The sequence below is a fragment of the Budorcas taxicolor genome, chromosome 5 (genome assembly GCF_023091745.1).
Source record: "Budorcas taxicolor isolate Tak-1 chromosome 5, Takin1.1, whole genome shotgun sequence".
Lineage (NCBI taxonomy): Eukaryota > Metazoa > Chordata > Mammalia > Artiodactyla > Bovidae > Budorcas > Budorcas taxicolor.
In genome coordinates, this window is record NC_068914.1 from 67,799,604 (window position 1) to 68,087,961 (window position 288,358).

Sequence of the window (288,358 nt, forward strand, 5' to 3'; positions counted from 1 at the left end):
TCCCCATCCCATCCCTCAGGGTCATCCCAGTGCCCCAGCCCTGAGCACCCTGTCTCATGCATCGAACCTGGACTGGCGATCTATTTCACATATGATAATATACATGTTTCAATGCTATATTTCAAAAAAAGAACTTTGATTTTTTTTCCTTTACTTCTACTCTGAGAGGTAATATCATGTCAATTTGTTTTATCTACTAACAACATACGAAGTAAAAAATTTTAAATATATTTGTGTAAGATAAGATTTTGACTAGTTTCTGTGAGTATGGTTTCAGTGTGTCTGCCCTCTGATGCCCTCTTGCAACACCTACCATCTTACTTGGGTTTCTCTTACCTTGGACGTGGGGTATCTCTTCACGGCTGCTCCAGCAAAGCACAGCCACTGCTGTGAAAAGAAGAGAGGTGAAAAGCAAAGGAGAAAAGGAAAGATATAAGCATCTGAATGCAGAGTTCCAGAGAATAGCAAGGAGAGATAAGAAAGCCTTCTTCAGTGATCAATGCAAAGAAATAGAGGAAAACAACAGAATGGGAAAGACTAGAGATCTCTTCAAGAAAATTAGAGATACCAAGGGAACATTTCATGCAAAGATGGGCTCAATAAAGGACAGAAATGGTATGGACCTAACAGAAGCAGAAGATATTAAGAAGAGGTGGCAAGAATACACAGAAGAACTGTACAAAAAAGATCTTCATGACCCAGATAATCATGATAATGTGATCACTCATCTAGAGCCAGACATCTTGGAATGTGAAGTCAAGTGGGCCTTAGAAAGCATCACTACGAACAAAGCTAGTGGAAGTGATGGAATTCCAGTTGAGCTGTTTCAAATCCAGAAATATGATGCTGTGAAAGTGCTGCACTCAATATGCCAGCACATTTGGAAAACTCAGCAGTGGCCACAGGACTGGAAAAGGTCAGTTTTCATTCCAATATCAAAGAAAGGCAATGCCAAAGAATGCTCAAACTACCACACAATTGCATTCATCTCACACACTAGTAAAGTAATGCTCAAAATTCTCCAAGCCAGGCTTCAGCAATACGTGAACCGTGAACTCCCTGATGTTCAAGCTGGTTTTAGAAAAGGCAGAGGAACCAGAGATCAAATTGCCAACATCCACTGGCTCATGGAAAAAGCAAGAGAGTTCCAGAAAACATCTATTTCTGCTTTATTGACTATGCCAAAGCCTTTGACTGTGTGGATCACAATAAACTGTGGAAAATTCTGAAAGAGATGGGAATACCAGACCACCTGACCTGCCTCTTGAGAAATCTGTATGCAGGTCAGGAAGCAACAGTTAGAAGAGGACATGGAACAACAGACTGGTTCCAAATAGGAAAAGGAGTGCGTCAAGGCTGTATACTGACACCCTGCTTATTTAACTTCTATGCCGAGTACATCATGAGAAACGCTGGGCTGGAAGAAACACAAGCTCGAATCAAGATTGGCGGGAAAAATATCAAGAATCTCAGATATGCAGATGACACCACCATTATGGCAGAAAGTGAAGAGGAACTGAAAAGCCTCTTGATGAAAGTGAAAGAGGAGAGTGAAAAATTTGGCTTGAAGCTCAACATTCAGAAAACGAAGATCCATGGCATCCAGTCCCATCACTTCATGGGAAATAGATGGGGAAACAGTGGAAACAGTGTCAGACTTTATTTTTCTGGGCTCCAAAATCACTGCAGATTGTGACTGCAGCCATGAAATTAAAAGACGCTTACTCCTTGGAAGAAAATTATGACCAACCTAGATATTAAATTCAAAAGCAGAGACATTACTTTGCCGACTAAGGTCCGTCTAGTCAAGGCTATGATTTTTCCTGTGGTCATGTATGGATGTGAGAGTTGGACTGTGAAGAAGGCTGAGCACTGAAGAATTGATGCTTTTGAACTGTGGTGTTGGAGAAGACTCTTGAGAGTCCCTTGGATTGCAAGGAGATCCAACCAGTCCACTCTGAAGGAGATCAACTCTGGGATTTCTTTGGAAGGATGATGCTGAAGCTGAAACTCCAGTACTTTGGCCACCTCATGCGAAGAGTTGACTCATTGGAAAAGACTCTGATGCTGGGAGGGATTGGGGGCAGGAGGCAAAGGGGACGACAGAGGATGAGATGGCTGGATGGCATCATGGACTCGATGGACGTGAGTCTGAGTGAACTCCGGGAGATGGTGATGGACAGGGAGGCCTGGCATGCTGCAATTCATGGGTTCGCAAAGAGTCGAACACGACTGAGCGACTGAACTGAACTGAACTGAGGATATAAGATTAATATAAATTAATATAAATAGAAATCTATTATATTTAAATTATTAATGACATCATTCAAGATGCTCCTATGCTTATTTTTTCTGCACTTGATAAAATAGTCCCAGAGGAATGTTAATATATCTTATCATGATTATATATTTTTTTCTTTTCCCTTATGTTTCTTATGATTTTTATTGTGTGTGTGTTTGTGTTTTATTTTTGCATCTTAACTTAGATATAACTTTCTTCTTCAAGCTTCCCTGTAACTCCCTCTCTTGGGGCTACATGCCCTCCCCTGTGTGCCCCCATGGGGTCCTGAATTTACCCTACCAAGGCTCTTATACTGCAATTGCCTGTTCCCTCATCTCTGTCCCTGGCCCCATTGCTCGCTCCCACCCTACTTTGTTGTCCCCACCCCTGTCCCAACACTCCAGCATAGTACAAGTTTCAGAAGAGACAAGCCCCTGACTGCCTCATTGACGATTTTATGTCTGGCACATTACGTGTGAACCAAAATTTGTTAAATTAATGAATAAGTTATATTTTAAAATAAGCATATAAAAAGTATTGTTGAAAAGGGAAAGTGTCTTATGCACAGATTTTTTATTTTTATTTTTACTTTATTTTACTTTACAATACTGTATTGGTTTTGCCATACATTGACATGAATCCACCATGGGTGTACATGCGTTCCCAAACATGAACCCCCCTCCCACCTCCCTCCCCGTAACATCTCTCTGGGTCATCCCCATGCACCAGCCCCAAGCATGCTGTATCCTGCATCAGACATAGACTGGCGATTCGATTCTTACATGATAGTATACATGTTTCAATGCCATTCTCCCAAATCTTCCCACCCTCCCTCTGCCTCTGAGTCCAAAAGTCCACTATACACATCTGTGTCTTTTTTGCTGTCTTGCATACAGGGTCATCATTGCCATCTTTCTAAATTCCATATATATGTGTTAATATACTGTATTGGTGTTTTTCTTTCTGGCTTACTTCACTCTGTGTAATCGGCTCCAGTTTCATCCATCTCATCAGAACTGATTCAAATGTATTCTTTTTAATGGCTGAGTAATACTCCATTGTGTATATGTACCACTGCTTTCTTATCCATTCATCTGCTGATGGACATCTAGGTTGTTTCCATGTCCTGGCTATTATAAACAGTGCTGCGATGAACATTGGGGTACATGTGTCTCTTTCAATTCTGGTTTCTTCGGTGTGTATGCCCAGCAGTGGGATTGCTGGGTCATAAGGCAGTACTATTTGCAATTTTTTAAGGAATCTCCACACTGTTCTCCATAGTGGCTGTACTAGTTTGCATTCCCACCAACAGTGTAAGAGGGTTCCCTTTTCTCCACACCCTCTCCAGCATTTATTGCTTGCAGATTTTTGGATCGCAGCCATTCTGACTGGTGTGAAGTGGTACCTCACTGTGGTTTTGATTTGCATTTCTCTAATAATGAGTGATGTTGAGCATCTTTCCCTGTGTTTGTTAGCCATCCATATGTCTTCTTTGGAGAAATGTCTATTTAGTTCTTTGGCCCATTTTTTGATTGGGTCGTTTATTTTTCTGGGATTGAGCTGCATAAGTTGCTTGTATATTTTTGAGATTAGTTGTTTGTCAGTTGTTTCATTTGCTATTATTTTCTCCCATTCAGAAGGCTGTCTTTTCACCTTGCTTATATTTTCCTTTGTTGCTATGCACAGATTTTTGATAAATAATAAAAACGACGGTGTGAAGTTTCAGGCACAATCTCACTCTGGGTGCCTGCAGTTTGGTGATTATGACTGTTCAGTTCTAGGAAATCATTGTAGTTCTCTTGCCCTCTTCTTTATTACAGACTTGTTCCTGGATAGAATTAAAACAAAAACGGAGCTTGTGTGTTCATGAATACACATGCCAAAATGAAATTTACAGTTCAGCTAAGAACATGGAAACATTCTTGAAGCCCTCAACAACTTATATCTTATATTCAGGGAGAAAGAGGTTTTTCTAGAAAACTTTAAAAAGGCATAAAGTCACAGCTCATAAGCACTTCAGTAAATGATAATTGTCACTATTATGAATATCAGCAAGGCACTCACTGCAGCACGTGGCTTTGAGAAGGTAGTTTCAGGTTAGATACAATTTCCAGTTTCATAGTTCTCTCCCCTATCTCTCCCACTTAAGAAAACATATCTTGGGGACCTTCAGGATGGTGGAAGAGTAAGACGTGGAGATCACCTTCCTTCCCATAAACACATCAAAAATACATCTTCATATGGAACAACTCCTACAGAACACCAGGAAAGTGCATCCAAGGCAATAAGGCAAGAAATGGATTATTTAATGATGAACCCTAAGTCTTCCTTAACTTATACATAAAATATAAATCATTCACACACTTGATCTTTTACTTTTAGCAGTAATGATTTATTTGTACTGTATGGGCATGCCAGGTCACTTTAGTCATGTCCTACTCTTTGTGACCCTATAGACTATAGCCCACCAGGCTCCTCTGTCCATGGGATTCTCCAGGCAGGAACACTGGAGTGGGTGCCATTTCCTTCTCCAGGGGGTCTTTCCCACCCGGGGATCGAACCCACATCTCCTACGTCTCCTGCACTGGCAGGCTGGTTCTTTACCACTAGCGCCATGTTGTACTGTAACTAAGAGTTAATCCCGTCAATTATGACTTGAGAAACTAAGATCCAGAACTGTAGTTCTTCACATTTTTGACTGGGGACAGCTTAGACAGGGCCAAAGTTTCCATAGTCTGTATATTCCACTCAATTCTACTTCCCAGAGGAAAACATTCAATTAATACAAAGACTACAAAAACAAAAATTTGAAAATGTTAGTTAAATCAAGGATAATAACAATTGAAAAGCATAATCAACTTGAGGCAGAATCTGTGATGCACTGATAACAAAAACCCTTTCCAAATAAATCGGAGAGTCCACCCACCCGCCTGCATCTGTGTGCGTACAAGGGGAGTTTGCAATGTTGAGAAGTATTCCACATGACCAGGCTGTCTCAGTGGAATATGCAATCTATTCGAGAATTCTCTAGTGGGATATCTGACAAACTCAATAAAAATATGAACACCTAATTTTAGACACCTTTAATAAACTCACTTATTTACTATTAGGTAGGCCATAGTATGTAATAGTGAAAAGCAAGGAACTCTAGAATAGAAAGGTCTTACATTGTTTGATTAATTCATTCAATGCCCATCAGATGAATCTTTTCAGACCTTCAGTGGACAACAAAGAACACCCGAGAAACACTGGAGTAAGACAATAATCTAATCAAGTATTCATTTCATCAATAGCTTCCAGTATGTGCCTAATATAATTAACTGCTGTGAGAGGGGTATAAAAATATGAACAAGCCCTTTAATCTTAAGTGCTCAATAAATATTTAGAGAGGTCATGTATTATATATTAAAAGTCAAAGCAACATATATGAGTAGTGTTGTTACACAAAATGAAACTGCTCTTGTGCCGGGCTGAGAATAAATCCAATGCTGTCAGCGGTCTGGTCTCAAGATTTGTTTTATTGCATCAAAAACCTGACAACCTGTATCAGCAAGTCACCCACAAACACATGCAAGATAAACTACAATGGAAATAGCATCTTGGAAACCAAGTATGAGTCTGTGATAATAAAATAGGCCCAAAGCCTAGGTTTCCAGTTTATTTGGCAATAAATGTGGATATACATGAGACATAATTCTATAATATGCTCAAGGCTTGGGAATATGTGCATCAGTTAATGAATTCCTATAAAATACTACACTATGAGATTTGATTCAGTCTTTTCAATCTTCTACACCTGTTGCAAAAATAGCTGCTATAAAAGAAAATCAGACACAGTGAATAATTCACAACATGAATGCTCTTGTGCAGGTGGGAGTTAAGTGGTGTTTGCCTTTGTCTCATTTTATATGGTGAAACCTGCAGTAATAACCTAGACTGCTTTCTAAAATGGAAAACTGAGAATTCTAAACCAGCAACAGGGCTGATGTGAACTTGCTGGCTGCCTGGGAGCATTACCAAAAGATTCAGGGGGCCGCCACAGGTTTTCTCTGAATTCATTGCCTTTTGTTTTCTTTTCTCTGTGCAGGCTATAAACGGATTATAAATTGCGTGACACCACTGAACCTGAGAAAATACAAGGCTACTTTTAGCATTATCTACCACAGCATACAAGAGTTTTCTTTTTTTTAACTGAAAACTGCTTAACCTGACCTTGATGCCTATGAAGTCTACTTAATAGACTTCATCTATTAACTATTTTTTCAGAGAACACTGAATTTTGAAGGACCAGGGAACAAAAGTAGGGAACACATGAATGGTTGTATGAATTGTTTTGCATGTGTGTATATAAAGATTTGAGATTTGGGGAACCATACAGACCTGGAGAGAAAGAGTGCCCCTTTCAGTTCAGTTCAGTTCAGTCGCTCAGTCATGTCTGACTGTTTGCGACCCCATGAATTGCATGCAGCACACCAGGCCTCCCTGTCCATCGCCAACTCCCGGAGTTCACTCAAACTCACGTCCATCAAGTCAGTGATGCCATCTAGCCATCTCATCCTCTGTCTTCCCCTTCTCCTCCTGCCCCTAATCCCTCCCAGCATCAGAGTCTTTTCCAATGAGTCAACTCTTCACATGAGGTGGCCCCTTTCAGGACTAGTTAATTTCTACATATAACATCTTACCCATAAATACAACTTTCACGTGCAAACTAACCAATCCTGAGTCCATATCCTCCAGTCAGTTCCTATATCTAATTCTCATACACCCAGCCAAGATTTCCTTTCCCTAAATCATCCCAGGGCCAACTGCAGGAGCTACAACCACCCTGTAGCCAAATCCCCCCCGGAATTAGTCAAACTAGCCCATTTTAACTGTTTACTCTGCCTTGTCATGTCTTTTCTGCTGAAACCCCAATAAAGGCTCTGGCCTAGGCTTTTCTCTGGCTCCTTTCTGCCTCCTTTCAAACCTGGTGTCGCCTATATGGCCCTGTGTGGCACGGCATGGCCACTCCTTCCAGGAAATGCAAGTAATAAATTCTTCTTCAGTGCTGTCGGCATCTCCATGTCATCACCCAGTCACCTTGGTGAATTTGTGCTTGTTTTATTTACTTATTTTTTGTCAGATTAAGTTTTTTATTTATTTATTTTTTAAAATATAAATTTATTTATTTTAATTGCAGGCTAATTACTTTACAATATTGTAGGTGGTTTTTGCTATACACTGACATGAATCAGCCATGGATGTACATGTGTTCCCCATCCTGAAACCCCCTCCTACCTCCCTCCCCATCCCATCCTTCTGGGTCATCCCAGTGCACCAACCCTGAGCACCCTGTCTCATGCATCGAACCTGGACTGGCGATCTGTTTCACGTATGATAAAATACGTGTTTCAATGCCATTCTCCCAAATCATCCCACCCTTGTGCTTGTTTTAGAGCACAAATGAGATAATGAAATTTTGTCATTTTAGAAACATGGAAGTTTGACTTTAAGTCTAGCTCAGAGACGATCTACTTTTACAGAATTATCATGAGTGAGTATAACACACAGCCCACGATGGTAGCCAGGCACTCTCTTCCTCTCTGCCTTACTTCCGACGTGGCACAGGGGTGCCTCAGGAAGCACACACTGCTGTTGACTCTCTATCATGACACTATAGCCCTGAAAATGTGTGTGACCTCCTGAAGAAAGCAGGAGTGTAGATCCGTAGAGGAAGCGAGAAAGTGGAGCCCTGCCCTCCTGGTTCCCCTAGTGCAGAGTAACACCAGTGATGGTGGTGACTGTGAACACTTCTTGCTACTGCCTGCCTGACTCTGCCCCAGTGTTTTTCATGCATTGTCTCATTGGAGCCACACAGCAAGACTCTGAGGAAAGGGCTACTATTACCCTGTTTCAGATTTGAGAATTCACAGGTAAAAGTCACTGATCCAGGGTCTCATTCCTGGTAACTGGTGACCTGCCACTAAACAGATCAAGTCTAAATCCATAGCCCGGGCTCTAAACTCCCACCCTATGTTGCATCTGCCAATGCCAGATGAGGCTCCTTCTTCCCCATAATTCAGAATCAATAGCACAATTCCTTTGCTAGTGAAATGTCAGTCTGAAAACCTCAATCCCTACTTGGCATGTCCAGCTGGCTGGTGGATGGTGCCAGGTTGCCTTCCAAACCAAACATATTTTTGATAGATATTCAGAATCAGGGCCAATGTCAGGCAATGTTGTGAAATAGGCGAACCTCTTGATTTCTGGTGATTGCTCTTCCTGGAATTCAGTGTCCTCTTTGCCGCTGCAGATGACCCCAATGATTCACTCCCAATATTGTCTCCTGTGGTCTGTGCCTTGGACCCCAAATCAGTTCTTTGTCAGAATTTCCTTTCCTTCTGTTTTTCAAATCCATCAAGGGTTCTGGATTCAAGTGGACCAGGCTTCTTATTCTACCTGTACGATTTTAAGCTATGTGACCTTGATCCCTGCTTCTCTCATTTGTAAAACAGCCATAGGAGTATAAACTTCTTTAGGCTTTTTTAATAAGGATAAAAATGACATATCATGATGTGTGCTGTGTCAAGACCAATTCTTAACACGTAGTTGGTGCTCCATGATAGTTTAGTCATAAGGAATAATTCCCCAATTTTCACCCATGCTATTTGAGTATAACACTAAACAAAGAACGCTAAATTCTAGAGCCACAAAAGGGTTATCTCTTTACATTATGGACACATTTCACAAATATGGCTTGATAAAGCAGTCATGAAAGTAAGTACTTGCCTAGCACAACTGCTAGGGATTCAGAAGAAATCCAGGACGTTTTGATAAAACTAGACAGTAAAATATATTAAAATTAAGCAATGGCTCTAATAAGAGAATGCAGTCTGCTTTACAATGTTGCCACATATTTGCAGTTCTCATGTCAGGAAACTCTAGAAAGAGTGTTTTGAAATAAGTTTTGCAGAAATGATACAGGGAAAAAGCAGAAAGCCAAGCATCACAAGACTGAAGTCCTCATCTCTGCTTTGCCACTTGTTGGCCATGTAATCTTGGAAACATCACTTGACCTTTATGGATGTCAGTTTCTTCCTCTGTAAAAAGAGTGTTGGATCAGACAGTTCCTGAGGTTTTTGGCTGTTGTACTATTCTATGAGTCAATGAGACTGACTCCACCGTTTTCCGTCTCCTCATTCTCCGGAGATACTGTTGCCACAATAATTGCTGCTGCCCCCAAGTAACATCACGTACAGGAATCCCAGGCACTGTGACCATGAATTCTAATTCCTTTTTGATCACACCATCGTTGAATGACCTTGGGCAGGGCACCTAACTTCAGCTAACTGCCCCAGATGCCTCATGAGATTCATGGGACAAATTTTCAACTCCTTACATTCCGCAAGCTGCCCTCCAAATGCCTATATAGTGCTTAACTTGGGACCACTCACGACAAATCATGAATCTAGGCTTGTTTCCTGAATGACTCTCAGTCATAGTGTGTTCCTACCATCAATATGGAAGCCCATCTCTCCTATTCAAATCCTACGATCTTTCAGCAGAGGCCAAATTTGAGCGAAAATTTTAAATGCTGAAAAATCCCTCAAATTTGTGACAAACTCTAGGCTGGGAAGGAGAGCAGATATAGTCATACATTAAATAATAGAACCACCATGATTCCAATAGGTTGAAACAAAGAATGGAAACCAAGGAGAATTACTGCAAACTTTCAGTAATTATTTTTGAGTATGTATGTCTTGTAATAGGATTAGCACTATAATCTTTGCCCTAAATTTAACAGATAAGAAGTCCAGCATTTCTGTTGATGATGATGGTGATAATGATAGCTGCCTTTTATTGTGCAAATATTACATATGAGGCATTATGCTCAGGGCATTACCTGCCATGTCCATCAGAATGCTTTCAGGTATAAGAGTACCTAACCAAAGCGTGCTTAAGCAGTAGGGGTTTCCTATCTCATAGCCACTGGTGAGGAGTGGCTGGTTCCAGGGTTGGTTGAGCAGTAAAACAACATCCTGGAGGATCCATCCTCCAATACTGACATTCTAGGCATGCAGGCAACATCTCCTCTTGTGGTTGCATGACTGAAATGATACCAGATGCCACACACAAATCTCAAAATCTAGAAAAGGACACCTCCTACTTGTCTCTTGTTATTGGCTGGGAAACTCTACCCCAGAAGGTCTGTACAGAATACCCCCACATCTCATTGTCCAGGATCAGATGACTTACAGAAACTTAAACCAACCAGTGTCAAGAGGAATGAGACTGCCAATATCCTCTTAGGTCAATCACAATGGTTCAGTTTCCTTGAACACACGGAACACACCCTACTCAAACAAAACTGGGCTCTACAGGTGGAGAAGAAAAGGAGAGCTGGAAAATGGCAATCAGGTAGGTAAGCAGCAGTATCTACTACACACACATTATTGTTTTAATAAATCATCCTCTAAGAAGTCATTACCTCATTTGATAGATGAGGAAACTGAAGCTCAGAGAAGTCAAGCCCACAGTCACACAACTAGGTGTTGGAAAATCCTGTATTTCTAACACCATATTGATGGTTCTGAAATTTTGTGTATGTAAGAAATATCAGCACAGATTATTAGTAAAAAAGTAGATTACCAGGCACCACATTCAGAGATTCTGATTCCATAGTCTAGGGTAGGAGCCCTCATTCTTCATTTTTAACAAATAATCCTAGGTTACTGGGTGGTGATTGTCTATGAACTATATTTCATGGAAGATCACAGGATTAACTATCATTTTGGCAGAAATCTGATTTCTTTTTTTTAAAACTTGATTTTCTGGAAGCCTCAGAGCCATTATCTCCAAAGCCACCCTTCTTTCTTACCCACCACCATAGAAATACCTCACTGAATTTTCTCTATAATCTACCTACGTTAAACTCTATGTATATCTAGGTCTGGCCCCCCTAGTTTAAAAAGGATACAGATAAAACATCACATGAGGGGAACAAATTTCAAGAAGAACAAAAATAGATCTTCTAAGCAGCCATTGAAGAATTTAGGAAGATTTGGAGTCAAATATAGTCAACTCTTTGGGGTAGGAAAATTGAAAAAGTCATCATAAACCTTCAAATATTGACTAGGCTGGCACATATAAAATTTGTGCCGAGGTAGAAATCAATGGTGAGAAATTATGAGGACGCTTATTCTGTTTTATTTTAAGAAAGAACAATCTAATAATTAACATTGTGCAACAATGTAGAGAGCTCTTTGTCTCACCAAGTATTCTGAATGCATGCGAGCAGAGGCTGGTGGACCCAGTGTCACCACCAATATTGTAGAAGAGTTTCCTCAACTGAAAGGAAAATTGTGCAGATGGCTTCTAAGATATGCTGTAATCCTCCAATCACATCCTCTGCAAACTGACCTGTGTTAGTTTTATACTGTTGTCATTTCTTCTGAATGCCTTGGGATGCAATTTAATTTGTTTTTATTTTATTTTATTTTTATTTTATTTTTTTTAATTTTTAATTTTTACTTTATTTTGCTTTACAATACTGTATTGGTTTTGCCATACATTGTTTTCATTTTATTAATATTAATTTGACTAACACACTTATTAGATTATTTTGTTAACACTACATATCAGTAGTAATATAACACATTAATCTATAAATATATTAATATAATTTCAATTTTTCTCTAATTTAATTTCTCAATATATGATTTATTTAAAATATTAAATTATTAATTTCTTAAAGTTTAAATTTCTATTTTCATTTTTAAGTGTCCTGATTTCCTAAGTTGATGTGACATGTCTGACTCGTCTTTGTGTCTTAGTGGCATCTAACTCGTTACCATGCTCATCATAAGTACTTAATACATAGTTAGCAAATGAAAAAGGATAGTCTAGAATAATGGGTAAGCACATTCAGATTATAACATTTCATAAGATGAGTAGATAACTTCTAGTACTTCTGTCTTGCTTACTACCATTCTTCCCTCTCTGAACACTGGGAATGGTGGTCATATATGCAATATGTAGCCTTCTTTCTGGCCATTAATGATTGAGCCAGAAGTTAACACATGATTCAAGCCAAGACTATAAGACTGGGTAGCTGTATGGGTAGCACAAGAACTCAGAAGAATGGTTTACTGAAAAACAATGAAGTAGATGAGAATATATTCTATGATGGTATAATAAAAATGCACTTGAATTAATATCACTTTCTATGTAGTTATATCTGATGTACAATTTTTAAAAATGTGTTTATTTTTCATTTATTTTGGCCAGACCATGTGGCCTGTGGGATCTCAGTTCCCCCATCAGGGACTGGTCCTGGGCCATGGCCGTGAAAGCACTGAGTCTTCCCACTGGACCACTAGGGAACTCCCTTGATGTACCATCTGAAATGCAATTAGGTTCATTCGTTTCTGTTTATACTCAAGTTTAACGTTTGCCTTTCTTTTCCCTCTTTGGAATTAATTTTACTTTTCAAATACATATAATTTTTACATGATTCAAAAGTCAGAACTATAAAAAGATAAACTCAGAAATCTTACTTCCATTCCTATCCTTCCTACTCATTGCCTGTAACCTCCTGTTGTTGTTTTAGTTGCTAAGCTGTGTCTGACCTTTTGCGACCCCATGAACTGTATAACCTACCAGGCTCCTCTGTCAATGGGATTTCCCAGGCAAGAATACTGGAGTTGGTTGCCACTTCCTTCTCCAAGGGATCTTCCTGATCCAGAGATAGAACCCATGTCTCTGGCTTTGCCGGAGGATTCTTTACCCGCTGAGCCACAAGGGAAGCCCCGCAGTCCTCCTGGGTGGCTATTTTTGAGCTTGTAGATGATCCTTAATATTTTTTTTGCAAATATAAAAAATGTTTTCCCTTTGTTATTATTGTTATGTATTTTGAAATTTCAGAAAGTTTATATTTTGACTGCAGTGCTTACCTTTTTATTAATATTTTGTTTTTTTAAAGCAAAAGGTCATGATTCTCTTTTTCCTTGCATGGATTTCTAAATTGCTTTAGACTTCTAACTGACATCTTTTGACTCCCACTTATATTCGGCATTACCTGCATGCCTACCAATGGTCTTATTTTACTTTCCCTTTCTCTTCTCCAATGTTTTTAGCTATATTATTTCCAATTTGTCAGAATGTTTAATATTTACATGCTACTCTTCCACTTTTCCCCTATTTGTACTTAAGTCTTAGAGCTATGTTTAAGTATAATCAGTGCTTTTGTTTCTGTTTCCCTAGTCTTCTCTTGACAGGATACAGGTGATTGTCCAGGAGATTTCTTAGGGTGGGACCATAATCATATATATTCTGATTTCTTGCATCTTTAAAACTATCTGCCTACAGTTGTGATATTTAAAGGACTTCAGGGCTAGATAACACAGCCTTGTTTTTAAAAGTGGAAGTGGAAACAATTTGCGTAACCAACAACCAGGGATTGTATAAATAGATTATGCTCAGTCAAATAATGGAATCCTGACCTATACAGCCATTGTGCATGCTACAACCGCTGTGGAAAAATATAAAATGACATATAAAACCTAGCATGATCCTTGGTGGTCCAGTGGCTAAGACTCTGCATGCTCAACGCAGGGGACCCAGGTTCAGTCCCTGGTCAAGGAAAGAGATCCCGCATGCCTCAACTAAGACCCGGTGCAGTCAAATAAATACGTATATAAATAGTACACAATAAAGTGTCAGGATACTACAAATGTGTGGGCATGTATGTTTAGCAAAAAGCAGGTTGTGACACACACAAAAGTTAGGAGTAATTTCCCCTGATGAATATGATATTAAGAATGATTTTTAAAAACTAGGCAAAGAGTAAAAATTTCAAGGTTTATTTTTAACGTGTTGGTTTTAATCAATATCACAGGATACAGCATACCAAGGAGAGAGCAGAATGATCTAATTAGCAAGCTCGGGACAGCCTAGGCCAGTTTCGGCGCCCTCATGTGCCAGGTAATCAATCAATGTAGGCTGGTGATGAAGAAACTAGAATTAGTCACTCCCAGGCACAGTATTTTAAGCAATAGCATTAAATTTTTTGAATCCATCTCCTGTCTTCCAGGGTTGTGATGAAGATGATATGAAGTAGCAAGTATGTAAAACTGCAAGTCTTGGGGCTGGCATATAGTAAGTACACCTATCACTTCTTCTAAGAGGGGAAGATAAGATTAGTACCACCTCAGTTCAGTTCAGTTCAGTCGCTCAGTCGTGTCCGACTCTTTGAGACCCCATGAATCACAGCACGCCAGGCCTCCATGTCTGTCACTATCTCCCGGAGTTCACTCAGACTCACGTCCATCGAGTCCGTGATGCCATCCAGCCATCTCATCCTCTGTCGTCCCCTTTTCCTCCTGCCCCAAGGAGAGAGCAGAGCATCAGAGTCTTTTCCAGTGAGTCAACTCTTCGCATGAGATGGCCAAAGTACTGGAGCTTCAGCTTTAGCGTCATTCCTTCCAAAGAAATCCCAGGGTTGATCTCCTTCAGAATGGACTGGTTGGATCTCCTTGCAGTCCAAGGGACTCTCAAGAGTCTTCTCCAACACCACAGTTCAAAAGCATCAATTCTTCAGCGCTCAGCCTTCTTCACAGTCCAACTCTCACATCCATACGTGACCACAGGAAAAACCATAGCCTTGACTAGACGGATCTTAGTCAGCAAAGTAATGTCTCTGCTTTTGAATATACTATCTAGGTTGGTCATAACTTTTCTTCCAAGGAGTAAGCGTCTTTTAATTTCATGGCTGCACTCACCATCTGCAGTGATTTTGGAGCCCCCCAAAATAAAGTCTGACACTGTTTCTACTGTTTCCCCATCTATTTCCCATGAAGTGATGGGACTGGATGCCATGATCTTAGTTTTCTGAATATTGAGCTTCAAGCCAACTTTTTCACTCTCCTCTTTCACTTTCATCAAGAGGCTTTTTAACTCCTCTTCGCTTTCTGCCATAAGGGTGGTGTCATCTGCATACCTGAGGTTATTGATATTTCTCCCGGCAATCTTAATTCCAGCTTGTGTTTCTTCCAGTCCAGCGTTTCTCATGATGTACTCTGCACAGAAGTTAAATAAGCAGGGTGACAATATACAGCCTTGACGTACTCCTTTTCCTATTTGGAACCAGTCTGTTGTTCCATGTCCAGTTCTAACTGTTGCTTCCTGACCTGCATACAGATTTCTCAAGAGGCAGGTCAGTGGCCTGGTATTCCCATCTCTTTCAGAATTTTCCACAGTTTATTGTGATCCACACAGTCAAAGGCTTTGGCATAGTCAATAAAGCAGAAGTAGATGTTTTTCTGGAACTCTCTTGCTTTTTCCATGATCCAGTGGATGTTGGCAATTTGATCTCTGGTTCCTCTGCCTTTTCTAAAACCAGCTTGAACATCAGGGAGTTCACGGTTCACATATTGCTGAAGCCTGGCTTGGAGAATTTTGAGCATTACTTTACTAGCATGTGAGATGAGTGCAATTGTGCAGTAGTTTGAGCATTCTTTTGCATTGCCTTTCTTTGGGACTGGAATGAAAACTGACCTTTTCCAGTCCTGTGGCCACTGCTGAGTTTTCCAAATGTGCTGGCATATTGAGTGCAGCACTTTCACAGCATCATCTTTCAGGATTTGAAATAGCTCTACTGGAATTCTGTCACCTCCACGAGCTTTGTTCGTAGTGATGCTTTCTAAGGCCCACTTGACTTCACATTCCAAGATGTCTGGCTCTAGATGAGTGATCACATCATCATGATTATCTGGGTCATGAAGATCTTTTTTGTACAGTTCTTCTGTGTATTCTTGCCACCTCTTCTTAATATCTTCTGCTTCTGTTAGGTCCATACCATTTTGTCCTTTATCGAGCCCATCTTTGCATGAAATGGTCCCTTGGTATCTCTAATTTTCTTGAAGAGATCTCTAGTCTTTCCCATTCTGTTGTTTTCCTCTATTTCTTTGCATTGATCACTGAAGAAGGCTTTCTTATCTCTTCTTGCTATTCTTTGGAACTCTGCATTCAGATGCTTATATCTTTCCTTTCCTCCTTTGCTTTTCGCCTCTCTTCTTTTCACAGCTATTTGTAAGGCCTCCCCAGACAGCCATTTTGCTTTTTTGCATTTCTTTTCCATGGGGTGGTCTTGATCCCTGTCTCCTGTACAATGTCATGAACCTCATTCCATAGTTCATCAGGCACTCTATCTATCAGATCTAGTCCCTTAAATCTATTTCTCACTTCCACTATATAATCATAAGGGATTTGATTTAGGTCGTACCTGAATGGTCTAGCGGTTTTCCCTACTTTCTTCAATTTGAGTCTGAATTTGGCAATAAGGACTTCATTATCTGAGCCACAATCAGCTCCTGGTCTTGTTTTTGTTAACTGTATAGAGCTTCTTCATCTTTGGCTGCAAAGAATATAATCAATCTGATGTCAGTGTTGACCATCTGGTGATGTCCATGTGTAGAGTCTTCTCTTGTGTTTTTGGAAGAGGGTGTTTGCTATGACCAGTGAATTATCTTGACAAAACTCTATTAGTCTTTGCCCTGCTTCATTCTGCATTCCAAGGCCAAATTTGCCTGTTACTCCAGGTGTTTCTTGACTTCCTACTTTTGCATTCAGTCCCCTATAATGAAAAGGACATCTTTTTTGGGTGTTAGTTCTAAAAGGTCTTGTAGGTCTTCATAAAACCATTCAACTTCAGTTTCTTCAGCATTACTGGTTGGGGCATAGACTTGGATAACTGTGATATTGAATGGTTTGCCTTGGAGACGAACAGAGATCATTCTGTCGTTTTTGAGATTGCATCCAAGTACTGCATTTCAGACTCTTTTGTTGACCATGATGGCTACTCCATTTCTTCTGAGGGATTCCTGCCCACAGTAGTAGATATAATGGTCATCTGAGTTAAATTCACCCATTCCATCCATTTTAGTTCGCTGATTCTTGGAATGTTGACATTCACCCTTACCATCTCTTGTTTGAGTACCACCTACTTCCAGATAACTAATAGGGATATATTCCTATGCTTCCCTGGTGGCTCAGAGGTTAAAGCATCTGCCTGGAGTGTGGGAGACCTGGGTTTAATCCCTGGGTTGGGAAGATCCCCTGGAGAAGGAAATGGCAACCCACTCCAGTACTTTTGCCTGGAGAATCCCATGGAGGGAGGAGCCTGGTAGGCTATAGTCCATGGGGTCACAAAGAGTCCAGTTTACTTTTTTTGAAGAATAGATAAACATTTTGTCTATAAAAATAGATAAACTGAACAGAAAGCCAGTAAAAAGAGCCTCAGGCCGCCCATAAGGGTGTTATAGAAAAACACAAGAGGGAGAAGGAAACAGACATACAGAGAGAAAAGGCAAGACAGAAGAGAGATCATCAGAATCTATAATTCTCAGGGCTTCTACTTTCCTATGAGTAAGAGTGGAGGAAGTCTATGCCCCTAAATTGTAACTGTGCTGTGATAATAAAAAGAAATAGAGTATACATCTGCTTCTTTCATTGCTGTTATCTACTCACTAAGTCGTGTCTGACTCTTTTGTGACCCCATGGACTATACCCTGAGAGGCTCCTCTGGCCATAGGATCTCCCAGGCAAGAATACTGGAGTGGGTTGCCATTTCCTTCTCTGGGGATCTTCCTTACCCAGGGATTGAACCCGAGTCTCCTGCGTTGGCAGGCAGATTCTTTACCACTGAGCCACCAGAGAAGCTGCATCTGCTTCTTTAAGTAACTGGTAAAGGATACTAAACTCATCACTGGTCTTATAATAGCTGTCCCCCCAATAGGGCTGACCACAGATGCACCCCAGAGTAGTCGAATAAGAATCTGAATTTGGAAAGTCAGGCCTAGAATGTCTTAAGAGCATCTCTTTAAGTAATTCTGACAACTGGCCGAGTTTTGCTGGCCTGTACAAGGGACCACCACCTCTCCCATCTACAAAGACAGTCCCAGAGCAATTTTACTCCCTGAGCCCCCTTCTCTTGTAAGAGTCTCTCTGTGGAGATGAACAGTATGTGCGCTCCTACGGGTACCTCACCCTCCCTGAAGGTGCCCTCAGTGAAAGCGGTGGTCACTCAATTCTCCCCAACAGCAATGACCTTGTGCTTCTTCCATTCCATGGCCAAAGACAAGACTTCCCTTGTGGTCCAGTGGCTAAGACTCCACACTCCCAATGCAGGGAGTCTGGGTTCAACCCCTCGTCAGGGAGCTAGATCCCACATGCTGCAACTCAGAGTTCTCACACCACAACTAAAGGTTCAGCATGCCGCAACTAAGACCTGGTGCAGCCACAGAAATAAATAATGATTTTTTAAAAGCTTTTTTTTTAAAAAAGGACTTACAGAAAAACTACCCCTTGATCTTAAATTCACATTAAAATATCAACCAATAATCTGATTCTCCCTGAGGATGGAGTCTGATGACTAGAGAAGACAAAAAGCATAACTTCACATGGAGAAAGTGAATGGAAGCCCGAAGCATCGCAAAGACATTTGTTTCTGTTCCGTCACCGCTTTCTGTTTGGTCCAAGTCAGCTGGGAAAGCCAGAAATGAGTACAAATTCTACTTCATCTACTGATTATTTGAAAAGTTTTGCTCATTTCTTCTTTACCTCTTTTTGGTCCCCAATTTCTAGAAGAGTCAAAATAAGATAATCATTGGACAGTGAAGTAATATTGTACTTAAACTGCTGAGAAACCAATCGGTACTCCTTGCTGAGTTAATGCGTCATCCAATTTTGAGTGTTACCTTGTATTGATTTAATCTTAATCTGCTAAATATCATATTAAGTAAGGGCATGCAAAGATAAAGATTAGAACGGGAGCATTCTTAAAAATATTCACATTATAAAGTATAGGAGAAAATATTTTAGGCCACAAGTCTTAGTACACTTCAGTGTTTCCCATTATATCTGCCATTACAGCCCTGGGATACCCACTCTCTTGTAGTGCCAAACAGCTCTTCTTGTCCATATACTCCAGACATTTTCACCCCTCCTGTCTTGGCTTATCCTATTCCTAAGGACCTTTTCTTAGGAACAATTTTCTGGGGACCTTTCCCACAGAAAGGATTTACAGTTATTTGACTCTAAATTAATAGTCAAGTCCCCAAATTGCAATGTAAAAACCTGGTTTTCATTATTTTCAGCCCAAACTACAACTCTATTTATAAACTAATAAAATAAGAAAATCACTTTCAAATTTTCTCTGACAAGTTTCCAGAAACTTTTGTTGACAGACTAAACTGCTTAGACAATCAGTTCTATTTATAAATGTTGTCAATTAAACAGTCAATTTCAAACTGCATTTATAAATGTAATATACTCAAACTAATTTTTATGTGCCTCCAATATCTTACAGGACTGATTTATGACAAACGAAAGCTTCTCTAGCATTTAAAGCTCTCTTGTTGCAACTCTAATCAAATAAACCTAAAAATAAAATAAATTGAGTTCTCAAATATTCCAATCCAGTTCTGTTTACAAACTCAATCAACATCTTATATACCTTTCAACTTAGAATCTCAAGGTTAAAAAGTTACCCATTTTATATTGAAATCACAAAGACAGGCTTTCAGGATCCAAGAATGCTACATTCTCTTGAAATAGCAAACATACTGGTCCTTTTTAGCAAAGTTTAATTTGGGTAGATGGAATTCAGCAACCCCTAGTCTGGTCTGGATTCAACTAATCTCTTTACTGCCTGACTGAATTCTGCATTCTTTTCATATTCTTTTTGTTGAGCTCTGTCCACAAAAGCCCCCATCTGTCTAAAAACCACCAGCCTTCCTTTATTTAGTCCAAAATTTAACTGAATTATAGCTTTTCCTTAAGGTTGATGTGCTAAATCCTAAAAATCGCTTAGAAATACGCATAAACTAAGTTGGATGGAAATCACATTACCACGTTCATCCTTGTAACACCACCGTCACCACACACACATTGGTTTAGATTATTCAAGAAGCACGGTGAGGCAATAGGTGATTAGGCAATGAGTTTCAATGTCTTTAAAAAAATTTTTTTTGTTGATATTTGTCTAGAATGCTCTGTGGAAAGAACAGAGATCTTTTTTGTAAGAAGTGTTTGAAAGGCTTGTCTCCAAGGCAGTTACAAACTGGACATTGCTAGGAGAAATTCTGTTGTGTGAAGACGGTTAGAGCTGGAAGGCATTTGATGACATATTTGGTCCAGCCCCATGCTACACAAAGAAAACTGAGCTCCAGAGAAGGGGGACAAGAAAGAGGGGGAGAGCTCCTTTACTGAACAACTTCTGTTTCAGGCAATGTCCAAGCGGACCTTCAATTAAGATGCACACAGTGGCGCTTGGGAGTCCTTTCCCGCTCTCTTTCGCCGTCAGACCTGCTGTAGCTGTTCCTGTGTTCCTCCGTACACCCATCTCCTTATCTTGCATCCATGTGGCCTCCCCCTCCATTAAGTCAACAGCAGTAGTTAGCATTTCACTACTTCAAATTTCTAACCTAGCCTTGCATGTACCCCAATACCTTGTAAACAGAAGTCAAATTTTGCAGGAAAGGGAGATGAATAAGAAGAGACTCTCCTACCAGAAATTTAGAGAAGAGCAAGGAGTGAAACTGGACAGAAGCTGGGGTCGGGATGCGGGGTCAAGGGAAGGACAGGGAACTGAGCGAGCAGAGCGAGTTCCCAGGGAAAAGGAAGAGGGTGCAGATCCACGGCAGAGAGGGGACGATTGACCGAGCAGGACCTAGAGAAGCAGGGGGGCGGTGGGGGACACAGGTAGAAGTCACTGAAGGAAGGAGAGATGCTTCATTCTCCAAGACAGGAGGAAAGAAGGCAGAGCTGGGACCCAACACTGCTGAGGCTGTTGATGAGAAAACAGTTCAGGGACTTCTCTGGTGTCCAGTGGCCAAGACTCCATGCTCCCAATACAGGGGGCCTGGGTTCGATCCCTGGTCAGGGAACTCGATCCCACATGAGACAACAAAAGATCCCACATGCCACAACTAAGACAGGTACAGCCAAAAAAAAAAAAAGTTAAAAATAAATAAACAGAGTAGATAATCACCCTAGGATCAGGCTTAAGTGAGGAGGAGCATATAGACAGGGAGATCATGATGGTCTGCGTGCCGAACCCCTCCGTGAACTATCTAATGGGGTGCGGGAATGAATGAGCTGGAAGGACGTCGGCAATTGCGATTTTGAGGCAGGGCCCTTCTGAGTGATGACACAGCAGGGTAGGGCTGCTGAAGGACCGACATGGTGAAGTAGAGGCCACGTAAAAAGCACAGAAACCATGACTCTGACCCCCAGCTGCAGGGGTCCTTCCTCACCTCATGCTCCGCTATGTGACGTGCTGGGTTAGCTTCAAACCCAGTGCTCCCGGGTGAGGTGCTGAGATAGTGGAAGGGACAACACACTGGATTTATCAGTAGTGACAGTGACAGTCACTGAACCTGAAAGGGATAAAGATTCTACTCAGTGCGTATAGATGCTCGTGTTCCTCTGCCCTTTCTTCAGATCTCGTCAGGATGATTCCAAGCAGCAGGCCTGGGAGGCCACCCTGGAAATCCTCAAGGGACTCGCAGATCCTCTCTCTATCTGCAACAGACCACAACGCAGATGAGAGCAACCTTTCAGTTCCTAGGCTGTTCCCCCTGTAATTTAGAAGTCCAGACAGTTACTCAGGAAAACAGGAAGAAAAACTCAGGGGCCCACTTAAAATCAAGTTCAGTGTGGGGTCTCCCACTTCCTGGAGGAAGCTGAGCCAAAGCTGCTAGTTAAAACTTGCTGCTTTGAAACCAGTTCTCGGCTTCACTCCACTGGCTCTTGTCTGGACTCAGAGAGGAAGTCTTTTTCCCATTTAGGAGCTTTCCTTTAGCTCCTTATTCCAAAGTCCATAAAGGAAGACAGCAGAAAAGACTGGCCTGAGCTCAAGAAGCAGAGATGAAAACCAGACCTTTATTCTTTTTTGAGAGTGATGGCCAGAGATGGCTTTCTATTTTATATCAGAAATGTCTGCTGTTTCCATGGCAATAACAATGATGAGTGTGGCTAAGGATCCCACCGGACCTGGCTTGGTGATTCTGGAAATCTCCACAGGTTTAAAAGTGTCAGAGCTGAAGCCAAGACCTCCCTCCCCTCTGTCTCCTTGACACACAAACAGCTCATGCACACAATACCTTTCTGAGCTCTGAAGGTGTTAGGAAAACCCTCTTTGTATCATTTTGTCCTGTGATGAAGAATTAAATAACATATTTTGCCAAGGATGTCTCTAAATATCTCTCCACTCCAGAAATATTTTTTGTTCTCAGCAACCCTACCGAGGCTGAACCAGGATGCCTATAAAAAGCCTTCTGTGTTCCCCTTAATGAATCCTCAGGAAGGATGGAATAAGATGGGGGTCAGAGCCTCAGAGCCCGTGCCAGATGCTGAGGCTGCCAGCCTGGCTGGGTGTGCTGGTGGCAGCGCTGGGCGCCCGTCACCCCACTCCTCCCGCTGGCGTGGTCTCTGCCCGCACTCCTTAAGGGAATTGGCTGGGCTCCTGGCTTGTCTCGCCTGTGTGTCTGGTAGTCATCTCACCAAGTGTGGGATGACTTCCATGCCAGTTTCCCAGATGCTCACAAGCACGGAGCCAAGGATCAGCTGAAACAGAAGAGAGGATCGAACCAAGATGCCCTCTTGACAAGACCCGGCCACACTCGGGCTGTGATTCCTGCCACCGGACACACCTGTCAGGTAAAACCCAGTGAACCATTCAGGAAACATCCTGTGCCTCCTGTTTGGAGCTGATCCTGGAAACAAGGACTTTCCAGAGATGTTACCAAGCGTGAAAGTGAAAAGAAAAACCCTGGGGCCCTTGGTCCCCTGCAACACCTAGCCTACTTGCACAGACGGAAGTCAGGAGGGAAGAGGGTTTTGCTGCCTCCCCTCATCACCTCTCCTCCATGAGTGTGTTTCCCCCAAACTTCAAGGGTCCCATCTTCGCAGCTTAGAACTCCGGAGGAGCTGGCCTCCTGGTAAAACTTTCCACCCCAAAGTCAATGCTGGTGAAACACTTTCTCATTGAGCTCAGTGGTATCCACCTCTTGGTTGATGGCCAGCGTTTGCAAATCCAAAGGACCTGCAGGGGGGGAGCACTTATAGTCCCTGGGCACAGAAATACAGCCTGTTAGGACCGCCTTCACGACTCAAATGCTCAAAGGCCAATGCATTATCAGAGACTCCTCCAAAGCTCAGGAGTTAATTCCGGAAGAATTTAAAAAACAATTCCTTACCACCTTGTCCAGGGCTTCCCAGGTGGCTCAGCTAGTATAGAATTTGCCCGCAATGCGGAAGACCTGGGTTTTATCCCTGGGTCGGGAAGATCCCCTGGAGAATGGTATGGCAACCCTCTCCAGTATTCTTGCCTGGAGAATCCCATGGACAGAGGAGCCTGGCTGCAGTCCATGGGGTCCTAAAGAGTCGGACCTGACTGAATAACACTTTCTTTCCTTTCTTGTCCAAGGAAATCAGGATCAGGATCCAAAGACTATGGAAATGGGAAATGAAATCCTACGCTTAGGGAAAGTGGGGAGTATTAGAGAAAGGAGGGGCCAAGAGGAAGATTATTTCAAGGCAGGAGAGGAGAAACCAAGACCATTGATTGAGGCAAGGAGGAAAACAGAAAATGAAGGATAGCTGTTTTGAGGAGTCCAGGGAGGAAAACTATCTCCCCAGCACAGGTATGAGTGCAAGAGCTAGAGAGAGATATGCAGAGAACACTGAATGAGGGTGTTGGCATTTTTTACTGACTACTCCTTTGGAAGACAGGCATATTGCACCCATAATTGTGCCATTCTCTTTATAAAGATGAGGTTGACGAGACAAACTGGCTCCTTGGATCAAGACATTTCTTCATTGCAGAGCATCTCCAGGCTCACATAGGTAAGAGAAGCCACATAGTGTGACAATCAGCACTGGCTTGGGAGTCTTCTTGTCTGTGCAGTACTTAACTTTGGGGATGTGGGCACTGCCACTTACTGAACGTCAGGTCACTGGACTGGGAATTTTGTATTTGAGACCTTTGAGCTCCAGACCCATATAAGCAGCTGCCCACACAACACCCTCACTTGGATGTCTAAAAAGCATCTCAAACTCATTCCATACTAAATCAACTTCTGCTCTTTCCCCCAAACTCCTGTTGCACCCACAGTCTTCCCAGTGCCAGCTGATGGCAGTTCCATCCTTTCAGGTTCTCAAGTCAAAAGCCTTGGAGCCATATTTGACTCCTCTATTGCTCTCATCCTATACCCAATCTGTGAGGAAATCCTGTTGGCTCTACCTTCAAAATGTAACCCGGAATATCTCTACATCTCTCTACCTGTACTGCCACCAGCCTGGTCCAGGTTACCCTCATGTCTCACTTGGTTTTTTGCCATGGTCTCCTCACTTTATTCTCACTGCAGCAGCCAGAGGGATCTTTGTAACAGGTGAATCAAAACATGTCACTCTACTGCTCAAAATCATCCAAGTTTCCCATTCTCCTGGGCGTGAAAGCACTGTGCTTCCTACAGTGCTACAAGCCCCACATCAGGACCACGTTCTCTCCCATTGATACCATCAGATGATACCCCTTTGCTCTCTCTGCTTCAGCCTCGCAGACCTCTTTGCTTTCTCTCGAGCATTCCAGACACGCTCCCACTTCAGGGCTTTTGCACTGGCTGTCCCTGCTGTCTGGAATGCTTGTTCCCTAGATCTCACCTCTTCAGGTCTTTTCTCAAATGTTACCCGAGTGAGGCTCCCCAAACTATCCCACTTAAAATGGCAGAGTTCTCTTCATGCACGCTCCTAGCCCCTTCTCTACTTTGTTTTCCAAAGCACTTATGCAGGATCTGTTACTTATTTTTCTTTCTTTATTATCTTCTCTCGCCTAGAATGTGAGTTCCTTACACAGACGGCTGTATTCCTCCCGTCTACAATGGTAATTGACACACAGTAAATGTGTGATGAGGGGTCTTACACAACCTTTACAATCATCTTGCCTTTCATGGGCATAAGATAGCTAGAGATCAGGTGGTCATTTTTTATCTCTTTATGCCTAATCTTCCCTCTGGAAAAAAGTTTGTGAGTTGATAATTTGACTTCAGTCTCTTCTCAACCCAGAGGCCCCATCCCAGCTTTTGAACTCTGTCTTTGCCCTCATGAGCTGCCTAACCTGTAGGGCTACAACATTAGGTCATGTAGCCCAAAGGAAATTCCTGTTTTTCAGGCATGGTGGGAGGATGAAAGAAAAGGTACAAAGAAACCAGCAGGAGATAGTGTCAGGAGACAAGAAATTTCATTTTGCTCTGCAAAGCTTGGATTCCTCCACATAACTTTGTAGAAAGTGTGTGTGTGTGTGTGTGTGTGTGCGCACATGCGTAAGCATGCATTCACTCTATCAAATTCCAGACAACTGAAAAATAATCAGTCTAAGGTGGGAGAGATGTCCTGAGGAAAATGATATTTAGGATAATCATGGGGAAAAGAAGCATATGTTCTGAGTTTGAATGGCAGAGGAATCTTTCCAAAATTGCCATATTAAAAGCTGTTCAACTTCTCATATATTTTACATTAAAAATAAATATGTGGTTTGGGGACAGAGGTGAGGGCAGCTATAATACCTCCTTCTGTTACTGTTTCATCTTTCTTCCTGAGAACATGAGGAACTTTCTAGAACAATGGCTCTGTCTTGTTCTTGGTTTACAAAAATGATTGTTACTGACTTTAGCAGTAAAGCATGGGCTTTTCCAGTCCCAACCACTCATGATATTTAGGCTTATCTTCTTTATAATCAATGATATATTTTGCCATGGGAGATGGTGAAAAGGAAGACAGTGATCATTTACAGAGCACCTGTTACGTGCTTTATGCTTCCTGTTTGATACTTTACTCCACAAACTTGAAGTCCGTATCATTGCTCCTGTTCTACAAATTAGGAGACTGAGGCTTAAAGCCAGTAAGTGGCTTGCACAAGTCACACCAAGTAGTCACGACTTGAATCAGTGAACTCCGAATATCTGCTCCTTCGACTATGCAGTATTACCTTTTCCCTTTACCTCTCCTGCAGAGGGCAGAGAGCTTGTATGAACATTAATTATGAGTTAACTTCACCTGTAAGACCTAGATCAACAAAATATATGATATACAACTTTTAGACCCTTAGACCTGTTTCCTTCCTTTAAGGAAATTGGACTTTAAAAAAGGGTGGAAATGACAACACCAGACAGAATTTGGTGGTGAACCAAAATAATTGGTTCAGGCCAAAAGAAGTCAGACTTGGTCCAACCCTCTTCTAACCAAGGCTGATAAGGACCTCTGCCTGTAAGGCAGAGATAATTATTCAATTTTTCACTTACTACTTTTTACAACCTTAAACATCTTTAGCACTTAAAGTCACAATGGTGATTCTTGAGTAATCCATTGGGATGCTACCAATGACAAGGAATAGAAAATCCAAGCAAAGTGGTTTAAAAAATGGAAATGTTTATCATTTTACATAGCAAGAAGCATGGAGACAGGGCTGTTTCGGGGTTGGTGAATTCTGTAGCTTGGTGACTTCATCATGAAAGACATTTCCCCCATCTTGCCGCTCTACTATCCACAGCACAACCGCTTGTCTCTTTAAGGCAGTTTCCTGTAATGGTCTCAGGATGGCTGCCCTGCATTCAGTCAACACGCAGATGGTAACCAGAGAGGTAGACAGGTACTTCTCTTCGTGATACGGAAGGCTGAGTAAAGTCCGACTGCACAAGCACATTTCAAGCACAAGCACGTCGCATCTGGTACCATCCCATTGCCCAAAGCAAACTCCAAGGCAAAACCCTAAGTCAGTGAGTGGGGAAGAATACTGCTCCTATTACTGGACTGTGACTGTATATTATGCAAATTCATGTCCATTGAGTCAGTAATGGTATCTAAACACCTCATTCTCTGCCACCCCTTCTCCTTTCGCCTTCAATCTTTCCCAGCATCAGGGTCTTCTCTACTGAGTCGGCTCTTCAGATCAGGCGGTCAAACGACTGCATTATATATGAGTATATATACTAATGTGTACATGAGTAGATACTATGACTACAAGGAGTAAAGAATCGAGACCGAGAATTTCAATCCTCCGCCCACGATTTTACCAGGTAGAACCTTGTGACACTGTCATCCCCTCACATATGGTTCAATGTAACACAATCAGTGGAACCAGAACTTAAACCAGGCCTGTGTCCACTGGCTACTAGAGCTCCCTGGAAAGCAGCACAAACAGATCATGCCCCATAAACAGCACTAAGGACATAGGGAATTTAAAAAGTACATAACTGTCTGTCTCTAAAGTAGCAATTTGATTCCCTAGAGTAGAGTTATGCTCCACTGGAATCAAGCACTCATTAGAGTGTAAGGATTATATGAAAATAAACCTGCAAAGCTGAGTCCCAGTAGCATTTTTCCCTGGAGAGTCAGGGGTATTGTGGTCCCACAGGGTGACTATTACTCTTAAGTAGTACTTTAATTACATTTGAGAATTCATTATAATTGTCTCTGCTGAGGAAACTTCTCCTTTAGAATAAAACTAATAGCATGTCCTAGTCAAAACTTCTTGGCTTTTAATCCTCTTACCCTTTTCCCTCACCATACATATATACCCACAAACTTGCTTTCCCTGTTTCCATCTTTGTTCATGTCTCGTTGGAATACCTGTTGCCTTACTGACCTCTAACTATCCTTTCCATGCCCACTCTCCTCCCCATGGAAGCTGTCTTAGATATCTTACTCTACGCTCCCATAATACTCTGTTAATATCCATAATGTAGGACTTATTACAAGGTAACAAAAATATCAATGTATACATGGATTTCTCTCCCTATATTGTGAGATTTTGAGTGCAGGGACTGTTTTATTTATCTTTGCACCCTTAACACCTGGTATAGTACTTGGCAAATAGTAGGAACCAAAAAATATGTAACAAAGGAAAGGGAGTGTATTAGAGTAGGCTAAATGCAAGTACAGTGACAAACATGCCCAGCTTAACAAAAGACTCTGCAGAGTCTGAGCAGATGTGCCTAGCTGGGCAACTATCCTATGAGTGGTAACCCAGGGATCCAGTCTTCTGACCTGTGACCCTGTGGTCCTTAGCACGTGGTGTGTCTGTAAGGGTGCTGCAAACGTCACGGGAAGGCACGGTCTACCTTGGCTGGAAGTGACACAGATGGCTTCTGCCCCCATTCCACTGGCCCAAACTAGTTTCTTGTGACACTGCTTAATCACAAGAACTCACACAATGGAAAGACACTGTGAGTCTTTGGTAGTCAGCAAGCCATCTCTGCCCCAGGGAGAAGGGAGGAGGGATGGGAGGGAGAAATGGAGGGAAGAACTTAATACTGATCTTTTAAGCCCTGTGCAAAACGCTCAGATTCCCTTCCATTTGGACCCTTGTAGAAAGTAGCTGAATAAGGTCAGACAGAACACAGTAAAAATAAAAAAGAAAAATAAGGGGAAACCCATGATAGTTTGGTACTTAAGCATAGTTAAGAGGAAGGCGAGTTACAAGAGTTGGTGACAAGGATGTGTGTGTGTGTGTGTGTGTGTGTGTGTGTGTGTGTGTGTGTCTGTATGAGTTTGTGTCTTGAGAGAGGGAGGGAGAAGAAGAGATGGTTGGGGAGCAGCCAGATTGGAAAGGCTCTCTGAAGAGGAGGCTTATGGGGCTTATGGAAGAAGCATTATGAAGGGATTCTACCTACTTTGAAGAAGACTTAAAGTCTTCAGTGTGAAAAGTAAACCAAGGAGGACATGAATAGGTAATGAGAGAACCGTGTTCATCAGGATTTGGAGCAGGTGATAAGCAGGAGCCCCATGGGAGAGGCAGCCGCTTTCTAGGAAACTGTAAGTAATAAGAAGAAGGTCTGGTGTCAGAAGCCAGCGAGTGACTGATAGCTGTTCACCAAGATCCATTTCCTCTTCTTCTTGGCATCCAGGTTCCCCTGCCATTAGCATTGCCGTGTCGGTGGAATACGAACAGAAACGTGTGTCACTTTTAGACCCAGCCTATATAATTCTCAACACAACAACTGTGGAAAATTCTGAGAGAGATGGGAATACCAGACCACCTGACCTGCCTCTTCAGAAACCTGTATGCAGGTCAGGAAGCAGCAGTTAGAACTGGACAGGGAACAACAGACTGGTTCCAAATAGGAAAAGGAGTACGTCAAGGCTGTATATTGTCACCCTGCTTATTTAACTTCTATGCAGAGTACATCATAAGAAACCTGGGTTGGAAGAAGCACAGGCTAGAAGAAGCACAATCTGGAATCAAGATTGCTGGGAGAAATGTCAATAACCTCAGATATGCAGATGACATCACCCTTATGGCAGAAAGTGAAGAAGAACTAAATAACCTTTTGATGAAAGTGAAAGAGGAGAGTGAAAGGTTGGTTTAAAGCTCAACATTCAGAAAACTAAGATCACGGCATGGTCCCATCACTTCATGGCAAATAGATGGGGAAACAGTGGAAACAATGGCAGACTTTATTTTCTTGGGTTCCAAAATCACTGCAGGTGGTGACTGCAGCCATGAAATTAAAAGATGCTTACTCCTTGGAAGAAAAATTATGACCAACCTAGATAGCATATTGAAAAGCAGAGACATTGCTTTGTCAACAAAGATCTGTCTAGTCAAGGCTGTGGTTTTTCCAGTGGTCATGTATGGATGTGAGAGTTGGACTGTGAAGAAAACTGAGCGCTGAAGAATTGATGCTTTTGAACTGTGGTGTTGGAGAAGACTCTTGAGAGTCCCTTGGACTGCAAGGAGATCCAACCAGTCCATCCTAAAGGAAATCTGTCCTGAGTGTTCATTGGAGGGACTGATGCTGAAGCTGAAACTCCAACACGTTGGCCACCTGATGTGAGGAGCTGACTCATTTGAAAAGATCCTGATGCTGGGAAAGATTGAGGGCAGGAGAAGGGGATGACAGAGGATGAGATGGCTGGATGGCATCACCGACTTGATGGACATGAGTTTGAGTGAACTCCAGGAGTTGGTAATGAACAGGGAGGCCTGGCGTGCTGCAGTCCATGGGGTCGCAGAGTCAAACACGACTGAGCGACTAAGCTGAGCTGAACTGAACTGATATAATCCTCTCACACGTGTTACTATCTTCTCCCAGCTAAATACAGATGACAACAAGGTTCTTCGTTTTAATGATGCCACAGATGGAAGGAGCCTGGCTTCTTGAATAACTGCATGGAAACGAGCCTACCTGCCTGGCTGAACCCCAGGACTATGATATGAACAAGAGATCAATGACTGTTGTATGATGTACACTGTGACCCATCACCCAGATTCCATACCACTGAGGGACTAATTATCCCGGCTGAGGGAGTGCAGTCAGCCCCTAATTTAGGCACTGTTGCACCTTTGGCGAGTTGCTTCACCCATGGTCATACACTTCAGGGGAAGCCTGCATCCAGTGATCAAATGACATAAGAGTGCCTGTCCAGACGCTGCAGTCTAACTGGGGGCATCACTTACAAGCCATCTTTGCTCCAAGGCTTCTGTGGGGCTCAACTCTCTTACCCAGTCCTGCTTCATTTCCTTCTTTTCTACAGGTTTTAAATCTAAGCATATCCCCTGATAAATATTCTGCACACTAAATTTCCAAGTCTGCTACTTGGAGAACCCGTCCTGAGGCATACTGTGAACATATTCACTTGGTTGGTATGTTTGTTACAGCATCTTCAGTTCAGTTCAGTTCAGTCGCTCAGTCGTGTCCAATTCTCTGCAACCCCATGAACCGCAGCACCCCAGGCCTCCCTGTCCATCACCAACTCCTGGAGTCCACCCAAACCCATGTCCATTGAGTTGGTGATGCCATCCAACCGTCTCATCCTCTGTTGTCCCTTTCTCCTTCTGCCCTCAATCTTTCCCAGGATCAGGGTTTTTTCAAATGAGTCAGCTCTCACATCAGGTGGCCAACGTGTTGGAGTTTCAGCTTCAACATCAGTCTTACCAATGAACACCCAGGACTGATCTCCTTTAGGATGGACTGGTTGGATCTCCTTGCAGTCCAAGGGACTCTCAAGAGGCTTCTCCATCATCACAGTTCAAAAGCATCAATTCTTTGGTGCTCAGCTTTCTTTATAGTCCAACTCTCACATCCATACATGACCACTGCATCTTGGCCTCTCTCAATTAATACAGCGTAGAGGTGGAACATTTTTCTGTGGATGTGGTGATGCTAGGTTAGTCAACAGACGTGTTCCTTATGATGTAGAAAAGCCTATGTCATCTGCAATAGGAGAAAACACAAGGAGCAGAGGTAGAGAAGAGAGAAAGAAAACCCCAGTGTTCGAACCTGATTTAAAGCTTTTCATTGCGTTGTTCTACCATGCTTGCTAGAGTAAAAGCATCAGTTAAGTTCCTTTTCCTTTCTTTCTCTTTTTTCCTGAAGATGATTTGAACTGAATTTCTCTCACTTGCAACCAAAAGAGTCCCAATATAAGAGATTTGATTATGTATTGTGCAACATGAGTAAATGTGTCCCCCACACATCCATTGCCACCCCCTCAAAATAATTAAGGACCGATCTCTGTAAATTTTTTTGATGAAGCCATATTTTGTTGTTGTTGTTGTTGTTGTCGTTCACTTGCCAAGTTGTGTCTGACTCTTTGTGACCCCATGGTCTGTAGCCTTCCAGGCTCCTCTGTCCATGGGATTTCCTAGGCAAGAATACTGGAGTGGGTTGCCATTTTCTTCTCTAGGGGATCTTTCTGACCCAAGGATTGAACCTGCCTCTCCTGCATTGGCAGGCAGATTCTTTACCACTGAGCCACCTGGGAAGACTGAAGCCATATTTATGGAGGACTTATTATGTGCCAGTTCTATTCTAAGTCCTTTCAATATTAACTCAATCTTCACAGCAGTCCCATTAGAGGGGTACTATTCCTGGGATTTCTGTTTTCAGAGAAGAAGGCTGAGACATTGAGAGATGATGTGACCAAGGTTACCCAATTGATGAGTGACAGGTTACTCTTAGGCAGTGAGTAACTCCTCTGCTCACACAGTCTTGAGATGGGGAAATGAGATGTTTCAGTTCCACATGGGTTATATTTGTCAGTGATGAGGGTCCTTCCCCAACTCTGCATGCAATCTACTAAGGCTTCCAAGAGACCTGACCCAAGTGAACAGCAAAAATGGACCAGAAAGCAGAGGAGTCATTTCTAAACTAACAAGTAAATGAAATGGCTAGAGGTGAAATCATGAAAGGAAATCATGGATGAAACCATGTGGTGCTGGAGAAGACTCTTGAGAGCTCCCTGGACCGCAAGGACATTAAACCAGTCAATCAGAAAGGAAATCAATGCTGAATATTCATTGGAAGGACTGATGCTGAAGCTGAAACGCCAATAACTTTGTCCACCTGATGTAAAGAGCTGACTCATTGGAAAAGACCCTGATGCTGGGAAAGATTGAGGGCAGGAGGAGAAGGGGACGACAGAGGGTGAGATGGTTGGATGGCATCACCGACTCAATGGACATGAGTTTGAGCAAACTCCAGGAGTTAGTGAAGGACGGGGAATTCTGGCATGCTGAAGTTCATGGGGTCTCAAGGAGTCAGGACATAACTTAGCAACTGAACAAAAACAAGAGATGGAATCATGAAAGGAAAAGTCTGTGAGGTGGTATTTAGACCTGGAGTGATTCGGTGAACAAAGGCATGGGTGGGTTACTGTAGCAGACTCTTTGCAGGGTTAAGCTGGACACATTAAGACCAGACTAGTCAGGATGAACTGGTTTGGGGATCCAAGTGGAAAAGCATTAGTTCTGCATGGTACACAGGAAGCTGACCAATGAACAGCTTTATCTAATCTATGGTATGAGCCTAGAAACTACCAGGAAGAGTGTGGTTTTCTCAAGGACCTGGAGAATGAGAGCAAGAGCTCAAGTTGATAGAAAAATAGAAAGGCTTGGAAACAGAGAAACCACTGGAAGGCAAAGCAGCAATTCTCTAAATTCAGAGTCCTTGTTATTACATGCTGTGAACTGATCACTCCCTGAGACTTCTCACGCTGCAGTTTAGGATCAGGTTCTTCCACTTCAAGGGCTGGGTGACTGATGTTTCTTTGCCAAAAAGGGGAATTAAAGAAGAGGAGGGGGCCAGGGCTACATTCACAGAAAAAGTCCAGAGAGGCCCCACTGCAGGCCTTCAGGCACCCATGTGGACAACGATGCAGGTCTCTGCTGTTGACTAGGGGATGGGGACACCCCAGTGTCTGGTGGCTACTCTCACAGTGAGTTTACTTCCCAGGGCTGTTGTTCTGCTTTCGAGTAAAATAGGGAGAGCATGCTCTCAGGGGGAATTTCCCTCCACTCCCCCAGGGTTAGGCTATGGCAGGACGGGTGTTGTAAGGCTGCCAGGTACACAGCTCATCCATCAATGCCTTCTACTGGGATGCTATTTACTATGTCCTCTGTGTGCATGGTGTCCCTGCTGAGACATGTCTCAAAGCTAAAAGATTCTCCTTGTTTGCCACCCACCAATTTAACTGAATACCAACTATGGTCATTGATGCCATACATCTCAAAACTATTCTGTACTGCTGCGTTTTACTGCAGTAAAATATATGTAACATAAAATTTATTATTTTAACCTTCTTTGAGCGTACGATTGAGTGACATTAATATCTTCACATTGCTGTGCAACAATTTCCTCCATTCATTTCCAGAACTTTTCCAGTATCGCAAGACAAAACTCATTAAATCTATTAAACATCAATTCCCTATTTTCCCCAAAGTCCCTGGCAACCAGCATTCTCCTTTCTGTCTCTATGAATTTGCATATTCCAGGACCCCTAAATAGTGAACTCACATAGTATCTGTCCTTTTGTGTCTGACTTATTTTATTCAGTGTGATGTTTGCAAGGTTCATCGCATTGTAGCACATATCAGAATTTCCTTCCTTCTAAAGGTTTCATAATTTTCCACTGTATATATGTACATTTAGTGGATTTTTGAGGTGTTTCTATTTTGTCATTAGTCTCAATAATGCTGCTGCAAACACTGGTGTACAAGTATCTGTTTGAGTCCTTGCTTTCAATTATTTTGTGTACATATGAAGAAGTGGAATTGCTGGATCATACGGTAAGTCAGAGGGTCTCCCAGGTGGCTCAGTGGTGAAGAATCTGTCAGCCTATGTAGGAGATGCCAGAGATACTTCAATCCTTGGGTTGGGAAGATCCCCTGGAGAAGGAAATGGTAACCCACTCCAGTATTCTTGCCGGGAAAATTCCATGGACAGAGGAGCCTAGTGGGCTATAGTCCACAGGGTCGCAAAGAGTCAGACACAAGTGAGCGATTGAGCACACAAACACACATGGTAATTCCACCTCCTAACAAATTTTCTTTCATAATGCAGCTGCAGACTTCCCTAGTAGTCCAGTGGTTGAGAATCTGCCTGCCAAAGCAGGGGACATGGGTTTGATCTCAGGTCCAGGAAGATCCCACCTGCCTGAGGGGAATGAAGCCTGTGCGCCACAACTCCTGAGCCTGTGCTTGAGGGCCCTCAAGCCACAGCCACTGAGCTCACATTCTTCAGTGTGTGCCCAGGGCTCATGCTCCACAAGAGAAGCCACTGCAATGAGAAGCCCATGCATCGCAGTTGGAGAGTAGCCCCTGCTCACCGCAACTAGAGAAAGCCCCAGTGCAGCAACAAAGACCAAGCCCAACAACCCTCCCCACCTCTCTACCAAAAAAAAAAAAAAGAGGCAGCTGCTGTTTCTTCTATTTCCCAAGCCTAGGACTCCAGCCTGCAATCAATTCTGTGAGTCCCAAAGCCTTCCAACATGTTCCTTCTGCCAGTTCTTATTGTAACCAAAGGGTGTACGGAGTAGGGTCGGGGCAGGCTGCTCACAACCAGGAGACACATTTTGAACATATCAAGTTTCAGATGCCTGTGAAATATGTCAAGGGGGCTGTTGGGTATTTTCACCTGGAGTTCATGGTTAAGGCCTAGGATGAAGAGAAATAAATTTGGGAGTTATCAACACATAGATGAAATAATCATGTCTAGCATAGTGTCCCATGTCTTTTGCTAAAAGCATCCTGATTTTCTTTGGGGGAAATATTCCTCTGTTTGGTTAATAATCTTGATGGGGCTGTTATTCAAAGTGCCAAGCCCTCCTCTGGCCAAATCGCACGACTGGACAGTTAGCATATGTCATCTACCTGGTCACAGTGATTCTTAAGGGATGCTTAAATGAATTAGGTCAATTCGATAAGAACTAGCCAAAGGACTTTTGATAGAACAATTAGAAACAAAAATCCCGCTCTCTTTCTGGCAGGAATGCTAAACTGGTACAGTGTAAGCTTAGAAAACACAGGACTTTTTTTTTATCCACCTTGGGGTCATAGCCTGATAAGAATGAGGTCAACACAGCAGAAAACAGGTTCAAGTGACTGAGGGAGATGAGCAATGTGCTGATGTAGCTTTGAGTCCCTTCATGCTGTTATTCCAGAAATTAACTTCATGATCATGTGAATCAATGAATTCCCATTTTTGTTTCAGGTAAGTGAGCTGAGTTTCTCTTACTCACAGCCAAGTGATTTCTGACAAGTCCAAGCATCATTTAAAGCCCCATACTTGGAGGATTGAGCCACACAACATTGTAATAAAGATCCAGGATAAGAAGAGAGATAGCATTTTGGTTAGATCGCCATTTGTCTGGTAACAAATGGGACCAGAAAATGATGTAATTCATTGCATTGCAGAAAGAAAATCTGTTGCCAGAATACTGATAATTTTTTAAACTGGGTGAGAGGTAGATAGGGGGCCTTATGTTTGGAAATGCTCAAATTAAAAAATACACTTATGACATAATGTTGCTGCATTTTTTCCAGCATTGGAAGGACAGTGCCTCTTTCCTAGAGAGCTCCCTTGCAGGCTGGGTCATGCCGGGCAAGGTAGCTATGACTACCTGCCTTTTCTTGGCATCCAGCTTTCTGAGATGTGAGAATTCAGGGGATTTGGCAAGAAAAAGTCAGACATGTGAGGGCTGTTTGTAAATTCACATGTGCTCTCTGTGGTTTGACTGCACAAAGACAGGGAGGAGCTTGGCCTTGGGTTCTGTTGGTCCCTGAATTCACTTGGGATGAGACAGATTGGTATCTGCCAACTGGGCTCTCCCATTCCTAACAGTAGCCAGGCTGACATCTTTGGCTTCAGAGGGGATTGATCTGGTTCCCATGTCAACAGCAGGTTCTGCACCACACTAGTATGAGCAAATTGTATGTAGTTATGAGTGGTGAGAAGATGAATTTTACCCAATAGGGAGTTGAGACAACCAAATGTCGGCTCTGGAGTGAGAAGCCAGACTCAGGGATGAAAGTGGAGTAATTCTAGAAGTTGACAAACGGCAGGGACTGCAGAAACAGTTAACTATAAGTCTTTGGTTAGAAAGAAAAATTTGCCCTTTAACCAGACACAGGAAACAGTAGGAAACTCTTCCTTTAGTAACACAGGAGAGAAAATGTGGATTGCAAGTCATCTTACTTTGTTTGGGTAGACTCTGAGAAGTCGTCAGAGCCATCCAGCTAGCCCATGATTTAAACAGTTATCACTGACTTTGTAAAAAGAAGATCCATTGATGCACAGCCATGAAGCACTAAGTACTCAGGCTCTGGAGCTAGAATGCCTGGGTTCATAGCCTGGGTTCACCATTTGCTTCCTTAATTATTCTGCACCTCAGTTTCCTTATGTGCAAAATGAAGGGCACAATTTGAAACTGGAAAGCATTATGCTAAGTGGAAACACCTTGACATAAGAAGGCCAATACTGTATTATTTCACTCATACAAAGTACTTAGAACAAGCAAATTTATAGAACCTAGAATAGGCAAATTCATAGAGACAGAAAATAGAATAGAGCTTTCTCCAGGGGCTGGAGGGAGGAGAGAATGGGGGCAAGGTATTGTTTAACGGGTAGAGAGTTTCAGTTCAAGATGATGAAAAAGTTACGGAGATGGATGGAGGATATTGTTACATAACATTGTAAACATACTTAATGCCACTGATTTGTATACTTAAAAAGAGTTAAAATGGAAAAAAGAAAATAATAACTTTGGATTGACCAAAAAGTTCATTCAAGTTTTTCCATAAGATATTATAGAAAATCCAGAGAAACTTTTTTGCAAACCCAGTATATGAGATAATGGAACTTGTTCATTAGCCTGATTGTGGTGATTATTTCAAAATATATACATTTATCAAAACATCAAGTTGTACAAGTAAAATATATACAATTTTTTGTGAATTATATACCTCAATAAAGCTGGGGAAATAATTAAAATAGTAAAGTTTATGTATATTTTACTCCAATAAAAAATTGTGGCTGTTGCTGCAAAGAGCAAAGATATAACACAAAAGAATTAGTGCTGTACCACTATGGAGAACAGTGTGGAGATCCATAAAAAACTGGAAATAGAACTGCCATATGACCCAGCAATCCCACTGCTGGGCATACACACCGAGGAAACCAGAATTGAAAGAGACACGTGTACCCTAATGTTCACTGCAGCACTGTTTATAATAGCCAGGACATGGAAGCAACCTTGGCAGACAAATGGATAAGAAAGTGGTGGTACATATACACAATGGAGTATTACTCAGCCATTAAAAAGAATACATTTGAATCAGTTCTAATGAGGTGGATGAACCTGGAGCTGATTATACAGAGTGAAGTAATTTAGAAAGAAAAACACCGATACAGTATACTAACACACATATATGGAATTTAGAAAGATGGCAATGATGACTCTATATGTGAGACAGCAAAAGAGACACAGATGTAAAGAACAGACTTTTGGACTCTGTGGGAGAAGGTGAGGGTGGGATGAGCTGAGAGAATAACATTGGAACATGTATATTACCGTATGTGAAATAGATCTCCAGTCCAGGTGTGATGCATGAGACAGGTTGCTCAGGGCAAATCTACTGGGATGACCCTGAGGGATGGGATGGGGAGGGAGGTGGGAGAGGGGTTCAGGATGGGGGACACATGTACACCCATGGCTGATTCATGTCAATGTATAGCAAAAACCACTCCAATATTGTATAGTAATTAGACTCCAATTAAAAAAATGAAGAATTAGTGCTGTATGATGTCAATGCATAAAGTTCAAAAACAGGCAAAAATCATTCTTGTTGTTGGAAACCAGGAGAGAGTTTACCACTGAGGGTGGTGGAGACTGGAAGAAGTCTTAGACTGGTGTCTGGCATTAGGGGGTCCCTAAACCTTTAGCAGCAGTATATAATACTAAAGATGCCAGCACCTCTAGAAACTTTCCTGACCTCCCCTGCAGCTGAGATGCCAATCATTCCCTCCTTGTCTATACTTCCAGGCTTGAAGATGATGCCAATCATTCCCTCCTTGTCTATACTTCCAGGCTTGAAGATGATGCCAATCAATCCCTCCTTGTCTATACTTCCAGGCTTGAAGATGATGCCAATCAATCCCTCCTTGTCTATACTTCCAGGCTTGAAGATGATGCCAATCAATCCCTCCTTGTCTATACTTCCAGGCTTGAAGATGATGCCAATCATTCCCTCCTTGTCTATACTTCCAGGCTTGAAGATGATGCCAATCAATCCCTCCTTGTCCACACCTCCTATGCTTGAAGATGATGCCAATCATTCCCTCCTTGTCCACACCTCCTATGCTTGAAGATGATGCCAATCAATCCCTCCTTGTCTATACTTCCAGGCTTGAAGATGATGCCAATCAATCCCTCCTTGTCTATACTTCCAGGCTTGAAGATGATGCCAATCAATCCCTCCTTGTCCATACTTCCAGGCTTGAAGATGATGCCAATCAATCCCTCCTTGTCTATACTTCCAGGCTTGAAGATGATGCCAATCATTCCCTCCTTGTCCACACCTCCTATGCTTGAAGATGATGCCAATCAATCCCTCCTTGTCCACACCTCCTATGCTTGAAGATGATGCCAATCAATCCCTCCTTGTCTATACTTCCAGGCTTGAAGATGATGCCAATCAATCCCTCCTTGTCCACACCTCCTATGCTTGAAGATGATGCCAATCATTCCCTCCTTGTCCACACCTCCTATGCTTGAAGATGATGCCAATCATTCCCTCCTTGTCTATACTTCCAGGCTTGAAGATGATGCCAATCATTCCCTCCTTGTCCACACCTCCTATGCTTGAAGATGATGCCAATCATTCCCTCCTTGTCTATACTTCCAGGCTTGAAGATGATGCCAATCATTCCCTCCTTGTCCACACCTCCTATGCTTGAAGATGATGCCAATCATTCCCTCCTTGTCCACACCTCCTATGCTTGAAGATGATGCCAATCATTCCCTCCTTGTCCACACCTCCTATGCTTGAAGATGATGCCAATCATTCCCTCCTTGTCTATACTTCCAGGCTTGAAGATGATGCCAATCATTCCCTCCTTGTCTATACTTCCAGGCTTGAAGATGATGCCAATCATTCCCTCCTTGTCCACACCTCCTAGGCTTGAAGATGATGCCAATCATTCCCTCCTTGTCCACACCTCCTATGCTTGAAGATGATGCCAATCATTCCCTCCTTGTCCACACCTCCTATGCTTGAAGATGATGCCAATCATTCCCTCCTTGTCCACACCTCCTATGCTTGAAGATGATGCCAATCATTCCCTCCTTGTCTATACTTCCAGGCTTGAAGATGATGCCAATCAATCCCTCCTTGTCCACACCTCCTATGCTTGAAGATGATGCCAATCATTCCCTCCTTGTCTATACTTCCAGGCTTGAAGATGATGCCAATCATTCCCTCCTTGTCTATACTTCCAGGCTTGAAGATGATGCCAATCATTCCCTCCTTGTCCACACCTCCTAGGCTTGAAGATGATGCCAATCATTCCCTCCTTGTCCACACCTCCTATGCTTGAAGATGATGCCAATCAATCCCTCCTTGTCCACACCTCCTATGCTTGAAGATGATGCCAATCATTCCCTCCTTGTCCACACCTCCTAGGCTTGAAGATGATGCCAATCAATCCCTCCTTGTCCACACCTCCTATGCTTGAAGATGATGCCAATCAATCCCTCCTTGTCCATACTTCCAGGCTTGAAGATGATGCCAATCATTCCCTCCTTGTCCACACCTCCTAGGCTTGAAGATGATGCCAATCAATCCCTCCTTGTCCACACCTCCTAGGCTTGAAGATGATGCCAATCATTCCCTCCTTGTCCACACCTCCTAGGCTTGAAGATGATGCCAATCATTCCCTCCTTGTCCACACCTCCTATGCTTGAAGATGATGCCAATCAATCCCTCCTTGTCCACACCTCCTATGCTTGAAGATGATGCCAATCAATCCCTCCTTGTCCATACTTCCAGGCTTGAAGATGATGCCAATCAATCCCTCCTTGTCCACACCTCCTATGCTTGAAGATGATGCCAATCATTCCCTCCTTGTCCACACCTCCTATGCTTGAAGATGATGCCAATCATTCCCTCCTTGTCCACACCTCCTATGCTTGAAGATGATGCCAATCATTCCCTCCTTGTCCACACCTCCTATGCTTGAAGATGCTTCGCCCTTGCTCTTCTAGATCCCTGCCCCTGCCCGCTCTGTTTCCGGATCCTGAACCACAGCCGTGTGCTCCTTCTTGGTCTCTGATTTCGGGTCCTGTTGGCCTTATAACAGGGGGAGAACCCGCAGGAAACTGGCACAGGGAAAAACAGGGAGGTTGAGTGCCCTCCCTGCAGGATCCCTCAACAACTGATGGGGAGCTGACCTCTCCAGCCAGCTCTCTCCCCAGACTTGCAGTGGCTCCCTCCCACTGCCCCTCTGGGCCAAGCCATGGTAATGGTGTGCCGTGATTACTAATTACTAACCTAAGGACACTCTACCCGTCTCCCTCGTAGTTTCTCACACCCTGCCCAGACCTTTTTAAATCACATTTTTATTAAAATCTCCCCCACTTTTCCCAATTTTGGGGCCTCATGTACTTCTGCTGGGACCCTGACTGCTCCCTACCCTCTTAGAGACTTGTGGAAATGCCACCACAGGTCCTTCATGAGCCCCTTAATCAGGCCACTGCTGACTGGACCAGATGTGAGCCGCTGACCATGCTGAACCACCGAGAGACCTGCTGAGAATCCGGAGCAGGGTCACAGAAGTCAGTCACTCAGCAGACTGAACCAGTGGAGAGCTGGAGAACTGAAAGATCACACAGACGTAGCAAGAATCAGTGCCATGGCAACCCAAAGCTGTGAGCAAGCTGAAGTTATTATAAAGCGGTTGCAAACATTGGTCTATGGAGGAAAGGGACCAGATGTAGAATATCATTTATTAATGTTGTAAAGGCTTGAGTGTATTCCAGGGGGAAAAATATGTTCTAACAGTATGAAAGCTAATGTACAATCATTTAACGTGTTTTTTTCCCCAACTATTTAACCGTGTCTTTACAGCCCTTAGAAATATTGCTCCCAGTAAAGTACACATGAATGAGGCTATATCTGATTATTTGGCTCAGATGGTAAAGAATCTGCCTGCAATGCAGGAGACCCAGGTTCGATCAGTATTCTTGTCTGGAGAAGTCCATGGACAGATGAGCCTGGTGGGCTATAGTCTAGGGGGTTGCAAAGAGTCAGATAGGACTGAGCAACTAACATTTTGTGCACAAAATGCAAGAACGCCACTCACTATGAAATCTTGTTATTGTGTGTATATCGGGTCAATATGGGGAGGAGTGGGTAACGCTATTTAATGAACTGTGGTTGCCCATTAGTGAGTTTTGAATTTAGATCACTAATGAAATACAATGGAATAGAAAATGTTAGACAGTATTGTGGTTCTAAGAGTAAACATTATATTGTGAAACTGTGATTTCAGGGACGCATACACTTGATCACAATGCAAAGTGTATTACCACAGGGTCAAAACAGTTTGAGAAATTCTCATTGACTAAATGCTGTGGTTCAGAAATTACCCTGCTATACCGTCAATGTGGAGGTAAAAAAGGAAGAAAACACTGTAAGTTTTTATAAATAATTTTGCTAACATATACAAGAATCATATTTGAGCCTCACTATGTTCTTCCACTGATGGTTTAAGGTTGGGACCAAGTTACCACTTCATCATCTTCCTTTTCACTTTTCCCTTTTTTCAAACTGGAGAAGGCAAAACAACACTGTTATTATTGATGTACCTCCCCTAGTGCCTAGAACATTAAAGGTCTAGATAAACATTTATTACATTTCTGAAAAATGATCACAAAGTTATTGTATATACATCACAATCAATAATATGAATAAGATATTTAAACATTACATATATGCATTTTGATATTCAAACATCATGATCACTGGAATACCCCATAGAAAATGCTTTAATATCAATTTTTTCAGAGTGCATATATTTAAAGGAGATATTGTTATATTATTCTTTTTTTATTATACTTCCCTTGTGTACCACAGAATTGTAAGAATCTATTTTTGTAGACATCTAGCTATGTAATTTATTAACAAGCCTTTGCAAACTGTGAAGTTAAATATGAATGGGAATCATTATTATTGCTACAATTATGTGCATAAGACACATGATGGAATCCAGAAAATGAACTGTCGTTGAGTTCAGTTCAGTTCAGTCACTCAGTCGTGTCTGACTCTTTGTGACCCCATGAACCGCAGCATGCCAGGCCTCCCCATCCATCACCAACTCCTGGAGTCCACCCAAAACCATGTCCATTGAAGTCGGTGATGCCGTCCAACCATTTCATCCTCTGTCGTCCCCTTCTCCTCCTGCCCTCAATCTTTCCCAGTATCAGGGTCTTTTCCATTGAGTCAGCTCTTCATATTAGGAGGCCAGAGTATTGTCATTAACTACTTGTTACATTATTCTTTGTATTATTTTTGGTTGGCATTTTTATTTTAGACATACTGCTGATAATAGCACAGAGTCAGTAATAGAGGTTACTGGCTGTCGTGGGTTCAATTGTGGCCCACAAATGATGTGGTTCTTGGATCCTTAGAAAGTGAACTTATTTGGAATACAGGTCTTTGCAGATGTAATTAAGACAAAGGTCTCAAGATGAGATAATCCTCAATCAAAGTAAGCTTTAAATCCATTGACAAGTGTCCTTATAAGAGATGGAATAGGAGAAGATGCAGAGAGGAGGTCATGTGAGGATAGAAACAGAGATTAGAAATACCGGCCTCAGGTCAAGGAAAGGCAAAGTTTCCAGGAGCCACCAGAAGGTGAGAGGCATGGATCACATTGTCCCTGGGGACCCCCACAGGGAGCATGGCCCTGCTGACATCTTGATTTTGGACTTGTGGGCTTCAGAACTGTGAGAGAAGAAATTTCTGTTGTTTTACATCACCAATTTTGCAGTAATTTGTTACGGCAGCCCTAGGAAACGAATATACCAGCTGAATAATTCACTAATATTTTAAAAATTAGCCAATTATAATTTTGGCTCTCCTGGCTCTTGGTTGAATTACAGTCTTCATTTAAAGAATGTGGTTGAATCGTCATTGTTGAAATTTATTTTGAAATTGAGTGTTAAATTTCTGCAGCTACTTAAATGCGTAAGGGCACAGGGCAACTGCCTTTCTTGGGACCACTGTTTGGATTTTTTTTTTTTTTTTTTTTTTGGCTTAATATTTCCTTTTAGTTAGCAGTTACCAAGATAATGACTTAGTTTTCCATTACCTTTGGAAAATGACCATTTTAAAACATTGAGATACAATTGGCATATATTATTAGGTTGGTACAAAAGTAATTGCAGTTTCGGATCATTAATTTTAAATCATTATAACTAGGCTCAAACACATCTTTATTAATCGAAATAGGCACCATTACAATCAACACATTTTTGCCAAGGCAAAGTAAGTTTGTTTATTCTTACAGCATAAAAATCTGTGCTTCAGGATACTATGAACTCTTGGAAAGCATTTTCTGCCTTCTGCTGGTTGTGGAAGCATTTTCCCTGCAAAACATTGTCAAGGTGCTTGAAGAAGAGGTAGTCGGTTGCTGCTGCTTCTGCTGCTAAGTCGCTTCAGTCGTGTCCGACTCTGTGCGACCCCATAGATGGCAGCCCACCAGGCTCCCCCGTCCCTGGGATTCTCCAGGCAAGAACACTGGAGTGGGTTGCCATTTCCTTCTCCAATGCATGAAAGTGAAAAGTGAAAGTGAAGTCGCTTAGTCATGTCAGACTCTTAGCGACCCCGTGGACTGCAGCCCAACAGGCTCCTCCGTCCATGGGATTTTCCAGGCAAGAGTACTGGAGTGGGGTGCCATTGCCTTCTCCGGTAGTTGGTTGGGGAGAGGTCAAGTGAATATGGTGGATCAGGCAAAGCTTTATAGCCTAATTCATTCAACTTTTGAAGTGCTGGTTGTGCAACACGCAGTCAGGCATTGTCATGGAGAATGGGGCCCATTCTGTTGACTAAAGCCAGCTGCAGGCATTGCAGTTTTCAGTGCATCTCATTGATCTGCTGAGCACAGTTCTCAGATGTAATGGTTTCACCAGAATTTGAAATCTGTAGTGGATCAGAAGGGCAGCAGACCAATAACAGTGACCATGACCTTTTCTGGGTGCAGATTTGGCTTTGGGACCTAGCTTCTTGGTCCAACCACTGAACTGATCATCACCAGTTGTATAAAATGCACTTTTCATCTCAAGTTACAATCACACCATTGAGAAATGGTTCGTTGTTGTCATGTGGAATAAGAGAAGACAACACTTCAAAACAACGATTTTGTTTGATTTGTGGTTAGCTCATGAGGCACCCACTTATCAAGCTTTTTCAACTGGCTTCAAATGCCAAATGACTATAGAATGGTTGGCTCTGAGTCTTTGGCAACTTCTCATGTAGTTGTTAAGCGGATTAGGTTCAATGATGACTATCAATTGTTGTTGTCAACTTCCGACGGCCAGCCACTAGCTCCTCACCTTCAAGGCACTAATCTCCTTTGGGAAACTTCTTGAACCACCACTGCACTGTGCATTCATTAGCAGTTCTTGGGCCAAATGTGTTGTTGATGTTGAGAATTGCCTCTGCTGCTTTACAATCCATCTTGAACTCAAATAAAAAAATTGCTCAAGTTTGCTTTTTGTCTAACATTATTCTATAGTCTAAAATAAATATAAAATAAACAGCAAGTAATGTCAATAGCAAAAAAACATAAAGTGAGAAATGCATATTAAAATGATGTATAAGACAACCACATTTATTTAAGAATGTATTCTAATATCAAAGGGCTAAGTCCAACAATGCAAAACAGCAATTACATTTGCACCAACTTCATATGTATATATATATACACACACATATATAATTTTAGAAAGTCAAATAAATTCAGGCTTAAAACAGAAAAAAATTGGCAAAATTCCAACTAAATTTAGCCAGCTAAATTCCAACTAATTCCAACTAAAATTAGAGTAGCAGAGTAATGGGGAATATGGGCTGGGGTCAGACAGTCCTGGATAGGAACCTCTTAACTAAGTGGGTAGACTTGGACAAATTACTGAAACGCTCTGGGTTTTTCTTGCTCAATTGTAAAATAGGGATCATTGAGGTCTCCAAAATACTACCAGACAATTGAGTAAGGGAAACATTTCTATGACAAAGTCTTAATAGCATCTCAGGAAAGGAAAATCAGGGAAGGATCTTGGTAGGGTTTGGGCTCTGGGTTCAAGGGACTTCCTGCAGGTCTTTCAAGAAGGCAACTGCCATAAAATTGGGCTAAGTTCCTGAAGTAATAGTTTAGGATAGATGGATACAAGGAGGTGAGGGCCTTAAAGCAAGTCTTGATGGGTAGCTGTGTTTTGATGAGAAGTTTGCCCATGATGAGATCTGCAGAAATTTCCTGAAGCAAACAGAGAAGTTATTTATCGGTTTATAGTCTTGTCTTTCCCAGGCAAAATTTTCATGGAATAGTAACTAAATCGTATTGATACAGTTCTAAGACTCAATTCTAAGTCCAAATAGCAGCTTCTTGTGGTTATGGTAAGGAATAAATGAAATCATGGTTCTATAGCGTCTGCCACATCACAAAGACTAAACAAGCAATTAACTTATTATTATTGTTATCCATTTTAATTAATTTGTAAAGACAAGACAAATGTAGCCACAAAATTTTGACACTCCTCAAATTGTTATTGCTCTTTATAAGCAGAATTAATGGCTTTTGGTTTTCCTGCCATTCAGGAACTGCTTAACTTACTAAAGTTGTTGGTGGAATTTGTACTTATGGAAATAAGGGGAAAAAAAGAGGAGGGGGGAATGAAGGCTCTGTTTCCTTGTCATGATTCTAGTTGGCTTTGTATTTTCATTCCCCCCCCCGCTGAAGAATAGATGCTTTTGAATTGTGATGTTGGAGAAGACTCTGTCCCTTGGACAGAAAGAAGATCCAACCAGTCCATCCTAAAGGATGTCAACTCTGAATATTCATTGGAAGGACTAATGCTGATGCTGAAACTCCAATACTTTAGCCACCTGATGTGAAGAGCCAGCTCATTGGAAAAGGCCCTGATACTGGGAAAGATTGAGGGCAGGAGGAGAAGAGGGTGACAGAGAATGAGAGGGGTGGATGACATCACTGACTCAATGGACATGAATTTGAGCAAACTGAGGAGTTTGGGATGCTGAAGGACAGAGGAGCCTGGGATGCTGCAGTGCATGGGGTCGCTAAGAGTCAGACATGACTGAGTGAACAGCAACAACAAGGGACTCTTGAGTAATCAGCTACCCACAAGTGGCACACCTTCAGCAAGGCAGGTTTCCTAGGTGATGCTTCGCACGGAATGTAAGGCTTCATGGAGACTTGGAGTTGGTTGTTCACTCATTATGTGTCATCTCTGTTGAGTTTAGTAAAAACTTCTAGCAATGAGACTACATCTTTCCAGTCTCAGAACACACAGAAACCAGAGGAATTCCTTGAGTGTTCTGGCTACAGGATCTGTACCTAGTGGCTGAGTTCACTGTAACGAACAGAAGATAACAGGAGCAGCTGCCTGTGTGACTCCAGAAACGATGCTCCCTCTGCTCTCTCCACTGAACCCTGGAGCAGCATCTTAGAGACAGGAGCAGTTACCCTGCTCGTCTCCACTGGCCGTGTCACTCCGGGCATCTGCACCACCCTCATTCTATTTCTGACACACACAGAGAAAAAGTCCATGCAATCCTAACTGTTCTGATTGGCCATAATCTAAATTTCCTTAGATAATTCTTCAAAAGCCCAAGGTATCATCACTATCTGATAATAAAGTCAAGCGTAGAATGGATAGGAAACTTCAGTAGGTCAGACTAATAATAGAAATGTTAATTTGAATGAGCACAAATGCAATGCATAGGTTTTTTTTTTTTTAATGCAATAATAGTGGAAAACAATATGGAGATTCCTCAAAAAATTTAAAATGGAATTACCGTACAATCCAGCAATTCCACTCTTGGGTATTTATCAAAAGAAAACAAAAAGATTAATTTAAAAAGGTATATGTACCCTCTATGTCCATTGCAGCATTATTTACAGTAGCCAAGATATGGAAACAACCAAAGTGTCTTTCAATAGATGGATGAATAAAGAAGATGTGGTATGCAATGAAATATTACTCAGCTATATATAAAAAAAGAATGAGATCTTGCCATTTGCAACAACATGGATGGACATAAAGGGTATTAGGCTGAGTGAAATAAGTAAGACAGAGAAAGACAAATACCATATGATTTCACTTATGTGTGGAATCTAACCAACAAGACCAATAAACAAACATAACTAAATAGACACACGAAATAGTCACAGATATGGAGAATGAACAGGTGGTTACCAGAGAGGAGAGGAAAGAGGGATGAAAGAAATAGGAAGGGGGAAGGAAGAGGTACAATCTTCAGCTGTAAAATAAGTGAGTCAGGTATGAAATGCACAGTGCGGGGCATAGAGTCGATAGCTATGTAATACCTTCGTGTGGTGGTAGATGGCAAGTGGATTTACGGTGGTGCGCATACTTGAAACACACATAAATGTTGAACCACTATGTTGTGTAACATGAGCTGACAGAGCAACTATAGGTCAACAACTTCAAAAACAAACCAACTCAGAAAAAGAGGTCTGATTTGTGGTTACCAGAAGTGGGGGACTGGAGTTAGGGGAAGTGGAAAAAAGGAATCAAAAGGAACAAACTTTCAGATATGAGATAATAATTACTAGGGTATAATGCACCACATGGTCAATACAGTTAGCATGGCAGTACGTTACATATGAAAACCAAGAGTCATCACTTAGATATCACCAAGACTTGTCACAGGAAAAAGATGAGATGGATGTTCACTAAACTTACTGTGGTAATCATTCCATGAGGTATGAAAGTCAAATCATTACTCTGTATCCCTCACATTTATACAGTGATGTATGCCGATTATGGGCTTCCCTGGTTATGACCAACCTAGACAGCATATTCAAAAGCAGAGATATTACTTTGCCGACTAAGGTCCATCTAGTCAAGGCTATGGCTTTTCCTGTGGTCATGTATGGATGTGAGAGTTGGACTGCGAAGAAAGCTGAGCACTGAAGAATTGATGCTTTTGGACTGTGGTGTTGGAGAAGACCCTTGAGAGTCCCTTGGACTGCAAGGAGATCCAACCAGTCCATTCTGAAGGAGATCAGCCCTGGGATTTCTTTGGAAGGAATGATGCTAAAGCTGAAACTCCAGTACTTTGGCCACCTCATGAGAAGAGTTGACTCATTGGAAAAGACTCTGATGCTGGGAGGGGTTGGGGGCAGGAGGAGAAGGGGACGACAGAGGATGAGATGGCTCGATGGCATCACTGACTCGATGGACATGAGTTTGAGTGAACTCCAGGAGTTGGTGATGGACAATTCATGGGGCCGCAAAGAGTCGGACATGACTGAGCGACTGAACTGAACCGAACTGGTGGCTCAGTGGTGAAGAATCCGACTGCCAATGCAGGAGATGCAGGTTCAATCCCTGGGACAGTAAGATCCCCTGGGAACCTGGAGAAGGAAATGGCAATCCACTCGAATATTCTTGCTTGGGAAATCCCATGGACGGGGGAGCCTGGTGGGCTACAGTCCATGTAGTCACAAAACTACATACCTTAGTGACTAAACAACAACAGCACCAATTATACCTCAATCTTAAAATAAATATGAAAGTGCAATAACATATAGCTTCTGAATGTGCTGTGATCTTAAAAACCAAGGAGTATAAGTACTTAGTGACTAGATATGATGGATAATTGTCATTACTTACATGCTTAATTATTCTAAACATTACCCTATACTGCTTTTTCATGATTAATTTGCTCAATTTGTTTAAAGAGTTTCCTAAGAAAATGTGACTTCATTTCAAAACCTGTTTTGAATTCCAACTATTGGTGCATTTTGACTTAATAGCTGAGTGCCTAAGGATCAGGTTCCAGGGCCTTACTGCCTAAATCTGCATTCCCACCTAGCATTTTCTGGCTATGTATCCCTGGTCAGATTATTTTTCTGTATCTCAGTTTCCCTAATGATAAAATAATGATAACAGCCACAGTTACCTCAGAGGGTATTTGGGAGGATTAAATGAGTTAAAGTAATTCAAGAGCCCAAAGTATGGTGTGTCATATATTCAAGCTTGTATTTATTTTCCTTGAAATTTCCTATGGAATTTTACCACCTGACATTTGCAGTGATATTGTCCTATGGGATCCATACCATGTGGAAGGATTCTGCAGTGCTTTAGTTTGAACATGTGTCCTCTATAGCTTGCATTATGAAAAGAGCTCTGGGCAAGATGCTAGGAAATTTGGGTTTTAGGCCCAAAGAAGCCATCAACTATGTAATCTTGAGTGCACCACTTCAACCCTCTGGACTTGCTTACTCAAAAAAAAAAAAAAGTGGGCTGACTGCATCTTCCCTAAGACAACATAATGTGCTGGAAAGAATCCTGGAGCAAGAGTCCAAAGTTTAAGGTTTTAGTTCTAGCCCTTGTTGGGTGCAAAATTCACAAAGAGTCACATAACTTCATGGAACCAGTTTCCACATCTGGAAAGCAGGCAGAGTAATATCAGAAACGCTCCTCTTCCAGGTTTGCAGTGAGTATAAACTTTGACAATGAAGAAAGCACTTTGTAAACTAAAAAGCACCAACAAAGGTAAGGTAATGTTGTTTATAAAATTCTATCTATTCTAATTTTTATGCTAAATCTTATTGTGTTCCTGCAATCTTATAAATGCTTGTGAGCCTACCGGCAGAGTTCTGTGAGTTAGAACCAGACCATAAAAATACATTTGTTGGCCCTCAGACTATCTGCTCTACACAATGTCTTCCCTTTGTTAAGGTAACAGCAATAAATTTCAATTTGCTCCTGAGTCATCATCTAAACATGACTCTGTATGAGTCAAGAAATCTAAATATTATCTATTTATTCATTTTTTTCTTTTTGTGCAAATGCCTCTGCAGATATAATTTACAAAATAACTTGCCTCTGTCTTGGGGTTTCTTAATATTTTAGAGGTGCTGCTGTAAGGGAAGATGGTAGAGGAAGATTACCCTAACAAAGAAAGGAGACACACACACGTGCCACACACACACACACACACACACACACAGCAGAGACCTACATACACACAAATATCAACACCAACTCTATGCTAAACCAGAAAAGCACCTTCCTACCAGTGGGCCCTTATCCATGTCCTCCTCACCTGGAATTGCTTTTCCTCCTGTTTCTACCTGGCCAATCCCACCTAGAATTCAGAGTTTTGTTAAAATAAAATTTTCAGTGAGAGGCATTCTTTGCCCTACCAATAATCTTTAAGATAAGTACTTTTTTTTTTCTTGTAGCCATGAAATTCAAAGATGCTTGCTCCTTGGAAGAAAAGCTATGACAAACCTAGACAGTATATTAAAAAATGGAAACATCAATTTGCTGACAGAGTCCATATAGTCAAAGCTATGGTTTTTCCAGTAGTCATGTATGGATGTGAGAGTTGGACCATAAAGAGGACTGTGAGTGAGTGAGTGAAGTCACTCAGTCGTGTCTGACTCTTTGCAACCCCATGGACACCAGGCTCCTCCATCCATGGAGGACGTCCAAAGAGGGCTGAGCACCGAAGAACTGATGCTTTTGAAATGTGGTGGTTGAGAAGACTCTTGAGAGTCCCTTAGGCTGCAAGATCAAACCAGTCAATCCTAAAAAAAAATCAACCCTGAATACTCATTGGAAGGACTAATGCTGAAGCTGAAGCTCCAATACTTTGACCATCCAATGCTAAGAGCCAACTCATTGGAAAAGACCCTGATCCTGGGAAAGATTGAGGGCATGAGGAGAAGGGGATGACAGAGGATGAGATGGTTAGATAGCATCATGGACTCACTCGATATGAATCTGAGCAAACTCTGGGAGATAGTGAAGGACAGGAAAGTCTGGTGTGCTACAGTCCATGGGGTCACAAAGAGTCAAACACAATTTAGCCACTGAACAACACAACTTCTCTTTTAAAGATGATAAAATTGACAAATAAGAGATTAAATGATTTGTTCAAGGTCACCTTTGTGAAATTTGCAGAGACGCTTAACTCAAGTATTTTTTCCCCTGTAGTCCAGGTATACCTTCTCAAATCATTGTAGTCTGAACCAATTCCCCCCTACTCCAGTAGTCCAGTTCTCTTGTAACACATACATGACATCACATGTTGCTCTACATTAGAGTTCTTTGTAAGTACATCCCTCCATTCCTGGGGAGTAGGTCCCAAAGAACCATAACCATTCTAATCTTCAAAGCCTTCACAGCTTTTAGCACTGTGCCTGCATTCTGGTATTGCAAAAATTATATTTGTTGAATTTGGAGTGGGACATCCCAAGGATATTTCCTGTTACCTTTCTATGAATGAATTCAGGTTTGTGTGAGTCCACTTTGATTCTCACCTAAGGGAGATCGTCTGGAAATATCAAAAGCACCACAATGTAGATTCAAGAAATGGCAGACTCAAGACTGCCCCTTTAATTCTCAGACGCAAAGCTGTCTAGGAAAGAACAAGGAATGATGTGTAATCCCTTCCAGACAGCTTTTGAGAGCGACCTGTCCTTGACCAACGTCCTGTGGTCTGAAGGCCCATTGCCATTAGCAGCATGATGTTAATGACTGCCATTACTTCTGCCGTTACTACCACCCAACAAACCATCCTGGGCTCGAAGTGATTATCCCTCTGCTGTGCAGTGCCACCGGACCCTAAAGCGAGACAGAGCATATGGTCTCTGCCAACAGCGTTATTCATCAAAGGAGGATGAAAACCACAGTCATGCTTTGCTTCTCACAGTTGGAAATGGCTTTGGGCAAGTCACAGCTTCAACTCTGCTTGGGTCTTTCAAAGATGCAGCCCCCATTTTTCCACGAAGAACTTCATAAAAGTGAAAATGGAACACATGCTGAATGGGATTTTCAGAATAATGAAAACCCTATGATTAGGAAGCAATAGTTAAAATTACATTACCCTGTAAGAGCAAGGCACAGTAACAAGTTCATGCAATTACCAATTCGGCTTTTCTAGAGATAGAAGCAAAAAACAGTGCAATTAAATCCTTTGTCTTTATTTTTGCAGGGGCCTAATGAGAGAAAAACAAATGAACTGGATCCTCTTCCTCCTACTTCTGCTGTGCCATCAGGGGAGAGGCGCCCTACCTTCCCCATTCCAATCCCTTCTGAAAATAAAACAGACCACCAACTGTGAAATGGATTATGCCCTACAACCTCACACCTGGAATAGAAGCCCTCACTTTTGACAAAGATTGTCAAGAATTTTGCATTACTGCCTTGCAGCTTTCTATTCCTTCATTAGCCTATTCTTTCAGTTTAACAAAAGATTCACTGTGTGCTGATTTCCAGGTGAATATCAGTGCATATCTTATACATGCATTCTGATCTGACCCCATACATAGCACCTAACTCACCATCTTTACTTGTAACCCTTCTCCCATACAAACCCAGACCACTCCAGACCATAGTTTGACCTACCATCTCCCAAACATGTCTTTCACCTTTTGATCATTACATCTTTCACTCTGCTTGCAGAATCATTTTGGAGTGGATACCAAATAAAGATGATTTCTCTCAGCCACCCACACTGGAGGACACTGGTCTGATGTAGTGAGTGGCAGCTCACTGCCACAAAGACGAAAGATGAGACGTTGGTTCAACTGTTTGATACTAAGCAAAAACCCCAGAAACTCACTCATTTCCATGTAATTGTAACCCTTAGCATCCAGCAGTATGAAGCCAAATAGTCCCTGTCTGGACAGGCATTGTTATAAGCGAACAACCAAATTCAGTAAATGGTTGACCAATTCTGTACACAGAATAGTGACTTCTGGGTGATTATTTTGTTCAACCTAACTCACACATTTCTGGTTCCACAGAGATACTCAACGAGAAGACCTAAGACTGTAGGTAATTGGAATATGACTTCATGGCTTCCCCGGTGGCTCAGAGGTTAAAGCGTCTGCCTGGAATGTGGGAGACCTGGGTTCGATCCCTGGGTCGGGAAGATCCCCTGGAGAAGGAAATGGCAACCCACTCCTGTACTCTTGCCTGGAGAATCCCATGGAGGGAGGAGCCCGGTAGGCTACTAGTCCATAGTAGGGGTCTCAAAGAGTCGGACACGACTGAGCAACTTCACTCACTCACTCAACAGTTAATTTAGATACTTAAACAGCAAATTAACCTGCATTTCACTGAATCTAAGATGCCACTAATTATAAGGCACATTATTACTTAATCTGTCATAGAAGGAAAAAAATGCCCATTAAACCATGACACCATGCTTTCTTACTAGAAATTTTCACTTTCTGTTATACTAAATTTATTTGATACGAATACATATTTCTTAAACAATACATGTCCACAATATGAACATCTATACCAAGTTTCCACATGCACAGCAATGACCACATTGTCATATCTGCCATCTGACCAACAGTGATGCTGACACCGTCAATTATAAGGTGCATCCTGGATTCATCACTGCTAAATTGCACGACAAAGGGCACTTCAGCAGTGGTGAAATGTGGTACCTGTCCTCTTGAGATGAAGACCACATGCAGTCAGTATCCTCTCCTCACCTGACATCAGCTCCAGCCCCAAGTGATGAACGGCTCCTATCCGTGTCCTTGGAATCTTCTTCCTGTCTCCCTTGCTCCACCATGGTCCTGCCAGGGCTGGCTGCATAGTTCGTTGTTCCATGACCATTTGTTAAGATTGAAGTTTTCCTTTTTCTTTTTTTCCTTTTCCAAAACTCCTTAGGGCTCACCATTGCCATCTCATTTCTACTACCATGACTCTTTATGATTTCTCCCTTAAGCTTCTTTTCCTTTACATCAATCATCTTCCATTGATTGAAAATTAGTAATTGCCCTTGTTCTCTCCCAGGAGGCTTTAAGAGGTTGGCAAAGATGTGGGGGTAGAAAAGAACGTGATCTGGGTTGCTAGTTCAACGACTGTCCTTCTCCCCCTTGCAGGACTCCACCTAATCCTATTAGCCGACTTATTCTTTTTCCATTTAAATTTATCGTTTTCTTTTGTAGTTACACACCAAGATCAAAGGGAATACCTTGTCTCTGGGGCAGCAGCTCCTGGAAGGAAGAGAAGTACAAAATACCTTTACTTCTTTACTGGCCCTTACTGTGGTTATCTCATCATCTCAGGACTCCTCAGCCAGAATGGGTGAGATTGAGTTACATGCCTTACACTCACACATGCACACACACACACACACACACCCCTCAGGCTGACTGCAGCTTTTTTATTTACTTTGTTTTGTATTCAAAAGGGCTTTTAAAGTTCATGTTAACCTGTTTTCACCTGTGTGGAAATGTTCAGGGACATGTGGGCTTTCTGTGATTTGTCCTGGTTCTAAATGTCCTTGAGGATGGTCTTGACCAAGCCAGCTTCAAAAACTTTCCTCCCTGATCCCCAAACCAGAGGTGACCTCATCCTTCTTTGCTCAGTGACAGTTCTTAGTCTTTTCTCCTACTTGGTGTTTATATACAGTGATATGCTGCTAAATATTCAATAACTGGCTGGGGGTGGGAGGTGGAGGGAGGAAGTCTCGGTTTGCAAGGCTTGTCAATTTCTGTGGGGTAAGAACTCCCACCATGACTGAGTTCAAGCCACCATCAATGTGATGCTACTGAACACAGTTGGAAGAAATGCACTATAGCACACTGCACAGATACAGTAGGCATACTTGCGCTCAAGATCAGAGATGATAGTAAAATGACTAAGAAGTGATGAGTTTCAGGTCTTATTACCATTGTTTTAATATAATCTATTTAATCATAAATTTATATCAGTTCAGTTCAGTCACTCAGTCATGTCTGACTCTTTGTGGACCCTACAGACTGCAGCATGCCAGGCTTCCCTGTCCGTCACCAACTCCCGGAGCTTATTTAAACTTATGTCCATCAAGTCAGTGATGCCATCCAACCATCTCATCCATCCCTTTCTCCTCCTGCCTTCAATCTTTCCCAGCATCAGGGTCTTTTCTAGTGAGTCAGTTCTCCACATCAGGTGGCCAAAGGATTGGAGCTTCAGTTTCAGCATTAGTCCTTTCAATGAATATTCAGGGTTGGTCTTCTTTAGGATGGACTGGTTGGATCTCCTTGCAGTCCAAGGGACTCTCAAGAGTCTTCTCCACCACAGTTCAAAAGCATAAGCTCTCTGGCTCTCAGCTCTCTTTATGGTCCATCTCTCACAACCATACATGACCACTGGAAAAACCACAGCTTTGACTAAGTGCACCTTTGTTGGCAAAGTGATGTCTCTGCTTTTTAATATGCTGTCTATGTTGGTTATAATTTTTCTTCCAAGGAGCAAGCGTCTTTTAATTTCATGGCTGCAGTCACCATCTGCAGTGATTTTGGAGCCCAAGAAAATCAAGTCTGTCACTGTTTCCATTGTTTCCCAATCTATCTGCCATGAAGTGATGGGACTGGATGCCATGATCTTCATATTTTGAATACTGAAGTTTAAGCCAGCTGTTTCATTCTCCTCTTTCTCTTTCATCTAGAGGCTCTTTAGTTCCTCTTCTGTTTCTGACATAAAGGTGGTGTCATCAGCTTATCTGAGATTACTGATATTGCTCCTGGCAATCTTGATTCCAGCTTGTGATTCATCCAGCCCAGCATTTTGCATGATGTACTCTGCATAAAAGTTAAATAAGCAAGGTGATAATATACAGCCTTGATGTACTCCTTTCCCAATTTGGAACCAGTCCATTGTTCCACGTCTGCTTCTAACTGTTGCTTGACCTACATACAGATTTCTCATGAGGCAGGTAGGTGGTCTGGTATTCCCATCTATTTAAGAATTTTTCACAGTTTGCTGTGATCCACAAAGTCAAAGGCTTTAGTGTAGTCAATGAAGCAGAAGTAGATGTTTTTCTGGAATTCTCTTGTCTTTTTGATGATCCAATGGGTATTGGCAATTTGATCTCTGGTTCCTCTGCCTTTTCTAAATCCAGCTTGAACATCTGGGAGTTCTCGGTTCACATACTGTTGAATATAATTTAATTTTTGATAATGGCTACATTTAGCAACCAGCTTGCAATACTTCAGAAAATTTAGCAATTGGCTCTGTGAAAGCTAGTATGAGCAACTCTAGCACACATATTTATTTATATATGCAACACAGTATATACTACCTTGTTTGATTATTATTATCTTTTATGTCCCTGACTAGATCATACCCTCTAGAATATAAAGCTACTTTTCTTATACTTCTTTATATTTATTCTGCTGCTGAATATTTCTGTGTGATTAATTTCTAATGTTAATGATGTTTCAGTTCAGTTCAGTCACTCAGTTGTGTCCAACTCTTTACGACCCCATGAATCGCAGCATGCCAGGCCTCCCTGTCCATCACCAACTCCCAGAGTTCACTCAGACTCATGTCCATCGAATCAGTGATGCCATCCAGCCATCTGACCCTTGGTCGTCCCCTTCTCCTCCTGCCCCCAATCCCTCCCAGCATCAGAGTCTTTTCCAATGAGTCAACTCTTTGCATGAGGTGGCCAAAGTACTGGAGTTTCAGCTTTAGCATCATTCCTTCCAAAGAAATCCCAGGGTTGATCTCCTTCAGAATGGACTGGTTGGATCTCCTTGCAGTCCAAGGGACTCTCAAGAGTCTTCTCCAACACCACAGTTCAAAACCATCAATTCTTCGGCGCTCAGCCTTCTTCACAGTCCAACTCACACATCCATACATGACCACAGGAAAAACCATAGCCTTGACTAGACGGACCTTAGTTGGCAAAGTAATGTCTCTGCTTTTGAATATACTGTCTAGGTTGGTTATAACTTTTCTTCCAAGGAGTATGCGTCTGTTAATTTCATGGCTGCAATCACCATCTGCAGTGATTTTGGAGCCCAGAAAAATAGTCAGCCACTGTTTCCACATCTATTTCTCGTGAAGTGATAGGACCGGATGCCATGATCTTAGTTTTCTGAATGTTTAACTTTAGGCCAACTTTTTCACTCTCTACTTTCACTTTTATCAAGAGACTTTTTAGTTCCTCTTCTCTTTCTGCCATAAGGGTGGTGTCATCTGCATATCTGAGGTTCTTGATATTTCTCCTGCCAATCTTGATTCCAGCTTGTGTTTCTTCCAGTCCAGCATTTCTCATGATGTACTCTGCATATAAGTTAAATAAGCAGGGTGACAATATACAGCCTTGACACACTCCTTTTCCTATTTGGAACCAGTCTGTTGTTCCATGTCCAGTTCTAATTGTTGCTTCCTGACCTGCATACAGATTTCTCAAGAGGCAGGTCAGGTGGTCTGGTATTCCCATCTCTTTCAGAATTTCCCACAGTTTGTTGTGATCCACACAGTCAAAGGCTTTGGCATAGTCAATAAAGCAGAAATTGATGTTTTTCTGGAACTCTCTTGCTTTTTCCATGATCCAGTGGATGTTGGCAATTTGATCTCTGGTTCCTCTGCCTTTTCTAAAACCAGTTTGAACATCAGGAAGTTCATGGTTCATATATTGCTGAAGCCTGGCTTGGAGAATTTTGAGCATTGCTTTACTAGCATGTGAGATGAGTGCAGTTGTGCAGTAGTTTGAGCATTCTTTGGTGTTGCCTTTCTTTGGGATTGGAATGAAAACTGACCTTTTCCAGTCCTGTGGCCACTGCTGAGTTTTCCAAATTTGTTGGCATATTGAGTGCAGCACTTTCACAGCATTATCTTTCAGGATTTGAAACAGCTCCACTGGAATTCCATCACCTCCACTAGCTTTGTTTGTAGTGATGCTTTCCAAGGCCCACTTGACTTCACATTCCAGGATGTCTGGCTCTAGATTAGTGATCACACCAAGACTGTTAGTATCTATCAATACTAAAGCATATCTGTCATAATTGCAAAGTGTTGTTAAAGTCAGTGAAAATTACCAATGTCGGGGAAAATCAAAAAAGCAACTATTAGTTCAAGTTACAGCTGAATGAATTTTAGCTTTGTATGCTACAGCAAAGCTCACTGAATATATGCCCTAGTCTAGGATTGGCAAACGTAAAACTCACATACTGCCACCCACCGCTTCCCACACCCCTGACAGACATCATTAATTGATGAGTCGTGTCTGACTCTTCACAACCCCATGGACTGCAGCACTCTAGGCTTCCCTGACCCTCATCGTCTGCTGGAGTTTGCCCAAGTTCATGTCCACTGAATTGGTGATGCCATCCAGTCATCGCATCCTCTGTCACCTTATTCTCCCTCTGCCTTCAATCTTCCCCAGCATCAGGGTCTTTTCTAATGAGTTGGCTCTTTGCATCAGGTGGCTAAATTAATGGAGTTTCATATTCAGCATCAGTCCTTCCAAAGAGTATTCAGGGTTGATTTCCTTGAAGGTTGACTGGTTTGATCTCCTTGCTTTCCAAGGACTCTCAAGAGTCTTCTGCAGCACCACAGTTCAAAAGGAACTCTGCCTTCTTTGTTGTCCAGCTCTCACAACCACACATGACTACTGGAAAGACCATAGCCTTGACTAGACGGTCCCTTGTTGGCAAAGTGATGTCTTTGCTTTTTAACACACTGTTTAGGTTTATCGTGGCTTTCCTACAAAGAAGCAATCATCTTTTTTTTAAAGATAAATTTATTTATTTTAATTGGAGGCTAATTACTTTACAATATTGTATTGGTTTTGCCATACAGCAACATGAATCTGCCACGGGTGTACACGTGTTCCCCATCCTGAACCCCCCTCCCACCTCCCTCCCCATACCATTCCCCTGGGTCATCCCAGTGCACCAGCCCCAAGCATCCTGTATCCTGCATCGAACCTGGACTGGCAATTTGTTTCATACATGATATTATACATGTTTCAATGCCATTCTCCCAAATCATCCCACCCTCTCCCTCTCCCACAGAGTCCAAAAGACTGTTGTATACATCTGTGTCTCTTTTGCTGTCTCGCATAGAGGGTTATAGTTACCATCTTTCTAAATTCCATATATATGCATTAGTATACTGTATTAGTGTTTTTCTTTCTGGCTTACTTCACTCTGTATAATCGGCTCCAGTTTCATCCACCTCATTAGAACTGATTCAAATGTATTCTTTTTAATGGCTGAGCAATACTCCATTGTGTATATGTATCACAGCTTTCTTATCCATTCATCTGCTGATGGACATCTAGGTTGCTTCCATGTCCTGGCTATTATAAACAGTGCTGCGATGAACATTGGGGTACACATGTCTCTTTCAATTCTGGTTTCCTCAGTGTGTATGCCCAGCAGTGGGGTTGCTGGGTCATGTGGCAGTTCTTTTCCCAGTTTTTTAAGGAATCTCCATGCTGTTCTCCATAGTGGCTGTACTAGTTTGCATTCCCTCCAACAGTGTAAGAGGGTTCCCTTTTCTCCACACCCTCTCCAGCATTTATTGCTTGTAGACTTTAGGATTGCAGCCATTCTGACTGGCATGAAATGGTACCTCATTGTGGTTTTGATTTGCATTTCTCTGATAATGAGTGATGTTGAGCATCTTTTCATGTGTTTGTTAGCCATCCGTATGTCTTCTTTGGAGAAATGTCTGTTTAGTTTTTGGCCCATTTTTTGATTGGGTCGTTAGCAATCATCTTCTAATTTCATGACTGCAGTCACCATCCGCAGTGATTTTAGAGCCCAGGAAGAAGAAATCTGTCACCACTTTTGCCTTCTCCTCTTCTATTTGCCATGAAGTGATGGGACCAGATGCCATAATCTTACTTAAAAAAAATTTTTTTTTAATATTGAGTTTTAGGCTGGCTTTTTCACTCTCCTCTTTTCCCTCATCAAGAAGGTCTTTAGTTCGTTCCTCTTCACTTTCTGCCATTAGAGTGGTATCATCCACATATCTGAGGTTGCTGATATTTTCGCCAGCAGTCTTGATTCCAGCTTGTAACTCATCCAGCCAGACATTGCACGTGATGTGCTCTGCATATAAGTTAAAGAAACAGGGTGACAGTGAACACCCTTGTCATGCCCTTTCCCAATCCTGAACCAGCCAGTTGTTCTGTATAGGGCTGGTTCTAACTGTTGCTTCTTGACCTGCATACAGTTTTCTTAGGAGACATGTAAGATGATCTGGTAATCCCATTTTAAGAGTTTTCTACACTTTGTTATAATCCACACAGTCAAAGGCTTTAGCATACTCAATGAAACAGAGGTAGATGTTTATCTGAAATTCCCTTCCTTTCTCTATGATCCAGTGAGTGTTGGCAATGTGATCTCTGGTTCCTCTGCCTTTTCTAAACCCAGCTTGAACATCTGGAAGTTCCACTGAGTGCTACTATTCTTTCCAACACAGTCCAACAGACAGCACTCCCAGTCCTGGCCCGGGGCTTAGATGAAGAGTTAGGAAGCAAGATATGTGAAGGCTCACAGGGAGAGTAAGGGTTACATGGGACTAAGTGTGGTATTTCAGGTTTTTTTGGATGGTATTGCCATCAAAGGGCAGCCGCTTTCCCACAAACGGAAACAGCTCTTTGTCTCCCTGTTCCTGCCCCTCATTGAACGTCTTACATTCATCACTTTCCCGTTTACTTGTCTTCCTGGGCTTCCCCAGTGGCTCAGTGGTCAAGAATCCGCCTGCAGTGCAGAAGATGCAGGAGACACGAGTTCGATCCCCGGGTCAGGAAGATCCTCTGGAGGGGGGCGTGGCAACCCACTCCAGTATTCTTGCCTGGAGAATCCCATGCACAGAAAAACCTGGTGGGCTACAGTCTATAAGGTCACAAAAAGCTGGATACAATGGAAGTGACTGAGCAGGCACGCACTCCTTTTGCTAGGCTATGAGCTCCTTGAGAGCAAGGCTGCTCTTTATGTCTTCACAAAGCACACAGTAACAGTAGGGCTTCTCTTAGCATACAGTAGATCCCCCACAAGCATTTATGAGTTAAATGTGCTGAAAATCACAGGTCCTTTATTTAGGGTGACAGAAATGGAAACTATGCCAACCTTACTTAGTTGTAGCGAATATTTCACAAGTTCTTAGGCATGTGCTTGGGCCCTGCTCTCTAATTCCTCACACCATAAATAATTCCCATATGGGCACTAGTCTTCTGACTCTACCGCAGAGTAGAATGAAACTGCCTAAGTCTGCATCCAAAAGGGTTTGATACAGAAAGAAACTCTGGATGTCCTGCAGTCTTATGTTGTAGCACTTTTCTTTCATGGTCTCACCAGAAGGCTGTGGGAACAAGTTTCTAATCAAAATACTTCTGGCTGCTGCCCTTCCCTCAGGCTGAAATTCTTAGATCTTTTTCTCCTTGCCTTTAATGATGTTCTCCCAATAGCCTTTTGAAATTGAGCAAGCCCCAGGAGCATCTAAAAAAGGGCTATGAGCTTCCTGGTCAGCAGTTTCAATCTCTAATTATAACTTTAGAAGATGGCTTTCCCTTAATACTTCGAAGGTGGAGCTGAGAGTAATTGATGGTTTTGAAACTAAATCTTCAGTAGCCACTGTTAATGTATTGAGGTTTAATGTCTCAGGTTCTTAGAGAGGCTGCTGAAAGCAAAGGAGAAATGTAGGCTATCTTTCACTAGGAAGATGGAGGGGTCTTATTAGGGTACAGTGAAATATTTACAAGAACAGTACAACTGTGAGATTCAAGGACTAAATTTACCTCAAACCTTCCTCTGCATACTTGCTTCTGGAGGAACCTGTTATGGGATGGTCTAATCCTGCTTGGAAATCCTGCTTTTAATAAACAAATGAGAAAAGGTGAATCTTTTTCTACAGAAAGAACATTTTTTCTCACTCCTTTCCTTCAACAAAAGATAGACATACACTCAGAATATAGTATAGAAATAAAGGAATTTTTCTGAAGCAGAGACAACAGTTTGACTCAAGAAAAGAATGTTAGTTATGTTTGAGGATTTCTTTAAAACAAAAAGTAGGCTTTACTTTTTGTTTAGAAGGAGCTTTGTCTCCCAGTCTCAGCTGTGGCTTTCTATGTTTTTTAATATTTATTTATGGATGCATTGAGTCTTAGCAGCAGTGTACGGATTTCTCTCTAGTTGAGGTGCCCAGGCTCAGCAGTTGCAGCCCATGGGCTTAGTTGGCTCATGGCATGTGGGATCTTAGTTCTCCGACCAAGGGTCCAAACCACCTTCCCTGCACAGGAAGGTGGAATCTTCACCACTGGACCACCAGGGAAGTCCCTGTGACTTTCTGTTTTATCAGATGTACTCTTGTTGGCTTCACTATCCTCTCTTCACCTTTCCTGAATACTTCCATGTTGCTTTGTTGGTACTTATTGTCCTTCTGGGAAGCCATTTCATTCCCTTCCATGCTGCCTCTTCCATGAAATGTAAACTACAGTATTTTTATTAGTATATTACAGAAGCTTCATCCATCCATCCACCCAACAAATATATACCGTAGGTTTGTGATTGGCTAGATGGGGCCAATAAAAACACTGAAACTAGTCCTTCCTCCCAAGGAACTTTCAGTTTAGTCAGAATTGGACTCTTTAGAAACCATCTGGCAACATTACAAAATTTATTATATTTTCAAACTATATGAAGATTCTCAGGGATGATCATTATTCCTCCATGCTTGAGGGTTCTGGTTACCTGACACATGTGTAACACTAACCTAGTAGGCAAGATGTAACTATAATTTCTTGACCTGAATCTATAAGCCTTCAGTCTGCCAACAGTGCTAGGAGAGAAAGCAGGGGGGAAGGCTGGGAGAAGTCTGGAACTTCAGCAAAGAGCAGGCATAAATTCATAGGAAGAGAGCTCTTCTTCCCTCTAATTCAACAGGCCTAAGGTAAGAGAGCGTGTTTCTGGGATTAGGTTTTTCTCACAGCAGAGCTGTATCAACCCATTTCAAGCTTACTTGAGATGACTCACATCCTCTCTCTTAACATTCTTCCTGGCCAGACTAACCAGGTCTGGCATAAACCTCAGAGCCCACAGTGAGATTCTGATATCCAACTCACAGCAGCGGAACACCAGCCCTGTAAGTAACCAGACTTTCTATGAAGTAAATGATCCTTAAAGCCAAAAAGCGCTCTCACTCTGGGCTAGTCAAGAGATGTCAATCAGACAGAAGCCTATCGCCAGAGTAGAGTTTTAAAGAACATTCCAGAGTTCACATCTCCCGCAAGGCCATACTCGAAATCAGCATCTATGTAACAGCAATAATTATTAAATTAAAAGGCATTTGTTTAATGGAGCAGTTTCAGTATCCAGTGTTAAGTTGCTTTCTGCCATATGGCTTTGGGCATGACATGATTAAACTATCATGTCCAGAGTCCCTGCTGCTGGGCTATTTAATGCAGCTATACAGTGAGAAGCCTGAATTGAAGGGGAATCTGTTTTCAAATCACATTCCCAGAGGAAAGTGACTCTTTTTGGCCTATAGGGGTTTAAATCCTCCTCCAATCACAGTGGCACACAGACTCACTGCTGACTTGGCAGGCGGTCAGGAGATGAGACATGTCCAACCCTAACTCTGGGCAGGGAAAGAAGTTGCATTGTGCAGCTGTTCCCGGGGTTCAAACGCAAAGAGAAAAATAATATGCAATTATCAACAAAGGAAGAAGCAAGAATGCAAGCCCAAGAGCAGAGCCCTTGAGATAAGGACAACTAGGGGCACATTAAATGGACCAAAACTTGGAGCAGCTCAAAGACTAATTTCTTGACTAACAGTAATAGCCACTAGGCATTAATCACATCTTCTGTGCCAAGCACACTGCTAAGTGCTTTGGTACATATCACCTCATTTAATCTTCCCAACAGCCCCTAATGAGAATGCAATATCACTGTCGCCATTTTCCTGATGGCAACACAGAGATTTAAAGGAATTAAGTAAGCTGACCAAGGTCACAACTAATTAGTGGTGGAACTGCACTTCAAACTCAAGTCTGTCTGACCCCAGAGCCTACGTTCTTTAACCCCAGTGCTGGTTGATCATGACTGGCAGGCCTTAGTAAAAGGTAACTGGTGGAGAATACCACCCGTGGTATTTGTTAGCTCCTTCTTTCTAAATATGGTTAGTAAACTATGTACAGTCTTCACTTCAATGAGTAGATGTAGTCATTTCCTTTTATTGGCTTTATTAAACCCAGTTAAGAAATCACTTCAGGTGCTATTACATACAGATACCTGGTGCAGTCAACCATATCTAATTATTTATTATTGATAAGACTCTGAAACTCAGAAAGGGCAAAAATAGATGACTATCTCCTGTTCAAAATTTTGCCTCGACAAGACTTGTGCTCTCTAATGTGATATCCAGTATAGCACTTTAAGTATTTTTAGTAATACAACACAACACAGTTCCTATCCCCAAAGATCTCAGTCTCCCACTGGGGATACTGGAGACAGAAAGTTCAGTAATACTTAAGAACATAAACAATTTAAGCCCTCAGTGACCCAGACAGTACTAAGAATATTTGGAGAATCAAAAGAAAGCGCCTGCTACTTTGCTATGTGAATGACCTATTCATAGACCTCATCCTACCAGACTGAAATCAGAAAAGGAACTCTTGTTCACACACTTTATTCAGCATAAAATAAACCATTCAAATCCATAATTGTTCTGGACTTTGGGTGCCATGGTCAAAGAGTCTTCTATGAAATTTAATACAACTAGAATCCAATCCATCCCTTTGGAAATTTCTAGCACAATTTTGACAGTTTGAAACTTCTTGCAAAAGACAGAGGCACTGTCTCACCCTCAGCAAACAACTTCTCTTTCTTGATGGGCCCTGCTTCATTAACTTTTAACTGGTGCTTTTAATATTCAGTTTGTACTTTTTAACTTTTAAAGCCTTTATCAGATGTCCTTTGAAACCAAATGCACACCACTAAAATACACGTGTTTCCAACATGATCAGATGTCTTTTCAACCTACTTGCAAAGACCTTGAGAGGACAAAGAATGTGTTTAATGATAGGAGCTACCATGGCGCCAGTAATGAATGGTTCGTTCTGCCAACAATACCCAAAACTAAGGCAATAATTTTTTAAAGCCTTGTTTTGCTCTGTCAATGTAAAGCAAAGCATTTTCATATATATTATCTTATTTAGTTTCTCTGATAACCATAGAGCCGAGCAGAGTGCATTTTATTATGCCCATTTTAAAGTAAGAAAACTATGGTTCAGAGAATTCAAGTAGAAGAGCCAAGCTTATGCAACCAGTAAGCATCACAGTCAGCACCAGAATTCCGGCCCTCTGGCCCACAGCCCGTTGCCATTTCAATTCAGCTATTTATACCAAACAATATAACTTCTATTCTTAAGTGATCCTTGTAAGGGCAGGTTGCAAATATTATTTGGTTTTGGATCCCTAACTCGGGACAAGTAGGAGTTCATGGTGAACGGGTAATAAAGACACTTTGTTCCAGTGTCTGTGCTTTTCACTGTTACTATTACAAGCTAACTGGGTTGAGCGAAGACTAAAAGGGCCCAAGTTCCAGGCTTTGTTAGTCAATATGCACAGGACAATCAGCTTTCTTGTAGCCCATGACTATGCAATAGACCACAACCAGTCATCTGACTCAGAGAGGGCGACGGCGCCCACTCCAGCGCTCTTGCCTGGAGAATCCCAGGGACGGAGGAGCCTGGCGGGCTGCAGTCCATGGGGGTCGCAAAACTGGCGGGCTGCAGTCCATGGGGGTCGCAAAGAGCTGGACACGACTGAGCGACTTCCCTTTCACTTTTCACTTTCATGCATTGGAGAAGGCAATGGCACCCCACTCCAGTGCTCTTGCCTGGAAAATCCCATGGACAGAGGAGCCTGGTGGGCTGCAGTCCATGGGGTCACAAAGAGCTGGACACGACTGAGCGACTTCCCTTTCACTTTTCACTTTCATGCATTGGAGAAGGCAATGGCACCCCACTCCAGTGCTCTTGCCTGGAGAATCCCATGGATGGAGGAGCCTGGTAGGCTGCAGTCCATGGGGTCGCAAAGAGCTGGACACGACTGAGCGACTTCACCTTCACTTTTCACTTTCATGCATTGGAGAAGGAAATGGCACCCCACTCCAGTGTTCTTGCCTGGAGAATCCCAGGGACGGGGGAGCCTGGTGGGCTGCCGTCTATGGGGTCGCACAGAGTCGGACACGACTGAAGCGACTTAGCAGTAGCAGTCATCTTACCAATCAATCCCAACAGGGATCTGGCAAGATAATGGACAGCTTGGTCCAACTTATCTAACCATCCTTTTATAATGTGTGGATTTCAGTTCAGTTCAGTCGCTCAGTCGTGTCCAACTCTTTGTGACCCCATGAACCGCAGCACGCCAGGCCTCCCTGTCCATCACCAACTTCCGGAGTCCACCCAAGCCCATGTCCATTGAGTCGGTGATAACATCCAACCATCTCATCCTCTGTCACCCCCTTCCCTTCCTGCCCTCAATCTTTCCCAGCATCAGGGTCTTTTTAAATGAGTCAGCTCCTCACATCAGGTGGCCATAGTATTGGAGTTTCAGCTTCAACATCAGTCCTTCCAATGAACACCCAGGACTGATCTCCTTTAGGATGGACTGGTTGGATCTCCTTGCAGTCCAAGGGACTCTCAAGATTATATATACATGAGAGTAGGGACTGTCACACGTACAACTAATTTCTCAGGGAATGTCCTCATCAATAAGCTCTCTGGGGAGGACTCCTGACAAGGGCTTAGAGTAGTGCCATGATCTGTTCCCAGTGACACTCACCCACCCAACCTGGCATAACTGATTACAGAGCCATTTTGGTGCTTGACCCAAAGGTAGTCAATTGGCAGGTGAAACCCTTTGAGGTATCCTGGCAAGAAGGCTCTGCCCCAGTAGAAATTATGGGAATTTACGGGGCTGATAAAACTTTACTCTTTAGGAATTCAAAGTGAAGATATAAAGAAAGAGTAGCTTGGGAACTAGAGCAGGGAACATGGGAAGCCACCTACCTGGCTTCTGGCCAGGGTTACAGAACCTGCCATTGGTTGTTGGAGCTCGGCTGGGTTTTCTCCCCCACTGGGCCAGTTATTTGTTAACTTTTTTTGGCTCTCAAGGCCTTTGATTCTCTGATGAAAGATATGGTTCCTGTCTCAGAAAGATTGATATACACACATTCAGACCAATGGTTACACTTACTTTCAAGGTATTTCGTGATCTTTAAAGCCCAACTTTAGACTCACTGGAAATCTATGGAGCACAGGGCAAGAACTCTTGTTTAACTGTTAGTTCACCGAGGATGGCTATGGTATCACCTTCATCTCTGACTTGAGACGCCTTGATTGAGTGAGTTAGTGAATGAACAAATGAGTGGATAAGCAATTGAATAAAAGAAAGGAGCTAGGAGCTCACGCCCTCTGGACAGAACCCTGGAAATATCCTCTTCCTCTTTGTGTGAATATGAGCTGGGTGGTATGACTGGAAGGAGCGCTTGTTACTTATACATGCCCAGATGATTGTTTAGCAGAGACCTGTTGACATAGATCTACTGCCACCGTCACCTGCCATGCCTCGAACTAGAGGGGCATTCGCTGTACCTGCCCATATACAAATGAGAGCTTGGAATGTCATAGCCTTGAATGGCAGCCCCGTTTCTCCAGCAGATACAGAATTGAAAATCTGTTTTCTACCTAAGAGTTCTATATAATGATTATTTAGAATTTAAGTTAATTTTTCCTAATATACAACTTTAAAATAGTTATTGACACTTTTATTTATTTTTCTTTTGGGAGAAAAAACTGCTTATTCTCAATAATCTAGGATTCGATTTGAGGGTGAACATTAGCTGACCTCTCCATTCACTTCTTAATGTCTTATTTTACAGAGAGGGAGAGAGAGAAACCAAGAGATGGATACAAAAACAGAATAGCCTACTTTGCTGCAATTGCTCTGGCCAGGTTAATTTGGACTGTTACCCAAAGGGCTGAGCAGAGTGTAAGCTCTTTGAGGCTAAGATTGTGTCACATAGCTTTGCATCTATCCACTTGCCCACTGCCGGTCTAAATGTGTTACAAATAGAGGGTGTTTAATTAAATGCATATTGTGGGCCATAAAGTGGGTAAGACAGACTTGCCTTTTGATTCGGGGAAGAAAAAGAGAGAATTACAGCAGAATGTAACGCCTCCTGCCTTCCCCAATTTTTTGAAGTATTGAAGTCATTTCAAATGGATTAGATTTAAAGGTGAAAGTCTATTCTGTAGTTTAACATTTTTAGATTTCTAAATTCTTGGTCATAAACCTCCTATGTGAAAGGCTGTGCTTCAGTTTAAAACATCAATAATTACAATGGCAGGGTATGGCATACATTGGTATATTTTCCCCTTTTGGGATCAAGGCCCTTGGTGATATTAGAAGAAAAAAGATTCAGTTCACTCACATTGCACCACTTACAGGGATCTGCCTGGGTCAGTACTTCTTCATGGATACCAGCGGCACAAAATACTCTGCTTCCATCCAAGGAGTTAAAGCGTTCTCTCGTTAACACATTTAGAGTTCATTAACAGGAAATCTATACTTGGCATGTGGCATAGCTAACCCTAAAGACCTGATTTTTGCTAGCTTTTGCATCATGTAGCTTCTCTAGGCATAATATTTATTCTTTTAATGTGAGGTTCAAAATATGGTTACTGTATTCAACATATGCGTGGGGTGAGGAGAGGCGAAGAAACCCACAGTTCCTGAAGTTTTTTATGTGACAGGGACTTTGCAAAGATGATCTCATCCTACGGATTCTTTATACCCATTTTACAGAACAGGGTATTGAGCTACAGAGAGGTTAAAGAGACTTGCCCAATATTACGCAGCCTGGAAACAGCACAGCTGGGATTTGAACCCAGCGTACTTTGCCCTTCAAATTTGGGTCCTAGCACCCTCTTAGTGCTTCCCCTGCAGGGATCTATGACAGGTGCTGGTTGTCTGAATCTCCATTACTGAAAATCATGCACAAAAGACCAGTTCTATTTGATAGGGTTAAAAGATGAAGACTCAAAGCTTCCAGCTCTTGTAGTTTGGAGCTTCCACTTAGATCAAATATGACCTAAACGCTGGCACTAGGTTCCATACTCCCCCACTGGAGGTCAGAACCAGGAAGTGTGGTAATGCTCTCCAGCCTAAAGAAAACAACAATAAGTTAGAGCTGCCCTGAACCAGCAGCAAGAGGCCAAGTTAAAGAACAGAAAGACATGAGTGAACCCAGAAGTTGGCGCTCACATTTAAATGCCTCGTCCTGTCACCTTTGGCCATGGCATGTTGGGATAACATTTAGAGCTGGGTCAGGAGTCAGGACTCAGATTCTATTTCTGCCTCCAAGAAGACCTTGCAGGGTGACCTTGGTCCGGACTCTACTTCGGCGTCCTCATCTTTGGAGCGCAGGTACCAATGTCAGCCGGCTGCTGCTGCTTAGTCGCTCAGTTGTGTCTGACTCTTTGCGATCCCGTGGACTGTAGGCTGCCAGGCTCCTGTGTCCATGGGATTCTCCAGGCAAGAATACTGGAGTGGGTTGCCATTTCCTTCTCCAGGGGATCTTCCCAATCCAGGGATCAAACCTGGGTCTCCTGCATTGTAAGCAGATTCTTTACCTTCTGAGCCACCAGAGAAGCCCAAAGTCTACCTAGTACCCACCATTTTAAGGTGGTTTTCAGAGTAAAGTTGACACAGCCCTTGGGGCAGCCAATAGCACACGGGTAGCTCTCCCTGTACTCACAATATAACATAGTGCAGAAGACCAGATCATCAAGTCCTCTCCGCCCCAGGACCTCCCTCTGACCAGGGAAAGGCAATCTGTACCTCCACACCCGCAATCTTTACCCATCCCTGTCATACCCAAATGTACAAGGTAAGTCTTATGAGGTCATGTCCCCAGCAACCCCGCATTCTCTCATCAGTGTCCTTTGGTAGTCCCAGACACCGCAGCACCACTGCTGTCCAAGATCAGAACTTAAGCACTTGAAAAGCTCCAGGAAGAGGTGTCGTCCTGTCTCTGCAACAAGTAAACAGCCCATGGCCTTGCCTTCTGACAGATGACAACAGCCACTCAATAGGCAGCTCTGGTGGAGCGCTGTTTATATGACACTTAATATTCTGGGAGGCCTAGGACTTACGGAGATGCCTATTGCTGGGTAAACCAACCCCGAGGACTTGGACCACTGATGAACTCAAGATGATCTCCACCATTTACTTGGCTGTTACCCCCCTTTCCAGCTGGCATGGACAACTCCAGAAGATGACCCCAGCCTTTTAAATAGAAAAGCATGGTATGTTATATGTTATTCAGCCAGTAGAAGAGAAAGAGGGCCTTTAAGAAAATGTGTCTGTTGTTGGAAGGAAAACTAAGGCAGCTTTTGAAGCTACTTTCCTAGTTTTCAAACTAGAGAAACAAATTACCAGAGCAGAGAGTTCCTGAGAGCAGGCTAGGCAGCCTAAACTCTATATTCCAAAACCTGTTGGGGAGCATCTCATGAGCCCACACCCTATGAAGCATTCAATGTATACTGCTTGAATTAAGCCTCATGATAATCTATCATCCTCTGGCATGAACCAGAGATGCCGTCTTTACCAGTCATTACCATCTCTGGGCCTGGTCCTCTTCTAATGCCAGGGTAAGAATTATCAACAAGTATGTTGAAATCCCCAAGGACTATGCCAAGGAATGGGAACAGAGAGGAAGTCAGTCAGCCACATTGAGGGGGCTGGTAATTTTCATATAAAAGGCCAAGGGGAGGAAGCAGTGTAAATAAGTGGGATTATAGGAGAAAAGGAAAGGCAAACTCAATAAACAGTCCCAAAGTATGAGCTTCAAAATAAGTGTCTTTCTTCCTTGGAATATTACTGTTTTGTGCTGGTTTAAGAAACTCAACTACCTTCCTCTGCTTCAGAAAATAGACAGGATAACAGGAAGCAGTTTCAGATTCCACAGTGATTATAGCTACTTAAGTTGACTTACCAAATACTGTCTCAAACAGATGGTATGTAACATTTGATTAAGGGCTTATCCTACAAGCCCCACAGGGAATATTTCTTTCTCTCTTAATATAGAAAAGTGCAGAGGAGAAAGGAAGTAAGCTGCCATCCTTGCCCATATTCCATGGATATCAGTTTAGCCCCATGTTTGTGCCTTTCCTAACATGAATCCATGCTTATTATGGGACTCAAGACCAAAGCACATAACAGTGACCCCACTGGATCTTGGTAAGAAGGATATTGAAGATCATCTCCTCTAAGCCCCTTGTTTTACGTAAGGAAATAGAGATAGACGAGGTCAGCTGACTTGCTCATGTTGACATTGTGGCAGACCTGGAGCAGGCCTTCCCACTCCGGCTCTGGCATTTGCACTAGCCTTTATATGTATACATAATGTTCAGTGTGGGGAAAACATACAAATCTGTCAGCACCATTATTACTAAATTAGCACCAATCTGTGATGAGCAATTATCAGAACTTGAAGCTGATGGGTAATGCCATTCAAGTCCAGTTAATGAGCCAAAAGCTTGGTTCTTCAAAACACTTGACATTAATCAGCATTTGGCTTCGGTTTGTGACAAGTGTTTTCAAAACATCACAGACAATTACAATATTCCTAGCCTTGCTTAGTGTAAATACAAAATGAAAGAAAGTCGGAATTTCATAAATGACAGTCTCCAGAATGGAAATAATGAGTCCCACGGAGAGGGTACAATGTGTTCATCCTCCTGCGGCCAAATGTAATTTGGGAACTAACCAGCTCACTGAGAGATTACAAAGTGTGAATCTTTGCTTGGTGAGGAAGAAAAGGCCTCTTTTCTCAATAGCAGAGCAGAGCTAGCAAGCTGGACCAGCCAATAAGTGCAGTTACAGAGGAATTACCCCAGGCTTCATGCCCTGACTCCCCCCCCCCCCCCCCCACACCACTGACCCCCAAGGTGACCAGCAGCGCTCCAGATGAGAGGTCTCCCCAGCATCTAGGGGGGAAGAAGCAACACACTGAGAGTCATTTAGGAACTCAACACACAGTGGCCTGGGACAGTTAATTTATTGCTTATATATCCATCTCAGTTCAGTTCAGTCGCTCAGTCATGTCCAACTCTTTGAGACCCCATGAATCACAGCACACCAAGCCTCCCTGTCCATCACCAACTCCCGGAGTTCACTCAGACTCACATCCATCGAGTCAGGGATGCCATCCAGTCATCTCATCCTCTGTCGTCCCCTTCTCCTCCTGCCCCCAATCCCTCCCAGCATCAGAGTCTTTTCCAATGAGTCAACTCTTCGCATGAGGTGGCCAAAGTATTGGAGTTTCAGCTTCAGCATCATTCCCTCCAAAGAAATCCCAGGGTTGATCTCTTTCAGAATGGACTGGTTGGATCTCCTTGCAGTCCAAGGGACTCTCAAGAGTCTTCTCCAACACCATAGTTCAAAAGCATCAATTCTTCGGTGCTCAGCCTTCTTCATAGTCCAACTCTCACATCCGTACATGACCACAGGAAAAACCATAGCCTTGACTAGAAGGACATTAGTCGGCAAAGTAATGTCTCTGTTTTTGAATATGCTATCTAGGTTGGTCATAACTTTTCTTCCAAGGAGTAAGCGTCTTTTAATTTCATGGCTGCAATCACCATCTTCAGTGATTTTGGAGCCCAAGCGTCCGAGGTCAGGGGCGGCGGCCGAGAGGAGCTACCCCACGTCCAAGGTCAGGGGCGATGGCCGGGAGGAGATACCCCGCGTTCGGGGCCAGGGACAGTGGCTGGGAGAAGCCACCCCGCGTCCGAGGTCAGGGGCGACGGCCAAGAGGAGCCACCCCGTGTCTATCCATCTACCTACCTATTTATCATCTATCTATTTAAAGAAAGTTAAAGTTAAAGTCACTCAGTCATGTCTGACTCTTTGCAACCCCATGGAATTCTCCAGGCCAGAATACTGGAGTGGGTAGCCTTTCCCTTCTCCAGGGGATCTTCCCAACCCAGGGATTGAACCCAGGTCTCCCACATTGTAAGCAGATTCTTTACCAGCTGAGCCACAGAGGAAGCCTAAGAATTCTGGAGTGGGTAGCCTATCGCTTCTCTGGAGGATCTTCCCTTCCCAGGAATCGAACTGGGATCTCCTGCATTGCATGTGGTTTCTTTACCAACTGAGTTATCAGGGAAGCCCATGTATTTAAAATAATAAGCTAAAGACCCAACTGTGGTTAATGTTAGGTTTTCTGATGGATAGAGAGGATTGCTTCATTCACTGAGCTCAGGACCACATTACTCACCAGCTGGTCTTATGTTAATACAAAATGTGTTAAGCAATTGGTCAGTCATTGATTAATAGCTAATATTTATTGAGAAGTCACTGTGTGCCAGGAGCAATACTAAATGCTCTTCCCACATCACCTCATTTCCTTGTCACTATGACCCTTTAAGATAATAGTAATCACAATTACAGTCAAGAATCTATGCAACACATATATTGGGCACCTGATCATGTGATACACTGTCCTGGGTATTGGGGATACAGCAGTGAATGAAACAGCGAAGTCCTGCCTCTCTCTTGGATAACTTAAATCAGTTGGCTATTGCTGTATAAAAAATCTCCCCCTTGCTTACTGACTTTCAAGAATTAGCATTCATTACTGCTCATAAGTGTATGGGTTTCCAGAGTGGATTTTCTGATCTTGGCTGGACTCTCTCTTGTGTATGTAGCTAGCTAGCAGATTGGCTGATCTAAGGGGGCCTTCTCTGGGGAGACTCACCTCTACTTCATGAGGTGGCAACTTCAGCCACCCCCTTGGATTCGTTCTTATGGTAAAGTTGGGGGCACTGAGAGAAGCATGGAGATGTGCCAGGCCTCCTGAGACCTAGGCTGGGAACTAGCACAGCCTCACTTCTGCCACATTCTATTGGCCAAAGGACGTCCAGATTCAAGGGCAGGAAAGTGGAGTCCACCTTATGATGGGAAAAGCAGCAAAGTCACATTGGAATGCACACCGGACTCAAGGAGGTTATTAAAGCAATCCTTAGACTACATATTTAACAATGACTAAAATGATGCTAAGAACTCATGAAGATACTTCATCTGAGCCTCATAACCCTGTGAGTCAAGTTCTACTATCAATCTTTGTTCCCCTGATGAGGAAATTGAAGCCTAAAGAGGTTAAAAATTTTGCCTAAGATCTACAAAATGGAGTCAGGGTCAAACTCAAGACCTCTGTGCCTAAGCACCAAAACAATGTGTGATTTTTCTCCGGCCTGGGCACTTCAAGAATGAAAGGATAAAACATGGCCACTACCTGCAAGGCACTTACAGTCCTACTGAGCATACATAATATATATATATATATATAATATATCCATGAAAAATCAATAACAATACATGTCACTAAGCTACACTTGATAATTTCCCAGAAGGCAGTGAGGATAACCGTGGCTAAGACAAGGGACAGGAGCTTTCATGAATAGGGGGAGAGTGAACTGAGCTATGGAAAGGTTATGGACAGTGAGCAGCAAAAGGAGAGGGCTTTCTGATAATGGCATCTCCCTAATTTCTGTGCAAAGTGCTTTCTGCCTCTTTCTTCCTTATTAAATAAACTTTAATTTCTCTAGAATGGCATGCAATATATCTAACATATGGCTTATATGTTGGCATTTTATTTAGCTGTGAGCTAAAGAAAATCTGACTAACCGTGACTTTACTCAAATAGGAATTTTTTTTTTTCCATGCACAAGGCATGTGGGGAGGTGGAGGAAACAGTAGCCAGATGATGTCACTGAGGAAGCAGGAGATTGCTGGCTTTCTCCTCTGCCATCCCACAAACATATCCTCATTCTTGGAGGGTCTCACAGTGCCAGCATGGCTGCTGTTTTCACAAGTAATGGCCTGTGCTCTGAAGTAGGAAGAAGTGGGGAGAGGAAGCTCAAGATGAGCATGCCAGTACAAGCTGTCTACTTTTTAAATGCTTTCCCACGACTTTCATCAACTTACACTCTTCTTGACTCTCTTTGGCCCTAGCCGCTCATGCATAATTGCAAGGGAAGCTGGTATTTCAGTTTTCTAGCTCCATAATATGGGAAGACAAGGAAGAAGGGACTGTGATTGGCTCTTCTGTGCTCCACCCACACTGTTGACCTCAACCATGTTTCCCCAGTGCTTCCCCCAGCCATCGGCATGAACCAGCAGAGACATCATTCCAAGATCACTTCAGTCAATTGCTCTCCTGGCTCCCTTTGCTCATGATGTCCTTGTCCCTTCACGGTCTGTGAAATTCTTCCCCAGCGGGAGACGTGAATGCTGCCCTCAGCCAGGCTGCCTTTCTTGGCTGCCGCTCTTGCGGCACTCAGCACTTTCTGCCTTGGATTGCTCCTCTATTAGAATGCAAACTCTTCAGGTCAGGAACCATGTCGGATTGTTCATCTCCCTCCAGCACCTCACACAGCTCCTGGCACATGCAGGCATCATGAAGGATGTCTCCTTGACTTAACACTCAGGAGAATGAGAGAAAGGACCACTGGGATAACTCCAGAATTGTCAGGGGTTGATGATGGGTGCAATGGTGATGCCAACATCCACATTACTAGGAGTTCTGTCTCAGACTTGTTGAGTGTAAACTGATCACTGAAGCCACAAATGGAAATTAAATACAGGTACCTGGTTTCAGGAGAAAGGTCAGGATTTGAGTTGTAGGTTTAAACTGATGGGCAACAAGGAAGATTCAAAATAGAAAGAGCTGAGGATCTCACCCATAGTTTGAGAAGGCCAAGGGGAAAAAGGGAGCAGTGAACTCCAAGAACAAGCATATGTCAAAAGCAGGGCTGAGCAATGACACAGATACAATATGACTGAGATTTTGCCGGATCGGAAGCGTTAGCTCTGTGTTTACCCAAGTGGTCAGTGTGTCCTTGTGAAGAGCATGAAGCCCAGACTTGAGCAAGTATTTTCTGTCCAAACTTTAAATTTCAGGTTATCTACAAATGAAGGCAATACATATGTATCACCATGAAGCACTAAATAAACAAATAAATTGGTCTGATTCCCTTAGGCGGCAAATGACAGAACCTCAGTTGAAATAGTCTGGAAACTGGCTTAAGGAAAAGACAACTTATTGGTTGATGAAAGAGCAGAGATGTCTTTTGCTTCAGGCATGGCTGGATTCAGGGCCTAAGTAATGTCCTTAGGACCCTCTCTCTCTCTACCTCATTCTCATCTCTCTTTATTTTCTCTGGACTTTGAACTCATTGTAACTGTAGATGGTTTTCCTCATGCATCCAGGAAAGGTGACCAGAAAACACTCCCATTGATCTCATCTTTATAGTTTGTGATCTCTAGACTGGGAGAGCACTGCTCTCTAATTAGGCACCTAAATGGCAAATTTCAAGGAAGAATCTGATCGGTCTTTTGAGGTTTCCTGCATTTCCCCAAACCAGGGGAACAAAGCACTCTGATTGGGCTTAGGTCACATGTCAGCTACATGCAAAAGGGTCAGTCTGGACTACTCTGTCCTACCATGCATGCAAATGCATGCAAATAAATTAAAAATTAATTAAAGACCCAAATGTAAGACCTGAAATCATAAAACATCTACAAGAAAATATAGGCAGTACTCTCTTTGACATCAGACTTCATGATTTTTTATTTTTGGATATCTCTCCTCAGGCAAGGGAAACAAAAGCAAAAATAAATGGGATTACATCAAACTAAAAAGCTTTTGCATAGCAAAAGAAATTATCAGCAAAATGGAAAGGCCACCTACTGAATGAGAGAAAATATTTGCAAACATATCTGATAAGTGGCAAATATCCAAAATGTACAAAGAGGTCATACAACTCAACATCAGAAAAACCAACAAACTAACTGAAAAATGGGCAGAGGATCTGAATAGACATTTTCCTAAAGATGACTTGCAGATGGCCATCAGACACTTGAAGCTCAATATCACTAGTCATCAGGGAAATGCAAATCAAAACCACAGTGAGATATCCTAACCCTAAACCTAACCTTAATCTTAAATCTACCTCATTGTGATAATCATTTCCTTACGTACGAGTGAAATCATTATGTTGTCCACCTTAACCTTATACAGTTGTTGTTTAGTCATTGAGTCACATCTGACTCTTTTGTGACCCCATGCACTGTGGTGAACCAGGCTCCTCTGTCCATGGGATTTCCCAGGCAAGCCTACTGGAGTGGGTTTCCCTTTCCTTCTGCAGGAGATCCTCCCAACCTAGGGAATGAATCCGTCTCTCCTGCACTGGCAAGTGGATTCTTTACAGCTGAGCCACCAGGGAAGCCCAACCTTATACAATGCTATGTGCCAACTATATCTCAACAAAACTGGAAGGATAAAGGAAAAAAAAGAAAGTAGTTCTACCAGAAGAAGAAGAGAAGGGATTCTTCACAGACACAGACTACAAGTCTTCTCTTATAAGGCCTGTTGGAGACAGGCTTTCACCAATTGGGCCCTGCTCCGTGAATCCTAGTGGATTCAGACACACAGAGTTTACTGATAATTCAACTGTGAAGAGCAGCTTGACTCACTGCCCCTGCTGCTGGCTTGCCTGTTCAGCAAGTAAACAGCCTCTTTACCTCCCTCTGGGCATTCGGACCTACCCTAGGCAGATGAACTAAAGGGAGCTGTGAGTTAGTCAGTTTCAAGGCTCATTATTTCTGGTGACTGGCTTCAGTCCCTTTAGGATTTTGACTCTCCTCATGTTTTCCTGAGCTGCATTTTGGATTCCTACTCTGAATGCTACTTCCTCTGGGCCTGGAATAACCCTCGTGTAACCTCCTTACCAAGTTTCCATGACTGGATCTCCTCTCTTTCTTAAATAGCCACCTGTACTAAAGCTATCTATCTGCAACTGAATACTGAACTCAGCTCACTTGCCAAGTCTTCTTCCTATTGCCTACTGGTTGGACCACTCCTGTGCTATCTCTGGAGACTGGTTTAGACTCTGAGTTCCATCCCTCGCTGACCAATCCCCAGTAATGACAGCTACTAACATCTCAAGAAACTTTCTCAGTCTCTAAATATACAGGGTCACATGGAACAGCATTCTTGGAAGCACTCAAACTGGGTTTATTGCATTATAAACATCTGATCTTCCTATTGTGGAACCAGAAGCAGAAGTGGGGAGAATGCTCAGCTTCCCTAATTTTATCACACTGTCACCAGGGCCTTTACAGAGCTTGTGTAGCTCCATATCAAGGTGTTGAAACAGATCCTGCCCTTTCTGCCTGAGCCCCTTTTTCCATGGAGTTCAGACCTTGTCATGGAACAGGACCATCTGATTCCCTCCATCTCTTAATATCTCTTTCTAGGCTCTTCCATATTGATACATATAAATAGATTCTCTCAGCTGTGTCCCATTAGTTTGCCAAACATGCCTGGACATGAACTCCAGCAAAAGAAGAGGCCTGGGTTCAGGTTGAAATCTCTGCTACAAGAAGAAGCATGTTCCTGGCAATGGTTTCCAATCTGGTCTACACTACCAAAGCATTCTTGGTGTGTGTGTGTTGGATACCTGCCACGCACCACTTCACGTCTGCTCACCTGACTCCTACTGCAGCCCACTGCTGAGGCATCGAGTTCCACGGGGCCTTCGTGCAGCTTCCCCTGGGTGTAAATCTGATAGTGTCTCACCTGTGCCCTCATCACAGACCTCTCGCGTCCCGCTCCAGGTCTTCTCTTATGCCAGACACAATATGTCAGACACAATAGTGTGTACACAATATACACTACCACATTGCAACCCAGAAGCAAGAGGGTCAGTAATGCCTCAGGCCATCCCTTGACCAGTAGATGACAGAAGCTAATGAATACATAGTTCCCGTTTATGGCTACCAGGCAGGCATTTTTGAGACGCAGTTCATTAGGCTCCTCAGAATATTCCAGTGAGATAGAACAGAGGTTGTCTGCAGTAATGGTCAAACCAAAAATTCATCCTTGTGTTGGGTTTCCCACTTTCCCTGCCCCTTCCTTTTTTCCCACTTCTCTTCTTTTATTTTAAATAAAATATCTCAGGGTCTGCTTTCTGGGAAACTCAGGTTGAGAGAATATGATGGCTCCTTGATGGTTCTTTATGAGGAAGAATAAAGCTTTGGGACCCAAGAAGCCTAGTTTCAAATTCTGTCTAACTAACAGGATGGCCGTAGACAAATTACTTAGCCACTCTGAACCCCAATGTCCTTGCTGTATGATAAGGGGAACATGACTACCCCATCATGCTTGTCTAAGCACTGCACTGGAGAGTCTGTGAGGAGCTAACCGCAACGCTGGCACAGGGCACCGCTCAACCCTGTGTTCATTCTTTCCTCCTCTGTATTTTCACCCCTTGCTCTTCCTGGCCTTGGCTTGTTTGTTTTTGTTGTTGTTGTTGTCTTAGTAGAAGGCTGTGGGGTAGAAATGGAAATAGACATAATAAAAGTATAGTTTTGTGTACTTCAAATGTACATACTCCACATCAAATAGATGGATACAAATGCAAAATTCCACTAAACTAAATCTTTAAATTTATTACTTTATAAAAATTATAATTTTTAAAAAGTACCAGAAAATTTATGCCTGTATTAAATACTCTCTAAAAGGGAGAAATATATCATTGTTTGAGAACATACATTTAAAATAGAGATAAAATGAGATTAACAGCTAGGTTCTTAACTGCTGTCAGAGCAGGAACTCTCTCCTTTAACAATTTTAAATGAAAACACCCTTATTGATACATCAACATACACTTTTATTAAATATATATTTAGTATATATAGAATATATTTATATAATTAATATATAACGTATATAATAATATATAGTATTTTCACTTGTGTGCGCTCAGTCGTGTCCAAATCTTTGTCACCCCATGGACTATAGCCCACCAGGCTCCTCTGCCCACAGGACTCTCCAGCAAGCATAATGGAGTGGGTTGCCATTTCCTTCTCCAGGAGAGCTTCCCAACCCAGGGATTGATGGAAACCTCATCTTCTGCAGCTCCTGCCCTGGCAGCTGGATTCTTTACCATTGAGTCATCTGGGAATCCCACTATATAAGTATATTATAGGTCATAATATACATATAAAATAATATATAGTATATGATATATACTGTATTACATTATACATAGTCATTAAGAGCATTTTCATTTAAAATGTTAAAGGAAAGAATTCCTTCTCTGACAGAAGTATATGTAATAATATATAATAATCTAAAATAAATATCCTATACATTTAATATAAAATACTATATTTAATATATAAATAACATATATAATTATACATTTTAAATATACATACAAAGTGCTTATTATACTAACTCCCTTGTTTCTAATAAAGGACTTTGAATCTGAACTAATGAAAGACAAGTAAATCACTGGGATTAAATCAAGACTATAATGTAACCTCTCATGCCATTATTCAATTAACTGTCTCAGCCAGAAGTAGATACCCATGGGAGCTTGAAGCATCTAAAGGGCAAAAATTGCATTCTTGGAGCACAGTTCAAATACCAGTGAGATCACACTTGAGCATGGAGACGCCTTGCTCGGTGCTAAAGCAATAGTGCCGTAGTGTAGCAGCCTGGGAGGGGAAGAGCCGCAGCAGGACTCAAGAGGACAGGAAGTCCATCCAGGGCCAGGCCCTCCAGGTCACTGATCTGTACAGTCAGGAGCCCCACAGGGTGCCCCCAGATCCACGGTGTGCTGCCAGCCTCGGGCATCAGCGTGCCAGCAGGGGCAGCCTGAGGCAGAGGACCCACAGTGGTGAGAGGGCCGCAGAGGCGGGTGGCCGGTTAAGAGGTGTGTCCCCTCCTCTTTCCCTCCTCTCTGCCAATGCACCCGAGCCTAGGGAAGGGCGGAGGGAGGAGAGAAGCTGTGAACTAGAGTAAGATTCAAACTGCATGGACCTAGCTTTTAAAAACTGAAAATTTCTACAGTCTGCCCTAGATGTTGTTGAGGGATAGAAAGAGGGGCTAGACACTGATTGGCAGGGTAAAAAAAAAAAATCCTTTACATTTCTGTGCCCTAAGATGCTGACATACCTCAGTTAACCACTTACTAAGATATCAGTGTTGATAGACAGATGATAGAGAACGAGAGAGATACATACATACACACATATATACATACAATAGACCAAGACAGATAATTTTTTAGTAGGATGAACATAGTTACATTCACGGGGTATTTCTGCTATGCCTTGCATTGAACCAGGTGTGATACCCATTAACCCACTTCATTCTAACAATAAGCACATTATCCCCGTTTCTCAGATAAGGAAACTGAATCTTTAAGCGGTTTGAGTAATTACCCTGAAATCATACAGTTTGTTAGTGGCTAGTAACCTTCTCTTATTGCTTATTCTAAAACTGAATCATTAACTCAGCCTAGCCCTACTTTCTACCATCTCATTTTATAAATATTTAAATCTAATCTCAGAAAAATTTAAAAACTTGACCAAAGTTGTTATTATTCACCAGCAGAGAAAAGATTTCTAACAAAAAAAGGTCTTTTAGTTTTTACTACGGGGCTTCTAATAAGGTTATTAAAAGAAAGGAAAAACTTACAAATAAGCCCATGTGCACTTTTGCTTTAAACAGCAATTGTCATTATCTTAAGAGATCATAGTCCAAGGCAGGTGGCTGGCTCAGGCTGTGTTCTTGTTGAGGGAAGAGAATAGAGGGGTCTTGTAAAATTCTAACCTACTTGTGAAGTTCAAAGGCATTATTATGCTTTCAGCTATCAGCCCTATACTACTGGGTGCATTCCCAGCACATAGTACTTAGCCTGGGACATAGTAGGCACTCAGTGAATGCTTGCTGGATGGGTATTCAATATAAATATAATCAATACGCTGTGGTCAAAATAGAAATTAATGCACTCTGAACAAAAAAAAAAATTACAATTTTTCCCCCTTAACATTGCGTAGATAATACTACTCAGCAGATATGTTTTTTTTCCCCACAATTCACATCAGTCAACTTTTATTTGCATCTGTAATATGGACATGTACAAATATGCTCATCTGTCAATTTTCCTGAGCTAACAATCATGGTATCATGACCTGTCACCAAATACCAAAGTTAGATCTTCTAGGTCAATCTTATTCCATTTGTGCACTACTTGTTAACAATGTATATATTATAATATATATACATATACTCCTCAGATTTCAGGAGTTAATCATTTACCCCCAATGATAGGTGAAGGGCAAGACTCTGCTCACCTCTGAAAGGCTTGTGCAGAATCTTACAACATGAAATGGGAATTTCCCTTCCCTTCTCTTAAATTCTAATTCACCTCCACTCACCCACATGGCAAGTCTAGCTGTCTGCCCTAGGCAGCCTCTGCCAGTTAGGCCAGGCCTGATCTTGTTTTCTGAATGTCTGAAGCAGGAAGGCCTAAAAGGAAATATTGCTCTCATGCCAAAGTTGCTTTGTCTTCATGGGGAAAATTTTTTTTTTTCAGAGAAAGGTAAATGCGGCCAATCTGAGAAATCTTAGTTGATTATTTACTATGACTTAACCTTCGAAAGATTCCACTGCAAAAGGAAGGGCAGGGATTTATACAGTTCACAGCCCAGGAACCTCTTTTCCTCTGCACACCCAGCAGAGCTAAGCTATTTAGCTTGACCTCATACATAGCGAGGCCAATCCTATGACCCCCTGAATTTCCCCACATGACTCACAGGGAACATTCAGAGAAGTCAACTTGCTAATAAGCCTGGAGGAGTTAGGGCTTATATCATTCCTGAATTATCGATGGAGCTTTGCAAATCAACTTTACCTGTGCACATGACTATGCTCAGCTAATCTTTACCACAGAGAAGAACGTTTGTCAATATAAGGGCTAATGAAGACCTACACTATATAAATTTTTTTTCTCTAAGCAAAAGATCAAAATTTAAATGTGATTTTACTGATTTGAAATAATTCTGGGGTTTCAGAGTATCATTTGATGGGACTTGAGGTTTCAGATCAAATATTTGTGCAGAGATAAGAACTGTTCTGCTTTAGTAATATTATTATTATTATTATTAATCACCTGAAGCAAGTGCTCAAAATACATATATGTTATTTGTAAAAAAGGCAATAATGCCATGTAGAAATTCATGCTGAGGGGCTGTCATTTCAGAGGGTAGAAAGAGCACCATCCATCCCTCTTTAGGTCTTAAAAAAATTAAGTGAAAGTGAAGTAGCTTGTGTTACATAAGAGGCAGATGACACAGAGTAAACAGACTTAACAGCTAAGTTAACAGTGCACTTGTCATTATGACTGTATCAGTTAGGAATAGCACCTGGATGCATATAACAGAAGTACTACTAGTGGCTAAAGCAAGTCAGTAGTTTATTCTCACTTAAAAAGTTGGAAGGTGTTCAATTATCAGGGACCCCAAGTCTTTCCTCTTTCTCTCAACCTTATGAACCAACATGGCTGCTGAAGTCTCAGCTTTCCCATCCATAACCCAGGAAAGAGGAGAAAGGGGGAAAAGGGCCAAAGAAGTATTCTAGCTTGCTTCCCAGAAGCCTCACCTGTAGAGTTGCCAATTTGGTAAATGAAAACAATAATATATTATATGGTGGTGATGGTTTAGTTGCTAAGTCAGGTCTGACTCTTGTGACCCCATGGACTGTGGCCCTCTAGGCTCCTCTGTCCTTGGGATTTCCCAGGCAAGAATAGTGGAGTGGGTTGCCGTTTACTTCTCCAGGGGATTTTCCTGACTCAGGGATCAAACCTGAGTCTCCTGCATTGGAGACAGATTCTTTACTCTTGAGTCACATATTAGGTAAATTGAAAATTATTCATTGTTTATCTGAAATTCAAATTTAACTGGGAAATTCACATTCTATCTGACAATGCTGCCCTCCCAACAACTCTTAAACCTCATTAGCCACCCCCTACTATAAGGGATGAGTGTAATTGCACTCATCTCACATGCTAGTAATGCTCAAAATTCTCCAAGCCAGGCTTCAGCAATATGTGAACAATGAACTTCCAGATGTTCAAGCTGGTTTTAGAAGAGGCAGAGGAACCAGAGATCAAATTGCTAACATCCGCTGGATCATGGAAAAAGCAAGAGAGTTCCAGAAAAACATCTACTTCTGCTTTATTGACTATGCCAAAGCCTTTGACTGTGTGGATCACAATAAACTGTGGAAAATTCTGAAAGAGAAGGGAATACCAGACCACCTGACATGCCTCTTGAGAAACCTGTATGCGGGTCAGGAAGCAACAGTTAGAACTGGACATGGAACAACAGACTGGTTCCAAATAGGAAAAGGAGTACGTCAAGGCTGTATATTGTCACCCTGCTTATTTAACTTCTAAGCAGAGTACATCATGAGAAACTCTGGGCTGGAAGAACACAAGCTGGAATCAAGATTGCCAGGAGAAATATCAATAACCTCAGATATGCGGATGACACCACCCTTATGGCAGAAAGTGAAGAGGAGCTAAAAAGCCTCTTGATGAAAGTGAAAGAGGAGAGTGAAAAAGTTGGCTTAAAGCTCAACATTCAGAAAACTAAGATCATGGCATCTGATCCCATCACTTCATGGCAAATAGATGTGGAATCAGTGGAAACAGTGACTGACTTTATTTTGGGGGGGCTCCAAAATCACTGCAGATGGTGAGTACAGTCATGAAATTAAAAGATGCTTACTCTTTGGAAGGAAAGTTATGACCAATCTAGATAGCATATTAAAAAGCAGAGATATTACTTTGCCAACAAAGGTCCATCTAGTCAAGGCTACGGTTTTTCCAGTGGTCATGCATGGATGTGAGAGTTGGACTGTGAAGAAAGCTGAGCACCGAAGAATTGATGCTTTTGAACTGTGGTGTTGGAGAAGACTCTTGAGAGTCCCTTGGACTGCAAGGAGATGCAACCAGTCCATCCTAAAGGAGATCAATCCTGGGTGTTCATTGGAAGGACTGATGCTAAAGCTGAAACTCCAATATTTTTGGCCACCTCATGCAAAGAGTTGACTCATTGGAAAAGACTCTGATGCTGGGAGGGATTGGGGGCAGGAGGAGAAGGGGACAACCGAGGATGAAATGGGTGGATGGCATCACCAACTCGATAGACATGAGTCTGTGTGAACTCCGGGAGTTGGTGATGGACAGGGAGGCCTGGCGTGCTGCAATTCATGGGGTCGCAAAGAGTTGAATACGACTGAGCGATTGAACTGAACTGAACTGTAAGGGACACCAGGAAATACGGTCTTCAGCCCGGAGTTGTTGCCATATAGGAGTTGTTTTGTTAAGGAAGAAATGGAGAGTGAATAAGGAGCTGACAGTCTTTGCAAGAAACTGAGGGCAAGCCTGGAAAAAGGTCCTTATCCAGGCCCCACCACTCCCGTGCAGCATTTCTTGACTACATCAGCCCCTCGTGGTCACTCTGGACTGACCGCCTATGGCTTTTTTGCCTTGGTTCTAGATACAAAGTTAAGGAACTGATTTTTAATAAACACACAAATTGACATGCTCAGGAGGCTAATGTCCTCTTCAAAGGAGTTAGACTCTAATGATGCTGCCACCCTTCAAAATAGTTTTGGAGTTTCAATCTGATGAAGCAGAAATCTTTCCTTATGAGGGAAATAGGAAGCTTCCATTGCAGGCAAGACCAGGGAGGACTTGGAAATTTATTGTCTCTGAATAGAAGCATTCAACAAATTCCACTGTCCATCAGTCTTACACTGGGCCTTCCCAGAGCCTCCTTCCATCATTATAAGACCACAAGATTATCTTCTGGAATGTCAACAGCTCCAGCCAGTGGGGGCAGAACTGAACAAAGCAGCCTGTTTAGGAAACTGGCCCTGGCAAGCTCAGTGGCCTCTCATAACTCAATCATCTGCGATCTGATCGGTCTCATTAAAGCATGGTTTACACTGTGTTGCTTCCTAAAATAAAGATAGGGAACAGTGGGGAAAAACAGGGAATTAAAATCCCCCCCCTTGTTTCCCTTGAAAATTTTCACTGTGGCATCCCTTTGGCCTGATAGGACTGTCTGCTGTGCTGTGCCGTGCTTAGGCACTCAGTCATTGACTCTGCGACCCCATGGACTGCAGTCCGCCAGGCTCCTCTGTCCATAGGATTCTCCAGATGAGAATACTGGAGTGGGTTGCCAGGCCCTCCTCCGGGGGATCTTCCCCACAGTTCTCACCTGCTACAAATCAGGTTTCCATCCTTTCTCTGGCTCTCGGCTGGATGAACCTGGGATGTTTTATAAGGTCAATCTTTACCTATAAGAAAGCACATCCCGCCTATCTTCAGGTCCCTTCCTTGGGCTAACTGTGTGGTCGGCAAGCTTTCAAACAGAGGGATAAAATTATTTTTCTAAGGTGGAACCCTAATATCACCCTTCGGTTCAACACCTTTCCTGAATGGTTGCTGGGCAAACATCTCCATGCGGGTGCTGATGACAGTAAACGCATTACGCGTATTCAGCCTAGGGTTTAACCACATTCAGTTCTGGGTTTGTCATGTGCTCTCTCGCTATTTATACTGCTTGGGGTCAGCTACTTGATACTTAATGAAATTTGCCTCCAGGCTGCCCTGCAGGGAAAATGACCTATCTAGGGGGAATGCTGTTCCAACTTCATAACCTCTGACGATTGCCCAATAGTCCTCTGAAAAGGCTGCAGGCCCGGAGTGAGCGAAAGTCCACGCTGCTTCCTGGCATTGGAGGGCATCAAGTGCTTTAGTGTAAATAGAATGATATCCCCTGCTTTGGGGCGGGGGTGGGGGTGGGGTGGGGTGGGGGTGGAGGGTGGCGGCTTTCCAGCCAACCGCTCCCACAAGGGAGCAAGTGTAGAGGGCATGAGCGATGTGGCAATCCGGCCTCCGCTCAAGGTCGGGACAGGCAGGGTTCCTCAGTGATGATTTTTACCAACCTTTCAGTTATTTCGGAAGCAAGAACACAACAGAGGCAAGAATGGATCTATGGGATGGAAATAATGAGCCATTTATAACCCAAAATGAGACTGCCAGGAAAAACAAACACACAAAAAAGTACATTTATCAGAAGCCTGCGCTGCCCAAGGCTAGCGGGGTACAAAGTACTGCGTGTTCAGCTTCCTGGGCCAAGAGCTACAGTAAGTCATGTCCCCCCAGACTGCTTCTTCTCCTGTCAGCCGGATCAAGAGCCTCAACCACCTGGTGGAGAAAAGCTTTGGTGTTTTCCAAGTGTGTGCCGGGTGGATGCTTCACATTTTTGATAAAGATGTGGAGTCATGCTGCAACACTTAACAAGCGCTCCTGTGTGACAGTTGCGCAATTCTGAGGCCCGGGGCTCCGCACACCAGCGGGCCGCCGCGAACCCCCCTCTGTAATGTGTCAGCGCACCCTTGGGCTTCTCCTCGCAGACTGCTGAGGAATTTTCAGGCTCCAAGCTCGGCCTTGGTTTTGGCAGTTCTTTGCCCCAAAGGTGCGTCAAATGGCTTAGCTGTCGGCACCTGCTGGTGTGGAGGCGGCTGCTGGAGGCTGATCCCTCTCTGGCAGCCTCACAGAGCAGGCTGGCTCTGGTCCCCAGGCGGCCTTGGTCTCACCCTGAAGCACCCTGTCCTGAGGGGGAATGAGGACTTTTCATGTTAGGAAGCCTAGGCCTGAAGGTTGAACTGGGGCTGCTCTAATAAACGGATTTCCCCAAAGCAAAACTTCCTGGACACATCGGGACATGTTAAGTGGTTAGCACCCTTTATCTGACTCAGATTCACCCAGTGCTCTCGTCCTCGGGCCCACCTGGAGCAGTGATAAAGTAGGTCAAGTGTGGGTTTTATGCCCTCTCACCTCCAGTCACTGTACCCATGCCTGCCTCCTGGCTTGCCTTTGATTTCCATCCAGGCTTCCACTCACTCCACAGAACTTTTGAGCACCTGCTGTCTGCCAAGTGCTGTGCCAAGCCCTGGGCACCAGGCAGGGCTGGTGCAGGGCTTTCACAGCACCTGGTGGCCCCCTGTGGTGCAGGGAGGAGCCCTGCAGGAGCCCCATTTCGCGGGTCACTCTCAGCCCCACAGTGTCCCCAGACCATCCCTCTCTCCATTCACCTTCCCCGACTCTCTCCAGCTCCCCCCTTCATTTCTTTATAGTACTTATCATAGTGATCTAACAAATTATTCTTGTACAAAGGTTGCTTTTGGTAATCACTGGTTCCTCTCAGGAGTTTCCACATATGAAAAAATGATGGTTTGAAGAAACAAAGCCTTTTATGAGATGAACGCAGGTCTAACGGGAATTTGAAACAGGGAGTAATATCAATATATTGTCTGAGTAGACTCTGTCTGGTTTTAGCAGGGAGAGAGTTTGCTTCCTTCCCCTCTGTACAGTGAACTCTGTGTGGGGTGGTTAAAAGAATAAATTTCAGAGCTGAACAATCTGGGTTCAAATCCCAGCTTTGTTATGTTACAATCTTAGGGAAGATCTTGGATCTTTGCTCCTTAATTTTCTCCTATGAAAAGAGGGATGGTAGAAATAGCTAAGGATATCTCACAGGCTGGTTTGGGGATGACCAAAAATTAATAAGTATGATATTTTTATAATACTGCCATGCTTAGTTAAGTACACTATAATTATGTTAACTGATTCTTCATGAAGGCAATTCTATTCTTTCTACATTACAGATTCTCAAGTAAGTTGTACCAAGAGAGGATGTGTGATTCAGGGCTGTAGTTTCCTCATCTGCAAAATAGGAAGTAGTGATTGAATGAGGATGTGGGGTCAGAGGGCCAGTCAGGTGACCAGATTCTGGTCTGTGTTCTTTGCTGGCTTTCTGACCTGGGAGAACTCATGTAACCTCCCTGCAGTCCAGAAATTGGACTTGATCTGAGTTTTCCAAACTCAGGTTATTCAAGTAACACTTGTAGAATCATTACCATATCCCTGAATCACAGCTTCCCAGATAGTGCTAGTAGTAAAGAACCTGCCTGCCAATGCAGGAGAGACACGGGTTTGATCCCTGGCTCAGGAAGACCCCCTGGAGAAGGGAATGGCAACCCACTCTAGCATTATTGTCTGAAGAATCCCGTGGACACAGGAGCCAGGCAGGCTATAGTCCATAGAGTCACACAGAGTGAGACACAAATGAAGCAACTTAGCACACACAGCACACACTAAATCCCATCCTGGTTATTTACTTGATATTTTCCTTCAGATAATCTTCAAATCAATTCACTTTCATATGCAGCCTCACAGAGGGAATATCCATATACTCAAGGGTTGGATGTCATAATTATAGGTTTTTCTAATGCACGTTAAAATAAATTTTTAATGAAATTTAAAAATATTTTTAAAAACATCTTCATGCATTCCACCAATGAGGGGCATACACCATTTTAGCAAACTCTAGGTTAAACGTTCACTGTGGATCCAGTCAGCCCTAAAACCCTCTTGGGAAATGCTATATAATTTCCATGAGGCTATTTAGCTTTGTGTTTCTTTATATCACTTGCCTCATTCAGGGCACAGACTATGGCTTATACCTCTTTAGGCACCAAGCACCTGGAAGAGGGCTTGGTAAATATTTAATTTTAAGTTAGAAGTACATGCATGCATACCTACAAATATGTCTGTGGCCCACTAACAACCAGGCCAGTACTGAAAACATTCCTTTCTTTCTCTCCACATCCATATCACTGTGTTTGCTGGGTAGCTGTTGCCTGAATGAAGTGAAGCATGTGGGACTCTGGGCCCTAAGTGGGCACTCAGGAAACGCCAGCTTCCCAGACAGCCTTCTCTCTTCCTGTGTTCTTTGTTAGTGGAGCTGTTTGTCCGTGTGAAAATGAGCCTGCTTCCTCAGGAGTTTACAGCCCTGGCTATTGTTGGGTTATAATAATTGTTGTCCTCAATGCCAGCCCTAAAAGTGTTCATTCCCAGGTCTAGAAATATCTGATCTAAAGAAGGAATTGTGTTTCTAAGTGCTATTATTGAAGCGACCTTAAGAAACAGATTTACTCAAATCTCATTGGTAAAAATGTGCACCTACAGTATCATGACACAGTTCTCATAGAATGAGAAATTTCTCAAATTTTTTGATGTTTGTTAAAGATTTCTGTGTCAATAACCTTGGGAGATATAAATCTGAATGAGACTATTAGACTTTGAAGAGACTAATAGATTGTGAGTGACTTGAAAGTGAGTAATATTCATCTTACATCCCCTGGGGCTTAGCAAAGCAGCCGTGTGTGGCAGCAACGCATTAAATATTTGCTCCATAAATGAACTAATGAATAGATGAAGACACCAGCCTAGCGCTGAAAGAGCTCGCAGAGAGAGCTTGTCTCTATTTGAGAAGCGAGACGGCATAGACAAAGAGAGTGTTAATTAACAGTAAGCCTAACATTACACGAGATAACAAAGGCTATTAAAGGTTAAATGAAGGGTACCCTGCTATACACCCTATCCCAAAACACAGTGTCTTGATTCAGCAGCGAGTCTCAGAAAAGACTGTGTGTTAGCCCCTACTCTCCTGTCCTTATCATTCCCCTCCTGCCATTACTGGTGAGCCGGACTTCAGAGGGAGGTTGCTAAGTTGTTGTCATGTGACTGGTTTCCAGAGGCCACTGAGTTTATCAGCTCCTGGGAGCAAGCAGAGTATTATTTAATGTAAATAAATCAATGGCTGTTTATCCTCTCAATCATTCTTCAGTCATCCACTGGCAAAGAAAGAAATGGCAATGATGACAGCTATGAAATTAGAATGCATGAGAAGTTAGAAGTCATTAATTAATGATTTTGCAGGTCAGGGCGACCCTTCCACTTGCCAGGAACTTTGCCATTCCATGAACTTCTACACACCTCTCTGGGATTCCAAATTGTCAACACAAAAATAGCAGCCCCAAATCAATGTTTTTTATTATTCATTAGTTACTGAAATGCTCTTCCCAAATATACACTTAACTGAAAAATGCCTTCTCCTGTTTTAAAGCATTCAGTCCATGAATCAAACCATATAGTTCAGCCTATTTCACTGGGCACTGATACCAACACCAGCAAAACCCAATTAATTGGGAAGAATGACATTTCCTTTGGAATTCTGTTTTTAAAGATTTGTGTGCCAGGCCAATAAAAATTTCAAGCAGTGCAAAGCATAAGGAGAAGAAAGTAAACTTCTATCAACCTGTGGAACCCAGTTTCACAGTCTTTTCCATAGAGGCATCCACTATTATATTTCTTGGGCATCCTTCCAGAAATATTCTATGTATATACAAGCATATGTGCCCCTCCCTGTGTTATACATACTCCTCTGTTCCTCAGTGAAACTTACGAAATTATGGAGTTTATTGCAAATCTATACACTTAGATTTACCTTTTTTATTTCAACAGCTGCACAATATTCCACTGTGTGGATGTCCCCAAGTTTACCCAACCCCTAATGGACAAATGCATAGCTTTCAATCCTTTGCTCCCACAAACATATTTTTGCACGCATCTGAATAGAACCATGAATCAGTGCCTTAAGATGGAATTTCAAAATCAAAGGATATGTGAATTTTAATTCTGATAAACATTCTCAAACAGTGACATTCAAGTTTTGGTGAGAATTGCCAAAAGTAAAATATTTATTCACGCTAGAAACAAAAGCGAAGATTATGTTTTATTTTAAACCATAATACCTATCAGGCATCTTGTTTTTTTAATGAAATTCATTTGCCAATGTCTTACCCACCTAGTATGAATCCATTCAAAATACACTTGACAGAGACTCACTAAAGGAGGAACTTGCCAGAAGTTTCTTACCACCACATTGCGTGAGTGTTGCAATGGGGTTAGCTCACGAATACCACACGTTCTCCACTGTGCCCTTGCTGTGTTTACTATCTTTGTGGCCTTGGTCATTTAGCAACACTGCTTTATTTTTCTTTTTTGTAACCAAAGGTCAATTTATCACCCACCCCCCTCCCTTCCTCCTCCGAATTACCAGGGACACGATTTCTTCTTGCCAGTGTTCCCTCACAAAAGTAACCAGTCTTCAAATGTCAGGCCAGGCAGATTACGGATGGATGCATCCGTGAAAAGGGCTCTGTCACAATGAACTTTGATTTATTTAATTTTCTATTACCTGTGGGAGTGAGTTCATGAATGACAATCTTGTACTCTACTCAGCTGCCACTTTCCTCACTGGCTTCCTGTATTAAAAAACAAAACAAACAAACAAAAATACTGGTGAAGAGATCCAGAACAGTCTCTCTAGAATTTACCCAACACGCACTCTGTGCTGGCATCTCATCAGGGCTCCTTTCCTATTTGCTCCTGTAACATGAGCAACATGTGGAGGTTTGGGGTTTGTTTTGTCACCAGCTGTAACCATTTTCTTTTCCCTGCCTCTGACCACAAACTCATAACCTTCTGGTAACCACTGAAAATTTACATCTGACTGGGTTGAATGGAATAAAGTAATTTTGGTTTCATTGGTAGCAACCAATTAAATAAATGTTCTGCTTACATATAGAATAGGTTTCAAATTCAAGAAAACAGATTATGTCCGGCTTCGAATATTTTGGGGCTCCAAGGAGCCATAAAGTAATTGCCATAGTATGAGTAACCAAGGAGCTTCATTTTTCCATTTATCTTATAATCACTCTCAAAGAGCCAGAAACTATAGATTAAAAAAAAAAAATTGATTTAGACTCTGCAAGAAGACAATGTCAATATTCTCATGCTGTGGGCTGTTTAAGCTTCTTAGTCCAGATAGCCCTGGACTAAGTGTTTGCGCAGGCTTCCCTAGTGGCTCAGTGGTAAAGAATCTGCCTGCAATGCAGGAGACACAGGTTCAAGCCCTGGGTTGGGAAGTTCCCCTGGAGAAGGAAATGGCAACCCACTCCAGTATTCTTGCCTGGAAAATCCGATGAACAGAGGAGCCTAGAGGCCTACAGTCCATGGGGTCACAAAAGAACAGGACACAACTTAGTGACTAAACAACAGTAAGGGCTTGCTCAGGAAGCAATGGAAAGACCAGATCTTCTATTTAAAATGAAAGCAAGAAACCACTGCACTATGGTGACACTTTGTTGGTAAACTTCAGTCCCACACGAGCCCTGCCCATGAAGGGGTCTAGGAGTTGGTGCTGCTGCTCTCGATCCTGCCACATAGGGTCCCCAGAAGTAGGATCCCAGGGACTTAGGAAAGAGGACGAGGATGGACAGTAGGTGGGAGCCACTGAATTATGCCAGACAGACCAGGCTACAGAAACCTCGAAAGGAACATTACAAAAGCCTTAAAGCCTTCAGCACAATGGAGAGATTTCAAAATCAAAGTAATTCCCCACTTCTAGGCACTTATACTCAAGACACAGATATCTCTTAGCAGTGGACTTCTCTATATTCTAACTCCTTTTATTCAACAAGCACATATTAGTCACATATGAAGGGCTAGCCTTCCACCTCAGTGCTGCACAAAGACTAGAAAGTCATCAACTCTGCCCCACAGCATGCGCTCATTAAACAACGTTGAATGAGTGGATCAAAGGATGCATGAATGAAGGAATAAAGCTTACAGTCAAGTAAGGGGAGAAAACACAGATAAGCAGGTGGCAGGTGTAGAATACGGTGGTGTGAGTGGTCAGTTCTACCCAGGGTGGTAGAGAAAGGTCTCAGGCTTGAGGTGACCAATAAATGGACAGATAAATGGGGGAAGAAGAGATTTTTAGTGTAGGAAGTGAAAGAACCTAACATGAGCTAAGGTCTAAAGCAGAGATCAGCAAACCAGAGCCCGTGCACCAAATGCAACCTGCCACCTGTTTTTGTAAATAAAGTTTTATTTGGACACAGTCATGCCCACCAAGACTGCTTTCATGTTACAGCAGCAGCACTGATTAATTGCAACAGGGACCGCAAGATCTACAAAACCTAATATATTTATTAAATATTCAAGGGCCTGCCAGATAGGCCCAGTTGCTGGACCTTGGTGGTCCTAAAAGAGGCTTGATGAGAGATGAGATAGAAAAGGGAGCAAATCCTGAAGATTCTTTTATGCTATATTAAAATAACTGATACCTGTAAGAAGAGGGGAGGGGTAAGATAGGGATAGAGGATTAAGAAGTACAAAAGACTATGCATAAAGTAAATAAGCCACAAGGATGTATCACACGGGGTAAATAGCCAATATTTTATAGCAGCTATAAAGGGAGTATAAGCTATACAAATTTTGAATCACTACGTTGTACACCTGAAACTAACATAATATGGTAAATCAACTATACCTCAATATTTTTAAGAAAAGAAATTTGGTCTTGACTTTTCCAGAAATAGGTAGCAAAAGCACTTTTGCATTTATAAATGTTTCTCAGGGATCAAGATAGGTAAGAGACTCAATAAACGCTCTTTTAAAAAAGAAAAAAAAAAGATAGGTAAGAGAGATGTAAAATTGCAGCAGAAAACTAGCTCTCCTCTGACATAGTCCTTGATTCCACAAACATCAGAGAGCTTAATGTGTGCCATTATGCATCTTGTCATATGCTTGGGAAAGAGAACCTGGCATATACAGACAATCAATGTCTATTAAATAAAGGAATTAGGGAAAGAGTGAAGACAATATTTTAATAGCATCATTATTAACAGGCTTCCTGAATAGGGCGCCTCTGTTATGAAACCACTGGCTGAGACTCCCACTGGTGCCCAGTTACCACACATGTAAACACTGAGATCCAGGCATGAGGAGGTTAATAGTGAAACACAAACCAGAGAGAAATTCCTTCCTTTCATCTCCAGTGCCAACATCATCAAATACCAGCCACTGGCTGAACCTGTGTTTATTCATGCTCAGTGGCCTAATGAGAGGGGATGGGACAAGAAGCAGCTCTGCTAATAACTGTCATAAAAATAATAATATCACTTGGCTCCATGTGGCATCTTTCACTGGAAAATCTTGAATCATTTTTTTTTCTCTTAGGTAACAATTATTTCCATTCTACTTCCACTAAAGGAAAAACCAAAGCATAGAGAGAGGTTGTGACTCGCCCAAGGTCACTGAGCTAAGCAGAAAGGCAGTTTTTAAAGGCTGAGAAGGATTTGGGGATATATGAAATCCAATTTCCTTTCCAGCCCAGAATGGTTCTGGTTCATGACTCAGGAAGGAACACAGCATGATCCATGCTCAGCATCTCTTTAAAAAAGTCATGTTACAGGGACTCAGGCATAAGGGTCTCTGTCAAGTGAATGTTATAATGTTACATATTGTCCCTGCCCATCACATTTCAACACCGACCACTGAACTGTGTCACAAAGAAGGCCTCTTGGAAGGTCCCGCCTATGGAAGTGGGATCTGGCTTGGGGGTGTCGGTCCTTTCTGACAGTTCCCCTAGCTGCTCCCCCATTCAAGTCCAGGCCTCTCCATTACTTTATTCATCAGAAGTCTATTCTTAGGGTACCCACAAGTCTGTGATGATCCTTGTGTATGCCTTTTGTCCCAGGGTAGTAGCAGCAGTAGTGTTGGTCGTTCAGTCCTGTCTGACTCTTTGCAACCCTAGGGACTGTAGCCCGCCAGGCTCCTCGGTCCATAGAATTCTCCAGGCAAGAATACTGGAGTGGGTAGCTATTCCCTTCTCCAAGGGATCATCCCGATCCAGGGAGCAAACCCAGGTCTCCTTCATTGTAGACAGATTCTTTACCATCTGAGCCACAAGACAAGTCCCAGGGTAATTAGCAATAATTCCCTTTTTACTCTAAAAAATGCCTCAGGTTGGACCATAAATTGTATAATCATTCTAGCTCTAGCAAATCAGGAGGCTTTTACACTAGATTCAGAAGTCTTCCTGTATCACAATTGTTCTATATCAGCACTTTTGTTTTCTAGACCCAGGATCTTGAACTCACAATAGATCCTAACTCGCGATCAGTTAAGTGATCTTCTCTGATAGGTAATCTCATCTCTATACAAATGAGAGTTTGCTACCCAGCCCATGGAACAGTTAATTACTGTTAGAATCATTCCCTCACCTTGTGCCATAATCTGCCTTTTCGTATCTTCCAAGTGTTGACCTTCACACAATTCTCAAGAAGCTGACAAATCACTCCTCTTTTTTGTTCCCTAGGAGAGGCCCCTAAAGTTCTCTGTTCTCCATCCTAAATACCCACAAGCATCAGGAAGAAATTCTAGCAGAGCTTTTGGAATGTGGCTTTAGAATCAGACAGACCTGGATTTAGGTCTGGGCCCTGTCACTCCTTAACTAGGAGTAACAGAATTACTTCTCTAATTTCACTTTTGTCTATAAATTTTGAACAAATACTAACCACCTAAGCCAGGCCCTGCTCGTCACCAAGCCAGTACCCACTACTCCTTCCTTGCTAACCAAGGTGCTCACTTATACACTCCTCTGCTGTCAGACTCCCCTGCAGTTGGCCATGGACATGCAACACAGTTCTGGACAGTGAGGCGCAACTCAAAGTGCCAGCTAGGGTTTCTGAGAAAGCTTGTTAGAGGCGAAATATTCAGCTTACATCCACTGTTTTAGTTTGTCCCACTTAGTCTTTATCCTTTTTTCTATCTAAAAATCAGTTGTAATACACAAAGCAGAGCAGCCAGGTTGCAAATATGAGGCTCCCTCAGAGAAGGACCCTGGGTTCTTGATGGAGCCTGCATTCTCCCCCTGAAGTACTTAGTGCTAGACTTCTTAGCCTATGAGGAAAACAAATCTCTCATCTGGTTAAGCCATTGAAGCTGGATTTCTGCTACTTGCAGTCAAGCCCATCCTAAATAATACACACAGGCATACCTTGTTTTATTGGGTTTCACATTACTGTGCTTTGCAGATATTGCATTTCTTATTCATTGAAGGTTTGTTCATTACTTACTCATTGACAACCCTTCGTTGAACAAGTCTATTGTTGTCATTTCCCCAATAGCACTGGCTCATTTCATAACTCTGTGTCCCATTTTACTAATCCTCACAATATTTCAAACTTTCTTGTTATTATTATATTTGCTATGGTGATCTGTGATCAGTGATCTTAGATGTTACTAATATGACTTGCTGAAGGCTCACATGAAGGTTAGCAATTTTAGTAATAGAATGTTTTTTAAAAATGTAAATCTTGATTGAAGTGTGTACTTTTTTGTAGATATAATACTATGGTAGTATAGTATAAACATAATTTTTCAACATACTAGAAAATCCCAAAACTCATGCGACTCATTTTATTGCAATATTTACTTTATTTTTTTCACTTTATTTGGAACCAAATCCAAAATACCTCTGAGGTATACCTGTACTTCAGTGGGTTGTTGTGAATAGAAAGTGAATTTGCTACATGGCCCAGCACATAGCAAATACAGAGTGAATGGTTTGCAATGATCCCTGTCATGATTGTTATTGTTACTAGTCATTGACTTGGGTCTTAGAGACATGGCCAGGAACATGTGGCTCTGGCTATCCTGCTGACCTCTTAACAGCACAGTACAAAAGAACATGTGATGTCTCAAGCACAAAGAAAAGTCAGTTGCAGATGTGTGAACAAGAGATATCTCTGTTAACGGCTAGTGAAGCCAGTTTTTCAAAGCACCTGTCAGATCCCCAAAGCACAGAGAAATGAAATTCCACCTGAGAGCAAGTGCTTTCTATCTTGGAGGGCCTACATGGTTTCCTTCTTGGACCAGGAATCCATCCTTGGGATATAGTGTGTCTCCTGGAAGTGTGGACTTCTCTAAATGACAAGCAAAGCACAACACTTAGAGGATGCCATTACTTCACAGGAATATAATTTCTGCTGAGAAATCAAAGCCAAAGCTAAAACCAGCTAACCAGAAGAACGCATGTTCAGATGCAGCGTTAAACGTAATTAGCTTTCTCTAACTAACTGAACTGCCCACCAAGTTCAGACACAGATGGAGCTGGCCATGCATCCTTACCTGGACTCCACCAAGCCATTGATCCGCCCAGTCCCACCCGCTCCAGTCTGAGTTCACAGATGTAAAGAGTAGTGCAGTAAGAAAGAAAACCAATCACCCATGGGTCTTGGAGTCAAACAGACCTAGGGTTCAGATCCCACTTGTCTGCTTACAAGCTGGGTAATTTTCCCTCTGTAAGCTGCAGTTTTCACATCTGTAAAATGGGGATAAGAAAGCTCATCATACAGGTTTGTAGGGAATTGAAGGAGACACTGTGTGGAAAGTGCCCAGCCTGGAGTTTATCACTGGTTTCCCTTCCTCCCCTATCAGAAGGACAACTTTATCTCTCCCCAAGCCCAAGGAGTAGACCCAGCTCAGGTCACTGAGCCCAGGCACAGCTCACTGCCTTCTGCCCTGTGTCTCATCTTCCACACTTTTGGGCCACACTTGGAGAGGCAAAACCTTCCCCAAGGCTGAGGTCACGAAGCAGAAAAAGACAAAGCTCTGCTTTCAGACAGCAAGTTTGGTTGGCTGTGAGCAAAGCCGTCTCTCTGTGGCCAGTCTGCCCCTTGGGTAAAGGAGTTGCCAGAAAACCCAGCAGGACAGGGCTGGCCCAAATGGTCCTCCTGTCAACCACAGTCATACAAGTCATCTGGACAAAGAGCCAAGGAGTGGAGAACTGCTCCTCCCAGACTCTCCATCCTCTGGGTACAGCACTCCCGGGTCCCAGTCTCAGACAGGATGGAACATGACAGTCACAAGATCCACACCTTAAGCTAGGAAGCATACTCTTCTTGCAACATCACCTGGCAGGTGCCCTTGGCAGCTGGTTCCACAGCTGCAGCAGTGCACGTAGCATTTTGCTCCCCTCTGTGTCCTGGGAGCTGTGAACAATATTCTCCCCACTTTCATTTTAACCAATGGTGTATCCAGGGATATTTACCAAACAGGGTTGAGGATAGTGAGACTAGCTAGATATTTGCACACACATTTCTCCGTAACTGTACAAACTAGCAGTATAAAACCACACAGAAACTGGAAATTCAGGCTCATCACAGAGCATGTTTTGTCAGAGAGGATAAGAACAGATAAACTAATAATAGCAAATGGAAATCATTAACTGTATGCCAGGGTCTTCACTGAGCACTTTACTTTCTATTATCTCCATTTTATTCTATTTTAAAGGTTTTTGGAGTATAGTTGATTTACAATGTTGTGTTGGTTTCAGGAGTACAGCAATCTCATTTTAAAAATTGTAAACAGACTTCTTGATTATCTTCTAGATATTAATCTCTTGTAAGTTTTAGATGGGGCTTCCTTGGTGGCTCAGTGGTAAAGAATCCACCCGCCAATGCAGGAGACATGGGTTCAATTCCTGGATCAGGAAGATTCCCCTGGAGAAGGAAATGGCAACCCACTCCAGTATTCTTGCCTGGGAAATCCCATGGACAGAGGAGCCTAGCAAGCCACAGTTCATGTGGTTGCAGAAGAGTCAGACATGACTTAGCAGCTAACCAACAACAAAACACAGTAAAAAGAGGAAAAAAGCACCCATAAAAACGAAAAGGTGCTCAGATAAGAAGAATCAAAGTATATCAGAACAAGAAACCAGAAAACTGCATTCTTTCTTAAATGTAGCTTTGCAAACTGAGTAATAAGATACAGTAATGTAGCCAAGCAGAAGGCTTTCATAACTTTAAAAGAAATGAGGAGGAAAGAATTACTCCAGATCTGTTATATTTGTTAAAACCACTGATTTCTCTTGAAATAACACATGGTTTACAATGAAATTTACTGGAGGCTAACTAACAGAAATCTTGTTTTTGTGGGAAGTAAGTATTGTCGGAAAGACTAGAAGGCTCTATTTTAAATCCTCAAGATTGTAAAACTGAGCTTTTACAAATGAGGGGGGAAATTTGGCTCTTGAACAGGATTATTCAAGTGATTTCCTTTAATCTCTTCTTATCAGCAAAAAGGGAAAAAAAAGCAATTAGCCTCAACTGAAACTAATACCATTTTCTACGGCAGAATATACCATTACAGCTAATCATGCAGTGGCTGGCTGTGTTGAATGAATCTTCTTTTTTTAAAAAGCCCACATTTGTTACACACATGAACTGGACAAGTTTATATTTGGCCAACTCGTGTCTCCACACCTGTTCATTCAGGCATTAGCGCTTGTAAAGCAGATGAAAGCATCTGTACAGTGATGGGTAAAAATAAACCGAACTATTCTTGTAACATTATCAAAACGATGTGACCAAATAAAAGATTGTGTTTCCTGAGACAAGTGGTCAAATTAGATGTTTCCTCACGTTTTATGACTAGTTCATCTTATTCACTGTGTATAAAATAGCTGACCTCCATTCCAGGAGAGTGAGTAGCAACCAAATTTAATGCTGTTTGCTCAGGGACCCAAACACTGGTTTCAACGCCTTTGAGGCATAGCTTCCGAATGTGCTGTGGTTACACCGAGACCCAACGTTGTGAGTTACAGAGGAACACTTAATTCAATCAATGCTATATTTGTCCTGTGGGATAACCATGTTACTTCAGGGTAGGTCCACTCTTTGAAAATAAAGTTCCTGTAGAAGTTGGATAAGCCATTATCTTTTAGAGTGAGCTTACATGTACACAGACATATATAATCTCTAGAATAAGAAGTTCCTAGGGTAAAAAAGTCATAAGAGCAGCCAGCAGTATCTCTCCCCATGTCATTATGCTTTAACCACCCTAGCAACAGACTCCTTGGAAAATTATTTGAATCACTGTTCATAATTTATTTTTACTGCATTAAATTCTTGATCTATATCTTCTATTATGTGAGTTAGAAGTATTATGTGGGCAAAATATTTTCCATATCTCACGGATTTGGGGCGTGGCCATACATCTTGCTTTAGCCAATGAAATGTTCTCCTGAACATGACACGATGTCTTAAATGGGCTTGTGTGATTGCATTTGGGCTGTGGCTGATAGGCAGATCCATATGAAATAAATAATAAAATAATAAGAAATAAGAAAAATAAGAAATAGTAAAACTGCCTACAGTTTTAAGCCAGAGTGAAGATGTTGGTTATGCCAGATTGTACTTGTCGTCAGTCACTAAGTAGTGTCCAATTCTTTGCAGCCCCATGAACTGCAGCGTGCCAGGCTCCTCTATCCTCCACTATCACCTGGAGTTTGCTCAAATTTATGTCCATTGAGCCAGTGATGCTATCTAACTATCTCATCCTTTGACACCGCATTTCCCTTTTGTGTTCAATGTTTCCCAGCATCAGGGTCTTTTCCAAGGAGTTGGCTCTTCGCATCAGGTGGTCAAAGTATTGGAGCTTCAGCTTCAGCATCAGTCCTTCAATGAATATTTGATTTCCTTCAGGATTGACTAATTTGATATCCTGGCAGTTCAAGGAACTCTTAAGAGTCGTCTCCAACACCACAGTTTGAAAGTATCGATTCTTCAGCACTCAGCCGTCTTTATGGTCCAACTCTCACAACTGTACATGACTACTGGAAAAATCATAGCTTTGACTATACGGACCTTTGTTGGCCAAGTGATGTCTCTGCTTTTGAATACACTGTCTATGGTTTGTCATGGCTTTCCTTCCAGGGAAGAAGTGTCCTTGAATTTCATGACTACAGCCACCATCCACAGTGATTCTGGAGCCCCCCAAAATAAAATCTATCACTGCTTCCACTTTTTCCCTTTCTATTTGCCATGAAGTCATGGGACTGGATGCCTTGATCTTCATTTTTTGAATGCTGAGTTTTAAACCATCTTTTTCACTCTCCTCTTTCACCCTCATCAAGAAACTCCTTAGTTCCTCTTAACTTTCTGCCATTAGGGTGGTATCATCTGCATATCTGAGGTTATTGATATTTCTCCTGGAAATCTTGATTCCAGCTTGTGATTCATCCAGCCTGGCATTTCACATGATGTGCTTTGCATATAAGTTAAATAATCAGAGTGACAATATACAACCTTGACGTACTCCTTTCCCAATTTGGAACCAGTCCATTGTTCCATGTTGGGTTTTAACTGTTGCTTTTTGACCCGCACACAGGTTTCTCAGGAGATAGGTAAGGTGGTCTGGTATTCCCATCTCTTTAAGAGTTTTCCTCAATTTGTTGTGATCCACACAGTCAAAGGTTTTAGCATAGGCAATGAAGCAGAAGTAGATGTTTTTCTGGAATTCCCTTGCTTTTTCTATGATCCAACAGAAGTTGACAATTTGATCTCTGGTTCCTCTGCCTTTTCTAAATCCAGTTTGAACATCTGGAAGTTCTCAGTTCACATACTGCTGAAGCCTAGCTGGAAGGATTTTAACCTTATTAGCATGCTGCTAAGTCACGTCAGTTGTGTCTGACTCTGTGTGACCCCATAGATGGCATGCTGCCCACCAGGTTCCTCTGCCCCTGGGATTCTCCAGGCAAGAATACTGGAGTGAGTTGCCATTTAATGAGAGCAATTGTATGGTAGTTTGAATATTTTTTGGTTGTTCTTCTTTGAGATTGGAATGAAAACTGACCTTTTCTATTCCTGTGGCCACTGGTGAGTTTTCCATATTTGCTGGCATGTTGAATGCAGCACTTTAATGTCTTCATCTTTTAGGATTTGAAATAGCTCAGCTGGAATTCCGTCACCTCTACTAGCTTTGTTCATAGTGATGCTTCCTAAGGCCCACTGGACTTCATACTCCAGAATGTCTGGCTCTAGGTGGCAACCACACTTCATAGTTATCCAGGTCGTTAAGACCTTTTTTTATATAGTTCTTTGGCGTATTTTTGCCACCTTTTCTTAATCTCTTCTGCTTCTGTTAGGTCTTTACCATTTCTGTCCTTTATTGTGCCCATCTTTGCGTGAAATGTTCCCTTGATGTTTCCAACTTTCTTGAAGAGATCTATGCCAAATTATTGTGGCAAAATATCATCGCTGTGCACTAGCATGTACCATTACCACTACCAGGAATACTCTTTCATGCCTACTCTCTTCCCCCCAGTTAACTCCTACTAATAGCTCAGTTTAAATGTTTAGTACATACGGCAGATGTTGCAAACCATATTAACTTCTCCCTCACATCCTGTGTCTCTCGTTTTGTAAGATTCATCAAACTTATAGTTATTTGCTCCATGTCCTCTGGCTAGAATGCAACCTTCTCTGAATGATGGGACCACAGTACCTTGCTCACTGGTACATTTCTGGCACCCAGCACATGATGGCTAGCACAGAGTTGTTGTTCCTGTTGTTACTGTTCACTCATTAAGCCGTGTCTGACTCTTTGCGACCCTATGAACTGCAGCTTCCCTGGACAGGCTTCCCTGTCTTTCACCATCTCCCTGAGTCTGCTTGAGCACAGAGAGGATTCAACAAACATTCATCAAGTAATTTTTAAAAGGTGTGTGGTTCTGCTACTTATGGGTGGGTAAGAAACAATTTTGGAGGTTTTAGTTTTGAGCTACTATAAAATGAAAACAATAATACCTTTCTCCTGAGGAGTTAGTAATTAAATAAATTAACCAGTGAATTTAACATTCCAAGTATCCAACACATGGGCACACAGAAGGCACTTGGTAATCTATGGTTTTAATTATGATAAGAAAAATAAATATATCTGCTCTCTTAGAAGGTGATTTCTTTTATAGTGATATTTTGGCAGAAAAGAAAAAAAATTACATTGTACTATTATTTATTATTGTTTAATTTAGATATTTCAAAATATCATGCTTATTTATCATGATGAAAGCCCATTTTTAGAGGCAATTTAAGGTAGAATTCAGCTAAGAAGAAATAGGTTTGCAATTGATACTTTATTTCAAGCATTTGTCATTAGCTGACTCTATCCTTTAAAAAAAAAAAACTTTTTATTTGTACTGGGATATACTCCCAGAAAAACATGTATTTCTGCTTTATCGACTACGCCAAAGCCTTTGACTGTGTGGATCACAATAAACTGTGGAAAATTCTGAAAGAGATGGGAATACCAGACCACCTGACCTGCCTCCTGAGAAACGTATATGAAGGTCAGGAAGCAACAGTTAGAACTGGACATGGAACAACAGACTGGTTCCAAATTGGAAAAGGAGTACGTCAAGGCTGTATATTGTCACCCTGCTTGTTTAACTTATATGCAGAGTACATCATGAGAAACGCTGGGCTGGAAGAAGCACAAGCTGGAATCAAGATTGGCGGGAGAAATATCAAGAACCTCAGATATGCAGATGACACCACCCTTATGGCAGAAAGTGAAGAGGAACTAAAAAGCCTCTTGATGAAAGTGAAAGAGAAGAGTGAAAAAGTTGGCTTAAAGCTCAACATTCAGAAAACGAAGATCATGGCATCTGGTCCCATCACTTCATGGGAAATAGATGGGGGAAACAGTGGAAACAGTGTCAGACTTTATTTTGGGGGGCTCCAAAATCACTGCAGATGGTGACTGCAGCAATGAAATTAAAAGACACTTTGTCCTTGGAAGAAAAGTTATGACCAACCTAGATAGCATATTCAAAAGCAGGGACATTACTTTGCCGACTAAGGTCCATCTAGTCAAGGCTATGGTTTTTCTAGTAGTCATGTATGGATGTGAGAGTTGGACTGTGAAGAAAGCTGAGTGCCAAAGAACTGATGCTTTTGAACTGTGGTGTTGGAGAAGACTCTTGAGAGTCCCTTGGACTGCAAGGAGATCCAACCAGTCCACTCTGAAGGAGATCAGCCCTGGGATTTCTTTGGAAGGAATGATGCTAAAGCTGAAACTCCAGTACTGTGGCCACCTCATGCAAAGGGTTGACTCATTGGAAAAGACTCTGATCCTGGGAGGGATTGGGGGCAGGAGGAGAAGGGGATGACAGAGGATGAGATGGCTGGATGGCATCACTGACTTGATGGACATGAGTCTGAGTGAACTCCGGGAGTTGGTGATGGACAGGGAGGCCTGGCGTGCTGCGATTCATGGGATTGCAGAGTCAGACACGACTGAGCGACTGAACTGAACTGATAGTCAGTTAACAATGTTGTGATACCTTCAGGTGAAGAGCAAAGGGACTCAGCAATACATTCACATGTTCCATCCTTTTAAAAATGAATGAAATTTATCCTTCCTATTTTAAAGTAGTTTTCCATCCTTAGAGTTGGCATTTAATTTTTTCAAAATATTATGATTCATTCCCACAAGCAGCTTTTGCATTAATACAATTTTAATTTAAATCAGTTTTTTTCTTTTGCCGAAAGCAACATATGTCCATCATAGAAATTTAGAAAAAGCAGAGAAGTATTGAATATAAAGAAAGAAAATTTATTTCTGTAATCCCAGCACCCAGAGATAGCCACTGTATATCCTTCTAAATACATTTTATTCCAATGCCTGTTTTATTAAATAATGATGAGATTGTGTTGTCATTGCCCATTTGGGATTGCTTTTTCACTTAATCATGCCTGTCAGTTTATGCCAACAAATACTCATGTGCAACATCTTTTTATAAATATTCACTCACAACAATGGCCTAACATTGTATGGAAATACCATCATTTATTTGAGTACTTCTCTATTGTTAGAAATTAAGTATATTTCACTTTTTTCTTCTTTTTTGGCCATATCAGCAATATTTCTGTGAAGAAGGGAAGAGATACAATGAGTCATTCAAAACCTTTAGGAAGCAGCCACCACTTACGGTGCCTTACAGTTCAGAGTTCAATTAGACTGATCTCTTACTAGTCTCACTGTTTCCTTCCATACTCTTGCAATGAGTCTGGGACCATCACTAGACGATGGTAAAGATGGGTAATGGGCAAGATTGGGATAAAAGCATTTGAAGAAGGACTTTCACTTCTGCTCTCAAGAAAGAAAGTTCCAACTGGAACCTATGAATCAGCACATGATCAAAAACATCGTAACACAAAAGTGGGCCTGTGTTTTGAAATGGAAATAAGGTAGACAAAATGAAACATATAGGCCACTGTAGTTTCACTATCCGCAGTTACAATGTCCGTATTTGTTTGACAAACATTTTTTTCCCAACCTGGCTGGCTGGTAAATAAGTTCCATCATCCTCATCTTACAGGATCTGAGGCACAGAAAGGCTAACCAAAATGCCCAAGGTCACACAAGTTTAGTGGCACAGCCCGGGTCTGAGCCCATGTGTCCTGGCCTCAGACCAGTGCCCTTTTCACACTTGAATAGTTCTCTGTAATACTGGGAATTATGAAGAATAGGGAACAGAACACAGTGTGGCCAGGAGATTAGCAGAAACATAATTCTCCTGAGAGACAGCACGGAGACATCTGTTAGCTACTTAACATGAGTCTAACATCCTCAGCGAGGGGATAATAAATCCTCCCTGTCCACCTCTCTCTGGGGAGATGAGCATTATTGCTCAATTAGAAATTTGTCCTTTAAAGAGCTCTGATATTCTCAAAGGATAGGTGCTACTGAAAGGTGAAAATATCTTCTTTGCTTCTGCTGTGCAAATGGTGAAAAGGAGAGTGGCTTAGGTTAAGGAATGATTGGAAGACATAAATTCTTATCTAATAATGTCAAGGCTATGCTCTGGAGCTCTCTGAATGGAAGGATTGTGAGTCCCCACTGCACTGAACACACACTTTACAATACAGTAAAAATCTTCTGCAGCACAATCAGAACTGCTAACTAATGGGCTAGTCAGAGATGGGAGGGGTGTAGGGGAAAGGATACATTTATGTTGCAAGTGTTTTACCTTAAATAAATGTCAGTTTGCTCAACTGTCATGGCACTTTCCCTCACTATTGAATTCACTGGAAAGGTTCCAAAGCTACATTTTTTACCCAAAGACACAACCATAGGATTTCATTTTTCACTTTCATTTTTTTCTCTCTCTGTAGTGAAAACTTAAATACACTCATGAGCAACATATCATAGATTTTATTATTTTTTCCAATTTTTGCTAATTAACTCATTTGACATTGAGCCTTTCCATAGCATTCCATTTAAATTTCATTGCAATACTTTTCTCTTGTTTTCTAGGCACATGTTCCATTAGTTGTGTCATATTAAAGTAAATTGCACAACTTTAACAACAAGTAAAACTGGCACAAATATATTAGAGAATAAAAGAATAAACAGTTTTGACTCTCAGACAGTGGGAAACTCAACTCTTGAGGGAGAGATGCACTGGTGTGGGCAGACTGTTGAGCATGCTCTGAGCACCAGCTGGATCCTCACACAGGGAATAGAGAGCCCTTGTTCTTCCCATGAGTCGCTTAAGTGGCAACTGGCTGAAAAAGTGCCCACCACAATTTTTACTAGCTAATTGTTAATACTAAGCAATGCCTTCATAGACAATGCCTGGTATCAGTCTTAGGAAGGAGTTTAAATTTAATCTATCCTATTTATACTCATAGTTTTAAAATCCCATCCTCCCTACCTAATAAATAAAGTCTGTTAATTTACCTATTCAGGCAGTAAGTTTGGGTGCACATTATCTCATTTCTAGGTCCCTAAAAGACCCAGTTTCTCACCAAGGCAGCCTCTTGAAATAGGAAGAAAGGACTGGATAAACAAATGAATTCCAACTTTTATTTTCTTCCAAGCACTTGCAAACATCAGAAGCTATCTTATTATTTCTTCTTTTCTGTTTCCCTTGATTAGGAGGTACATTCTATGAGAGACAGACCTCCTCTATCTCTTCCCCTTTGTATTTTTGGCACAGCTAGGACAATGCCTGGCACACAGGGAATCCACACGATAAATGTTATTCAATGAATGATGATTTGATCTGGCTGCCCTGAGTGTGAAAGAAAGAAAATGAAGTCGCTCAGTCGTGTCCAACTCTTTGCAACCCCGTGGACTGTAGCCCACCAGGCTCCTCCGTCCATGGGATTCTCCAGGCAAGAATACTGGAGCGGGTTGCCATTTCCTTCTCCAGGGGATCTTCCTGACCCAGGGATTGAACCCAGGTCTCTCGCATTGCGGGCAGACGCTTTAACCTCTGAGCCACCTGCCCTGAGTGTACACAACCTCAATGTCTTCTACACTGAGGTGCTGTCACTTCATTACTTTTTTTCCTTTTAAAAACAAATTTCTACACTATTAGAAGTTTTCCAGTTGCTTGGCAAAAATGCAGCCTGCAGAAGGCTAGATTCTAATTTTTGCTCCAGAAAATAAAAGGGGTGTAGTACAAAGATCAGAGCTGCATAACACCTACTCACTGAGTAAACCAAGGGATTTAAGATGGTCACTCAGACCCGGCCTTAGTAAACGATCTGTATATCTATATACCTGACAGCAACCAGCCACTCAGAAGGTAACATTGTCCCCAAGTCCAGCACACTTCATGTCACCTCTAATTGCACCTACAGTGCAAGTTGTTATTAGAACTTCCAATGTGGAACCGTGACAGAACTACTAAAATTTGAAAATATTTTTTTAATGGATTTCCTATCTGTGCCTTAAAACTTTGCTTGGTTTTACTGAAGTGTATGTTTTGTTTGGGTACACTTAGCTTTATAACTGAAAAAGGGGAGATGTGATGAAAGAAATTTTTGTTAAAATAGATAAATGAAAAAAAATTATAGATGGAAAGAACAACTCATTTTAAGGGACAGGAGGAAGCAATAGAAAGTTTCTTCAAATAAAAGAAAATTTAAAGGAAGGAATGAAAGGAAGAAAGAAAAAAGAATAAGAATTTTGTTTTGTTAATTTAAAAAATAGTCCAGGACTCTCCTGGTGGTCCAGAATCCTCCTGCCAATGTAAGAGACACGAGTTTGATCCTTGGCCTGGGAAGACTTCTTATGATACAGGGCAACTAAATCTCTGGACCACAACTGCTGAGCCCAAGCTCTGGAGCCTGTGATGCACAATAATAGAAACCACCACAATAAGAACCCCAGGCACTGCAATGAAAAGTAGCCCTGCTCTTCACAACTAGAGAAAGCCTGTATGCAGCAATGAAGACTCAGTGCAAAAATAAATAAGTAAGTAAATAAATAAAACTTAAAAAAAAAAGATAGTCAAGATTTCGTGCTGGCTTCTATAGAGTGAAAATGATCATACTCTCCCTTGAGCATCACCTTTCAGAGTCTCTGAAGCTACAACTACAGAGTTTGCTTCCAGTCTAAAGCCACTGAAACCTATTCTTAAAATGTCGTGCAGGTTCAGCCCTTCTCCATCCCATTGATACTGGTTCATGCTTTAGTCCTCATGGGGCAATGGATTGTGATGACTGCTCCGAATGGTACACCTGGGGGTCCATCCCTGTGCTACACCATCTCCATGCTCCCACCAGGCTTCCCTGAACCCCTTGGTGTACCGTTTCGTGTCTCCTGTGAGCTCAGCTCATCTCTGAAGTCTCATCTCTCATCAGTCCCCTCACAAGACACCACCTTATGCTTCAGGCACAAGCAGGAAATAGTGGGCTACGTGAGTCTGCAGCTCAGTAGAACCATCAAACATTTATAAATATGGTACTTATTTATTCTGAATTGTTTCCATAGTGAATACTGTGATGCAACAATCAGATTCCTTGCCACAACCACCTTCCCAGACAACAATGCTCATTCCTCCAGCTGCTGGGAGCACAGGTTCATAGCTGAATCCTTCTCCAAAGGCACTGCCTCACCCAAGTTAACATGCCCTCCCTGCCAGCAGCCCACATTTGATTACTGGTGGAAGCAGGACAAAAACCCCTGGCCTCCTGCCTTGGTGGGGAGTAACTCTGAAGGGTCACCCAGCTCCAGAGCTTCCTGTGGGATAGGCTGAGTTCTCTGTTGTGATTACATTAGTTCATCTTCTCTCTCTGCTCAAGCCTGCTTCCCTTACTTCCAGGGAGCACTTCTCAATAAATCTGCTTGGAAATCTCAGTTTCAGAGTTTGTTTCCAAAAAACCCAACCCAAAGCAATTTATCTCTTTAAAGATTTTTTTGGAAATATTACTATTTTGTAAACAGTGACTTCAATTGTAATTTATGTTCATGCTGGACTGTTAAACATTTTAAAGGTTCTGTTTTTTTTTTTCTTCAGAATGTTTAATGGAAAAGAAAGAACATCTATCTTTCTTTATTTAAAAAGTCTATTAATTTCTATCTACCACCACTACCAGGTATTGCTTAAAACACTGGAGCTGGAACTCTGAAATCTGGCTCTATCATTTCCCAGCTATGTAAAAGGAGAAGGTTACACAGTCCCTTTTGATCGCAATTTCCTCATCTGTAAATTGGGGATAATAATAATAATACTAATAATATGTTACTTACTGGATTGTTGTGAAGATTAAATGAGTTGTCATATAGAAACCATTAAGAATGATGCCTAGCCAAAAATGAATGCTTAAATTCATTAGGGTTACATTAGCTGCTATAACAAAGAGCTAAAATTATCCAATGGCTTAAACATGGTAGATAGTTTTTTCACATTTATATAACATTCCAAGGTTTTCCTGGTCAATTGGGTAACTTTTTTCTACATGGCTTTTCAAGGGTCTACATTAATGGATTCTAAGTAACCTTCAGTAAATGGCTTCTCCATTCCTATTAACCAGAAGAAGGGAAGAAACAGAGAGGAGTCTGTATGGAAGAATCCCAGGGATTAGACCTGGAATTAGAGCTCATTATTTCTACTCACATTCTATTGGCTGGAACATAATCACATGGCTACACCCAACTGCAAAGGAACCTGGTAAAGGTGGTCAGGAAATGGATGTTGGTCACTGTGCAGCAAATCTTGTTAAATTAATTATTATTATTACCACTCATTATTACCAATTTTCTTGCTTGGCTTTCATCTCTGCTCTTCTGAAATAACATAATAGTCTCCTCACAGATGTCCCTGCCTCCAGACTGTTCCATCTACTCATATCCTTTGTCCATACCAAACATGGAATTATTATCTAAAATCCAAGTCTGATCATGTCACTCACCCCCAAATGCCAGCTTTATACCCTTCTGCAGCTCCCCACTACTCAGGGTCCTGTCAAAGCCCCTTCAGGGGCTTGACCCAGGGGACAGGAAAGACTCCATATAACTTCCTGAAGCAACCAACAGATGGGAGGCCAGAATATCTGGTGCCAAGTGAGCAGACAAGGGTAGTAAGAAATGAAGCTAGAAGCTAAATCCAATAGAGCCTCGTGGATACATCTTTCTTATCCTAGGAGAGTCTCTGTCACACCTGTTTTCTCACCATAAATATTCAGAGAATCCCAGTTTGGACTGTGAATTGCACAGTCACTCTACATATGGGCTGCAAACATCAGGATTTATTTCTAAGAGAAATGGAAAGACATCGAAAAGCTTTAAGTAGGGCAATTCTTTGGTCTGATTGTATTTCGTACAATCAGACTGGATTGTACGAAAACTGGAAACCAGATAATGAGTTAATCAGTGCAATAAGTTGAATATGTCTACGTTTGGAGCATTGACTTTTTTTTTTCTTTAGTAAAAGAAATCAATATTGAAATAAAAATAGGTAAAATTTGTGATCGAGCATAGTTCAGTTCAGTCGCTCAGTCATGTCCGACTCTTTGTGACGCCATGAATTGCAGCACGCCAGGCCTCCCTGTCCATCACCAACTCCACGTAGATAAACCCTCATCATCATCACCTAACACTTAGACCTCAATACCACCATCCTTTTCATTATTCTTTTCATTTCTCTTAAACTCAGAAGCATTTTCTGAGGCAGATCACAGCTCCAGCTTTCTGGGCCTCATGGCAGCTTGGCAGCACAGTGCTTCTAGGCTAAAATCCCAGCTTCCATGGATTCATACAGTTTCAGCCACAAATATTTACCTTGCCTGGCTCCTGGAGCTAATTAAAGGGGCAGGGCTCTGGTCCTCTGGGCTCTCCCTTAAACTGCTGTCAGAGACAGAAGCAGCTGCAGGACAAGAACAGCAGCCCCATAACTCATCTCTGCATCTACACAGCGACTTCCTCACAAATGTCCTCTTCAAATCAGGTAAAGGGGTCTTGGTCACGCCCTGCCCTCTCCACTTTCCTACTGGACTTGAAGTTGCATCTCTGTGTAATGGTTTCTCCTAGAAGCTGAAGTTATCCTTTAATAACATATCTGTCCTACAGCTGCCTCTGTAGAAGAGAATCTCAGGATCAAATGCTAAGCTTACCATACCAGTTAGAACACAGTGCTTCATTGCATATTTTAATTTTTACCATAAACATGATACACGCTTACACTAAAAAAATTCAAAAAGGAAAGGTGGGAATTGAAGAGCACCTTTTTCTTTCTCTCCTCCTCCGTCCCTGTCACTGACCCAACGAATGCCCTTCCTCTGTCAATCTCTATCCGTTTCCACTATTTCCTATGCACATACATTAGCATTTAAAATAGGTCACCCTAAAGGCTTTAAAGTGATTTCATGATAACAAACAAGTCTAGATTTGATAAACCATGAAATGGAATCAAATCCCAATTCCCTGGCAGGAACTGAAGGCTTGGCCCTTCCTGCAAAGTTGAATAGCTGGGTTAATCCTGGGTATGATACACAACAGATTCAAGAACCCATTTCAAGTTGCCAGGCCCAGGTAGAAATTAGAACATGAGGTAGGTTACAACTCTGAAAACACTCAGAGCTTGAATAGAGGAGAAAAAAAGACATAGAAAATAGTCTGTCTACTGAGAGATGAATGGATAAATAAAATGTGCTGTATACATATGGCAGAATAATATTCAGTTTTAAAAAAGAAGGAAATCTTATTATTTGCAACAATATGGATAGACCTGGAAGACGTTATGCCAAGAGAATAAGTCAATCATAGTAGGACAAATACCCCCATGATCCTACTTACATTGTCAAACTTATATAAGCAGAAAAAAAAAAAGTGGAAGTTGCCAGGGGAAGACAGCAGGGGAATTGGGGGGAAGTTCAACAGATATAAAGTTACAGTTATAAAAATGAAAAAGTTCTAGAGATCTGGCTGTACAACACACACTATGGAATTGTGCACTTAAAAATTTGCTAAGAGTGAAGATCTAGTTAAGTGTTCTCACAACAAAAGCAAAGGAACCTAAGGAAACTTTTGGAGTTATTTATAACCTTGATTGTGATGGTGGTATCAACAGTCCAGTTCAGTCGCTCGGTCGTGTCTGACTCTCTGCGACCCCATGGACTGCAGCACGCCAGGCCTCCCTGTCCATTGCCAACTCCCAGAGTTTATTCAAACTCATGTCCATTGAGTCGGTGATGCCATCCAACCATCTCATCCTCTGTTGTCCCCTTCTCCTCCTGCCCTCAAGCTTTCCCAGCATAATGGTCTTTTCAAATGAGTCAGTTCTTCCCACCAGGTGGCCAAAGTATTGGAGTTTCAGCTTCAGCATCAGTCCTTCCAATGAATATTCAGGACTGATTTCCTTTACAATGGACTGGTTGGATCTCCTTGTATTTCAAGGGACTCTCAAGGGTCTTCTCCAACACCACAGTTCAAAAGCATCAATTCTTTGGTGCTCAGCTTTCTTTATGGTCCAACTCTCACATCCATATATGATTAGTAGAAAAACCATAGCTTTGACTAGATGGACCTTTGTTAGTAAAGTAATGTCTCTGTTTTTTGCTATGCTGTCTAGTTTGGTCATAACTTTTCTTCCAAGGAGTAAGCGTCTTTTAATTTCATGGCTGCAGTCACAATCTGCAGTGATTTTGGAGCCCCCCAAAAATAAAGTCTCTCACTGCTTCCACTGTTTCCCCTTCTATTTGCCATGAAGTGATGGGACTGGATGCCATGATCTTCATTTCCTGAACGTTGAGCTTTAAGCCAGCTTTTTCACTCTCCTCTTTCACTTTCATCAAGAGGCTTTTTAGTTCCTCTTCACTTTCTGCCATAAGTATGGTGTCATCTGTACATCTGAGGTTATTGATATTTCTCCCAGCAATCTTGATTCCAGCTTGTGCTTCTTCCAGCCCAGCGTTTCTCATGATGTACTCTGCATATAAGTTAAATAAGCAGGGTGACACTATACAGCCTTGATGTACTCCTTTTCCTATTTGGAATCAGCCTGTTGTTCCATGTCTAGTTCTAACTGTTGCTTCCTGACCTGCATACAGATTTCTCAGAGGCAGGTCAGGTGGTCTGGTATTCCCATCTCTTGAAGAATTTTCCACAGTTTATTGTGGTCCACACAGTCAAAGGCTTTGGCAGAGTCAATAAAGCAAAAGTATATGTTTTTCTGGAACTCCCTTGCTCTTTTGATGACCCAACAGATGCTGGAAATTTGATCTCTGGTTCCTCTGCCTTTTCTAAATCCAGCTTGACATTCTAGAAGTTCACGGTTCACATACTGTTCAAGCCTGGCTTGGAGAATTTTGAGCACTACTTTACTAGCATGTGAGATGAGTGCAATTGTGCGGTAGTTTGAGCATTCTTTGGCATTGCCTTTCTTTGGGATTGAAATGAAAACTGACCTTTTCCAGTCCTGTGGCCACCGCTGAGTTTTCCAAATCTGCTGGCATATTGAATGCAGCACTTTCACAGTATCATCTTTTAGTATTTGAAATAGCTCAATGGGAATTCCATCACCTCCACTAGCTTTGTTCATAATCATGCTTCCTAAGGCCCACTTGACTTCACATTCCAGGATGTCTGGCTCTAGGTGAGTGACCATACCATCATGATTATCTGGGTCGTGAAGATCTTTTTTGTATAGTTCTTCTGTGTATTCTTGCCACCTCTTCTTAATATCTTCTGCTTCTGTTAGGTCCATACCATTTCTGCCCTTTATTGAGCCTATCTTGGCATCAACTGTTCCCTTGGTATATCTAGTTTTCCTGAAGAGATCTCTAGTCTTTCCCATTCTATTGTTTTCCTCTATTTCTTTTCATTGATTGCTGAGGAAGGCTTTCTTATCTCTCCTTGCTATTGTTTGGAACTCCGCATTCAAATGGGTATATCTTTCCTTTTCACCTTTGCCTTTTGCTTCTCTTCTATTCACAGCTATTTGTAAGCCCTCCTCAGACAGCCATTTTGCCTTTTTCCATTTCTTTTCCTTGGGGATGATCTTGATCCTTGCCTTCTGTACAATGTCATGAACATCCATAGTTCTTCAGACACTCTATCAGATCTAATCCCTTGAATCTATTTGTCACTTCCACTGTATAATCATAAGGGATTTGATTTAGGTCATACCTGAATGGTCTAGTGGTTTTCGCTACTTTCTTCAATTTAAGTCTAAATTTGGCAAGAAGGAGTTCATGATCTGAGTCACAGTCAGCTCCCAGTCTTGTTTTTGTTGACTGTATAGAGCTTCTCCATCTTTGAACATGCATATGTCCAATTTCATCAAATTGTATACATTAATGTGTGGCCTTTTGGTATATCAATTATACCTCAATAACGTTGTAAAAGTAAATAAACAAAAGAAATATCAAGCTCAGGTAACAGGAAGGAAGTATGTTTTTGCCTTTACCAAGGAGAATTTTGGAAAGATTCCCATTCCCAATTACTCCGTGAAACAGACAATCTACATTAATTAGACAAAATAGTATTCAACATTCTGAATAATTTCATGTTTTATAAAATAAATGTGTACAAAATAAAGTCCACTCCCACTTACTTGTATTTCTTGTTTTCTTAAAAAATGTGAAACAGTATTAAATTTTAACAAATGATTTTTGTTGCCTCTTTTAAGATAATTATGTGCTTTTTCTCTTACAATTTGTTAATGTGGTAAATCTTGCTAATAGATTTTCCTAACATTAGACCATCTTTGTTTTCGGGGGATAAACCCAACTTGGTCATACTGTATTATTAGCTTTGTGGGGTTTTGTTCTGTTCTATTAATTTTTTAAAGCAATTTTTGGTGGCCCCATCGTGGCATGTAGGATCTTAGTTCTCCGACCAGAGAATTGAACCCACAACCTCCGAATTGGAAGTACCGAATGATAACCGCTGGAATGCCAGGGAAGTCCCTGGTTTTGTGTTTTTTGTTTGTTTTGGTTTGTCTTTTCCCAAATTTTATTTATACCTTTATATTTAGAAATGAAGTTGGTTTAAAATTTTCCCAATTACTTTTGTCTTATTTTGGATTCAAGTTTTTGCCAATCTAATAAAATGAGTTTTGGGGTTCTTTTCATACTCTATATCTGTGGAACAGTTTATAGAGATTGGAACTCTATATTCCTTAGAAATTTGCTAAGACTCACTTGTAAGAAACTACTCATATCTTAATAAGCAATTTGTGCAGATTTAATCAGGGATTTAATGTCTTTCAAAGTCATAGGATTTAGGTCATTTATTTCTTCTTGAATCAGTTTTGACTGATTATAGTTTTTCTAGAAAATTGACTATTTTGCATATTCCAGTTAATTGACATAAATTTGTACATGATTTTTCCTTGTTACCTGTCTTAATTTCTGGTATATTTGTGATTCTGTTGCTTTCCAATTTCTAATTTCAATATTGTTTTGTATATCTTTTGTATGTAAAGCCACACCGAGACTGGCCATACGGAAGCCCAGTTTCAAATGTGTTGTTATAGCCAATGCTTACTATAGTCCAGGGTTTGAAGTTGGAATAGAAATAGGAATGCCACTAGAACTCCTCCCTTATAATTTCTGTCTTTAACTCCTCCCATTTCACTCACATAACCTGCATGCCTGTTCTTAGAAATTTGTTCTTTTAAGGAAATGCAAAGTGGTGGTGTTCTATTTTCTCTAATTGCCCTCAGCCCATTCAAAAAACAGAAGACAATAAAATATGTCTTCTGCAGTTTCAGTATCCTCAGTTTTTCTAATAGTTACTCAAATACCCTGGATCCCAAGCTCTTCCCCAGCTCTTTCCTAGTGATCCAAGCCCAGTGCTCCAGCATCTTAACCAAGTAGGATGAGTCCAGTAGATTGGACCCTTCCATGAGTGTTTCCTAAAACCCCTAAAATTCATTGACTTCTGCTTGCTCCATCACATTACTGACTCACATTAATCTTGCAGTCAACCAAACACTTGGGTCTTTTTCGCATATGCTATTGAGGGCTCTTTATTCCCCAGCATATAAGAGAAGGACTTTTTCATTATGTAATTCCCTAGTCTGTAGACTTACAGAGAGAATTTGAAACATGTCTGGGCTGTAATCAAGCATCCTCATAGGTGAGGACAGAGGAGCAAGTGTGCGGCAGTTCTGCACTCAGCAATCTAGAGGAAGAGCTCTTTGTCTATAACAGAAGACATGTCAGCTGGGTCATACCACAGTCCAGTTGTCAAGAACAGGACAAGAAAAAGTATGACTATTGAGAAACTAGAGTATCAAACCTATGTTAGGTGCTTTGTATCTGTTGTCTCACATAGAAAGCTTTAGTCCACGAAACAACAGTAGATCAAGGTGTAGCATGAGTAAATAAAGATTCAAGTAAGCAAATGCCAGATAAAATGATCCCCACTTTATTTATGAGGAAACCAAAGCTAGAAGCATGATTTGCCCAAAATGACACAGCCAAAAGGCAATAGGACCTTATTTGACTTTAAAATTCATGTAATTTCTTCTACATTGTGAACAGACGCAGTGGGGGGAGCAAGGGCACTTGTGCAATGTTTAACAAAGGATTTTCACCTACATTAACTCGACTTGATCTTCATAACATCTTCATGTGATAGGCAGAGCATGTGATACAATCTTTATTTCACAGGTAAAAATATAAGTGCTCAGAGAATCAAGTGGCCTACCCAAGGTCACCCAGCTTGACAACGAGGTTGCAGAGCAGACCTTGACCCCAGGCTCTCTGACAACAAGCACAGTGCAAACACCTCTCTGGGCAGCTGGCATGGGGAAGGAGGGCATCAGGGAATGGGGCAAGTGCTGATGACCAATGTGGAAGGGGGGATGGGGAAAGCTCAAACTCTGACCTTACCAAGAAACTACTATGCTCTGTTATTATTTTTTAATTATCTTGAGCCTTCAAGAGACACAGAATGTCTGCTTCTGACCAAGAAGCAGAACAGCCTAGGATAGATAACTTCACAGTTTCTTCCATGCGAGAGTGAGGCTGCCATTTGCCATCAATGACACTGGTGCAGTAGATTCTTGTGGAGAAGGAAGCTGAAAAGCCAGAGCCCAGTGAACATATTGGCCTTTGATTTCTTCAGTAAAGTCAGAATCTTTCAAAAAAGAAAAATATTGAAAATGAATCAAATGTGTTCATGTCCTAATCCACTGAAGACAGGTAGATTTAACATCAGTCAGATATCCATAGAACATTTGACTTACGAGTTATTTCAGTTCAATTCAGTCACTTAGTCACGTCTGACCTTTTGTGACCCCAGGGACTGCAGCATGCCGGGCCTCCCTGTCCATCACCAACTCCCAGAGCTTGTTCAGACTGATGTCCGTTGAGTTGGTGATGCCATCCAACCATCTTATCCTCTGTCATCCCCTTCTCCTGCCTTCAATCTTTCCCAGCATCAGGGTCTTTTCAAATGAGTCAGCTCTTCACATCAGGTGGCCAAAGTATTGGAGCTTCAGCTTTAGCATCAGTCCTTCCAAGGAATATTCAGGATTGATTTCCTTTAGGATTGACAGGTTTGATCTTGTAGTCCAAGGGAATCTCAAGAGTCTTTTCCAACAACACAGTTTGAAAACATCAATTCTTCAGCACTCAACTTTTTTTATGGTCCAACTCTCACATCCATACATGACTACTGGAAAAACCATAGCTTTGACTAGACAGACCTTTGTTGGTAGAGTAATGTCTCTGCTTTTTAGTATGCTGTCTAGGTTTGTCTTAACTTTTCTTCTAAGGAGCAAATATCTTTTAATTTCTTGGCTGTAGTCACCAATGCAGTGATTTTGGAGCCTAAGAAAATAGTCTGTCACTGTTTCCATTGTTTCCCCATCTATTTGCCATGAAGTGATGGGACCGGATGCCATGATCTTCGTTTTCTGAATGTTGAGCTTTAACCCAACTTTTTCCATTCTCCTCTTTCACTTTCATGAAGAGGCTTTTTAGTTCCTCTTCACTTTCTGCCATAAGGGTGGTGTCATCTGCATATCTGAGGTTATTGATATTATCCCCTGCAATCTTGATTCCAGTTTGCAGGAAAAAAAGTTATTTAAACTTCACTTAAGTCAAGCACCAGCTTATTCAGGTCTGCAAAATAAAGGCTTTTCCTGTTAGTTGGCAATTTGCGGGCTGATTACTGGTTCACATATGGACCGAACTGAAAGCTTATCACCTCATAAGGGAAATTCTCTTTTTTGTGATGCCAGCAATGCAGGTCTATTGCTCTCTTTCAAGCCTGACTGAGAAACTTTCTCCTGGAGAATAGAAAATGAGCGTGGGGAGTCCATATGCCCTCAACAAGCAAGCCATCATTCTTCACCTGTCGACAAGTGGTGAACATATACTTTCACCATGGCACTCAAGTAAGATCCTGAGAATTTATCCCTGCAACCAAGACATTAAGAAATCTGGGAGCAGACTTTGAGCTTTTCCAGGGCCTTCCAAACCCGCCTGTGGCTCAAATTCACCACCCAAGCACCTTAAAAGAATATACATATGCTTGGACTCCTCCCAGAAAGGATTCTGCTATACAGAAATGTGTTTAAACTACACGATGAGGATGCCATGTCAGCATTTCAGCAAAATCCAGACTAAAAAAGAGATGAAGGGAGAACTTGTACATTGAAAGAAAATAAGAGATACTGCTACCAATGTGATGTTTGAACTTAGCTGATTCCCATTTCAAATGAACACAAGGTAAAATCAACAAACAAAAAACAAAAGAAAATTTGGGCCATATGAAAGACAATTGAATTTTTGAACACTGATTGGATATATGATTGGATATATAATATATGATCTCTTTCTCTTGATAATATTGTGGTTGCTTAAAAAAAATACTTTACGTTGTAAAGATAAAATAATATATTCTCTAGAATTTGCTTCAAATAAGGGAGGAGTGAGTAGAAACATAGATGAAGCAGGACTGGTCATTAATTCATAATTAACTGCTCATTTTCATGAGGATAAAGGAGGTTCACTATGCTTTTTGAAATTTTCCATAATAAAAATGTAATCTCCTAGGTTTGTGAGCTGTTCTATTTCTTCTCACACACAGCTTAACACACATACATAATGGGCCACCCTGCTCTAATGTGAATTCAGTGTTTACTCCCCAGAACAGACGAAAAGGGAAGCAGGAATAGGGCACTTTTGTACTGGGCACAAACACAAGCTCCAGAGTTTCACGTAGGATTTTTCTTAGTTGTAGACTGAGGTATGTAGAAGAGCTGTTGCTACATCAGATCAGCCTGGTTACCTCTAAAAGGCTAGTTTCCTCTTCTTCTGAACTACAGCAGCCTGGTGTTTTCTCTTTTTTTCAGGTAAGATGTGGAATTATTCAGATTCAGGGAGAAGCACACTCAACAGACAGAGGTGGGCCTTCGCAGAGGACGAGTGCTGTGTTTTTTCTTCCTAAACTGCCATGCCTCCAGAACTACATGTGTGTGCACTTTGTGAGTACCTTGGGCTGCCACGTGCCTTTGTGTGGGTTGGGCACTGCACGAGAGTATCACATTTAAGGGGACACCCTTCACATCGTCAACATTGTGGGTTTATATTTTTATTATGACAACTATCTTGCAGATGGTAATAAAATTTTCTAACAAAATCAGCACATTTGATAACAGCCCCAAATTTCCAACAGACAGAAACAAAATTATCTTACAGCAGGTACATCTTTTCTAATTGTGGACTCACTGTATGGGCTAGCAGTGGACTTGAACTGCTTGACTTCCTGACTTTGAATTCCTCCCCCACAAACCACTCACTGACTTTATAATCTTCACAAGTTACTGAATAGCCCTGAGCCCAAGTTTCTTCATCTGTAAAATGGGATGATTATATTGAGAGCATTGTTCAAAGCATTAAATGAATGTGGAACAGTGTCTGGCACATAGGACGCCCTCAATAAGTATTAAAGAGCAGTTACTATCACGTTATTCGTACTTATTCTAATTTCATGGGTGTAAACGTGTATAGATATGTGTATTGTGTCATTCATAAACTCAATGAATAAATTGCTTCAATGGACTTCAGAAAGACTATATCCACAATTTCACTAAACTATTTTTTTAAAATGACATTTTCTCAAACCATCAAGTTTTAAAAAATGCCATAAAGCTCAGGGTCCAGGATAGCAATCAGAGTTTATAAGCCTCTCTGCACACAGGAGCTATGTGTATATGCTGATCAGGAGCTCTCAGAAGAAAAAGTCTGGGGTTTTTCCATCCTTCTAACTACTTGACCAGTAAGCCAGCAATGGGAAAAAATCCAGTGGGAGTTGCCAGCCACAAAAGGGGTATTACCCCATAGGCAGAATAGAGTCAAAATGCTTCAAGAGGTTAGAAGTCTATTTTTAAAAGGAAAGAACACAGAGTATGCCTTTAACTTGGTGTTAAAAATAAACTCAGCTGCCTCCTCTACACTCCCCCCTCCTCCCACTGTCCTCCCGTACCCTGCACTGCCCTGTAGGAAAGACAGAGCTTGTGTTTCATTTTGTTTCTTCTCATGAGTTTTTCTTTTTCACTTCCCCCCACCCCCAATTCTTACCCAAACATGGGCTACTTGATTTTCAGTTCAACAAAACAAAGCTCATTCTCTCTCCAAATTTCCTCAGGAACAATCTGCCCCCCAGAAAGTACACTGGATTATAATTCAGAATTAACCATGTGAGGGGCTGAGGAGAAACTCCACACGCAAATTAGCAAAATGGAGTCCTGCCAACTCTCCCCTAAGCATGGCAAGTGTCTACAGGACAAGGGTGTCGTTGGTGGGTCATTTAGACAAGAGGGCCCTACACTGAACACTGTTTAATATTGGAGTTTTAGCACAGACTTTTCCTGAGGCATGGTTATCCGTGTAAACACTGCTTTCCTGAGTTGGTTTCAATAAATTCCATTTAACAACCACAGAAATCCTATAGATCAGATGAGCCAGTTTCCCCCCCCCCCCCCCCCCCCATAAAAGACCTAATCTATACAGCAGAAAAGCGGCTATCCAGAATGAACAATCTGGATTTCTTACTGCCTGTAGATGGTAGACAGATTTCAAGACCCGACTCGGGGGCAAAAGTGTTGGAGAACACAGAGACACAGGTCTGGGTACTGTACTGTCACTGGGGAGGGGAGGCTGAGAGATGAAAGGATCACTGCAACCTTGTTTACCTAAAAAAGATTTAGGTGGAAAAAAAAAAGACAGCCCACAGTCATGAGAAAAGCAACAGAATTCATTTTAGGAAATAATGTTAGAGTCTCAGCTCAGTCTCCAATCTGAAGGGTTGCCTCAAAAGCCTCTCTGCAACTTCCTTTTCACAAAATGAGATCCCCGCCTTCTTAGATCTATTCTTTAATAGAAACATACAACTGTTAAATTACCTATAATTGATATGAATAAAATATGTACTAAGGATGTAATGTGCAACATGATTAATATAATTAACACTGCTGTATGTTAAATATGAAAGTTGTTAGAGAGTAAATCCTAAGAGTTCTCATCACAAGGGAAAAAAATTTTTTTTCTTTCTTTTATTTTGAATCTACATGAGATGATGAATGTTCACTAAATTTACTATGGTAATCATTTTATGATGTGCATAAGTTAAGTCATTTCACTCCCAACATCTTAAATTTATACAATTCTATATGTCAATTATATCTCAATAAAACCAAAAGAAAAAATTAAAAAATGAAAAATATTATATCAGAGAATTTAACAAGTCTAAAAATCCCAGTACAAAGATACCCTTATGCAAATATTGTTCAAATTTAATGAAGTTATCTTGATGTATGTCTGGAAAGTTAGAAGGGAAATTTTATCAATGAAGGTGTCGTTTGAGCCATTGTTGTCCATTTTTCACAAAAGGAAAGCGCTCTAGTGCAACAGCATACCTGGGGCGCTAGCAGTAACCATGCATGCCTTGAAAACAGGGCAAGGCCAGGATCCTCAGCCTCTAGGGCACTACAGGCTCTTGGAAGGGTCTTCTCTCCATCTGCTCAAGACTGATCTAAGAACCAACAAAGACTGTTTTCACTGGATGTCTATGCACCTATTCTTCAAAATATATAGATTGGTTGCGATTAGTCAAATACAATTCTGTTCAGTTCAGTCACTCAGTCGTGTCTGACTCCTTGCCACCCCATGGACTGCAGCACATCAGGCTTCCCTGTCCATCACCAACTCTCAGAGCTTGCTCAAACTCATGTTCATCTAGTCAGTGATGCCATCCAACCATCTCATCCTCTGTCATCCCCTTCTCCTCTTGCCTTCACTCTTTCCCAGCATCAGGGTCTTTTCCAATGAGTCAGTTCTTCACATCAGGTGGCCAAATTTATTAATTTTATTTTCATATATGCATTAATAAAATGTAAATTCATTTTTAAACAAATTCAAAATCAATCTGATTTTAATATATAATTCTTTCTTTGTCTTTTTTTTTAGCACTGACCATCTCAGAGTTATTTGTATTAATCTACTTGCTCGAATTAATCCCTTTTCCTTAATCTCTACTGTATGCTGTGCTGTGCTATGCTTTGTCATTCAATAATGTCTGACTCTTAGCGACCCCATGAACTGTGGACTGCCAGGCTCCTCTGTCCATGCAATTCTCCAGGCAAGAATATTGGAGTGGGTTGCCATGCCCTCTGCCAGGGGATCTGCCCAATCCAGGGATCAAACCCAGGTCTCTCACATTGCAGGCAGATTCTTTACCGTCTGAGCCACCAGGGAAGCCCAAGAATACTGGAGGGGGTAGCCTATCCCTTCTCCAGGGGATCTTCCTGACCCAGGAACTGAACTGGGTCTCCTGAATTGAGGATGGCTTTTTTACCAGCTGAGCTACCAGGGAAGCCCCTCTCTTTTGTATACCCTGCCTATATTTTACAAGAGCAAAAGCCAAAATACAACAAATGTAATAGCTAGAAATGAGTTTAACAAGCCAATATTTTTTGTTTGTTTGTTTGTTTTCATTTACTTATTTATTTTTTTTAATTTTTACTTTATTTTACTTTACAATACTGTATTGGTTTTGCCATACATTGACATGAATCAGCCACGGGTGTACATGCGTTCCCAATCCCGAATCCCCCTCCCACCTCCCACCCCATATCATCTCTCTGGATCATCCCCATGCACCAGCCCCAAGCATCCTGTATCCTGTATCGAACATAGACTGGCACTTCATTTCTTACATGATAGTATACATGTTTCAATGCCATTCTCCCAAATCATCCCACCCTCTCCCTCTCCCTCTGAGTCCAAAAGTCCGTTCTATACATCTGTGTCTCTTTTGCTGTCTCGCATACAGGGTCATCATTACCATCTTTCTAAATTCCGTATATATGTGTCAGTATACTGTATTGGTGTTTTTCTTTCTGGCTTACTTCACTCTGTATAATCGGCTCCAGTTTCATCCATCTCATTAGAACTGATTCAAATGTATTCTTTTTAATGGCTGAGTAATACTCCATTGTGTATATGTACCACAGCTTTCTTATCCATTCATCTGCTGATGCACATCTAGGTTGTTTCCATATCCTGGCTATTATAAACAGTGCTGCAATGAACACTGGGGCACATGTGCCTCTTTCACTTCTGGTTTCCTCGGTGTGTATGCCCAGCAGTGGGATTGCTGGATCATAAGGCAGCTCTATTTGCAATTTTTAAAGGAATCTCCACACTGTTCTCCATAGTGGCTGTACTAGTTTGCATTCCCACCAACAGTGTAAGTGGGTTCCCTTTTCTCCACATCGTCTCCAGCATTTATTGCTTGTAGACTTTTGGATCGCAGCCATTCTGACTGGTGTGAAATGGTACCTCATTGTGGTCTTGATTTGCATTTCTCTGATAATGAGTAATGTTGAGCATCTTTCCATGTGTTTGTTAGCAATCCATATGTCTTCTTTGGAGAAATGCCTATTTAGTTCTTTGGCCCATTTTTTGATTGGGTCGTTTATTTTTCTGGAGTTGAGCTGCATAAGTTGCTTGTATATATTTGAGATTAGTTGTTTGCCAGTTGCTTCATTTGCTATTGTTTTCTCCCATTCAGAAGTCTGTCTTTTCACCTTGCTTATAGTTTCCTTTGTTGTGCAGAAGCTTTTAATTTTAATTAGATCCCATTTGTTTATTTTTGCTTTTATTTCCAGTATTCTGGGAGGTGGGTCATAGAGGATCCTGCTGTGATTTATGTCGGAGAGTGTTTTGCCTATGTTCTCCTCTAGGAGTTTTATAGTTTCTGGTCTTACATTTAGGTCTTTAATCGATTTTGAGTTTATTTTCGTGTGCGGTGTTAGAAAGTGATCTAGTTTCATTCTTTTACAAGTGGTTGACCAGTTTTCCCAGCACCACTTGTTAAAGAGATTGTCTTTAATCCATTGTATATTCTTGCCTCCATTGTCGAAGATAAGGTGTCCATAGGTGTGTGGATTTATCTCTGGGCTTTCTATTTTGTTCCATTGATCTATATTTCTGTCTTTGTGCCAGTACCATACTGTCTTGATCACTGTGGCTTTGTAGTAGAGCCTGAAGTCAGGCAAGTTGATTCCTCCAGTTCCATTCTTCTTTCTCAAGATTGCTTTGGCTATTCGAGGTTTTTTGTATTTCCATACAAATCTTGAAATTATTTGTTCTAGTTCTGTGAAAAATATCGCTGGTGGCTTGATAGGGATTGCATTGAATATGTAGATTGCTTTGGGTAGTATACTCATTTTCACTATATTGATTCTTCCAATCCATGAACATGGTATATTTCTCCATCTATTAGTGTCCTCTTTGATTTCTTTCATCAGTGTTTTATAGTTTTCTATATATAGGTCTTTAGTTTCTTTAGGTAGGTATATTCCTAAGTATTTTATTCTTTTCGTTGCAATGGTGAATGGAATTGTTTCCTTAATTTCTTTTTCTTCTTTCTCATTATTAGTGTATAGGAATGCAAGGGATTTCTGTGTGTTGATTTTATATCCTGCAACTTTACTATATTCATTGATTAGCTCTAGTAATTTTCTGGTGGAGTCTTTAGCGTTTTCTATGTAGAGGATCATGTCATCTGCAAACAGTGAGAGTTTTACTTCTTCTTTTCCAATTTGGATTCCTTTTATTTCTTTTTCTGCTCTGATTGCTGTGGCCAAAACTTCCAGAACTATGTTGAATAGTAGTGGTGAAAGTGGGCACCCTTGTCTTGTTCCTGACTTTAGGGGAAATGCTTTCAATTTTTCACCGTTGAGGATAATGTTTGCTGTGGGTTTGTCATATATAGCTTTTATTATGTTGAGGTATGTTCCTTCTATTCCTGCTTTCTGGAGAGTTTTTATCATAAGTGGATGTTGAATTTTGCCAAAGGCTTTCTCTGCATCTATTGAGATAATCATATGGCTTTTATTTTTCAATTTGTTAATGTGGTGAATTACATTGATTGATTTGCAGATATTGAAGAATCCTTGCATCCCTGGGATAAAGCCCACTTGGTCATGGTGTATGATCTTTTTAATGTGTTGTTGGATTCTGATTGCTAGAATTTTGTTGAGGATTTTTGCATCTATGTTCATCAGTGATATTGGCCTGTAGTTTTCTTTTTTTGTAGTATCTTTGTCAGGTTTTGGTATTAGGGTGATGGTGGCCTCATAGAATGAGTTTGGAAGTTTACCTTCCTCTGCAATTTTCTGGAAGAGTTTCAGTAGGATAGGTGTTAGCTCTTCTCGAAATTTTTGGTAGAATTCAGCTGTGAAGCTGTCTGGTCCTGGGCTTTTGTTTGCTGGAAGATTTCTGATTAGTTTCAATTTCCATGCTTGTGATGGGTCTGTTAAGATTTTATATTTCTTCCTGGTTCAGTTTTGGAATATTGTACTTTTCTAAGAATTTGTCCATTTCTTCCATGTTGTCCATTTTATTGGCATATAATTGCTGATAGTAGTCTCTTATGATCCTTTGTATTTCTGTGTTGTCTGTTGTGATCTCTCCATTTTCATTTCTAATTTTACTGATTTGATTTTTCTCTCTTTGTTTCTTGATGAGTCTGGCTAATGGTTTGTCAATTTTATTTATCCGTTCAAAGAACCAGCTCTTTACTTTGTTGATTTTTGCTATGGTCTCTTTTGTTTCTTTTGCATTTATTTCTGCCCTAATTTTAAAGATTTCTTTCCTTCTACTAACTCTGGGGTTCTCCATTTCTTTCTTTTCTAGTTGCTTTAGGTGTAGAGTTAGTTTATTTATTTGACTTTTTTCTTGTTTCTTGAGATATGCCTGTATTGCTATGAACTTACCTCTAAGCACTGCTTTTATAGTGTCCCACAGGTTTTGGGTTGTTGTGTTTTCATTTTCATTTGTTTCTATGCATAATTTGATTTCTTTTTTGATTTCTTCTGTGATTTGTTGGTTATTCAGAAGCGTGTTGTTCAGCCTCCATATGTTGGGATTTTTAATAGTTTTTCTCCTGTAATTGAGATCTAATCTTAGTGCATTATGGTCAGAAAAGATGCTTGGAATGATTTAGATTTTTTTGAATTTATCAAGGTTAGATTTATGGCCCAGGATGTGATCTATCCTGGAAAAGGTTCCATGAGTACTTGAGAAAAGTGAAACTCGTTGTTTTGGGGTGAAATGTCCTATAGATATCAATTAGGTCTAACTGGTCTATTGTATCCTTTAAAGTTTGCATTTCTTTGTTAATTTTCTGTTTAGTTGATCTGTCCATAGGTGTGAGTGGGGTATTAAAGTCTCCCACTATTATTGTGTTACTGTTAATTTCCCCTTTCATGCTTGTTAGCATTTGTCTTACATATTGCGGTGCTCCTATGTTGGGTGCATATATATTTATAATTGTTATATCTTCTTCTTGGATTGATCCTTTGATCATTATGTAGTGGCCTTCTTTGTCTCTTTTCACAGCCTTTGTTTTAAAGTCTATTTTATCGGAAATGAGTATTGCTACTCCTGCTTTCTTTTGGTCTCTATTTGGGTGGAATATCTTTTTCCAGCTCTTCACTTTCAGTCTGTATGTATCCATTGTTTTGAGGTGGGTCTCTTGTAGGCAGCATATATAGGGATCTTATTTTTGTATCCATTCAGCCAGTCTTTGCCTTTTGGTTGGGGCATTCAACCCATTTATGTTTAAGGTAATTATTGATAAGTGTGATCCCGTTGCCATTTACTTTATTGTTTTGGGTTCGGGTTTATACGCCCTTTTTGTGTTTCCTGTCTAGAGAATATCCTTTAGTATTTGTTGGAGAGCTGGTTTGGTGGTGCTGAATTCTCTCAGCTTTTGCTTGTCTGTAAAGCTTTTTATTTCTCCTACATATTTGAATGAGATCCTTGCTGGGTACAGTAATCTGGGCTGTAGGTTATTTTCTTTCATCACTTTAAGTATGTCTTGCCATTCCCTCCTGGCCTGAAGAGTTTCTATTGAAAGATCTGCAGTTATCCTTATGGGAATCCCCTTGTGTGTTATTTGTTGTTTTTCCCTTGATACTTTTAATATTTGTTCTTTGTGTTTGGTCTTTGTTAATTTGATTAATATATGTCTTGGGGTGTTTCGCCTTGGGTTTATCCTGTTTGGAACTCTCTGGGTTTCTTGGACTTGGGTGATTATTTCCTTCCCCATTTTAGGGAAGTTTTCAACTATTATCTCCTCAAGAATTTTCTCATGGTCTTTCTTTTTGTCTTCTTCTTCTGGGACTCCTATAATTCGAATGTTGGAGCGTTTCATATTGTCCTGGAGGTCTCTGAGGTTGTCCTCATTTCTTTTAATTCGTTTTTCTTTTTTCCTCTCTGATTCATTTATTTCTACCATTCTATCTTCTATTTCACTAATCCTATCTTCTGCCTCCGTTATTCTACTATTTGTTGCCTCCAGAGTGTTTCTGATCTCACTTATTGCATTATTCATTATATATTGACTCTTTTTTATTTCTTCTAGGTCCTTGTTAAACCTTTCTTGCATCTTCTCAGTCCTTGTCTCCAGGGTATTTATCTGTGATTCCATTTTGATTTCAAGATTTTGGATCATTTTCACTATCAATATTTGGAATTCTTTCTCAGGTAGATTCCCTGTCTCTTCCTCTTTGGTTTGGTTTGGTAGGCATTTCTCCTGTTCCTTTACCTGCTGGGTATTCCTCTGTCTCTTCATCTTGGTTATATTGCAGCGTTTGGGGTGGCCTTTCTATATTCTGGGAATTTGTGGAGTTCTCTTTATTATGGAGTTTCCTCACTGTGGGTGGGGTTGTATCAGTGGCTTAACAAGCCAATATTAAGACATCCAGACTGCCTTGCCTCTGGTACCTCTCACTCTGGCAAACACTATTTCTTCAGTCATTTACTATCATTTCTGATGACTCAATTATTTTTTAAATGAGTATCTGATTTTATTTGTATGTATTTTGAGACATAACTGACATATAACATTATGTTCATTTTAGGTGTACAACATAATGATATTTGTATATATTACAAAATGATTACCACAATAAATCTAGTTAACAGCCATCACCACACATCATTACAAATATTTTTTCTAGCGATGAGACTTTTAAGATTTACTCTCTCTTAGCAACTTTCACTGAGAAGGCAATGGCACCCCACTCCAGTACTCTCGCACAGAGTCGGACACGACTGAAACGACTTAGCAGCAGCAGCAACTTTCACATATACAATTTGAAAGTTAACCATATGGATTGATTGTTAGCCATAGTCACCATGCTATACATCACATCCCTAGGAATTATTTATCTTACAACTGGAAGTTTTTTACCTTTTGACCCTTTTCACCCATTTTACTCACCTCCCATCCCTGGCCTCAGGTAACCACTCAACATATATTTCTTAATCAGTTAATTCTAAAATTACATATCTCTCAGCTAGAAGCCACACATTTTAATATTTAGCTTTTTGCCTTAAAAAAGTAAAAGTGAAAGTCGCTCAGTTGTGTTCAACTCTTTACTAGAGTGGGTAGCCTTTCCCTTCTCCAGGGGATCTTTCCAACCCAGGGATCAAACCCAGGTCTCCCGCATTCCGGTCAGATTCTTTCCCATCTGATCAACAAGGGAAGCCCAGGCTTCTGCTAAATTCATTCATTCTGGAAATTAATGGTACATTGATGCATGTCAGTAATTTAAAGTTCTCAGCTAAAAACGAAGAGAGGAATCAAATCTATGATAAAAAAACATTTGAGTTGGTGACTATTTATGTTGTTCCTGGAAGGACTAGGGGTGGCTTACAAAGATGCAATTATGCAATTACAAAGATGAAAGATACATTCAGCAATATACAAGCGATCAAACATAAGTTGAAGAAAAGAAGACAAAGAAAATGGGATAGAAAATGAGTTGCAGTGGTGAGGTTAGGACGTGAAAGGTGGGCTGTGAAATCCTACAGGCCTCCAAGAGCTTAAAGGCCAATCCAGGCTCTGCCCTTTGTAAGCAGCCAAAGGAAAAAGGGAAACATCAGTGAGCACACAATTTATATTATTTGCTCGATAAAAACACAATGGCTTCTCACAAGAAGCCCAACTCTTTCAACTGGTGAGATGACCATCTTCAAGAAAGGGCAGCATCCCCAAAGCATACTTGTTGCAAACAAATAAAAAAATTAGTTTTAGTCCATGTCCTCGGGCCAAAACTCATCAGTAATTAATTTGTCACAGCCTTTCCAGCACTTAGTAGTGTCTGACTCTTTGTGTCCCCATGGACTGTAGCCTGGCTCCTCTATCCATGGAGATTCTCCAGGCAAGAATACTGGAGTGGGTTGCCATGCCCTCCTCCAGGGGATCTTCCCAACCCAGGGATTGAAGCCAGGTCTCCTGCATTGCAGGTGGATTCTTTACCATCTGAGCCACCAGGGAAGCCCAACACTTAGTGTGAATTATCTTTGCCATCTTCTCTATGTAGGGAAACAGGCAGAGCAATTTGTTCCCGGTGCATACCAACTCAATTATTGAATTAAAAACAGAAATAATCTGTCCTAGAGAGATGGAACTCTCAGTCCCACCTTACCTTCAGATGGGCAGTTCTCAGATTTTGATCTGTAAATGGCCTCAAGAATTTCCTAATGGTGAACTTTTACCCTGTTCATTTTCTCTAAATGGCCTCAAGAGTTTCCAATGGTGAGCTTTTACGCTGTTCATTTTCTCTTACATCTTCCCGCTGCAGTCTTCCCCACCCTGACTCAGCTTTGGTCACTTGGCGTACTTCCTCGCGTGCTATATGGAAATTATAATTGTGAAATTAAATGAATTAATACAGCTAAACTGTTTGACTGGACTGTGACTGATACACTTTGTGCTTCAACTTCTTGGTCTGCTAGAAGGAAATTAAAATTGCACCTCAGGGGGTTGTTGTGAAACTAAATGAGTGAATGTATTTAAAATGCTCAGAACAGAGCCTGGCAGATGGTAAGTGTCAGCTGCTCTAGAACACACAATCAAGGTGCCAAACTCCCTTTTGAAGATCTCAGGGAGGAGACCTTGAGGCTTTAAAGGATGAGCAGGTGTAAACCAGCTAGAGAAGGGGGAGAATGCTCCAGGCAAAGGGATCAGGCAGCTCAGAGGCTGAGAGGTGAAAGAGAGCAGATGTCTTTCTAAAAGCCAGAAAAGGGAAGAGTTCAGAAAGACTGGATCATGTGGACAATACAAGGGGAGGGGAGGGAGTGTGGGAAGAAGGATGAGGCTGGAGAGAACAGAGCCCAGGTGGGCCTTTAAAGACATGCTGCGTGTGAGCTTAGTTGCTCAATCAGTTCAGTTCAGTTGCTCAGTCATGTCGGACTCTTTGTGACCCCATGAATCAGAGCACACCAGGCTTCCCTGTCCATCACCAACTCCCAGAGTTCACTCAGACTCATGTCCATCGAATTGGTGATGCCATCAAGCCATCTCATCCTCTGTCGTCCCCTTCTCCTCCTGCCCCCAATCCCTCCCAGCATCAGAGTCTTTTCCAATGAGTCAGTTCTTTGCAGGAGGTGGCCAAAGTACTGGAGTTTCAGCTCTAGCATCATTCCTTCCAAAGAAATCCCAGGACTGATCTCCTTTAGAATGGACTGGTTGGATCTTCTTGCAGTCCAAGGGACTCTCAAGAGTCTTCTCCAACACCACAGTTCAAAAGCATCAATTCTTCAGTGCTCAGCTTTCTTCACATTCCAACTCTCACATCCATACATGACTACTGGAAAAACCATAGCCTTGACTAGACAGACCTTTGTTGGAAAAGTAATGTCTCTGCTTTTCAATATGCTATCTAGGTTGGTCATAACTTTCCTTCCAAGGAGTAAGCATCTTTTAATTTCATGGCTGTAATCACCATCTGCAGTGATTTTGGGGCCCCCAAAAATAGTCTGACACTGTTTCCACTGCTTCCCCATCTATTTCCCATGAAGTGATGGGACTGGATGCCATGATCTTAGTTTTCTGAATGTTAAGCTTTAAGCCAGCTTTTTCACTCTCCTCTTTCACTTTCATCAAGAGGCTTTTAGTTCCTCTTCACTTTCTGCCATAAGGGTGGTGTCATCTGCATATCTGAGCTTATTGATATTTCTCCCAGCAATCTTGATTCCAGCTTGTGTTTCTTCCAGCCCAGCATTTCTCATGATGTACTCTGCAAACAAGTTAAATAAGCAGGGTGACAATACACAGCCTTGACGTACTCCTTTTCTTATTTGGAACCAGTCTGTTGTTCCATGTCCAGTTCTAACTGTTGCTTCCTGGCCTGCTTACAGGTGTCTCAGGAGGCAGGTCAGGTGGTCTGGTATTCCCATCTCTTTCAGAATTTTCCACAGTTGATTGTGATCCACACAGTCAAAGGCTTTGGCATAGTAAATAAAGCAGAAATAGATGTTTTTCTGGAATTCTCTTGCTTTTGCGATGATCCAGCAGATGTTGGCAATTTGATCTCTAGTTCTGCCTTTTCTAAAACCAGCTTGAACATCAGGAAGTTCACGGTTCACGTATTGCTGAAGCCTGGCTTGGAGAATTTTGAGCATTACTTTACTAGCGTGTGAGATGAGTGCAATTGTGCGGTAGTTTGAACATTCTTTGGCATTGCCTTTCTTTGGGATTGGAATGAAAACTGACCTTTTTCAGTCCTGTGGCCACTGCTGAGTTTTCCAAATTTGCTGGCATATTGAGTGTGGCACTTTCACAGCATCATCTTTCAGGATTTGAAATAGCTCCACTGGAATTCCATCACCTCCACTAACTTTGTTTGTAGTGATGCTTTCTAAGGCCCACTTGACTTCACATTCCAGGATGTCTGGCTCTAGGTGAGTGATCACACCATCGTGATTATGTCATGTCCAATCCTTTGTGACCCCATGGACTATAGCCCACCAGCCTCCTCTTTACATGGAATTTTCAAGTAAGATTACAGGAGTCTGTTGTCATTTCCTTCTCCAGGGGATCTTCCTGACCAAGGGTCAAATCTGCATCCCCTGTAATGCAGGCAGATTCTTTACCTGCTGAGCCATCAGGGAAACCCTAAGACATGTTGCTGCCACTAAGTCACTTCAGTCATATCCGACTCTGTGTGACCCCATAGACGGCAGCCCACCAGGCTCCCCCCGTCCCTGGGATTCTCCAGGCAAGAACACTGGAGTGGGCTGCCATTGCCTTCTCCAATGCATGAGAGTGAAAAGTGAAAGTGAAGTCGCTCAGTCATGTCCGACTCTTAGTGACCCCATGGACTGCAGCCTACCAGGCTCCTCCGTCCATGGGATTTTCCAGGCAAGAGTACTGGAGTGGGGTGCCATTTCTTTCTCCATAAGACATGTTGAAGAGTGTTAAATTAGTTAAACTCAAGAGTCCATTAGACTGAGGTAGCTCTAAAGTTGGTTGATCTACACAAGCAAACCAAAAATCTAACTTTGAAAATTTCTCAAGGTTAGCACTGTTTATAATAGCCAGGACATGGAAACAACCTAGACGTCCATCAGCAGATGAATGGATAAGAAAGCTGTGGTACATATACGCAATGGAGTATTACTCAGCCGTTAAAAAGAATTCATTTGAATCAGTTCTGATGAGATGGACGAAACTGGAGCCGATTATACAGAGTGAAGTAAGCCAGAAAGAAAAATACCAATACAGTATACTAACACATATATATGGAATTTAGAAAGATGGCAATGACGACCCTGTATGCAAGACAGGAAAAAAGACGCAGCTGTCTATAACGGACTTTTGGACTCAGAGGGAGAGGGAGAGGGTGGGATGATATGGGAGAATGGCATTCTATCATGTATACTATCATGTAAGAATTGAATCGCTAGTCTATGTCTGACACAGGATACAGCATGCTTGGGGCTGGTGCATGGGGATGACCCACAGAGATGTTATGGGGAGGGAGGTGGGAGGGGGGTTCATGTTTGGGAACACATGTAAGAATTAAAGATTTTAAAATTAAAAAATAAATAAATAAATAAATAATAAAAAATAATTAAAAAAAAAAAAAAGAAAAGAAATCCAAACATAAGGAGGACCACTCACAAACAGCCAATAACACTTCAAGCTGTGGTCAATGACAGAATCTCCTTTTTTGCTTCCACACTTTCACAATAGGTGTTTCCCCTGGCTCCCATCCACAGAGCACTCCTAACCACTTCTGGTTTGGAGCAGCCCAATTCAAATTGATTTTTTTCTCAAATAAACTCTAAAACTCTTTAATATGCCTCACTTTATCCTTTAACAGGAGTTTAGGCCTGAGGACGGTAGGATACAATTTGAGCATTTTATTTAGCAGAGTGGCAACACTGAATTTATGATTCAGAGATTTCTTTTGCTGCAATATGGGAAGTATATGGGGTGGGAAGGAGAAAAGAAAGAAAGGCAGAAAGAGCCATTAGGCCAGTGCATATGTCCAGAAAAGCAGCAATATCTTGCACTAAGGTGGTGACAGTAAGGACAGAGAGAAACAGAAATTTATTCTGGAGGCAAAAATGATAGGCGTGGCACTGGACTACATATGGGAGGCAAACAAGAATGAGGCTTCAGAAATGATTGTCTGGGGGACTTCCCTGGTAGTCCAGTGGTTGAGACTTCACCTTCCAGTGCAGGGTGTGTGGGTTTGATCCCTGATGAGGTTGCTAAAATCCCACATACCTGGGGACCAGAAAGACAAAACATAAAACAACCAATATTATAACAAATTCAATAAGGAATTTTTTTTTAATATAGGAAAAAAAAATGCTGCACGTGTTTCTGACCTGGGTAAATGTTCCACAGCAAGCAGAAGGCAGAGTTATTAAAAGTGTAGGCTCTGGGGACTTCCCTGGTAGTCAAGTAATCAAGACTCTGTGTTGCCACTGCAGGGTGCATGGGTTAAATCCTTGGTTGATGAACTAAGATCCTGCACACCACTCAGCCAACACAAAGCAAACAAAAAGTGTGGGCCCTGTCTACCCAGTCTACATTCAAACCCCAGCTCTACTCACGATGAACTCTTGAGCCTGGGGCAAAGCACTGGACTACTTACTTCTGTTATGTGAAATGGCAACAATAGCTGTACCTTCCGTATCGGGCTCTTCCAAGGTGAAATGCGGCAAAGTGCATTAAATGCTTGGAACCAACCAAGCCTGGAATACCATGAGGAGAGTCAACCTTGTCCCAGAGAAGAGGATCTTGGAGGAAAACACAGGTGGGGTGGGAGCACTGTGAATTCAGATCAAACATGTTGAGTTTGAGACATCTAAGGAAGCAGAGAAAGAGGCCTGGGCTAGAGACGTATGTTTAATTCTAGAGCCATCACAAGATGACAACTGGAGCCATGAGAATGGACGAGGCTGTCCAAAGACTGGAGGTAAACTGAGAACAGATAAAAGATACGGTAAACCCAGGGATGTCAACATTTAAGTCGCCAGTTCCCGGAAGAGAGGCTAAGGAAGAAGGCAGAGAAAAGTGGTCAGGAAAGTCAGAAGGGAGCCTGCAGTGGCTCGTTGTGAGGGGAGAACAAAGACTGTAAGAATAGCAGGAGCTGGACTGAGAGTTATTGATGTGACTTTAGCTCTCCCCTCATCATCCTCTCCAGCCAGGGGCCTTGTGATATGGCAGCAAGAAGCTTGTCTGAGTTGACGTGTAAAAGAGCAAACATCAGAATCCATGTCTGATCTTCTGTGCTGATCCAGAAGCACCTGGAACTCACCTTGGTGACTGGAAATGACCAAGCCCCATTTCTGATCTTTTTTTTGTGTGTGGTTTTTTGTTTTGTTTTGTTTTTACTTTACAATACTGTGTTGGTTTTGCCATACATTGACATGAATCCACCACGGGTGTACATGAGTTCCCAATCCTGAACCCCCCTCCCACCACCCTCCCCATATCCAACTTCTGATCTTTTCCATCATGTGACAAACTAGATAGTGGGTATTCCTTCTGGAATTCAAACAGCTGCTATAACTGAGAACTTACATGAGTCGATTATCTACCTTCTTTTGTATAGAAGGCCATTTGTAGGTTCCTCATCTCTTTTCTAAGGTCCAAAAAACCTTTTGAGTAATTGTGATCTCAGATTTCTCTTTTCTGTTAAAGAGTATGACTCAAGAAGGTTGTTCCATGTGCTGTATTTATTAGAACCCCAAGACCCACCCAAGACTTGACTCCCAGGATTCTGATGGCAATGCCAGCATTCTGCTGGCCCAAGGGAAGTCTTTGCTAGAGGACACAGGGAGGATTACTGTGATTCAAAGCAAAAATGTTGTGAAACTGCTTTATATTCTGTCTAGTACAAGCAAGGAGGAGCTGTTATTCTTATAATCATCATCAGAGCCTTCTACTACACAGGTTTGGGAAGTGGTAATAAAAGCAGCATACTTCTCTCTTGAATTTGACTACCCCTAAACTTGCATTAATACTAATTTGAGCAAAGTTTAGCGCTAAGCTCGCTGTAGCACTTTCGTACAGTAGTTGCCTGTGCATTTGGAATGACACAATAATCTCTTAGTCTAGGAAAAAAGTTACTCTGGCAACATGAACCTTATAGCTTAAGATGAACTGGTTCCATTTCTCATTCCTCCATTCTCAAGGCTAATTGGGTTACTAAACTCCCACAAACTAAAAAGAAAGCACTAATAGAGTCCAGACCATGTCCTGGAAGGGACATGGAGAAAAATGATAATTGAGGCTGACCAGTTGGATATCAAATGTGATCCCATTTGTCAACATGTGACCAATGAAAAGGGGGCACACATGTTTTTTAATTAATCTCCGTGAAAAACAACATGTATTAGCATAATGACTGTTTTATGCAGCAATAACATAAATGGCAATCCACTCTCATAAAATATTTGTATTAAAATTAGGAAATGGTAGCACATTCAAACATAAGAGCTAATGGAAGCCTAAATATAGATTATATCCCATCTGGCTGCCAAGAGCCTTCCTCCACACATTAACCAGAGGACCAAGCAGAGAAGGAAACTAGCTTTTAAAAATGCAAAAGAGAAAGAGATTTTATCTGAAAACATCAAGTCATAGGATGTGAAGAGTCATCTGTTTCATGGACTATTTATGAGTCAGATGTTAATTCTGATGCTGTCTTCAAATGCATGGAGAGAAAAGACAGATTTTTCTCCTTTTAAGCTTGAAAGGCTGGTTGAGGCAGGTAGCTCACAGCTGGTAAGTAGCATTCAGTTGTTTAAAATAATTTTTATCTGGCTTTGACATTCCCTGAATTTGCACAATAAACAGACCTGCTGTTTCTATCCCTCCATTTTAACTACTAGCCTCATGGGACCATGTCCCTGTAGCGTTTTATAAGAGCTATGTTTTGCACTAACTGAATAACGAGTCTGTGTTTACAAAACAAAATTATTTTTTTCCAGTTTCAGATTTGCTTATTAACAAAGTAGATATTTCTCAAGCCAAAATTTCCCCTTTGTTTATGGTTGGAAATCTTGATCCAAGTGAAAAAAACAAAATCTACTGATGAGTACGGAAATTTACCACCATGCAGAAATCTCTCTTTTCAACAATCTTGTGGCATACAACCCACATGATAATCATGTACTAATAGAGAGTCAACCACGGCTATTTGCAGTCAATACAATTCCTCTACCTAGGAGGTTTTTGTGACATAAATAGATCAGAGAGTTTTGCAAAATGTGTATTTATCTTTGACCCTTTACATTTTTCAGAATTTGTTTGGAGTATTGAGGAATGCTATCTTGAGTGTATTGGTTTGTTTTTGTACTCTGATGAAACTCTAATGAAAAACAGGGACTGTGAACAGGATGAAAAAAGTTTAATCCGGGCCCTGGGTTGATAGGGAAAATCATCTCTGGGCTAGGGCCAGGAGTGCTTTGGTTCTCCTTATAAGAATCTGCAGAGAAGTTCTAACTCCCAAATATTGGTCAGATCTGCAGGCCCACCTGCTTAAAACCCTCCAGTGGCTCTTATTATTAAATAAAACTCCTTACCTTGGCCAAGAAAACCCTATATGGTCTGGCTTCTGCTCAGACCTTACCAGTCCTCTTAGGGGCAGAATTATGTCCCTCCAAAATTTACATGTTGACATCCTAACTTCAATACCTCAAAATGCGACTATATTTGGAGATAGGGTATTGAAAGAAGTAATTAAGGTAAAATGGGGATGATATGCGTGGGCCTTAATCCAATGTGATAGTTATCTATAAAATAAGAAGCAATTAAAATACAGATATGCACAAAGGAAAGACCATGTGAAGAGAGAGGGAAAGTTGGTCATCTAAAAAGCACTGAGAGGGGCCTGGGAAGAAATCAACAATGCTGACACATTGATCTTGGACTTCTAACTTCCAGAAACACGAGAAAACAAATTTCAGTTGTTTAAGCCACCCAGGCTGTGGTTCTTTGCTACAGAAGCCCTAATTTACTAATACAAGTCCACTCACTCTGAGATTCAGCCGTCCTTGCCTTCTCCCTGTTTCTTTAAATTGCCTGACTGGTTCCCACCATAGGTTCTTGGCACTAGCTGTGCCTGTCATCGGATCTTTGCATGGCTGGTCCTTCTTGGTTTGAGGTCTTAAATTAAATATCACATCCTCAAAAACTAGATAATCTAGATAGGTCCCCTGTTCCCCATTTTCTATGTCTTCACCCTTTTAAAAATTGCCATCTTAGAACTTACTACCACCTGCTTTTCTTGTTAACTTACATACTTTATCTTTATTATCCCCCAGTGAGCTCTCTGAGGACAGATACGTTTATCTTGTTTACTATGTATCCCAAGTCTTAGAACAGAGCCAACAGTTGGTAGGAGATGCAGGAAGTATTTATTGAATGGCAAATGTTTGAATGAATGAATATCAATTGAAAAACCTTTTTAATTTAAAATTTTATAATCAATTAATTACCATGAAATGACTGCCACAAGGTAAAGATAATTAGACTTGGTTGAACGAAGCAGATTAGACTGAACTCAATTGAGTTAGGCAAATGGAAAACAATCAATTTATAGAATTCAGTTTTAAAATTTTATTCTGTCTGTGATCTAGTCTTGATGAAGAAGGCCCTATTTCTCAAAAAATAAAGCAAAGGGGGATCAGTTCAGTTCAGCTCAGTCGCTCAGTCATGTCTGACTCCTTGCGACCCCATGAATTGCAGCACGCCAAGCCTCCCTGTCCATCACCAACTCTCAGAGTTCACTCAAACTCAAGTCCATCAAGTCAGTGATACCATCCAGCCATCTCATCCTCTGTCGTCCCCTTCTCCTCCTGCCCCCAATCCCTCCCAGCATCAGAGCCTTTTCCAATGAGTCAGCTCTTTGCATGAGGTGGCCAAAGTATTGGAGTTTCAGCTTTAGCATCAGTCCTTTCAATGAACACCCAGGACTGATCTCTTTTAGGATGGACTGGTTGGATCTCCTTGCAGTCCAAGAGACTCTCAAGAGTTTTCTCCAACACCACAGTTCAAAAGCATCAATTCTTCGGTGCTCAGCTTTCTTCATAGTCCAACTCTCACATCCATACACGACCACTGGAAAAATCATACCCTTGACTAGATGGACCTTTGTTGGCAAAGTAATGTCTCTGCTTTTCAATATGCTATCTAGGTTGGTCATAACTTTTCTTCCAAGGAGTAAGCGTCTTTTAATTTCATGGCTGCAGTCACCATCTGCAGTGATTTTGGAGCCCCCAAATATAAAGTCTGACACTGTTTCCACTGTTTCCCCATCTATTTCCCATGAAGTGATGGGACCAGATGCCATGATCTTTGTTTTCTGAATGTTGAGCTTTAAGCCAGCTTTTTCACTCTCCTCTTTCACTTTCATCAAGAGGCTTTTAGTTCCTCTTCACTTTCTGCCAGAAGTATGGTGTCATCTGCATATCTGAGGTTATTGATATTCCTCCCGGCAATCTTGATTCCAGCTTGTGCTTCTTCCAGCCCAGTGTTTCTCATGATGTACTCTGCATAGAAGTTAAATAAGCAGGGTGACACTATACAGCCTTGATGTACTCCTTTTCCTATTTGGAACCAGTTGTTGTTCCATGTCCAGTTCTAATGGTTGCTTCCTGACCTGCATACAGGTTTCTCAAGAGGCAGGTCAGGTGGTCTGGTATTCCCATCTCTTTCAGAATTTTCCACAGTTGATTGTGATCCACACAGTCAAAGGCTTTGGCATAGTCAATAAAGCAGAAATCATAGGGTCTATTAGAAGCCTTTCTAGAGATAGTTTCATCTGGAGAGGACAATTAGGAGAAAGGGTATCAGGGAGATTACCATCCAGTGTATTCTCTTTTTGTACTGTTCAAAATTTTGCCAATGCAGCTAAAATTTAGAAAGAATTTTTACAAAAGACAAAGCAAAGAATTGCACATTCTTGCCTTGAGGATGTGGATGAAACTCTGACCATTTCCCCATCTTCCCTAAATACACCACCATTTCTTACTTCTGCCCCTTAGTTCTTGTTGACAATGCTTGGAGGACACTATCTTCTGCCCCCATCTCTTCTGCAAGTTCTCCTGTGAAATCCAGAATCTCTTTTACATTCCTGTGGTAGGTGGATCACTCTGAATTAAAATTTTTTGCTTAACACATCTTAACTTGAGCTTCATGAAGGTAGAGACTTGGTCCCACTTGTGTTAGTAATCACATGATATTTAGTCCATGAAAGGGTTCCATAAATACTTGACTACATAAATATGTAGAGTTTAACTCTTCCCTGAGAATCTCAGATAACCTGTCCAACTCTTTACTCCTTTCTGAGCTCCTTTTAGTTCTTATTATCTGCTCTTTCAGATCTAGGACTTGATACCTTACAGCATATTAAGAAGGCAAAGGATAGCACTCAGCTCAGTGAAGACTTGACCAGGGGCCCAAGTAACAAAGCATTCTACTTACCTGATTTAATCTAAAAGAAGAAAAATGAAGACGTAGTAGAGCCTTGTTGAGGCCTTTTATTTTTTTAATTGAGATATAACTCACATACCACTAAATTCATCCTTTTAGTATACATTTTAGTGGTTTTTAATATCATCACTAGGATCTGCAATCATCATCACTATCTAACTCCAGAATATCTTTATCATCCCTAAGAGAAACCTCATACCCATTCGTAGTCATTCCTCACTTCTCCTCTCCCACCAGGCCCTGGAAACCATTAATCTACCTCCTGTCTCCATGGATTTGCCTATTCTGGACTTTTCATATAAATAGAAGCACGCAGGCCTCTGTTTCTGTCTTCTTCCCCTAAGCATAAGGTTTCCAAGGTTCATCCATGTAGCATGCAACAACACTCCATTCCTTCTGATGGTTGAATAATATTCCTTTGTGTGACTATAGCATTTGTTCATCGCCTCTTCAGTTAATGGACTTTTATGTTGTTTCTACTTTGGGGCTATTATGAGTAATGTTTCTTGAACCTTCATATACAAGTGTTTATATGAACCTATGGTTCTGATTACCTTGGATATATACGTAGGAGTGGAATATTCTGGGCCATAAGCATACATAATAACTTTTGGGTTTAACTTACTGAGGAATCAAACATTTTCACAGCAGCTATACTATTTTAAATCCCTACAAGCAATAGATGAGGGCAAAGCATTTTTTAAAAGAGATTAGATAACCACAAATGAAGAATTTTGTCTTTTAAAGACTGCCCAAGTTCAAAAAAGAGAGGAATTTTTCTAAGGAGGAAGATGTTTTAATAGGGGAATGAATGGCTCCCAAAGTTCTGCTGACTCATTTTCAGTCAACTTTACCATGGTCTTGCTTAATTCACATTTAGATCATGTGTTCAGTCTTAACACAAATAGCCTGGGTGTCTAGGGCATTTTTCCCAAGCAGTATGAGCACCTTTGAGACCCTCTTTAATATGTGTAGTTTTGCTTCCCATTCAGTAGGGAGGAGTAGGTCTTCCTCTGCCCACTTAGCTTTATTTATGGAAATAAGATTTCCAAATAGCAGGAAATTCGGCTTTACTCTAAACCACCAAGTGCCTGAATGGATTTCATCCATTATTTCAGAGTTTTTAATTTTATACTTTAGGCTAAGGCAAATGTTATATGTCTAACAGACTCTTGGAAGTTAAATAGACATAGAATATGGGCCCCTGTATATATGTGTGTGTGTATGTTTGCATGCCACAGAACTAAGGCCACATGCTGCCCATTGCTGCTTATCAACTAACAGAAGGGCCACCACCTACCTGTCTACAGCAGCCAGAATCTACTACCACACTGGCAGATACTAAGCTTGAGGAAAAGCAAACTAGATGGTTAATAAAAAGGATTCTGAATCTATGGGTATATGCATGCAATTTATGGGTGAAATACCAACAAATGGAAGAAAGATATTGACAAATTAAAGTGAATCTACCTACATTTACTTCACTAAAATTGATTCCCATTCCCCCATCATAGATGTCTCTATTCATGCCAGTCAGCTTTCCCAAAAGAATCAGTAGAAGGCCACAAAGTCTACAAAACTTCTTCTCTATTCATAAAAAGCCTGCCTTGACTCCCAGTCCACACCCTCAATAAACAGACAAGCCCTTGCCCCATGCCCTAACAGGCAATCTTCCGAGACCTTGACCTGCAGAGAGTCTGTTTCTAAGGAGAGGCCATTCCATCCGCCCAACTGTTCTCTGGCCACACATTCTCCTCCAAAGACAGGCAGTGGCAGTGGCTCAGCTGATCTGGCCAGATGTGACTACAGAGAGAGAAAGAAATATTGAGAAGGGAGAGGGAGCTCCTCTGAGTCAGGACTCAAAGTAGCAGATGACGCAGGCTGTCAATCAGCTGTCACTCAACAGCCTGACCTGTGATGCTCTCCTTCCTGAGGCCATGCGGGAAGTGCTTTGAGTTGTATTCTAGGATAACTTCCTTAAGGTGAACCAGCAGAGGCAAGGACATCTGTGATGAGCTCTGACACCCAAAGGGAAAGGAGAACTATAGTCACTCCGAGATGAGCCTGGCTCTGGACCCTCCTCCTCATGGCATGTCTAAACCTCCATTCCTCCAGCTCAAGAGGGGAAGTGGGCAATGTGACCGTCTATCCAAGAGAATGCGTTGAAGAATGTGGCTACCAATAGAATAAAAAGCCGACTCAAAGTTAGTGGTTCTCCAGCTCCAATGTGCATCTTCTGGAGAGCTTGTTCAAAAACAGATTACTTGGCTTCTCCTACAGAGGTTTCATTCATCAGATCAGGGTCAGGCCTGAGAACATGCATTTCTAACAACTTCCCAGGCAGGGCATACTGAGTCAGCTGGCCAAGGACCACTTTGAGAACCACTGTGAAAGCATAGGAAGAATGCCAGCTATAATGGACAATCATGAAGCATGTCCAGTAAAAACATTTTTGTCTAGAATAAGGAGGAAAATAATAAAACATATGCAAATAATAGAAGAGCTAATGTCTGACTTACCAGAAGCAAAATGTTGTGATCTGATCTTTAAAGTCAAACAAGGGCAGGGATTAATCAAACATTTTTGTTTGTTTGTTTTAAATGTTTATTTATTTATTTGGCTGTGTCAAGTCTTAATTGCAGCACATGGGATCTTTGATCTTGGCTGCAAAGTGTGATCTCTTAATTGCAGCATGTGGGATCTAAGGAACCCGGCCCCCGTGCATTGGGAGCATGGAGTCTTAGCCACTGGATCACCAGGGAAGTCCCTCAAACAGACATTGTGAACAACCTCTGTCCTCCAACTTAACAGGAAGGAGGAGACCGAGTATACCATGACCCTTAGCTTTGTAGCCTCGACTTCCTCTCCTCACAGATGAGGGATCACATTCCTTAATTCACAAAAAGCAGAGAGGATAAGAACTGAGGGAGACATCCACTAGGCCCTGTCTGATCACTGCCTCTAGTAATAGTGCCACCCGTGGCTTTAAGACTTTATGGTTTTAAAAAGCCAGGGAATTCCCTATTGGTCCAGTGGTTAAGACTTCACACTTTCACTGTTGAGGGCATGGGTTTAATCCCTGCTTGGGGAACTAAGATCCTGCAAGACACAGGGCATGATCAATAAATTTAAAAAAAAAAAAAAAAAAAAAAAAGCCTTTCCAGTGATCAAGACAACTAGATCAATGGAACAGAATAGACAGCCCAAAATAAATATACAGGCCCACATAAATATAGTCAGAGCTTCCTTGGTGACTCAGATGGTAAACAAACTGCCTGTAATGCAGAAGACGTGGGTTCGATCCCTGGGTTGGGAAGATCCCCTGGAGGAGGGCATGGCAACCCACTCCAGTATTCCTGCCCGGAGAATCCCCATGGACAGAGTAGCCTGGTGGGCTACATTCCATGTGGTCAAAAACAGTCGACACGACTGAGCAACTATGCACAGCACAATATAAATAAATAGAGTCAACTGAAATGATCTTTGACAAAGTAGCAAAGTTACCAAAACTTGGAAGCAACCAATAGATCCTTTTAACAGGTGAATGAGTAATCATGCTGAGAAATTCAGGCAATGGAATATTAACCAGTGATTTTTTAAAAAATTAATAAGATTACAAGCCATAGTAAAACATGGGGAAATCTTAAAAGCGTCAGTTCAATTCAGTTCAGTTGCTAAGTCGTGTCCAACTCTTTGCGACCCCATGAATCACAGCGTGCCAGGCATCCCTGTCCATCACCAACTCCTGGAGTTCACACAAACGCACGTCCATCGAGTTGGTGATGCCATCCAGCCATCTCATCCTCTGTCGTCCCCTTCTCCTTCTGCCCCCAATCCCTCCCAGCATCAGAGCCTTTCCCAATGAGTCAACTCTTCCTACGGGGTGGCCAAAGTACTGGAGTTTCAGCTTCAGCATCATTCCTTCCAAGGAAATCCCAGGGCTGATCTCCTTTAGAATGGACTGGTTGGATCTTCTTGCAGTCCAAGGGACTCTCAAGAGTTTTCTCCAACACCACAGTTCAAAAGCATCAATTCTTCAGTGCTCAGCTTTCTTCACAGTCCAACTCTCACATCCATACACGACCACTGGAAAAATCATACCCTTGACTAGATGGACCTTTGTTGGCAAAGTAATATCTTTGCTTTTTAATATGCTATCTAGGTTGGTCATAACTTTCCTTCCAAGGAGTAAGCATCTTTTAATTTCATGGCGGCAATCACCACCTGCAGTGATTTTGGAGCCCCTTAAAATAAAGTCTGACACTGTTTCCACTGTTTCCCCATCTATTTCCCATGAAGTGATGGGACCGGATGCCATGATCTTCGTTTTCTGAATGTTGAGCTTTAAGCCAACTTTTTCACTCTCCTCTTTCACTTTCATCAAGAGGCTTTTTAGTTCCTCTTCACTTTCTGCCATCAGGGTGGTGTCATCTGCATATCTGAGGTTCTTGATATTTCTCCCGGCAATCTTGATTCCAGCTTGCGCTTCATCCAGCCCAGCATTTCTCATGATGTACTCTGCATAGAAGTTAAATAAGCAGGGTGACAATACACAGCCTTGACGTACTCCTTCTCCTATTTGGAACCAGTCTGTTGTTCCATGTCCAGTTCTAACTGTTGCTTCCTGACCTGCATATAGGTTTCTCAAGAGGCAGGTCAGGTGGTCTAGTATTCCCATCTCTTTCAGAATTTTCCACTTAAAAGAATATTGTAAGGTAGAAGAAACCAGTCTGAAAAGGCTACACAATATATGAATTCAATAGGCTACAAATTCCAATTATATGACATTCTGGAAAAGGCAAAACTATAGAGACAGTAAAAAGATCAGTGGTTGCCAAAAATTCAAGGGGAAGGGGAAGGGATGAATAGGTGAAGCTCAGGGTATTTTAAGGTCAGTGAAATTATTCTATATGATACAGTAATGGTAGATACCCGACACTATGCATTTGTCAAAATCCACTCCAATGCAAAGAGTGAATCCTAATATAAAGCATGGATTAGCTAATATATTAGCTAATATATCGATATTGGATCATCAACTGTACCAAACATTCCATACTACTTTGATGTTGTTTGGTTGCTAAGTCATGTCCGACTGTTTGCAACCCCGTGGACTATAACCTGCCAGTCTCCTCTGTCTGTGGGATTTCCCAGGCAAGAATACTGGAGTGGGTTGCCATTTCCTTCTCCTGGGGATCTTCCTGACCCAGGAAACCATAGGCAAGGCTGCGGAGTGGGTGGTATTTGGGAACTCTCTGCACTTTCTGAGCAATTTCCCTGTAAACCTAAAAATGTTCTAAAAAACAAAAATAAAGTCTATTTTTACAAAACTTTCCCATATATTATTTCAGTTCAACTATATAGTAGAGTAGATATGATTCTCTTCTTATTTGAAATGAAAAAAACTGATACACTGATATTCACACAAAATCTGTTGCAAACTAGCACTTGAACATTTGATCTCCTGATTTCACTCTCTGGATCCTTTCCATCGCACTGCACTCTCTCTCCCATGTGTGCTCCACCGGGACAACTGCAAGTTCCCACATCCTCCTGTTACCTCTCATAGATGCTGCCAGCGCCAAAGAGAGCCCAAGACAGGCAGCAAAGAGGAAGGGCGAGTGGACAGAACTGAGGCCACAGACACTGTCACCGGGGGGCAACGCCATGATTCCCTGGCTGGCCTGAGCACCCAACACCCATTCACCAACCTGAAAAGAGAGGCTTTGGGGAGGACTCAAAGGAAAAGGCATCATGTCCCTTATTATTCAGATTTTCCTAATAGAGTATTTCCAAAACTTCAGCCCTTAACATCCTATCTTTACAAATTTTGCTGTGCCTGCCTATCATTTATGCTACATTTACTGGATATTTTCTTTAAAGAGACTCACACTTTTATTTAGGTTTTTTCTAAACAGAGCCAACTCATAGAATCAGAAGTGTTCGTGTCTGTACCACTTCACACCTCCTTGAGGGCCCAGGAACATCTGTAACACATTTGAAGAACTGCTGCCCTCGAAGTGCTGCCCTGGGGAAATTTACCCCCAAACTCAGAGCCCACTGGACAGAAATTGAGGACCTGACTCACCTCTGTATTCCTAGCAGCCAGCAGAGTCTCTAGCACATAGTAGGTGCTCAGAAAAACGTTTGTCAACTAAATGAATGAATGGTTAAAGGCTACTATCTATGTTGCTCAATTTTCCAACAGCCGTCAAAAAAAAAATCTAACTTCCTAGCTGCAGCCCTAATGGACAACCTCCCACTGTCCCTCTGAGCTCTGGGAACCCAGGCCCAGCCACTGGCAGTTGCTGTTCGTCAGTATGACACATTCCTGGTAGGGCAACCCACAGTTACTGCCAGGCATGCATGTTCCAGCATCCAGCATGTTCCCAAGAGTCCAGAGAAAAGGCACGTCTCTGGGAAGCCTGACCCAACACACCTGGCTGAAACCCTCCCTTTTGGGCTCATCACAAGAACTCTGATGCTCCCATTGTTCTCTATTATAATCATTTATTTTCAAGAGTAAGCTCTGTGTGGGCAGGAACCCTGTCTTTCTCGTTGGCCCTGCCCATGGTTCCAATCGTGCTCAGTAGGTGCTCCTGTACTTAACACTGCTCAGGTTTGCCTTCTCCATACGTGGGTGCTCCTGTGTTTGATTCATCCTCAGGTACCTAGCACCAACCAAATGCCTGGTACATAGGAGACCCTTAGTTAACCTCATGGAAAGAAGGGAGGGAGGGAGGGAGAGTAGGAAGGAGGGAGGGAGAAAATTTAAACTGAAAGATACAATATGTTATTCCACTAGTCTGATAGCTGGAATACTGGTGAGAAACATCAGCTATGAACTGGGTGCTGCCTCCAGCCATACCAGGGCAGTCAGAAAGAAACAACTGAGTGACGTCTAAGACCAAGTGTTACATTAGGTACTTTCCATAGTTTATCTCACTACCTCTTAACTCTGTGCCAAAGGTATTATTATTCCCAATTTACAAACACTGAAAAGAACTTTTTGCCAATAGTGAAGCATTTTTCTATGTTTCTACACAATCTGGCACTGGAGCCTCACTCTCCTCCCAAAGGAAGAGGGGCCCAAGGAAAACTCTCCTCTCACTTCCCTGTGTCTGAGAGCAGTGACTTCAAACTCAACCACACTTTCCCCCCGGGTTTCCCTGGTAGCTCAGCTGGTAAGGAATCTGCCTGCAATGCAGGAGACCCCAGTTGGATTCCTGGGTCAGGAAGAACCCCTAGAGAAGGGATAGGCTGCCCACTCCAGTGTTCTTGGGCTTCCCTGGTGGCTCAGACGGTAAAGAATCCACCTGCAATGCAGGAGACCTGGGTTCGATCCCTGGGTTGGGAAGATCCCCTGGAGAAGGGCAAGGCTACTCACTCTAGTATTCTTGCCTGTGCTTAGTCTCAAAGAGTCGGCAAGATTGAGCAACTAAGCACGCACAGCACTCTCTTCCTTTCCATCCGTGGCAGAGGTGCTACAGGACCCATCTCCTCCTCCTTCTCATTTATGTCTTTTCCTTCCTTGCAAAGGGAGCTAGAAAGTTGGGCTGACAACAAAGTGGATATCACTGTGAAGTTTACATAGACCAGGATGGCAAGTTCATGGAAACCTGCACAAATTGCTTAATGTGGTACATGTTGCTAATATGCACAGCACATCCTGTGTTGAAAGTGATTCTTTTCCACTGGTGCTAACCTCTCCTTTGACCTTGGAGCTCACTGAGCAGGTGATATTTATATTCGGAACAGGTGACACATTATGTTTCTTTGCTTGGTGACCCAGACAGTTACCAAATGGCAGCCAGACTGAAAATCAACATCAAATTTTTTACACATTCTCCACTTAAAGAAGGATGCCTTGGAGAAGCACTCAGCCAGAAAGATTCTCCCAAGATTTGTTCGCTGTGAGGTAGAAAAGAGCGTGTAAGCTCTGGTTTGAGATGACATCTGATGAAATGACATGGAAGGTGACAAAACATCGTCCTCTGAACAGTGTTTGGTCCATGTTAGACTTCCCCCTCTCTCTTGCCACTGTCCCTCTCTTACCCACAGAAGAGCTTCCGAAATGAGGCTAAGGAAACCAACCAATAGAAAGTCTAGTTGAAACTGAGTGCTAGAAACTTATGGGGAGACCTCTAGAATTAAAAAGGAATTGCCTCCAGAAAATTAGCTGGGACCAACTTAGCACAGCACAGCACAGCTGAGCATTGTTATAAAGCTATAAAATCTCTAGAATTCCACTCCTTCGTCCTTCCACTCAGTTCCCTCTCAGATTTCAGTCTCTCTCTTTCTCTCCTCCTCCTCTTTCTCTCCCATACTGTCTCATATTTCTTATTTAATAAACTTGTTTCCAAGAAAGGAAAGAAACTTATGTTAGTCATTCACACTTCAGTGTGAATTAAAGTCAGTGAGTCAACTCTCACAGGAATGAGGATTTAAAGGCATAGCTCTAATTGCGGAATGGCTGCCTCTGAGCCCTTTTAAGGATATTTCATGGAACAGCTAAATACAAGGAAAAGGAGAAAAACTGCCCATGTCTGCCTATGCAGAAAGACAGCTTTGGGTCCAGTTTTGAGAAATGAGAGCCATCAGCTGCCACTCAAATGAATTCACAAAAGTTGAATGAAAGTTATAATTTGTCCTTCAGGGATTGACTGGTTTTAACATCCTCCTCTTTCTCTAGGAAATAGATCTATTTTGATGGCCTACAAGTATCAGCCCTGTAGGATTCAGATTCATTCTTACTCAACACCTGGTCTCTCCAATCCAAATGCCCTTTCTCCACCCAGGCTTTATCTCCACCCAACATGAGCTGCTTGGGCCAAATGTGGCCATGAGTCCTTCAACAAATGTTTTGTACTCATGAGTGCACGCACCCCTTGGTGCAGAAAGCTGATAGCACTCTGACATATGGTTGGTCCCTTAGAGACTCTTCCTTCTCAGCCAGAAGAAGTTCAAAATTCTGAGTCGGGAAAATTCAGTCTGTTCCAAGCAAGAGAAACAAGTGTGCTCCCAAAATGAATGCTGGTATTTAGATATGCCTTGGGGTATTATAAATATAATCTTTCTGAGGTGTGAGTGTGTCAGGAAGAGACAGAAATGGAATGAGTAAGTGTGTGTGTGTGTGTGTGTGTGTGTGTGTGTGTGTGTGTGTGTGTGAGATGACAGAGACGGGGGCAAGCACAGGCCCAGAACCAAGAAGGATCAATGCAAGCATTGATCAAGAATGCAAAACCAGGTATACAGAATGCCCAATGATTAAATTCAGAATTATCTACTGCTTCCTCCATGAAGAAGTGGAGGAAAGGGAATTAGAGAGAAAGAAAAAGTGGTGGGGATGAGAGAGAAAAAGAGAAGCAGAAACAAAGATGTAGGGAAATAGAAGAGTGGAGATGGAGAAGAAGGACTGGGAACTGGGGGGCCTTACTGGATATAGACTGCAAAGCCTGGACTGAGAAGGAGAGACAGACAGAAGGAGGAACTGCTGATACACCATGGGCCACTCCACCAGTTACAAGTGATTCATTTCTGCCTTTATTGTGTTTGGCCAGCTAACAAGTTCCATGTCCATTAAGCAACACCAAGACAAATCCACCATCTATAGAACACTCAGTTCAGTTCAGTTCAGTCGCTCAATCGTGTCCGACTCTTTGCGACCCCATGAATCGCAGCACGCCAGGCCTCCCGGTCCATCACCAACTCCCGGAGTTCACTCAGACTCACGTCCATCAGGTCAGTGATGCCATCCAGCCATCTCATCCTCTGTCGTCCCCTTCTCCTCCTGCCCTCAATCCCTCCCAGCATCAGAGTCTTTTCCAATGAGTCAACTCTTCGCATGAGGTGGCCAAAGTACTGGAGTTTCAGCTTTAGCATCATTCCTTCCAAAGAACACCCAGGGCTGATCTCCTTTAGAATGGACTGGTTGGATCTCCTTGCAGTCCAAGGGACTCTCAAGAGTCTTCTCCAACACCACAGTTCAAAAGCATCAATTCTTTGGCACTCAGCCTTCTTCACAGTCCAAATCTCACATCCATACATGACCACAGGAAAAACTTCCTGTCAAACATATGGGCTTGTTGGGGTGGGTCTTACTCAGCCCTACTGGCTCTCTGGGCATGTGGGCCATAACATGCTCTGGACATAGGACCAATGAACAGAATGAAATGAAGTAAACTGACTCTTCAGGGGGACTTGGATGACCTTCATTGCCCTTTAGTCAACCAAGATGACAACCTGAAGCAGCAACACAGCCCCAGGGCAGGGGTTCTTAACTTTTAGCATGCCATGGCTTCCAAAGCCTACAGATCCCTTCTCAGAATAGTGTTTTAAATTTGTAAAACTGTAAAGGAAAGGAAAACAATTACACGGTTATGGTCATCAAATATTTAAATAATATGATATAGTGATATTTGTACTCCTTCATCAAGGCTTTAAAGAAATAATAAGGTCTGATGAAGGGTCAAATGACTATTGCTATTTCAAAAAGCAATGGGATAAAACAATGTTTTGAGATGCCTGCGACAACCATCAGATGCTGTGAAAAGATCTGCGATTTCCATGGTGACAAAGTCACAGTGCTCATACATTATCACTGCAGCTTGTTGCCTGCATTCTTCCTAGAAGGAAAAGCCAGTTTTCAGGGAAAGGTTTGATACAGTAGAGATGCAGTGTTTTCACATTCAAATTCAGGAACAGGAACAAAGGAAATAAAGGGAAGTGGTTTGCAGATAGTCATAAGTACAATAAAAACAGAACTGTTGAACATAATAACAAGGCAATGTCTGCTACAAGCAAAACAGCAGACCTGACTCCACTGATGAAGACTCTTCCCTGGGCTATGTACTTTTTCCATGTATCATTTCCCTTCGCTCTCAGTCTGAGGAAGGCATCCTCTTCCCAGTTTACAGATGAGGAAACTGAGGCTCAGGGGTTTTAGAGAACCTGTCAAGGATCAAAGCTAATGAGTAATTGAGCCAAAAACGGAAGTTAGAGCTGTGGCTGTCAGACGCTAGAGCCCATGTTCACTGTGTCTCCTTAAGGGAGAGGTGTGTGCATGCATGCATGTGTGTGTATGTGTTTCTGTGCACATGTGTGTATGAAAATAGAGAGAGACAGAGAGAAATGAATGCCTAGAGCTGCCGTTTCCTTTTTCCCTGTCCATGCTCAGGTCCCATTGGTGTGAAATAGAGACACAGGTGCCAGAGTGAAAAGGAGAGTACAGATCATCAGCATCATCAAAAAATCTCAAAAATAGTGAAAGGGAATAGCTATGTCGGGAAACCAGCTCTATCAGACAGTAACATACCACATAGTGTAATTCTTACTATACAGTAATGGCACGTGACTAGTTAGTCAGATGACCTGAATTTGGGTGGACTCTCCATGCAACCACAAATGTGATTCATAAGCAGGTAATATCACTGACTGAATCACACACACTGGTTTCTCAATAAGACTGCTGGGTTTGAGGAAGGAAGGAGAACAAATCATTCAAAATGGTGTTCAAGCAGGATCTGTTTCTATTCAAGTCATCAGATGAGACCCAGACACCAATCAGTAAGCAGCAAGACCAAACCAAGCTTCACTTAATGCAGAGCAGGATGGCAGCAGCTTTTCTGGGGGCCACATCATATCGGTGACTCATATTGGATTTATTGTCAAAGCACATCTCTCAGCCTTTGTCATACGCATCGCTGCTAAGCCATGTCACATCCTTAAAGTGTGCAATTTGTGTTTTGGACCCAAATACACATGTCTTTCAGTTATCCCTATTAAATTTAATTCTATGGCCACGGTTCATCATGCAAAGCCGCGACCATTCTGCTTTTACGTTTCTTTCACTACTAATGACCATGGCCTGATCATTGGGGAACATTGTTCCTTTCCTTCACTAGCCAACATTTCAATAATCTCTTTGAGAACCTGATATGTGATAATCAAGAAGCTATATGGCTTGCAGAATTCACATTCTTCCTTTTTGAAAAATCAGATGAGCCCACCTATCTTAACCTACCTTTCACCTTCCCTCCCATATCCATAACTTCTCAAAGTTCCCTCGACTGTGGAATGTAATTTGTTTAGGTTGGAAGAATGGACAATTTGAACACTTGTACATTCACTCATCTTAAATGCTTTATTTCTCTTTTATCAGTTCTTGCTCAATCGTTTTCAGTTCAAGGATCATTCTGCTTCGTTTACTCAATCCACATCAGATACTAAGTATGTCCTAGGTACTGATAATTCAAAGATTAGTATGTTCCATGACTTTTAAGAAGCTTTCAGCTGATTGGAGAAAACAAATGTGCAAACAGATAAATTGTATGTGATAATTAGGAGTCGAAATAGTTTATGTAATAAAGAGAATGTGTTGACTCATGTAATTTAAAGGCCCAGAGGAGGGTAGGCTTCAGGCATGGTTTGATTTGGGCTCCTTCAGTGACGTGCTGGAGCATATCTAACAACTAACTGACTCTATAGAACAAAGCTTTGATGCATAGTGTTTGCCAATTTCCATGCTGTAAATACTCCTCACGTGGTCTGTTTCTTTCAAGCTACCAACAGGAAGTTACTGAACACAGAATTGGGACAAGATGTACACATCCACCTCTGGCCTGATACAGGCTAGCTCAGGCACACCACTGCCGCCCTCAATTCTCTGCAAGTCTTATGGTTCTTCCATCCTTGGTGTGCTGATTTTATCCTGACGATGCAGTCAGAAACAGGGACTGTATGTTTTCTTGGTAGTGTCCAGTGAATGAACAAGCTTCTCTTCCCTTAATCATTTAAAAAAAAAATTCCAAATGCCTCTGAAATAATCACTCTACCCAAGGAATGGTACTCCCCACTGACTTAGCGTTGGGCAATGTGTTTAAATAAGGCTCTTCATTTTACCTAACAAGTGCTCCTTGTTGGAGAGAATTATTAATAGCACCCAAAACCTGTCCTCTAGAAGGTGAAATTATCACCAAGGTGAGAAAATAGCTTGTTTATAATATTTGCCCATTGTAATGACTATGCTAACCAGATGTTTTTTAGGATTGAAGTTCTCATTTCCTCTCCTTCACCCCCTACTCCCCCTACTACTGGAAGGGATTACTGTTGTTTATTCACAGCTAAGTTCCTTCCCAGGCACTGCCCTCACCAAAAGGAGCTGCTTGCTTATCTTCAGAGCTTGAAGGACTGATCAATGGGTTGGCACAAAAGCCCCACCTCAGTTCAGACATCTGGAGGGAGATCCCAGTTCCAGAGCTCACATGGGGTATCGAGTGAGACTTTTGGCAACCACATTTCCCTCTGCCCTAGAGGGCTTCCCTTGCTCCATTACATCATTCCTGTGACCACCTCCCCATCAAATCTCCTGCATGCAAATCTGCAGTGTCTATTTCCAGGGAACCCCACCTGAAATACCCATCCTTGAACCAGTCACTGAGGTGGTTCTAGACAAATCAGAACTGATCACTGGAGTTGGAAGTGGTGTCTGTCCCACTGACATCCCATGGCTGCTCTACTTTGGGGAAGGGTTAGAACGGATCTTGAGAGATAACCACACTATCCACTACACAATACAACACGCTGAGTGGCATAAAAGACAAATGTAAAATATCACAGTCCAATGATTGGCACATGGAGAAAAGGTGCTGAGAAAGAAAGAAATCAGCCCCTGACATCTGGAAATAACCACAGCTAGACCCCAACAGCACTGCAAGCTGGTCTGACACTCATAGCCTGGCAATTCTATTCCCCAGTTGGACATAAACAAGCTCACAAAACACCAGCCTCAGACAAGCTTCCTCTAAACCATAATAAATGAAACAAAATAAGGCCACTGCATACCTTTGTCTATTACTCTGTTACTGAGACCCCCACCATGTTTCCCCAAGGAACATGTTCTCCCTCCAACAGTGAGTAACAAGCCTATTTTGCTTCATTGTCAGATGGTCCTGGTGGTCTTTGGCTAAAGGACATTAACAGCACTTGGTAAGCATATGTGGGGTGAATAACTGAGTGTATAAAGAGCGACTGTGCCACTCCTCCTTCAGGGGAGCCTTAACTGAGAGTGTGACCTTTGAGCAGGTTCTTGAAGGATGATTGGGCTTTCCCAGGCAGGCAGCATCAGGGCCTGGGCAAAGGTTGGCCGATCAAAAATGAAGGGGGAGGAATCCACGAGGGTGCCAGGAAGGGAGAAGCAGGAGGATGCTGGGACCAAACCTGGAGGTTATTGTAGGTCCACTTAATCTTGTAGAAAAAGGGGACAGAAAAGCGGGAGGTAAAGAGCTCTAAATTTGAAATCTGGTTGAAATGAGAATTCCCTGAGTAGCCATAAATAATTTTTTTTTCTAACCCTTTTTTTCTTCACTCTTTTTTAGTATGGAAGGGGCACAGGAGTTGGCGGGAAGGGGAGACTTGCTTTTGCTAAATCAAAATTATATATTTTTATTTTCCCCAGTTTTCTCAATCTTAATATTAAGGTACATGCCTGACAACACCAAGCCCTTTATTCCTTGAATTCTGAGAAGACCTGAAAATCAAGAAACCAATGGTATACATTTTAGTCTGAGTAGGAAAACCCAAGAATCAGAGTGCCAGTGTCCGAGGGCAGGAGAAAATGCAGGTCTGAGCTCAGGCAGAGAGCAAATTTGGCCTTCTTCTGCCTTTTTGTTTTACTCACGCCTTCAAGAAATTGAACACTATCCACCCAGCTCTGGTAAGGGTGATCTTTACTCAGTCTCCTGATTCAAGAGCTAATCTCTTCCAGAAACACCCTCAGAGACACACTCAGAAATAGTGCTTAAACATCTCTCTGGGTGTCCCTTAGCCCAGTCAAGCTGACACATAAAATTAACCATCACATCTTGTTAACTGGTCTTGTATCATGTAAGTGTTCATTAATTTTGGGTCTTTTGAAAATAACATATATCTGATAAAGCTGAAGTAGACTTAAATTGCCCTGGTCTTATAAATCTTCCCTAGCCACCCTAGACCACCATTTTAGAGAATTTTGTGTATATTTGTGAAATCCATGTTTTAACATTTTCACTATTTACATATGTAATGATAAGCCATATAAATACTATTTTGTACTTTGAAATACAAGTAGTATCACAATGTTTTATCATTTTCCAGTGTACTTTTTTCACTCAATATTATGCTTTGAGATTCAGCCTCTTTTGTTAATACAATATATGCAAAGATTTTTGTAAAGCTAAAGCTGCTAACAATCATGTAACTACTATTATTATTTTCATTATTATTATTATATAGACTTGCAATTACTTTATAGTTAGTTATCTATCACTAATTATACTACATTTTACTTATCTATTTGCCTATTGGTGGATATTTAGTTTATTTCCACTTTTGTCAATTCTAAACAATATCCTATAGAATATCCTTGAACAAGTCACAATAATTATTTTCAAGAGTTTGTTTCTACTTAAAAGTGGATTTGCTGGGTTTTAAAGAGAATATATTTTGACTTTTACTAGCTATTGTCAAATTGCTCCCCAAAATGTCTGCAACCATAAGGAATGTATAAGAATTTCTACTTTTCTTTATCTTTGCCAACTACAATGTCAGATTTGTCAAAAATTTGTAGGTGCAAGTGATAATCTTTGTTTTAACTTGCATTTTGCTGTTCACTAATAAGTGAGATTGGGTTTTGGTGTTTTTGTTTTTGTTTTTAACAATTATTGTCCAGCTAGGTCCTTAAGCTTTTCCAAAGTTACAGACCCCTTTGAGAATCTCCCTCAGAAAAATGCACATATGCATACACACCACACTGAGGGGCATCACGAGCCCTTGAAGACCAGCCATGGACACCCTCAAATTAAGGACCCTGGAGATTTCAGTGGGCATAAGAACTACCCAGGAAACTTGTGAAAATGCACATTCTCAAGACCCACCTCCAAGGATCCTGACTCAAAACATCTGGGGAAGAGTCTGAAACGTTGTTGAAGATGATAATTTTTGAAAAGACAGCTTTCAGGATTCCTGTATTCCCAGTAAGAAATACTATTTCTGCTTTCCAAAATTTCCCTTCTCCCATAGCTATGAATAAAGGATAAAATCACCAAGTTCAGTGTACAAAAGCTATAACTTGCCTTCAAACAGATCCTGCAGCTATTAATACTTTTAAACCAGAGCTACTGCAGTCACACCTTGTGCCTCTCATCAACTTTGCTGGCATGGGGGGCACATGACAAGATGAATAAATAGGTGACATGTGATGCAAAGAAAAACCCAAAGAAAGAAAAAAATTTTGGAGACTCTAAGCTATGCAGAAAATGCTACATAAAAAGCATCTCTCTACTAAATATGAACAGTGTGTGTTTAGAATGGTTTGTGTTACTAATTTTATTTCATGAGCGAGCTCATTTCTTTTCTGCCATATACTTTAAAGATTCTCCTGTGAAAAGCAGGAAATAAATTTAGCATCCTCTCAGATCTAAATTCACATAAGTGACTGTGGTAAGATGAAGAAAACTGATTGCCTCAACTGCAAGTCAGATATTTTCTATTTAAAAACCTAGCACTAAGGAAGCCATGAACCAGAGAATTTGTGGAACATTTAGAAAGGGTTTAAGAATCCTTTGGGTATGATGGTGATGTTACACAGATACGTTTCTCCCTCTTTATTCTTCAGCCTTGCAGCTTTCAAGAGAGAGTTAATCCTTGTTTTTGACTCAGTCACATGAAATGTGTTCCTTTCTGAGCTATTCACAGGCCAACATCCTCTTGAACCTTCGGTGTAATTCAGCTCTGTGAATGATGCCAGGAACAAGAATTAGGATCCGGTTCTAAGACTTTAGAATGACTCACTGGTTAACTTTGGTCTAGTAACAATAGAAAATGACTCAGTTGCTCTGTCTGTGAAACTGGAACAGTGAGGCTGGCTGCCTGCCTTGCACAAAGGGATGAAGGAAGGCCAGGTTTGTGAGATAACAGAGGCTTCTCCTGGAGCAGGGGCCTTACAAGAGTGGGGAGGGGGACAGGTGCCAAGAAAGAGCCGAAGACCACGGGAGGGCAACCTGACACACGACTTTCAGTCCTGCACATAGGCTGTGCTGACTGTCCTGTAAACAGTGGGGAAGACTAAATGAAGCTGAGTCCCATCGCTTGTCATTCTGAAGACTTCTTCTACTTTTATGGGTAACTCATTGTGTTCAAAGTGAAAACGGTGGCCCAGGCTTCGTGCAACTTTCTAATGCCCATCATCTTCTTTTGGCTACATAGGTCTTCTCATACTATATAGATTTTCCCAATTCTAGACTGTATGTTCATTAAACATAAAAATTATACTTTATATATATATATATATATATGCCTGGTAAAATGCTTGGCACTCTCAACATAAATGCTGTAAGTGTCAGATAAATGAGTTCTTACACATGGAGTAAAACAAAACACACATACTCACACCCTAGCATTTTCCCCAGTGTTTAAGCCAGAAAGAAGATAGGGAAGGATTGGAGAGACAGTTCTGCTATCATACTCATTACTACATGTATTATTTATGATACAGACATGACTACAGTACTGGAGATAAAGTACCCATAGAAAAGCAAAATGGAAATTTATTTCTCTCCCTCATCTAACATGACTGCTCCATAGTGTCACAAGCACAAGTTCCTTCCACTTTTCTTGGGGTGTTACCCTCAACTGCGTGGTCCAGTTAGCTCACCACAAAATCCACATCCTGGCTAGTAGACGGAGGAAGGGCAAAAGAGCACATCTTTCCTCTCCAGAACACATCTCTTCTATCCACAGCCCTTCTAGAACTTAGTCACATGACCACAACAAAACTGCAAGGGAGCCTGGGAAAGGCAGTCTATATTTCTGGCTAGGCATAGGTTCAACTAAAAATCAGCAGTCTCTAACAAAAAGAAAGCAGAAAAAAAATATTGGGACAACTAGCTGTATCTGCCACACTGCTCAGCATAAAAAATAAAAGCAAAAAGCTGTGGACTTCCCAGAGTCACTAGAAAAGTCCTCAGTGAACTCAGAAGGAACTGGCGCTAACTGGTCTCATGAGTGTACTGATCACCATGCATACAACCTAGATGTTCATTTAGGGAAAAGACTGTTCTAAACTTTGTGTGTTTGCCCCTTTAACAGCTTTCACATATTAATCTCTGATACCTTTAAACTTCCTTTCCTATATTAAATTTGGGTGTTCATACTGCAGCTAAAGTTTTATGTTTTTATACCTCTGTTGGAATAAAAGCCCACTTACTCTGATTACTACGCATACAAGATTAGAAGACAAATGCATTCAGTGTGAAATCAGGCATCTGCATGCACTCAACTTCAGAAATAAGAATAAAAACCCACGAGTGTGCCAAGAATAGGACAGATTATGAATGATCAGACAACTTAATAGTCATAATAAAGTAACCACAAAATGGTTCAAGTCTATTAAGTAATTGCCTTCTGTCAAGTGATTTATCTGCATCATCTTATTTAGAATACAAAATAGATGTAAATATAAAAATAGAAATACAGATATGTATCAAAGAGGATGTAGTACTACTACTATCCCCATTTTCAGCTGAGGAAACTAGGTTCAGGAGAGCTAACTAACTTGCCAAGACCGTGAAGCTACCCAGTAGCAAAGCCTGGTCTTGAACTCAAGAATCTAATACTATTATTGGTACCTTTAACCACTGAACCGTACCACCATGCTACAGCTCCAATACTTTGGCCACCTGATGTGAAGAGCCAACTCGTTGGAAAAGACTCTGTTGCTGGGAAAGATCGAAGGCAGAAGGGGAAGGAGATGCCAGAGTGTGAGATGGTTGGATGGCATCCTCGACTCAATGGACATGAGTTTGAGCAAGCTCTGGGAGATGGTGAAGAACAGGGAAGCCTGGCATGCTGCAACCTATGAGGTGAGGTGGCAAAGAGCCGGACACGACTGAGACTCCAAAGAATGACAGCATGCTGATCAAGTGGAGGACTCTGAGTAAATTCCCATGTGTCTGCCCACCATCACATGTACAGATACTGATCCTGCAAATCGCCCTATCTGGAAGTTCTGGGAGAGGAGAGCTAAGCCAGGGAATTAAGGTTTCAACCTTCAGCATTTAAGAAATGATCTTTCAAGCCTTTTCAAAACCTTTGCACAATGAAGAAAGTTTAAAAAAAAATACTTAAAATATATTTGAAATAGTCCTACCTTGATTATTTTCTTCTACAATTATTTTTTATTTAAGGACAATTCTTTATAATGTGTGTTACTTTCTGTTGTACAATGAAGCAAATCAGCTATATGTACACACATATTCCTCCCTGTTGCACCTCCCTCCCACTCCACCCACATCTCACCCATCAAGGTCATCACAGGGCACCTAGCTGAGCTTCCAGTTAATGATCACAAGATCTAAGCTACTACAGTTGTCACACCTACAAACTACTCTTAAATCGTGTTTCCTCCTATTGTAATTCAGCTCATAATAATTTAAGTCTACCTCATCCATACAGAGTGAATTCCAGGAAGAGATGTCCCTGGTTTTATTCCCAAATTAGGAACAGATGGGTGTCCAATAACTATTGAATAAACCAATATTTTCCTTCAACATATTCATCATTATTTGCAAACTATTAGGAAATGGTTAATATAAATAATTATATTATTAGATGTTGCTGTGCTTCAAAATTTGATACTAAGAACTTGCACTATAAAAAGTTTTGCTTAATCCATGTTAACTTATCACAGGAATTTAATATCTCACTGACTTGAGTGTGTCCGTGTTCCCTGTGGGATTTCATTTCTATTAATAAGTTTGTTTACTGAACTACTTTTTGCCCCCAACATTTTGTGTGGTCAGTTTTAAATATGACACCAGTGGATATGAAGGAGTCAAGTCATTAAGATCTCAAACTACTTCAGAGCAAGGTAATTAGGCTTCAAGGAGAATGACCCAGGACCCATCTGTCCTTAATATAGCCATTCTTGAAATTCCTTCCCCCTGAAATATATAATTAATATTACATGATTATATTCATTTTTCCTCAGAGATGTCAGGATTCTTTTCACCTTGGAATTCTGATTCTTCATTACTTAGGCAGACATGAGTCCTACCAAGTTTATACACATGCTTAAAGGGGTCAAATGCTTTGTGAAAATTAAAGGGACTTTTACTTACTTAGGGTCTGTCATTTTTTAAAAATCGGTTGCTCTCTCAAACGCATGTTTGTTTCATTGTTTCCTTTTCCTGAGCAAGCCCTCTCTCCACACCTATCTCCTAGTCCAGATTTTCAAGTGCAGGATGGTAAAGAACTGTGGATTTCCCCAGGTGAGTCTTGACCAAGGGTTAGAACGCCTCCCTACCTTTGATTTGTGGTGGGAGCCCTGAGTGTGCGAGCCTCCAGTGAAGGGTCTTCACTGGACATTCACTGGAAGAAGACAGGCAGACTAGCCAGCTGGCTTTCTTCCACGAAATTTTTCCTCAATGTTTTATTTTGAAAATGTTCAAACTTACAGAAAAGTTGAAAGAACAGTTTAATGGACACCTATAAACATTTCACATAGGTTAACTGGATGTCAGCATTTTCCATGGTCCAAATGGTCCAAAGAATATTTTTCCTTCTCTATGCTTATCTATTTACTTATAAATGTTTATATATTTTCTTACTGAACCTTTTGAAAGCAAATTGCAGAGATCGTGTTACATCACTCCTAAATAGTCACGCTTATATCATTCACAAATACAAGGATATTCTCCTACATAGTCACAATACCATAGTCATCCAGAGACAATTACCACTGACTCAATGTTATCTAACATACGACCCATAATCAATGTTCCCAGTTGTCCCATAACGTGTTTCATAGTTGGGTTTTTGGTCAGGGAGAGGACCATCCGTGTTTATTTGAGATTCTTGCATTGCATTCAATTATCATGTGTGCTTAGTCTTTTAAAATCTAATTTTACCTATCTTCAGTTTAGTTCAGTTCAGTTCAGTCGCTCAGTTGCCCAAAGAAAGGCAATGCCAAAGAATGCTCAAACTACCTATCTTCAGTTTTGTTCTTTTTATTTTGTTCTGTTTTTCAAGTGTTTTGGTGATTCTGGGGCAGTTTTCTAGAATGTGCCATGTTCTGAGTTAATCTGATTGCTTCCTTGTGATTCAATTCCACTTAAGCAATTTTGGCAAGAACAGTACATTGTAATGCTGTTCCCATGAACTTTGAACAAACTCCACAACAAGGATTTTACCAAGGCCCCAGTGATTGAATTCAATAAAGTAAAAAATAAAAGTCATTTTTAAAAATGAGATTCAATATTTACTACTTTTAACAGAAAGCAAAATATCCATAGCAAAATGAAAGATGGGGTATCCAAGATTCATGTTCAAGATTCTTCATAACTTATCTGTGTTTGAAAGGGACCCTTGTCATGTCAAATCCAACAACATTTGTTGAATCATCAGAACTGAGATTTGGGCAGGGTCAGTCTCTGCCCTTGCAATGTGGATAATTACTAGTTTGGTGCAATTTCAGGAATGCAGAAGGCCACTCTTTCCCACTTGGCTACACTGCCTCTATTATGTGAGCAACAAGTTCCATCTACTATTATTAACCATCAAAGCGCTTTAATGAATTAGCTGCTACATGTCAGGCCTTGTGCTTAGTGTTTTGTCAATCTATTTCTTACAACAACCTCTTGAAGTAAACATCATTAGTCTCATGTTAGAGACGGGAAACTGAGACTCAGAGACGTAACTACCCCCAAGGGCCCAAGCAGCATGTTTAGAATTTGCATCAAAATCTGCATCATTAACTGAAGTTCTGTAGTTCCATATTTCATCATGCTCTTCTATTCCCCAATCCCGTCTCATTCACCAACTAGCTTTCTCTTTTTTCCTCTGGACCATACACTACACTGGGTATCCAATAGCAGCATTTTATGCCAATAAGTTCTAGAAATTATGATTAATATCATGTGTCTGCTTTGTGCTAGGTACCTCACTGAATGCTCTACACATCACATCTCATTTGCTTTTCCCAAGAACCACATAAAGAAGATGTATATTAATAATGTTCTGTGGTCACTCAGCTAAGAAACATCAGAGTAGGGACCTGAACCAGATCTGACTACAGGTCTGAGCTCCAAAACTTTCACCCTGGATAAAGGAATATCACGGCAACCCTGGACAATGCAATGACCCAGAGACTTGCCAGTAGTAACAAAGAGCGAAACATCAGTTCATTAAGCTCTGAACTCCTCTGCCCCCATGCTGCAAGAGGAAAACTAAAAAGAGGCTCCGAAAACATTCCCCTAAAGGGCCATTAACTCAGCAGCTCCTGTGAGCAAATCACTGCATAAGACTCCTCGCTCACAAAGAAGATTTGTAGATTCACATGTCTAGAAAGAACCAAGACAACACTCACAGGAAGAACACGCACGTGATATCTCTCTCTTTGTTACCCATCCTACACAAAGCTTTGGAATGATTGAGTTTAACAAAAGATGTTTCCCTGCAGCAATTGTTTCAGACTAAAAATCAGAACACAAACTGACTATGATCACTCTGTCTATAGCAAGGATATCCCCAAGAAACAGATAAACCAAAAAATCAACTTAGCTAAATGCATCCAACCTGTTCTCTAGGCTCTTCTAGTGAGCAGGACATCCAGGAGATGAGGAAGGTTGGGGTAAACACCTCCTGGAGTGCCTGCCTTATCTTTGCCCTGTTCTTTGATAACCTGTGCCTCACACATGACCCCAGCTCCCCCTCACGGCTGATGGAACCAGGAGTATAGGGGTAGATCCTGGTTGGGGCACCTGTCCTAGAGTCTGGGATTCCAGAACTCCCCATTCCCTATTCTAAACTGAGAAGAAATGAAAAGCCAGTCTTCAAGAGGAGGAAAAACAGAACAAAGCAGGTTCACTGAGAGAGATAGACATCAGTGCAAGTGGACTTGTTGTAGCCACAAATCTCGTTTTGTCCTCAGTACGGTCCAGTGGCCCCTCTACACATCTCTCCTCATTTCCGAAATACATATTCACCTTCTTCAAATGCCAGCCCTCCCATGCCCACCTGCCCTCTCATTTGAGTCTTCAATTATACCCCCTATTTTCTTTCCACAGACTTCTCACTCTCATGATTATGTCTCCTCTCCTGGATTATTCCCATGAATATACAGTAATTACTGCCCACCTTTTTAAAAAAGAAAGATCCTCCCTTTTCCATACATCCTTTTCCAGCCACCACTTCATTTTCTGCTCCTCTTCAAAGCGAAGAGTTTTCTCTGTTCCTGCCTCCACTTTTTAAATGTTTAATCTTATACTCTCCCTACAGTCCACTTCTTGCCCTCTTATACCATGAAGATTGAGCTTGTCAAGATTTCTAATGATGTCCACGTTTGCCAGATCTAAGGACCCCTCTTCTAGTCCTTTCTTGCTTGGCTGCCTACAGCATTCAGCAAAGACGGGTACTACCTCCCTCACAGGTTTCCATGACACGATTTTCTCCTGACTTTCCTTCTATTTGGCTTCTTCCTTCTCCATCAGATTTACTGAAATTGCCTTTTTTTGTTCTCCAAATGTTGAGGGAAAAGAGAGTGGGTCAGGAAAGGTAAAAAGCAAATACAGTACGCATTACAGAGCTGCCTTCCTCTTGGGATCAAGCATGACTGATTGCTTCATCTCCCAGAACTATCTTCCAAGGGGCCACAAAAACGATGAACATCTTAGAACTGGCTGTCCAAAGAGAGCAAGAGGGAAGAATTTATTTGCTCCCTCCCATTCCCCAGTGACCAAAGGTTTACTCCAGGGAGTGCTGACTCCTCCTCATTCCCCAGTTGCTTCCGCATGGGCACTGAGCAGGTCTGCATCAACAGGGAAGCCCCAGGATGGAAGCTGATAGGCACCTGGGAAGCAGGGCTTTGTCAGAATGCACCCACAAAAAGTCAGTGGGAGCCCACACAGAGCCAGCAACAGAGGCAGAACAAAAATGCAAAGGCTCCTGGGTCAGGTGAGCCAGAGAGGACCTGAAGTAACTCATAAGCGGTGTCTTATCCAACATCCCTGTGGTCTCCTCCCAGCGCCATCCTTACCTATTGGCATTTCCACATCAGTGTCTAAAAAGCACATTAACATGGTCAAAAGAGAACGTTTCCTCCCTCCCTCCCCCAACTTGTTCCTCCTATGTCTTCTCTATCCGGGTCAATAACATCTTAATCCAACCAGTTGCTAAGCTAAAAACTGTAGAGCTATCATTGTCCTCCCTCTCCCCAGTTCATCTACCAGTGGGTCCCGCTGGCTCTAGCTACAAAATCTGTCCCAAATCCACCCACTTTTCTCTGTCTGCCTAGAACCACCCTAACCCTGTATATTACCATATCTCAGGTAGACCCTTCTGGACCTGACTGGCCCTCTTGCTCTTTACTTCTCAACAATGCGATCTTCTCACAGTTGCAGCCAGAGTGAGCTTTTTTATTTTAATTTTTTACATTTCACCATTAAAAAATTGCAAACACATACAAAAGTTGAAACACAAGTGACTATATTAACAATAGTGATAATAGTAACAAACGAAGGTGAAAGCTGCTCAGTTGTGTCTGACTTTTTGCGACCCCATGGACTATACAGTCCATGGAATTCTCGAGGCCAGAATACTTTAGTGGGTAGCCTTTCCCTTCTCCAGGGGATTTTTCCAACCCAGGGATCAAACCCAGGTCTCCCGCGTTGCAGGCAGATTCTTTACCAGCTGAGTCACAAGGGAAGCCCAACAAAAGAAACAAAAGTGAATCAAATCATGAGCCTACCTTCAACAAGAATTTGATCATGGCCAATTCTGTTTCATTTCTAATTTTGAGATAAATTCCAGATACCTCATCATCCATTCTATAAGCAATATGACTTGGCATCAGTTTGCATCTCTTAAAGATAAGAACTCTCAAAGAAAATCATATATATGTGTTAATATACAATATTTGTTTTTCTCTTTCTGACTTACTTCACTCTGTATAAGAGGCTTTGGGTTCATCCACGTCATTACAGCTGACTCAGATTTGTTCCTTTTATGGCTGAGTAGTATATTGGAACATCTTACCAAAGGAAAGATTAGCAAAAATTGTAAACAATTTTTTAAACAACCTAACGGCATAACATTATGGGGTGTTCTTTTTAAAAGGTGAAGCACATCATGTCATTTCTGTGCTGAGAACTTTCCGCTGGCTTCCCATTATGATTTGAATAAAGCCGACTCCCTTATTAAGGATTAGAAGGCCCAGCCTCACACGGCCCCTGTCTGCATCCCTGATCCTCCTCCTGACCAGTCTCTCCCACTGCACACCAGCCACACTGGCTGCTCCACGCCCTCGCCTCCCTGAGAGCCCTAGTTGATCTCTGTGCCTGGAAGGCTCATCCCTGCCATCTTCCAGTGCTCAGCTCCTTCTTGTCATTCAGGTTGTAGATTACATGAGAGCACCTCTTATCACCTCTCTTAAGTAGCCTCCCAGGAGTTACCACACTGCTCTGTTTTGATCCTCTCCATAGCCCTTTGCCCGTGACATTTCCGGTGTGTGTGTGCCCTGGACAGGTTTACACTTATTGTCAAGCATGACTATTAATAGGACTCTGTTTGCTCTCAAGTGTGACCAAAAGATCTATGGTCATCCTATTTATAAGAATCTTATTTTTGCTTGACTTTGGGTTACTTATTGTCAATCTTCTTCTATGAGAATTACACTGGCAAGAGAGCTCTCATGTGACTAGTTCTCCACTGTATCCACAGTGCTTGGCAGATGGGGGTATGTGGAAGGAAGGAAGGAATGGAGGAAGGAAAGGAAGAAGAGAGAGAGGGAGGGAAACTGGGAAGGGGGGAGGTCTTAGGCTCTGACTTTTCAGTCCTTTTGTACTCACCTATATTAGGCTTCCATAATTTTCTATAAATATTTCTATTTGCTTAACATAGATCAAACGGGTTTCTGTGATTTTTAATTAAGCAATTTCTGATAGCTGCTAATTTCTTTTAAGTAATTTTTCATTTTCCCATTCATATCACACTTTTCTTGCAGTGAATTGCATTCTTTAATTAAACAAAACAAAGCAAACAAACAAAAGTCCTATCAGCAGAGCCACTGTTACGTACTGAGTATTTGTATCCATCCTCTAAATTCATATGCTGAAATACTTTCCCCCAGTGTGATGGCATTAGGATGGCTTTTAGGAGGTACTTAGGTCACAAGGACAGAATCTTCATGAGTGGAATTAGTGTCCATACAAAATGAATCCCACCAACAAGAACTACTGTATAGCACATGGAACCCTACTTAGTATTTTGTAATAACCTATACAGGAAAAGAATCTGGAAAACAAATAGATATATATGAATGTATAACTGAATCACTTTGCTTTGTATCTGAAACTAACAAAACACTGTAAATCAACTATACTTTAAAAAAAAAATAAATACAATCAAAAAATAAGATGGATCCCAGAGAGCAGTCTTGTTCATCCTGCCATGTGAGGATAGTGAAAAGACAGTAATCTATAAATCAGGAAGTGGACTCTCCCCAGATACTGAATCTGCCCATGACTTGGAATTGGTCTTGGACTTTCTGCCTCTAGAGCTATGAGAAACAAATTTCTGCTGTTATAAGCCACCTAGTCTTTGGTATTCTATTATGACAGCCTGAACAGACTAAGATAGCTGTCCTCCTAAAACAAACAAACAAACAACAAATCCACCAAAAGTATTTTCCTTAACCATAACCCATTGAGAAGTCTGGAACTGCAAACAAGCAGTGCAAATTAAAAGGCAATCATTTCTACTCCCCCACTACAATAAACATTAGTGACACTGGCAATAAAACGTCAGATGCTGAATATGCATGGGCCCATTTTTTACAAAAAGCTCTCAGTGGAAGGTATAAGTACACTGTCAAAAGAGCAATAAATTCTTAACATTAAGACCCAATTTTTTTTTTCATTTAAGCATATAAAACATGCTTATTGCCATGATCTGTTTGAGAGTTTGGGTGAAGTTCAGTTCAGTTCAGTTCAGTGGCTCAGTCGTGTCCGACTCTTTACAAACCCATGAATCGCACCATGCCAGGCCTCCCTGTCCATCACCAACTCCCGGAGTTCACTCAGACTCATGTCCATCAAGTCAGTGATGCCATCGAGCCATCTCATCCTCTGTCGTCCCTTTCTCCTCCTGCCCCCAATCCCTCCCAGCATCAGAGTCTTTTCCAATGAGTCAACACTTCCTACGGGGTGGCCAAAGTACTGGGGTTTCAGCTTTAGCATCATTCCTTCCAAAGAAATCCCAGGGCTGATCTCCTTCAGAATGGACTGGTTGGATCTCCTTGCAGTCCAAGGGACTCTCAAGAGTCTTCTCCAACACCACAGTTCAAAAGCATCAATTCTTTGGCGCTCAGCTTTCTTCACAGTCCAACTCTCACATCCATACATGACCACTGGAAAAACCATAGCCTTGACTAGACGGACCTTTGTTGGCAAAGTAATGTCTCTGCTTTCCAATATGCTATCTAGGTCGGTCATAACTTTCCTTCCAAGGACAAAGTGTCTTTTAACTTCATGTCTGGAGTAACCATCTGCAGTGATTTTGGAGCCCCCCAAAATAAAGTCTGACACTGTTTCCACTGTTTCCCCATCTATTTCCCATGAAGTGATGGGACCAGATGCCATGATCTTCATTTTCTGAATGTTGAGCTTTAAGCCAGCTTTTTCACTCTCCTCTTTCACTTTCATCAAGAGACTTTTCAGTACCTCTTCGCTTTCTGTCATAAGGGTGGTGTCATTTGCACATCTGAGGTTATTGATATTTCTCCAGGCAATCTTGATTCCAGCTTGTGATTCTTCCACCCCAGCATTTCTCATGATGTACTCTGTATAGAAGTTAAATAAGCAGGGTGACAATATACAGCCTTGACGTACTCCTTTTCCTATTTGGAACCAGTCTGTTGTTCCATGTCCAGTTCTAATGGTTGCTTCCTGATCTGCATATACGTTTCTCAGGAGGCAGGTCAGGTGGTCTGGTATTCCCATCTCTTTCAGAATTTTCCACAGTTGATTGTGATCCACACAGTCAAAGGCTTTGGCATAGTCAATAAAGCAGAAATAGATGTTTTCTGGAACTCTCTTGCTTTTTCCATGATCCAGCGGATGTTGGCAATTTGATCTCTGGTTCCTCTGCCTTTTCTAAAACCAGCTTGAACATCTGGAAGTTCACAGTTCATGTATTGCTGAAGCCTGGCTTGGAGAATTTTGAGGATTACTTTACTAGCATGTGAGATGAGTGCAATTGTGCAGTAGTTTGAGCATTCTTTGGCATTGCCTTTCTTTGGGATTGGAATGAAAACTGACCTTTTCCAGTCCTGTGGCCACTGCTGAGTTTTCCAAATTTGCTGGCATATTGAGTGTGGCACTTTCACAACATCATCTTTCAGGATATGAAATAGCTCCACTGGAATTCCATCATCGCCACTAGCTTTGTTCATCGTGATTCTTTCTAAGGCCCACTTGACTTCACATTCCAGGATGTCTAGCTCTAGGTGAGTGATCACACCATCGTGATTATCTTGGTCGTGAAGATGTTTTTTGTACAGTTCTTCTGTGTATTCTTGCCACCTCTTCTTAATATCTTCTGCTTCTGTTAGGTCCATACCATTTCTATCCTTTATCGAGCCCATCTTTGCATGAAATGTTCCCTTGGTATCTCTAATTTTCTTGAAAACATCTCTAGTCTTTCCCATTCTTGTTTTCCTCTATTTCTTTGCGTTGATCACTGAGGAAGGCTTTCTTATATCTTCTTGCTATTCTTTGGAACTTGGCATTCAGATGCTTATATCTTTCCTTTTCTCCTTTGTTTTTTGCTTCTCTCCTTTTCACAACTATTTGTAAGGCCTCCCCAGGCAGCCATTTTGCTTTTTTGCATTTCTTTTCCATGGGGATGGTCTTGATCCCTGTCTCCTGTACAGTGTCACAAACCTCAGTCCATAGTTCATCAGGCACTCTATCAGATCTAGTCCCTTAAATCTATTACTCACTTCCACTGTATAATCATAAGGGATTTGATTTAGGTCATACCTGAATGGTCTAGTGGTTTTCCCTACTTTCTTCAATTTAACTCTGAATTTGGCAAAAAGTTCATGATCTGAGCCACAGTCAGCTCCTGGTCTTGTTTTTGTTGACTGTATAGAGCTTCTCCATCTTTGACTGCAAAGAATATAATCAATCTGATTTCAGTGTCAACCGTCTGGTGATGTCCATGTGCAGAGTTTTCTCTTGTGTTGTTGGAAGAGGGTGTTTGCTATGACCAGTGAATTTTCTTGGAAAAACTCTATTAGTCTTTGCCCTGCTTCATTCTGAATTCCAAGGCCAAATTTACCTGTTACTCCAGGTGTTTCTTGACTTCCTACTTTTGCATTCCAGTCCCCTATAATGAAAAGGACATCTTTTTTGGGTGTTAGTTCTAAAGGGTCTTGTAGGTCTTCACAGAACGATTCAACTTGAGCTTCTTCAGCATTACTGGTTGGGGCATAGACTTGGATTACTGTGATATTGAATGGTTTGCCTTGGAGACGAACAGAGATCATTCTGTTGCTTTTGAGATTGCATCCAAGTACTGCATTTCAGACTCTTTTGTTGACCATGATGGCTACTCCATTTCTTCTAAGGGATTCCTGCCCGCAGTAGTAGATATAATGGTCATTTGAGTTAAATTCACCCATTCCAGTCCATTTTAGTTCACTGATTCCTAGAATGTCAACATTAACTCTTGCCATCTCTTGTTTGACCACTTCCAATTTGCCTTGATTCATTGACCTGACATTCCAGGTTCCTATGCAATATTGCTCTTTATAGCACCAGACCTTGGTTCTATCACCAGTCACATCCACGCCTGGGTATTGTTTTTGCTTTGGCTCCACCCCTTCATTCTTTATGGAGTTATTTTCCCACTGATCTCCAGTAGCATATTGGGCACCTACTGACTGGGGGAGTTCCTCTTTCAGTATCCTATCATTTTGCCTTTTCATACTGTTCATGGGGTTCTCAAGGCAAGAATACTGAAGTGGTTTGCCATTCCTTTCTCCAATGGACCACATTCTGTCAGACCTCTCCACCATGACCCACCCATCCTGGGTGGTCCCATGGGCATGGCTTAGTTTCATTGAATTAGACAAGGCCATGGTCCTTGTGTGAGCAGATGACTAGTTTTCTGTGAGTATGGTTTCAGTGTGTCTGCCCTCTGATGCCCTCTTGCACAAAATCCCTTCCATCATGGAGCTTATAGTCTTGGGGTGCCCTCTGAAATAACACTGTCTGAATGCCAGCCTGTATCATTTTTCTTTCAAGGAGGCAGCATTTCATAGGCCCTATAGTTGGCAACCCACTCCAGTGTTCTTGCTTGGAGAATCCTAGGGATGGGGGAGCCTGGTGGGCTGCCGTCTATGGGGTTGCACAGAGTCAGACATGACTGAAGCGACTTAGCAGCTTAGCAGTACGGTCAGACAGAAGACCTGGGTTCAAATCCTGGCTCTACAATTAGTAGCTCTGTGATCTCAGGCTAGTTTCTTGATTTCTCTGTGCCTCAGTTTCCTCTTTTGTAACACCATCAGTTTGTTTAGAGGATTAAATGAGTAAGGCAATGAATAAAGTAAATAACAGTGTAAAGCAGTTAGATCAGTGCCTGACAAAAGAAAGCTATAGATAAGAGTTTGCCATTTATATTATTAATACAGCAAAGAATAGGATTGATTGAAGAGGCCTGTGTTTGGAACACTTTATCAATACATTATACACCCACAGATGCCTGAACCCAGTTTCCTGGTAGCCAGGCCCTTTCTTTTCTCTAGACGAGAATTATGAGATTTCTTATCTGGAAAAGCTGAATGGCTTCAGAGAAAAGACCTCCAAAGGCTGGCATTTGGAAGTTTCCTAGCATTGAGCCAACTCCCTGCCAATCACCTAATACTGCTGTCCCTGGACAGGAAGCCCCACCCAGGAGAGAAGCATCCCCACTCTGCTTTCTCCAGCTCATGCTTAATTATGAACAAAATGCTTCAGGGGACCAGACCTTTATAGTCGGGAGACACCAGGAAAAACACAGATAATAGCATCTCAGAATAAACAAAGGAAACATAGAAAACCAAAGAGAACTTGTAGCTTCTAAAAGGTTAAAAATATATTTATATATATTTTTTTAAAAAGCACCAAAATGCTATTTTTAAAAAAGAACAGAGAATAAGAAGGAATTCTGGGGAAATTAAAAATAGGAAAATGTGCTACTTTTAAAAATTTCCATTCTTCTAAAATGGAAAATCTGATAAAATGGTTGGAAAATAAAGTATATATCTATCAGTTCAGTTCAGTTCAGTCACTCAGTCGTGTCCAACTCTTTGCAACCCCATGAATTGCAGCATGCCAGGCCTCCCTGTCCATCACCAACTCCTGGAGTTCACTCAGACTCACGTCCATCAAGTCAGTGATGTCATTCAGCCATCTCATCCTCTGTCGTCTCTTTCTCCTCCTGCCCCCAATCCCTCCCAGCATCAGAGTCTTTTCCAATGAGTCAACTCTTCGCATGAGGCAGCCAAAGTACTGGGGTTTCAGCTTTAGCATCATTCCTTCCAAAGAAATCCCAGGGCTGATCTCCTTCAGAATGGACCGGTTGGATCTCCTTGCAGTCCAAGGGACTCTCAAGAGTCTTCTCCAACACCACAGTTCAAAAGCATCAATTCTTTGGCACTCAGCCTTCTTGACAGTCCAACTCTCTTGTCCATACATGACCACAGGAAAAACCATAGCCTTGACTAGACGGACCTTAGTCGGCAAAGTAATGTCTCTGCTTTTCAATATGCTATCTAGGTTGGTCATAACTTTCCTTCCAAGGAGTAAGCATCTTTTAATTTCATGGCTGCAGTCACCATTTGCAGTGATTTTGGAGCCCCCCAAAATAAAGTCTGATACTGTTTCCACTGTTTCCCCATCTATTTCCCATGAAGTGATGGGACCGGATGCCATGATCTTCGTTTTCTGAATGTTGAGCTTTAAGCCAACTTTTTCACTCTCCTCTTTCACTTTCATCAAGAGGCTTTTAGTTCCTCTTCACTTTCTGCCATAAGGGAGGTGTCATCTGCATATCTGAGGTTATTGATATTTCTCCCAGCAATCTTGATTCCAGCTTGTGATTCTTCCAGCTCAGCGTTTCTCATGATGTACTCTGCATATAAATTAAATAAGCAAGGTGACAATATACAGCCTGACACAGTCCTTTTCCTATTTGGAACCAGTCTGTTGTTCCATGTCCACTTCTAACTGTTGCTTCCTGACCTGCATACAGATTTCTCAAGAGGCAGGTCAGGTGGTCTGGTATTCCCATCTCTTTCAGAATTTTCTACAGTTTGTTGTGATCCACACAGTCAAAGGCTTTGGCATCATCAATAAAGCAGAAATAGATGGTTTTCTGGAACTCTCTTGCTTTTTCCATGATCCAGCAGATGTTGGCAATTTGATCTCTGGTTTCTCTGCCTTTTCTAACACCAGCTTGAACATCAGGAAGTTCACAGTTCACGTATTATTGAAGCCCGGCTTGGAGAATTTTGAGCATTACTTTACTAGTATGTGAGATGAGTGCAATTGTTTGGTAGTTTGAGCATTCTTTGGCATTGCCTTTCTTTGGGATTGGAGTGAAAACTGACCTTTTCCAGTCCTGTGGCCACTGTTGAGTTTTCCAAATTTGCTGGCATATTGAGTGCAACACTTTCACAGCATCATCTTTCAGGATTTGAAATAGCTCAATTGGAATTCCATCACCTCCACTAGCTTTGTTCATCGTGATTCTTTCTAAGGCCCACTTGACTTCACATTCCAAGATGTCTGGCTCTAGATGAGTGATCACACCATCGTGATTATATACTTAATTATCAGTCAGTACCCTCCCCCTTCCCCAATAGCAGGATTATAGAGTCTATCTTGTCTTCCCTAACCCATTGTTTTTCCATATCCCCTGCCCTGGGCTACACTGGAGGGCTCTAGGCCACTAGAAATGTCTGTAATCTTAAATCCCATGGCACACAAGGCTGGCAAATGTCCAAGGATGAAGGAAAGAATGAGTGGTTGACAGCAGCAGTGAAGCCCCGATACCAGACCTTTGCCAGCCTTCTTGGCTCAGTTCATGCTCCCTCTTCCTGAATAGTCTCTCCCCTACTTTTCACAAAAAAAGAGACCTGGAAAAGTTCTGTGAGTATGTGAATACTACACTTGAAGTTACACCAACCCCCAGGCTCTGCTATGAAGTTTGCAGAGAGGCAAGGGTCATGTCTGCCTCTGTTAGAACATCTAATAGAACATCTATTGGCTTGCACTCCTCTGTCACCATCAGTCAAAGTGGTGACATCAGTTTTTTAGAATGGCCTTTGTCAATGTTGGTTGAGACCATGCTGTATGAAATGATAGTTATTAGTATTAAATCAATAATGATAATTAAATAAAACACACACACAAATGTGAAACAGAAGATAAAGATGGATAATATAAGAGGAAAATAGAATGTATAAAAGATCAATCCAGGTCAAATATTGATAGGAAATTCCAGAAAGAAAAAACAAAGGGCATTAAACTATCAAATAAAGAACTCAGGAAATTTCTTCAGAGTTTAAAGGACATTAACCTTCAGGTTGAGAGACTTTAGCACAAAAGAAAAAAGTTATACCAAAAAGCAGCCACATGAAATTTTAGAACATCAGACATAAAGAGAACAAATGTAATCCATACCTCACAACATACACCAAAAATGATGCCAGGTAGATTAGAGATTTATACGTATAAGTCAAAACTGGAAATCTTTTAGACAAGAATACAACATAAAATCTTCATGTCCTTGTAACAGAGAAGTATTTTTAAAATAAGACACCATTTAGGTCACTACAGACCATCGAGTAGAGTGGTCTGTATACAGTAAATGAGAAGGAAATCCAAAAAAGAGAGGATATATGTATACGTATAGCTGATTCACTTTGCCATACAGTAGAAAGTAATATTGTAAAGCAATTATACTCCAATAAAAATTAACTTTAAAAAGACAACAAATTCATAACTTACAAAAAGTGACACTTTGACTATGCTAAATTCAAAACCTCTGTTACCTCAGAGGAGACGGTAGCAAAGATTGGCACCTTGTTCTCTCATCCTTTGGTCCTTTCCTCATCTGCACACAGCCGGAATGCATTTCTCAGCCTCACCTGCAACAAGATGTGGCCGCATGACTCTATACCGGTCAGTGAAATGCATTCGTTTGAAACAAGATAGCCTTCATCATTTTAAAGCTCTCTGGCTAACTGTGCTTTCAGTACTTCTGAGTCGTCAAGACATGTTTATATAGCACTATCTTTGGGCTCAGCAGGGAGGTAAGGCACAGCAGAGCAGTTAAGGACACCGTTCTGAAGCCGCTTAGCCCTGCCAGCTCCTAGCTGTGTGGCCTTAGGCAAGTTACTTCACTTCTCTGTGCTTCATTTCCCCCATCCGTCAAACGTGGGACATAATAAGGACAGGGCTACCACAAGCAGATATTGTAAAATTTCAGTAATACATAGGAAGTGTTCGAGTAGCTTGACTCCTGTTACACTTTTGAAAAGGATTTAATCCACAATACGAGTGTTAAAATGAGAGGGAAATAATCAATGAAACAAGACTTTTTCATTGTTTAGTAAGGCAACCGACACATAGCAAGTGCTCAGTAAACATTTTTGAATTAACAAGTGAATGAATATGAGAGTAAATAATAATGAGAAATTTACTTAAGCAGGATGGGCATGAACCCCTTGGCATTATTCAGCAATTGTTTTCAGTGTTTCTTAGCTCCAGTTTGCATTAGAGTCACTTGGGAGCTTTCTAAAAGTACCAGAGATAGAACTGCAACTCCCTCTCTTGTTCTGCAATGTCCAAATCTATAAAACGGAAATAATACTACCTCCTCCCATAGGATTGCTGAGATGATTAAATGAGTTAATAAACATGAAGAGAAGACTATCCGCCATTTGTGCTCAGTTGCTTCAGTCATGTCAGACTCTTTGCAATCCCATGGGTTTTCCAGGCAAGAACTCTGGAGTGGGTTGCCATACCCTCCTCCAGGGGATCTTCACGACCCAGGGATCAAATGCCCATCTCCTGAATTGCAGGCAGATTCTTTACCACGGAGCCACCAAGAAGCCCATCTGGCATATAGAAAGCACAATAAATTATTAGTTTTTAAAATATTATTATCTTCAAAATGTTAATGCTTGAGCTTCCAATTAGGAAAGGAAAAGAAGAATGATTTTGGAAAACAGAAGGATGACCAGGCACTTTTCATAAGCCGTCTGTTTGAATTCTCTTTTCAAAACAATAAATAGGTGACACTGTGTCCAATTTGTAGATGGAGACAGAGGCTGCAAGCCATATGGATATTCTGTGCTCTTCAGGCACATTCTCATTCTATAGGACAATACAAGTACTTTCCCTTTCAGAGAGGACCTCCCTGTTTACTGAAACCATTAATCCCATGGACATAATTCCATTATAATCTGCTAAAGATCACTGAAGCTGCTCACCCTGCTAAATGGCACTGTAATCAAGTTGTCAAGGAGGCTTGGAAACCCAAAGACTGCTATTAAATCATCCCTCTGGCCCCTCGTTGCCAGGGAAAGTAATCTCAATTCCTTTAACCTTTCCTCATAGGTGTTATTTTCCTAGCACTTAGTCATTGTCCCTTTCCTCTGCAGTCCTAACCTCAGAGGGACATAAGAGAGGCTGCCTTGGATGGGCCTATTACCTTACATGCTCCACTTCTCTCCCTGGCTCTTTTTGGCAACCCTGGTTAATATCATCAGAGATTTGTCTAATTTTCTTAGCTTTCTTAAAGCTTTCTTGCCATTTAATTTTGTCTATTTTATCAATGGCCATCCCTTTAAAAAAATTATTGTAGTGTAATTTACATATAGTAAACTTCACTCCTTTTAGGGTATAGTCCTATGAGTCTTAACAAATGCATACAATTATATAATGATGACCATGAAGATACAGAACATTTCAACCATCTCCAAAAGTTCCCTTACGGTTCTTTGTTTTCCCGTTCAGCCCCTGGCAACTACTATCTCTGTTCTGTCTCTGTGGCTTTGCCTTTCCTTGAATGTCATAAAAATGGAATCAGCTGGTATGCTTTTGAGCTTTTTGAGTCTGGACTGTTTCACTTAGCATAATGCATTTGAGATCTAACTATATCCTTGTATGTACCACAAGTTAGTTCCTTTTTTTCACTCAGTGGGGTTTCATTATTTGGGTGGACTATAGTTTGTTTATCCATTCACCAGTAGAAGGATAGGATTGTTTCTAATTTTTGGTGCTTATGAATAATGCTGCTATAAACATTGTATACAGGCTTTGGTATGAACATAAGTTTTTGGTTCATTTAGGGTAGCACCTAAAAGTGGGATTATTGAGTCATATGGTAAGTGTATTTAAATTTTATAAGAAATTGCCAAACTATTTTCTAAAGTGGCTATATCCTTTTGCAATTCTCACCAACAATGGACAAGAGTTCGAATTACTCTGCATCCTCATCAGTACTTGGTATTGTCAAGTTTTATTTTTTATTTTTTTTCAGCCACTCTTTTATATGTTTAGCTCCCCATTGTGGTTTTAATTTGCATTTTTCTAACAATGTTGAGCATCCTCTCATGTGCTTATTGGGTATTTATATTGTTTTAAAGTTTCTTTTCAGGTTATTTGTCCATTTTTTTATATTGAGCTTTTTGCTTAGTTCTGAGTTTTGAAAATTCATATATAAGGCCTAACTCAGATGTTGCTTTCCTGCTTTTTTTTTTTTTATCCTCCCAAGGGGCAATATCAGATATTTCAGAAATGAGCATAGAGATGGTCCTTAGCCCACAGCCAGTAGTCACAAGGGAAGCAGATGTTTATAGAAGACAGGAAAGGCCTTAATTATAAAGCAATGTTCTCTTCATCTTATTGTATACAAGTTAGAACAATATGAAGGGTCTATGGTCAAAGAAAAGAAAGACACAAAATAACACAAGTTTTCCAAGAGTGGGTCAAAGCCAGTAAAACAAGAATTAGTTTGGTAGTAGCTTCACTTTGAGACTGAACTAGGAGTTGCCATTTTCATTCTTCCATTTCTCTTACGAGTAAGAATTCCCCCTAACTTCCTGCATCTCCAGCTCCAAAGGGACCCATCTGACTGGCTGAGCACTTGAGCCAGAACCAGAGAAGGTGAAGAGAATTTGTACCGAGAGAAGGGAACCATAGAAGAAGGAGAGGAACAGGAGTGCCCTGGAGCCTCAGGGGGATTCAGTGTGTACTGAGCAGTGGTTTTCCATACTGAAACATCGTCTAGCCTCCTGCAGCATGTTAAACCGATAGAAATCTTTCTAGGAGGGAAGGTTGACAGGGGGTAATCTACTTGGGACTGCTGAAAATCAGGAAGGGTATGAAGCTATGTTTGCAAATATCAATTCTCCATATGAAAGAAGAGAGCAAAGATGAAGCTTTCTACTAAAGGACTGTAAGCTCCCACCTCCTAGCCATTATGGACAGAGCTAGAAAGAATGAGTCCACCTCCCTATCTGTGTTTCCACTACTCATCTTTCACTAAGGAAGGATAGATAGATAATAATTAGACAATCATTGGCCTTTAACTCTAATCAAATAATCATGGAATCTGGTCCCATCACTTCATAACAAATGGATGGGGAAACAATGGAAACAGAGACAGACTTTGTTTTTTGGGGCTCCAAAATCACTGCAGATGGTGACTGCAGCCATGAAATTAAAAGACGCTTGCTCCTTGGAAGAAAAGCCATGACCAACCTAGACAGCATATTCAAAAGCAGAGCCGTTATTTCGCCAACAAAGGTCTATCTAGCCAAAGCTATGGTTTTTCCAGTAGTCATGTACGGATGTGAGAGCTGGACCATAAAGAAAGCTGAGCACCAAATAACTGATGCTTTTGAACTGTGGTGTTGGAGAAGACTCTTGAGAGTCTCTTGGACTGCAAGGAGATCCAACCAGTCAGTCCTAAAGGAAATCAGTCCTGAATATTCATTGGAAGTACTGAAGCTGAAGCTCCAATACTTTGGCCACCTGATGCAAAGAACTGACTCATTGGAAAAGACCCTGATGCTGGGAAAGATTGAAGGCAGGAGGAAAAGGGGATGACAGAGGATGAGATGGTTGGATGGCATCACTGACTCAATGGACATGAGTTTGAGAAAGCTCCAGGAGTTGGTGATGAACAGGGAAGCCTGGCATGCTACAATACATGGGGTCACAAAGAGTTGGACACAACTGAGCAACTGAACTGAACTGAACTGAATAATCCTAGAATTTCTGATTCTGGTATTACTTACTTGACTCTGAGAATATGTTATGATTTTGAAGCACTCGTAGCATCTAAAAAATGAAAATAGACAACTTCAAATTGTCTGACTTTTCTATGGTAAACTTAACTAGTCAATCTATTCACATTTTCTTTCTCTTTTGTCAAAATAGACAGTTAACTGGAGGAATCAACCCACCTGACTCCAGACTATACTACAAAGCTACAGTCATCCAGACAGTATAGTACTGGCAAAAAGACAGAAATATAGATCAATGGAACAATATAGAAAGACCAGAGATGAATCCACATGCCTATGGACACCTTATCTTTGACAAAGAAGGCAAAAATATACAATAGAGAAAAGACAATCTCTTTAACAAGCAGTGCTGGGAAAACTGGTTAACTACCTGTAATAGAATGAAACTAGAGCACTTTCTAACACCATACACAAAAATAAACTCAAAATGGATTTAAGATCTAAATGTAAGACCAGAAACTATAAAACTCTTAGCGGAAAACATAGAACACTCTCTGACATAAATTACAGCAAGATCCTCTATGACCACCTCCCAAAGCAATGGAAATAAAAGCAAAAATAAACAAATGGGACCTAATTAAACTTAAAAACTTTTGCACAACAAAGGAAGCTATAAGCAAGGTGAAAAGACAGCATTCAGAATGGAAGAAAATAATAGCAAGTGAAAAAACTGACAAAGAATTAATCCCCCCAAAATATACAATCAGCTCAGGCAGCTCATCACCAGAAAAATAAGTGACCCAATCAAAAAATAGGTCAAAGAACTAAACAGACATTTCTCCAAAGAAGACATACAGATGGCTAACAAACACATGAAAAGATGCTCAACATCATTCACTAACAGAGAAATGCAATCAAACCACAAGGTACCATCTCACACCAGTCAGAATGGCTGCCATCAAAAAGTCTACAAACAATAAATGCTGGAGAGGGTGTGGAGAAAAGGGAACCTTCTTACACTGTTGGTGGGAATGCAAACTAGTATAGCTTAGAGAACAATGTGGAGATTCCTTAAAAAACTGGAAATAGAACTGCCATATGACCCAGCAATCCCACTGCTGGGCATATACACTGAGGAAACCAGAATTGAAAGAGTCATGTACCCCAGTGTTCACGCAGCACTGTTTACAATAGCTAGGACATGGAAGCAACCTAGATGTCCATCGGCAGACAAATGGATAAGAAAGTGGTGGTACATATACACAATGGAATATTACTCAGCTATTAAAAAGAACGCATTTGAGTTGGTTCTAATGAGGTGGATGAAACAGGAGCCTATTACACAGAGTGAAGTAAGTCATAAAGAAAAACACCTATACAGTATACTGACACATATAAATGGAATTTAGAAAGATGGTAATGATAACGCTATATGCAGGATAGCAAAAGAGACACAGATGTAAAGAAGACTTTTGGACTCTGTGGGAGAAGGTGAGGGTGGGGTGATTTGAGAGAATAGCACTGAAACATGTATATTACCATATGTGAAATAGATGACTGGTCTAATTTTGATGCATGAAATAGGGCACTCAAAGCCAGTACGCTGGGACAACCCAGAGGGATGGGATGGGGAGGGAGGTGGGAGGGGGTTTGGGATGGGGAGGGAGGTGGGAGGGGGTTTGGGATGGGGCGGGAGGTGGGAGGGGGTTTGGGATGGGGAGGGAGGTGGGAGAGGGTTTGGGATGGGGGACACATGTACACCCATGGCTGACTCATGTCAATGTACGGCAAAAACCACCACAATATTGTAAAGTAATTAGCCTACAACTAAAATAAATTAATTAATCAAATTTTTAAAAATAGACAGTTAAACCTGAAGTACAGAAGTGTGAATTCTTGTGGCACAAATGATACCAAACATGTTCCAATAAATCATGAAATGCCCTGGCCTCTACAGCTCTTCTGTTGACCCCTACATTTTGACTGAGAATTGCCTTAATTGTCTGCATTTCCATAGGTCTGTTCCACACCGTGGTGCCTTCTGTAAGATGAGTGGTTCTGAAAATGCATCATCATGGATCACCGGTTATAATGAGATGTGGATTAACCCAGGGGCACGCCATGAAGTGCGCTGGCCTCCACAGCTCTTCTGTTGACCCCTACATTCTGGCTGAGAATTGTCTTAATTGTCTGCGTTTCCATAGGTCTGTTCCACACTGTGGTACCTTCTATAAGATGAGTGGTTCTGAAAATACATCATCATGGATCATCGGTTATAATGAGAAGTAGATTAACCCAGGGGCATGCCATGAAATGACCTGCCAAAAGTACAGTTGACAAAGTCTTCATCAGTCAGTACTGATATAAATACCATCCTCCTCAGAGGATCATTTGCAATGTGTCTCTCAGAGCTAAATCAGTACTCTAATTGCAACATCAGTGATGGGCTCAGCTCAGTGATGAGAGGGGCAAAGATATGAGGATGTTCTCAGCTGAAGCTATTTATACATGACACGTGGTCCTTAATTATCTGGTAGGGAGGGGATGAGAAGAGGCAGAAAGTTGACATGAACTAAAAACTGAATCCCCTCCCCGCTTTTTGTACCATTCCAGCAAGAGTGAAAATTCTAGGCACTTCCTTTCTAAGAGAAAAAGGTAAGAAACTTCAAAAATTTTGTGAGAATACAGTCTACCCAGCTGTCAACTGACATTTCACAGCTAATAACCCTGATTACTGTGTGAGTTCAACTTTAACAGACTGTGGGAAAGAAAATTCAAGTTATTAACATACGGCCCTTATTTAATAAGCAGTCTTGGTAGAATCATCTTTTTTCCTTAAAAGTAGAATAAACTTGTAGATAAGAAAACTGATTTGGTTATTTCAGAATTTTGGTCAATAAAAAAATCCAAACATTAATACAAAAACTTTCTAGAACATAATATACAAACATTAATCACATATTCATGAACTGATATATCAAACACCAAAGATTCAAAATATAGTACAGGAAGGATATCAAACATATGTTATATTTGAAGAGAAATAGTTATAATAGTGATTTTACATGTTGAGTGCTTCTTATGTATTAGACAGTGTATGCTAAGAATCCTACCTGTTCAGTTCAGTTCTGTTCAGTCACTCAGTCATGTTTGGCTCTTTGTGACCCCATGGACTGTAGCACACCAGGCTTTCCCGTCCATTACCTACTCTTGGAGCTGGCTCAAACTCATGTCCATTGAGTCGGTGACGCCATCCAATCATCTCACTCCCTGTAGTCCCCTTCTCCTCTTGCCTTCAATCTCTACCAGTATCAGGGTATTTTCAAATGAGTCAGTTCTTCGCATCAGGTGGCCAAAGGATTGGAGTTTCAGCTTCAGCATCAGTCTGTCCAGTGAATATTCAGGACTGATTTCCTTTAGGACTGACTGGTTGGATCTCCTTGCAGTCCAAGGGACTCTCAAGAGTCTTCTCCAGCACCACAGTTCAAAAGCACCAATTCTTTGGCACTCAGCTTTCTTTACGGTCCAACTCTCACAACTATACATGACCACTGGAAAAAACCATAGCTTTGACTAGACGGACCTTTGCTGGTAATGTCTCTGCTTTTTAATGGCTTCCCTGGTAGCTCAGCTGGTAAAGAATCCACCTGCAATGCAGGAGACCTCGATCCAATTCCCGGGTCGGGAAGTTTCCCTGGAGAATGGATAGGCTACCCATTCCAGTATTCTTGGGCTTCCCTGGTGGCTCAACAGGTAAAGAATCAGCCTGCAGTGCAGGAGACCTGGGTTCAATCCCTGGGTTGGAAAGATCCCCTGGAGAAGGGAAAGCCTACCAACTCCAGTATTCTGTCCTGAAGAATTCCATGAATTGTATAGTCCGTGGTGTCACAAAACAGTCAGACATGACTGAGTGACTTTCACTTCACTGCTTTTTAATATGCTGTCTTGGTTTGTCATAGCTTTTCTTCCAAGGAGCAAGTGTCTTTTATTTCATGGCTGCAGTCATCATCTGCAGTGATTTTGGAGCCAAAAAAATAAAGTCTGTCACTATTTCCATTGTTTCCTCATCTATTTGCCATGAAGTGATGGGACTGGATGCCATGATCTTCATTTTTTGAATGCTGAGTTTTAAGCCAGCTTTTCACTCTCCTCTTTCATTTTCATCGAGCGACTCTTTAATTCCTCTTCGTTTTCTGTCATAAGGGTGGTGTCATCTGTATATCTGAGGTTACTGATATTTCTCCCTGCAATCCTGATTCCAGCTTGTGTTTCATCCAGTCTGGCATTTCGCATGATGTACTCTGTATATAAGTTAAATAAGCAAGGTGACAGTATACAGCCTTGACATACTCCTTTCCCAATTTGGAACCAGTCTGTTGTTCCGTGTCTGGTTCTAACTGTTGCTTCTTGACTTGAATACAGATTTCTCAGGAGGCAGTTAAGGTGGTCTGAGTTAGTCAGTTCAGTCACTCAGTCATGTCCAACTCTTTGCGACCCCATGAATCGCAGCACACCAGGCCTCCCTGTCCATCACCAACTCCTGGAGTCCACTCAAACTCACATCCATTGAGTCAGTGATGCCATCCAGCCATCTCATCCTCTGTCGTCCCTTTCTCCTCCTGCCCCCAATCCCTCCCAGCATCAGAGTCTTTTCCAATGAGTCAGCTCTTCGCATGAGGTGGACAAAGTACTGGAGTTTCAGCTTTAGCATCATTCCTTCCAAAGAAATCCCAGGACTGATCTCTTTTAGAATGGACTGGTTGGATCTCCTTGCAGTCCAAGGGACTCTCAAGAGTCTTCTCCAACACCACAGTTCAAAAGCATCAATTCTTCGGTGCTCAGCTTTCTTCACAGTCCAACTCTCACATCCATACATGACCAATGGAAAAACCATAACCTTGACTTAGACGGACTTTGTTGGCAAAGTAATGTCTCTGCTTTTCAATATGCTATCTAGGTTGGTCATAACTTTCCTTCCAAGGAGTAAGCGTCTTTTAATTTCATGGCTGCAGTCACCATCTGCAGTGATTTTGGAGCCCAGAAAAATAAAGTCTGACACTGTTTCCACTGTTTCCCCATCTATTTCCCATGAAGTGATGGGACCAGATGCCATGATCTTCTTTTTCTGAATGTTGAGCTTTAAGCCAACTTTTTCACTCTCCTCTTTCACTTTCATCAAGAGGCTTTTAGTTCCTCTTCATTTTCTGCCATAAGGGTGGTGTCATCTGCATATCTGAGCTTATTGATATTTCTCCCAGCAATCTGATTCCAGCTTGTGCTTCTTCCACCCCAGCGTTTCTCATGATGTACTCTGCATAGAAGTTAAATAAGCAGGGTGACAATATACAGCCTTGACATACTCCTTTTCCTATTTGGAAACAGTCTGTTGTTCCATGTCCAGTTCTAACTGTTGCTTCCTGACCTGCATACAGATTTCTCAAGAGGCAGGTCAAGTGGTCTGGTATTCCCATCTCTTTCAGAATTTTCCACAGTTTATTGTGATCCACACAGTCAAAGGCTTTGGCAGAGTCAATAAAGCAGAAATAGATGTTTTTCTAGAACTCTCACGCTTTTTTGATGATCCAGCGGATGTTGGCAATTTGATCTCTGGTTCCTCTGCCTTTTCTAAAACCAGCTTGAACATCTGGAAGTTCACAGTTCACATATTGCTGAAACCTGGCTTGGAGAATTTTGAGCATTACTTTACTAGCGTGTGAGATGAGTGCAATTGTGCAGTAGTTTGAGCATTCTTTGGCATTGCCTTTCTTTGGGACTGGAATGAAAACTGACCTTTTCCAGTCCTGTGGCCACTGCTGAGTTTTCCAAATTTGCTGGCAAATTGAGTGCAGCACTTTCACAGCATCATCTTTCAGGATTTGGAATAGCTCAACTGGAATTCTGTCACCTCCACTAGCTTTGTTTGTAGTGATGCTTTCTAAGCCCCACTTGACTTCACATTCCAGGATGTCTGGCTCTGGGTGAATGATCACACCATCATGATTATCTTGGTCATGAAGATGTTTTTTGTACAGTTCTTCTGTGTATTTTTGCCACCTCTTCTTAATATCTTCTGGAAGGTGGTCTTACCCTGCCTATAATAGCTCAATTAATTCTTTCAACAGCTCCATAAGAGAAATATTATCCACATGTCACTGATAAGGAAAACAGGGCTCAGAAGATTAGTTAGTGCAAATCAAATGCCATTTAAGTAGAATTGTGAAAATTCAAATTCTATCAGACTTCAAAGCCTTTACTCTAAAACACTACTCTTTATTCTACGTATTTGTATCAACCTCATAGCTTATCTTACTACTATATCCTGCTTCTCTATAGTCTCGATTGACCTCTTTATGATCTTCAAGGTAACTACTCTCTCTAATCTCTCCTTCATGCATCTTTAAGCTGTGCATTCACTGTGAACACTTCGCCTTTCTACTTATTTCTCATCTCAAATCTGTACAGTAATGAGATCATGATTGGTTCAGCTTTTCCCTTTCTGAGTAAAGACAGTGCCGCAAGCACCCTTAAAACGAACACAGGTCTTGTCCGAGGTCAGGTAGCTGGTCTTGTTCCAATTAGCTGCTGGCTGGTAGGGAGAGGCAGGAGAGGAGGGGAGCCCCACCCAGTTAGTTGGAACCATGAGTGGGTCAGTTCCCCTTGGCAGAGGCTATAGAAACTGGTGTTGGGATGAGTAATACAAACATGGTGAGGGAATTCTGAATATATCACTGTGAAGAATTTTCTTTCCCAAATTTTCCTTATCTGACTAAAAGCAGAGGCTCCCAAAAGAATTATACTGTCATAAATTCCCTCCAGGAATCCAAGAAGGATTGACTTCTATCATTGGAGACAGCACTAGAGTAAGAACCCGCCTAAATAGATATTGTCATTAAACTATCGTATCTCCTCCCTAACCTCATAAAGGCTCGTTTATCTCCTCCCAGAGTCACTTGGTCTTCCCATAAGTGCCCCTTTCCCCCTTTTCGTCCCCTGTTATGTTGGTATTCATGCTTGTGCACAGTTGTTCAGTCGTGTCCGACTCTTTGTGACTTCATGGATTATAGCCCCCCAGGCTTCTCTATCCATGGGATTTTCCAGGCAAGAATACTGGAGTGGGTTGCCATTTCCTGCTCCAGGAGATCTTTCTGACCCAGGGGTTGAACCGGAGTCTCTCGCATTTCCTGCATTGGCAGGGGGATTCTTTACCACTGCACCACCTGGGATGCATATGATAATATATAACTTATGATGATATATAAGTCCCGGATTCTAGTCACTCCTTGAGTTACATTTTTCTGTGAATTCCCATGTACATAACATGAGTAAAAGATCTTTTTTTCTCCGTCTTTTGACAGTTCAATTCTTAGGACCCTCAAAGATAGAAACTAAGAAGGTAGAGGGAAATGATTTTCTTCCTCCACAAAGAAATAATTTGAAACTGAAACAGGGGGAAGGGGGCAAGGCAACCTTTGAAAGAAGGACATAGCCTGAGGACATGACATAAACTGATTAGGATCAAATGGGTCCAAGATGACAGAAAAGTTGACTTCCACTAGACACTGAGCTTCAGTTTATGCTCATTGTAACACATCAGCATTCTATAAATGACATACCCACAGGCACCATGACAGTTCCAAGGCTGACCATAAAGGTCCAAAAGTGGGCAGTGGCCTAATTTCTGGAAATCCCCACTTCTTCCCCCAAATAGCTGGAATACTCCTCTACTCATTAGCCTATGAAATTACCCACTTCTATAAAAACTGACAATCCCATATCCTGGTACCACTCTGGCCTTCTAAGATGGCTCACACTCTGTGTGTGGAGTGTGTTTTTCCCTAAATAAATCCACTTCTTACCTATCACTGTATCTCTCACTGAACTCTTTCTTTGATGAAACATCAAGAACCTGAGCATTGAGTCCTGAGGCCAGGTTTGTGATCTCAGTTAAAAGACAATGGGTTCAAGTCCCAGTCTGGGTTGCCTGGCTTCAAAACCATCAAAAATTGTACTGTGAAAGAGTATTTAATAACATGAGAAAAGACCACTATTTGTCAAGTTAAAAAATAAGGTTACCAAACCCAAATGAAGAGTCAGATCTTATTTTTGTAAAGATATAGGTTTGTATACATGCACTGGGCTTCCATGGTGGCTCAGCCATAAAGAACACACCTGCCAATGCAGGAGACACAGGAGATGCAGCTTCAATCCCGGAGTCGGGAAGGTGGAGGGCATGGCAACCCACTCCAGTGTTCTTGCCTGGAGAATCCCATAAACAGAGGAGCCTGGCGGGCTACAGTACATAGGTTTGCAAAGGGCTGGACATGGCCGAAGAGACTTGGCACACATGCACGTGACTTGAAAGTCTAAAAGATGTTCGTTAAATTAACAACTATTACCTTGAGGTCTATGAGCAATTTTAACTTTTCTTTTCATTCCATTTTGTAATATTCAAACATGTAAACCTGTAAAATAAATTTATATATATATATTTTTGACTGAACCATGTGGCATGTGGAACCTTAGTTTTCTGACCAAGGATCAAACCCATGTTGCCTGCAGGGAAAGTGTGGAGTCTTAACCTCTGGACTGCCAGGGAAGTCCCTATATTCCTTTCTATATTGAAAAACATTCAAATGTTTTCTTTTTGCAAAAGTAAGAATCTAAATATTCCATTTGTAGAAGCCATATTATCTTTTAAACTTATCCTAAACAAATACTTGAGAAGAAATTCCCTGAAGAAGGAAATGGCAACCCACTCCAGTCTTCTTGCATGGGACATCCCATGGACAGAGAAGTCTAGCTGGCTACAGTCCTGGCGGGCTAGAGTTGGACACGACTTACTGACTAACCCACAAAAAGGTACAGATGAAATTAAAAATTTAGCTGTGAAAATATTCATTGTCATATTAGAAAAATAAAATTTCAAAGAAAAAAGTCCAATAATAACATATAAAAAAATAATTAAATGACATCCAAAGGTGGATATTTTGTGATCATAAACATTATTTCATGAGAAAAGATATGACATGCAAATGCATGTCTCAATACAATTTACTATTGGGAAAAAACAAGTTACAAAAATATAGATTATAATGTGACACTATTTTCTTGTTCAAAATTACACAGAATGCATTTATACCTAGAAAATAACCTGGAAGAATCAACAAAAGGGGTGGGATTAGAGATGGTTTTAATTTTCTTACTTTTAGATCTATAATTTTTAAATTATCCCAAAATGAACCTGTATTACAAATGTAATTTTATAAATAAGAGTCAGGGGTTTTGGTGTTATTGGGGGTTTCTGTTTTGTTTACTGTAAATATTGATGGCTCTAACTGATATTTAGGACTTTTCCTCACTCTTTGCCATCTCATTTGAGACTGCTTGGAGAAAAGTATTATTTGTTAAGATTTTATAGTCATGACATGAAATAGACTAGACTAATAAATGTTTATGTTTTAACACAGAAGGTAGAGGCAATTTTTCAATCACCATATTGAGTTTCTTAATGAATGTTCATTTATTCATCACTGAGTGGCAGATAGCTCCCAGAGATTGGTTTTATTCTAGTAATGCCTCTACAGAAGCCTGTGCTCCTCACAGCCATGGTAGCAAAAATTCTTTGAGAATTCCTATTTGCAAACTTGGCAGGGTGCTAGAAAGCAATGGAAACAGAGATAGATACACACTCTAATGCAGAACATTATTTCACAGTAGCTGTGATCTTTGTAAAAATGATTGTGTTCTCAAAAAATTAAAAATAGAATTGTGATCCAGCAATTTCATTTCTGGGTATGTATTCAAAATAATTGAAAGCAGGGACTAGAACAGATATTTCTACATTCATGTTCATAGTAGCATTATTCATGATAAACAGTAGAAGAAATCCAAGTGCTTACCCACTGATGAATGTACAAGCATGTACGTGATGAAAAATGTATTTCATACTGTGTGGGTCATGATCAAAAATATTCAAAACCCTTGTGTTAAATTGTATGTTCATTTATGGAGGTTTTAAAAAATAGAATAATTAATTAATTTGTATTAATATATGTCTAATAGTAATCAGCAAGGCCAGAAAACGTGGCACGCAAGTCTTAGAGTTCCTACTTTATTATGGGCCTTTTCAGAAGCATATTTCTTTCCAAATTCACTCCAGTACCTCCACAGTCTCCATAGGATTTCCAACTCTCTTTCCTTTGTTTTAATCACATGTAGATATACACTAGACCGAAGTATCCTTGAAATCTAGGTAGGAAAGGATATGTTCAGTCAACAAACAGTAGATTTCTTTACTATTTTAATCTACTTAAGTAAACAAAGATTTTTCTTGTCTCTCTAGCACTTTATTTTTTAAAATCAATTTATTTTAATTGGAGGCTAATTACTTTACAATATTGTAGTGGTTTTTGCCATATATTGACATGAATCAGCCATGGGTATACATATGTTTCCCATCCTGAACCCCGCTCCCACCTCTCTCCCCATCCCATCCCTCAGGGTCATCCCAGTGCACCTCTCTAGCACTTTAAATGTTCATGCCTAGTTGTTGATGTGCCTATGAAAATCTTATATTCTCAATTTCTTGATCCTTCTCAAGAGTCAAGAAGAGGCCCAGAGGGGATGGTGTTGGAGGTCAGCCCAGGATGAAGTGGACAGCCAATTGACAGCAAGCGGAACTATGGACAACATCAACAGATCTGATTTTCCAAGAAAAGCTAGACATTTCTATTTTTATGAGAAATCTGTTATTAAATGTTGGCAATTAATTCAAAATAATTCGAAAACTTTGAAGGAAAAATAAAATGTGTCTGCAAGCAGCCCAGTTTGTGACCTCTTCTTCCAGAAGTCTGCTAGATAAGACAACAATAACTATGCTTCAGAGCCCCATGACTTCACCCCATTCTAACCTTCACCCCTCATTCACCCCCAAATTAACTGTTCTCTGATCTGAGTTACTAGCACAATTGTGTATATCTTTGCCATAGTGCTCATTACATCTTATTATAATTTTGTTGCTGTTGTTGTTTGTTTTTCTACATATCCAGCTACCTTGTTAAAGACGACTGTGATTTAATGTTAAATCCTGAACTTGGTGCTCAGTGGAATTTGAGGAACTCAGTTTGAGTCTCAGCTCTGCCATGAGACAACTTTGACTGTTGACCTCTTTAGGCCATTTGACCTCTTTAGGCTCAATTTTCACATCTAAAATATGAGTTGTTAATAATAATGGATAAAATGGTGGCTGCTTTATTGAGGATTGCAATAGAGATACAGCGAGACAGTTTCAGTCAAACTTTCCCACAAAGCCTCAGGAAGAAACCTTGAGTGTAGATGGACTTTTTAAATTCATAATTATGATAATAAGGGAAATATTGAGTGCTTGTATATGCCAAGTACTTCCAAGATGCTTTATATGGTTCCATAAGCTTCACAATAACTCCATGTGGTAAACACCATCATTATATTTTACCAGTAAAGAAAACAGGACTTCAGGTGGTTGGCTAGCACTTCTACTAAGCGGCAGAACTGGAACCAAAATGTCCCAGTGCAAAGTCCATGATCTTGAAAAAACCCCTAACTCACAACAGTGATAAGTCTCAGAATGGAGTCATTCCCTCAAACTATGTGGCAATAAAGTGTACAGGCATACACACACACTGGTGTCCTTTTGCGAAGAAAGATGCTCTCATTCATTTATGAAAAAAAAATCCATAGGGAGTAGCTAGACTGGATGGATGATTGACTGTGGGGACAGTGAAATGATTTGAAGCAGATTTCTCTAAGGAGACAATTTGAGACAAGTTTCAACAAAGAGAAGGAGAGGGCTTAGCAGACGTGAAACGAGCTTGCTCAGGTCTCCTGGCCCCAGTCCCACCCCAGCTGTGGACAGTTGACTACAGATGCTGTGCTGCCAGAAGGTGGGAATGGAGGCCAGGTGGGCAACCACCCTGGTAAAGGTGGAGGCTACTCAAACTTCAGAGAAGCCCTCTATCTTGGTGATGGTAAATCTTGTCATTCATCATAAAAAGGTAAATACTGGAACCATCAGCAATAGACAACCATCAGCTAATGAGGGTTTACTTGACTAATGCACTTCCTATCCTGTTCTCATCTGAAGCTTAATCCCTGGTGTTGCTCATGTACATTTTAAAGGGTCTTAGTGTCATTTCCAAAGGAGAGTGGGGGTAGAATATGGGAGGTGGGGGGGGGGGGAATCATTCTAAATATGGTTTCCTCCTCATTGCCATTGTAAGTTCTTACCATTTATTTTTAAATAACTGGGTGCACGAAAAGGAAATGAAATATCCTTGGAGAACTTTGTAAACTCAGATAAACTTGTCTGGAACTTTTGACTGTTTGACTTGGGAAAAGTTGTTTTTACAATCCAGAGTGGTACCCAAATGCAGTGGCACGACTGCAGTAACCTGGGAAGGCTTTGGGCAGATGACCTAGCTGAGGGGGAGCCAGCACTTGTATCCAAGGTTTCTATTTTCTAAATATAAAAATAGTTGGGGTGGAGGGGGTCCTGTAGGGACATTTTGGCCAATGCTAAAGAGATAAAAATGACAAGAGCCTAATTAAACCAAACTGAACCAGATGAGAATAGAAAGTGGAACTTCAAGGGGTGCCAAGACCAGGAAGAGAGAATGTCCTCAGTCACAGGGCATGAGGTCAGAGGGACACCCAGGGTGGCTCTCTAGCCAGCTTTCAATGTCCCGTGGAAAAGGTGTGGGTTGTTCCAAGCCACTGAGCAGAACCACCTTCCCTAGGGAGTAGTCAGATACTTGCCCAATAGTCCATGAGGTGACCCCCCGCCCCGAGCTTTTTTTCCCCATTTTTCTAGCAAGAGCGAACACAACAGTAGACTGACAACTTGAAACTCAGCCTGCTTGACTGGCATTAAGGAGCCCATCAGACTATTCTGTAGAGGACATCCAACTCTTCATTGAGACTTCCCTGCCTCCCGCTGGGTCAGTCCAATGTAGTACCCACACCCTGCAATTTCCCATGGGTTAAAAAAAATGAAGAAAATGGGAGGAAGATGGGTTTGGGGGCGTAAGTGTTCTGACAATTAGGGGAGAGCATGGTGACTGGACTTACTTTATTCTCAAGACAGTCCTATGAGAGATGTACTATTTTGTGTGCCTACAGATTTAAAAAAAACTAAGGTGCGGATTGGTTAAGTCATATGCCCCACCATGAAAAAGCCTATGTGTCTCTATAACTCAAATGTTTAAACATTATACTGTACTGACTCTCAATGAGATGACACAGGGAAAGTACTTTGACAGTACCTTCTCCGTAGAAAGTTTATTCACTATATGCACTATATGGGCTACTATTACTATCTTCCTTTTATAAACAGACATTCATATTCCAGTTAGTACTTATCAGTTAACTAAAAGTGATTTTGAATAACAGTTAATCAAAGTATTCCCTAGGAACTTCTACTAGAGTTAGATAGTATCCACGGTAGCCATTCTTCAGGCTGGCCCCCAGTGAGCCCAGAATCCTGGAGGTCACACTCTCCCAATCAGGGTTGATCTGCACGATCAATTAACTTTGGAGAGTGACAGAATATCACTCCTGAGGCTAGGTTATAAGAGACATTGTGACTTTTGCCTTTCTCTCTCTTAGATCCCTCACTCTGGGATGGATTTAGCTGCCATGTTATGAGTGTTGCTCAGTCACTCAGTCAAATCCAACTCTGCAACCCCATGGACTGCAGCACACCAGTCTTCCCTGTCCCTCACCATCTCCTGGAGCTTGCTCAAACTCGTGTCCATTGAGTCAGTGATGCCATCCAACCATCTCATCCTCTGTCATCCCCTTCTCCTCCTGCCCTCAATCTTCCCCAGCATCAGGGTCTTTTCTAGAGCGATACCTCCCTGGCAGAGAACTGAGGCCTCCTGCTAAGAACCATGTGAGTGAACCACCTTGAAAGTGGATCCTTCCCCAGTCAAGCCCTTAGATGACTGCAGACATGGCCCACATGGTGACTGCAACCTTGTGAGAGACCATGAGCCAGAACCACCCAGCTAAGCCACTCCAGGTTTCTTGACTCTCAGGAACTATGTGCTTATTGTTCAAAAGCACTGTATTTGGAGTTATTATTGTACAGCTATTCATAACTAATACATTATCTCTTCCTGAAACCTTCTACTAGCCCCTAGATTTTTGTAACCCTTCAACCATATCCCTTGCTATATTTTGACTCTCATGTTTTCACCTCAGTGAAATGAGCTCATTTCTAGAAAATGAGCTCAAGAACAAACACTGATACTGTCCTTGACTTTTAGATTCCCAGGGTCTAAATAATACTGTAACTGGTAAGAATTTCAATAAGTGTATGCTATTGGACTACACAGTCTCCACTTAACTATATGTCCTCTTTCTTCAAAGCATAGACCGTATTTACTTTTCATGAATTCAGGTTGTTCTAGCTATCTAAACAATAAGGTCTGCTTTCTTTCAGGTAGTACTTGGTTATTAAAGTTAACATTAAATTTATACTATCCAATATCTTAAACACATCTTTTTTTTTTTTTACAATGAAAAGTATGTAATATAGCACCATTCCTATGCTTTTTAACCTCTATTCCATTAGCCTGAAGTTTTATTCTAGCCAAACAAAACCACTTCTTAATTTGAATTTGTAAAATAAAAAAACACATTAAGAAGGCTTCATTTTCTCTGTGTCCATCCTTGATCCTACAGCTGGCTTCTCAGATACAGAGATTCTCAATGCATTTCAGTTCAATATTTTGCCACCTTTGCCTGGAAGCTCATTCTCTGCCTACCTGTAACCCTTCTTATCTTCAGCTCCTTCCCCTTTTGGAGGAAACACTTTTGCGGTAATATGATCAGCCAATGTGCTGCCCTTCTGGTTGGTACATTGTGCAATGAAAAAATTCTTACAATTCTGAAACAAAACTTATTTTTTCCTTTTTTGCTCCATGGATCAGTTCAGTAGCTACACTCACCCTCTCATCACCCACTGCTTCTCTGAAATGTTTAAGATCTCAGCTTTTCCCTGAATCAAGCTGTTCTCAAGATTCACTGTCAGTACAAGAAATAGAAAAAACAATAAATTGATATTTTTAGAAGCTGAAAGGAAGTTGAGGAATCTTTGATGGTTCAGAATGGGAGCTTGAAAGACCTTTGACACCAGACAAAGGATTACACAGTCCTGAATTTGTGGCTGATAGCTGTACAACAAGGGTAAAGAGAGGGAGTTGCAGAGAAGAGAGGAAGAAGCTAAGCTGGCTCTGAGGAGCTCACTTACAGTCCCGGATCAAAAACACATTATATTTTAAAACCGATTGTGCTTTTTTAAACAAAAATAACTTGAGATGGTTCAGTTTCTGGAGGCTGTTCATCCCAACAGAGCATCAGGAATGTGGACTGTTTTAACTTAACTTTCAAAGCTGAGGGTGGGGACCTCCTGTTGGGAACATGATGTACATTGACTGCAGTTGCTAGGAGGAGAGCTGCAGAGAGCTCCTCAGATCTCATTCATCTCTGTTCTTGCCTCTGGATAGATTTGCTAGTTTTTGTGCTCGCTTTGGAATTTTGGGTTTTATTGAATTAGCTAATACCAAAAGGGGTCCTACATTAAGCATCAGCAAGCCTGGCCTGATTTATCAAAGAGGAGTATGTGTGGTATTTGAACATCGATTCAGTGAGACGCAGGCAGAGCATTCCCCAGCTTACCATGTCTGACTCTGATGGGATGTCTTGAGGAATAAATGAAAAAACACATGTAATTACCTGACAATTAGCTATTACCATTCAATTCACACAAACGAAGTTTAGCAGGTGCTTGCCCCTGTTCAGATAAGGTCCTATGGAGTCACAGTGGGGTTCTCTTTGGAGAATAGGTCTGGTATGTACCATCACTGGCCCCAGTAAATTAAATAAGCTCCTTAAGATACTAAACTTCTGAACTTAAGACCCGAATCTTCTCATCTGAAGAAATACATATATCTTCCAGGCACTTTATGGGGAGCAAGAGAATAAGGCCACTTAAAATTTTCAAACTGTTATGCAAGGCTAAGAAAAGATAGTGTCATCATCCCATGGTCTTGGATTGGAAGAATTAATATGGTTAAAATGGCCATACCACCCAGAGCAATCTGCAGATTTAAGGCAATTCCTATCAATTCATCCATGACTTTTTCCATAGAATATTACAGAACAAATAATCCTAAAATTTATATGGAACCATAAGAGGCCCAGAATTGACAAAGCAACCCTAAAGAAAAAGAACAAAGCAAGAGGCATAACCCTTCCAGCCTTCAGGCAATACTATAAAGCTACAGTAACCCAAACAGCATAGTATTAGGGAGAGGGAGGCAGGTGGGAGGTTCAAGAGGGAGGGGACATATGTACACATATGGCTGATTCATGGTGGTGTTTGGCAGAAATCAACACAATACTGTAAAGCAATAATCAATTAAACATAAGTAAACTTATATATTAAAAAGACAGCATGGTATTGGCACAAAAACAGACATCTGAGTCAATGAAACAGAATAGAGAGCTCAGAAATGAACCTACAGAACTATAGTCAATTAATCTTTGACAAAGGAAGCAAGAATATAAAATGGAAAAAAAGTCTCATCAGCAAATGGTATTGGGAAAACTGGACAGCTGCATGTAAATCAATGAAGTTAAATATATTCTCACACCATGTACAAAAATGAACTTGAAATGGCTTAAAGACATGTCACATGACATAAACACAAGACATGACACTATAAAAGTCCTAGAAGAAAACACAGACAAAACATTCTGTGAAACGGATCATGCTAATGTTTTCTTAGCTCAGTCTCCCAAGGCAATAGAAATAAAAGCAAAAATAAACAAATGGAAAGTAATCAAATTTACAGGCTTTTATACAGCAAAGGAAATCATAAACTAAATGGAAAATAAAACCTACAAACTGGGAGAAAAATATTTCCAAATGTTGTGACTGACAAGGGCTCAATTTCCAAAATATACAAACAGCTTATACAACACGACAACAAAAGAAAAATAAACAATCCATTTGAAAAATGAGCAGAAGACCTTTAGACATTTCTCCAAAGAAGATATACAGTTGGCCAAGAGGCACATGAAAAGATGCTAATTATTAGAAAAATGCAAATTGAAACTACAGTGATGTACCACCTCATACCAGTCAAAATGGCCAGCATTAAAAAGTCTACAAATAAATGCTGGAGAGGGTGTGGAGAAAAGGGAACACTCCTACATTTTGGGTAGGAAAGTAAACTGATCACTGGTGCAGCCACTATGGAAAAGAGGATTGAGTTTCCTCAAAAAGCTAAAAATAGGATTGCCATATGATCCAGCAATCCCACTCCTGGGCATATATCTAGACAAAACTGTGATTCAAAAATATACATGCATTCCTATATTCATAGCAGCACTGTTCACAATAGCCAAGACATGGAAACAACCTAAATGTCCATCAACAGAGGAATAGATAAGGAAGACGGCATACATACATACTATGGAATATTACTCAGTCATGAGTTTCCCTGGTGGCTCAGCAGTAAAAAAAAAACCCACCTACAATGTAGGAGACACAGAAGTCTCAGGTTCAATCCCTGAGTCAGGAAGATCCCCTGGAAGAGGGCATGGGAATCCACTCCAGTATTCTTGCCTAGAAAGTCCCATGGACAGAGGAGCCTGAAGAGCTACAGTCCATGTGATCACAAAGAGTTGGACATGACTGGTGTGACTGAGTATGCATGCATGCATGCATGCATGCTGCTGCTAAATCGCTTCAGTTGTGTCCGACTGTGCGACCCCATAGACGGCAGCCCACCAGGCTCCCCTGTCCCTGGGATTCTCCAGACAAGAACACTGGAGTGGGTTGCCATTTCCTTCTCCAATGCGTGAAAGGGAAAAGTGAAAGTGAAGTCGCTCAGTCAAGTCCGACTCTTAGCGACCCCAGGGACTGCAGCCTACCAGGCTCCTCCGTCCATGGGATTTTCCAGGCAAGAGTACTGGAGTGGGGTGCCATTGCCTTCTCCAGCATGCATGCATACTCAGTCACAAAAAAGAATGAATGCCATTTGCAACAATGTGGATGGACCTAGAGATTAAAACTAAGTGAAATAAATCAGAAAGACAAACGCCATATGATATCACTTATATGTAGAATCTAAAATATGACACAAATGAACTTATCCATGAAAAAGAAACAGATTCATAGATGCAGAGAGCTGACTTGTGGTTGCCAAAGTAAAAGGGGCTTGGATTGGAAATTTGGGATTAGCAAATGCAAGCTATTATATGTAGAATGGATAAACAACAAGGCCCCACTATACAGCATGGGGAAAATATTCAACATCCTGTAATAAACCATACTGGGAAAGAATATATATGCATATATGTATACAAATCTGAATCACTTTGCTGTGCAGCAGAAAGTAACAGCATTGTAAATCAAAAAAATATTTAATGTAGTATCATCATTTGTTATATAAGTAGAATAAATACTTTTAAATTTCTGATTCTGATATTAGTTGAACTTTGACTGCTATTGTATAATAGAAAGAACCCTTGAATTAGGAATTAGAAGACCTGAATTTAGATCCTGGTTCTGTAATTCTGTCATTTATTAGGTGAGCAACTTTAGGCTAGTCACTTAAATCTCCCTGGCCCTTAGTTTCCTTACCAAAGAACTGGCTAACATTATCTACCCCACATGTTTTTGCAACAAAAATGTAAGATGTTGGAGAGCAGGGAAGAATATCACATGCTATGAACTGTAAGTGTCATTCAAATATGATGACCATTAATATTGAGAGATTAGAGAGAGCTGGCCCAGAATGGGCTCCTTCTGCTTCTTGAGTCCCTGTACCCTGCAGACCAGCTAGAAGCTACAACTTTCCTCTTGCCATCTTAAGGGAGCTGCCTAAAAGAGTCAAGCTCGGTTTGGGTGTATTACAGAAATAATTTTAATAAAGCCACCAATTATTGGGCACTTATGTGTGTCTAAAACTGCACTAAGTACTTTATATGTATTATTGCAAATACTCCTTACAACTTGAAAAGTAAGAATTACTCTTTCTAGTTTGCAGCTAGGCTCAGAGAAGTCATTGCCCAGAAGTCACGCATTAGCTAATGACTTGAGATTTTGACTAACACCTGAGCCAACACACTTAATCACTGTTACTCTCACGGTTTTTTTCTTTTGCATGTCCCTTGGAAGCAGTCTGAAGTCAATTTGGGCTGAAAATACCAAACACTGACTCCTAAATCTTAGCATTAAACTGGATGGAAAATGTCTAGCACACAATTTAAATTACAATCTGCTTTCCCACCCTCACACCTCCAAAATAACTGAAGTTATAAAAAAAATTTGATGTAACTTAATCTCTGTTCCTCAACCTTAAGAGTTATAAAAAGTCTCAGTCATAAATGACCTGAAGCCCATTTTGTTTAGTTCTAAGGTTTTTAAAATATTTGACATATAACATATACACAGGCTTTAAAACTTTTTTCCCCCACAAAAACAGCAGAGAAAAATTTTCCCAGGACCTGAGCTCAAGATATTCCTGATACCAGTTGCCTCCACAAACTGGGCTGCTGTCAGTGAGACAGAGAAGCTGCCAAGAAGCCGGGCCATTTCCACTTCACATTTGGTCTGAGGCCAAGAGTGTTGTCCTTCAGCTTTTAGAAAGACCTCCCAGGGTTAGGTGGACCCAGCAATGACCATATGTTACCATCATGGCCTGCAGGGTGGAGGAAAAGAGGTAATAGCCTGTGTAAATGACCAAGATCTTATCTGAAAAAGCTGGAAACCTCTTTTTCCAAAGCAAAAACAGAAACAGTCCAACTTAATCTTTGCTTGGGAGCCAGGGAGTCCTAATTCAATGGTCCAAGTCATGCTAATCAGCTTTTGAGGAGGACAATGTTCTACTGCCATGGGCCTTGAATAGCAACCTTGGTTCCACAAGTTTGGTCACTGTGTGAATATGCTTGTGTTATTCAAAGTGAGTTCCAGGGAATGTTATGATAAACTTGGTAAGGGCTCCCCTCCAGAGAGGCACACGTATGTGCTTTATTGAAACGGTGTTGACACACAACACTGAGAAGGGAATATGTTGAGACAATAGGAAAGAAGAGAATGTTGAACGTTTTTTGTTTGCTCTAACCGATTTTACATTTATAGGTTTCTGTGGAAGGATAAAGAGTGGCATGGGGATAAAGGGAGAGGAAAGGAAATGCCTAAAGTCATCGAAGGCCCTTAGTCCATTCATTCAACAATCATTTATGGGCTGCCCACCATACACGAGGTAAGGTGCCATGTGCTGCAGATACAAAGAGCTGATATCACTGCTGCCCTCATGGAACTTGGTATTGAGTCAAGGAGTCAATCAACAATCAAATAACTGCATGAATATATGAAAACTGAAGCTGTGACAACTGCTAGGAAGGAGTGGTAATGGTGTTTTGAGATCAAGTATCAAAGGTGATCAGATATCAAAGGTGTGGGGCTATGGCTGAACTGACTTATCAGAGTTCTTGATAAAACTTGATTTTACAAGGAATTTCACAGATTAGCCTGGGGAAGGTTCAGGAGACTGATTAAAGTTTGTTCAAGTAAATAATCTTTGTCAATATCCCTTTTGTTCAAAGAAAGAAGAGACTTTCTTCTTTCCTCCGTAAGTCCATTTTCTCTTTCAGTTGCCTTTTGCTCATTAAGGACCAGCTGAATCACCTCTTGGTACTTCATAGTAGAAAGTATTTGCTGGATGGTGCTAGCAATCAGACATTTAATAAAGGGAGCTTTGTGAAAATAAAAGAAAATAAAAAATTAGCAGCTAAAAAATTAATTTCTGATGATAGCCAATCAGAAATTTTCAAGATTTTCAGGCTTGAGCTTGCAGCATCTTTATCAGATATAGTGAAGATGGCAGTGGGCCTCTGATGAATTTTTCTGGTTTCAGTTCGAATGCCTTGGGTGATGGCACCAAGTGTTCCAGTGCACTTTCTTTCCTTTTTTGGCTTTGCGGCATGTGAGATCCTAGTTCACTGAACAGGCATTGAACCCATGCCCCTGCAGTGGAAGCACAGAGTCTTAACCACCGGACTTGGGCCAGGAAAGTCCCTTTCATTTCTTTTTAAGTTTACATCAAGTCATCCAGCTTCAGCTCACAGGCTTTCAGGAAAAGGGCAGTTTTAGTTTCAAATCAGAAGGGAGAAAAATTGGAAATGTTTGTTTGAAGAATCGTAGCCAGATATTGGAAGAAACTAGAAGAATTTAGGATTTAGTAAGGACTAGCAAACTGTGCAAGACAGAACCCACAAGAGTGCACTATAGTTTTCCATTGAAACAAAATTTTTCCCATAGTAACCCTCATTTCTATCAAAGATACTCAAAGTGAAACTAATTTATTTGCAAAGTACATCTGGTGTCAATAAACTTCACCTGACTATTTGCACAAGTGCGGTACAAACTTACGTAGATCCTTTTTCTGAGTTTGCTTTGCTGAAACTTTTCAAAAGGAATCCCAGATTGGGCTTTCAAAAGTTTCTCAAGGCCCTGGTGGCTTAGTCAGGGAAGAATCCACCCGCAACACACACAGGAGGCCACCTGCAATGCAGGAGACCGTCTCAACACAGGAGACCTGGGTTAGATCCCTGGGTCAGGAAGATCCCCTGGAGAAGGGAACGGCAATCTACTCCAGTATTCTTGCCTGGGAAATCCCATGAACAGAGGAGTCTGGCAGACTGCAGTCCATGGGGTTGCAAAAGAGTCAGACACAACTTAGCAAATAAACAACAACAAAACAGTAACAGCCGGCAATGACATAAAACTTATAATGGCCAGGGTTAAAATTCTTATGAGAGTTTATTTGATAAGGGAAACAGTTACTCCTGTGGCATACATTTTAACATAATAACCGGAAACAAGAGTTCTGCAAATTTTTAAGAACTTCACATGACTTCTGGAATATTTATATCAAGTAATGTGTGAGCGTGCATGCTGTCTGTTCAGTTGTGTCCAGCTCTATGCAACCCTATGGACTGCAGCCTGCCAGGCTCATCTGTCCATGGTATTCTCCAGGCAAGAACACAGGAGCCAGTTGCCATGACTTCCTCGAGGATCAAGTAATATATAGACACATATAACCTAGAATGATTTATCATCACTTCTTCTCTGATGGTGTTTCCCATGTAATTTAAAGCATCAAATAAACCTAATTAGCATTACATCTTTCTTTTACAAGGTGAGAGACAATCCTTTGAGATTTTCTAGGAATGCTGCCGGGAAATCTCAGTTTGACATCAAAAAGACTCTATTTAGAATTTGATTTTAGAAAGCTGTCAAAAATGACAACAGGTTTGGACACTTGACTAAATAAGATCACAGGTCACTGTGAAACAATACTTAGTTATCCATTTAGCCAAAGTGACAATTGAAAGATTTCAAAGGCAAATATAGAAAGTTACATAGTTGTAAAAAAAGAAAAAAAACTTTACTTTTTACTATTGAGAAGATTTGGTTTTCTTAGGTAATCAAAGACCTGATGAAGACAACATGAAGCACAGGAAATTATTTTAAGCTACAAAATCTTGATTTCCCAGGCAGATTACTTTAAATGTAACAAAAATTTTTATTTTACAGTTTAGTGTTAAGAACAGACCAATAATCTAAGAAAACTTTGTCGTTGCAACAGAGAGACAGCAAGTCAAGTTCTAGTTATGCATTAATGTACCATTAATACTAAGGCTAAGGTTTATTTGAAAAACCTATGTAAATAAATCCATCCAATCTTGGGCTTCCCTTGTAGCTCAATCTATAAAGAGTCTTCCTGCAATGCAGGAGACCTGGGTTTGAGCCCTGGGTCAGGAAAATGCCCTGGAGAAGGAAATGGCAACCCACTCTAGCATTCTTGCCTGGAGAATCCTATGGACAGAGGAGCCTGGCAGGCTACAGTCCAAGGGGTTGCAAGAGGTGGACACGACCTAGTGACTAAACCACCACCAATCTTGGCCAGCTTTGGCCACATGAGAAAAAATTCATTTTCTACGATTCCTTTTCCATAAATATTCTAAAATAGAATTTTAAATATTTATTCATTTTTTTGTCCCACTCTTTCTTATTTCTAATTCTGAAAAATCAGCCATAGCCACCAGGGAAACCCCTACTTTAGGACAGTTACTCCTTTTCTCCCTTAAAAAAAGTGAAGTGGCTTAGTCATGTTTGACTCTTTGCAACCCCATGGACTGTAACCTATCAGGCTCCTCCAACCATGGGATTTTCCAGGCAAGAATACTGGAGTGGGTTGCCATCTCCTTCTCCAGGGGATCTTCCCAACCCAGGGATTGAACCCAGGTCTCCTGCACTGCAGGCAGACACTTTATTATCTGAGCCACCAGGGAAGAAACACATGCTTCCTATCTTCCCTCATCAAAACACATCTTACTTTATAGCACATAGAAAATTTTTTGCCCTTATTATTTCTAATAGATTCGTTTGTACATATTGATTACAATTTTTAACCATTAGCAACCCTAATTTTCAGTGAATACTAGGAAGCAGGCAATTGTGAACTGTCTGCCATATATTATTATTCTGTAGCAAATTCAAGAATCTATAAACTCACAATTTTCTAGAAGGATGTCTTTTCATATCATAATATCTGATGTTTATTAACAGATGCAAGCATATTTGGCTTCTTTATACTGTATAAAAACAAGAAGCTAAAAGTTGATAGATTTAAACTTAAGTTTAGCAATTAATGTTCAATATTTTATCTTATTTGGAAATGATCTAGATATTCAATGAATTCCATCATTTAACTTATTACAGCTTTAAGGTTTCAAGTTATCAAAAATATTTTTGCAACTATTTTTAAGCAGACATATTATAAAGTATAATTATTGTTGAAAAGTTTACTTATAAGCTTTTATGCCATTTATATTTATTTAATATACTTGTTAAAGCAAAATATACTTATGCTTGACTTGATTATGAAAATTTCATGAGACATCAAGCAAAGCTAACCATCTTTTTTTTCTTGTTGACAATTCAGGAAAGTACAAAAAAAATCACAGAAGTCAAAAACTTAAAGTTAAACATGATTCCTTCCTTTTTTTCTATTTTATTGCCATGCTTGACAGGCATCAAGCAATTCCTTTTTATTGCACATTTTGTTCTGAGGTTGGATTTATAGTTTTATAATCTTGAATATCTAGTAGAGATAATAAAAGCTTGTTTGACTCGTAAACCTAGGTAGGAAAAAAATTATATAACCCTACTATATTTCAGGCTGAAACTTCTGAAGACATACATGTTTTGTTCTTCCAACAATTTTAAGACTATTTTTATTTACCAAAAAATATCCCAGATCATCTAAACTTAAAAAAAAAAAATTGGACTACTTTCTGTATTTCTGAAAATTTTAGGAAAACTTAATTTATATAAATTTGTCTCTAAGTCAGTTCAAAGAAATTCATTTGAAATACTTTATAAATTAAATTGGTAACAATATCCAGAAATAACAAATACCACATGTACATATATGCAAATATATATAAATATTCAGACAAGTGCTGAGATCTTATAACTTTCATTCTAAATTTTAGTTGAGTCAGTAAAACATAGTATTACAAACTCACTGGTTTATCTCCACTTTATATTTTTGTCTGAATTATACTTCCAGAAAATGGGACAAATTAAAGTTACGGGTCTACCAGTATCTGTGAAAGAGACTTTTAGATTTTCTCTTGCCCTGATATGTAATCTGTCGGAGACAAAGAACTAAATTTTAGGCCAGTGATCAAGAAGATAACTAGTTGCTATCTGATGTCTCCAATGCATGTCTGAGTGGACAAAACATCCGGGTCTGTTTCTAAATGAACTTCTTTTCTCTTTTTAGCCTCAGGTGCTTTGGGAGGTCCCTGAGTCTCCAAAATTCAAGGGAGCTGAGGGGCTGAAGTGGAAAAGGAAAAGTTTGGCAGGGTGGATGGACAGAGGGATGGAGGAGTCAGGGGTTTGAAAGGACTTATAAAAAGATTTCAGGAAATGGGAGGGAACAATGAGCGCAGTAAAAGGAGCAGACACAATGGAAGGGCACAGGTCTTAGAGGAGCCAGACTGAGGAGATCTCAGGTTTTCCAACGAAGACTATCAAATCCCAGGTTCTCTTCAGCAGAATCATGCCAACGAGAAAAGGAGCAGACAGAGTTGGTGGAGCATGTGGTCATCAGAGGTTCAAGGACAGGGTTTCAGTTGACTGAGACATTCTCATGGGAGAAGCAGAACCCAATAGAGAGAACAGAGAGGTCTCACAGAGAGCCAAGGAGAAAGACGTCCAGTCCAGAGTATCAAGGAAATGAAGCCAGCCAGAAGAGACTGTCGGTTCAGCAGGCACCTTCCACACAAGGAAGCCTGGGGCTCTAACTCAGCTTCTTATAAACAGACACCTCAGACTCCAGCCCAGCACTTTTGTATGGCCTCTAATTCAACTTCAGGAGTATCTTCCTAATCTTAAAAATCAAAATCTGTGTTTACCAGAGCCAACAGACATCTGTCTGGGGCATTGGTTCAGAAGTCAGACTCATTAATGGATAGATCTCCTGGAGAAGGAAATGGTAACCCACTCCAGTATTCTTGCCTGGAGAATCAATCCCAAGGACGGAGAAGCCTGGTAGGCTACAGTCCACGGGGTCGCAAGAGTCGGACACGACTGAGCGACTACACACACACACACACTGGATCAAACCATCAGGACTGAAGACAAAGCAACAAAGATCAGCTCTTAGGGTCCTAGATGGGAGGTCTGGGGTCCAGTGATGACTCTGTTCCTAAGTCATAGCACCATAACGGTTAAAGGAAAGCAATTCAATGATGCTTGTGGACGATAAGGCAGACTTGATTCAGGACCATCATAACAGGTATAAGGACCACTGCAATGGGATTTTGCAACACGTGAGAGAGATTGGGCTCAACTTTGAACACAGTGGGCAAGTGGGAATTTATAGCCAGGAAGCACGGTGGGGGGCTTTCAAATGGAAAATTATTAGGAGAAAATATCAGAAGTAAGAGAGGTTCTGGCTAAACCCACCTAACAGGATTCTTGCTGAAGACAGGCCAAGGTGATCAGACCTCACCTGGGGGATGCTGGAGGATGAGGAACCTGATCAAATATCAAGGGTGATCAGATATTTGAGGGTGTGGGGTTTTGGTTAAACTGACTTATCAGGTTTCTTGCTAAAACTAGATTTTACAAGGAAACACACAGATGGGCTTAGAGAAGGTTAAGAAGCCTAACCAAAGTTTGGTCAAGCAAAGAATCTTTGTCAGTGGGTTTATTTTAAAGAGGAAAAGGATACAAAAATGGAAGATGGGGAACCTCAAAGGTAAAACTTCATTGTTTTTCACATTTTCTAAATCTCATATTTGTCTGAACACACCACCCTCCCTACCAGAGTTCAGTAACAGTCTGATCCCCCAGAAAGTCATGTAATTTTTTGCTTTCAGAGATTAATGTGGCCCCAGGATAGTCTCAGCCTTTGAGAGAAAAGTCCATGAAAGGAAGCAATCCAAAGAAGGGAGTGAAGGACCACATTGTGAGAATGCCGATAACTCGTCCTAACTTAACCTGAGTCCCCCTCCTCAATCACTTTCAGTGACTCAAGTATCCTTCACAGTTTTGGTAGCTGACAAAATAAATTGATTTCAGTACTTTTTCCCTAGAATCTCATAATAGAGATTTCTCCCCCGTGGCACAAAATCAAGTGAGTAAATTGTGTTATGCTGGCTTTCCTATCAGTTAGGCCTACATTCAAATCCTGACTCTCACTTAGCCTTGTGATCACAGGCTGGTCTTCTAACCACCCTCAATCTGCTTTCTGGACGTAAATTGGTAATCATTACCGTGCTTCTACTGTACAGTAGCTTCTTTGAGGATGAGATAAAATAATAGACTAAAGTGCTTAGCGAATTGCCTGTTATGCTATCACCGTTTAATAAATGGGAGAAATCAGAAAAGGGGAGGTGAGGGGGAGTTGGCAAAGTCTAGAAAGAGTGTCTAGTTCCTCAGAGAGACAGAAGTGCCCTGGGCTTCAGGTGAGGAGTTGGCCAGGCCAACAGGCACACACACTAGGTCTCAAAAGAAATTGAGAGGCCTGACAGAAAGTTGGTCTTGCATTTAGAGACAAAATGTGAAGAGCCCTGACCCTCTCATGTTTCCTCTTCAGATGTGTGAGGTGAGTTCGCCAACAAGACAGGAAAAGAATGACAAGGGCCACCCACACTGCCTGAAGAGGCCTGTGGTGCTGACACAGAACGCAAAATTCAGACTTTTGACCAGGGCGGCACATCTGCCTGAGGAACTTCTGGGAAGAGTGATGCTCAGGAAACTAGTAAGAGCTTAAATAAGTGGGAGTAAATTAGAAAACTGGGCAAAAAAGATGAAAGGAGATTTACTGCTTTCCTACAGACTGTGAGCTGAAGCCCATGAAACTGGCCTCATTACAGATGGAATCATTTCTTTTGGGAAAGCTCCTTGGCCTTGTTGAGCTTGGCCTGGTTTTCTCCAGTAAGAGTTTTCTCTTTCTGGAAAAAAAAAAAAACAAAAAACGCAATACAGTAAAAAGAAGGAAACTATATAGTAAGAATGCCAAAGAATGTCTGAGTGTATGAATCATGGGACAGAGAATTCCCGAATTTATCTTTTCCCAATGTTATTTTTATCAAGAAGAAAGAGATTCCTCTCTTAAGCGCCTATATCTACAATTCCTTAAATTACTTGCTGAAGAAGTTCTCATTTGTGTTTCATTTTCTAATGTGGAGTCACTTTGAATACCTGTTTCTGTCTCTGTCAGTTCTTTTCTCTCACACCCATGCAGCCGTGGGAAGAATTTCAACAGGCCCAGCAAATACACCAGGATATTACACCCTATGCACTTTTGAGGAATGGAGATTGTAAATACGATGCAGAAAGTGGCTCGTGTTCTCCTGGATGTTGTGGCCCATGTGGTTGCAGTGGTGTACCTGAGTGGCCCGGTCTGCCGCCTTCCTGAAGTGATCAAGCAGGAAATGAGTAGAGGACAAATGTGGCTCCATACCTCTCCTTAGAGGGCACTGCCATTCTCAAGCATCCAGTCGCACCTCTGAGGAAACATGGCCAAACTTCCCACCAGTATTACAGGTAACAGGACTAGAAGATGAAGGTGGCTGCAAGGTTGCCAAGAAAGGGAATCATACACGCAAGATCAGGACTGCTTGATCCAAGGAATAAAAAAAATTGACCAAAAGCAGTGTGGGAAAATATTATATATTTTAGTACTATGCACCATTTATGGCAGCTTAAAAGATCCTACTCCTGTTCACTGTACTGTAATTGTACAAGTTGTATAATTGTATAACATTGTATAGTTGTAGATAACTCATAGGTATGTAATTGATAGCCACCCCCCTCCCCCACCACCAAGAAGCCCCGTGGAAAAAAATGTTGTCTCCATTTACAGTTCATCTCCACGTTCCTTTAGCTGTTTTGACTTTTCCTTGGAAACAGCTGTTAACCCGTTGAATCATATCCTCCCCAGAAACATATGTTGACATCCTAACCCCCAGTACCTGTGAATGTGAACTTATTTGGAAATAGGGAGGGTCTTCACAGATGAAATTGAGCTAAGATGAGATAGTTAGGATAAGCTCAACATGACTGTGTTCCCATAAAAAGAAGATATTTGAACAAAGAGACAGAGATGTACATAGAGAGAACACCAAGCAAAGGGGAAGGTAGAGAGCAGGATAATATTGGCTTGGCCAAAAAAGTTGGTTCAGGTTTTTCCATAGCATCTTTTCATGCTAAAGCTGTGAACCCCTTCTCCGCCTGCTGAGACAGGCACCATCAAAAGAGCCCAACTCCCTGGGAGCACCCGGCTTTCCTTGCTGGAGCCCAGCCTGGTTTTGTCTCTACTCACATTATCCCCCCACCCACCCACCCCCCAGTCCCCTGAGACCTTTGATGTTCATGTGGCTGCCTGGCAGATAAAACCCCACTTGTTCCCTCTCTCAGCAACAAGACCTTTGGCAATTTAGAGGGACACAGAGATAAAAGACTGGATTTTTTTCCCTTCTTTTCATTTTTTTTTCAACAACAAATGGTGGTTTGTCTTTACCAGACGCTCCTTCAGAACCACACCAGCATCAAAGAACAAGGAATGAACAGAAAGCCAAGGCAGGGGAGTTCTATGCTCCCCTGCAGGGAATTCACCGGCCTCCAGGACACACAAAAGGGGAAGGGGGAGGGGAGCTGCGTATCAAGAGCACCCCACAGGGGTGATCTAAGCTCACACCCCTCCCCCCCAACTCACTCCCCAAAGTTTGTTTTCTTAACATTTATGCTATGCCACTTTAAGCTTGGCAAACAGCCAAGATGGGACAGGGAAGGACATGGAAAACTCAACTTGTCTCATGGATAAATTTGAGTTGACTTGACATCCTCTGGTCCAGAGGGCTTAGCGTGCTGACAGTGAGTAGCCTCAAGTATACAGAGCATTCCACTGGGACTCACAAGTCCGACGTCTGGCTCTGCTCTCAGTCCTTGTGACAACCAGCCAAGGGCAAGTGAAGGAGGAATGGGTATAGTCTGCCTGCATGACAATGAGAACAATCGTTTTCCAAGACGGATGTGTATCAGTACTCAACATGTAGCAACCATAGAGCAGGCGGGTCTACTTTCCCCATTTTACAGTAACGGAAGCTGGAGCTTATAGAACTCAAGTCAAGGTCATGCCCTAAGGGACAGAGGCAGGACTTAAACTCAAGTCTGCTCCAAAGTGTGTTCTTAACCAAGGGTAACAAACTGCTTTCAACGGGAATTGTACTTTGAAAAATGTCAAGCCAGATCTGTTCTCCATTGAGCTGTGTCTCCAAAAAAGGTATGCTGAAGTTCTAATCCCCAGTACCAATGAATGTGGTCTTACCCAGAAATGAGGCTCTGCAGATGGAATCAAGTTAACATGTGGACATACTGGATTAGGATGGGCCCTAATCCAATAGCTAGTGTCCTTATAAGAAGAGGGAAATTTGGGGACCTCACTGGTGGTCCCATGGCTAAGACTGAGCTCCCAGTGCAGGGGGCCTGGGTCTGATCCCTAGTCAGGGAACTAGATCCCACATGCTGCAAATAAGGCCCAGAGCAACCAAATAAATAAATATTTCAAAAAGAAGAATAGGGAGAATTTGGATACAGACACACACAGAGGGAAGACAGCCATGTGAAGATGGAAGCTGAAATTAGAGGGTTGAAATTCCTGCCACAAGATAAGGAACACCAAAAATTGCCAATAATCACTGGAAGTGAGTAAAGGGCAAGGAAACATCCTCCCCTAGAGCCTTCAAGAGAACATGGTCTTGCCAACATCTTGATTTGAGACTTCTGGCCTCCAGAATGTGAGAGAAAAATTCCTATTGCTTCAAACCACCAAGTTTGTGATATTTTGTTACAGCAGCACTGTGCTTAGTTGCTCAGTCATGTCCAACTCTTTGTGACCCCATGGACTGTAGCCTGCCAGGCTCCTTTGTCCATAGGGATTCTCTAGGCAAGAATACTGGAGTGGGTAGTGGTTCCCTTCTCCAGGGGATCTCCCCCACCCAGGGATCGAACCCAGGTCTCCCACACTGTAGACAGATTCTTTACTGTGTGAGCCACCAGAGAATCCCAAGAATACTAGAGTGGGTAGCCTATCCCTTCTCCAGGGGATCCTCCCAACCCAAGAATCAAAACGAGGTTTCCTGCATTGTGGGCGGATACTTTACCAGGTGAGCTACCAGTAGCAGTAGGGAACTAATATAGCATCTGTCTTTGTAAGTTTGGGGCGAAGAAGAAGAAAAAGAGACAGAGAGAGAGAGAGAGAAAGAGAGAGAGAGAGAGAGAGAGAGAGAGAGAGTGTGTGTGTGTGTGTGTGTGTGTGTGTGTGTGTGCACGCACACGCGCATGCAGGCAGGGAGGAAGAAGGCAAGACAAATCTCAAACAAATAATATAGAAGGATTATCTCTAGCATACTGGCCTGGGGAATGAGGCAAGGACATTGGCCACAGAAGAGAGAGACAGGAATTGGTGGTAAAGGTAATGGAACAAGGGTGAGAAGGAAAGAAAGAGAACTGGAACCAAGTCTGATGGGTCAGCTCCTTGAAAGCTGTCAAAGAAGAATCAAAGAAGGTTCTAACACTCCCTGCCAGCGAGGGGAGGGATTGAGAAAGAACAGTATGCTGCCATGGTCCACTGGGTGAGGATAACCTTGCCCCACACTTCTGCCCAGCCTTCTCACACCTAAACAGGGCTCTTACATCAGACTCTTCTTCAGTTACTGCACTTAGAGAACATGCATTTGGCACTCACAAAGTCACTGGTGCTGAAGGGCATAGAAGATGCGGGCCAGAGAGCAGCACTAAGTAACAGGGGACCAGAAGTCTCTGGGCTTCTGCAGCCTCGATTTCTCTCCATCTCCATGGCAGCCTAGAAAGTGTGTACCCAGACCTCTAGTCTATGGATGCTTGGATGAGGGATTTACCCACCTCACTGAGCCCTTGACATCTTCCACACCCTTTTAGCATAATGCTAGTTCCAGTCCTCCCTTCTCTGGAGGCCCAGGGCAAAGTCCCATAATGCCTGGGTATCTGTAGGTGGCAGGAGATGTCTGTAAGGCCACCCCTTTCATCCCCCTCTCCTGCCTCCTCCCCCTTCTTTCAACCTGGCTTCCTTTCCTCCCTTTGAAATCTTTGATGTTAGTACTTGGATCTGAAGTTCTGTGTCTCTATAGGAGGTTTTCTGAGAGACTGTATTCTTGTATTTAAGGCAGTGTCTGATGAGGACTGCCAGGTTTATATGTGTGTGTTTTAACTCTGTGTTCTGTGTTGTGATTTTTGATGGCCATTTTGTGGCTCAGATGGTAAAGCGTCTGTCTACAATGCGGAAGACCCAGGTTCGAGCCCTGGGTTGGCAAGATCCCCACTCCAGTACTATTGCCTGGAAAATCCCATGGACAGAGGAGCCTGGTAGGCTGCAGTCTATGGGGTCGCAAAGAGTCGGACATGACTGAGCAACTTCACTTCACTTCACTTCACTTTTGGGCATTATACTGTGCTTCTTTCTCATTTATATCTACATACAGAAAGACAGGGAAAAAGAGAGAGATAGATACATAGATAACTGCAGATAGATACAAACAGAGATAAAGATACCCAGAGGGCTTGCCAGGTGGAAAGTGAAAGTGAAAGTTACTCAGTCCAACTCTTTGCGACCCCATGGACTCTACAGTCCATGGAATTCTCCAGGCAAGAATACTGGAGCGGGCAGCCATTCCCTTCTCCCGGAGATCTTCCAGACCCAGGGATCAAACCTGAGTCTCCCACATTGCAGGCAGATTCTTGACCGTCTGAGCCACCAGAATAAAACAGGCAAATGACATTAACACATGATTGACAAAATAAAGAAAAACAAACAACTCCTAATCTCACAGAAAGTTGTCCTTCTTATAGGAAGAGGAATTAAATTAAAGCTTGAATTAAAGCTCCACTGAGAAAGTATTTCATCTCACAGACAGGCAAAAGTATTGACAAGATATTGTGTTGAGAGGCTGTGGGGACACAAACAGGCTCATAGCCACTTGCAATAGTTCAACAGACATAACCTATAGGTTAGGCAATGTCTAACAAAATTATGAATATGTCTGCCTTTGGTCCAGCATCCCATTCCCAGGGGATCTGTAGGTTGTCTCATGGATATATTAGGGGAAGCACACTGAAACTGCCCACCCTGGCCAGGCACCATAGTAACCATTTGCATGAGTTGTTTTATGACAGGAGATCCTAGTAAGGAATACAGAACTAATACGGCACCATCAACTGGAAGAGTTCAGGAAAGGTCTAAAGGAGACACTGAGTGTCCGTCCATCCACTTCCCAGAATCCCTCTCGCTAGCATCCATCTTGGCTGAGCGATGTCTGTGCCACCAGGAAAGACTCTGAGTCAGAATGACTGGCCAAAGACCACCTGGAAACTAATCCTATCACCATAAAACCCGAGACTGTGAACCAGGTGGCAGAGCTATTCTCCTGGGTTCCCTTACCCTACTGCTCTCCACCCGGGTGCCCTTTCCCAAGAAAGTCTCTTGCTTTGTCAGCAGATGTGTCTCCTCGGACAATTCATTTCTGAGTGTTAGACAAGAGCCCAGTTTCAGGCCCTGGAAGGGGTCCCCCTTCCTGCAACAGATACACTTGCAAACATAAAATTGGGGTATGTACAAGCATTGTAACAGCAGTTCAAAAGCTCTTCTTTAGAGAACTGGGAAGAGAAACAGTGATGCCTGAATAAGCAAGGATCAGATAAAGGTGGTCAAAAGGTACAAACTTCTGGTTATAAAACAATAAAGGATATAATGTATAACATGATTAGTATAACTAGTACTGCTTTATGTTTTGTATGAAATTTGTTAGAGTAAATTTTAAGTTCTCACAAGGGAAAAGTTTTTTTTACTATTTATTTTACTTTGTATCTATATGAAACGATGGACGGTCTCTAAATGTATTGCGGTCATCATTTCATTATGTGTGAAGCTAAATCATTATGCTGTACACCTTAAATCTATACAGTGCTGAACATCAATTATATCCCAATAAAACTGGAGGAAAAAGATCTTTAGCTGAATACAAGCCTCACACTTTTATTTAAAAATCTAGATTGAATATCATAGGGGTAGAGTGCCATGCCCAATCCAGGACACATATAATTCATTAACCCCCATAATAATCTTGTAAGATAAATACCATCACAATCCATCTTATCAGCATCTCACAGACGAGCACAGGACACTGCAGAGGTGGAGCACGTTGTTCAAGGCTGTGCAGTGCAGGAAGGTGAGGCCGGGGGAGAAACCGTAGTAGTCTGACTGCTGAGCTCACCATCACCAGAGCTGCCTACCTGGACACCCGCTAAATACTGTGTGGTTTATCGACTTTTTTTCTGCTTTTCATCCCTCTGTTCACACATCCATTTGTGCAGCAATCATCCATGGCCACCTAGTATATACCAGACATTGTGCTGAATGAAGGGGATACAGAGATTAAGCAGACAGTAGTCCCCAACTCTGAGAATTTATAGGTCAGAGAGAACGCACACAGGTAAACAGACAACCCATATCCAAGGAGTTCTCAACATGAGCCTAGGAGAGTGCCACCCAATCCACCTGTGTACCTCTTTTGTCTTTTTTCCTCTGCTCAGGAAGTCTTCATTTGGGGCCCTGTATCGTAAAATCAACTCCATGAGGATTCTTTCAGATAGTAAAGGTACCCAAACAGACTTCCATGCTAACAACCATCAGATTGGTTCTTGGGGTCTGCTCTCCTATAGCTTATAATTTTATAAATGTCCTTTCACAGTGAAACAAGAAAAAGAGTACTGTGTATTTTTGCTTCCTTCCACAAGAATCCAGGTTGAAATGAAAACAGAAAGGAAACTTAATCTGATAATACTTCTCACACAGAATTCAGAGGACAGAGCAGGAAAGAAGAGCCCAGAAATCTTATCTGGTGCCCTGAAATGTCCTCTTCCTTATCACAGTCCAAAGGACTCAGGTCCCTAAATCTATTGTGCTAAACCAGAAAGAACAACCTACTTACATGCAGTCTTCCTCGTGATCTATTCAGTCTCCACAGGGCAAGAGTGACTGCCTGTGTTCTGTGCCCTAAACATAGCACAGAGACAAGGGCACAGTCACACAGATCTGGGTTCAGAGCTGCTGCTGCTGCTAAGTCACTTCAGTCGTGTCCAACTCTGTGCGACCCCAGAGACGGCAGCCCACCAGGCTCCCCCATCCCTGGGATTCTCCAGGCAAGAACACTGGAGTGGGTTGCCATTTCCTTCTCCAGTGCATGAAGGGGAAAAGTGAAAGTGAAGTCACTCAGTCGTATCTGACTCTTAGTGACCCCATGGACTGCAGCCTACCAGGCTCCTCCATCCATGGGATTTTCTAGGCAAGAGTGCTGGAGTTGGGTGCCATTGCCTTCTCCGGGGGTTCAAAGCTAGACTCGGCCATTTACTGAGAGGTCATCAGCATCAGCTTCCTCATCTGGAGAGTGGGATTATAAAGAAGATTCAATAAGATAATATGTGTAAAGGCTCTAGCCCAAAGCGTGGGCCAGATTCAAAGCCTCCTTGAGACACTCTCACAACCAGAGTTACTCTGTCTCCCAAGTGCACCCCTATCCATCTCAGCTCCTGAGCTAATAGACAATATCCAGAGCCCTGGCCCCCTCTGCCCAAGGGAACTGTACTGATTTCTACAGCCATAAACCTGGACTCCAGTGCTGCAGAGGGGCAGGCTGGCCTCTGGGACCCAAGAAAAGAAGAGCTCCAAAGAGTTAGGGATTGTCCCAGCTGCCATCATAGAGACTGGGTTGGGTTATACTCCAGACTGGAGACGTAAGGAAAGCCCTGGTGGCTCAGTGGTAAGGAATTCATCTGCCAATGCCGAAGACATAGGAGATGTGAGTTCTATCTCTGAGTCAGGAAGATCCCCTGGAGGAGGAAATGGCAACCCACTCCAGTATTCTTGCTGGAAAAATCCCATGGACAGAAGAGCCTGGAGGGCTCAGTCCATGGGGACGCAAAGAGTCGGACACGAGTGAGCACACATGGGGATGTAGTGTGAGTGCAGGGAAACTTGGGCAAAAGGAAATGCTGCAGGTTGGAGGCAGCCCAGTGTCCCCAGAGACAGACCAAGTCCACAGCCTGACATCAACAATACAGTAACATCGAAAACATTACTTTCGAAAAAATTCACTATTATAAAAAAGGCATCCAGGAAATCACCTTGAGGGGGGTAAAAAAAAAAAATCTGAACTTTAGTTATTGGACTGGCCTACACTTTGGTGCAACTGGAAATTTTTTTTATTTTTAAACACATAGAGGAAAGGAGAAACTAGGGAATGGAAGATAGGCACCCTATTCTTTCCAAAGCTACAACCTCCAAAGCTCCTTATCTGTCCTGGCCCCTGAAATACCAACAAGATTTAATTTTACATCTCTCTAGATTGGGGGCCAGAAACCCAAGTGCTTTCAGAGGTCAAGCAGATTAAATACATGAGCAACTGTGCCAGCTGAGGAACATGAAACGCAAATACCCTGCGGAAGTGGAACAGCTGCTGATCAGCCCCAGTCAACTGTTACCATAGAGAAGCAAGAAGCAGAGTCAGCGTTGTTGGATCAATTTTATATATATATATATATATATATATATATATATATATGGAAAGATTTATTTTGAGGAGTTGGCTCACACAGTTATGGGGACTGCCCAGTCCAAAATTTATGGGGCAGTACAGAAATTCAGGTAATAGTTGATGTTGCCATCTTGAGTCTGAATTCAGCAGGGCAGCCATCACTTGCTTACAGATACCATGTACATGTGGCATTAAGGTTACTCAGTCACCTCCAGACATACACAATGACAAGAGATTTTGTTTTCCTGGAGGTAGAAGTGGATTTACCCTCCTTGTGCATATCTCCGTATTGCTTATTCACAATATTATATAATGATTCATGCCATTCTTCTCCAATAAACCATAGCATGTTTTTCAAAGGACTGCCCACACATCACAAACAGCAATATTTTCTTTTAGAACTCCAGATTCCTGGTCACCCAATCTACTAAATCAGAAAATTCTGCATTTCAACAAGCTTCCTCTTTGTTTTCTTCTTGTGTATGCTAACACTTGAAAACCACTGGACAGAAATTCTCATTTTTGTTCTTCTTCAGTGACCAACAAATTCTCCAACATCTAGTGGGAGCTTAACAAATGTGTAAACAAATTAATAAGGAATGTCACTAGTTTATCCTTGGGTTCTCTGTGATATCTATAAAAATCATAACTTTAAACTTGATCTCTTTAAGAGCTGACCACCACTGTATAATCACCCATGTATGTGTCAGCCCCACTAGTCTACAAAATTCCTTGCATTTTTGTCACGTTTTTCCTACCAGAACTCACTAATTACTGGCATATGTTCAGTTCAGTTCAGTCGCTCAGTCGTGTCCGACTCTTTGTGACCCCATGAATCGCAGCACGCCAGGCCTCCCTGTCCATCACCAACTCCTGGAGTTCACCCAAACTCATGTCCATTGAGTCGGTGATGCCATCCAGCCATCTCATCCTCTGTTGTCCCCTTCTCCTTCTGCCCCCAATCCCTCCCAGCATCAGAGTCTTTTCCAATGAGTCAACTCTTCACATGAGGTGGCCAAAGTACTGGAGTTTCAGCTTTAGCATCAGTCCTTCCAATAAATATTTGTTGAATGAATAGACAGATGCATGAATGGACAGGTAGACAGAGCTACCTGAATACAGAATATCCACTGTGTTTTTAGGTTGTGCAAATGTTTTACTTCCTAGCCATTGAGTTTTTATATGTTTCTTATCCATATTACAATAATTTATAATTGTTATATGTATTAAGGGTACATATAGAATTTTCTATTGCTAGATCTGAAGCATAGTTAAGAGTCTGTAACATATAATTTCTATAGCATTAACTATATCTCATTTATCCCTTTCAGAACACACACACATCTCCTTGACCTTGAATCTTCTTCAGTGTATAAGCAAAACTATTTATAAGCTTAGGTGCTTAAACTATTATAACTGTTTTTTAAAAAATCAATTCTTCATGATCCTTTATAAACCATCCAGAAATAACACTGCGTCAAGACACTCAGGTTTAAAACAACTGCTGCAAATCATTTCACCTAAATCAAACGACAAAGATTTTCATTTCCAGTATGATTAAATTTAGAAAGACTGACACTATCAAGTGTTGGTGAAGATATGGAGCAATCAGAACATTCATATGTTGCTGATGGGAAACTGGTGTTTACCCAAGAGAAATGAAAACACTTGTCACCATATAGAGTTATAAAAGAATGTTCACAGCAGATCTACTCATAACAGATCCAAACTGGAAGTGGCAGGCCCAAATGGCCTTTCTCTTAAAGGATTAAAAAAAGCATGATGTATAATGGGGTAATACTTAGCGAGTCTTCCCAGGTGGCTCAGTGGGTGAAGAATCTGCCTGCCAAGCAGGAGACTCAGGTTTGATCCCTGGGTTGGGAAGATCCCCTAGAGGAGGGCATGGCAGACCACTCCAGTATTCTTGCCTGGGAAATTCCAGGGACAGAGGAGCCTGGCAGGCTACAGTACAAAGGGTCACAAAGAGTCAGACACGATTGAAGCAACTGACCACACATGCACAAAATACTGAGCAATAAAAAGGAGTAGATTTCTGATATACAAAAAAACACGGGCACATCTTGAAATTATCAGCTGAGGGAAAGAAACTGAAACAGAAAATACATGCTCTGTTATTACATGTGTAGTAAGTTCAGAAAAGGCAGAGGTAATATGTAGTGTTAGAAATCAGAAGAATAGCTGCCTCTACGAAGAGCATGGACCAGAAATGTCCTATATCTTGATTTGGCAACGATATATTGCCAAATGAGCATATTCATTTGTCAAAATTTCATGGAATTGTTCATTTAAGATCTGTGCATTTTCTTGTATTTAAAATATATCTCATTTTAATACTGGTACTTCTGTCTTGGCTAGGAATATCAAAGCATGATCTGTCTTTTATGCATTGTGTTTTCATTGCTAGGACCATTTTTCCAAAACCAAAGGCTTTAAACAACCTATGATTCCAATAAAAGCATAAAAGAGGTGTCACCCACATCTCTGCACAGCACACTCTTATCGTTCTACAAAGGTATTCAGAACAGGCAAATGCTGTCCCAACTTGTAATTTATACAAGCGCTTGGCTCCAGTATTCTTGGCTGGAGAATCCCATGGACAGAGGAGCCTGGCAGCCTACAGTCCATAGGATCACACAGAGTCAGACACAACTAAAGAGACTTAGCACACGTGCTGGCACCATTCTGACTTTTCATAGTTGATTTAAATTTCACTTTTTAGAAATGTACAGTGCAAATATTTAACAGATGAGAATCAAGGTTCAGGTAGGCTAATGAGTGATGTCACTGGGAATCAAACTCAGGCCCCAAGCCCACACTTTCTTCTCCCAGTGAACACACACACACACACTTGAATCGCAATTCATAGATCTTTCCCTTCTCTTATCATGAATCTGTGAAAGCAGTTCTTCCTCTGAGATTTTAAGATAAACAAATGGAAGCTTTTCTAAAGGGCTCTAGAGTCCATGGAAAGTTTTAAATCATTGCCTGATACTTCCAGCCTGGCTCTCATTCTCAAACCAATGTTTGCTTTGGAATCTAGGGACTGGAATAATCTACTGAAAGTAAATAAAGGAAGCTGCAAAACATTTGTTGGCTGAGGGCAAAGGGAATATTTCCTTCATTTTGTTTAGGTGTTAAAATAAAATTCTCCATTATTCTTCACACTGAAGTATTGTTAGCATCTTTAGAAGGGTAGCAGACACCTTGACTGCATTTTCAAATATAAAAAAAAACAAAAGCAATTAGCAGAGGGAAGAGAGAAATGAGCTTTACCATCTAAAACCACTGACTCCTCTTTCTAGGCATGGACCTTAGGATAGAATTTTGTATTGAATTTTTCATTCCATTTAGTGATTTTTAACAGTGAATTTTTTGATATTCAAGTCCATACCAAAGCCAAGGTTTCAAAATTCTGATTTGTTAGAAATCCCTAAGAACCCACCAAAAAATGCCATAAAAATTCAAGTGACCCTCAGGCACACAGAAATGCCTTATTAGAGCAATGTCAAAATAATTCACTTTTCCTGGTAAAACATAAAACTTCTATGAAAAAGAATGATATTGTTCAGGTAACAAGACTGAAACAAGGTGGGTAGCTGCTAATGTTCCTAGATAATCAACTAATTGATGAAGAAAAAAATCATTATTGATAAGCAGGTTTCTATATTTCCAGTGCTACCAATGCTCTGAAAATCATTTTGCATGATACACAGAAAACCCTCAGTGCTAATCCTATTTTCCATGGGAAATGGTTTGTACTTTAAAGAGCTCAGGACAATAATTCCTTTGGAGGAAATTTAATTCTGTGCCTGGCTTATTATTATAGATACATATATATAATATAGATGTAATATATCTATATTATATATAGATATTATATCTACATTATAGATATATATCTTAGGTGTCAGTTCTAAGCTAAAGAATCGTATTCCTCTTTTTGGCTTTTGGAGCATGGACATAACTTTTTAAAAAATCTCCCCTGCTCTTATAAACTTCTGACTTCCAACTAGCAGTGAATATGATTCCCAGGACTATAAATAGTCTTATAAACCTTGCCTTTCCTAACACATTTAATTTTTCCATTTTCTTAGGTATTGATAATAAATGTATTGTGTGTAAATATTCTTAAAATTTGGGCAAAGCTGTCACAAGAATTCAAAATATACAGTCCCTACAGGCTAGTATCAGGTACTTTTTCACGTGGTTAAAAGTGGTAGAGTAATTTCCAGAGTGGGCAGAGAGGAAAGACTTCAAATCATACAAGTAAGATAAAATCATCAAGAAAGAATGATAGGTTTTAAAACATGTGATCTTGTTATGCAGGCAGTTTCAAATTGAGTAATTCAAGTCAAACTAGGTTTTTCACTTTGGTTCTCCTTAGGGGATAACACCCGCAAAGGACAATGGAAATGAGGGTGGGAATTGGATACAGAAGGTTTCAATTCCAGTTCTTCCTAGACTAGAAACTGGGCAACGAAAACAAATTGAAAACAGTCATAGCTAACAGCTACTGAAGTTAAAGTGAGTCAGATACTAGTCAAAGTGCTTTATGTGTATTAACTCACTTAATTATAAGGGGTGGTCAAGTGTTTAGAAGACTAGGTTCTGGAACCATACTGCTTGGTTTTAAAAACTCTCTCTCCCATTTGTTAGCTGGGCAAATTCCTCTTCTGTCTGATCACCATACAATGGTGTCTCCCTCATAGGCTGCTTATGAGAATCAATTATCTAATTCTAAGATGAGTCATGTAGAACAATTTTTGGTACAAAGTAGATACTCAACTAATGTTTGCCATTTTTATTTTCATTTTACATTTATGAAACTGACACAAAAAGTCTGTTTGCTAAAGATGTGGCAGTTCAGGTCTAGTGAATGAATCTGTGATATCTGGTACTTATAAATATTTCATACACGACAGTCAGTTCTCTTTCTATAATAGACAAAGAGGTCACTGTGAAAACAATTCCTCCTTTAGTATTCAAAAGTATGATTTTCCCAAACTTAACACAGAGCTCCAACTATAGATTTCTAATAGAAAACATTTAAATAGCTGTCAGTTACTATCTTTCCCTTCCCCTTGCATTCTTGGTCACAAATCCGGGCCACATCAATAATTTACACAGATTGAATGAAGACCTATATTCTACAGTAACAATCAGCTTACAGATTTGTAAAATGGGAAACCCAAACTGTCCCCTAACACACACATAGCAGGACATTTTCATGGTGAATTCTTCACTGTCCAGGTTCTGGCCTACCAGCCAGGTATCTCAAAACCGAACACTGAGCATAGAACAGCCAACTCTTAGGGACAGACTCCCCTTAACCAAGCTGATGGCCAAGATCCTTGTACAAAACCAGAATGTCAAACGATCAAAGAGATATAGCACACCAAGCAGGCCAGAGACTAGACTAGTTGATGGCAATGCTCACTTCCTGTGGACCAATTTGCATGGGAAACCAGGTTGTAACTAGAAGGCTGCTCTGTGAGTATAAAACCAAAAAGAAGGCAGACCCAGTCATCTCCAGGGGAATATGAATTGAAGAGTTCATACTGAGGTCAGGTGCCTCCAGTCCTTGCCTCTGGAGATACCCTTTCCCAGACAGGGTTCCCCTTTGTCTGAGGCTAATTAACCCATTTCTGAAGGACTCCTTAGCTCTATGAATAATAATGCTGTTACAAGTTTTAAGGGCCTAGAAGCCATCCCATCCTTTCAGGTCATTTACCTAGATGTGTAATCTGATTTCTTTTTTTGTTTCACACTTTAGCTCTCTATTTACTGGGTGTCTATTATGTGCCAAGCACTGAGCAATGTGCTGTGGGTCAACAGGATGTAAAAGACATGGACCCTGTCCAGCCAGATCTCTGAGTACTGTGAAATGAAAACTAATGATTTACTGCAATCCCAGCAGAGAAGGTAAAATTGCAAACAGAGAAACATGCCCTGAAGGGGAAAAGCCAACAATTCTTTGAGAAAACTAATGAGCTGACAAGGAGGGTTAAAAAGTATTCCCTAAAGAAATGAGATTTGAGTGAAAGTTGGGTGGAGACTGGCCCGCAACAACTGGCAGAACAGAGTGACCGAGAGGATTTGGGGGAAGGGGAGGGGGGGGGATGCATTTCAGATGAGGGAAACTGCATTCCAAAAGCCTTGAGGCTTTCAGACAGTGAGCAGCTCACACATGGGAGGGATCTACAGAAGCTCAGAGATGCTAGAGGGCAAGTACTGGCAAAATAGTCATGAGACATGCAGGACAAGCAGGAAGGAGCTGGGCCACAGCAGACCTTGCCACACAAAAATACAGATTTTGCTCTTTATGCTGGGATGAAGAGTTTTAGGGTAAGTTGATGATTCTTGATCAGAATGGCACCTCTAAAGATCACCCTGCCCACAGACTGAAGAATAAGTTGGGGGTGGGTAAGGAGGAGGCTGGGAGACAAACTTAAGAGGTGATGATAGTCGTCCTGACCAGAGATCCTGGTTCTTTAGGCTATATTGATTAGCAGAGATGAAGAGAAAAGGACATTTGTGAAGATAAATGTTCATTAGCAGGCAATGTGTAAGAAAGAACTGTCCCACTGTATGGACACACTACTCAGCAATGAAAAGGAATGGACAATAGTAACAACACAGAGACTTGGGGATGCAGAAAAGGGTAATTTATAGGAAGAGGCATAAGGGAACTTTGGGAGTTGAAACCTAAATTATGTTTGATGATTATACAGGCATATAAAGTGGTCAAAACTTATCAAAATGTACATTTGAGTGGTTATACTCTATCATATATAAAATAGATCTTGATAGGGTTGATTTTTTTTTAATCAATGCAACTTGATTATTAAATGTACAGACTCTGGTATTGTACAGACATGGGTTTGAACTCTAGTTGTACTATTGGTGATTGGGGTACTCTGCTGCTGCTGCTGCTGCTAAGTCACTTCAGTCATGTCCGACTCTGTGTGACCCCATAGACAGCAGCCTACCAGGCTCCCCTGTCCCTGGGATTCTCCAGGCAAGAACACTGGAGTGGGTTGCCATTTCCTTCTCCAATGCATGAAAGTGAAAAGTGAAAGTGAAGTCGCTCAGTTGTGTCCAACTCTTAGCGACCCCAAGGACTGTAGCCCACCAGGCTCCTCCATCCATGGGATTTTCCAGGCAAGAGTACTGGAGTGGGGTGCCATTGCCTTTTCTGTGGGGCACTCTAGGAAAGTCAAAAAAATGGGAAGGGAGGGTAGCCATTCTGAGGATCAAATAACCCAGTTTAGCAGATTGCTAAACACAAAGGCAAGAAGGCCTGTCATTCAAATGTTATTCCTTGACCCAGTGGGAGCACTAGATCAAGAAATGAACGTTTCCTGAGGGTATCGTATTATTAGACATGTGCAAGGCCCTTTATGGACATTATCTCACTGATTCCAAGGAAAGCTCTTAAGAGGGGGATATTAGAAATGTAGACATTGTCCAGGAAATAGTATTGGTGAAGGTCCTCCACAGAATGGACAGGGAGCCAACTACCTTGTTGTGGTGAGGGAAAGTCACCTTAGATCCATCTCAGTGATCGGAGGGCAAACTGGAGTGTTCTCACATGGGATTTTCCAAAACGCAGCACTTAAACACAGGCAACCTGAGAAATAATTCTGGATGTTATATGACTGGACATTAGTTACCATGCTTTGATTGCATTCATTGATAAGGTTACTGTCTTAGTCCTTTCAGGCTGTTATTACAAAATATGACGGACTAGTTACTTATAAACGACAGAAATTTATCTCTAACAAACTTTCTGGAGGCTGGAGTTTGAGATCAAGGTGCCAGCATGGTCAAGTGGGAATAAGTGAACTAAAATCGACTGGAATGGGTGAATTTAACTCAGATGACCATTATATCTACTACTGTGGGCAGGAATCCCTTAGAAGAAATGGAGTAGCTATCGTGGTCAACAAAAGAGTCAGAAATGCAGTACTTGGATGCAGTCTCAAAAACGACAGAATGATCTCTGTTTGTCTCCAAGGCAAACCATTCAATATCACAGTAATCCAAGTCTATGCCCCAACCAGTAATGCTGAAGAAGCTCAAGTTGAATGGTTCTGTGAAGACCTACAAGACCCTTTAGAACTAACACCCAAAAAAGATGTCCTTTTCAATATAGGGGACTGGAATGCAAAAGTAGGAAGTCAAGAAACACCTGGAGTAACAGGTAAATTTGGCCTTGGAATTCAGAATGAAGCAGGGCAAAGACTAATAGAGTTTTTCCAAGAAAATTCACTGGTCATAGCAAACACCCTCTTCCAACAACACAAGAGAAGACTCTACACATGGACATCACCAGATGGTCAACACCTAAATCAGATTGATTATATTCTTTGCAGCCAAAGATGGAGAAGCTCTATACAGTCAACAAAAACAAGACCGGGAGCTGACTGTGGCTCAGATCATGAACTCCTTATTGCCAAATTCAGAGTTAAATTGAAGAAAGTAGGGAAAACCACTAGACCATTCAGATATGACCTAAATCAAATCCTTTATGATTATACAATGGAAGTGAGTAATAGATTTAAGGGACTAGCTCTGATAGATAGAGTGCCTGATGAACTATGAACGGAGGTTCATGACACTGTACAGGAGACAGGGATCAAGACCATCCCCATGGAAAAGAAATGCAAAAAAGCAAAATGGCTGTCTGGGGAGGCCTTACAAATAGCTGTGAAAAGAAGAGAAGTGAAAAGCGAAGGAGAAAAGGAAAGATATAAGCATCTGAATGCAGAGTTCCAAAGAATAGCAAGAAGAGATAAGGAAGCCTTCCTCAGCAATCAATGCAAAGAAATAGAGGCAAACAAGAGAATGGGAAAGACTAGAGATCTCTTGAAGAAAATTAGAGATACCAAGGGAACATTTTATGCAAAGATAGGCTCAATAAAGGACAGAAATGGTATGTATCTATAGAAGCAGAAGATATTAAGAAGAGGTGGCAAGAATACACAGAAGAACTGTACAAAAAACATCTTCATGACCCAAATAATCACGATGGTGTGATCACTCACCTAGAGCCAGACATCCTGGAATATGAAGTCAAGTGGGGCTTAGAAAGCATCACTACAAACAAAGCTAGTGGAAGTAATGGAATTCCAGTTGAGCTACTTCAAATCCTGAAAGATGATGCTGTGAAAGTGCTACACTCAATATGCCAGCAAATTTGGAAAACTCATCAGTGGCCACAGGACTGGAAAAGGTCAGTTTTCATTCCAATCCCAAAGAAAGGCAATGCAAAAGAATGCTCAAACTACCGAACAATTGCACTCATCTCACATACTAGTAAAGTAATGCTCAAAATTCTCCAAGCCAGGCTTCAGCAATACGTGAACCATGAACTTCCAGATGTTCAAGCTGGATTTAGAAAAGGCAGAGAAATCAGAGATCAAATTGCCAACATCTGCTGGATCATAGAAAAATTCAAGATATTTCCAGAAAAACATCTATTTCTGCTTTATTGACTATGCCAAAGCCTTTGACTGTGTGGATCACAAGAAACTGTGGAAGATTCTGAAAGAGACGGGAATACCAGACCACCTGACCTGCCTCTTGAGAAACCTATCAGGTCAGGAAGGAACAGTTAGAACTGGACATGGAATAACAGACTGATTCCAAATAGGAAAAGGAGTATGTCAAGGGTGTATATTGTCAGCATGCTTATTTAACTTCTATGCAGAGTACATCATAAGAAACGCTGGGCTGGAAGAAACACAAGCTGGAATCAAGATTGCCGGGAGAAATATCAATAACATCAGATATGCAGATGACACCACCCTTATGGCAGAAAGTGAAGAGGAGCTAAAAAGCCTCTTGATGAAAGTGAAAGAGGAGAGTAAAAAAGTTGGCTTAAAGTTCAACATTCAGAAAATGAAGATCATGGCATCCGGTCCCATCACTTCATGGGAAATAGATGGGGAAACAGTGGGAAAAGTGTCAGACTTCGTTTTTGGGGGCTCCAAAATCACTGCAGATGGTGACTGCAGCCATGAAATTAAAAGACGCTTACTCCTTGGAAGGCAAGTTATGACCAACCTAGATAGCATATTCAAAAACAGAGACATTACTTTACCAACAAAGGTCCGTCTAGTCAAGGCTATGGTTTTTCCAGTAGTCATGTACGGATGTGAGATTTGGACCGTGAAGAAAGCTGAGCGCCGAAGAATTAATGCTCTTGAACTGTGGTGGAGAAGACTCTTGAGAGTCCCTTGGACTGCAAGGAGATCCAACCAGTCCATCCTAAAGGAGATCAGTCCTGGGTGTTCTCTGGAAGGAATGATGCTAAAGCTGAAACTCCAGTACTTTGGTCACCTCATGCGAAGAGTTGACTCATTGGAAAAGACTCTGATGCTGGGAGGGATTGGGGGCAGGAGGAGAAAGGGACGACAGAGGATGAGATGGCTGGATGGCATCACTGACTAGATGGAAGTGACTTTGAGTGAACTCCGGGAGTTGGTGATGGACAGGGAGGCCTGGCGTGCTGCGATTCATGAGGTTGCAAAGAGTCAGACACAACTGAGTGACTGAAATGAACTGAACTGATGGTCAAGTGAGGGCCTTCTTCTGAGTTGCAGGGTGCTCTCTGAATCCTCACATGGTGGCAAGGGACATGAGAGCTCTCAGACATCAATCCCAGTCATGATAGAGCCACCCTCATGATCACCTCCCAAAAGCTGCACCTCATAATACCAATCCATTCAGCTTTAGGATTTCAACCTATGAATTTGTGGGGGGACTCAAACAGCCAGACTCTAGTAGTTACCTTCCAATATGTTAATGATAGTGGTTTTCCACTATCGTGATAAATTATATTTCTTTTAGAAATAAGTTTATTTAAGCTTTTTAAAATGAGTCAAATTGAGACTATGAAGGAATTGATAGTATGAGTACTACTTCAGTTCAATTCAGTACAGTTGCTCAGTCACTTCCGACTCTTTGCGACCCCATGGACCGCAGCATTCCAGGCCTCCCTGTCCATCACCAACTCCCGGAGTTTACTCAGACTCATGCCATCCAACCATCTCATCCTCTGTCGTCCCCTTCTCCTCCCGCCCTCAATCTTTCCCAGCATCAGGGTCTTTCCAAATGAGTCAGCTCTTCGCATCAGGTAGCCAAAGTATAGGAATTTCAGCTTCAACATCAGTCCTTTCAATGAACACCCAGGACTGATCTCCTTTAGGATGGACTGGTTGGATCGCCTTGCAGTCCAAGGGACTCTCAAGAGTCTTCTCCACTACAGTTCAAAAGCATCAATTCTTTGGTGTTCAGTTCTCTTCATCAGAGAAGGCAATGGCACCCCCACTCCAGTACTCTTCCTGGAAAATCCTATGGACGGAGGAGCCTGGTAGGCTGCAGTCCATGGGGTCACGAAGGGTCGGACATGACTGAGTGACTTCACTTTCACTTTCATGCTTTGGAGAAGGAAATGGCAACCCACTCCAGTGTTCTTGCCTGGAAAATCCCAGGGATGGGGGAGCCTGGTGGGCTGCCATCTATGGGGTCGCACAGTCAGACATAACTGAAGCGACTTAGCAGCAGCATCTGCATATCTGAGGTTATTGATATTTCTCCCAGCAATCTTGATTCCAGCTTGTGTTTCTTCCAGCCCAGCATTTCTCATGATGTACTCTGCATAGAAGTTAAATAAGCAGGGTGACAATATACAGCCTTGATGTACTCCTTTTCCTATCTGGAACCAGTCTGTTGTTCCATGTCCAGTTCTAACTGTTGCTTCCTGATCTTCATACAGGTTTCTCAAGAGGCAGGTCAGGTAGTCTGGTATTCCCATCTCTTTCAGAATTTTCCACAGTTTGTTTTTATTTTTTTTAATTTTAATTGGAAACTAATTAGTTTACAATATTGTATTTGTTTTGCCATACATCAACATGAATCCACCACAGGTGTACACGGGTTCCCCATCCTGAACCCACCTTCCACCTCCCTCCCCCTACCATCCCTCTGGGTCATCCCACTGCACCAGCCCCAAGCATCCTATATCCTGCATTGAACCTGGACTGGCGATTCATTTCTTATATGATATTATACATGTTTCAATGCCATTCTCCCAAATCATCCCACCCTCTCCCTCTCCCACAGAATCCAAAAGACTGTTCTATACATCTGTGTCCCTTTTGCTGTCTTGCACAGTTTATTGTGATCCACACAGTCAAAGGCTTTGGCATAGTCAATAAAGCAGAAATTGATGTTTTTCTGGAACTCTCTTGCTTTTTCGATGATCCAGCAGATGCTGGCAATTTGATCTCTGGTTCCTCTGCCTTTTCTAAATCCAGCTTGAACATCTGGAAGTTCATGGTTCACATATTGTTGAAGCCTGGCTTGGAGAATTTTGAGCATTACTTTACTAGCGTGTGAGATGAGTGCAATTGTGCGGTAGTATGAGCATTCTTTGGCATTGCCTTTCTTTGAGATTGGAATGAAAACTGACCTTTTCCAGTCTGTGGCCACTGCTGAGTTTTTCACATTTGGATATATCAAAATTGTGAAGAGGATTTGAAATGACTGAAGCTTGAGAAAGGCTGGGCCAGCCCAAGCAGAGAACTGCTAAGGTCGCAAGATGCCAGGAAGGTGGTCTAGGGATCCAGAAGGGATTCGGGCTGGGGCTTTAAGAACCTTACACAGCTCTTGTTCAGTCACTCAGTCATGTCCAACTCTTTGTAATCCCATGGACTATAGCATGCCAGGCTTCCTTGTCCTTCGCCATCTCCCAGAACTTGCTCAAACACATGTCCATTGAGTCAGTGATGCCATCCAATCATCTCATCCTCTGTCGTCCCTTTCTTCTCCTGCCTTCAATCCTTCCCAGCACCAGGGTCTTTTCCAATGAGTTGGCTCTTCACATCAGGTGGCCAAAGTTTGGAGCTTCAGCTTCAGCATCATTCCCTCCAATGAATATTCAGGACTTATTTCCCTTGGGATTGACTGGTTTGATCTCCTTGCAGTCCAAAGGACTGTCAAGAGTCTTCTCCAACACCACAGTTCAAAAGCATCAATTCTTTGGCACTCAGCCTTCTTTATGGTCCAACTCTCACATCCATATATGATTAGTAGAAAAACCACCGCTTTGGGTATACAAACCTTTGTCAGCAAAGTAATGTCTTTGCTTTTTAATACCTTGTCTGGGTTTGTCATAGCTTTTCTTCCAAGGAGCAAGTGTCTTTTAATTTCATGGCTGCAGTCACCATCTGCAATGATTTTGGAGCCCAAGAAAATAAAGTCTGTCACTGCTTCCATTACTTCCCCATCTATTGGCCATGAAGTGATGGGACCAGATGCCACAATCTTCATTTTTTGAATGTTGAGTTTTAAGACAGTTTTTTCACTCTCCCTTTTCACCTTCATTAAGAGGCTCTTTAGTTCCTTCTCACTTTCTGCCATAAAACTGATGTCATCTGCATGGCTGAGATTATTGACATTTCTCCCAGCATTCTTGATTCCAGCCTGTGCTTCTTCAGCCTGGCATTTCACATGCTGTTCGAACAACAGTGTTCTTCTGGTATTCCCATCTCTTTCAGAATTTTCCACATTTTGTTGTGATCCACACAGTCAAAGGCTTTAGGATAGTCAATGTAGCAGATGTAGATGTTTTTCTGGAACTCTCTTGCTTTTCCTATGATCCAATGGATGTTGGCATTTCATCTCTGATTCCTTTGCCTTTTCTAAATCCACGTTGAACATCTGGAAATTCTCAGTTCACATACTGTTGAAGCCTAGCTTGGAGAATTTTTAGCATTACTTTGCTAGCTTGTGAAATGAGCGCAATTGTGTGGTAGTTTGAACATTCTTTGGCATTGCTCTTCTTTGGGACTGGAATCAAAACACATTTTCCAGTCCTATGGCCACTGCTGAGTTTTCCAAATTTGCTGGCATACTGAATGCAGCACTTTAACAGCATCATCTTTTAGGATTTGAAATAATTCAGTTGGAGTTCCATCAGCTCCACTAGCTTTGTTCATAGTGATGCTTTCTAAGGCCAAGTTGAGTTCACATTCCAAGATGTCTGGCTCTCGGTGAGTAATCACACCATCATGGTTATCTAGGTCGTTAAGACCTTTTTTGTACAGTTCTTCTGTGCATTCTTGCCACCTCTTCTTAGACAGCCCAGGAAGAGAGTTTTTATGCTCGTGTCACTATTCCCACGAGTGGCTTCAAGACACGGAGGGTCAAAACTCAGGCCCTGGAGAAGGAGTCAGGATGGCGAGGAGAGAGGAACACAGGGAGAGGGGAGTGGGCGGAGATAGGGAAGGAGTTGGAGCTCATGATAATCCAGAGTCTCTCAGTGCCACTCAGGGCTCCAGCGCTATTATCTTTCCACTTCAGCTAGGACAGCTTCGGGGGGAAGGCCAAAACAGCTCAAAGCTTTGCTTAGAACCTCCTTTTCCTGTATAAACTAGGAAGAATCCAGCTGTAAAATGATCATTTTCAGAAACAAAAGAATTAAACTAATGAAACTTGTTGTACTTTCGACTTCACTCTGTCACTGTCACAGGTGGCTTTTGAGGATGAGGCAAGAGATAATAGAGTAATTGTTCCTAGAAAAGACTGCGACGCCCTGCAAATTGAAATTCACTGCCTCTTACATCCAGCATTGTGTTTCTCAAGCAAAATCTTTGCAGAGCAGCTGGATGGCATACATGATATATTCTTCTTATAAGCCAGGACTGGTCTGATTTTTTTTCCTAGTCTCATATCCAAACTAATCCTTAGGGGATTTTAAAATGCTTACGGAATTTATTCTATGCCCTGTTCATTCCTGTTTCCTCTCTGTGGTCCCAGCATGCTCCATCTTAAGATTTGGTCAAATTAACTTCTAAATAAAGCCTCTAAATTCTATTCCAATACTCTTACCACCATCACCCCCCAAACATACACCGTCTGTGCCCAGGTTGTCTAGAGATATGAGAACTATGGAGGGAAGAGGAGGGAGACTTGTAAATCAGCCTGAAGGATGGAAGGGCAGGAGTAGGGATAAGATAATAAGCGGCCAGAATTCAGTGCAATACAAAGATGGGACACAAGAGAAAAAAGAAACAAACTACATCCTATGGGTGGAATCTTTAAGGGATGAAGAAAAAGATTATAAACTTGGGGCCTATAGGTACTTCTAGAAAAATCTTGGTTCAAAACAGGACACTGAATGAAGGCTTGCTGATTGGATCAAACATATGAACACTATGTTCGTAAACATATGAACTGCTCCCGCTGCTAAGTCACTTCAGTCGTGTCCAACTCTGTGCGACCCCATAGACGGCAGCCCACCAGGCTCCCCCGTCCCTGGGATTCTCCAGGCGAGAACACTGGAGTGGGTTGCCATTTCCTTCTCCAATGCATGAAAGTGAAAAGTGAAAGTGAAGTCACTCAGTCATGTCCAACTCTTAGCGACCCCAAGGAATGCATCCCACCAGGCTCCTCCATCCATGGGATTTTCCAGGCAAGAGTACTGGAGTGGGCTGCTATTGCCTTCTCCCAACATATGAACTAGCCTAAGCTGAAGTGTGCGTAAGCTAAGCAGCCTCAAGGAAAGAGAAGATAGGGAGTTGACCATCCAGAAGCTTATTCTTATCCTTTCCAGTTTCAATCAAATATGGATCAAAGGTTAGAGGTTACATCAGGGATCTTAGCCCCATGGTCCAGACCTGTGTATTAGATCAGTATCAGACATGTCATCTCTCCTCCTGTCTTTCACAATAAAGACCACATAAATTTTAGGGCTTTCTGAGATTAAAGAAGCTAAAACTCACTAACAGAAAGAGAAGTGAGAACATGATATGCAATAGCTTCCATTAGAACTGGTAAAAGTATCCTGGTTATTACCCACATCCGGTTACCGTTGTTGACGACACTCATTGTTTCAGGAAGCAGCAGTTGAGAGTCTACTATCCACCCCCCGGTTAATACAGGACAGCTGCGTGGGCCTGAACTGTAGTGTGGCAGACTGGGAGAACTGGGTGAAGAGCTGGGAAGCATGAATCTGAACCCTGGCACTGACATTCAGTAACTCTGGGGAAGGGCATTCCAGGCAGAGAATAATATGTGAGCCATCCCAGAGAGACAAGAAACGGCATATAAGTACAAGAAACGGCATATAAGTTCAAGAAACAGTAAGCAGCGTGATATTCAATAAAAGTATCAGGTAGAGAGGCAAGATTTTAGGCTAATATGTAATAAGTACTCAATAAATATTGTTGAATAAATGAATGAGAAGTAGGCAGGAACAGATCACATAGGACCCTAAATTCATTCCATGCTAAGGAACTTGGATTTCTTCCATGCTTGCAGGCATGGTGACTCACCAATGAGAAATGACTTTACTCAGACTTAGGTTATAGTTATTAGTAGATGCTATGCTATATGGAAAATTAATTTAGGGAGACAAAAAATGACACACACACACACAAACAGTTAAAAAGTCTATGGTCCTAGGGAGGAGAAGAGAGCAAATGACTTGGAGAAATCAGAATTTAAACAGACAGCACTTGGCTAGTAATTAGATAAGGAGTCTAAGCAGAAGAAAAACTGAATCATGGACTTTTAGGGTGACAAAGTACTTGAGCAGTTTATATGGAAAGTGCATGAAGAACAAGTGTAGAATGGAAACTGGTAAGTTTGGCTTTGGACACATTGAGTGAAATACCCAGGGGGAAATAAACAATAGCTAACATTTACTGAGATCTTCCTGTGGGCTATGATTGTTCTAAGCCCCCTAAACATATGTACTCATTTAATCTTCACAACAGCCCCTGTGAGGTCTGTATAATGATTAAGGCCATTTTTTTAGAGAACAAAAATAAGGCACAGAGAATTTAAATAAGTTCCCAAACTGGTAAGTGTCAGAGTCATACTCAAACCCAGACCATCTAGCTCTAAATCCCCCCTCTCAATCTCTGTGCAAATATGTAGATATGTATTTGCCGTACAGTGAAGTATTCCTCCCCCATCTCTTCTCATAGAAACAGAACTCAAAAAATAATCACATGAAAGTGATGATTTTACACACAAAATGCAAGAATTTCAACCATGAGATCGTGAATGTCATTATAGTTGGTGATTTAATACAGTTAAATTTCAATCTGGATTTTAATACACATCCAGTCTCCAAAGCGAGCAAGACATAATGATATTTTTATATTCATTTGTCAAGCCATGGTTTTTTATATTACTTACTGAGAGTAAATTAAACAGCGTATATTCATTTGCTAAATAGTGAAAAGTTAAACTGTGCCCTATATGTATTATAGTACTATTACCAGACATATTAAAATATATTTCATTTTATATAATCTTTAGTAATATACCACTCATATTGATTTTAAAAAATAATAACTTCTTTGCTTTCTAGTTACTTTGCAAAAATAATACATTTATTTTTAATTCCTAAGAGGTTTTGTGAAAATATATATTGTTGTGAAACGGGTTTAACTTCAAATAGGTCAGAAATTACTGCTTGGCACCAAGATATTTTTGCCATTTAGACATGTTTCATAACCAAGAAACCTCCATGAACAACTATAATAAGAAAAAGTCTGAGAATTTTTCCATTCCAGTGTTTGTGGTAGAGCATTCAAATTTGACTGGTATACATTACTGTGTGACTAACCACTATAGGGACACAGCTCAGGACTTTGTGGATGTGTTCGACTGATGAACTACTGTGTTGGAGCTCAACACCATTTTCATTTGATTTTAATCCTTCACAGGTCAAGACACAGCAGCTCTCTTTGAAAAGTCAGGTTTAATAGAATGCACATGTGACACATTCTCAGAAATGGAGGAAACACTTTTACTTCCTCTCCTGGTTCCCAAAGACTCTAGAACTTACTGTAACTTCAACAGCAGCCAAAAGGAAAGTTTTTTCTCTTGACCCTTGGCTGATCCTTTCTTTACTTCCATGAATTTTCTCCCTCTTTCTGGCTATGGCTTAGGTTTTGTTCTCCTTGAGATTCATCCTTCAATAGAAAACTGAATTCAGGCAGGGTAATAGAGTGATTATAAAGCTCACTCATGACTGTTAAGCACTTGAAGTATGGCTACAGTGACTAAGAAACTCAGTTTTTAATTGCATTTGATCTTAATTTATTTAAATATTAACTTTAATATTTATACAAAAGTTAGTTATTGATGAATTTCTGAGTATGCCTGTTTCTGTTTTAATACTTTTTTAATTTATTTGGCAGCATCAGGTCTTAGTTGAGGCATGTAGGATCTTGTTCCCTGACCAAGGATTAAACCAGGCCCCCTGCATTGGGAGTATAGAGTCTTAACCACTGGATCACCAGGGAAGTCCCCTGAATATGTCTGGAATAACTTGGATATATAAATCTACTTTTTCCAACTATAAATTTTCTGAAATCTAAATGTATATCAGATATTTTCAATGTGATGTCTGTTAACTGCTAGATATACATTGAATTTTTAAGACAATACAAAAAAAGAAAGTAAAATGTCTCATTAACAATCAATTGTATGTTGAAAGGATAATATTTTGGCTATAGTGGGTTGAAATGTATATATTATTAAAAATAATTTTACATGTTTCTTTTCACTTTTTCAGTGTAGCTACTAGAGCATCTTAAATTATATGTATGGCTCTCATTGTTTCTATCTGTGCTGGTCTATAGCAAGAGCAAAGATGTCAGACAGAATTAGCTCCCTCCATTTGCTGGATGTATGACCTTAAGTAAAATACTTGACCTCATTAAGCCTGTTTACTCATCTGAAAACTGGAAGAAATATTATCTTCTGAATAGGCCAGTAGTGGGTTTTATATGAGACAAAAGGCTTATCACAGTGCCTGGCTTATAGTAAAATATTCTGTAAATGTTCACTTTTATTATTGTTGTCATCATCATCACTCTCTATCATCCAAATACTTAGCAAAAGAGTGCTGGGCTGTGCTAAGTTGCTTCAGTTGTATCCAACTCTTTGCAACCCCATGGACTGTGGCCCTCCAGGCTCCTCTGTCCATGGGATTTTCCAAGCAAGAATACTGGAGTGGGTTGCCATTTCCTCCTCCAGGGGCTCTTCCCAACCCAAGGACTGAACCTGAGTCTCTTATGTCTCCTGCATAGGCAGGCAGGTTCTTTACCACTAGCAAAATGAAAGAGCACATCAAAATAAATATTGGTCACCCATGGCTTAATTATTATCTCATGACAAGATAATCTCATGTTCAATATACAAATGGGACGTGAAGCCAGATACAGGAGGTTTGCCTCGTATTTGTGAATTTATTTTCATAAAAAATCACATCTGTAGTTGATGAAATTCTTTTATTTTAAAACAATGAAATTACTTGAAACCCAGACTTTCCTGGAAAATCCAGGGCATGAGGTTTACTCCTACAAAAATACTGCCACGCTGTGTCTCAAATAACTCAAAATCAGCAATCTTCATTCAGATTCAATTTTGATGGCTATTTATACCCACTTTTGGAGGGACAGGATTAAAAAGACTAAATAGTCTGACTATACCTTAAAGACTTTGGCTTCCAAAAAAGTGGAGAATTACTTTTCCCTATTCCTACTCATAAGTACAACTAAAAACCCTAGCTCTTATAAATAAATCAAACATAAAACTCTGAAAGGTGGAAAGAAGAAGGCAAACCACTAGGGATGCTGGGACGCAAGAAACAACATGATGGTAAATTCTCTGGCTTTCCTTATTATCTTATATATCCCAGACTTAGAGCTGGACACACAGAATGCCAATGGGTACAAAAGAAAATGTCTAAACAACAATAACACAAAAACAAACAAACCAGTCCTGCTGTCTCTAGCCAAAGGACCAGGAAAGGAGAAGTCTAGAAAGAAAGAAAACTTTAAACAATAACCACTCTGCTCCAGCCAATACTACAGAAGAAGCTTTGAAAGTATCCATTCATGCTGGCAAAGATAAAGCAGGGAGTCTGGACTTCTACCTGTGGTAATGGGACACCTCTTCCCCCTACTAGGATGGTACTGGAGGAGGCCTAGTGGAGATGCAAGACTTTGATCACTGTTAAGCAGTAACAAGGCCACTCCAACCCCTGTGGCATCAGTAGAAGTCACACGGAGAGCTGGAATTCCCACCCACATCCAGCAGTAAGAAGCCCTCTTGTCCGTAAGTGTCACTGGAAGGTGAGTGGGAAACCTCTACTTCTACCTTCACCAGGGCTTAATAAAGAGATGACCCCCTTCCTCCAGTCAAAGTGGTGTTAGAGTATGTCACCTAAATCAGAAGGTTTAAATAAGATCCAGAATATCATAATACCCCAAATGTCTGGGTTTTAGTCAAAAATCATTTATCACAGTAAGATCCAGGAAAATCTCAATTTGAATTTAAAAAGACAATCAACAGATGCTAATACCAAAATGACAGATAATAGACTTAATCTGACAAATATTTTTAAACAGGCATGATTTCAAAAATGCTCCAGTGAGCAATTATGAATGTATTTGAAATAAATGAAAAAAATTGAAACCTTCATCAAAGAAGTAGAAAACTTAAGGAAGAATTAAATGGAAATATTAAACTGAAAAATACAGTAAGTGAAACTAAAAACTCAGTGAATGGGCTCAACAACAGAATAGAGGGGCCAAAGGAAAGAAACAGTGAACTTCGGATAGAATAACAGAAACTACTCAATCTGAAAAACAGAAAGAAAATACACTGGAAAAAAAAAATGAATGGAGCAACAGAGACCTGGGGACTATTAAAAAAAAATCTAACATTCGTGTCATTGGAGTCTCACAAGAAAAAAGGGGGGTGAAACTGACAGAGAATTAAATAAATAATGGCTGAATTTCTCAAATTTGGCAATAAACATAAACCTACAGACTCAAGAAACTCAGTGAACCCAACAGGAAAAACCCAAGGAAATCTGTGCCAACATACATCAGAGTTGAACTTCTGAAAGACAAAAAAAAAAAAAATCTTGAAAAATGAGAGAAAAAAACACCACCTTAACCATAGGGGGTAAAGAATTCTAATGACAGTAGATTTCTTATTAGAAATCATGGAGGTTAAAAGGAAGTGGTCCAATGTTTTTCAAATACTGAAGGGAATTAACTGTCAAGCCAGAATTCTGTACACAGTGAAAATATCCTTCAGAAATAAAAAATTTAGCCATTCTCAAACTTTATTTTCTTGGGCTCCAAAATCACTGCAGATGGTGACTGCATCCATGAAATTAAAAGACACTGGCTCCTTTGGCAGGGGGCGTTGGTGGGGGGAGGTGGAAACTATGACCAATCTAGACAGCATATTAAAAAGCAGAGACATTACTTTGCCAACAAAGGTCTGCATGGTCAAAGCTATGATTTTTCCAGTAGTCATGTATGGATGTGAGAGTTGGACCATTCAGAAGGCTGAGTGCCAAAGAATTGATACTTTTTAACTGTGGAGTTGGACAAGGCTCTTGAGAGTCCCTTGGACTGCAAGGAGATCAAACCAGTCCATCCTAAAAGAAATCAGTCCTGAATATTCACTGAAAGGACTGATGTTGAAGCTGAAGCTCCAATACTTTGGCCACCTGATGTGAAGAGCTGACTCATTGGAAAAGACCCTGGTGCTGGGAAAGATTGAAGGCAGGAGGAGAAGGGGATGACAGAGGATGAGATGGTTGGATGGCATCACCAACTCAATGGACATTAGTTTGAGCAAGCTCTGGGAGATGGTGAAGGACAGGAAAGCCTGATGTGCTGCAGTCCATGGGGTCTGAAAGAGTCAGACATGACTGAATGACTGAACAACAAAATGAAGGAAAGCTAAGAGAATTTGTCACCAACAGATATACTTTAAAAGAATGGTTAAAGGAAGTTCTCACATTATTTTCAATCACCCATGGAATGTAAACAAAAATAGACCATGTTCTGGGCAATAAAATCAACCTCAAAATTTTTTAAAGAAATAAAATTATGCAGAGTATGTTTTGTAACCACAATGCAATCAACCTGGAAACCAACAACAGAAAGATAACAGAAATATCTCTAAACACTTGGAAACTAAACAACACATTTCTAAATACTTCAGAGTAATAAGAAAGTCTCAAAGGAAAGAAAAAATTTTTAAACTGGCAAAACTAACATGCTTACTTTTCAAAGTGAAATGTCCAAAGTAAGGCAGATATAGACAGCTATGATGATGAACAATCATGGTGTGAAATCATGACCAAAACCAATAAGCCTCTAGAAATCCTTCAACATCTGTAAAAACCCGCATTACAAAGTTCTTCTTTCATGTTTTAAAACGCTGAAAATCAAGGATCTTTTCTGTAGAAGTATACATAAATGTATTTTTTAAAGAATTATTAATATCAATTTCCTTTGTTATTTTTTCTTTTTTTAAATTTTACATTTATTTATTTTAATTGGAGGCTAGTTACTTTACAATATTGTGGTGGTTTTTGCCATATATTGACATGAATCAGAAACAGGTATACATATGTCCCCCCATCCTGAACCCTCGCTCCTTCTTCCCTCCCCACCCTATTCCTCTGTGTTGTCCCAGAGCACCGACTTTGAGTGCCCTGCTTTATGCATCAAACTTGAACTGGTCACCTATTTTCAGCTCAGTTCAGTTCAGTCACTCAGTCACATATAACTCTTTGTGACCCCATGGACTGCAGCACACCAGGGTTACCTGTCCATCACCAACTCCCAGAGCTTACTCAAACTCATGTCCATCGAGTCTGTGATGCCATTCAATCAACTCATCCTCTGTTGTCCCCTTCTCCTGCCTTCAATCTTGCTCAGCATCAGGGTCTTTTCCAATGAGTCAGTTCTCATCAGGTGGCCAAAGTACTGGAATTTCAGCTTCAACATCAGTCCTTCCAGTGAATATGCAGGACTGATCTCCATTAGGATGGACTGGTTAGATCTCCTTGCAGTCCAAGAGACTCTCAAGAGTCTTCTCCAACACCACAGTTCAAAAGCATCAATTCTTTGGCGCTCAGCTTTCTTTATTGTCCAAATCTCACATCCATACATGACTACTGGAGAAATCATAGCTTTGACTAGATGGACGTTTGTCGGCAAAGTAATGTCTCTGCTTTTTAATATGCTGCCTAGGTTGGTCATAGCTTTTCTTCTAAGGAGCAAGTGTCTTTTAAATTTCATGGTTGCAGTCATCATCTGCAGTGATTTTGGAGCCCAAGAAAATAAAGTCACTTACTGTTTCCATTGTTTCCCCATCTATTTGCCATGAAGTGATGGGACCAGATACCATGATCTTCGTTTTCTGAATGTTGAGTCTTAAGCCAACTTTTTCACTCTCCTCTTTCACCCTCATCAAGAAGAGTCTCTTTAGTTCTTCTTTACTTTCTGCCATAAGGGTGGAGTCATCTACATATCTGAGGTTATTGATATTTCTCCTGGCAATCTTGATTCCAGCTTGTGCTTCTTCCAGTCCAGCATTTCTCATGATGTACTCTGCATATAAGTTAAATAAGCAAGGTGATAATATACAGCCTTGACGTACTCCTTTTCCTATTTGGAACCAGTCTGTTGTTCCATGTCCAGTTCTAACTGTTGCTTCCTGACCTGCATACAGGTTTCTCAAGAGGCAGGTAAGGTGGTATGGTATTCCCATCTCTTCCAGAATTTTCCACAGTTTCTTGTGATCCACACAAAGGCTTTGGCATAGTCAATAAAGCAGAAATAGATGGTTTTCTGGAACTCTCTTGCTTTTTCGATGATCCAAGCAGCCCAAAGTAGAGGAGGGCTCTGTCTTATGAACTTACAGCCCCTGATATATTTTCTCTGTGGCACTTACTGCATTTTAATTCATCATTTACAATAATGTCTAAGGTCTGCCTTTCCCTCTAGTCTAGTCTAGAAAACTGTAAACTATATGAGGGTAGGAAATCAGACTTCCTTATTCTCTCTCTCTCTATCTTTGGCTTGGAGCCCAGTACCTGAGATCCAGACACCATTAGATCAACAGTGAGTGAATATACACTCAAGGCACTGCAGAGAAACAGAACCTATAAGGTGTGTGTTAGTGTGTGTGTGTGAGTGTGTGTGTACATGTAGAGAGAGAGAGTCGTTATAAGGAACTGGCTCAGGAAATTTCCAAGATCCAAAGGCTGAGTTGGCAAACTGAGACCAGAAGCTGATAGTATAGTTCCAGTCCAGGTCTGAAGACTGGCAGGCTCAAGACCCATGAAGAGCTGATGGTTCAGTTCAAGTCTGAAGGCATGAAAAATCCAGTGTCCCAGAACTAAGGTGGGCAGGCAAGAGAAAAATTTTCTCTTACCTAGAGGAGGGCCAGACTTTTTGTACTAATTACACCTTCAACTGACTGGCTGAGGCTCACCTAGGCTAAAAAGGACAAACTGTTTTACCCAGTCTACCATTTTAAAAGTTAATCTCATCCAGAAACACTCTCACAGAAACACACAGAATAATACTTGACCAACTATCTTGGATCTCACTGGCCCAATCAGGTTGACACATAATATTAACCAGCATATTAACAATAAATGAATATAGAAAAAAAGATTTGGTTGTATAATCTATTAAATATAATAGCCTATGGTCAGCATTTACTTTTATCTTTTGGCTGAAAAGCATACAGCAGCAAATTCATCAATGAATTAATAGTCATTAAGTTTTCACCTTGAATGATAATAGTATCATTAACTAAGTATTTTTCTTTGTGTCTATAATCTCTGATCCTTCCCACTCTGGCAGGTTCAAAGGTGTTGTGTAACATGTCTAAGACCACACATGCAGGTAACAGCAAAACCATGACAGAAACCCAAATTTTTCTTCAGATCTCAAGTTTTTACCAACTTGAATGCTTCCCATTAAGAAATTAAAGCCAATAGTTACCCAAAATTGAGAAACAATTTATAGCTCAGCCACTTTTTGAGCAAGTTATTTAACCTCTTCGAGTCCCAGTTTCTACCGTTTGATATAAAAAGGCAGAAGTGTGTCTGTTATAGGATTGCTGGAGATATTAATGGAGCTAAGACTGTGAAGAGTGTAGTCCTGGGCACAGTTGTTTGTTGTGTTTCTTGTTCAGTCATGTCCAACCCCATGGACTGTGACCTCTGTCCATGGAATTCTCCAGGCAAGAATACTGGAGTGAATTACTATTCCCTTCTCCAGGGGGTCTTCCCAACCCAAGGATGGAACCCAAGTCTCCCGTATTGCAGGCAGATTCTTCACCACCGAATCACTAGGGAAGACCCCTGGGCACAGTCTACTGCTGTGGTAAATGTTAACTTATAACAGCAGTTGCTCAAATTTCACTGTCTCAACTGGCATCTGCTGTTTCAGGCTTTCAGACCCTGGTTAAATGGTCATCGAGGACTGGCTGAGCATCAGGGACAGGGCAGCTCACAAGTGTTCACAATTTAGTTCACCTGCCTCAATCTTTTCACACCACGGTGTCTTTCCTTCCATCTTTGCTGGCCCCCAACACACCCCACACAGAGACACACATATATACTTTCCACCCCTCATTTAAAGAGCCCCATCTGTTCTAGGAGTCCCTGGGGCCAGGCCAGGGTCATTATCAGAGACTGGCACAAAATTATCCTTCTTTTTCCTTCCTCCTCCACTGAGCAGAACCTTTCAACCCAAGCAAATCAGTTCATGCAAATAGATGTCTGCAGGTTACCAGGCCCACCAGCTCACTACTGTACCTGCCCAAAGCATTTGAATCCAGGCTAATGCCCAACACAGACAAAATAGAATTACAGGCACAATAATAGAATTTGTCATCAATTTTCATTCCACCTAAGTATTTCTCTGGACCAGGTTCTTATTTTGAATGTCAAGATCTGCCTGTTCTATAATTTTCCATTTTTATCTTATTAAATTCTGTTTCATTTTTTCCATGATACTTATTTTTAAACACTAATTTGGTCAAACAATTAAAATACTAATAAAAATGTTCTAATTATTCAAATTCCACCATTCTAATAATTTCTTTTTACTTTCAGCACAACATTGCTTCCAAACTTTGTCAGTATGTATAAGTCATATCAGTTCAGTTCAGTCACTGAGTCGTGTCCAACTCCTTGCAACCCCATGAATTGCAGCACACCAGACCTCCCTGTCTATCACTAACTCTCAGAGTCCACCCAAACTCATGTCCATCGAGTCGGTGATGCCATACAGCCATCTCATCCTCTGTCGCCCCCTTTTCCTTCTGCCCCCAATCCCTCCCAGCATCAGAGTCTTTTCCAATGAGTCAACCCTTTGTATGAGGTGGCCAAAGTACTGGAGTTTCAGCTTTAGCATCATTCCTTCCAAAGAACACCCAGGACTGATCTCCTTTAGGATGGACTGGTTGGATCTCCTTGCAGTCCAAGGGACTCTCAAGAGTCATCTCCAACACCACAGTTCAAAGGCATCAATTCTTCGGGGCTCAGCTTTCTTCACAGTCCAACTCTCATATACATACATGACCACTGGAAAAACCATAGCCTTGACTAGATGGACCTTAGTCGGCTAAGTAATGTCTCTGCTTTTCAATATGCTATCTAGGTTGGTCATAACTTTCCTTCCAAGGAGTAAGCGGCTTTTAATTTCATGGCTGCAGTCACCATCTGCAGTGATTCTGGAGCCCCCCAAAATAAAGTCTGACACTGTTTCCACTGTTTCCCCATCTATTTGCCATGAAGTGATGGGACCGGATGCCATGATCTTCGTTTTCTGAATGTTGAGCTTTAAGCCAACTTTTTCACTCTCCTCTTTCACTTTCATCAAGAGGCTTTTTAGTTCCTCTTCACTTTCTGCCATAAGGGTGGTGTCATCTGTACATCTGAGGTTATTGATATTTCTCCCAGCAATCTTGATATGTCAGATAAATAGGTATAAAAATATATACAAACATACACACGTATGTGAATGTACACATTTACAAATGTATGTATATATATTATGTTATATTATAAAATATATGTGTATTATGTGTGCATATGTTTTATAATATAATAATGAAATAGATACAAATACCCACTACTTTTCAGTACTTACATTGAATTTTCACTAATTCCCCATCCCGCTCATTTCCAAAAACTGCAATGTTTCTGATAAATTTACAGTCATCAATCTCAACCTAACAAGATATTTAAGCTAAAAACATTTTTATCCTATTTCCCTTCTACCTTAGTCATCAGTTCTCCCCATTGGTAAAACAAGCTACTCAATAAGGAAAATTGTGTTTATTCTAAATTTGAGAAAAACAAATTGTGGAAACCTACCTACTCTTCGCTTTTGGGGAAAAATCCCAAGTTGGCTTCTTCTTAATATATATTCTGCTCTCCATACATGGCAAGGCAGGTGCCAGGGACTGTCTTTCCAACCATGGTGACAGATTTGCAGTGGTTATCTACACTCTCTCATCCATTCCAAAGGCAGGTCGAGACAACACTTTTGATAGGACTGGCTAGGTTAGAGTACAGGTTGAGACAAGGAAAAAATGGAAAACAAACCCACAAATACAGAGATTGACCCTTTAACCTTTTTCATCCAGACCCCTGGCCTCAGACTTTCCCCTCCACCACATGGCCATGCTCTGTGGTTGACAATCAGTTAAAACCTGATGACCAAAATTTCAGAGTTAACCAACAGAGCTCTCACACTGCTATTTTGTTCCAACGGAGTTCAAAACATTTTCAATTCTTTTGTATACTGCATGCACAGAAAAATTTCTAAACGAAGTCTCTGAAAAGCAATACCTACTAATTTTTAGAATGAAAATATAAATTTATCTCTTAACAATAAACTACATGAGAAATAAAACAACAATCTTGTTGAAGGGAAAAGTTTTGCTGCAGTGTGGGTTTCCTGGGAAACCGATTCAGAGATGGAGAATTGCCTGCAGGTGGTTCATTAGGGAATGATCTTGGCATCGATACCTGTGTGGAAACAAGCTGCAGACTGAGGCAGAGAGAGAAGCTGAGCTACAGTGCAGTCACACCAGAGGTGTCTGTTAATTTCACAGGGAACTCTGGAGCTGGGATCACCCTGCAGAGATGTCCCCAAATAGAGAATGGGGATTGGACCTTCCTACCCCCCACATCAGCCCATCCTTGAATCCTGGCTGCTCCCAGGAAAGGGACATGACCTTAAACAAGGTGCTTCTCTTCATGAGGGTTTGGAGACCCAGAAGGACACAAGTGCCAGCTGCAGTCCTGAAATGGGGTGTCTGAGCAGTGCACTGCAGTGCCTGCTACAAGTGTAAATCACATACTCATTCAGCTCTGACTGGGAAAATGTCACTGTAGACCCAGCAGACGGGTCTACACTTTCTAAGGAAAGACCACTTCCTAAAGAAAGACTGTGCTCTTAAGAAAGAAAAAAATTGACGCACCATGGAATTTTTACCCAGAGCTAAGCCTTCATGTCACTGCCAAGACAATGCAGCATCCTATACTCAGTACAAGACTGATCCCAGTTTCTTCCAACAAATGTACAGCATCCCAGCAGTAAATCTCATGCTGGTTACCCACTCTTCTCTCTGCCCATGCCCAGCATGGACAGTACCTTCCAAACACCTAATGAAGCAAAGGGAAATGCATTTTATGAAAGCAAGCCTACTAGATTTACTCCATGCGACTTCGGCATATTGGTTTTCTCATGAATGCTAAGAAACAGAATGGACAGAGAAAGTTTTACATGGAAATCTTTATGAGAAGCAATGGTCTATCAGTGGGGATATCCCTGGAGCAGAGATCAAAGGTCAAATTGTTCTTTTGATTGTGTAGTCATCGTGTTTTGCATATGTTGGAAACCCCCTGGAAGGTTTATTTAATGGAAGAAAAGAAAGGAATCATTACAACCTGAAAGAATTTCTGCTTCTCTTACTGAATATTAAAAAAAAAAAAAGTGACCCTTCGTTTAAACAAGGAAAGTCAGCCTTCTGCCCCATGACAGAGTGATCATTTAAAATAAAGTTTTTTTAAAAACATATGGTATGAGCTTAGAGGGTGGGGGTTTCAGAGGAAAAGCTTGCTTCTTCGAAGCAGTTTTCAAATGTTGAGAGATAAAATGTCAACCCTGGAATAGTGACCTCAGAGAAAGCCCTGTGAAAACAAGTTTTGTGTGTACTTCTGTCTCATATGACACCTGTGCTCACACCCTAGAGAAGGTCGCTAGATGGACAAACCTGTTTTAGATGTTCTCTCAAATCCCTTGGCTTCACCCCTCCAGGTTTACTGAACCCCTGTAGAATCTGGCCACGCTTCTAGGTCTAAATATTCAGGGGGGAAAATGTTTTTTTTTTCTAATTTAATGCAGGTGAAACTCAAAAGATAGGGGAAGTAAACCCACTTAGCAAATAAGCAAGGCATCAAGGTCCTGCACACCTCTGTCCCTTAAATACAAGTGCAATGTTCTTGCCCTCTGGTCTGGGCTGAAAATGGCCAGGCTCTCCTGGCCCTTCCAACTAACTTCTTCCAGAGGCTCTACCTAATCCCTTGCACATAGCCCCAGGTGTCTGCCTTCTTGAGGTAAACGCACTCTGTGACGGGGTTGTTTGTGAAAAAGTTAATACTTTTCTGCTGACTTTCACTCTGATTCCAGTGATTTTTCTTTATCATCGCTTTTCATCTATCTCTTGTGACAAGTGTGTCACTTACAAAGTAAAAAATTCTTTCTAAAGAGAGCAAGCATCCCACCTATTTTGCTTTCATCAAGAGGCATCTAAAAATGGCTTTCCCCTTGGGGATATCAAGCTCTCAAACCTGTACTCACCTCCTTGCCCGCAGCTCCCAGCCTCAACTATGCAGAGCTCGCTCTACTCAGGGCTCCGCCTTGGCTATGGGCTGTCTTAGTCATCTGGGGCTGCCATAACAAATACCACAAACTGGGTGGCTTTATCTACAGAAATGTGTTATCTCACAATTCTGGAGTCTAGACATTCTAAGATCAAGGTGTGGGCAGAACTGGTTTCTTCGGAAGCCTCTGTGGTTTATAGATAGTTGCATTCCCAAATGTTTTCACATGGTATTCCCTCTCTACCTGTCTACAGCCAAAGTTCATCTTCTTACAAGGACACCAGTCATACTGAATTAGGACACAGTCACATGACCTCAGCGTAGGGGGCTTCCCAGGTGGCTCAGTGGCAAAGAACCCACCTGCAATGCAGGAGATGCAGGTTCAGTCTCTAGTTCGGAAAGATTCCCTGGAGGAGGAACTGGCAACCCACTCCAGTATTCTTGCCTGGGAAATCCCATGGACAGAAAGCCCGGTGGGCTACCATCCTTGAGGTCACAAAGAATCAGACACAAGTGAGCACACACGCATGCACATGATCTCATTTTACCTTAATTACCTCTTTAAATACAGTCACACCCTGAGGTCCTGAGGTTAGACCTTCAACATATGAATTCTAGTGGGACACGATTCATCCCATAACAATGGCTAAACTTCAAATATATCTGAATGTCCTTCTACATAAGAAGGTGGGTGAGGGGTGGAGATCGTTTTGCTATTTCTAAATATCTTCCAAAGTTAAACAGTTTCTTGTGGGTAATTCATCTCTGCCCTTCTCTGGATGACCTTAACACAGTACTTCCCGCACTTGAAGGTGCAACAGTATCACCTGGAATGCTGGCTGGATGGAGATCACACACTCCACCCCCAGAGTTTTTGGGTTTACAAGATCTGTGGTAGGACCTGAAATTTTACATTTTTAACAGGGTGTGCTGTGGGCCACACATGGAGGAGTGTGTGGGGCTTCAGGGCATCATAGATGGCATCATCCCACCTCTCCCCTCTGTGTAGACTCGCTGAACTTTGGTGGTGGTGTCCCTTGCATGCCTCCCAGCACTCAGGTAGGGCAGTGACAGGGTACACTGTTCTTGTCTTTATTTAAGAGAGGAGGGAGGTCTGGCTCAGAGTGGAGACGGGCTTGCTCAGGGTTGCACGTCAGCTGGCGGCAGAGGCCCCTGTTGGTGTTGCTCTCTCCACTAGTCCACAACCATCAGGATCAGAGAGGAAATAGAATGAAGGACAATGGTTTTTTCCCAATCTGTAAAAATGCCGCTACTAAGAATGATAATAGCTATTCTCTGCTGAGTGTTCATTTTCCAGGCATGGTTGTAGGTGTTTCGCTTATATCATTTAATTCACTCAACCATGTGAAATAGGTATGATTATGCCCATTTCACAGATGCAGAGGTTAAGAAATGTACCCAAGGTCATACAACCAATAAGCAATGGAGCCTGGATACAAACCCAGATGATTCTGATGCTAAAGCTCATGTTCTTGGACATTACTCTTGAAGGAGGGGAATCAGCAACCTTCTCTAAACTTCTATCACCCTGTAGTTCTCAGTAATCTGGCTCAAAACCTGGGCTTTGTGATGAGAATTGGGGTGGGCCGAGGAAAGAAAGCTGGTGGCAGAGAAAGGCAGCCAGACCTTGCAGGTAGATGACCAGTGGGAACCTGGGGACACAGAGGACCTCAAAGCTTACTTATTACACACAAAGCTAACCAGGTGGCTAAGTTTAGCTCCAATTTAGTGAAGCAAGGTCCCTTTGCTTCCAAGTGCTTAATATTACCAGCCCCATTCCTTGCATAGAGGGTCTAGTCTGCCCTTTTCAGTAAGCTGGTTTTTTTTTTTTTTTTTTAATCTACTACTCCAGTCCCTTTAAACTTACTGGGGGATAGGGGTTTTAAGGGCTACAAAAGGGCTATGTGTAAATTTCACCTGTAATGTTCTCCATTTCCCTCTCTCCCTCCCCATCTGTGATACCCAAGAGCTCATGGTAAGGCTAATAGGTAACCTCAGATGTCATGGGTGGCCTCCGAGATATAAACAGTTTATTTGGTTCCCATGACATATCTCTTTTAGGTCATGTACTAACATTAGCTTCTACGAGCCTGTGATTCATGTACACATAGCTCTCCCATATCTGCTCTCTAGATTACCCACGTCCCATCGAAGGCTTCACTTCGCACAGACAAAGCATTAATTTAAGAAGGGGAAACCTTTTCTAGCACCTCTCCAAGCCAGGAGGTGTGTTGCTGACTTATAAACGCTGCTCCAGCACTTCCTCCCAGCACTTCCTCCCAGCACTTCCTCCCAGCACTTCCATGAAGTCAGTATCATCCTCCTTTGCAGAAGAGTGAGGAAGAGGGCTACCTGCCCTGCCCAGGTTGCACAGGCTCTCCATGGCAGCACCAAGACACAGACGAGGGGCTTCCCCAGTCTGACACCCATTCTTTTTCTCTCTTTATCCTAAGTTGTTTTATCAGACACTTGCCAAGTGACTCCAGCTCCCATCACTCTTTCAACTTCTGGGTGCTTTGGCAGTTTTAGTATATTCTGCAGTCCCTCTTCCAGACAAAAAGGAAAGTCTTAGTCCTTAGAAACTTTTAAATACCAGGGCATCATTCATCTTCTTTCAGTTCAACAAGTATTTATTATAAGTATTTACTTGGTGCTCACTTTGCACTGAAATCAGTAGCTCTGGTATTTATTATCTGCAAGAAAGAGGAAAAGCATTATAGATTGTATGTATGTTGCCCCAAAATTCATATGTTGAAGCTGTAACCCCTAGACATGTGATGTGATGGTATTTGAAAAAGTAGCCTTACATTTAGGTGAGGTCATGATGGGATTAGTGCCTTCATAAGAAGAGGAGCTCTCTGTCTTTTTGAGAGTGCAAAAAGAGGTTCTGTGAGCACCCAGTGAGAAGGCAGCCATCTCCAAGCCAGGAGGGGAGCCCTCACCAAGATTACATCTGCTGGTACCCTCATTTTGAATTTCTCAACTTCTTGAACTATGAGAAATGTTAGTTTTTTAAGTCACCCAGTCTACAGTATTTTGCTATAGCATCCCTTGACTAAGACCATGTGCTTAGTCACTCAGTTCTGTCTGACTCTTTGTGACCCCATGGACTGTAGCCCACCAGGCTCCTCTGTCCAAGGGGAGTCTCTAGACAAGAATACTGGAGTGGGTTGCCATGCCCTCCTCCAGGGGATCTTCCCAACCTGGGGATCAAACCCAGGTCTCCTGCATTGCAGGTGAATTCTTTACCATCTGAACCACCAGGGAAGCCCAGACCAAGACCATGGGGGAGTGGAAATGTTAGGCTTACAAGTAATTCACTTCCCAGGCCAGGTCCTTGGGGCAGATATGGGAGCAGCAGATGAAAGTTCTGATGGACCATTTGGAAGTGTGTTACCTCTATAGTAAATGACACTTAACTAAAGTAGCAGAGTTTGTCACTTTCAGACACTTTCAGTAGCAGAGTGTGAGTTAGGAACTCACACTTCTATAGGCCCTTTGTCATTAAAGAGTTTTTATAGGGGCAAAGCAGTTGCTGGCCATCAGGAGAGGTAACCCTTGGGGAGCTCTCTCTGGGGTGGGTAGGGGCATTGATAACCCTTCTAAAATCTCTGTGATGTGTTAATTTGACATAACTAACATAGCGTTTTCTGTATTAGTTACATATTAGATGGAAGGACTGGATCAAAATAAGGAATCAGCTGTTACATGTGATGAGTAAGATACCAGAACCAGATTCTTGGGTTCAAATCCTACCTCCACCACATACCAGCTGTGTGTCCCTGGGAGCCGAGCCTCACCTCTCTATGCCCCAGTGTCCTTGAAATGAAGATCATAAATATATCAACCTAATGGGGCTATCATGAGAATTAAATGAGTTAATACATATAAGTCTTTTAAAACAACACCTGACCCCTAGTTGAATCTCAGTTAATATTATATAATATAGAAATATATATGCATACAAAGAAATTGTGTACAGAGCAACTTCATAGTTACAGAAACAGTATGAGCAAAAAGCCAGTCTTCTTTCTGTACCTGCAGCCCCTGTCTTCTGTGACATAATTCCCATGTCTGACAATTTGCATAAAGTGATGTTGGCTTCACTGCTGGGTCACCTGAAGGGAGTTATTAACTCCTTGTGTCATGAAATAATCATTTAAATCTAGACCCTTAAAGGTAGAATGGCAAGTTTGGGAAATGAAGATGTGTTCCTCTTATTTCTTTTTGCCTTGCTCCTTATTGGAGTTCAGTACAAAGAAATGTTTCTTGCCAAGCTCATATTTGGTTTTGGTGCACCAGTCCATGTGGTGGGCCTTGGCCATGAGGGGTAAACCCAGCTAGATCTCCATCCTCAAGGAGCTCCTGTACTGGCAGCTGGGAACACAACATACAACTATGGCACATGGTCTCTATTTGTCCTAATAGGATCTGGGGACAGAAGCATCCCTACAAGGAAAGACAGATAGTGGAGCTTGGGGTGAAATCATATTCAGGTCTTTGAAATGACCCTCTATATATCCTCTCCTTATATAGCACATACTCAGTACCAAGCCATTGTCTAAATATTTTACACATATTAACTCACTTTAGCTTATGCCCATGAAAAGATGCTAGTGTTCATCAGAGTACAATGTAATATGTAAACTGCAAAATGTGATAAAATATTAACATATAATAAGTTAAAGTTAAAAGACAGAGGAACTGGGACTTCCCTGCTGGTCCAGTGGTTAAGACTCCATGCTTCCACTGCAGGGGACACAGGTTCAATCCCTGGTTGGGAAACTAAGATCCTAAATGTCATGCTGCACCACCAAAAAAAGAAGATTCAAAAGGAATAATCAAGCCTGTCACCTCACCTCTCTGAAATATTTGCTTCTGCTTTTTGGCCACTGTGAAACTGGGGAGATCCCAGTTGGGCTGAGGACATCAGATCTTATTGCCCTCCAAGGCCATCAACCCTCCCCTAAAGCTCCTCAACAAAATTGTTTGATCCAAAAAAAAAAAAAGCAGAGGAATGGAATTCAGACCCAATACCCTCACCTAAGCTCAAAATAATGAAAAAAAAAAAGTCATCATTTTACAAAAACGCCTCAAGTCTCACTTCACTTCTAAGAAGTGGAGACTTCCTCATGGAAGCCATGCAAACCAGGACCATTAAAGATAATAATAATTGGATTAATAGACAGAATTTATGGAGAAGGCAATGGCATCCCACTCCAGTACTCTTACCTGGGAAATCCCATGGACGGAGGAGCCTGGTGGGCTGCAGTCCATGGGGTCGCTAAGAGTCGGACACGACTGAGCGACTTCAATTTCACTTTTCACTTTTCACTTTCATGCATTGGAGAAGGAAATGGCAACCCACTCCAGTGTTCTTGCCTGGAGAACCCCAGGGACGGGGGAGCCTTGCGGGCTGCCGTCTATGGGGTTGCAAAGAGTCAGACATGACTGAAGCGACTTAGCAGCAGCAGCAGCATGGAACATCTACTGTGTTCCAACTTTGCATGTGTTTAATATTTGTGCATAACCTAGTGCTTAGGAATGGACTCTGGACTTGCACTGCTTGGGTATCTCAGGTATGTAATTACCACCTATAGAATGTTGAGACATTTCTTCACTTCTCACTGTCTCAGTTTCCTAATCAGTAAAATGGGGATAATAATTGTACATACCTCATAGGGTTGTTGTAGGATCAATTAAGTTAATATATACAAGACAGAGTAGTGCATAGCACTTAGTAAAAGCAATAGAAGTGCTTGCTGTTATTATTAAAATATCATAACATCCTCATTGTTATTATACATTTTTATGTAGATGACTTACATTTTAAGCCAACCTGTGCCAGGTGACCCACCCAGAAAATAGCAGTGTAAGAAATGAAACTTGGGTGTGTCAGAATCCAGAGCCTGGGCTCTGAATGAGCCCATGGTGACCTTTACCCCAACTTGTAGCAGAGGGAAGTCAAACACAAGCTGATAAAGGCCACTGTCTCATGATGCACAGAAAGCCCATAACCAAGGCTTGCTCATTTGCAACTCTCTCTGACCTCTGCACACGTGAAGAGCCAATCCCAAGGGAGTTTGGAGCAAAGGGGTGGGGAGGAGACCTTTTGGTTGGGATAGCCACAGAAAGCCTCACCAGTTTGAGGTGGGGCACAGATGCTTATCACTGAAGAATCAATGCTAAAGGCTACTACAGACAAGAACCAGAGGTTTTATAATCAAACAGCCCCAGTCACTGCTGGGACCAGAGTGCCCTGCAGGCTGGTCAGATTCCCCCGACAACAAATTTGACTGTCCATAAATAAATACACCCTCCAGGAAGAAGGAAAGAGAAGACAGGATGTCAGGGATAGACATTTCCTTTAGAGTCTCCTTAGGAGGTGAACTTCACTGGTGGCTCAGAGGTTAAAGTGTCTACCTGCAGTGTAGGAGACCTGGGTTCAGTCCCTGGGCCAGGAAGATCCCCTGGAGAAGGAAATGACAACCCACTCCAGTATTCTTGCCTGGAGAATCCCATGGATGGAGGAGCCTGGTGGGCTACAGTCCATGGGGTTGCAAAGAGTTGGACATGACTGAGCGACTTCACTTTCACTTTCACTTAGGAGGTGAACAAGCTCACAATGATGGATTTAGCATGTGCCACTCTCCTGCCTCTCTTTGACATCTGTGCTCCCTCTCCTCTTAGAAGAGTTAATGATGCTGATGAGTTCCTAGTGCCATCTTCCAAATATCCCTGGATCCTAGCCAATCACCAAAACAGAAGAGATACTCCCATGAGATGGATTAAAATATACAGACCATGGAAGAAATCTCCCTCAGTACATTTCCTAAATGTGCACCTTTTGAATTCATGATGACTTTAGAACTTGAGCTTCCGTTGTAGCTCAGATGGTAAAGAGCCTGCCTGCAATGGAGGAGACCTATGCTCGATCCCTGGATCAGGAAGATCCACTGGAGAAGGAAATGGCAACCCACTCCAGTTTTCTTGCCTGGAAAATCCCATGAATGGAGGAGCCTAGTGGGCTACAGTCCATGGGGTCACAAAGAGTCAGACATGACTGATTGACTTCACTTTAGAACAGAACAAAAGTCATTAGACATACCTTTATCTTGCCATTAAATATATCTAGTATCTTTGTTGAAAAATCACGGGTAATTATGCAGTTTTGTATGCTTTCAAAGGGTTTCTCTGGTGGCTCAGGGGTAAAGAATCTGACAGCCAATGTAGGAGGCACAGATTCTATCCCTGGGTTGGGAAGATCCCCTGGAGAAGGAAATGGCAGTTTATTCCAGTATTCTTTCCTGAGAAATCCCAGGGAGAAAGGAACCTGGTAGGCTACAGTCAGACACGACTTAGTGAATAAATAACAACATGCTTTCAAAAGTATACTATTGTAACTTTAATTAAAAAATCATTTTGGGGTTAAAAATACAACTCTCTTGGAAAGGGGTGGTTAGTGGGTAAGAAAGAGGCCCAACAAACAGAAAGAAAATAATTGTTATGCATCAGTTCAGCTCAGTCGCTCAGTCGTGTCCAACACTTTGTGACCCCATGAACCGCAAGCATGCCAGGCCTCCCTGTCCATCACCAACTCCTGGAGTCCACCCAAACCCATGTCCATCGAGTCGGTGATGACATCCAACCATCTCATCCTCTGTCATCCCCTTCTCCTCCTGCCCTTAATCTTTTCCAGCATCAGGGTCTTTTCAAATGAGTCAGCTCTTCGCATCAGGTGGCCAAAGTATTGGAGTTCCAGCTTCAACATCAGTCCTTCCAATGAACACCCAGGACTGATCTCCTTTAGGATGGACTGGTTGCAACTCCTTGCAGTCCAAGGGACTCTCAAGAGTCTTCTCCAACACCACAGTTCAAAAGCATCAATTCTTTGGCGCTCAGCTTTCTTCACAGTCCAACTCTCACATCCATACATGACTACTGGAAAAACCATAACCTTGATTAGACAGACCTTTGTTGACAAAGTAATGTCTCTGCTTTTTAATATGCTATCTAGGTTGGGTCATAACTTTCCTTCCAAGGAGCAAGTGTCTTTTAATTTCATGGCTGCAATCACCATCTGCAGTGACTTTGGAGCCCCAAAAAACGAAGTCTGACACTGTTTCCACTGTTTCCCCATCTATTTGCCATGAAGTGATGGGACCGGATGCCATGATCTTCGTTTTCTGAATGTTGAGCTTTAAGCCAACTTTTTCACTCTCCTCTGTCACTTTCATCAAGAGGCTCTGTAGTTTTTCTTCACTTTCTGCCATAAGGGTGTTGTTATCTGCATATCTGAGGTTATCAATATCAAAAATATTGATATTTTTCCCGGCTATACATCATCCTTTCATTAATTCTGGAGGGGTTGAGGGGAACACAATGGACACGTCATGGCCTTAAGCCCTGTGTTTCTGGGTTTTAATCCACTCAGAAAGACCTGGATTCAAATCCTAGCTCTATCCATTGTGTGTGACCTTGGGAGGATTTCATGAACCTCCTGTCCTTATCTGCAAACAAAGATAACAGTATCTAGCTCTGATGGTTGCTTTGAGTAGATGAAATGGTTAGTGATGAGAAGTGCTCAGTCTTATGTATGGCCCAGTCTTGGCTCAAAAATGTTACCCTTCTTCCTCCTATACCCACCTCCTATACCCCACCTCCTCTTAAATATCTTTCAGTTAGTCACCTGGACTTTTTGTTATACCCACAGCTATTTGTTCCTCTCAATTTTCATCCCTAGATCTTAGAGCAGTGATCAGCTGCTTGGTAAACATCCATTCATCCAGACTTGGTTATGCTATAACTTATGTACTTGTTGTGAGCTCCTGGGGACAGGAACTGTGCCAGCCAGCAACAGGCATGGTTGTGTTACTAAGTGTGGACTGTCCCATCTTGCAAGGTACACGAACACATCCATCTTAAGCAGACAGGCAGGTGCCACAAATCAACTGAATTAAGATAACAAGAATGGTAAAGTCTATGAGAAACAGAAGAGTGTCCCCTCCACTGCAGATACTCCAATTCTGCTAAAGAAAATGCATTTTTCTTTTTTTCCAAACAAAACCATCTGTCCCCAGGACCTGTACCTCTGGCCATAAATTTGCCACCATAAACAGAGCTTCCCAAGTCACACATATTTTCTTATACATCATCTCATTTGATATTCAGCAATCCCCTGGAGAAGGGAATGGCTACCAACACCAGTATTCTTGCCCGGGAAATCCCATGGAGAGAGGAGCCTGGTACACTACATTCCATGGAGTCACAACGAGTCAGACATGACTGAGCAACTAACACAACACAACATCCCTCTGAAGTAAGCATTGTTGAGTTCACCTTATAGGCAATCTGACAGAGCAAGAAAGAGAGGCTCAAATACCATGATTTGTCCAAATCAAAGCCAGCTAACCAGTGGCTAACCAGAGATTTTAATCCATGTCTTCTAACATCAGTCCAGGACTCCTGCTTCTCTTTACACTGCATACTGTCCTTGATGTGCTGTGGTTTTTCACTCATGTAGGTCCTCTGGGACAAAACCTAAACCTCATCAGAAGGCTAGACCTATGTCAGGTTTAAACTCCCATGTCTGTCTAAAATTCTGACCCAGATGTCCCTGAAAACAGGGCTTTCTTCACAGCCAGAGGAACATGTTTCATTCAAGCTGTCTGCACCAGGAGATAGGTAGAGAGATGCCAGGCAGAATGGTGAAAGGAACTCTGCTCCCCAGTAGGAGTGAGGAAGCAGGCTCCTCGTATCAATGTGAAAAATCTTTAAAGGGATGTGAGTTTGTAAAAGGAGAAAGATAAATAAGGTAGAATCACAGCAGCTGGAGTAAACAAGCATCTGATTACTCTAGGCAAGTGTTGTCCAATAGAATTAAAATGTGAGCCACACATGTAACTTTATGTTTTCTAAGTACTCACAATTAAAAAGTAAAAAGCAAAAGAAATTAATCTGAATACTATATTTAATTTAAATCAATATATCCAAAATAGCATCACTGCAACATCTAATCAATATAAAATTATCAATGAGCTACTTTTCATTCATTTTTTTATTGCAAAGGATTTTAAATTCCATATGTATTTTACTCTTACAGCTCATCTCCTTTGCTCTAGCCACATTTCAAATGCTCAGCAGTCATATGTGGCTAGTGGCTGCCATAACAGACAGCACATACCTGAGCCAAACAAACTCCTAACAGTCTATATTTCTGGCATACTGGAAGTGAGTGATGTAGTTGAAGGCCAGATCTGACGGCATTCTTCCAAACCACAGAGAGACCTTATTTCCCATTCTACTAATCCAATCTCAAGACAGGTCTTTAGGGGCCACCTTCAAACCCTGCCGCCACTTGGGAAACAGCTGTGTCCGTTTCCAGCCAGTTGCTCTCCAAAGCCAATCCGAGCCCTTGGGTTTGGCAACCTGTTTTTGCCTTGCAGCAGCGCAGTCCGCAGCATGTCTCCTTTCAAGCACCTGTTATGCTGGTTCCGTCTTCAGTGGTGCCATGACTGGCGGTGACTAGGGTAATGCGTTTTATGTGCCCAAGTTCACAGAACAAATTACATAGTGTGAGTGGCATGGTGATTAAGAGGCTGTATATAAAGACTAGAATTGTTACATTTGCATGTGTCTGAATGAGATTCCTATCTCCATTATATGGCAATGAGGTAGAAATTGAGTGTTATTAACTGTTTACACAGTAAGCACAATTTTCTATTCTCTCTCTCTCTTCAGCTGCTTTCAAAGACATCAAAACCTAGAAGAGAAAATCAGAGGCCACAAACTCACCCTCCCCTTGATGAGTCCCCAGCAACCTTACCAAATAGAAGTTTTCCATAGCAAGACATTTCAACATCTTGTCAATAAGCCCTCCGGCTTCCTTCCAAAAGGAGCCCAAGACCCAATTTTGTGGTTTCATAGGAGAAAAGATTACAGTGTAGAGAGGCAGGATTTGTCCACAGTCACACAGACATAAAGAAGACCGGGTTCCAACAATACCCATTCCTTCTCCAGTTCTCATCCTCTGGCGCCTGGTTGAAGCTTTGGAATAATGGAGTCTCATCTTCCAGTCTAATTACATATTGGACATTCTGATCACACACCCATTTTCCTACTAAAGAGATGGAGAAACCAACTGAAATTATACTTTGATTTCCCAGACACAAAGACCTTTGTAGTTGACTGTAGAAATAAGCCCTAACTAGCCACTGAATCAACAAACATCCATTTGTGCAGCAACGAAATAAATATATGGGGAGAGAGTTAGTTGTGGTGGGTTATAAAACAGGGAAAGGGAAAGCTGTGATTAAGGGTTTTGTGGCTCTGCTCCCAGCAGTGGAACATTTTCCCATCAGCCATGTAGCAGTGACAATTTTGATATCAAGAGTAAGATCAAGGTAATAATATCCAAAGGTACTCTTTTTATCAAAACATATCATCAGTGTAGCAACCCAGAAATGCATACCAGAGAGTGCCTCACTAGCAATGTTGCAGTAGGCAGGGGACAAAAACTCTCTTCAATTAAGTCGTAACACACCAGTGCTTTAGTGATGGAATAAACAGCTGCAGACAGAGTGAAGGTTAACTGCATCTGTGTAAAAGAGAAGATGGAATAAAGAGATTTATCAAGTAAATGGTGGCATCAGCTTAATGTTTATGATAGTTAAATAAATGCATGAACAGTTGTAATGCTGAATTCCGTTAATAAATATGATAATGACATAGACTGGAATGGAGTATTATTATTTATTATGTACTAACATGGACTGTTTATGATCTATCTTAAAATTTGGGGTTCTTATTTTAGTCACTAAGTCATGTCTGACTCTTTCTTGACCCCATGGATTGTAGCCCACTAGGCTCCTCTGTTCATGGGATTTCCCAGGCAAGAATACTGGAGTAGGTTGCTACTTGCTTCTTCAGGGGATCTTCCCTATCCAGAGACTGAATCCATATCTCCTGCATTGGCAGGTGGATTCTTTACCACTGAGCCAGCTGGGAAGCCCATCTTAAAAATAGCTTAAAATAGCTAGAAAGGTCGATTACTTCTTTACCCCATCAGTAATCAAAGGTCTTCTCCTGTAAGTCAAAACTAAAGGAGCTCTGGGCAGCATAAAGATCAAGACAATAGAGACAGAGACTTCCCTGGTGGTCCAGTGGTTAAAACTCCATGCTTCCACTGCAGGGATCACAGGTTCAACTCCTGGTCAGGGAACTAAGATCCACATGGTATGGCCAAAAAGAAAAAAAAAAGAAGAAGAAAATTGGGACATATTCAGTAGTGTATAAAAGAGGTTGTGAAACCTTTTCAGTCTCAACTTAAACTTCACTGGGTTCAGGGAGGTCTTTCTCTGAATCCGCAGTCTCAATTAACTCCCCATGATAAGTTACTATACTTTTACATGCACTGTTTCACTCAGTATATTCCTTAAAAGTAGGCCACAAGTAGGTGCTCACTATTAGTCTTCTCTGCAAAGACTAAGTAGGGCAGGTGCCTATTAGCCCGACAGTTGATTCACTGATTCAAAAGACAGAGCACCTACTGAAAAACCAAGCACCGTGCCATGTGCACAAGTTACAAGTTGATTTTAGATAATCATGTGTGCTCTATGCAAAGTGAAGGATAATAAGATACAGAGCAAATACATGAGAGCTGGGTCAGAAGAAGTCTCTCTGAGGACATGAGATTAAGGAAACTAAACAGTGGGAGGTTCTGGGGTGGGGCACTCCGGGTAGCCAGAAGACAAATGGAAAGGCTCTGAGATGGGAATAAGTCCCTATAGTTGGAACTGAGTGAGTTGAGGGCAAGAGGGAGCCAAGGATGGTGATTGGGATGGATCAAATACTTGGCACATAATTAATACTCAATAAATAGTCAGAAGGGCGGGTAGCATGTATTCTTGCTGTCTTGTTTAAAAGCACAGTGATCAGCAAATAAAATTCAAGACTAGAACCTTGAAACTGAAAGAATAATGCAGCAGGTAAATAAGATGAGGTCTGGGGATTCACAGAATACAAAAGTGAGATATTCAAGGCAGTCTATAATCCACTCCAAAGTGCTGCAAACGAAGGTCGGGGCAAGGGAGCTAACTGCAGATTGACATCACATGGGTCAAGTTCCTGAAGGTATGAGCTAGTGTGAGCTGGACCTTGAGTCACACACAGGAATTTATTAAGTGGAATGAACAGGAAAGGAAGGGCATCACAGGGAAATCAGTCTTATCACATTATCCTGATGGAACTACCACAGCTATTTCTAGGCCACTAAACTACCACACAATTGCCCTCATCTCACACGCTAGTAAAGTAATGCTCAAAATTCTCCAAGCCAGGCTTGAACAGTACGTGAACCATGAACTTCCAGATGTTCAAGCTGGTTTTAGAAAAGGCAGAGGAACCAGAGATCAAATTGCCAACATCCACTGGATCATGGAAAAAGCAAGAGAGTTCCAGAAAAACATCTATCTCTGCTTTATTGACTATGCCAAAGCCTTTGACTGTGTGGATCACAATAAATTGCGGAAAATTCTGAAAGAGATGGGAATACCAGGCCACCTGACCTGCCTCTTGAGAAACTATATGCAGGTCAGGAAGCAACAGTTAGAACTGGACATGGAACAACAGACTGGTTCCAAATAGGAAAAGGAATACATCAAGGCTGTATATTGTCACTCTGCTTACTTAACTTATATGCAGAGTACATCATGAGAAACGCTGGGCTGGAAGAGGCACAAGTTGGAATCAAGATTGCCGGGAGAAATATCAATACCTCAGATACGCAGATGACACCACCCTTATAGCAGAAAGTGAAGAAGAACTAAAGAGCCTCTTGATGAAAATGAAAGAAGAGAGTGAAAACGTTGGCTTAAAGCTCAACATTCAGAAAACTAAGATCATGGCATCCAGTCCCATCACTTCATGGCAAATAGATGGGGAAACAGTGGCTGACTTTATTTTGGGGGGCTCCAAAATCACTGCAGATGGTGATTGCAGCCATGAAATTAAAAGACACTTACTCCTGGGAAGGAAAGTTATGACCAACCCAGACAGCATATTAAAAAGCAGAGATATTACTTTGTCAACAAAGGTCTGTCTAGTCAAGGCTATGGTTTTTCCAGTGGTCATGTGTGGATGTGAGAGTTGGACTATAAAGAAAGCTGAGTGCCAAAGAATTGATGCTTTTGAAGTGTGGTGTTGGAGAAGACTCTCGGGAGTCCCTTGGACTGCAAGGAAATCCAACCAGTCCATCCTAAAGGAGACCAGTCCTGGGTGTTCATTGGAAGGACTGATGTTGAAGCTGGAACTCCAATACTTTGGCCACCTGATGCAAAGAGCTGACTCATTTGAAAAGACCTTGATGCTAGGAAAGATTGAGGGTGGGAGGAGAAGGGGACAACAGGGAATGAGATGGTTGGATGGCATCACCGACTCAATGGAAATGGGTTTGGGTGGACTTCTGGAGTTGGTGATGGACAGGGAGGCCTGGCGTGCTGCGGTTCATGGGGTCACAAAGAGTTGGACATGACTGAGCAACTGAACTGAACTGATGTAAGTCCATACTCTACTTTTTATACAGGCAAGAGGGACAATTTCATACATGGAATACAGAAGCTGGCATTGAAATGTCTTTACCTTAGGCTCATGTTGTCCCCTTGGAATTCATAGGCTCCACCTTGAGTGGGGAATGTCCTACATACAGTTTATAGTGAAACTGATGAGAATTGTGAATCTGGAAGGCATGTTCTAATTCTCTCATTCTCTGGAAGCTCACTAGCTTGCTCTTCTTGTTGCGGTGATTTAGTACCTTTTTAGCACTTTGCTAATTAAACCCTTTTGGAAGTCGTCCAGGATAATCCAGCCTCATATTATAAAGTCTGTAATATATGAGTCAGAGTGCCACCACCCAACCAATAGCCTGAATCAGAAACTAGATGTCTTTACTCCACCTTTTTATTTTCATCACCCCCACCTGGGTCTAATAAATGAAGTCCTATCAAATCTACCTCTCAAATAACTCTCAAATCCATCTTTATGCTCCTTCCTCACCACCACCACCTTATTCAGCCCCTTTTTACCCCTTCTCTGATTCCAATTCTTTAAGTTCCACCATATCTCCCTTCATGCCTCTCAAATTCAAAGTTCAAGAAAACCAAGTTGTATATAATTCTCCCAAAGCTCCAGGCTGTTGAAAGTCTCTATGCCTTTGTACCTGCAGTTCTCTCTGCCTAGATTGTCTTTACCCTAAATGGACTCCTCTGATTCATCCTTTAAGACTCAGCTTAAATATCATCTATTCTCTAAAGCATTTCCTGTTTACCATTATATTATTTAGGATTCTTCAGAGAAACAAACCAATAAGATGTATATAGATAGCAAGAGATTTATTTTAAGGAACTGGCTTATGTAGATACAAAAGCTGGCAAGCCCAAAATCTACAGAGAAGGCCAGCAGGCTGGAGATTCAGGGAAGAGCAAATGTTACAATTCAAGCATGAAGGCCACCTGCTGCAGAATTCCCTTTTGTTTGGAGGAAGTCAGACTTTTGTCTACTCAGGCCTTCAACTGACTGGATGAGACCCACTCACACTATGGAGGGCAACCTGTTTACTCAAAGTCCACTGATTTATACATTAATTTCATCCAAAAATACCCTCACAGAAAGACCCAGAATAATGTTTGACCAAGTGTCTGGTCACCATGGCATGGCCAAGTTGACATATAAAATTAACCATCACAATCATGAGGAAGATTAGGATTTTTCCTTCTGTGATCCTGTAACATCACAAATAAAACTCTATTTTAGCATTTACTATATTGCTTCAATTATCAGCTGACACATCAAACTCCCCTCTCATGGGTACTCACCATATTCATATTCCATTCTTAATGAAGCACAGTAAATACTTAATCAAGTCAATGACTAAGTGAATTCATTTACTGTTCTTACATTGTTAAGACAATATTGTACAAGCCCAATCCTTACAATAATCACCAGATCAGGGAATTATTGTTAGCTTCCCAGGAAAGAAAATTTTAAACAGAACACAAAGAAGTCATTAACCCGATTTCCTGCTGAGAGAACACAAATCCCAAGGTTCATTTAAAACCTTTGTCTCTTGATTAACAAGGCACAAAAGATGGCTGGACTTCCTTAAGCTTCCCTGGGTAATGGATGGACAGCCATGCAGATGACTCTAGCTGTGATCATCCCAGCTCCTGCAACCACTGACCGACAGGAAGTTCCTTACAGCAGTCTGGACTTGTATACTGCTCCATGACTCATCTGTTCATAAATGTACCAGGCTTCAGGCTCAAAGTGTTTGTGGCATAATGACAGTCGAAAGACCATAATTCCAAGCATGTGTCATAGAGCAATTAGAACAAATTCCTGCCATTACTTTGAAACCCAAGGATTCAAGGTGTGAAGGGCAGGAACTCTTCAATAGCCAAAACAATGTAATTTCATTCTAGAACAAAGAGGGGATAGTATTTGGTGAGATGGACTTCACACTAAGGATTTTGCTAATAGCTGCAATGCTGTGAGAATTTATTACAGCGTAGGCCTTATTCTAGAGTAGTTTGTGTGTCTACCTTATTCCATTCTTACAATAGCTTTCTGAGTGGGTACTATTATGACCACATTTTACAGATGAGGCGGGGTGCTGAAACACAGATGATGAGATGAGGTTAGGGAGCAGCTCAGTGGAGCTTCAAAACTAGACAGTCTGGCTCTAAAGCCCAGAGCTAGGGCACAGTAGAGCCCCCTCAGAACACCTCAGAATCACAGGAACAGAGCAGGAGTAAATCAGGGAGCTTTCAGAATACTCTCCTCTTTCTACCATATTTCACAAGGTTCCTTAGGACCGGCATCCCCACAGCCCATCTATCGTTCCCACCTCACCCACCCTTCCAAGCTTTATGCTCTCACCATCTGCAGTCTACACTTCAGCCAAAGTGTCTTGGTTCCATCAGCATCTCTTGCCTGCAGGCACATTCTTAGCATTTCCTCCACTAAGACTTTTCTCCCCTTCCTTCTCTTCACCTGACCGACTCCTTGGTCCTTCTCAGGTGTCAACTTTGCCCTCACTTTCTCTGGAGAGAGCTCTCCTGACCTCCCTGCCTGAGTTGAATGCCCTTCTCCCTTATGCTGCTACAATCCTAATTTTCTCTATCACAGACCTTATTAGACTAAATGGCAATTACTTGTTTTAATGGCCTGTCTCTTAACTGTGGTCTACATGTAATCATAATCAAATACCTTGCACATATTCGACTATGGTAGACACTTAATAAATCTTTGAGGGAAGGAGAAATATAAAAATGAATGAATTGAAGAAATGCTGTTTATTAATTCTAGACCAAGCTTCTGTGGTGGCTCATTGCCACCCGACAAGCAGGAGATGTAGGTTCGAACCCTGGGTCGGATCCCTGGGAAGATCCCCTGGAGAAGGAAATGGCAACCCACTCTAATATTCTTGCCTGGGAAATCCCATGGATAGAAGAGTCTGGCAGGCTACAGTCCGCAGCGTCACTAAAGAGTCAGACGCGACTTAGCAACTAAACAGTAAAACAACATCACTTCTAGACAGGACACTTTTAAGACATTCTCTAAAGAATTTCTAAGATTTCATCAAAAACTGATGCCTTACTGACATCTCCCTCTACCAACCTAAGAAACCCCTAGACTTCCATAGGTGAGAGAAGGGATTCCAAGGATTAAGCTTGAATGATATTTGAGGCTTTTCTTCTCCTCTTTCTATCTTTGAACCCAAACATCTGTTGTTAGATGGCACCCGGGAGACTTCTGAAGCCAACTGAAGCCTCTTGATACTCCTCTAAGGTGAATATAATCATCAAGAACTTTTCAAAACAGTATCTGGGTGTGGTCCAGCTTCGTGGGTATAAATATGCTGTCTGTTTCATTATATTTTCACAAGTGATCCTCTGTCATCGATAAACTCTGCAAACAAGCTTTTCATGATTCCTCAAGAGCACTCCCTCAATCACACCACAATATGTCACTCCTGATAACAAATATTGAGGGAACTGTGTACATCTTGAACATAGACTCCTGTCATAGGATAGAAAGTTGAAAGTCAGAGAAATGTGCCTGAGTAATGTTAAGTTCATTCCTCTTTCTGAAAAAGAGAAGGTAAGAACTACACTAGATGACAGCTCACGGTTCCACTTTGAGCCTGTCAAGTCATAAAGTGTGTGTTGTTACTAAATGGATGTTGTAAGCCATATTGTGTCCTCAAGATTCATACGTTGAAGCCTAACCCCCAGTACCTCAGAATGTGATTATATCTAGAGAGATAGAGATAGGGCCTTCGAAGCAGTGATTAAGATAAGATAAGGCCTTGAGTTCAGTTCAGTTCAGGCTTCCCTGGTGGCTCAGAGGATAAAGCGTCCGCCTCCAATGCAGGAAACCCAGGTTCGATCCCTGGGTTGGGAAGATCCCCTGGAGAAGGAAATGGCAACCCAATCCAGTATTCTTGCCTGAAGAATCCCATGGACGGAGGAGCTTGGTAGGTTACAGTCCATGGGGTCACAAAGAGTAGGACATGACTGAGTGACTTCACTTTCACTTTCAGTTCAGTTCATTTCAGTTGCTCAGTCATGTCCAACTCTTTGCGACCCCATGAATCGCAGCACGCCAGGCCTCCCTGTCCATCACCAGCTCCCGGAGTTCACCCAAACTTATGTCCATCGAGTCAGTGATGCCATCCAGCCATAATCCTGTCATCCCCTTCTTCCCCTGCCCCCAATCCCTCCCAGCATCAGGGTCTTTTCCAATGAGTCAGCTATTCTCATAAGGTGGCCAAAGTATTGGAGTTTCAGCCCCAGCATCAGTCCTTCCAATGAACACCCAGGACTGCTCTCCTTTAGGATGGACTGTTGGATTTCCCTGCAGTCCAAGGGACTCTCAAGAGTCTTCTCCAACATCACACTTCAAAAGCATCAATTCTTCTGTGCTCAGCTTTCTTCACAGTCCAACTCTCACATCCATACATGACTGGAAAAACCATAGCCTTGACTAGACGGACCTTTGTTGACAAAGTAATGTCTCTGCTTTTTAATATGCTGTCTAGGTTGGTAATAACTTTTCTTCCAAGGAGTAAGCGTCTTTCAATTTCATGGCTACAATCACCATCTGCAGTGATTTTGGAGCCCAGAAAAATAAAGTCAGCCACTGTTTTCACTATTTCCCCATCTATTTCCCATGAAGTGATGGGACCGGATGCCATGATCTTCGTTTTCTGAATGTTGAGCTTTAAGCCAACTTTTTCACTCTCCTCTTTCACTTTCATCAAGAGGCTTTTAGTTCCTCTTCACTTTCTGCCATAAGGGTGGTGTCTTCTGCATATCTGAGCTTATTGATATTTCTCCTGGCAATCTTCATTCCAGCTTGTGCTTCCTCCAGCCCAGTGTTTCTCAAGATGTACTCTGCATATAAGTTAAATAAGCAGGGTGACAATACACAGCCTTGACGTACTCCTTTTCCTATTTGGAACCAGTCTGTTGTTCCATGTCCAGTTCTAACTGTTGCTTCCTGGCCTGCATACAGGTTTCTCAAGAGGCAGGTCAGGTGGTCTGGTATTCCCATCTCTTTCAGAATTTTCCACAGTTTATTGTGATCCACACAGTCAAAGGCTTTGGCATAGTCAATAAAGCAGAAATAGATGTTTTTCTGGGAGTAGGCAATGTTACCCCACTCCAGTACTCTTGCCTGGAAAATCCCATGGATGGAGGAGCCTGGTAGGCTGTAGTCCATGGGGTCACGAAGGGTCGGACATGACTGAGCGACTTCACTTTCACTTTTCACTTTCGTGCACTGGAGAAGGAAATGGCAACCTACTCCAGTGTTCTTGCCTGGAGAATCCCAGGGACGGAGAAGCCTGGTGGGCTGCTGTCTATGGGGTCACACAGAGTTGGACACGACTGAAGCGACTTAGCAGCAGCAGCAGCAGCAGCAGCAGAGCCATACTAGAAGCCCAGTGCATGTATATATCTGCCATTCTTGATTAAGGATGCTTTGATTCTGCATTTTTAAAACAAGTATTCTAATTTAAATAGTACCAGTATTTACTGATTTTTCAATAAGAAATAATTTGAGGGTGAATACCATTAAGCCAACTTAATTTCACTGTCAATTTTCTATGGAAATCAGTTAAATTATACCCAGTTTTGTTCTATTTTAACCTTTGTTCAGCTGAAATCATTTTTACTGAATAATTTTAATCGGCATGTATATCCCAACAAAAATTCATTGGTTAGTGTTGGGTCAATACAAAATTTTATCAGTTATAGCCTGTTATAAAATCCCTGCTATGACTATTAGTTTTACCAACGTCAAATTTTCCAGGTCAAATGTTGTTGACAGTATTTGATTCTTTTGACAATTTTTTAAAATATCACTTTTTAAATATTTTGATTTGTAAACCATGTACATAAATTTTATTTTTTTAAGGTATATGATTTACTATTTTTTAGCTTATTCACAAGGTTATTCACCCATTACTACCATCAAGTTCCAGAATAACTCCCAAAAAACACTCTCATTACCCTCTCCCTGTCCCCAGCCTTTGGTGACCAATAATCTGCTTTCTTTCTCCATGGAGTACACTTTCTGGACATTTCATATAAATGAAATCATATAACATGTGACTTTGCATCTGGCTTCTTTCACTTACATTTTCAAGGTTCATCTATGTTGTAGCAGGCATCAGGACTTCATCTTCATTCCTTTATATAGCCAAATAATATTCCATTACTGGACACACCATATTTTATTTATTTATCAGCTGACTGACATTTAGGTAATTTCTACTTTATAGTTATTATGAATAATGTGGCTATGAGCATTCATGTACAAGTTTTTTATAGACATATGTTTTTGATTCTGTTGCTTATATACATATATGGATGTATACACACATACACAGAGTATACACACATACACATAGGGGTGAAATTATTAGCTGTATGATAACTTTAAAAGCAGAGACATTACTTTGCCAACAAAGGTCTGTCTAGTCAAGGCTATGATTTTTCCAGTAGTCATGTATGGATGTGAGAGTTGGACTGTGAAGAAAGCTGAGCACTGAAGAACTGATGCTTTTGAACTGTGGTGTTGGAGAACTCTTGAGAGTCCCTTGGACTGCAAGGAGATCCAACCAGTCCATCCTAAAGGAGATCAGTCCTGGGTGTTCCTTGGAAGGAATGATGCTAAAGCTGAAACTCCAATACTTTGGCCACCTCAAGTGAAGAGTTGACTCATTGGAAAAGACTCTGATGCTGGGAGGGATTGGGGGCAGGAGGAGAAGGGGACAATAGAGGATGAGATGGCTGGATGGCATCACTGACTAGATGGACGTGAGTTTGAGTGAACTCCGGGAGTTGGTGATGGACAGGGAGGTCTGCTGTGCTGCAATTCATGGGGCTGCAAAGAGTCAGACACGACTGAGCGACTGAACTGAACTGAACTTTATACTTAACTTTTTGAGGAACTGCCTGACTGTTTTCCAAACTGGCTACACTATTTTACATTCCCACTATAATTTAAAAGGATTTTAATCTCTACATTTTTAATTATCATTTGTTGTTATTGTTGTTTATTCACTAAGTCATATCCAACTCTTTGCAACTCCATGGACTGTAGCATGCCAGGCTTCTCTATCCTCCACTGTCTCCCAAAGTTTGCTCAAATTCATGTCCCTTGAATCAGTGATACTAACTAACCATATCATCCTCTGTCGCCCCCTTCTCCTCCTGCCTTCAGTCTTTCCCAGCATCAGGGTCTTTTCAAATGAATCAGTTCTTCGCATCAGGTGGCCAAAGTATTGGAGCTTCAGCTTCAGCATCAGTCCTTCCAATGAATATTCAGGGTTGATTTCCTTAAGGATTGACTGCTTTCATCTGCTTGCAGTCCAAGGATTCTTAAGAGTCTTCTCCAACATCACAACTCAAAAGCATCAATTCTTCAGCACTCAGTCTTCTTTACGTCTAACTCTCACATCCATACATGACTACTGGAAAAACCATAGCTTTGACTATATGGACCTTTGCTGGAAGAGTGATGCCTCTGCTTTTTAATACATTGTCCAGGTTTGTCATAGCTTTTCTTCCCAGGAGCAACCATCTTCTAATTTTACGACTGCAGTCACTGTCTGCAGTGATTTTGGAGCCCAAGAAAATGAAATCTGTCACTGCTTCCACTTTTTTCCCTTCTATTTGCCATGAATTGATGGGACTGGATGCCATGATCTTAGTTTTTTGAATACTGAATGTTAAGCCAGGTTTTTCACTCGCTTCTTTCACCCTCATCAAGAAGCTCTTTAGTTCCTCTTCACTTCTGCCATTAGAGTAGTGTAGTATGATATGGTATGGTGTGTGTGCTCAGTCATGTCTGACTGCAACTCCATGGTGTGTAGCCTACCAGGCTCCACTGTCCACGGGATTTTCAAGGCAAGAATACTGGAGGGGGTTGCCATTTCCTCATCCAGAGGATCTTGCCACCCAGGGATCAAACCCGTGTCTCTTGCATCTCCTGCATTGATGGGCAAATTCTTTACCACTAGTGCTGCCTAGGAAGCCCCATTAGAATGGTATCATCTGCATATCTGAGGTTGTTGATATTTCTCCCAGCAATCTTGATTCCAGCTTGTGATTCATCCAGCCCAGCATTTCGCATGATGTACTATTATTAGCCATATGCAATAATATGCTTTTTCAGTTTTATGTTTATTGACACTATCACTAACATTCATTACAAATTGCATTAAAAATATAGTAACTTGCATTTTTTTCTTAGCAAATTCAAGGACATCAGCTACTCCAAGATATTTCTGTTGTCTTCGTGGAAGGGGTCTTAAAACTAAAACCCATGGGCCAAATCCAGCCTTGGGCCTGTTTTGGTAGGACCCACATGCTAAGAATGCTTTTTAAATTTATAAAAATAGTTGAAAAAAATTAAAAGAAAAAGTAATATTTTGTGATACAAATAAATTTTACAAAATCCAGATTTCATTGACTAGAAATAAATTTCTATTGGAACATAGCCCTGCTCATTCATTATGCATCACCTATGGCAGCTCTCACACAGCAACAGCAGAGCTGGGTAGTTGTGTCAGAGACGGTCTGGTCAACAGAGCCTCAAATCTTTACTATCTGGCCCATTACAGAAAAGAGCCAATCATATTATAAATCCAATTCATCTTTATTTTTCAGATCACATGTTGTGATGGGTAGTAATTAAATAGCTGGCAAAACAAAGCATATGGCAGCTACCCCAAGTGTGGGCCTTAGACAACTGCCAGTTGGTGAACTGTGGTGATTCATAATGAGATCATTGAGAGTAAGCCTTAGAAACATACAGAAATTTGATTGAGCGATTTTTTTTGTCTTTGAGTTGAATACTTAAAAAAACGAGCTGTGTAATTTGTATGTACTTGGGGTCTTTTAAATTTTACTTTTCTAGTTATTAATTTTTTCTGTAGTTTATTAAAATATCAGTCCACAACATACTGGAAAACTTGAGGAAAAAAAAAAAAACTGGCCTTTAACACAAATAGCACTCAAATAGAGAATCAATAACCTTAGAAAAACAAAGGAGTGAATCTCCTAGGACATGAGCCTCCTGAGAGCAGGGCTTTCATCTGCTTTGTGCACCTGTATGTCCCACCACCTGGACAGGGCCTGGCACAGTGTAACAGGTACTCAACAAATACTGGACAAATATGCAAATCCAATCCAATCCACTTCCTAACTCCGATATCACTGCCAAGGATTATGGTTTTCTAGGTTTGTTTTGTTTTTAATTTGCTCTCAGAGGCAGTGTTTACATCACACCAAGCCGGGGTTGAAAACCCAACTTTTCCTTTTACTAGCCAGGCTATCTAGGGCAAGTTCTCAACCTCTCTGTAATTCTTCATCTTTCAAATGGGGATAATGATAGTGTCTACAGAGTTATTAGAATAGTCATCTGAGTTTATACATATACATATCCATATATATATATTAATTACTAGAAGTATAATGGTTCATATGGTAAAGAATCTACTCATGCTGTGGGAGACCTGGTCTCAATCCCTGGATCAGGAAGATTCCCTGGAGAAGGGAATGGGTGTCCACTCCAGCATTCTTGCCTGGAGAATACCATGGATGGAAAAACCTGGTGGGCTACAGTCCATGGAGTTGCAAAAGAGTCAGACACGACTGAGCAACTAACACTTTCACACTTGTGCCTAGCACACAGGAAGAACTCAATAAATATTAGCTATTATTATTATAGTACATATGTAGGAAGTGTATATGCATGAAGTGGTCAAAAAACTTCCTTCAGCTGCCTAAAATGGCATACAACACATTTCATCTTTTTAAATAAATACATTTTATATTCCTGCCAAATGTAAGATCCCTAGTTTTTTAAAGACAATTTCTTTAGGTTAAGGTCATCAGACACTTTCGGCAAATACAATTTTTCATGAATGGTAAAACATTCTTCATAAATTTGCTTAGTACAGTCCAAAGGCTTGACTCTGGTTCTATAAAGTGCAATCCATGAACTGGTACAGGTAATGTGTAGAAGTTTCAATTCTGTCATGTAGCACACTAACCCTACCATCCCAAACTTAAACAAACTTGACAAAACATCAAATTTTTTCAGACTGAATCTCTTTAAGCCTGCAGCAGCCCCTCCTCAGGCAGGCCTCTGGGTAGTGTGTGGCTACCCCTAGGAATGATCCTCTCTATAATTATATCTCAGGACAATTTTCAGTGTTACAGAAAGAAATACAGCTGATTCAGCTCCTCAGAAAGTCTTGTTCTCCACAAACATTCTTGCCATTCCATACTTTCCATCTCTGGCTATGTTTTGCCTTTGGCCTCGAATAAAGCTTCAGCCTCTGACTACTGAGAGCTAGACATCCTCCAAGACTAGACAACTAGACACTTCTGCAGCAGCTTTCCATGTCCTTTGCTTTCAGAACTAATAAAAACTCTAAAACCTTCTATAATCAACCTTGTTAAATGCCTGTCTTGTCCACCAAGCCAACCCCAGAGCAAATACCAAAGTGCCTAGTACATATTGAGAGGAAAAAAATATACAAAATAATGCCCTCAAGGAAACTATTGACCAAACATTGATAAGCTGTTCTGTCCTTTCCTACTACCTAAACTCCACGAAGGTAGGAATCTTAACTGTCATGCTTTAAGTCAGGAACAGTATAACTAGTAGGTGCTAAATAAATATTGGTTGAATAAATGAATGAGTTACAATGAATGAATGAATTAGGGACCAAGACAAGGATGCTCTTTATAATGTGGGCTCTTATTCGAGCTGATCTCATTCCCCTCAACACAAAGGGATAGAGGAAGATTTCAAAATTACCTTATCTCAAACTTCAATAATCAAGTTGTTTCCCAAGATCACAAGTAGAGGTATGTATCATGATGTCATACACACTATCTGCAGCATTACTGATATCAAACTATAAGTGTTGTTGAAGGAAGAGATCTATTTTTTCTTTGTTTCCTTTGTGTGTGTATGCTCAGTCTCATCCAACTCTTGGCGACCCCTTGGACTATAGCCTGCCAGGCTCCTCTGTCCATGGGATTTCCCTGGCAAGAATATTGTGGAGTGGGTTGCCATTTCCTACTCCAGTGAATCTTTCTAACCCAGGGATCAAACCACATCTCTTGCATCTCTTGCCTTGGTAGGCAGATTCTTAACCACCATGCCAGCTTTGTTTCCTTTAGACAATTTTAAATTATCTTCTTTTTCTGAAAGCAAAGCTTCCAGTTGCCTATATCATTTCTCTCCTAATTTTCCCCATGCCATTAGGGTCCTCCATTTTGTAACATTTAAAGATTTCATCTATTTTAGTGACAAGAGTGTTGTCTGGGTCAGTAAGCCTCATTGACCTGAGTCATACTAAAGGCTCAGGTTCAGAATATAAATCCCAGCCATGACTGGGGTTTATACAGAAGTTAGTTCAGTTCACTTCAGTCCAGTCACTTAGTCGTGTCCAACTCTTTGCAACTCCATGAACTGTAGTATGCCAGGCCTCCCTATCCATTACCAACTCCCGGAGTTTACTCAAACTCATGTTCATTGAGTCAGTGATGCCATCCAACCATCTCATTCTCTTTCACCCCCTTCTCCTCCTGCCTTCAATCTTTCCCAGCATCAGGGTCTTTTCAAATGAGTCAGTTCTTCACATCAGGTGGCCAAAGTATTGGAGTTTCAGTTTCAACATCAGTCCTTCCAGTGAATATTCAGGACTGATTTCCTTTAGGATGGACTGGTTGGATCTCCTTGCAGTCCAAGGGACTCTTAAGAGTCTTCTCCAACACCACAGTTCAAAACATCAATTCTTCAGCGCTAGGGAACAACTAAATCAACATCACTAGCCAGCTGTTTTTACTGCCCATTGTGGACATGAGTGCTAACCCTCCCATGGACCTGAAAGAAGATATGTCAAGAAAGTAATTTGAATATCTCTCTGCCTATGTCTCACTCATCTTGTTTACTTACAGAGTGTTCATGATGACTAACATTTTAGACTCATAGGTATTAATGCTATAAAAGGTAGTAGAGATAGTCTAATCAGGGGTTGCAAATTCAAAGCTCTATAGCGGCCAGATGGGTTATTTAATTGGAAAAAAAGATAATGAGATGGAGCCTGGGGAGAACAGCAAAGAATAGGCTCATCTAAAGAGCAGAGCAGATACTTAGCCCAAGCTGGCTGTTGCCAACTGATGTCTAAGGCCCAAAGTCATGATCTTCTGGACTTCCCCCCCAAAAAAGATGACTTCAAATTTTCATGAGCTATCTCTCAAAAATATTTTTTAATTGTGGTCAAATATACTTATAAAATTTACCATTTTAACCATTTTCAGCCTACAGTTCAGTAGTGTTGCTGCTGCTGCTAAGTCGCTTCAGTCGTGTCCAACTCTGTGCAACCCCATAGACTGCAGCCCACCAGGCTCCCCTGTCCCTGGGATTCTCCCGGCAAGAACACTGGAGTGGGTTGCCATTTCCTTCTCCAATTCATGAAAGTGAAAAGTGAAAGTGGGGTGCCATCGCTTTCTCCATCAGTAGTGTTAAGTACATTTATATTGTGTAGTCAGTCTACAAAATTTCTATCACTTTGCAAAACTTAAACAGTACACATTAAACAACTTAATATTGCCCATTTCTCCCAGACCCTGGCAACCACCATTCTATTATACGTTGTCTCTATGAACGTAACTACTCTAAGTATCTCATATATATGGATTCATAAACTGTTTTCATTTTGTGACTTATTTTACCTAGTGTAATGTCCTCCAGGCTCATCCATGTTGTATCATGCATAAGAATTTCTTTATTTTCAAGGATGAATAATATTCTACATTTGTGTATACCACATTTTTAAGCCCATTTATCTATCATTGGCCACTTGGGTTGACTTTTGACTAGTCAGTGAACATGGGTATTAAATATTTCTTCAAGACTTTACTTTTAGTTCTTTTGGGTATATGTATACTCAGAAATGGATTTACTAAATCAAATTGTAGCTCTATTTTTCATTTTTAAGGACCCACTATATTTTTTTATAGCAGTTGTACCATTTTACATTACTACCCCTAGTGCACAAGGGTTCCAATTTCTCCATATCTTCACCAACACTTGTTTTTTTCTGTTCTTTATACAGAAAGGTATACCTAGTGGGTATGCAGTAGTATCTCATCTTTGTGGTTTCGACTTTCATTTCTCTAATAACTAGTGGTCTTGAGCATCTTTTCATATGCTTGTTGGCCATCTGTATGTCTTCTTTCTGGAGGAGGGCATGGCAACCCACTCCAGTATTCTTGCCTTCTTTAGAGAAATGTTTACTCAAGTCTTTTGCCCATTTTTCAATCAGGTTGTTTTATTGTTGTTGAGTCAATTGTTAAATGGTAGACACTAATTCAAATTTTGTAAACATAAAAAAACTACTATATAGACAAAATACACAGTTTCAAGCAAAATATGGCCTAGAGACCTCCATTTAGTGACCTGATATGCATCCAATACCCTCATCCTGCAGACAAGGAAACCAAAACCTAGATCATAGAGTCAACAAGCCTGTGGTTTCAGGTGGCTATCTGGTGTCTGAGACAGAACTAGACCCGAGGTCCTTAACTCAGACCATTAGGACATTTCTTAGAACACTCACCAGAGCCAAAACGTCTGATGGTAAGAGGTTCCCACTTGCCAAAAATTCGTGACTGGACTTGGTGATTTATGGGAGAAAGTGCAAAAGACAATAACTCACAATGTCCTCCCCCAACTTAAAAAAAAGATAAATGTGAGGTAATGGATATGTTAATTAACTAAATTGGGAGGAATTCTTTTATAATGTATATGTACATCAAACTGTCATGATGAACACTTTCAATATCTTACTTTTTATCAGTTAAATCTCACTAAAGTTGGAGAATGAAAAAGCAATAACTCAAGGCAGAGTCAGGCTGAAAGAACCTTTTTCTGCTCACTGCCACCTCCTCCCTTCTCTAGAGGTAGCAACAGGGGCTGGAAAATCCATTCATTCGTAGTTAACAATGGACAAAGGGAAGCCTGTCTGCTGCGTTAGTCATTGATTGAACGTCTCTTAAGCTACTCTCTTGCTCTCTACCCCAGAAGTGACTTCTCTTTGATGCTATTTCTAAACTGGAATGTGACCCTCCATCTGGGTAGGGCTGAGGGCATGTGGGGGACATGAGTAGATATTAGAATTGTAATTCTGCTTGAGTCTGACATGTGGATTCCCAAGAATCTATGGCAATGAGAACTTGGAAAAGGCTGTCACAAAAAGAGAGAGGTAAAAAAGAGCATTCTTAACAAATGGCAAAGATGTGAATATGCCCCACTTAGGAAAATGTTTGGCTTTTCTTTTTCTGGGATAGACTCACAGTATGACTTGCTGGTTTATGGCAGGATGGAGTTTTTCAGCCCCTAACTTACTGTGTGTCCTGAGACAAAATCCTATATCTCCTTGCACGTGTATTTTCATAATATTGGAGAGAAATGACATAGCTGCAGGATTTTTGTCATGCTAATTGCGGCATTTAGTCATATAACAGGACATAAATTACATATCCATGGCATCCTGCCTTGCCTGGTGAACCCTGCTCTACTAGCCCCTTGACCAATTTTAGCTGCCTTTGGTGGTTCAGGAATTGAGAGTTTGAGTAGTTAGGCTGTAGCAGCTGTAATAAACCAAGAAACCTTATTCAAACTCATGTATTCCTAGAGACCTGCTGGTTATCTGGAGCAAACCACCAGTCAACAGCTCCAAGCTTTGTGTTAGATGTTGAAGTAGAATTTCTACTTGCTACTTCCCTTGTGGTGAGGGGTAGGGATGGTGCAGAGGAACATTCTGAAAAAGCATTTGGGGGATCCTCCATTGAAACTGCTCACTATACCAATAGCCTGCTCAGCTCCTCTGTCTGTGGAATTCTCCAGCCAAGAAAACTGGAGTGGGTAGCCTTTCCCTTCCATAGGGGATCTTTCCAACCAGGGATCGAACCTGGGTGTCCTGCATTGCAGGCAGCTTCTTTACCATCTGAGCCACTAGGGAAGCCCAATAGCCTGCTATCAGTCGTATTACCCATGCTCTAGGGTTGAGTACTGATGATTTCCCAGCCCAAACGTCATTCAAGCCAGTCTGAATGATGTCTTTTTATTTGCCAGGGTTGAAGCTGGCCTGCTCAGTTGCCAGCTTCCTTAACCATCCACTGTCCTCCCTGGAGTAAGCTCAAGAGTACGTTTGACAAGTGTTGCCAAAGCCAGTAAATGGTCCAATGTGGAGCACAACTTATTAGAAAGGTGTGCCCAAGTTTGCAAGTGTTTTACATTGCTGATATGTTATCAGGATTCAGTCAGAATTTAGATTTTATTATAATCTCCTCAATCAGGGCAAAGGCCATGGCTCATCTTTGTATTCCCAGCACAGAGCACAGGGCCTGGCCCCTAGTTAACTCCTAATCATCATGCAGTTCATTTACTCATTCAGATGCTAATCGAGCACACAAGGTATACTAAAAATGTTCCCAGGAACAGGGCAGGAAAGACAAGTTAGGCCTCTGCTTGAGGCATGGTTACAAGCTAGAGGAGCTTCACGTCCTGCAGGAAGCTTGCCTTTCCCTGCTCTCTGAAGACTCAGTGCTGATCCAAAAGACAGCACTTCCTGCAGGGAACTATAATTACATGTACACACTTCCTGAGTACAGGACAACGAATTATTCATCTTTGTAACCCCAGTGCCTAAAACAGAGCTTGGTACACAGAAGGTGCTCCAGAGAGGTTGGTAACTACTGAACCCACACTTCCCCTCCAATTTCAACTAAGAGACTCACAGCCTGGAATACGCAATGTCGTTCTCTTGGTTTGTCCCTCGTGCCAACCAGCTGCTCAGTAACTTCCCATTTACTGACCTTTCTGCCTCACAAGACTGTGATTTTTCCTAGAGCAAAGGACCACATATTATTCATACTGTATCCCAACATCGAGAAATAGTAGGCAGACCATAAATAGTTGTTGATCGTATAACAAATAAGTTTAACTATAAATAAAATAAAAGGTGCTGAGATATAAAAATGATATGCAATTATTCATATAATGATAGCTCTGAAGAGTGATATAAGATTATTCTGACATCTGTGATCTGTTGTTGGAGTGATGGTGGTGGTGCTCCTAACTTACAGCAAAACACTACCAGAGAGATACTGAAGTCTGTCAAGAGTTGAACCGTTTACAGGTCATGCAGTGAAAATACATCAACTCATCTTTATTTGACCAACTCATTGGATTGATGTAAATCTCCATTTCTTTTCTAAAACTCACTCAAAGTGTACAGCCAGAAGAGTCTTCATTTGCCTGTCCACCAGCTCAGCTGTATGATTTCAAAGACTCAGTTGACTTTGTTCCCGCTCACACTTACATACATTGTAATTGCTATTATAATTTTCAGTTTAATTTAATACTCTAGAAGCTGACAAAATAGGAATACAAAACAAGAGTTGTTACTTTATAGAAATGAACTTGAATGTAGTAGGAAAAGTTTAAGGTAAATCATTAAAAATATTTTCAGTTTAGGGCTGAGCTAGTAAACACTAAAAGTTTGAGGGGAGAAAAATCTACTAAGATTCTACACTCAAAACTGGAAAATATGCCTAATACTTTATGGAAAAAGTTTGTGCAAAAAAAAAAAAAAAAAAGGCAACATAGAACTTGAATCAGCCAACCTATGCTGAAAGAAAACCTTAGTTTTGAGGCCTAAATTAATATTAGACAAATGAATCTACCTTATATGTTGTGAGTTGTATAAAAACATTTAAGGCTTATGGGTATTATATCCTTTATGATTATAAACATTTACAGTTTGACTTTAATTTACTGTTTTCTGGTCTACAGATCTGGAGAGGTTTTATACTATATGTTGGGTCATTCAAAAGCTCCATCTGAAAATAGTAACTCACCAGGAACATCCCTATAACCCCATCTTCCTGGCCTCCTGCCCGAATGACTAGAGTAATATAGGATGGTTCTGGCCACATTTCCATCTTACCATTTTCTCTAACACCCTGATCAAGATAGGGGAATCTAACCAACTGTAAAGCATTCAGAGGTCTGTTTCCACATCTCTCTAAAAGGATTTTTTTCCCTTTAACTTTATATTGAAAACAAGAAACCATTTTGCTGAACAGAAGCTCTCTCTAGAGAAAAGGAAAATGGGTAACTGGTGAATTCTGCCTTCTGAGAGCAGGTGCTTTTCACATCTAATCTCATGTAATTTTCACAGATACCCCAGTAGTTTGATCTCATTGGCCTCATTTTACAGATGAGGAAACCGGGGTTCTGACAGGCTAAGCAAGGTCACCCAGCCAGTACTAGAGAAGTGGCAGGTGATCCACTGTGAGTCAATATACTTCCCAAGCCACCAAATTTCCTCTGATGACTTGCCCCAGATCTGACATTCTATTTTTTCTTTTTCCAGAAATAAAACAGTATTGAGGCTGTGTGTTGTATTTCTTCCCCCAAAGCTCCAGCCACTTAAAAGAATTTTTTGGTTTCATTATTGATATGTGTCCAAGCTGAGCATCTCCCTTGCTCTGCCCTCCTCCACCCTGGCTGGGGCTGCCTTGGCCCTATGAAAAGTGTTGTGCTATGCTATGTTATATTCCAGCTCTTCTAGAAATTCTTCAGGCTACCTCCGCCCATGCAGTTTCACCTCTCTTTCTCTGCTATGAGTTGAATTCTGTCCCCTCAAAAGATACTGAAATCCTATGAATGTGATCTTGTTTGAAAATACAGTCCTTGGGGTAATCAGGTTTAAATGAAGTCACTTGTTGTTGTTTAGTTGCTAAGTCATGTCCGACTCTTGCAACACCTTGGACTGTAACCCACCAGGCTCCTCTGTCCATGGGATTTTCCAGCAAGAATACTGGAGTAGGTCGCAATTTCCTTCTCTAGGGGATCTTCCCAACCCAGGGATCAAACCTGTATCTCCTATATTAGCAGGCAGATTCCTTATCACTGAGCCACCTGGAAAGCCCAAATTAAGTTGTTAGTAAAAGTCGCTCGGTCATGTCCAACTCTCTGTATAGTCCATGGGATTCTCCAAGCCAGAATACTGCAGTGGGTAGCCTTTCCCTTCTCCAAGTGATCTTCCTGACCTAGGAATCAAACCGAGGTCTCCTGCATTGCAAGTAGATTCTTTACCAACTGAGATATCAGGGAAGCCCAAGGTCATTAGGGTAGGCCCTAATCCAACACGACTGATGTCCTTATGAGAAAGGGAAATCAGAACACAAACACAGAAAAAAGACAATGTGAAAACACAGGGAGGATGCCATCCATAAGCCATGGAGAATCTGAGGATACCAGAAGCTAAGACAGAGGCTGGAACTTTTCTTCCTGATGATCTTCAAAAGAAACCAGTTCTGCCAACCTCTAGACCTGTGAGACAATAAATTTTTGTTTAAGCTACTCAGTGTCATTGCAGACCCAAGTTTCTGATATATTCTCTCCCTTATTTTTCTGTTTGTCTCTCTCTCCCCAACTTTCCCTGATCTGGTTTCCATGGATTCCCCAGGCCAGGGTTTGGTATCCCTCACTGATAGGGCCTCCCAGTCTCTCCATCTTACAGAACAGTCCCCCAGGGACACCTGCTCCTCCCCATCAATGATGCAAGCTCTCAGCACACCAGGGTCAAACCCAGGCCCCTAGTTGGGAAGGAGGTTCCAAGGGAAGGGATACTGGACAGCAGCAGAACAGTCACCTGTTTTTTACATTTTGATATGTTTCAACTAAGTAATATTAAAAATGAAAGGCAGATACCACTGCAAATGCCCTTTTCTTAAACAGGTTAGAAACTGTTATCCTAGCTGTTCCTTGCTGACCTAAAATCTTCTATTTTGTGTCCTCTATTATTATTACATGGTCAGGCTCCAACAAAGCCTTTCCCTGAAATTACCAGGAAAATCACAAAATTAATTGAAAGCTGAAAAGCAGTCATTGAGTTTCTATCACAGAATTCTTTGGTGTCACCCTGACTGAGTCTCTCAGACATTCTAACCGAAGTTGGGAATAAGACATTAATCATTGTCACCATGATGCATCACACTAGGTTTAGTACTTAATCATTTTTCATTTGGAAGATGCCTGAAGGTGGGTGGTGTTACTGCATGTTGTAAACACATCAGAAATTCCCATCCTTAGTTGTAGTCTATTCAGTTAACAAATATTAATCAAGTACCTACAAAGTGGCAGGCACTGTTTTAGGCACAATGGCAAACAAGATAAAGCCCCTGCTCTCCGAGAGCTTATTATATTTAATGTCAGAGATAGGCGGTAAACAAAAATATATAAAACTGGATCTCGGGTCATAATAGTTCAGGGAAAAATAAAGCTGTAATTATTTGCTCAATATCAGTCTTCACTTTAGGTTATAACTTTCATGATGACAGTGGCCATGTCTGTCTCAATGCTAGTTCACAGTATGCATTTGATAAGGGTTGCTGAATGGGTGAATGGTGGACAGATGGCTAGATGGAACTCAACATACGTTTTAGACTCTTAAGCAGCCATGTATATCCTACACTGAAAATTCATTGGTTCAAATATACATTTTGTGAGCCTCCATTGTATGCCAGAAACAGACTAGACACTGAAAATGAAGGTGGATAAGGTAAAAATCCTCTCCTCCAGGGAGCTCACACGTTTCTCTTTTTTTTTCAATATGTTACACATGTTTCTTTAGACATCTTAAAGAAAAAAAAGGACCTTGTCATGAACATATACATGTGGTACTCTGTGCTTCTTTGAAGGAGGTGGGGGAGAATTAAAGGGGATAGTGGTACAAGAAAGGGGTCCCAAAGGAAGGGAAACTTGGGCTGAACCTGGAATAGACTGCAAGGCCAGGAAAAGTGCTCTGGGCAGAGGGACCAGCATGGGCAGAAGCTGGAGAGAGCAAAGTCTAGGGACACCAAGGTCGTCTTCTGTTAAAACAGGAACACAGGGAGAAATGATGGACATGAGGCTAGAAAATGAATCAGGAGTCGGATGTTGATCATCTCCTCCCCATATGTCAGCTCTTTTGTTACAGAAATCTGATGAACTTATCAGACAGGTGCTAAAGGTCAGTAAAGCTAAAGGATTGGGGACACTGAAATAGTTACATGAGTAGTTGCCTAGAAACCTTGTTTGGCACAAAAGCATCTCTTTTTTTCCCTTCTGCCTCTTTGTTTCCACACTGGGGTATCAGATTCCGCGTCTTCCTGGATCTGAAACTGCAGATCATCCTCTGGGCAGGCGTGGTGAGGCCACTGGAGTGGTCGTTTGTCTGACTGCAGGCATAATTAGCCTGGATGGAAATCTACTCAGTTCCCCACATGCTGCACCTCGCTGCCCCAAACCTGCTCTGCTGGTTTAGGCTGGCCTCCTCCTGAAAGGAGAAATATGTAGACGCTGGTGGGGGAGGAGTGCTTTGTGGGTCTTGTGGAGCTGCCTGCAGAGAAATGCAACCTATCCTAAGGTCAGGCTGCTTTTTACCTTACGTTCACAGGCGGAAAGGGCATCCTCGTGGTTCTGTTTACTTGAGAATCCCCAAACTTAATGCAGGTATTATTATGTTTGTTTTATCCAATCTATGAGAAATATGTACATCCTGCAGAAAGCATGGAAATTAGAGGAAATACAAAGGCCAAAGCTAAAATTACAGTAAATCGTTAGAACTGCTGTTAATGTGTTGAAGTATTTCCTTGTAGTCTTTGTTTTTATGAACACACATACACATCAAATTAATTTGTGTATGTGTTAAGTCGTCAGGCTCAGCTGGGTAAGGAATCTGCCTGCAATACAGGAGGCCTGGGTTCAATACCTGGGTTGGGAAGATCCCCTGGAGAAAGGAAAGGCTACCTACTCCAGTATTCTGGCCTGGAGAATCCCATGGCCTGTATAGTCCATGGGTTCACAAAGAGTTGGACACGACTGAACGACTTTCACTTTCACTTCACCAAGTCACTTCAGTCGTGTCCGACTCTTTGCAACCCTACAGACTGTAGCCTGCCAGGCTCCTCTGTCCATGGGAGGAAAGGCAAGAATACTGGAGTAGGTTGCCATGCCCTCCTCCATATGATCTTCCTGAGCCAGGGATCAAACCGGCATCTCTTACATCTCCTAAATTTGGCAGGAGGGTTCTTTACCACTACTGCCACCTGGGAAGCCCCTTTATATTAAAAAAATACCATTTGAATGATATTCTGTGTCTTTGGTGACACCGTGATACATGCCATTCCCACTGCATTCTTCCAACATGTGCATGTTACTGTGCTATACCAAGGGAAGATTTTTTTTTTTTAATGATTAAATATCTGCCTTACAGAATTCAGCTTCACCACTCCAACTGTCCCTTGAGGTTGTTTCCGGAAGCCTTTCCTGAATATCTTACTTACATTTGTAACCCTCTTCTTCCTCTACTTCTTTTCATAGCATACAGCCATCTCACCTACTATATATCTTACTTATTTGCCTTATCTCATCCCACAGAACAAAACTGTGGCAAAGCATTTATTCATTCAGTATTCAGCAAATACCTCCAGGTATCTAGAACTGTGATAAGCATAGAATGGAGTCCACAACAAAAAAGGAGCTTACAATTGAATTAGAAACATCAAACAGTTAAGCAAAGAAATAAAGCAGGCTGTAATTTTAAAATACTAGGCTAAATGAGGCAGGACAAAGTGGATGTGCTCTGGAGGAAGTCAAGAGAACAGACTGTGAAGTGAGAGTAATAACTGGTAAGAAGTAGATGAGGTTTAAAGGCAGGTTTGAACTTGAGGGAGGAACTTAAGGTAGAAACATTTGGCTCATTCTGTAAACAGTGCAAACTTTTGAGCTGGAGGATGGCATGATGAAAATGGTTTATAAAAATGACTAGTGGACAAAGAGCAAAAAAAAAAAAAAAAATCAAGACGAGAGGACAGATGAAAGGCAGTAGGGCCTGAGATGGGGAGAGACTAAAAGCAGGTGATAAATGAGGAAGGGTGGAGGACATTGCAGAGGCATAGCTAAGAACTCCCAGTTAAAATGCATCAGCCTCCAATCAGGCAATTCTCAAAATAAAATGTCAAAATCATCCTCCATTACAAAGGACATCGCTAGTCGGCTATAGAAGAATCTGAGGTTGGCTGCCTGAATGCGAAGAGGGTGGGAGATAAAGACAGCTGGGATATTCTATGCAAAGTTAAGTCAATTTAAAGAGCCCACATAAAGAGGAATACAAATGAGAAGACAGGGGAAAAAATGTGAATCGCTATTTTAGATAAATCCCATATGGGTTATGCTCTTAATTTACTTACGGCAGATGGCTGGACCTGTGACTGCTTAATTTATTACTGTCCTGCCATTCAGAGCCAGTGCCTTCCTTAGGTTCCTAAGCAACTCTGATGGGAAATGTCAAATTGCATGAAATTTCCTGATTACACCATGTGACCCAAGTGCATCCCACTGCAAATGATTTGAATACTCAAAATCGCTTACCCTAGACCCCAGCTGCCAGTTCTGTTCCCATGGCAGACAGATGGGTAAGCCTCCCCCACTTTGCAGGCAGTGTGGTGGGAGTTCTAGGAATAAGACAGACCAAAATAAAGAGTGGGAGAGGATTTAGAAGAAAGCTTGGGAATCTGATATTTCAGATTCTCTGTCATGGTACTGTGTACATCTCTAAGTTCTCTATAAGGGAAGGAAAGTAGCAAAGCTTTTAAAGAGAGGCATTTAAACTTCTCTGGCAATTAAGCAGCCTCTGAGTCAGCAAACTCATCTAATAACCTGAGTAATATTTGTGATAACATCAGAGGATTGAAAAAGTATGGGCAGAATCAAGAGCTAGGCTGGTTTATGATTTGAAGCAGAAAGCACAATGATATGACAAAAGCAAAAATTAACGTTTAAGTCACTCTGCCAGGCCCTGAAGGAATTATTATTATCCGTCTTGCACAGATGAGAAAATTGAAGATTCCTAGAGGATTAAGTTAGGTCACAGAGCTAAAGAGTGGCACGGTTACAGACCAGTCCCATGGATCTGTCAGAATGTAAGAAAGTGGTTGGTGAGAAAAGGTGAAGAGCTACAAGCTGCAAATGCCAGAATCTGAGCATGCCAGGTGCCTCCCTGTGGCATTTCTTCTGAAAAGAGGACAAAGATAAGGCTGATAGAAGTGACTGCTTCATGAAGAAGGGAGCATTTGCCAAAGACAACTCGGTATCCTACCTTGGATCTCGAAACAGAAAAAGGACGTGTCTGAAATATGAAAAAGCCTGGGGCTTAGTTAATAGTCGTGTTCCAATGTTGGCTTCTTTGTGGTGACAAATGAATGAGATGCAGGTAAGGATATAGGGGAATGCTCCGTGCCATCTTGCAACTTTCCTGTAAATCTGAAATTATCCTAAAATTAAAAGGTTATTTTAATTTTTTTTTAGAAAGAAAAGAGTATTGGTGACAGGTTCACGAACAGTCTTCAGAATAGTATCATTTAAAATGGAAACGGCCAGGGCAGCACTGCATTTCTGGGGCTGGTTGTATTTCTCAGCAGACAGGTTATTACTAATGATGATCACAATGACTAATACTACTGAGCAGTCATCACTCCAGCCCCCATGCAATGGATGCCACACACACGCTTGCATGTCATCTTCAAGACAGCGCTTATAAACTAAGTAGGTGCCATTATTATCCCAATCTATAGGTGAGAAAGACACTGAGGATAGTGCCCAGAGTTTCTGATAGGCACTATTTTTTAATTAAATTACAGAAGCTAAGAAATCAGGTCAGCTTGTGAGCAACAGAGTAACTCTAAGTCTGTTAGTCGCTCAGCATGTCCTACTCTTTGTGATCCCAGGGACTGTAGAGCACCAGGCTCCTCTGTCCATGGAATTCTCCAGGAGAGAATACTAGAGTGGGTTGCCATTCCCTTCTCCAGGGGATCTTTCTGACCCAGGGATGGAACCCATTCTTCCCGAATTGTAGACAGATTCTTTACTGTCTGAGCCACCAGGGAAGTTCACTCAAAACAAACCCTAAAAGGTTTCCATTTACTAACTCTATGACTTAAGCAAGTTTGAAATCAAACCAAAGCTAATACAGGGGAGTGAATTTTAAAGTTTGTTGAGAGTTGCCTCATATCAACTTAAGTTTACTAAACAGTTAATGGCTTATTATCTCAAAATCAATGGGTTGAATTTAATTAAATGATTTGAAGATACCCAGGCTATGTAGTGCTTTTATTGAGGTCAATAAAAGGGAGCTAAAAATTACCTTTCTCAAGAATCTTGAAATAAGAACCAAGTAAGGGCAAGCAGAGACAATAAGGAGATGGTGAGCCCCTAGGATCAATGGGGCCCACTAGGAAAAGAGTTTCCAGGTCTCCCTTGGAGGGTCAAATGACCACAGCTCACGGGACCAGGCAGATTCCCCTAGTGAGAAGCATTCCTTGCGAGGGGAAGCTGGAAGAGCAAATTAGGGAGACAGCATTCTGATGATTGACATGAAAATGACTGGGGGGAGAAGGTGGAACGCTGGTCAGCAGCCCTTGCTCATCTACATTGAGTTCAACCCCACACACCTTCATTTAGCATTTTCTTAGTGTTGGGGATGATGCTAAGCTCTGGGAAGCATGCAAAGGTGAAAAAAATAAAACACTGCCTATCCTCCTGAGTTTACACCTGGCAGTGTGTTTCACCAGAAGAAAATCCAGCAACCATGTGGCACAGGGAATACCCTGAGTTTGAATCTTCACTCCACTCCTCACCCTGTGCCTGGCCCAAGTTGTAGGCTCTCTTAGGACCTTCATAAGAATAATGGTGACTAATATTTGCCTGGGAAGATTGTTGTAAGGATGGAAAATGAGTTAAGTGTCTATAACAAATGTCTGACACAGAAAGTGAAGAGGAGTCTGTGATAAATCCATGTTGCTTTCCTTTACTTACCCCCAGCAAGAAATAGAAATCTCTTACTTACACCCTCAGTCTCCTACATCTTCATTTCAAACTTGACCTTGACATCAACTATAAGAGCAAAAGGGAGGTCACAGCAGAAAAGTTAAGAAGCAAATTTTTGCCTTCAGAAACTACAGAAGCCCAAGTCCAAAGAGTATAAAGACAATTTGGCATGTATAAAGTATAGAGACAACTTTCAGGATGGACATTAGAGGGACTTCCCTGGTGTTCCAGTGGCTAAGATTCGGTGCTCCCAATGCAGGGAGCCCAAGTTCAATCCCTGGTCAGGAACTAGATCTCACAAGCTGCAAAGAAGAGTTCATGTGCCTCAACTAAAGATCCCAAGCGCCACGACTAAGACCAAGTGCAGCCAAATAAATAAATACGTTTTTTAAAAAGAAGAGTGGACTTTAGAACCTGACCACATTCTTGTTATCCACCTGCCCCCAACCTAGGGATAAAGACGGAAGTGCTGTAAAACAGAATACACTTGTTGACAGAAAGCTGCTTAGAACCTGAAAAAGGAGATGCCCTTTTCTAATCCATCAGCCCAGATCTGGAGCCACTTCTAATTTGCACAAGAAATTAGGCCAGTGGCAGCTTTATCCTTCCCCACCCCTGTGCTTAAAATGTGACACTGTTGCACTTCTAGCCCCAAACAGTTTGAGAAAACAACAAAATCCTAAACCTGTAGTCATATAACTTATTCATTTATTCAACAAGTATTTACTCAGCCCCTACTGTGTGCTCTGGAATATTTCCTACGCCTTGCATCTCCTGGGCTGCCTGTAATCTCTGTGTTCTACCCCTATGTGCTCTGCAAGCCTCTAGCCTACAATCTATTTACTGTTTCTTAGCCAGCATCCACCTCCTGACAAGCAGGTCTGCCATCCTTTTCCTTCAGAATAGAACATTCTTCTATACTTCCCTGTCCCCCAGGCTTTACCTCTTCATGGCTTAATTCGAAGCCCTTCATCCTTTTAGGGCTCAGTTCCTCTCGCTTCCTTTTCCCCATTTCCCATATTCTATCACCAGAATCTGATCTCGACCCCCACACAACAGCCTCTAGAGAGAAGAAAGGAGGTTGAAAGAAAGTAACTCATTTGCTGTGGTTACCCAATTCATGAGTAGTTCAACTCAACAAATTGTGTACAAATAGTAATGGTAATGATAATACCGTTATAATACTCACTTGAAACTGAGATGAGAGATAGGTCACAATTATTGATAGAGGACAAGTCTAAGGATTGACCATGGGAGTGAGTGCCATGAGGTGGGGTTGGGGCAGGGTCATGGGAGGAGAGAATCCCCACCCCCCAAAAAAACAAGAAGAGATTTGAAAAAATAACCCATGAGGTTAAAACAACCATCAGGAAGTCTGACAGGAGTGATGTGGAAAAGCGGGATCTGGAGCTATACGCTTAAGGAATGAAGGTGTATGTGTGAAGGAGGATATGGCAAAAGACAACAAAGTGGAAAACAGATGGATGACTTGAGAGTGAGAGCCAAGGAGGAGAGCTGAGGATGGGGATGGAAAATGGTCTGGAAGTAGTCCTGAGAATACCTCTGGTCTTAATCTGTTTAGGCTACTATCACAAAACTGCCAGAGCGTGGGTGGCTTATAACAAAATTTATGTCTCACAGTTCTAGAGTCTGAAAGTCCAAGATCCAGGAGTCAGTGGATTTGGTGTCAGGTGAGAACTAGCTTCCTGGTTCATGGATGGCTATCTTCTTCTGTGTCCTCTTAAGGTGGAAGGGACAGAGGGAGCTCTCTGGGGTCTCTTTTATAGGGGCACTAATCTCATCCATAAGGGCTTCACCTTTATGACCTAATCATCTCCCAAAGGCCCTAATACCATCACACTGGGGATTAGGTTTTAATGCTAATTTGTAGGGGTCACATTCAGCCCACAGTATGTACCCTGCTTGTAGGCCCAAGTGAAAAGTAGCGGGACCCTGTGGTCCTTCCCTATCAAGGTCTTCCACCTGCTTTTTGTCTGTGGAAAAACTTCAGTCAAAGAATACGTTTAATCAGAGAAATGAGAAAATGCAGAAGCAAAGAAAACTAGTCCAACAAGACTAAATAATAATAGTTTAGTCAGTAAACAAAGTCCTTCTCTAAAGGAACCTTTAGTTCCTTCTCAAGGGCTATAGATAATATTCTGAGGCATATCCTGTGAGCTGTCTTATAGATACTGAAACTCCAACCAGGCGGAAGAAGTTAACTACACAATGACCAGACTGTTGTACTTAGTCATTCAAACATGTCTGGTTCTTTGAAGCCCCATGGGCTGCAGGCAACCAGGCTCTTCTGTCAATGGAGAGTCTACAGGCAAGAAAACTGGACTGGGTTGCCTTGCCCCCTCCAGGGAATTTTCCCAACTCAGGGACCAAACCCACGTCTCCTGAATTGCAGGCAGATTCTTTACTGACTAAGTTACCAGGGAAGCCCAAGAATAGTGGAGTGGGTAGCCTACCCCTTCTCCAGGGGATCTTCCTGATCCAGCAATTAAACCGGGGTCTCCTGCATTGCAGGTGGATTCTTCACCAGCTGAGCTAACAGGGAAGAAGATCAGACTGTAGCCATGACATAAACTGCCACAATTCCGAGCACTGGCCTCAAAGAAATGGAAACAAACTGCCTTGGAACTGAAGATTAACTGCACGTAAAACAATCAAAGTGTCACTGGTCAGACC